The sequence below is a fragment of the Aythya ferina genome (genome assembly GCF_964211825.1).
Source record: "Aythya ferina genome assembly, chromosome: 7".
NCBI lineage: Eukaryota > Metazoa > Chordata > Aves > Anseriformes > Anatidae > Aythya > Aythya ferina.
Window position 1 is genome coordinate 9,081,703 of NC_140302.1, and position 222,273 is coordinate 9,303,975.

General features: G+C 44.3%; 1 protein-coding gene and 5 long non-coding RNA genes across 6 annotated transcripts in view; 5 read left to right on the forward strand and 1 right to left on the reverse strand.

Annotated features, from left to right (window-relative positions):
* The first annotated feature begins 1,489 nt into the window (after positions 1 to 1,489).
* On the forward strand, positions 1,490 to 133,218 carry LOC311439514. The gene is made up of 11 exons (XR_014694773.1): positions 1,490 to 4,756; positions 36,896 to 36,961; positions 37,048 to 37,094; positions 37,185 to 37,321; positions 39,539 to 39,988; positions 89,775 to 95,844; positions 125,053 to 125,118; positions 125,205 to 125,251; positions 125,342 to 125,478; positions 127,697 to 128,496; positions 133,060 to 133,218. It is a non-coding gene; the product is annotated as an uncharacterized lncRNA (long non-coding RNA).
* LOC311439526 lies at positions 16,078 to 18,250 on the forward strand. The gene is made up of 2 exons (XR_014694791.1): positions 16,078 to 16,136; positions 17,926 to 18,250. It is a non-coding gene; the product is annotated as an uncharacterized lncRNA (long non-coding RNA).
* Positions 70,646 to 86,909, forward strand: LOC311439524. Its single transcript, XR_014694789.1, has 4 exons — positions 70,646 to 70,772; positions 70,859 to 70,905; positions 70,996 to 71,132; positions 85,542 to 86,909. It is a non-coding gene; the product is annotated as an uncharacterized lncRNA (long non-coding RNA).
* Positions 111,101 to 113,271, forward strand: LOC311439527. Its single transcript, XR_014694792.1, has 2 exons — positions 111,101 to 111,159; positions 112,947 to 113,271. It is a non-coding gene; the product is annotated as an uncharacterized lncRNA (long non-coding RNA).
* Positions 133,219 to 159,031: 25,813 nt separating the features above from the next.
* LOC311439518 lies at positions 159,032 to 161,210 on the forward strand. The gene is made up of 2 exons (XR_014694782.1): positions 159,032 to 159,096; positions 160,886 to 161,210. It is a non-coding gene; the product is annotated as an uncharacterized lncRNA (long non-coding RNA).
* A 17,413-nt stretch (positions 161,211 to 178,623) lies between these two features.
* Positions 178,624 to 222,273, reverse strand: part of WAPL (WAPL cohesin release factor) — a 72,952-nt gene continuing 29,302 nt past the window's right edge. Inside the window, 15 exon segments of the mRNA XM_084525320.1 lie at positions 178,624 to 181,093; positions 181,482 to 181,577; positions 182,621 to 182,709; positions 183,810 to 184,017; positions 185,237 to 185,398; positions 186,017 to 186,132; positions 186,459 to 186,634; positions 187,812 to 187,888; positions 189,387 to 189,484; positions 190,014 to 190,125; positions 196,436 to 196,663; positions 201,892 to 202,003; positions 203,969 to 204,105; positions 204,356 to 204,508; positions 207,309 to 207,404. Of these exon segments, the coding sequence (XP_084381446.1) occupies positions 181,028 to 181,093; positions 181,482 to 181,577; positions 182,621 to 182,709; positions 183,810 to 184,017; positions 185,237 to 185,398; positions 186,017 to 186,132; positions 186,459 to 186,634; positions 187,812 to 187,888; positions 189,387 to 189,484; positions 190,014 to 190,125; positions 196,436 to 196,663; positions 201,892 to 202,003; positions 203,969 to 204,105; positions 204,356 to 204,508; positions 207,309 to 207,404 (1,926 nt within the window). The 3' untranslated portion in view covers positions 178,624 to 181,027.

Sequence of the window (222,273 nt, forward strand, 5' to 3'; positions counted from 1 at the left end):
ATCAATGGTTTCACACCCCCAGTATGCACAATAATATGCGTTTGGATAATTACAGTACACCTTTCCTGGGTTAGAACTTGGGCAGAAATAAAATCCTGATCGGTTAAAGCATGGCTGCACTGACGCCAGGTCACATAATGTGATGCGGAAACTGGGAGCACCCGCTGTCGTTGTTTGCTGGATGATGAATTGATCCTCCCATCTGATTAAGCTCCATTTAAAAGGCTGGTGGGGATGCGCAGACCCATAGCTGACCAAAACGATGATACTGACTCCCATGTATCGTAGGAGGTGGTCGGAGCCCATCTAAATTGTCGGCCCCTCCGTCCCCCACCGTTTTCACTTCTCTGCCTCGCTTGTCAGTTTGGTTGCAGCGAACTACAAGGTATCGGTTCTTCTTGGCAGCAGCAGTGTTCTTCAGGGGAACCTACTAGGGAGCCTTCGAAACAGGGCCTCCTCCCCTTCCCACGATACACAGATAATACACAATACTTATCGAGTCCGTCTTAGCGTCAGCTTCAAGTCGTCAGGGCCTGGAGCTGCCTCCCATTTACGTTCCCGGATTGGTCCTTTCACTCGGCCGGCATGCGTCCATCCTTTCTCCGCAGTTCGAATAGCCGTTTCTGTGGTAAGCAAAACAACATAGGGGCCTTCCCCATAGTGGTGTTAAAAAAGTCTCTTTCCAAGTCTTAATTAGAATTGAGGGTGATCAAGTGGCAATTCCGAGTCATAGGGCATACCATATAGCATTTCAAAAGGAGAAATTCCTATATCAGTTCTGGGCTGCGTCCATATGTTTAACAGTGCAAGGGGTAAGCATTTTACCCAAGAAGCCTTAGTTTCCAGCACAAGTTTTCTTAGCTGTTTCTTAATTTCACCATTCATTTGCTCTACCTTTCCAGAAGAGGAGGGGTGCCAAGGGCTGTGAAAATCCCACTCAATCTCTAAGGCCTGCTTTAATCCTTGCAGTAAAGCTTTACACCCATTCAGTCAGGTGGTCAATTAGGCCAAACAAGTAACTCAGTAAAGTCTACCTGTATACTTTGGAAAGGTCAAAGCCCTGGCTCCCGTCCCGCTCTAGATAGGTTACAGAAGACCTTTTTATTTACCTTTTGACATATAGTACATCCTCTGCATGTGTGCTTCCCTAAAGTATATATTGCTACACAGACATGCTTTCTTAGAACAACATCACACATTGCTTGCACCTCCCAATGATTCTTCTGATGTAAAACAGTTAATATTTGCCTCATTATCACTTTATTCAGCATTTCTCTCCCATCAGGGAGTATCGATTTTCCTTAAAATGATCCACATATTTGTAACATTAATACCTCCTTGGGAGGTTGTAATTGCCCCAAAATCTTTTTTAGAATTTACCCAAATAGATAGGTGGCCCTGTAAACCCCTGAGGTAAAATTGTCCACCTATATTGTTGCTTCCGCCCCCATTTCAGGGTCTTTCCAGTCAGAGGTGAATATACATGTACATTTGCTCTCAGGGCCAGAGAGCACTCCATTAATAACACTGTTATTCCAGTCTAACAATTTACTAGTTGAATGCCCAATTTAGTCATCAAATCTCTTCCCAACAAGTTAGTTTCTGCCTTGGATACATACAATAATTGCCCCGTGATCATTTTATCCCCTAGTCTCAGCTTGGTATCCCCCAAAAGTGGCACTGTTATCCCAGTCCCTTCTATCCCCATCACATTTAGGGTTTCATTAGTTAATTTAATCCCTGATACTTTACAAGTCAATAATGACTTAGCTGCCCCAGTGTATTGGGTTTGATGGCAAGGTTCGGGGGGTGTGAGGGGTGTGGGGGTGCGAAACTGCAGTGGCAGCCCCCGTGAAAAAAAAAAAACACAAAACAAAGCAAAACAAAACAAAAACAGAAACCTCCCCGTGGTAGATAAGGGACAATTTCATCTGGCCCTAAAGGGGCCCACTGCTGCCCAGAGCCAAGCCATAGCAACACAGTCCATGCCTCTGTGAGAGCACATCCACGAAAACAAACAAACAAAGAAACAAACAAAAACCTGCTGCTCAACAGCGGCTGGGAGAGCGAGAAACCCCCCCGCAGACACCAAAGTCAGTGCAGAAGGAGGGGGAGGAGGCGCTCCAGGCGCTGGAGCCGAAGCCCCCCTGCGGCCGCTGGAGAGGCCCCTGGTGGAGCAGGCTGTTCCCCCTCCCCGATGCTTGGGAAACTGAACAAACACCACAGCAAATATGCAAATATACCAAAACTTCTAGACTGTTACTTAGATAATGCCTACATCACCTTTCCCTGCTCATTCAACTTTGAATACCTTTAACACTTTCAACAAACCTTTTAACACTTCCTTTATCTTTCCCTAGCCTTTACTTTTCTAATGCCGACATCAAAGGCTCAGTCAGGGGCCAACTTAATTCCGTACGTTTTCCCTCCAAGATGCAGAAACAACATCAATATACAACATTTCATCCTGTTTTCCTTCTTTCCACAAAAACAACATTGACTGTAATATGGTGTTATAATTAGTAGTTCCATTTAGGGGCCACTCCGCTCCATCCTCTAGTTTATAAAGTGGCCACCACTGATTACAATATTTGATAAGGGTTCTTTTACTTTCTGTACCCTCTCACCCCACTATATCCCTCCAATGTGTTAGTATACATCCTAGGAGGCTTTTCCTCGGGATTTCTTTGCTTTGAACTTTTCCTATTGTAATCTACAGTGGTTAATATTCCACCGTTTTCCTAGAAGCTCTTTACTAGTCAATCCCAATCCCTCCAAAATCCACAATATACAGATACACAAGTAAAAACAGACCACTGTAAATTAACTGCCTGTAGACAATTACACTGGGGACATTTAAACCTGATGAGCCGATAATATGCCTGGGCAAATTTTGTTCCCTTAGACATACACCTCAATGGCAGTTCTTATATTTACATATTTACATATTAACATATGTATAAAAGAACACTTTAACAAAAATGCCCGGGCTTTTATATATACAATATACAATGTACAGTTATTATTCCAGTTAGAATTATTCCTCAGCAGCTGCAAACATTATGTCAGTTGGCATTAAAGATCGCTTACCCTCCTCCTGTCTCTTTCTTAAAATCTCAGACGTCCCCGGAGTTAATGGGGACTGCCACATATTCCTAGTCACTGGGCCCTGAGTGCTAGAATCAGAGTTGTTATTGGCATCTCCTTGGGGTTGCAGATAAAGAAGCCCGGGAGTCAGAGGGGCTGCAGGTGGGGGTGGTGGAATATAGGGAGGCAGTGGGGCTGGGATCTCTAATTCTCAGTTTTTCTTGTGCCTCCCATCCCCTCCTTTTTCTTTTAGAGGATATAAATTGGCTCGAGTTTCTGAGCTGATCCACAAATGTGCATATTCACTTTCTTCCAAACTAAAAGGTTCTTTTGAGTTTACATAAATATTTAGGGCCTGGCAAACCCAATCTTCAAAGGACACAAATACGGGCCAGTAAAGGTGGTCTCCTCGAATCTGTTTACCACCCCAAACTTCAACACAATAATGTATCATTTTTACTTTATTCCTTCCCCGCCTAAAAGGGGAATCCTGCCAATTTTTAATCATTAATCCTGGGGTAACCTAACATCAGACGTTACCCCACCCATGGGACCAGAAGGCTTACTCTTCTTCTGTCCCATCTTCTGGAGCGCCTTCACACACACACAAATCGCTTCCCCCTTTTCGTGGCCCAGTCCCTTGCGGGATGTGGGAACCGCACTACCGAGGGGTCCGCACTCGCTTCGTCCGCAATTGGACGTCTCACAACGACACGCTCCAGGATACCCAACCCCAACCGAACGGATCACCGGCCTATACTTACTCACTCCTGAGTCTTCGTTCAGTCTTCGTGCACAAAGATTACTAGGGGTTGCCGGCTTTATTTGCTTGCTGCCGAATTTAGAGTTCGTCGGTGAAGGATTTGAATGAAAGCAGTCCTAGCGAAGGCCGCTGAAATCAGCGGGGCGCCCCCTCCGAAGGTCTTTCAATCAGATTGCCTTCATCCGAGTCACGGCACCAAATTTGTTATAAGTTGCCCCCTTAATTAATTTTCAGAGAGCATTGCATTAATAATAGAAAGGAATTTATTGAGTAAGCAACAGCAAGCAAAACAGCGCTGGGCGGCCGGGGAGTCTCGGCTCCGCCAACGGCGCACACCTCACCCTCCCCACGGTCCCTTTTTATATCTTGGTGATTTCAGGATTACGCAGCACATCCTGGTGTATTCTGCGACTGCGCGCACTGTTGCTAGGGGGTCGTCTCTGTCCCTCTGGTGGTCGTGAAGATGAAGGCCGTAGTCTTCCTCCGCGTTGTGGTTCAACTTCTTTTTTTATTTGGTCATGTTGGCCCAGCGTGAGACAGGAATGCAGGATGTTGATACACTAGTTTAGCAACTTATCAGGAGATGGTTACATGAACTTTGCAGCAGTGTCTTTGAACAAAAGAGGCAACTGAGATGCAGAAGGAGAGAAGGGGAGGGGGTTCTCTTTTTTGTTACATTAAGCAAAAGAATTTTCATAGTGTCTAGCCAAGTATTATACATCTTACTTCAGCAGGGAGCTTTTGCAACTCCTGCTCCTCAAACGGAACTCCTTGTTTTATAATACAAAAGACAATGAACAAACATTTATTGTGTATTACAAGAAGGGTTACGGTAAGGGTTACGGTAAGGGTTAGGTAATGCAGTGTACAACCTGGGACGTCACACGCAGAGCTGCCTCTGGCAAGGTGAGTGAGGAACAGATGTAGCAGTTGTTGTGTTGTAGGTCTCACTGTTCCTCTAAGCATCCCCTCTTTGTCTTTTAGAGGTGTTGTAGCTGTTTGAAGAGGGTAGATTGAAGCATCTGCCTCGGGGGCTGGTAAGCGGCAGAGGTAAGGGAGCAGACAAGAGTAACTTACCTACTTGTGCTGTGTCTTTCGATGCTGCATCGGCCTATGCATTTCTTTTTCTTTCACAGGTGTCTCACACAGGCTCCAAGGAGCAAACTGCACTGGTCATGAGCTGGGTTGGAGCAGAACAACCAAGTAGCACAAGGTGACTATGAAAGGTGTCCGTCTTGCTTTGCAGGTGCCGTGGCAGGCTCTCCACAGAAGTGACTAAGGATATGAGATAAGGCCAGAGAGCGACAAGGAGCGGCACGTGCAGGGATGGTTTTGAAGCGCTGCGGTGGCTTACTCTTCTGTTCATCAGGTGCCACAGGCAAGGTGGGTTGTAACATCAGTCATTATATTTGCATGAAAGCAGTTCACTTGAATGCCACAGTGCATCTGAGTAGGGTGTTCTAGCAGAAAAAGCTTGTCTGGCACAGCGGTGCCTGATGGCAGTGTGTTTCCTCAGGTGAAGTGGTGCCTGAAGCCCCATCCTATCTAGCCTGCACACAATTATCTGAGAATGAAAGCTGCTTTCCAGTAATTCAGAAAGCCAAGTTACATCTCAGCCTTGTGCATCTCGGGCTTTTGGGCCTGTCTGTAACATTTGGCACCAGCACTAATACTTTTCTTGGCATATGTTTAGCGTTTGAGGCCTGTGTCTGGGATTTGGGCCCTGTCTGGAACCACTGGGGCTTTGTCCTGGGTTTTGGAGCCTGCCTCCAGAGTTCAGGGCCTGTGATTAGGCTTTTGGGGTCTGTGTCTGGGGGCCGGTATCTGGGGACAAGAGGGGAGCTGCTTGTAGACCCTTGGGGCCAGCATTGAGGGGGTTGGGAGCTGACTGTACACCTTTGGGGCCTGCTTCTGGGTGCAGGGGGGGTTGAGACCTGCGTCTGGGGAAGGGGTGGGAGCTCTTTGTATTCCTTTGGAGCCTGTGTCGGGGGGGGAGGGGGGGGGGGGGGGGGTAGAGGGGGAGCGGTTGGGGGTGGGTGGGAGGGGGAAGGGGAGGGTTGGTTGGGAGCTGCTTGTACACTGTTGGAGCCTGGGTTGAGGGAGGAGGTTTGGAGCTGCTTCTACACCTTTGGGGCTGGCATCGGGGGTAGGGGGTTGGGTGCTGGTTGTAGGGGCCTGTGTTTGGGGGCGGGGCTTGGGGCCTGCGTCTGGGGGGGGGGGTGGGAGCTGTTTGTACAACTTTGGGGCCAGCATCTGGGGGTGGCTGGGAGCTGCCTGTACACTGTAGGGGCCTGTGTTTTGGGGGGCTTTGATTCAAAGATCGAAGCCGAAATTCCTTTAAGTGGTATATTCTTTATTGCAGCGCTGGATGCACGGGGGATCTCTCCACCTATCGTGCATACTCAAAGCAGAAAGCAGTCTTGAATTTATACAATCAATCTATCAATATTCTACAAGCACCTATACATATGCATTACCTATCCCCGCCTTCCCTCGCTTCTCATGCTAATTAGTCTTTTGGCACCTTGCGCCTGCGTAGAGCCTTCCAAGAATTGTGGGCAGGGGTCTTTGGGATGTGGGCAGGGGTCTTTGGGAGGAAGACCCCGAGTCTTCCTCACAGTGTACCCTTATTCCCATGCTGTGGCAGATGGGTGCATACCCAACAGTTCGTCTTATTAGTTACTTGAGAAATTGTTTGTATTAAGGTCAGGTGTAAGTTCTCATCCCAAGTTGCCCACCCCGAATCCGAGAACCGCACCCCTGCAATCATTAGGATCTGGAAAACCGTAATTTTGTTGGTCCAATTGGAGTGGTTGTCTATATCCTCGCCGGGACCTTCTTCACCCTTGAATTGTGGATCCAAGCTGCTTGCTTCTTAATCTTAATGGCGGTGTGTGTTGTCAGTAATACTTGGTATGGTCCCATCCACTTTCCTTCCATTTTTCCTGTAGGGGTTGTCCTGAAAAAGTCTTTATATATATATATAATTCCCGAGCTTAAAGGGGTGGATTGGTTGATCCAACCCTCTAGCCCTGGTCCCTAAAACAAATGTATGTACTTTATTTAATTGTTTCTGAAGTTCAGTTATATAAGCATATAAATATTCTGATCCTAACTGCGTTAGGTCCTCTCCACTAAATAGAAATTGCTATGGCCTTCCATATAAGATTTTGAAGGGACTCAAATTCCCTTTTATTCTAGGTTTAACTCTAATTCCAAGTAATGCTAAAGGGAGGGATTGAGGCCATGACAAATTAGCTTCTTATCCAATTTTAGCTATTTATTATTTAATTAAATGGTTCATTTTTTCTACCTGTCCACTTGCCTGTGGTCTATAAGGAGTATGCAGTTGCCAATCTATCTTTAGAATCTTACTTATCTGTTCTACCACTTGTGCACAAAAATGTGAAACTCTATCAGAAGACATTGCTACTGGAATCCCAAAGCATGGTATTATTTCATTTAACAAGACTTTAACCACTTCTCTTGCTTTGTTTGTTCGACAGGGAAAGGCTTCAGGCCTTCCTGAAAACGTGTCAGTCAGAACCAGTAATAATGATATCCCCCTTTTCTAGGGAGTTCTGAAAAATCAATTTGCCACTGTTGCCCCGAATAATTTCCTTTACCGATTATTCCAAATTTTATTCTATTCTTGGTATTGGGGTTATTGTGTAAGCAAATGCTACATTGTTGAGTTACTTGTTTTATCATATCGTCCCACTAATGTCTGACTCAGGCTCTTATGCAGTGTGCCAGCTCCCCAATGCGTTTTATTGTGTTCTGTAAGAACTATGGGCCATGTCAAACTAGAGGGTATTACTATGTGGTTATCTTTTAAATATACTCATCCATCTGGTTTCATTTTACCTTTCAAATCTTCAATTAATTTTAAGTCTTCTTTTGTATAATTTGGATATAGTTTGGATTTTACCGTCTGGTATCAAAGACAATGCCTTCACCTCAGTTATTTCAGCTGCCTGCTTAGCCTCTGCCAATCGATTTCCAATTTCAAAATCGGTGTTCCCCTTTTGGTGTCCCTGACAATGCATGATAGCTACCTTTTCTGGTTGTTTTACAGCCTCTAACAATTTTAAAATTTCTTCAGCATACTTTGTGTTTTCACTGAGCGGTCAGCAATCCATGTTCTTTCCAAATTGCTCCATGAGCATGTACCACGCCGAATGTATATTTAGAATCTGTCCAAATATTTACCCTTTTTCCCGCTGCCAGTTCCAAGCCCCCCTGCGGCCGCTGGAGAGGCCCCTGGTGGAGCAGGCTGTTCCCCCTCCCCGATGCTTGGGAAACTGAACAAACACCACAGCAAATATGCAAATATACCAAAACTTCTAGACTGTTACTTAGATAATGCCTACATCCTCTTTCCCTGCTCATTCAACTTCAAACACCTTTAACACTTTCAACAACCCTTTTAACACTTCCTTTATCTTTCTCCAGCCTGTACTTCTCTAATGCCAACATCAAAGGCTCAGTCAGGGGCCAACTTAATTCCGTACCTTTTCCCACCAAGATGCTGAAACATCAGTATACAACATTTCATCCTGTTCTGCTTCTCAAGAAACAACATTAACTGTAGCAAAATATTATAGTTTAAAGTTCCATTTAGGGGCCACTTTTCTCCACATTCCAGCTTATAAAGCAGCCACCACTGATTACGATATTTTATCAATGTTTTCCTGTTCACACTTCCACCGGCAGATCCTCCAATATCCTTCCAGTGACTTAAAACACATCCTAACACACTTTTCTTTAAAATTTCACTGCTTGTTTGCCCCCCCATTTTCCAGTTTACACTTTCAGAATACACGTTACTTGCAAAAGCGTATCACAAAACGTATCACTCACAGAAACATGGGCACGCATTATCTTTCAGTAGCGATGTCACAAAACTACTATTACCAGCAATATTGCCAAAATCACAATAACAATAGTCAGAGTCAAATTCCACATGCGATAAGTCAGAAAACCGAACTGTGTAACACCGTAATGATATCTTTCTTATAACAATGCCACGAACCTACTATTACCACCAGGAAAATAGCCAAAATCGCAGTAACAATAACCAGAGTTAAATACCATACTCCATGAGTCAGAAAACCGAAATAGACAACACAATTCCAGATGGACCTTAAAGCGAGCTCCTTCCTTAAGGTCCCCAAACATATACTTATGGTGCTAACCACAAAGTATATACCAAACACTGCCTCGCAGAAGATCACCTTCTGACTTACAGACAGTTCCAGATACAGATGGACCCCAAGGTCCCCAGATATACTTGTGGTACTAACCACAAAGTAAATACCAAATACTGTCCTGCAGAAGTCACCTTCCGACTTACTGGACAGTCCCAGATGACCGGTCTACCAGAAAACCAAACCAGAATAAAGAATATACTCACTTACAATGATGGGGTCCTTGTCTGCCTCCGCAGTGATCCAGTGAGTCGAGGAGTCCCTCCGGGAAATCCCGGGGGTACCCTAGGGAGTCCTGTCCCCAGCGGGTCCTGCGGTCCGGCAGAGAGGTCGTCCCGTCTGGGGTGCCAGATTAATTCAAAGATCGAAGCCGAAATTCCTTTAAGTGGTATATTCTTTATTGCAGCGCTGGATGCACGGGGGATCTCTCCACCTATCGTGCATACCTAAAGCGGAAAGCAGTCTTGAATTTATACAATCAATCTATCAATGTTCTACAAGCACCTATACATATGCATTACCTATCCCCGCCTTCCCTCGCTTCTCATGCTAATTAGCCTTTTGGCACCTTGCGCCTGCGTAGAGCCTTCCAAGAATTGTGGGCAGGGGTCTTTGGGACGTGGGCAGGGGTCTTTGGGAGGAAGACCCCGAGTCTTCCTCACAGTGTACTTTTCACCTTTGGTCAGGAATCTGCTGAATTGGCATGTTTCTTAATTGCGAGAGCTGGTTGTTGCCAATTCTTCCGTTTGTTGTATCTTTATAATGAATTCCAATGTCCAGTTTTGAGATTTACAGTCCTTACGTTTGTTTCTCTGTCCGTCTGCCGCTTCCTTATCATGAGTTTCAGTGTCTTGTTTCGAGATATACAGTCCATGTCTGGGGATTGTCCTTGCCTCCCCAATGCCTCCCCAATACCTCCTTAATCACCCTTACCCTTATTGTAACCCTTACCATTACTCTTACCCTTACCCTTACACTTACCCTTATACTTACACTTACCCCAAACCTTACACTTACCCCAAACCTTACACTTACCATATAACATACCCTAACACATACTTGTACCCTTAACCTTACCGTTACCCTTACACTTACCCTTACTCTATCCATTGCCCTTAGCCTAAATCTAAACCTTACCTTTACCCTTATTCTAAAACTTACCCTTACCATTACCCGTATACTTACTCTTAGACTTACCCTAAACCTTACCCCAGCCATTACCCTGACCCTTACATTAACCCTAAACCGTATCCTAAACCTTACACTTACTCTTAACCTTACCCTAATACTTTCCCTTTCTTATCCGTCACCCTAACCCTAAAATTAACCCTAACCATTACCCTAACACTTACCCTTACCCTAACCCTAACTCTAGCCCTTAGCGTGACCCGTACCCTTAAACTTACACTTACCCTTATACTAACCCTATCCCTTACCCTTACCATAAGGAATACCCTAACACATATTTGTACCCTTAACGTTACCTTTACCGTTACCCTTAGCTTTATCCGTTACGCTTACCATTAACATAAACCTTACCCTTACCATAAGCCATACAACAACACATACATGTACACTTACGCTTACACTTCCCCTAAGGGGCAGGGTAAGGGCTGGAGTAAGGTTTAGGGTTAGGGTAAGGTTAAGGGTAAGGGTTAGGGTAAGGGTAATGTTAAATGTAACAGTAAGTGTAAGGATAAGTGTTAGGGGAAGGGTAAGAGTAAGGGTATGAGTAATGGTAAGTTTGAGGGTAAAGGAAGAGGTTAATTGTGAGGTTTAGATTTAGCCTAAAGGTAAGTGTAGCAGATAGGGTAAGGGTTACGGTAAGGGTAAGCGTTAGGATAAGGTTAAGGTTTAGGCTTACGGTAAGGGTAAGGGTAATTGTACGAGTAATTGTTAGGGTAAGTGTAAGCGTAAGTGAACATGTAAGTGTTTTTCTATGGCTTATGGTAAGGGTAAGGTTAAGAGTAAGGTTTATGTTAATGGTAAGCATAAGGGTAACGGATAGAGTAAGGGTAAGGGTAACAGTATGGTTAAGGGTACAAGTATGTGTTAGGGTATGGGCTATGGTCAGGGTAAGGGTTAGGGTAAGTGTCAGGGTACGGGTAAGTGTAGGGCTACGGGTCAGTGTAAGGGTTAGAGTAAGGGTTAGGGTTAGGGTAACTGTTAGGGTAATGGTTAGGGTTAATTTTAGGGTTAGGGTGAGGGAAAGGTAAGGGTAAGTAGTAGGTTAAGGTTAAGGGTAAGGTTAAGGTTAAGAGTAAGTGTAAGGTTTAGGGTACGGTTTAGGGTTAATGTAAGGGTCAGGGTAAGGATAGGGTTAAGATATAGGGTAAGGGTAAGAGTAAGTGTACGGGTAATGGTAAGGGTAAGTGTTAGGGTTAGGGTAACGGTAAGGGTAAGGTTTAGATTTAGGCTAAGGGTAAGTGTAGCAGAAAGGGTAAGGGTTACGGTAAGGGTAAGTGTTAGGAGAAGTGTATGGTTTAGGGTTACGTTAAGGGTAAGGGTAATGGTATGGGTAAGGGCAAGGGTAAGGGTAAGGGTAAGGTTAAGGGTAAGGGTAATTGTACGAGTAATTGCTAGGGTAAGTGTATGTTAGGTGTGTTAGGGTATGGTAGGGTAAGTGTATGGTAGTGTGTTAGGGTATGTTATATGATAAGTGTAAGGTTTAGGGTAAGTGTAAGGGTAAGGGTAAGGGTAAGGTACGGGTCAGGGTAAGGGATAGAGTAAGGTTTAGGGTTAGGTTTAGTGTAAGGGTACGTGTTAGAGTAATGGTTAGGGTTAATTTTAGGGTTAGGGTGACGGATAAGAAAGGGAAAGTATTAGGTTAAGCTTAAGGGTAAGCTTAAGGTTAAGAGTAAGTGTAAGGTTTAGGGCAAGGGTTGGGGTTAATGTAAGGGTCAGCGTAAGGGTTGGGGTAAGATTTAGGGTTAGGTTAAGGTTAAGTGTTAGTTTAAGGATAAGTTGTATGGATAAGGATAAGTGTAAGGGATAGGGTAAGGGTAAGTGTTAGGGTAAGGGTAAGCTTAATGGTAACGGGAAGTGTAAGGGTAAGGGTTAGGGTAAGGGTAAGAGTAAGGGTATGTGTAAGGGTATGGGTCGTTGCAAGGGTTTGAGTAAGGGTTAGGGTTAGGGTAACTGTTAGGGTAATGGTTAGGGTTAATTTTAGGCTTAGGGTGAGGGAAACGTAAGGGTAAGTATTAGGTTACAGCTAAGGTTAAGGTTAAGAGCAAGTCTAAGGTTTAGGGTAAGGGTAAGGGTTAATGTAAGGGTCAGGGTAAGGGCTGGAGTAAGGTTTAGGGTTAGGTTAAGGTTAAGTGTTAGTTTAAGGATAAGTTGTATGGATAAGGATAAGTGTAAGGGATAGGGTAAGGGTAAGTGTTAGGGTAAGGGTAAGGTTAATGGTAACGGTAAGTGTAAGGGTAAGGGTTAGGGTAAGGGTAAGAGTAAGGGTATGGGTAATGGTAAGGGTGAGGTTTAGGCTAAGGGTAAGTGTAAGGTTTAGATTTAGGCTAAGGGTAGGTGTAGCAGAAAGGGTAAGGGTTACAATAAGTGTAAGTGTTAGGATAAGGGTAAGGTTGAGGGTTAGGTTAAGGGTAAGAGTAATGGTTTGGTAAGGATAAGGATAAGGTTAGGGATATGGTTTAGTGGAGGGCTGTCAGCGTTAGGTTGGAGGTTGGACTCGATGACCTTGAGGTCTCTTCCAACCTAGAAAATTCTGTGATTCTGTGTGATTCTGTGGTAAGGGTACGGGTCAGGGTAAGGGTTAGGGTTAGGTTTAGGGTAATTGTTAGGGTAATGATTAGGGTTAATTTTAGGGTTAGGGTGAGGGAAATGTAAGGGTTAGTATTAGGTTAAGGGTAAGGTTAAGGATAGGAGTAAGTTTAAGTTTTAGGGTAAGTGTTCGGGTTAATGTAAGCGTCAGGATAAGGGTTCAGGTAAGGTTTAGGATTAGGGTTAGGTTAAGGGTAAGGTTTAGGGTAAGGGTAAAGGTATGGATAAGGATAAGTGGAAGTGATAGGGTAAGGGTAAGTGTTAGGGTAAGTGTTAGGGTAAGGGTAATGTTAAAGGTAACAGTAAGTGTAAGGATAAGGGTTAGGATAAGGGTAAGAGAAAGGGCATGGGTAATGGTAAGATTGAGGGTAAGGGTAAGTGTAAGTGTAAGGTTTAGATTTAGGCTAAGTGCAAGTGTAGCAAAAAGGGTAAGGGTTAGGATAAGGGTAAGGTTTAAGGTTAGATTAAGGGTAACCGTAATGTTATGGGTAAGGCTAAGGGTAATGGTAAGGGTAAGGCTAAGGGTAAGGGTAAGGGTAAGTGTAATTTTAGGAGTAATTGCAAGGGTAAATGTAAGCTTAAGTGTACTTGTAAGTGTTGCTGTATGGCTTATGGTAAGGGTAAGGTTAAGGGTAAGGTTTATGTTAAGGGTAAGCATAAGGGTAACGGGTAGAGTAAGGGTAAGTGTAACGGTAAGTTTAAGGGTAGAAGTATGAGTTAGGTTATGGGCTATGGTAAGGGTAAGTGTTAGGGTAAGTGTAATGATAAGGTAAGTGTACAAGTCAGGTTAATGTTTAGAGTTAGGATTAGGGTTAGGGTAAGGGTAAGTGTTAGGGTAATGGTTAGGGTTAATTTCAGGGTTAGGGTGACGGATAAGAAAGCGTAAGTATTAGGTTAAGGGTAAGGGTAAGGTTAAGGTTAAGAGTAAGTGTAAGGTTTAGGGAAGGGTTAGGGTTAATGTAAGGATCAGGGTAAGGGTTTAGGTAAGGGTAAGGGTTAGGTTCAGGATAAGTGTTAGGGTAAGGGTAAGGTTAATGGTAACCTTAAGTGTAAAGCTAAGGGTTAGGGTAAGGTTAAGAATAAGGGTATGGATAATGGTAAGGGTGAGGGTTACGGTAAGGGTACGTGTAAGGTTTAGATTTAGGCTAAGGGAAAGTGTAGCAGAAAGGGTAAGGGTTACGGTAAGGGTAAGTGTTAGGATAAGAGTAAGGTTAAGGGTTAGGTTAAGGGTAAGGGTAATGGTTTGGTAAGGGGAAGTGTAAGGGTAAGGGTAATTGTACGAATAATTGCTAGGGTAAGTGTAAGCGTAAGTGAACATGTAAGTGTTTTTCTATGGCTTATGTTAAGGGTAAGGTTAAGAGTAAGGTTTATGTTAATGGTAAGCGTAAGGGTAACTGATAGAGTAAAGGTAAGAGTAACAGTAAGGTTAAGGGTAGAAGTATGTGTTAGGGTATGAGCTATGGGAAGGGTAAGGGTAAGGGTATGTGTAAGGGTAATGGTTAGGGTTAATTTTAGTGTTAGGTTTAGGGAAAGGTAAGGGTAAGCATTAGGTTATAGCTAAGGTTAAGGTTAAGAATAAGTGTAAGGTTTAGGGTAAGGGTTAGGGTTAATGTAAGGGTGTAAGGGCTGGGTAAGGTTTAGGTTAAAGGTAAAAGTAAGTATAATGGTAAGGGTAAGGGTGAGGGTTAGGGTTATGGTTAGATTTAGGTAAGGTGAGGGTTAGGGTAAGGTTTAGAATTAGGCAAAGGATAAGTGTAGCAGAAAGGGTAAGGTTTAGTATAAGGGTAAATGTTAGGATAAGGGTAAGGTTTAGGGGTAGGTTAATGGTAAGGTTAAGGGTAATTGTACGAGTAATTGCTAGGGTAAGTGTAAGCGTAAGTGAACATGTAAGTGTTTTTCTATGGCTTATGGTAAGGGTAAGGTTAAGAGTAAGGTTTATGTTAATGGTAAGCATAAGGGTAACGGATAGAGTAAGGGTAAGGGTAACAGTATGGTTAAGGGTACAAGTATGTGTTAGGGTATGGGCTATGGTCAGGGTAAGGGTTAGGGTAAGTGTCAGGGTACGGGTAAGTGTAGGGCTACGGGTCAGTGTAAGGGTTAGAGTAAGGGTTAGGGTTAGGGTAACTGTTAGGGTAATGGTTAGGGTTAATTTTAGGGTTAGGGTTAGGGAAAGGTAAGGGTAAGTAGTAGGTTAAGGTTAAGGGTAAGGTTAAGGTTAAGAGTAAGTGTAAGGTTTAGGGTACGGTTTAGGGTTAATGTAAGGGTCAGGGTAAGGATAGGGTTAAGATATAGGGTAAGGGTAAGAGTAAGTGTACGGGTAATGGTAAGGGTAAGTGTTAGGGTTAGGGTAACGGTAAGGGTAAGGTTTAGATTTAGGCTAAGGGTAAGTATAGCAGAAAGGGTAAGGGTTACGGTAAGGGTAAGTGTTAGGAGAAGTGTATGGTTTAGGGTTACGTTACGTGTAAGGGTAATGGTATGGGCAAGGGCAAGGGCAAGGGTAAGGGTAAGGTTAAGGGTAAGGGTAATTGTACGAGTAATTGCTAGGGTAAGTGTAAGCTTAAGCGTACTTGTAAGTGTTGTATGGTTTTGGTAAAGGTAAGGTTTATGTTAAGGGTAAGCATAAGTGTAACGGATAAAGTAAGGGTAAGTGTAAGGGTAACGGTAAGGTTAAGGGTACAAGTATGTGTTAGGGTATGTTATATGGTAAGTGTAAGGTTTAGGGTAAGGGTAAGGGTAAGGGTAAGGGTAAGGGTAAGGGTAAGGGTAAGGGTAAGGGTAAGGGTAAGGGTAAGGGTAAGGGTAAGGGTAAGGGTAAGGGTAAGGGTAAGGGTAAGGGTAAGGGTAAGGGTAAGGGTAAGGGTAAGGGTAAGGGTAAGGTACGGGTCAGGTAAGGGATAGAGTAAGGTTTAGGGTTAGGTTTAGTGTAAGGGTACGTGTTAGGGTAATGGTTAGGGTTAATTTTAGGGTTAGGGTGACGGATAAGAAAGGGTAAGTATTAGGTTAAGGTTAAGGGTAGGCTTAAGGTTAAGAGTAAGTGTAAGGTTTAGGGTAAGGGTTAGGGTTAATGTAAGGGTCAGCGTTGGGGTAAGATTTAGGGTTAGGGTTAGGTTAAGGATAAGTGTTAGTTTAAGGATAAGTTGTATGAATAAGGATAAGTGTAAGGGATAGGGTAAGGGTAAGGGTTAGGGTAAGGGTAAAGGGGGAAGGGGAGGGTTGGTTGGGAGCTGCTTGTACACTGTTGGAGCCTGGGTTGAGGGAGGAGGTTTGGAGCTGCTTCTACACCTTTGGGGCTGGCATCGGGGGTAGGGGGTTGGGTGCTGGTTGTAGGGGCCTGTGTTTGGGGGCGGGGCTTGGGGCCTGCGTCTGGGGGGGGGTGGGAGCTGCTTGTACACCTTTGGGGCCTGCATCTGTGGGGGGTCAGGGCCTGTGTCTAGGGGGCTGGGAACTGCTTGTACAATGTAGGAATCTGTTTCTGCAGGGTGGCTGGGAGCTGTTTGTACAACTTTGGGGCCAGCATCTGGGGGTGGCTGGGAGCTGTCTGTACACTGTAGGGGCCTGTGTTTGGGGGGGCTTGGGGGCCTCCCTCGGGGCGGGGGGGGAGGGTTGGGAGCTGCTTGTATAGGGTCGGGGGCCTGCCTTGCAGGGGTTGGGAGCTGCTTGTAGAATTTGGGGCCCTGTGTCTGGGGGGGGGGGGTTGGGGGCTGTGTCTCAGGGGTGTTGGGAACTGGTTGTACACCTTTGGGTCCTGTCTCTGGGGGTGAGCTACTTGTACACTTTTGGGGTCTGTATTTGAGGGGGGTTGGGAGCTGCTTGTGCACTTTTGGACCTATGTTTAGGGGGGTTGGGAGCTGCTCATGCATTCTAGGTGCCTCCCTTTTGAGAGGGGTTGGGGCCTGCATCTGTGGGTGGTTGGGAGCTGCTTGTACACTATAGGGGCCTGGGTCTTGAAGGGGGGTCTGGGCTGTTTATACACCTTTGTGGCCTGTGTTTGGGGGGGGGGGGGGTGCCTGTGCCTGGGGGAGTTGGGAGGTGCTTGTTCACTCTAGGAGCCTCCATTTGGGGGTCTTTGGGGCCTCCCTTTGAGGGGGAGGGAGTTGGGAGTTGGTTGTACACCTCCGCATCCCATGTCTTGAGGGGGGGGGGGCTGGGACCGTTCTCTGAAGAGGCGGGTTGTGAGCTGCTTGTACACCTGTGTCGGGGGGGAGGGTGGGGGGGTGAGGGGGGGGCGGGGGGCGGGCCCGGGTCTTGGGCCAGTGTCTGTGTGGAGTCCAGTTCTTGGGAGGGGGTGGTGGGGTAGGAGCTGCTTGTGGGCAGTTGGGGTCTGCATCTGGGTGTGGTTGGTGCCTGCTTCTGTTGGCAGTTTGGGGCCTGCTTGTAGACTTCTGCAGCCTGGGTTTGGAGGCTTTTCTGTAACGTTTGGGGTCTGCATTTTTGCTTTGGGATGCATCTTGAGCTTTTGAGGCCTAGCTGTAGCATTTGGGGCCTGCATCTGGGGCTTTTCTGTAGCGTTTTGGTTGCGTATTTGTGATTTGGGGCCTGTATCCAGGGTTTTGCCTTTTTTGTAGTTTCCATCTTTGTGTGTGTGTGTTTCGTTATTGGTTGTCTGGGGTTAGGGGCAGTTTGGGGTCTGGATTAAGGTCAGTGTCATTAGCTTTAGGGGGTTGATAATAAGGGTTAGGGTTGTGGTTAGAGTTGTTAGGTTTAAGGGGAATAAGGCTTTCAGGGTAAGGGGATCAAGGTTGTGGGAATAAAAATGTTGTTTTTGCGCAGTTACATCCTGTAGAGGGAAGGAAGGTGGTATTGAGATACGCTTGCAGCGATAAGACAGCTTAACAGTGTGAAATGAGTTCATCTGATTCATGTCAATATGGAACAATGCTAGGGCCGCATGATATGATGAAATGTGACCTTCTGTCTTACGTACCCTTGTATAACCACACGTCTGAGAAAACCACAGTGGTTAATATATATATAGTTCTTGTATCTTGCAAAGGAATGGTCCAGCAATTCGGGTCAATAGGGGATAAGAGAACAAAGGGGTTTCAGAATAACTGCTAACTATTACAACTGTTGCATGGGACACTATGCAAGTGTCTGCCATCCAGCCAAGATGGACAAAGGAGAAGGACAAGAGAAAAGCCTGGGAGGAAGACTACGAGCCTTCAGTACGAGCGGCCCCCAGAGGGACCACCGGAGACTGATAACGCATGCAGCAGTGGGAGGGTTTGGATTCTGGGAACTAATTAGAATAACCCTGCCTTTTGTAGAAGTAGTAATGAATATGTATTAGCCTAGCAGCATAAAAACCAGCCGCCGATGTAACTTGTGTGCGTCTTGGTGGAGCAGAGACTCCTGGTGCACCCAGCGCTGCTTGCTTACCTCTATTCATTTAATAAATTGTAAATTTCAATTGCAATCCGATTTGGGACCCAGTCATTTATTACAACTGGGGGCTCGTCCGGGAGGGCTTTGGTTCCTGATTTCTGGTTTGATCGCGGAGAGGCACCCCCACCATTTGGTGGCTGCTGTTTGAGTCAGGTCGGAACTAATGGCATCTTGAACCTGAATAAAGGTAAGCAAAGTTTCTGATTTTTTTTTTCAGCTCCCTTACCAGCCGCAGCACTATATTTTGCCCATAATTCTGTGTGTGAAGATCCGAATGAAGATGATGGAGTCGTAAGCATTTAAAGCGTATATCGTTCGGTTGGGTGGGGTTCGGTTGCCTGTGTGTGTAAGAGTGTGACTGAGATGGAACTTAGTTCCGAAGCGATTGTGGAGGTCTTCTAACCGCGGTTCCAATCTCCCGCGAGGGACTTGGCCGGTGAAGGACCGAAGCTGTGTATGGAATTGGTAGGCACCCTCCTGCTTGTGGGACACCCGCCATTGTAATCTCGAATAATAATGCTACCGTACTGAGATCCTCGACTCAGCCTATGCTATTTGCTACAGATTGATTCAGGGTTTTAAGGTTTCAGGGATTGGGCACTAGGGTTTGGGTTTCAGGGTAAGGGGTTTCAGGGTTTATGTTTAGGATTTTAAGGTTTTTAGGGTTGGAGTTTTAACGGTTAGGATTTTAAGGATTTGGGGGTTAGGGTTTTCAGGGTTTCAGGGTTAGCGTGTTAGGGTATTAGAGTTTTTTGGGTTGTAGTGTTGATACGTTTTTTAGGGTTAGAGTCTTAGGGTTTTATTTTTGGTCAGTTATTTACGGTTAGGGTTTTAAGATCTTTTTTTTTTTTTTTTTTTTTTTTCAGGTTAGGTTCTCCAGGGCCAGGGTATCCTAATTTTGGGGGTTTGGATTTTGAGCATCTTAATTGTTGGGGTTAGGCTTTTGTGTGCCCTAATTTTTTGGGATAGGCTTTTAAGCATCCTAAGTTTTTGGGAAAGGGTTTTGAGCATCTTAATGTTTTTGGGTTTGGGTTTTGAGCATCCTAATGTTTTTGGGTTAGGGCTTTGAGCGTCCTGATATTTTTGGGTCAGGGGTTGGAGCGTCCTAAGCTTTCAGGATAGGGTTTGGAGCGTCCAAAGTTTTCCGGATAGGGTTTGGAGCATCTTAATATTTCCAGGATAGGGTTTGGAGCGTCCTAAATTTTCAGGATAGGGTTTGGAGCATCTTAATGTTTTGGGTTTGCGTTTTGAGTATCCAAAGTTATTGGGTTTGTGTTTTGAGCGTCCTAAGTTTTTGGGCTAGGGCTTTGAGCATCCTAACTGATATAGTATAAACTCATTTTAGGATAGAATAAAGCTTGTGGTTTGATATTGTATAAACTTACTTTAGGATAGAATAAAACCTGTGATTAAAAGTTAGCAAGGACAAAGTAAACAACATTTTGTTATCCGTAGACCTTCTGTTACGTTTAAGCATTTTTGTTATTTGAAAACACCCCATTATCCGTTAACACTCAGTCAGGCTGAGACTTGAGATAACTTGAGTCAACTGTCTGTTCTGTCCTGTTAACTGAGACATCCTGTTATCCGCCGACCCCCAGTTAAACCGAAAGACAACTCAGCATTTTTACAGCCTGGAAAACAACCGATTAAGAAAGTGCGTTACGAGGAAGACCTACGGCCTTCCTCCCAAAGACCACTACCCACATCCTGGAGACCCTGGCCCACAATTCTTGGAAGGCTTTGCGCAAGCGCAAGGACTGATAAGCTAATTAGCATACGAAGCGAGGGTAGGCGGGGTTAGGTAATGAATATGTATAGGTGCTAATCGAATATTCATTGTTTCCCTGTATAAATACGAGATAGTTTGTCACTTCGAACATGCACGATAGGCGGAAGGATCCCCCGTGCATCCAGCGCTGCAATAAAGAATATACCACTTAAGGAAATTCGGCTTTGATCTTTAAATCATAACGTTTTGGGTTGGGTTTGGGTTTTGAGCATCCTAAGATTTAGGGTTAGGGGTTTTACACCTAACAATTAGGGGTTACCTAATGTTTAGGGTAAGGGGAATGGTATGGTTAAGGGTAAGGGTAAGGGTAAGGGTAGGAGTAATTGAACGAGTAATTCCTACGGTAAGTGTAAGCGTAAGTGTACATTTACGTGTTGTTGTATGGCTTATGGTAAGGGTAAGGCTAAGTGTTAGTGTTATTGTTAGGGTTAATTTTAGGGTTAGGGTGAGAAAAACGTAAGGTTAAGTACTAGCTAAAGGTTAAGGATAAGGTTAAGGTTAAGAGTAAGTGTAAGGTTTAGGGTAAGTGTTAGGGTTAATGTAAGGTTCAGGGCAAGGGTTGGGGTAAGGTTTAGGGTTAGGGTTAGGTTAAGGGTAAGGGTTGGGGTAAGGGTAAGGGTATGGATAAGGATAAGTGTAAGGGATAGGTTAAGGGTAGGTGTTAGCATAAGGGTAAGGTTAATGGTAATGTTTATGTTAAGGGTAAGCATAAGCGTAACGGATAGAGTAAGGGTAAGGGTAAGGGTAACGGTACGGTTAAGGGTACAAATATGTGTTAGGGTATGGGTTATCGTATGCGTTAGATTTAGGGTAAGTATAAGGGTAAGGGTAAGGGTAAGTGTAAGTGTACGGGTCAGGATAAGGGTTAGAGTAAGAATTAGGGTTAGGTTAAGGGTAAGGGTAAGGTTAAGAGTAAGTGTAAGGTTTAGGGAAGGGTTAGGGTTAATGTAAGGATCAGGGTAAGGGTTTAGGTAAGGTTTAGGGTAAGGGTAGGTTCAGGATAAGTGTTAGGGTAAGGGTAAGGTTAATGGTAACCTTAAGTGTAAAGCTAAGGGTTAGGCTAAGGGTAAGTGTAAGTTTTAGACTTAGGCTAAGGGTAAGTGTAGCAGAAAGGGTAAGGTTTAGGGTTAGGTTAAGGGTAAGGGTAAGGGTAAGGGTAATGGTAAGGGTAAGGGTAAGGGTAAGAGTAACGGTAAAGGTTAAAATAAGGGTAAGGGTATGGTTAGAAGTATGTGTTAGAGTATGGATTATGGTAAGGATAAGCGTTAGAGTAAGGGTTAGGGTAAGGGTAAGTGTTGGGGTAATGGTTAGGGTTAATTTTAGGGTTAGGGTGAGGGAAAAGTAAGGGTAAGTATTAGGCTAATGTTATGGGTAAGGTTAAGGGTAAGGGTAAGGTTAAGGGCAAGGGTAATTGTACGAGTAATTGCTAGGGTATGTGTAAGCCTAAGTGTACATGTAAGTGTTGTTGTATGCCTTATGGTAAGGGTAAGGTTATGGGTAAGGTTTATGTTAAGTGTAAGTGTAAGGGTAACGGATACAGTAAGGTTAAGTGTAACGGAAAAGGTTATGGGTAGAAGTATGTTGTAGGGTATGGGTTATGGTAAGGGTAAGGTTTAGGGTAAGTGTAAGGATAAGGGTAAGTGTACAAGTCAGGGTAAGGTTTAGAGTTAGTATTAGGGTTAGGGTTAGGGTAAGGGTAAGTGTTAGGGTAATGGTTAGGGTTAATTTTAGGGTTAGGGTGACGGATAAGAAAGGGTAAGTATTAGGTTAAGGTTCAGAGTAAGTGTAAGGTTTAGGGTAAGGGTTAGGGTTAATGTAAGGGTCAGGGTAAGGGTTGGTGTAAGGTTTAGGTTAAGGGTAAAAGTAAGTATAATGGTAAGGGTAAGGGTGAGGGTTAAGGTAAGGTTTAGATTTAGGCAAAGGGTAAGTGTAGCAGAAAGTGTAAGGGTTACGGTAAGGGTAAGTGTTAGGAGAAGTGTATGGTTTAGGGTTACGTTAAGGGTAAGGGTAATGGTATGGGTAAGGGCAAGGGCAAGGGCAAGGGTAAGGGTAAGGGTAAGGGTAAGGGTAAGGGTAAGGGTAAGGGTAATTGTACGAGTAATTGCTGGGTAAGTGTTAGGTGTGTTAGGGTATACTAGGGTAAGTGTATGGTAGTGTGTTAGGGTATGTTATATGGTAAGTGTAAGGTTTAGGGTAAGTGTAAGGTACGGGTCAGGGTAAAGGATAGAGTAAGGTTTAGGGTTAGGTTTAGTGTAAGGGTACGTGTTAGGGTAATGGTTAGGGTTAATTTTAGGGTTAGGGTGACGGATAAGAAAGGGAAAGTATTAGGTTAAGCTTAAGGGTAAGCTTAAGGTTAACAGTAAGTGTATGGTTTAGGGTAAGGGTGAGGGTTAATGTAAGGGTCAGCGTAAGGGCTGGGGTAAGATATAGGGTTAGGTTAAGGTTAAGTGTTAGTTTAAGGGTAAGTTGTATGGATAAGGATAAGTGTAAGGGATAGGGTAAGAATAAGTGTTAGGGTTAGGGTAAGGTTAATGATAACGGTAAGTGTTAGGGTAAGGGTTAGGGTAAGGGTAAGAGTAAGGGTATGTGTAAGGGTACGGGTTGTTGCAAGGGTTTGAGTAAGGGTTAGGGTTAGGATAACTGTTAGGGTAATGGTTAGGGTTAATTTTAGGCTTAGGGTGAGGGACACGTAAGGGTAAGTATTAGGTTACAGCTAAGGTTAAGGTTAAGAGCAAGTCTAAGGTTTAGGGTAAGGGTAAGGGTTAATGTAAGGGTTAAGGTAAGGGGCAGGGCAAGGGCTGGAGTAAGGTTTAGGGTTAGGGTAAGGTTAAGGGTAAGGGTTAGGGTAAGGGTAATGTTAAATGTAACAGTAAGTGTAAGGATAAGTGTTAGGGAAAGGGTAAGAGTAAGGGTATGAGTAATGGTAAGGTTGAGGGTAAAGGTAAGGGTAAGTGTGAGGTTTAGATTTAGCCTAAAGGTAAGTGTAGCAGATAGGGTAAGGGTTACGGTAAGGGCAAGCATTAACATAAGGTTAAGGTTTAGGCTTAGGGTAAGGGTAAGGGTAAGGGTAATTGTACGAGTAATTGCTAGGGTAAGTGTAAGCGAAAGTGTATATTTAAGTGTTGTTGTAAGGCTTATGGTAAGGGTAAAGTTAAGTGTTAGGGTTTTTAGGGTTAATTTTAGGGTTAGGGTGAGAAAAACGTAAAGGTTAAGTACTAGCTAAAGGTTAAGGATAAGGTTAAGGTTAAGAGTAAGTGTAAGGTTTAGAGTAAGGGTTAGGGTTAATGTAAGGGTCAGTGTAAGGGTTGGGGTAAGATTTAGGGTTAGGTTAAGGTTAAGTGTTAGTTTAAGGATAAGTTGTATGGATAAGGATAAGTGTAAGGGATAGAGTAAGGGTACGTGTTAGGGTAAGGGTAAGGTTAATGGTAACGGTAAGTGTAAGGGTAATGGGTAGGGTAAGGGTAAGAGTAAGGGTATGGGTAATGGTAAGGGTGAGGTTTAGGATAAGGGTAAGTGTAAGGTTTAGATTTAGGCTAAGGGTAGGTGTAGCAGAAAGGGTAAGGGTTACAATAAGTGTAAGTGTTAGGATAAGGGTAAGGTTGAGGGTTAGGTTAAGGGTAAGGTTAATGGTAACGGTAAGTGTAAGGGTAAGGGTAAGGGTAAGGGTAAGGGTAAGGGTTAGGGTTAGGGTAATTGTTAGGGTAATGGTTAAGGTTAATTTTAGGCTTAGGGTGAGGGAAACGTAAGGGTTAGTATTAGGTTATGGTTAAGGGTAAGGTTAAGGATAGGAGTAAGTTTAAGTTTTAGGGTAAGTGTTCGGGTTAATGTAAGCGTCAGGGTAAGGGTTCAGGTAAGGTTTAGGGTTAGGGTTAGGTTAAGGGTAAGGTTTAGGGTAAGGGTAAGAGTATGGATAAGGATAAGTGGAAGTGATAGGGTAAGGGTAAGTGTTAGGGTAAGGGTAATGTTAAAGGTAACAGTAAGTGTAAGGATAAGGGTTAGGATAAGGGTAAGAGAAAGGGCATGGGTAATGGTAAGATTGAGGGTAAGGGTAAGTGTAAGTGTAAGGTTTAGATTTAGGCTAAGTGCAAGTGTAGCAAAAAGGGTAAGGGTTAGGATAAGGGTAAGGTTTAGGGTTAGAATAAGGGTAACCGTAATGTTTTTGGTAAGGCTAAGGGTAAGGGTAAGGGTAAGGGTAAGGTTAAGGGTAAGTGTAATTTTAGGAGTAATTGCAAGGGTAAATGTAAGCTTAAGTGTACTTGTAAGTGTTGCTGTATGGCTTATGGTAAGAGTAAGGTTAAGGGTAAGGTTTATGTTAAGGGCAAGTCTAAGGTAACGGGTAGAGTAAGGGTAAGGGTAACAGTATGTTTAAGGGTAGAAGTATGTGTTAGGTTATGGGCTATGGTAAGGGTAAGTGTTAGGGTAAGTGTAATGATAAGGTAAGTGTACAAGTCAGGTTAATGTTTAGAGTTAGGATTAGGGTTAGGTTAAGGGTAAGGGTAAGGGTAAGGTTAAGAGTAAGTGTAAGGTTTAGGGAAGGGTTAGGGTTAATGTAAGGATCAGGGTAAGGGTTTAGGTAAGGTTTAGGGTAAGGGTAGGTTCAGGATAAGTGTTAGGGTAAGGGTAAGGTTAATGGTAACCTTAAGTGTAAAGCTAAGGGTTAGGCTAAGGGTAAGTGTAAGTTTTAGATTTAGGCTAAGGGTAAGTGTAGCAGAAAGGGTAAGGTTTAGGGTTAGGTTAAGGGTAATGGTAAGGGTAAGGGTAAGGGTAAGGGTAAGGGTAAGGGTAAGAGTAACGGTAAAGGTTAAAATAAGGGTAAGGGTATGGTTAGAAGTATGTGTTAGAGTATGGATTATGGTAAGGATAAGCGTTAGAGTAAGGGTTAGGGTAAGGGTAAGTGTTGGGGTAATGGTTAGGGTTAATTTTAGGGTTAGGGTGAGGGAAAAGTAAGGGTAAGTATTAGGCTAATGTTATGGGTAAGGTTAAGGGTAAGGGTAAGGTTAAGTGCAAGGGTAATTGTACGAGTAATTGCTAGGGTATGTGTAAGCCTAAGTGTACATGTAAGTGTTGTATGCCTTATGGTAAGGGTAAGGTTATGGGTAAGGTTTATGTTAAGTGTAAGTGTAAGGGTAACGGATACAGTAAGGTTAAGTGTAACGGAAAAGGTTATGGGTAGAAGTATGTTGTAGGGTATGGGTTATGGTAAGGGTAAGGTTTAGGGTAAGTGTAAGGATAAGGGTAAGTGTACAAGTCAGGGTAAGGTTTAGAGTTAGTATTAGGGTTAGGGTTAGGGTAAGGGTAAGTGTTAGGGTAATGGTTAGGGTTAATTTTAGGGTTAGGGTGACGGATGAGAAAGGGTAAGTATTAGGTTAAGGTTCAGAGTAAGTGTAAGGTTTAGGGTAAGGGTTAGGGTTAATGTAAGGGTCAGGGTAAGGGTTGGGGTAAGGTTTAGGTTAAGGGTAAAAGTAAGTATAATGGTAAGGGTAAGGGTGAGGGTTAAGGTAAGGTTTAGATTTAGGCTAAGGGTAAGTGTAGCAGAAAGTGTAAGGGTTACGGTAAGGGTAAGTGTTAGGAGAAGTGTATGGTTTAGGGTTACGTTAAGGGTAAGGGTAATGGTATGGGTAAGGGCAAGGGCAAGGGCAAGGGTAAGGGTAAGGGTAAGGGTAATTGTACGAGTAATTGCTGGGTAAGTGTTAGGTGTGTTAGGGTATACTAGGGTAAGTGTATGGTAGTGTGTTAGGGTATGTTATATGGTAAGTGTAAGGTTTAGGGTAAGTGTAAGGTACGGGTCAGGGTACAGGATAGAGTAAGGTTTAGGGTTAGGTTTAGTGTAAGGGTACGTGTTAGGGTAATGGTTAGGGTTAATTTTAGGGTTAGGGTGACGGATAAGAAAGGGAAAGTATTAGGTTAAGCTTAAGGGTAAGCTTAAGGTTAACAGTAAGTGTATGGTTTAGGGTAAGGGTTAGGGTTAATGTAAGGGTCAGCGTAAGGGCTGGGGTAAGATATAGGGTTAGGTTAAGGTTAAGTGTTAGTTTAAGGGTAAGTTGTATGGATAAGGATAAGTGTAAGGGATAGGGTAAGAATAAGTGTTAGGGTTAGGGTAAGGTTAATGATAACGGTAAGTGTAAGGGTAAGGGTTAGGGTAAGGGTAAGAGTAAGGGTATGAGTAATGGTAAGGTTGAGGGTAAAGGTAAGGGTAAGTGTGAGGTTTAGATTTAGCCTAAAGGTAAGTGTAGCAGATAGGGTAAGGGTTATGGTAAGGGCAAGCATTAACATAAGGTTAAGGTTTAGGCTTAGGGTAAGGGTAAGGGTAAGGGTAATTGTACGAGTAATTGCTAGGGTAAGTGTAAGCGAAAGTGTATATTTAAGTGTTGTTGTAAGGCTTATGGTAAGGGTAAAGTTAAGTGTTAGGGTTTTTAGGGTTAATTTTAGGGTTAGGGTGAGAAAAACGTAAAGGTTAAGTACTAGCTAAAGGTTAAGGATAAGGTTAAGGTTAAGAGTAAGTGTAAGGTTTAGGGTAAGGGTTAGGGTTAATGTAAGGGTCAGTGTAAGGGTTGGGGTAAGATTTAGGGTTAGGTTAAGGTTAAGTGTTAGTTTAAGGATAAGTTGTATGGATAAGGATAAGTGTAAGGGATAGAGTAAGGGTACGTGTTAGGGTAAGGGTAAGGTTAATGGTAACGGTAAGTGTAAGGGTAATGGGTAGGGTAAGGGTAAGAGTAAGGGTATGGGTAATGGTAAGGGTGAGGTTTAGGATAAGGGTAAGTGTAAGGTTTAGATTTAGGCTAAGGGTAGGTGTAGCAGAAAGGGTAAGGGTTACAATAAGTGTAAGTGTTAGGATAAGGGTAAGGTTGAGGGTTAGGTTAAGGGTAAGGTTAATGGTAACGGTAAGTGTAAGGGTAAGGGTAAGGGTAAGGGTAAGGGTAAGGGTAAGGGTTAGGGTTAGGGTAATTGTTAGGGTAATGGTTAAGGTTAATTTTAGGCTTAGGGTGAGGGAAACGTAAGGGTTAGTATTAGGTTATGGTTAAGGGTAAGGTTAAGGATAGGAGTAAGTTTAAGTTTTAGGGTAAGTGTTCAGGTTAATGTAAGCGTCAGGGTAAGGGTTCAGGTAAGGTTTAGGGTTAGGGTTAGGTTAAGGGTAAGGTTTAGGGTAAGGGTAAGGGTATGGATAAGGATAAGTGGAAGTGATAGGGTAAGGGTAAGTGTTAGGGTAAGGGTAATGTTAAAGGTAACAGTAAGTGTAAGGATAAGGGTTAGGATAAGGGTAAGAGAAAGGGCATGGGTAATGGTAAGATTGAGGGTAAGGGTAAGTGTAAGTGTAAGGTTTAGATTTAGGCTAAGTGCAAGTGTAGCAAAAAGGGTAAGGGTTAGGATAAGGGTAAGGTTTAGGGTTAGAATAAGGGTAACCGTAATGTTTTTGGTAAGGCTAAGGGTAAGGGTAAGGGTAAGGGTAAGGTTAAGGGTAAGTGTAATTTTAGGAGTAATTGCAAGGGTAAATGTAAGCTTAAGTGTACTTGTAAGTGTTGCTGTATGGCTTATGGTAAGAGTAAGGTTAAGGGTAAGGTTTATGTTAAGGGCAAGTCTAAGGTAACGGGTAGAGTAAGGGTAAGGGTAACAGTATGTTTAAGGGTAGAAGTATGTGTTAGGTTATGGGCTATGGTAAGGGTAAGTGTTAGGGTAAGTGTAATGATAAGGTAAGTGTACAAGTCAGGTTAAGGTTTAGAGTTAGGATTAGGGTTAGGTTAAGGGTAAGGGTAAGGGTAAGGTTAAGAGTAAGTGTAAGGTTTAGGGAAGGGTTAGGGTTAATGTAAGGATCAGGGTAAGGGTTTAGGTAAGGTTTAGGGTAAGGGTAGGTTCAGGATAAGTGTTAGGGTAAGGGTAAGGTTAATGGTAACCTTAAGTGTAAAGCTAAGGGTTAGGCTAAGGGTAAGTGTAAGTTTTAGATTTAGGCTAAGGGTAAGTGTAGCAGAAAGGGTAAGGTTTAGGGTTAGGTTAAGGGTAATGGTAAGGGTAAGGGTAAGGGTAAGGGTAAGGGTAAGGGTAAGAGTAACGGTAAAGGTTAAAATAAGGGTAAGGGTATGGTTAGAAGTATGTGTTAGAGTATGGATTATGGTAAGGATAAGCGTTAGAGTAAGGGTTAGGGTAAGGGTAAGTGTTGGGGTAATGGTTAGGGTTAATTTTAGGGTTAGGGTGAGGGAAAAGTAAGGGTAAGTATTAGGCTAATGTTATGGGTAAGGTTAAGGGTAAGGGTAAGGTTAAGTGCAAGGGTAATTGTACGAGTAATTGCTAGGGTATGTGTAAGCCTAAGTGTACATGTAAGTGTTGTATGCCTTATGGTAAGGGTAAGGTTATGGGTAAGGTTTATGTTAAGTGTAAGTGTAAGGGTAACGGATACAGTAAGGTTAAGTGTAACGGAAAAGGTTATGGGTAGAAGTATGTTGTAGGGTATGGGTTATGGTAAGGGTAAGGTTTAGGGTAAGTGTAAGGATAAGGGTAAGTGTACAAGTCAGGGTAAGGTTTAGAGTTAGTATTAGGGTTAGGGTTAGGGTAAGGGTAAGTGTTAGGGTAATGGTTAGGGTTAATTTTAGGGTTAGGGTGACGGATGAGAAAGGGTAAGTATTAGGTTAAGGTTCAGAGTAAGTGTAAGGTTTAGGGTAAGGGTTAGGGTTAATGTAAGGGTCAGGGTAAGGGTTGGGGTAAGGTTTAGGTTAAGGGTAAAAGTAAGTATAATGGTAAGGGTAAGGGTGAGGGTTAAGGTAAGGTTTAGATTTAGGCTAAGGGTAAGTGTAGCAGAAAGTGTAAGGGTTACGGTAAGGGTAAGTGTTAGGAGAAGTGTATGGTTTAGGGTTACGTTAAGGGTAAGGGTAATGGTATGGGTAAGGGCAAGGGCAAGGGCAAGGGTAAGGGTAAGGGTAAGGGTAATTGTACGAGTAATTGCTGGGTAAGTGTTAGGTGTGTTAGGGTATACTAGGGTAAGTGTATGGTAGTGTGTTAGGGTATGTTATATGGTAAGTGTAAGGTTTAGGGTAAGTGTAAGGTACGGGTCAGGGTACAGGATAGAGTAAGGTTTAGGGTTAGGTTTAGTGTAAGGGTACGTGTTAGGGTAATGGTTAGGGTTAATTTTAGGGTTAGGGTGACGGATAAGAAAGGGAAAGTATTAGGTTAAGCTTAAGGGTAAGCTTAAGGTTAACAGTAAGTGTATGGTTTAGGGTAAGGGTTAGGGTTAATGTAAGGGTCAGCGTAAGGGCTGGGGTAAGATATAGGGTTAGGTTAAGGTTAAGTGTTAGTTTAAGGGTAAGTTGTATGGATAAGGATAAGTGTAAGGGATAGGGTAAGAATAAGTGTTAGGGTTAGGGTAAGGTTAATGATAACGGTAAGTGTAAGGGTAAGGGTTAGGGTAAGGGTAAGAGTAAGGGTATGAGTAATGGTAAGGTTGAGGGTAAAGGTAAGGGTAAGTGTGAGGTTTAGATTTAGCCTAAAGGTAAGTGTAGCAGATAGGGTAAGGGTTACGGTAAGGGCAAGCATTAACATAAGGTTAAGGTTTAGGCTTAGGGTAAGGGTAAGGGTAAGGGTAAGGGTAATTGTACGAGTAATTGCTAGGGTAAGTGTAAGCGAAAGTGTATATTTAAGTGTTGTTGTAAGGCTTATGGTAAGGGTAAAGTTAAGTGTTAGGGTTTTTAGGGTTAATTTTAGGGTTAGGGTGAGAAAAACGTAAAGGTTAAGTACTAGCTAAAGGTTAAGGATAAGGTTAAGGTTAAGAGTAAGTGTAAGGTTTAGGGTAAGGGTTAGGGTTAATGTAAGGGTCAGTGTAAGGGTTGGGGTAAGATTTAGGGTTAGGTTAAGGTTAAGTGTTAGTTTAAGGATAAGTTGTATGGATAAGGATAAGTGTAAGGGATAGAGTAAGGGTACGTGTTAGGGTAAGGGTAAGGTTAATGGTAACGGTAAGTGTAAGGGTAATGGGTAGGGTAAGGGTAAGAGTAAGGGTATGGGTAATGGTAAGGGTGAGGTTTAGGATAAGGGTAAGTGTAAGGTTTAGATTTAGGCTAAGGGTAGGTGTAGCAGAAAGGGTAAGGGTTACAATAAGTGTAAGTGTTAGGATAAGGGTAAGGTTGAGGGTTAGGTTAAGGGTAAGGTTAATGGTAACGGTAAGTGTAAGGGTAAGGGTAAGGGTAAGGGTAAGGGTAAGGGTAAGGGTAAGGGTTAGGGTTAGGGTAATTGTTAGGGTAATGGTTAAGGTTAATTTTAGGCTTAGGGTGAGGGAAACGTAAGGGTTAGTATTAGGTTATGGTTAAGGGTAAGGTTAAGGATAGGAGTAAGTTTAAGTTTTAGGGTAAGTGTTCGGGTTAATGTAAGCGTCAGGGTAAGGGTTCAGGTAAGGTTTAGGGTTAGGGTTAGGTTAAGGGTAAGGTTTAGGGTAAGGGTAAGGGTATGGATAAGGATAAGTGGAAGTGATAGGGTAAGGGTAAGTGTTAGGGTAAGGGTAATGTTAAAGGTAACAGTAAGTGTAAGGATAAGGGTTAGGATAAGGGTAAGAGAAAGGGCATGGGTAATGGTAAGATTGAGGGTAAGGGTAAGCGTAAGTGTAAGGTTTAGATTTAGGCTAAGTGCAAGTGTAGCAAAAAGGGTAAGGGTTAGGATAAGGGTAAGGTTTAGGGTTAGAATAAGGGTAACCGTAATGTTTTTGGTAAGGCTAAGGTTAAGGGTAAGGGTAAGGGTAAGGTTAAGGGTAAGTGTAATTTTAGGAGTAATTGCAAGGGTAAATGTAAGCTTAAGTGTACTTGTAAGTGTTGCTGTATGGCTTATGGTAAGAGTAAGGTTAAGGGTAAGGTTTATGTTAAGGGCAAGTCTAAGGTAACGGGTAGAGTAAGGGTAAGGGTAACAGTATGTTTAAGGGTAGAAGTATGTGTTAGGTTATGGGCTATGGTAAGGGTAAGTGTTAGGGTAAGTGTAATGATAAGGTAAGTGTACAAGTCAGGTTAAGGTTTAGAGTTAGGATTAGGGTTAGGGTAAGGGTAAGTGTTAGGGTAATGGATTGGCTTAATTTTAGGGTTAGGGTGACGGATAAGAAAGGGTAAGTATTAGGTTAAGGGTAAGGGTAAGGTTAAGGTTAAGAGTAAGTGTAAGGTTTAGGGTAAGGGTTAGGGTTCATGTAAGGGTCAGGGTAAGGGCTGGGGTAAGGTTTAGGGTAAGGATAAGAGTAGGGGTATGGTTAATGGTAAGGTTGAGGGTTAGGGTAAAGATAAGGGTAAGTGTAATGTTTAGGGTAAGGGGAATGGTATGGTTAAGGGTAAGGGTAAGGGTAAGGGTAGGAGTAATTGAACGAGTAATTCCTACGGTAAGTGTAAGCGTAAGTGTACATTCAAGTGTTGTTGTATGGCTTATGGTAAGGGTAAGGCTAAGTGTTAGTGTTATTGTTAGGGTTAATTTTAGGGTTAGGGTGAGAAAAACGTAAGGTTAAGTACTAGCTAAAGGTTAAGGATAAGGTTAAGGTTAAGAGTAAGTGTAAGGTTTAGGGTAAGTGTTAGGGTTAATGTAAGGTTCAGGGCAAGGGTTGGGGTAAGGTTTAGGGTTAGGGTTAGGTTAAGGGTAAGGGTTGGGGTAAGGGTAAGGGTATGGATAAGGATAAGTGTAAGGGATAGGTTAAGGGTAGGTGTTAGCATAAGGGTAAGGTTAATGGTAATGTTTATGTTAAGGGTAAGCATAAGCGTAACGGATAGAGTAAGGGTAAGGGTAAGGGTAACGGTACGGTTAAGGGTACAAATATGTGTTAGGGTATGGGTTATCGTATGCGTTAGATTTAGGGTAAGTATAAGGGTAAGGGTAAGTGTAAGTGTACGGGTCAGGATAAGGGTTAGAGTAAGAATTAGGGTTAGGTTTAGGGTAAGGGTAAGTGTTAGGGTAATGGTTAGGGTTGATTTTAGGCTTAAGGTGAGGGAAAAATGAGCATAAGTATTAGGTTAAGGTTAAGGTTAAGGTTAAGGGTAAGGGTAAGGTTAAGAGTAATTGTAAGGTTTAGGGAAGGGTTAAGGTTAACGTAAGGATCAGGGTAAGGGTTTAGGTAAGGTTTAGGGTAAGGGTTAGGTTCAGGATAAGTGTTAGGGTAAGGGTAAGGTTAATGGTAACCTTAAGTGTAAAGCTAAGGGTTAGGCTAAGGGTAAGAATAAGGGTATGGGTAATGGTAAGGGTGAGGGTTACGGTAAGGGTATGTGTAAGGTATAGATTTAGGCTAAGGGTAAGTGTAGCAGAAAGGGTAAGGTTTAGGGTTAGGTTAAGGGTAAGGGTAAGGGTACGGGTAGAAGTATGTGTTAGAGTATGGATTATGGTAAGGGTAAGGGTTAGAGTAAGGGTTAGGGTAAGGGTAAGTGTTGGGGTAATGGTTAGGGTTAATTTTAGGGTTAGGGTGAGGAAAAGTAAGGGTAAGTATTAGGCTAATGTTATGGGTAAGGTTAAGGGTAAGGGTAAGGTTAAGGGCAAGGGTAATTGTACGAGTAATTGCTAGGGTATGTGTAAGCCTAAGTGTACATGTAAGTGTTGTTGTATGCCTTATGGTAAGGGTAAGGTTATGGGTAAGGTTTATGTTAAGTGTAAGTGTAAGGGTAACGGATACAGTAAGGTTAAGTGTAACGGTAAGGTTATGGGTAGAAGTATGTTGTAGGGTATGGGTGAGGGTTACGGTAAGGGTACGTGTAAGGTTTAGATTTAGGCTAAAGGAAAGTGTAGCAGAAAGGGTAAGGGTTACCGTAATTGTAAGTGTTAGGATAAGAGTAAGGTTGAGGGTTAAGTTAAGGGTAAGGGTAATGGTTTGGTAAGGGTAAGTGTAAGGGTAAGGGTAATGGTACGAGTAATTGCTAGGGTACGTGTAAGCATAAGTGAACATGTTAGTGTTGTTGTATGCCTTATGGTAAGGGTAAGGTTAAGAGTAAGGTTTATGTTAATGGTAAGCGTAAGGGTAACTGATAGAGTAAAGGTAAGGGTAACAGTAAGGTTAAGGGTAGAAGTATGTGTTAGGGTATGAGCTATGGGAAGGGTAAGGGTTAGGGTAAGAGTAAGGGTAAGGGTATATGTAAGTGTACGGGTCATTGTTAGGGTTAGGGTAAGGGTAAGTGTTAGGGTAATGGTTAGGGTTAATTTTAGGGTTAGGGTGAGGGAAACGTACGGGTAAGAGGTTATAGCTAAGGTTAAGGTTAAGAAAAAGTGTAAGGTTTAGGGAAGGGTTATGGTTAATGTAAGGGTCAGGGTAACGGTTGGGGTAAGGTTTAGGTTAAGGGTAAAAGTAAGTATAATGGTAAGGGTAAGGGTGAGGGTTAAAGTAAGGTTTAGATTTAGGCTAAGGGTAAGTGTAGCAGAAAGGGTAAGGGTTACGGTAAGGGTAAGTGTTAGGAGAAGTGTATGGTTTAGGGTTACGTTAAGGGTAAGGGTAATGGTATGGGTAAGGGCAAGGGTAAGGGTAAGGGTAATTGTACGAGTAATTGCTAGCGTAAGTGTAAGCATAAGTGAACATGTAAGTGTTGTTCTATGACTTATGGTAAGGGTAAGGTTAAGAGGTTAAGGTTTATGTTAATGGTAAGCATAAGGGTAACGGATAGAGTAAGGGTAAGGGTAACAGTATGGTTAAGGGTAGAAGTATGTGTTAGGGTATGGGCTATGGTCAGGGTAAGGGTTAGGGTAAGTGTCAGGGTACGGGTAAGTTTTAGGGTAATGGTTAGGGTTAATTTTAGGGTTAGGGTGAGGGAAACGTAAGGGTTAGTATTAGGTTATGGTTAAGGGTAAGGTTAAGGATAGGAGTAAGTTTAAGTTTTAGGGTAAGTGTTCGGGTTAATGTAAGCGTCAGGGTAAGGGTTCAGGTAAGGTTTAGGGTTAGGGTTAGGTTAAGGGTAAGGTTTAGGGTAAGGGTAAGGGTATGGATAAGGATAAGTGGAAGTGATAGGGTAAGGGTAAGTGTTAGGGTAAGGGTAATGTTAAAGGTAACAGTAAGTGTAAGGATAAGGGTTAGGATAAGGGTAAGAGAAAGGGCATGGGTAATGGTAAGATTGAGGGTAAGGGTAAGCGTAAGTGTAAGGTTTAGATTTAGGCTAAGTGCAAGTGTAGCAAAAAGGGTAAGGGTTAGGATAAGGGTAAGGTTTAGGGTTAGAATAAGGGTAACCGTAATGTTTTTGGTAAGGCTAAGGTTAAGGGTAAGGGTAAGGGTAAGGTTAAGGGTAAGTGTAATTTTAGGAGTAATTGCAAGGGTAAATGTAAGCTTAAGTGTACTTGTAAGTGTTGCTGTATGGCTTATGGTAAGAGTAAGGTTAAGGGTAAGGTTTATGTTAAGGGCAAGTCTAAGGTAACGGGTAGAGTAAGGGTAAGGGTAACAGTATGTTTAAGGGTAGAAGTATGTGTTAGGTTATGGGCTATGGTAAGGGTAAGTGTTAGGGTAAGTGTAATGATAAGGTAAGTGTACAAGTCAGGTTAAGGTTTAGAGTTAGGATTAGGGTTAGGTTAAGGGTAAGGGTAAGGTTAAGAGTAAGTGTAAGGTTTAGGGAAGGGTTAGGGTTAATGTAAGGATCAGGGTAAGGGTTTAGGTAAGGTTTAGGGTAAGGGTAGGTTCAGGATAAGTGTTAGGGTAAGGGTAAGGTTAATGGTAACCTTAAGTGTAAAGCTAAGGGTTAGGCTAAGGGTAAGTGTAAGTTTTAGATTTAGGCTAAGGGTAAGTGTAGCAGAAAGGGTAAGGTTTAGGGTTAGGTTAAGGGTAATGGTAAGGGTAAGGGTAAGGGTAAGGGTAAGGGTAAGGGTAAGGGTAAGGGTAAGAGTAACGGTAAAGGTTAAAATAAGGGTAAGGGTATGGTTAGAAGTATGTGTTAGAGTATGGATTATGGTAAGGATAAGCGTTAGGGTGAGGGTTAAGGTAAGGTTTAGATTTAGGCTAAGGGTAAGTGTAGCAGAAAGGGTAAGGGTTACGGTAAGGGTAAGTGTAAGGAGAAGTGTATGGTTTAGGGTTACGTTAAGGGTAAGGGTAATGGTATGGGTAAGGGCAAGGGCAAGGGCAAGGGTAAGGGTAAGGGTAAGGGTAAGTATACGGGTAATGGTAAGGGTAAGTGTTAGGGTTAGGGTAAGGGTAAGGTTTAGATTTAGGCTAAGGGTCAGTGTAGCAGAAAGTGTAAGGGTTACGGTAAGGGTAAGTGTTAGGAGAAGTGTATGGTTTAGGGTTAGGTTAGGGGTAAGGGTAATGGTATGGGTAAGGGCAAGGGCAAGGGCAAGGGTAAGGGTAAGGGTAATTGTACGAGTAATTGCTAGGGTAAGTGTAAGCTTAAGTGTACTTGTAAGTGTTGTTTTATGGCTTTTGGTAAAGGTAAGGTTAAGGGTAAGGTTTATGTTAAGGGTAAGCATAAGTGTAACGGATAGAGTAAGGGTAAGTGTAAGGGTAACGGTAAGGTTAAGGGTACAAGCATGTGTTAGGGTATGTTATATGGTAAGTGTAAGGTTTAGGGAAAGGGTAAGGGTAAGGGTAAGGGTAAGGGTAAGGGTAAGGGTAAGGGTAAGGGTAAGGGTAAGGGTAAGGGTAAGGGTAAGGGTAAGGGTAAGGGTAAGGGTAAGGGTAAGGGTAAGGGTAAGGGTAAGGGTAAGGGTCAGGTAAGGGATAGAATAAGGTTTAGGGTTAGGTTTCGTGTAAGGGTACGTGTTAGGGTAATGGTTAGGGTAAGGGTAAGTATTAGGTTATAGCTAAGGTTAAGGTTAAGAGTAAGTGTAAGGTTTAGCGTAAGGGTTAGGGTTAGGGTTAATGTAAGGGTCAGCGTAAGGGTTGGGGTAAGATTTAGGTTTAGGTTAAGGTTAAGTGTTAGTTTAAGGATAAGTTGTATGGATAAGGATAAGTGTAAGAGATATGGTAAGGGTAAGTGTTAGGGTAAGGGTAAGGTTATTGGTAATGGTAAGGGTGAGGGTAAGGGTAATTACCACTCACGAAAGGGAAAGTATTAGGTTAAGCTTAAGGGTAAGCTTAAGGTTAAGAGTAAGTGTAAGGTTTAGGGTAAGGGTTAGGGTTAATGTAAGGGTCAGCGTAAGGGTTGGGGTAAGATTTAGGGTTAGGGTTAGGTTAAGGTTAAGTGTTAGTTTAAGGATAAGTTGTATGGATAAGGATAAGTGTAAGGGATAGGGTAAGGGTAAGTGTTAGGGTTAGGGTAAGGTTAATGGTAACGGGAAGTGTAAGGTTAAGGGTTAGGGTAAGGGTAAGGTTATGGGTAATGCTAAGGGTGAGGGTAAGGGTAAGATTTAGATTTAGGAAAAGGGTAAGTGTACCAGAAAGGTTAAGGGTAAGGGTAAAGGTGTGTATAAGGGTAAGGGTAAGGGTACGGGTCAGGGTAAGGGTCTGAGTAAGGGTAAGGGTTAGGGTAAGTTTAAGGGTACGGGTCAGGTGTAATAGTAAGTGTAAGGGTATGGGTCATGGTAAGGGTTAGAGTAAGGGTTTGAGTAAGGGTAAGGGTTAGGATAAGTGTAAGGGTGAAAGCAAGGATTAGGGCAAGACTAAGTGTAAGGGTAATAGTAAGGGTTAGGGTAAGTGTAAGGGTAAGGGAAAGTGTTAGGATATGTTTTAGGGGAAGCGGAAGGGTAAGGGTTAGGGTTAGGTTAAGTGTAAGGGGAAGGGGAAGGTAAGGGGAAGGGTTGGAGTAAGGTATAGGGTAAGGGTAAGGTTAAAGGAAAGAGTAAGGGTAAGGAAAAAGTAAAGGTAAGGATTTGGGTAATGGTAAGGGTGAGAAGGGTTAGGGTAAGGGTTACGGTAAGGGTTAGGTAACGCAGTGTACAACCTGGGACGTCACACGCAGAGCTGCCTCTGGCAAGGTGAGTGAGGAACAGATGTAGCAGTTGTTGTGTTGTAGGTCTCACTGTTACTCTAAGCATCCCCTCTTTGTCTTTTAGAGGTGTTGTAGCTGTTTGAAGAGGGTAGATTGAAGCATCTGCCTCGGGGGCTGGTAAGCGGCAGAGGTAAGGGAGCAGATGAGAGTAACTTACCTACTTGTGCTGTGTCTTTGGATGCTGCATCGGCCTATGCATTTCTTTTTCTTTCACAGGTGTCTCGCACAGGCTCCAAGGAGCAAACTGCACTCTGAAGAGCTGTGTAAGAAGAGGGGCTGGTCATGAGCTGGGTTGGAGCAGAACGACCAAGTAGCACAAGGTGACTATGAAAGGTGTCCGTCTTGCTTTGCAGGTGCCGTGGCAGGCTCTCCACAGAAGTGACTAAGGATATGAGATAAGGCCAGAGAGCGACAAGGAGCGGCACGTGCAGGGATGGTTTTGAAGCGCTGCGGTGGCTTACTCTTCTGTTCATCAGGTGCCACAGGCAAGGTGGGTTGTAACATCAGTCGTTATATTTGCATGAAAGCAGTTCACTTGAATGCCACAGTGCATCTGAGTAGGGTGTTCTAGCAGAAAAAGCTTGTCTGGCACAGCGGTGCCTGATGCCAGTGTGTTTCCTCAGGTGAAGTGGTGCCTGAAGCCCCATCCTATCTAGCCTGCACACAATTATCTGAGAATGAAAGCTGCTTTCCAGTAATTCAGAAAGCCAAGTTACGTCTCAGCCTTGAGCATCTCGGGCTTTTGGGCCTGTCTGTAACATTTGGCACCAGCACTAATACTTTTCTTGGCATATGTTTAGCGTTTGAGGCTTGTGTCTGGGATTTGGGCCCTGTCTCGAACCACTGGGGCTTTGTCCTGGGTTTTGGAGCCTGCCTCTAGAGTTCAGGGCCTGTGATTAGGCTTTTGGGGTCTGTGTCTGGGGGCCGGTATCTGGGGACAAGAGGGGAGCTGCTTGTAGACCCTTGGGGCCAGCATTGAGGGGGTTGGGAGCTGACTGTACACCTTTGGGGCCTGCTTCTGGGTGCAGGGGGGGTTGAGACCTGCATCTGGGGAAGGGGTGGGAGCTCTTTGTATTCCTTTGGAGCCTGTGTCGGGGGGGGGGAGGGGGGATTGGATGGGGGGGGTTGGGGGTGGCTGGGAGGGGATGGTTGGTTGGGAGCTGCTTGTACACTGTTGGAGCCTGGGTTGAGGGAGGAGGTTTGGAGCTGCTTCTACACCTTTGGGGCTGGCATCGGGGGTAGGGGGTTGGGTGCTGGTTGTAGGGGCCTGTGTTTGGGGGCGGGGCTTGGGGCCTGCGTCTGGGGGGGGGTGGGAGCTGCTTGTACACCTTTGGGGCCTGCATCTGTGGGGGGTCAGGGCCCGTGTCTAGGGGTCTGGGAACTGCTTGTACAATGTAGGAATCTGTTTCTGCAGGGTGGCTGGGAGCTGTTTGTACAACTTTGGGGCCAGCATCTGGGGGTGGCTGGGAGCTGCCTGTACACTGTAGGGGCCTGTGTTTGGGGGGGCTTGGGGGCCTCCCTCGGGGCGGGGGGGGAGGGTTGGGAGCTGCTTGTATAGGGTAGGGGGCCTGCCTTGCAGGGGTTGGGAGCTGCTTGTAGAATTTGGGGCCCTGTGTCTGGGGGGGGGGGTTGGGGGCTGTGTCTCAGGGGTGTTGGGAACTGGTTGTACACCTTTGGGTCCTGTCTCTGGGGGGGAGCTACTTGTACACTTTTGGGGTCTGTATTTGAGGGAGGTTGGGAGCTGCTTGTGCACTTTTGGACCTATGTTTAGGGGGGTTGGGAGCTGCTCATGCATTCTAGGTGCCTCCCTTTTGAGAGGGGTTGGGGCCTGCATCTGTGGGTGGTTGAGAGCTGCTTGTACACTATAGGGGCCTGGGTCTTGAAGGGGGGTCTGGGCTGTTTATACACCTTTGTGGCCTGTGTTTGGGGGGGGGGGGTGCCTGTGCCTGGGGGACTTGGGAGGTGCTTGTTCACTCTAGGAGCCTCCATTTGGGGGTCTTTGGGGCCTCCCTTTGAGGGGGAGGGAGTTGGGAGTTGGTTGTACACCTCCGCATCCCATGTCTTGGGGGAGGTGGGGGGGGCTGGGACCGTTCTCTGAAGAGGCGGGTTGTGAGCTGCTTGTACACCTGTGTCGGGGGGGAGGGTGGGGGGGCGAGGGGGGGCGGGGGGGCGGGCCCGGGTCTTGGGCCAGTGTCTGTGTGGAGTCCAGTTCTTGGGAGGGGGTGGTGGGGTAGGAGCTGCTTGTGGGCAGTTGGGGTCTGCATCTGGGTGTGGTTGGTGCCTGCTTCTGTTGGCAGTTTGGGGCCTGCTTGTAGACTTCTGCAGCCTGGGTTTGGAGGCTTTTCTGTAACGTTTGGGGTCTGCATTTTTGCTTTGGGATGCATCTTGAGCTTTTGAGGCCTAGCTGTAGCATTTGGGGCCTGCATCTGGGGCTTTTCTGTAGCGTTTTGGTTGCGTATTTGTGATTTGGGGCCTGTATCCAGGGTTTTGCCTTTTTTGTAGTTTCCATCTTTGTGTGTGTGTGTTTCGTTGTTGGTTGTCTGGGGTTAGGGGCAGTTTGGGGTCTGGATTAAGGTCAGTGTCATTAGCGTTAGGGGGTTGATAATAAGGGTTAGGGTTGTGGTTAGAGTTGTTAGGTTTAAGGGGAATAAGGCTTTCAGGGTAAGGGGATCAAGGTTGTGGGAATAAAAATGTTGTTTTTGCGCAGTTACATCCTGTAGAGGGAAGGAAGGTGGTATTGCGATACGCTTGCAGCGATAAGACAGCTTAACAGTGTGAAATGAGTTCATCTGATTCGTGTCAATATGGAACAATGCTGGGGCCGCATGATATGATGAAATGTGACCTTCTGTCTTACGTACCCTTGTATAACCACACGTCTGAGAAAACCACAGTGGTTAATATATATAGTTCTTGTATCTTGCAAAGGAATGGTCCAGCAATTCGGGTCAATAGGGGATAAGAGAACAAAGGGGTTTCAGAATAACTGCTAACTATTACAACTGTTGCATGGGACACTATGCAAGTGTCTGCCATCCAGCCAAGATGGACAAAGGAGAAGGACAAGAGAAAAGCCTGGGAGGAAGACTACGAGCCTTCAGTACGAGCGGCCCCCAGAGGGACCACCGGAGACTGATAACGCATGCACCAGTGGAGGGTTTGGATTCTGGGAACTAATTAGAATAACCCTGCCTTTTGTAGAAGTAGTAATGAATATGTATTAGCCTAGCAGCATAAAAACCAGCCGCCGATGTAACTTGTGTGCGTCTTGGTGGAGCAGAGACTCCTGGTGCACCCAGCGCTGCTTGCTTACCTCTATTCATTTAATAAATTGTAAATTTCAATTGCAATCCGATTTGGGACCCAGTCATTTATTACAACTGGGGGCTCGTCCGGGAGGGCTTTGGTTCCTGATTTCTGGTTTGATCGCGGAGAGGCACCCCCACCATTTGGTGGCTGCTGTTTGAGTCAGGTCGGAACTAATGGCATCTTGAACCTGAATAAAGGTAAGCAAAGTTTCTGATTCTTTTTTCATCTCCATTACCAGCCGCAGAACTATATTTTGCCCATAATTCTGTGTGTGAAGATCCGAACGAAGATGATGGAGTCGTAAGCATTTAAAGCGTATATCGTTCGGTTGGGTGGGGTTCGGTTGCCTGTGTGTGTAAGAGTGTGACTGAGATGGAACTTAGTTCCGAAGCGATTGTGGAGGTCTTCTAACCACGGTTCCAAACCCCCGCGAGGGACTTGGCCGGTGAAGGACCGAAGCGATTCCTATAGGATTTGTGGGTGTGTGATAGGTCCTCGACCCCCTGCAAGACACTCTTACTAAGGTAACCAAGGGCTGTGGGAATTGCCATAGTAAAATTCCTAGTGGGTCAGACAAAATCGAAGACCAGCGACCAGAAGAAAGGGAGCAAATTACCAGACATACCACCCGAAAGTCCATTAGGAATAACGATTAGAAATTGGAATGATAGGGACTCCAGAAAAGGAAAAAGTAAATTAAAAATGGTCCAGTATTGTGTGACAGAATGGCCAAAGGAGCCTTTAAGACTACATGTCTTTTAGGCTGTTTTTGGATCCTTCAAAGACTGGATTTGCCAGGCCTTAAATATCCATGTTAATTCAAAGGAACCTTTTCGCCAGGAAGAAAGTGATTATGCAGGATTATGGATCAGGAGGACTTCACGTCCTTTTCCAGCCTCAATATTTACACTAAAAGCAGGTAAGAAATTTGAAGAACAAGAAGAACATGAAAAAGAAAAAGAAGATAAACGTGAGCCGTTGGATAAGCTACCACCTCCATATCCTAACAATCCACCCCCGGCGGCTCCCCCTCCGGTGGCTGTGGTATCTCCACCAGTACCACCGTTGCCCCAGCTTCCACCACCAACAGCACCAGAATTAGACCGCCCTCCGGCTGCATGCACGAGAAGTAGGACTGCCATATCTGAGAGAGCTTCTGTATATCCCTTAAGGGAGGTAACTGGTGTATAACTGGTGCGCGTCTTGGTGGAGCAGAGACTCCCAGCGTACCCAGCACTGTTTGCTTACCTCTATTCATTCAGTGAATTGTAAACTTTGATTGTAATCCTATTTGGGACTTTTATTATTTATTATAACAGACAACCTTGTAAAACGCAGACAACCAGAATCCTTACAGCAATTAGGTGGAAATCACGGCGTAAGAAACATTACCACCTCAAAGAGTAAAAACCTCAAAAGAAATGTGACTTGTAACAGGCCAGCAGCTGTGTATTTTCTGTGAAGCACCAGCTAGATTATGAACCTTGAATAGCACAGTTAATGGGGAAACAGGGGAGGGTCCCAGTCCTCGGCAGAAAAAAAAAAGTGTATAAACTGTGTATGGAATTAGTAGGCACCCTCCTGCTTGTGGGACACCCGCCACTGTAATCTCGAATAATAATGCTACTGTACTGAGATCCTCGACTCAGCCTATGCTATTTGCTACAGATTGATTCAGGGTTTTAAGGTTTCAGGGATTGGGCACTAGGGTTTGGGTTTCAGGGTAAGGGGTTTCAGGGTTTATGTTTAGGATTTTAAGGTTTTTAGGGTAGGAGTTTTAACGGTTAGGATTTTAAGGATTTGGGGGTTAGGGTTTTCAGGGTTTCAGGGTTAGCGTGTTAGGGTATTAGAGTTTTTTGGGTTGTAGTGTTGATATGTTTTTTAGGGTTAGAGTCTTAGGGTTTTATTTTTGGTCAGTTATTTACGGTTAGGTTTTTAAGATCTTTTTTTTTTTTTTTTTTTTTTTCAGGTTAGGTTCTCCAGGGCCAGGGTTTTGAGTATCCTAATTTTGGGGGTTTGGATTTTGAGCATCTTAATTTTTGGGGTTAGGCTTTTGTGTGCCCTAATTTTTTGGGATAGGCTTTTAAGCATCCTAAGTAGTTGGGTTAGGGTTTTGAGCATCTTAATGTTTTTGGGTTTGGGTATTGAGCATCCTAAGTTTTTGGGAAAGGGTTATGAGCATCTTAATGTTTTTGGGTTAGGGCTTTGAGCGTCCTGATGTTTTTGGGTCAGGGGTTGGAGCGTCCTAAGCTTTCGGGATAGGGTTTGGAGCGTCCTAAATTTTCCGGATAGGGTTTGGAGCATCTTAATATTTCCAGGATAGGGTTTGGAGCGTCCTAAATTTTCAGGATAGGGTTTGGAGCATCTTAATGTTTTGGGTTTGCGTTTTGAGTATCCAAAGTTATTGGGTTTGGGTTTTGAGCGTCCTAATTTTTTCGGGATAGGGTTTTGAGCATCTTTATGTTTCCAGGATAGGGTTTTGAGCGTCCTAAGTTTTTGGGCTAGGGCTTTGAGCATCCTAACTGATATAGTATAAACTCATTTTAGGATAGAATAAAGCTTGTGGTTTGATATTGTATAAACTTACTTTAGGATAGAATAAAACCTGTGATTAAAAGTTAGCAAGGACAAAGTAAACAACATTTTGTTATCCGTAGACCTTCTGTTACGTTTAAGCATTTTTGTTATTTGAAAACACCCCATTATCCGTTAACACTCAGTCAGGCTGAGACTTGAGATAACTTGAGTCAACTGTCTGTTCTGTCCTGTTAACTGAGACATCCTGTTATCCGCCGACCCCCAGTTAAACCGAAAGACAACTCAGCATTTTTACAGCCTGGAAAACAACCGATTAAGAAAGTGCGTTACGAGGAAGACCTACGGCCTTCCTCCCAAAGACCACTACCCACATCCTGGAGACCCTGGCCCACAATTCTTGGAAGGCTTTGCGCAAGCGCAAGGACTGATAAGCTAATTAGCATACGAAGCGAGGGTAGGCGGGGTTAGGTAATGAATATGTATAGGTGCTAATCGAATATTCATTGTTTCCCTGTATAAATACGAGATAGTTTGTCACTTCGAACATGCACGATAGGCGGAAGGATCCCCCGTGCATCCAGCGCTGCAATAAAGAATATACCACTTAAGGAAATTCGGCTTTGATCTTTAAATCATAACGTTTTGGGTTGGGTTTGGGTTTTGAGCATCCTAAGATTTAGGGTTAGGGGTTTTAGGCATAGGTCTTCAGGGGTTTAGTGTGGTAAATAGTTTGGGTTAGGCCTGTAGGGGTTTCGAGGTTTTTTTGATGTTAGGGCTTGAGGCTTTTTTTGTAAGGGCAGTGAGGGTTGCAGTGCGTGCTTGTAAATGTAGTTCTCGAGCACTCGGCCTGTGATTGGCCATGCCGGCTGTTCGGGGAATGCTGGTAGGTGTAGTTTTCCGGCACTGGGAGGCCATGTTGGGTGCCCAGAGCATGCCGGGAGATGTAGTTCTCGGGACTCCAGACTTCCGGGAGGCCATGTTGAATGCCCAGAGCATACCGGGAGATGTAGTTCTCGGGAACTAGGGTTAGGGGCTAGGGCTGGGGCTAGAGTTAGGGTTTCGGGTGAGGGTTGGGGTTGGGGGTTATTGTTAGGGTTAGAGGGTTAGGGTTAGGCTTAGAGGGTTAGGGTTAGGGATAGGTTTAGAGGGTTAGGGGTTAGGGATTAGGGGTTAGGGGTTGTGGTTAGGGTTAGGGTAAGGGTTAGGGTGAGAGTATTAGGGTTAGGGTTTGGGTTCAGATTAGAGTAAGGGTAAGGGTTAGGGCAAGGGTAAGGCTAAGGGTAATGGTTAGGGTAAGGCTTAGGGTGAGGATAAGGTTTAGGTTTAGGGAAAGGGTTAGGTTTAGGGTAAGGGTTGGGGTAAGGAGTAGGGTAAGGGTAAGGGTAAGGGTAAGGGTAAGGGTAAGGGTTAGGTTTAGGGTAAGAATAAGGGTAAGCTAATGGTTAGGATAAGGGTGAGGGTTAGGGTAAAGGTTTTCATTTGTTAAAGCTGAAACACAGTATGCAATCTGGGACGTCACAGCCAGAGCTGCCTATGGCAAGGTGAGAGAGGAAAAGATGGAGCAGATGTTCTACTCCTAGTTTTTTCTTTATACGTAAATAAAAGTTTGAGCTAATTCCAGTTGGAAGAGTTCCAATTACTTGCTTGGTCATAATGTCTTTTAATATTCAAGGCTGCAGCAAGAGCATGGGGATTTTTGCTTCTAGAAACACCCTACTTCTCTTGTCTGCACTATGCACGCTGTTGAGGTAAAACGGATTAAAAAATAAAAAGAAAAATCACACACGAGCAAAAAGAAAAAAACCACCACAGCTGCTGCTGCTCTCTTCCTACTTCCTTGTGCTTTGCCCCTACCCTTTCCCAGGTGATTGGGTTTGGGTGCTAGGCGGGGCCAAATGGTATGTGAGTCCCAGGCATCCCCTCAGAGAGCTCATTCTGCTTGGGCTGCTCTTTGGGGTGTTTGTTTTTCCTTCGGTCAGTTGCAGGCTTCTACAGGTGGATCAGAGTTTATGGACTGATGCGTTTCCAAGTAGTGAGGGGTATGCTACGCATATCTTTTTGAGGTACCAGCTAGTAGGATCTGTTAGAATAAACTAATGTAGTACTTGTTGCCTTTATTGCATGCAGTTCTGTATCAGGTGAGTAACTGTTGTGAGTAACTGAAGTCAATGTTACTTTGAGTGTTTGCTGTGCAGTGCCTGTGCGGACTATTGCACGAGACACAGCTTTCTGACATCTGGCCCAGCAACTACTAAATAAGGGGAGGGGAGAAGCTGAAGAACAACCAAAGGACAAAGCCTGGGAGGAAGACTACGAGCCTTCAGTACGAGCGGCCCCCGGAGGGACCACCAGAGACTGATAACGCATGCACCAGTGGGAGCGTTCGGATTCTGGGAAGTAATTAGAATAACCCTGCCTTTTGTAGAAGTAGTAATGAATATGTATTAGCCTAGCAGCATAAAAACTAGCCTCCTGATGTAACTGGTGTGCGTCTTGGTGGAGCAGAGACTCCTGGCGCACCCAGCGCTGTTTGCTTACCTGTATTCCTTTAATAAATCGTAAACATTAATTGTAAGCCTATTTGGGACTCGGTCATTTATTACAACTGGGACCTCCCGATGGGTGGAAGCTGTCGGGATAGCTCGGGATGCTGAGGCGTGGTGCTGCAAGGAGTTTGGTGGTCAGTGGCGCCCTGAGGCAGGCCGAATTGGGAGGGGGCGAGGCGGCGGGTGGTCGGTGGCTTCTGTGGAAAAGGCCCTTGTATGGGGGGTTGCGCATTCAGAGGAACCTTGACAGGCTGCAAATAGGGGCAGGCAGGAATCTTTTGAAGTTCAGGAGAGGGAAATGCCAAGCCCTACCCCTAGGGAGAAACACCTCTGTTCACAAGCACTGGATATCTCCATACTAAATAAGCATTTCTTCATGGAAGGGGTGGTTTGATATTAGAACAGGCTGCCCGGGGAAGGGGTGAGAGACCCGATCCTTAAAAGTATTGAAGAGACATGTGGACATAGCCCGGGAGTCCGGCCTCCGGCAGGGCGGGAGCTGGCTCTTCCGAGCCCCTGTGCTCCGGTCTTGTGCGACGCGTTTGCAAGCAGCACCGGGTTCCGGGTCCGACATTGGACGGTTCGGGGACGGCGATTCCAGGGCCGTCGGATAGCGGGGGCCGGCTATCTCATGTCCCGGGGATCCGAATTCAGGGGGCGTGGGGGCCGGCCGTGCAGTGAAGCGGGGGGCTGGCGTCCGCCGGCTTCCCAGAGAGCGGGCTTTCGGTCCCGTGCGGTTCGGTGGCCGGCCGTCCCGAAACCCTGGGCACCGGTCTTGTGCTAGACTCAGCGGGCTCCGGGGCCGAACTCGGCTTCTCGGGGACGGCGGTCCTGCTGTCCAGGTGTCCCGCCTCGGGCGGCGCGGGGCCGGCTGTCCCTAGCAGCTGGGCTCCCAAGAGCTTCTGGGCTCCCAAGCATCGCCCAAGACCGGATCCCAGAGAATCGGGACGGCCGGCCACACCGCTGCGACTAGCACAAGCGTCTCCCGACAACGGAGCGCAGGGGCTTGCGAGGGTCAGATCCCGCGCCCCGGGATAGAGAAACGGGGAGCGCGGGTCGGCCGGCCGCAGCTTCGCACGGGACCGAACGCCCTGTCTCCGGGACGGCCAGACCCCGAGCCGGCAGACAGCAGCCTCCCGCTTCACGGCACAGTCGGCCCGCAACCCGCCCGAGTTCTGATCCCCGGGACACGGGACAGCGGGCCGCGCCGCCCGAGGCCGGACACCTGGACCCCGGGACCGCCGTCCCTGAGAAACCCAAAGTCGGACCCGGACCCCGTGTGTTGGGTCTGTCTAAGCTGGAGTCACCTTTTCCCTGCAGCAGCCTGCACAGTGCTGTACTCTGCACTCGTAGCTGGAACAGCACTGATCTCACTCCAGTGTTGTGTCTATTGCTGCATAGTGCTGGCACAGCATCAGGACTCCTTCCGAGCCCCCAAGAGCCTGCAGGCTGGGAGTGGGCAAGTGATGGGGAGGGGACGTTGCCGGGGCAGCTGACCTAAACCAACCAAAGGGATATTCCATAACACCTGACGTCACACTCAGCAATAAAAGGGGGACTCTCGTGGGGGAGAGGGCTGTTCCTCCTGAACAACCACTACGCGTTTGAAGCGTGGCCGAACACCGCTCGCTGATGGGAAGTAGAGAATAATTTTTTCTCTCTCTGTGCTTCCGCGCGGACTGATTGCTTCTTTTGTCTCTGTTTTTTCCTCCCCATTCCCTTTCCCTTTAATTAAACCTTTCTTATCTCAAACCTCGAGTTCTCTGTGTTGTATTTTCTCCCCCTTCCTCTTTGAGGAGAGGGGGAGTGAGAGAGCGCTTGTGGTGGAGCTCGGCTGCCCACCTGAGTAAAACCACCACAGTCCTTTTTGGCGCCCAACGTGGGGCTCGAGGGTTGGTTGAGATAACAATAGTAGTGATTGAAGTATTTACAACCAACATATTGGTAGTCATAATGCTGTGTTTTCTGGTAATACTTTTCCGTGTGGATACGTTGTATGTAGCCCACTCTCTGTTTTCTTTTTTCCTTTACATCCGATCGGAGAAAGTGTTGAAGTCTGTGCTTGTTTTTTTTTATCATGTTGTGCTGTAACATACTGGCCTTCAGTTTTGTTTGGTATTCAAGCCCGGCATTGTTATCCTCCTGGTCTCCTGGAGATTATCTTATTGAAAATATTAAGAATTACAATGCTTTCTTTTTTGCCTCAAGCAGTCAATCCGTGAATAATATCGGGTGTGGTGCCTTCTATTTTTCTCCCTGTGGGCTAATTACAGCAGCCTTTCAGTATCTTGGATACCCCTGGTGAGATATTATCCTCCTATTACTAGGTCTCGTGTTTGTCTTCTTCCCCAAGGTAAAGCAATTTATTAAGAATATTATCCAAGGACCTGTCCCCAGACAGAGTTGTGGGTGGCAAGGTGTGTGGGGGGATTTGGGCAGGTACCTATCACGGTTTTCTCCTCCAATGGTTCTAAATTTCACCCCTGAACAAGTACAAAATCCAAGAAAACTGGTAGAATGTTTGAAAGATGTATGCCCTGACCCTGGCAATACTAGAGAACTCCACCAGCTGGCTGCACGCTGCTGGGGTCTGGCTTACGCCTATCAGATGTCAATTAAGATTGCCCAGCACCCTCAAGGGAGGTTCTTGAATTTGATGATGAGACAGCACACACTGTGACCACCCCAGAGGACCGACCATCTATGGTATCAGTCGCCCCTGTAGTAAAGACGAAACAGTGGAAACGGAGATCAGGTCGTTTAGTAAGGGAAGAAGCTCCTCCTACAGATGAGGGAGAAGAGGAAAAGGCAAGCGGCTCTAAAGCAGCGTTATCACGGCAACATCACGAAGAAGAGACTGAAATCGTAGATGAATCAGAAACTACTAGGTCTCTATCCTTGAGTGAGCTGCGAGAAATACGAGAAGACTTCAGTCGCCATCCAGGTGAGCACATCCTCACTTGGCTGCTTCGATGCTGCGATAGCGGGGCCAATACCCAACAGCTAGAAGGCAACGAAGCCAAGCAGCTGGGATCCCTTTCTGGAGAAAGGCTCATTGACAGAGTAATTGGAAGAGAGGCACAAGTTATCAGCCTCTGGAGGCGAATCCTAACAGCTGTGAAAGAAAGGTATCCCCACAAAGAGGACATTGTCTACCAAGTAAACAAATGGACCACTATGGATAAGGGCCTCCAGCAGCTGCGGGAATTAGCTGTGCTGGAGATGCTTTATAGTGATTTAAACAATGCCCAGGCACCTAAAGACCCCGATGAAGTCCAATGCACAGCGTCCATGTGGCGGAAGTTTGTACGGGCTGCACCTCCAACACATGCCAGCACACTGGCAGTCATGGGTTGGGACGAGGGGATGGGGCCAACTGTGGACAACGTGTCCAATCAACTTCATCAATATGAAGAAAATCTCTCTACCCCAGTACGGGGCTGCATTTCAGCTGTGGAGAGACTGTCCCAACGGTTAGATGAACACATAGCTTCGTCCTCACCTAGACGGAAAAATCTTTTGGCCATCAAGCGCCAGCAGTCCCCGGCTCAAACAAGGGAGAATCCGGGACTCACACCGCGAGGTACCTTGCGGTTTTATTTACGTGACCACGGGGAAGATATGAGGAAGTGGGACGGTGAACCGACGTCGGCCCTAGCTGCTCGGGTACGTGAGCTACGGAAAGATACAGCAGCAACAAAGAGGGCCCCTAGGAGGATTGCTGCCCCAGTTTCTGTTGAACAGACCCCCAGAGGCAGTAGAAGGAATAGTATTACTCCTGACCCTGATGAAGAGACTTCTGCTTCACGTTTGGAAGAAATAATTGATAGATACTCCGACCAGGACTAGTGGGGCCCTGCCTCTGGCCACGTAGAGGAGAGGGACAACCGGATTTACTGGACTGTCTGGATTCGATGGCCTGGCACACCGGAACCGCAAACATAGACAGCTTTACTGGACACAGGCGCACAGTGTACCCTAATGCCATCAGGCCACCAAGAACCCATCTCTATCTCCGGAGTGATGGGGGGATCCCAAGAGCTTACCATATTGGAAGCTGAAGTGAGTCTAACTGGGAATGAGTGGCAAAAGCACCCCATCGTGACTGGCCCAGAGGCTCCGTGCATCCTCGGCATAGACTACCTCAGGAAAGGGTACTTCAAGGATCCAAAAGGGTACCGGTGGGCTTTTGGCATAGCTGCCTGGAGCACAGAGAAGATTAAGCAGCTGTCTACTCTGCCTGGTCTCTCACAAGACCCTTCTGCTGTAGGATTGCTGAGGATTGAAGAACAGCAAGTGCCAACTGTGCACCGGCGGCAATATCGCACCAAGCGAGACTCCCTGATTCCTATCCATGAGTTCGTTCACCATCTGGAGAGTCAAGGAGTGATCAGCAAGACTCATTCACCTTTTAAGAGTCCTATATGGCCAGTGCGAAAGTCCAATGGCGAGTGGAGGCTAACAGTGGACTATCGGGGCCTGAATGAAGTCACACCACCACTAAGTGCAGCAGTGCCAGACATGCTAGAACTCCAGTACGAACTAGAGTCAAAGTGGTACGCCACAATTGATATTGCTAATGCATTTTTCTCTATCCCTCTAGCAGCAGCATGCAGGCCACAATTTGCTTTCACTTGGAGGGGCATTCAGTATACTTGGAATCGACTGCCCCAGGGGTGGAAACACAGCCCTACCATCTGCCATGGACTGATCCAGACGACACTGGAACAGGGGAAAGCTCCTGAACACCTGCAGTATATCGATGATATCATCGTACGGGGTAACACAGCAGAAGAAGTTTTTGGGAAAGGGAAGAAAATAATTCAAATTGTCCTGAAAGCTGGATTTGCCATTAAACAGAATAAGGTCAAGGGACCTGCACAGGAAATCCAGTTCTTGGGGGTAAAATGGCAGGATGGACGTCGCAACATTCCGACGGATGTGATCAACAAAATAACAGTTATGTCTCCGCCAACCAGCAAAAAAGAAACACAAGCTTTCCTAGGTCTTGTGGGATTTTGGAGAATGCATGTGCCAGTCTATAGTCAGCTTGTGACTCCTCTATATTGAGTGACTCGAAAGAGGAACTCTTTCGAGTGGAGCCCCGAGCAACAACAGGCTTTTGAACAACTCAAACAAGAAATAGCTCGTGCAGTAGCCCTTGGGCCTGTCCGTACTGGACCAGCTGTGCAAAACATACTGTACACTGCAGCTGGGGAGCATGGGCTCACCTGGAGCCTCTGGCAGAAGACCCCAGGAGAAACTCGAGGCCTACCTTTGGGGTTCTGGAGGATCAGAAGCCAATTACACCCCAACTGAAAAGGAAATATTAACAGCATATGAGGGGATTGGAGCCGCTTCAGAAGTTGTTGGTACAGAAGCACAACTTCTCTTGGCCCCACGGCTACCTGTGTTACATTGGATGTTCAAAGAGAAAATCCCCACTACACATCATGCAACCGATGCTACGTGGAGTAAATGGGTAGCGTTAATTACACAGCGGGCTCGAATGGGGAAACCCAACCGCCCGGGAATCCTGGAAAGGATTATGGCCAGAGGGCAGGGATTTCGGAGCACCGACAGAAGAAGTAACTCGTGCTGAAGAGGCACCACCATACAATGAGTTGCCAGAAGACAGAAAGCAGTATGTGCTGTTTACTGACGGATCCTGCCGTGTGGTAGGGAGCCATCGGAAGTGGAAAGCTGCTGTGTGGAGTCCCACACGACAAGTTGTGGAGGCCATGGAAGGGGAAGGTGAGTCACGACAGTATGCAGAAGTGAAAGCTATACAACTGGCCCTAGAAATTGCTGAAAGAGAAAAGTGGCCGGTACTGTATCTCTACACTGACTCATGGATGGTGGCAAATGCGCTATGGGGGTGGCTGCGACAATGGAAACAGAACAACTGGCAGCGCAGAGGTAAACCTATCTGGGCTGCTACCCTGTGGCAAGATAGTGCTGCCCGGGTAGAAAACCTGGCTGTAAAGGTACGTCATGTAGATGCCTATATGCTTAAGAATCGTGCTACCGAAGAATATCAGAACAACGAAGACGTAGATTGAGCTTCAAAAATTGAAATAGCTCAGGTGGACCTGGACTGGGGACGTAAGGGTGAGCTGTCTGTAGCTCGATGGGCTCATGAAACATCAGGACATCTGGGGAGGGATGCCACATACAGATGGGCTCGTGATCGAGGGGTGGACCTGACCATTGAGGCCGTCACACAGGTTACCCATCAGTGTGAGATCTGTGCTGCAATCAAACGAGCCATGAGGGTAAAGTGTCCCTGGAATAGGGGGAGATGGCTTGGATTTCGATATGGTGAGGCCTGGCAGATTGACTACATCGGACCACTTCCACAAACCCGCCAAGGCAAACGGTACATACTCACCATGGTAGAAGCAACTACTGGGTGGCTGGAAACATACCCTGTAAACCATGCCACGGCCCGAAACACTATCTTGGGCCTGGAAAGACAAGTGCTGTGGCGACATGGTACACCAGAAAGAATTGAGTCCGACAATGGGAGTCACTTCCGAAACAATTTGATCACTTCCTGGGCCAAGAGACATGGCATTGAATGGGTGTATCACATCCCTTATCACCCACAAGCCTCTGGGAAGGTTGCGAAGTACAATGGACTGTTAAAAACGATGCTGCGAGCATTGGGTGCTGGGACATATTGGGCTATAAATCTACCAGAGGCCACTTGGCTAGTTAACGACAGGGGGTCTGAAAGCCGTGCTGGTCCTGCTGAAACAAAACCCCTACACACTGTGGGAGAAGCTAAAGTCCCTGTAGTGCATGTGGGGAAGTGGATGGGGAAGGCGGTGTGGGTTGCCCCTGCCATGGGAAAAGGCAAACCCACTCGTGGGATTGTCTTTGCCCAAGGACCAGGTATACCTGGTGGGTGATGCAGAAAGATGGGGATATCAAGTGTGTGCCTCAAGGAGATTTAACACTGGGAGAAAATTAATCTGTCATCCAAGTTACGTGTTGTAGGAGGACACTGCAGAACCAATGACAGGTCAACTTTGCAAGGAACCGGGCAAGTGCAACAGTGATGTGAGCTGAGCTGGTGCTGGTGTCAAGAAAACCAACTATGCCTGCCCTGAGTGACCACTTTGACAGATGAAGGTAGAACCATCAACAGTTTTTATGAGCATTTTGGGAAAAGACCTATAGAATAAAGAGAAGTACAGGCATAAAAATGCTTCAATGGACAGAAAAATATGGTGATGAGACCATCTATATACTAAACTGTACCTGATTGTGACACAAATGTTATGGAATAAGGGGTGGAAGTTGTGTTGGGTCTGTCAGAGCTGGAGTCACCTTTTCCCTGCAGCAGCCCGCACAGTGCTGTACTCTGCACTCGTAGCTGGAACAGCACTGATCTCACTCCAGTGTTGTGTCTATTGCTGCATAGTGCTGGCACAGCATCAGGACTCCTTCCGAGCCCCCAAGAGCCTGCAGGCACGGGTGCCGGCTGTCCCGTGTCCCGGGGGTCCGAACTCGGGCTGCGTGGGGTCCGGCCATCACGCTTCCCAGGGCTCCGGTCTTTGGCGATGCATGTACAAACCGCACCGCAGTCCCAGTACGACCTCAGGCGGCTCTGGAGCAGTCTGTCCCTAGAACCTCTTGGGCGAGGCGTGTGCAAGTCGCAGCGAGGTCAGGAGCCGACTTCGGGCGCTTTGAGGACGGTGATCCCGGGGCACGGGATTCTGTCCTCCGGTGGCGCGGGTGCCAGTTGTCCCGTGTCCCGTGGGTCCGAAGTAGGGCGACGTGTGTGCCTGCCGAGCCGTGAAGCGGGAGGCTGCTGTCCACCGGCTCGGGGTCTGGCCGTCCCGGAATCCAGCAGGTTCGGTCTCTTGCGGAGCTGCAGCAGGCCGTCCTGCCCTCCCGGGTAGCTCCTGCCGGAGGCGCGGGATGCGACCGTCCCGAGGTCCTGGGCTGCGGTCCTGGGCGACGCGTGTGCTAGCCGCACCGGGGTCCGGGTCCGACTTTGGGTTTCTCAGGGACGGCGGTCCCGGGGACCAGGTGTCCGGCCTCGGGCGGCGCGGCCCGCTGTCCCGTGTCCCGGGGATCAGAACTCGGGCGGGTTGCGGGCCGACTGTGCCGTGAAGCGGGAGGCTGCTGTCCACCGGCTCGGGGTCTGGCCGTCCCGGAATCCAGCAGGTTCGGTCTCTTGCGGAGCTGCAGCAGGCCGTCCTGCCCTCCCGGGTAGCTCCTGCCGGAGGCGCGGGATGCGACCGTCCCGAGGTCCTGGGCTGCGGTCCTGGGCGACGCGTGTGCTAGCCGCACCGGGGTCCGGGTCCGACTTTGGGTTTCTCAGGGACGGCGGTCCCGGGGTCCAGGTGTCCGGCCTCGGGCGGCGCGGCCCGCTGTCCCGTGTCCCGGGGATCAGAACTCGGGCGGGTTGCGGGCCGACTGTGCCGTGAAGCGGGAGGCTGCTGTCTGCCGGCTCGGGGTCTGGCCGTCCCGGAGACAGGGCGTTCGGTCCCGTGCGAAGCTGCGGCCGGCCGACCCGCGCTCCCCGTTTCTCTATCCCGGGGCGCGGGATCTGACCCTCGCAAGCCCCTGCGCTCCGTTGTCGGGAGACGCTTGTGCTAGTCGCAGCGGTGTGGCCGGCCGTCCCGATTCTCTGGGATCCGGTCTTGGGCGATGCTTGGGAGCCCAGAAGCTCTTGGGAGCCCAGCTGCTAGGGACAGCCGGCCCCGCGCCGCCCGAGGCGGGACACCTGGACAGCGGGACCGCCGTCCCCGAGAAGCCGAGTTCGGCCCCGGAGCCCGCTGAGTCTAGCACAAGACCGGTGCCCAGGGTTTCGGGACGGCCGGCCACCGAACCGCACGGGACCGAAAGCCCGCTCTCTGGGAAGCCGGCGGACGCCAGCCCCCCGCTTCACTGCACGGCCGGCCCCCACGCCCCCTGAATTCGGATCCCCGGGACATGAGATAGCCGGCCCCCGCTATCCGACGGCCCTGGAATCGCCGTCCCCGAACCGTCCAATGTCGGACCCGGAACCCGGTGCTGCTTGCAAACGCGTCGCACAAGACCGGAGCACAGGGGCTCGGAAGAGCCAGCTCCCGCCCTGCCGGAGGCCGGACTCCCGGGCTATGTCCACATGTCTCTTCAATACTTTTAAGGATCGGGTCTCTCACCCCTTCCCCGGGCAGCCTGTTCTAATATCAAACCACCCCTTCCATGAAGAAATGCTTATTTAGTATGGAGATATCCAGTGCTTGTGAACAGAGGTGTTTCTCCCTAGGGGTAGGGCTTGGCATTTCCCTCTCCTGAACTTCAAAAGATTCCTGCCTGCCCCTATCTGCAGCCTGTCAAGGTTCCTCTGAATGCGCAGCCCCCCATACAAGGGCCTTTTCCACAGAAGCCACCGACCACCCGCCGCCTCGCCCCCTCCCAATTCGGCCTGCCTCAGGGCGCCACCGACCACCAAACTCCTTGCAGCACCACGCCTCAGCATCCCGAGCTATCCCGACAGCTTCCACCCATCGGGAGGTCCCAGTTGTAATAAATGACCGAGTCCCAAATAGGCTTACAATTAATGTTTACGATTTATTAAAGGAATACAGGTAAGCAAACAGCGCTGGGTGCGCCAGGAGTCTCTGCTCCACCAAGACGCACACCAGTTACATCAGGAGGCTAGTTTTTATGCTGCTAGGCTAATACATATTCATTACTACTTCTACAAAAGGCAGGGTTATTCTAATTACTTCCCAGAATCTGAACGCTCCCACTTGTGTATGCATTATCAGTCTCCGGTGGTCCCTCTGGGGGCCGCTCGTACTGAAGGCTCGTAGTCTTCCTCCCAGGCTTTGTCCTTTGGTCGTTCTTCAGCTTCTCCCCTCCCCTTATTTAGTAGTTGCTGGGCCAGATGTCAGAAAGCTGTGTCTCGTGCAATAGTCCGCACAGGCACTGCACAGCAAACACACAAAGTAACATTGACTTCAGTTACTCACAACAGTTACTCACCTGATACAGAACTGCATGCAATAAAGGCAACAAGTACTACATTAGTTTATTCTAACAGATCCTGCTAGCTGTTACCTCAAAAAGATGTGCGTAGCATACCCCTCACTACTTGGAAACGCATCAGTCCATAAACTCTGATCCACCTGTAGAAGCCTGCAACTGACCGAAGGAAAAACAAACACCCCAAAGAGCAGCCCAAGCAGAATGAGCTCTCTGAGGGGATGCCTGGGACTCACATACCATTTGGCCCAGCCTAGCACCCAAACCCAATCACCTGGGAAAGGGTAGGGGCAAAGCACAAGGAAGTAGGAAGAGAGCAGCAGCAGCTGTGGTGTTTTTTTCTTTTTGCTTGTGTGTGATTTTTCTTTTTATTTTTTAATCCGTTTTACCTCAACAGCGTGCATAGTGCAGACAAGAGAACTAGGGTGTTTCTAGAAGCAAAAATCCCCATGCTCTTGCTGCAGCTTTGAATATTAAAAGACATTATGACCAAGCAAGTAATTGGAACTCTTCCAACTGGAATTAGCTCAAACTTTTATTTACGTATAAAGAAAAAACTAGGAGTAGAACATCTGCTCCATCTTTTCCTCTCTCACCTTGCCATAGGCAGCTCTGGCTGTGACGTCCCAGATTGCATACTGTGTTTCAGCTTTAACAAATGAAAACCTTTACCCTAACCCTCACCCTTATCCTAACCATTAGCTTACCCTTATTCTTACCCTAAACCTAACCCTTACCCTTACCCTTACCCTTACCCTTATCCTTACCCTTACCCTTACCCTTACCCTTACCCTACTCCTTACCCCAACCCTTACCCTAAACCTAACCCTTTCCCTAAACCTAAACCTTATCCTCACCCTAAGCCTTACCCTAACCATTACCCTTAGCCTTACCCTTGCCCTAACCCTTACCCTTACTCTAATCTGAACCCAAACCCTAACCCTAATACTCTCACCCTAACCCTTACCCTAACCCTAACCACAACCCCTAACCCCTAATCCCTAACCCCTAACCCTCTAAACCTATCCCTAACCCTAACCCTCTAAGCCTAACCCTAACCCTCTAACCCTAACAATAACCCCCAACCCCAACCCTCACCCGAAACCCTAACTCTAGCCCCAGCCCTAGCCCCTAACCCTAGTTCCCGAGAACTACATCTCCCGGTATGCTCTGGGCACCCAACATGGCCTCCCAGTGCCGGAAAACTACACCTACCAGCATTCCCCGAACAGCCGGCATGGCCAATCACAGGCCGAGTGCTCGAGAACTACATTTACAAGCACGCACTGCAACCCTCACCGCCCTTACAAAAAAAGCCTCAAGCCCTAACATCAAAAAAACCTCGAAACCCCTACAGGCCTAACCCAAACTATTTACCACACTAAACCCCTGAAGACCTATGCCTAAAACCCCTAACCCTAAATCTTAGGATGCTCAAAACCCAAACCCAACCCAAAATGTTATGATTTAAAGATCAAAGCCGAATTTCCTTAAGTGGTATATTCTTTATTGCAGCGCTGGATGCACGGGGGATCCTTCCGCCTATCGTGCATGTTCGAAGTGACAAACTATCTCGTATTTATACAGGGAAACAATGAATATTCGATTAGCACCTATACATATTCATTACCTAACCCCGCCTACCCTCGCTTCGTATGCTAATTAGCTTATCAGTCCTTGCGCTTGCGCAAAGCCTTCCAAGAATTGTGGGCCAGGGTCTCCAGGATGTGGGTAGTGGTCTTTGGGAGGAAGGCCGTAGGTCTTCCTCGTAACGCACTTTCTTAATCGGTTGTTTTCCAGGCTGTAAAAATGCTGAGTTGTCTTTCGGTTTAACTGGGGGTCGGCGGATAACAGGATGTCTCAGTTAACAGGACAGAACAGACAGTTGACTCAAGTTATCTCAAGTCTCAGCCTGACTGAGTGTTAACGGATAATGGGGTGTTTTCAAATAACAAAAATGCTTAAATGTAACAGAAGGTCTACGGATAACAAAATGTTGTTTACTTTGTCCTTGCTAACTTTTAATCACAGGTTTTATTCTATCCTAAAGTAAGTTTATACAATATCAAACCACAAGCTTTATTCTATCCTAAAATGAGTTTATACTATATCAGTTAGGATGCTCAAAGCCCTAGCCCAAAAACTTAGGACGCTCAAAACCCTATCCTGGAAACATAAAGATGCTCAAAACCCTATCCCGAAAAAATTAGGACGCTCAAAACCCAAACCCAATAACTTTGGATACTCAAAACGCAAACCCAAAACATTAAGATGCTCCAAACCCTATCCTGGAAATATTAAGATGCTCCAAACCCTATCCGGAAAACTTTGGACGCTCCAAACCCTATCCCGAAAGCTTAGGACGCTCCAACCCCTGACCCAAAAACATCAGGACGCTCAAAGCCCTAACCCAAAAACATTAAGATGCTCATAACCCTTTCCCAAAAACTTAGGATGCTCAATACCCAAACCCAAAAACATTAAGATGCTCAAAACCCTAACCCAACTACTTAGGATGCTTAAAAGCCTATCCCAAAAAATTAGGGCACACAAAAGCCTAACCCCAACAATTAAGATGCTCAAAATCCAAACCCCCAAAATTAGGATACTCAAAACCCTGGCCCTGGAGAACCTAACCTGAAAAAAAAAAAAAAAAAAAAAAAGATCTTAAAAACCTAACCGTAAATAACTGACCAAAAATAAAACCCTAAGACTCTAACCCTAAAAAACGTATCAACACTACAACCCAAAAAACTCTAATACCCTAACACGCTAACCCTGAAACCCTTAAAACCCTAACCCCCAAATCCTTAAAATCCTAACCGTTAAAACTCCAACCCTAAAAACCTTAAAATCCTAAACATAAACCCTGAAACCCCTTACCCTGAAACCCAACCCTAGTGCCCAATCCCTGAAACCTTAAAACCCTGAATCAATCTGTAGCAAATAGCATAGGCTGAGTCGAGGATCTCAGTACAGTAGCATTATTATTCGAGATTACAATGGCAGGTGTCCCACAAGCAGGAGGGTGCCTACCAATTCCATACACAGTTTATACACTTTTTTTTTTTCTGCCGAGGACCGGGACCCTCCCCTGTTTCCCCATTAACTGTGCTATTCAAGGTTCATAATCTAGCTGGTGCTTCACAGAAAATACACAGCTGCTGGCCTGTTACAAGTCACATTTCTTTTGAGGTTTTTACTCTTTGAGGTGGTAATGTTTCTTACGCCGTGATTTCCACCTAATTGCTGTAAGGATTCTGGTTGTCTGCGTTTTACAAGGTTGTCTGTTATAATAAATAAAAGTCCCAAATAGGATTACAATCAAAGTTCACAATTCACTGAATGAATAGAGGTAAGCAAACAGTGCTGGGTACGCTGGGAGTCTCTGCTCCACCAAGACGCGCACCAGTTATACAGCAGTTACCTCCCTTAAGTGATATACAGAAGCTCTCTCAGATACGGCAGTCCTACTTCTCGTGCATGCAGCCGGAGGTCGGTCTAATTCTGGTGCTGTTGGTGGTGGAAGCTGGGGCAACGGTGGTTCTGGTGGAGATACCACAGCCACCGGAGGGGGAGCCGCCGGGGGTGGATTGTTAGGATATGGAGGTGGTAGCTTATCCAACGGCTCACGTTTATCTTCTTTTTCATGTTCTTCTTGTTCTTCAAATTTCTTACCTGCTTTTAGTGTAAATATTGAGGCTGGAAAAGGACGTGAAGTCCTCCTGATCCATAATCCTGCATAATCACTTTCTTCCTGGCTAAAAGGTTCCTTTGAATTAACATGGATATTTAAGGCTTGGCAAATCCAGTCTTTGAAGGATCCAAAAACAGGCTAAAAGACATGTAGTCTTAAAGGCTCCTTTGGCCATTCTGTCACACAATACTGGACCATTTTTAATTTACTTTTTCCTTTTCTGGGGTCCCTATCATTCCAATTTCTAATCGTTATTCCTAATGGACTTTCGGGTGGTATGTCTGGTAATTTGCTCCCTTTCTTCTGGTCGCTGGTCTTCGATTTTGTCTGACCCACTAGGAATTTTACTATGGCAATTCCCACAGCCCTTGGTTACCTTAGTAAGAGTGTCTTGCAGGGGGTCGAGGACATATCACACACCCACAAATCCTATAGGAATCGCTTCGGTCCTTCACCGGCCAAGTCCCTCGCGGGGGTTTGGAACCGTGGTTAGAAGACCTCCACAATCGCTTTGGAACTAAGTTCCATCTCAGTCACACTCACACACACAGGCAACCGAACCCCACCCAACCGAACGATATACGCTTTAAATGCTTACGACTCCGTCATCTTCGTTCGGATCTTCACACACAGAATTATGGGCAAAATATAGTTCTGCGGCTGGTAAGGGAGCTGAAAAAAAAAAAATCAGAAACTTTGCTTACCTTTATTCAGGTTCAAGATGCCATTTGTTCCGACCTGACTCAAACAGCAGCCACCAAATGGTGGGGGTGCCTCTCCGCGATCAAACCAGAAATCAGGAACCAAAGCCCTCCCGGACGAGCCCCCAGTTGTAATAAATGACTGGGTCCCAAATCGGATTGCAATTGAAATTTACAATTTATTAAATGAATAGAGGTAAGCAAGCAGCGCTGGGTGCACCAGGAGTCTCTGCTCCACCAAGACGCACACAAGTTACATCGGCGGCTGGTTTTTATGCTGCTAGGCTAATACATATTCATTACTACTTCTACAAAAGGCAGGGTTATTCTAATTAGTTCCCAGAATCCAAACCCTCCCACTGCTGCATGCGTTATCAGTCTCCGGTGGTCCCTCTGGGGGCCGCTCGTACTGAAGGCTCGTAGTCTTCCTCCCAGGCTTTTCTCTTGTCCTTCTCCTTTGTCCATCTTGGCTGGATGGCAGACACTAGCATAGTGTCCCATGCAACAGTTGTAATAGTTAGCAGTTATTCTGAAACCCCTTTGTTCTCTTATCCCTTATTGACCCGAATTGCTGGACCATTCCTTTGCAAGATACAAGAACTATATATATTAACCACTGTGGTTTTCTCAGACGTGTGGTTATACAAGGGTACGTAAGACAGAAGGTCACATTTCATCATATCATGCGGCCCCAGCATTGTTCCATATTGACACGAATCAGATGAACTCATTTCACACTGTTAAGCTTTCTTATCGCTGCAAGCGTATCGCAATACCACCTTCCTTCCCTCTACAGGATGTAACTGCGCAAAAACAACATTTTTATTCCCACAACCTTGATCCCCTTACCCTGAAAGCCTTATTCCCCTTAAACCTAACAACTCTAACCACAACCCTAACCCTTATTATCAACCCCCTAACGCTAATGACACTGACCTTAATCCAGACCCCAAACTGCCCCTAACCCCAGACAACCAACAACGAAACACACACACACAAAGATGGAAACTACAAAAAAGGCAAAACCCTGGATACAGGCCCCAAATCACAAATACGCAACCAAAACGCTACAGAAAAGCCCCAGATGCAGGCCCCAAATGCTACAGCTAGGCCTCAAAAGCTCAAGATGCATCCCAAATCAAAAATGCAGACCCCAAACGTTACAGAAAAGCCTCCAAACCCAGGCTGCAGAAGTCTACAAGCAGGCCCCAAACTGCCAACAGAAGCAGGCACCAACCACACCCAGATGCAGACCCCAACTGCCCACAAGCAGCTCCTACCCCACCACCCCCTCCCAAGAACTGGACTCCACACAGACACTGGCCCAAGACCCGGGCCCGCCCCCCGCCCCCCCCTCACCCCCCCACCCTCCCCCCCAACACAGGTGTACAAGCAGCTCACAACCCGCCTCTTCAGAGAACGGTCCCAGCCCCCCCCAACCCCCCCAAGACATGGGATGCAGAGGTGTACAACCAACTCCCAACTCCCTCCCCCTCAAAGGGAGGCCCCAAAGACCCCCAAATGGAGGCTCCTAGAGTGAACAAGCACCTCCCAACTCCCCCAGGCACAGGCACCCCCCCCCAAACACAGGCCACAAAGGTGTATAAACAGCCCAGATCCCCCTTCAAGACCCAGGCCCCTATAGTGTACAAGCAGCTCCCAACCACCCACAGATGCAGGCCCCAACCCCTCTCAAAAGGGAGGCACCTAGAATGCATGAGCAGCTCCCAACCCCCCTAAACATAGGTCCAAAAGTGCACAAGCAGCTCCCAACCCCCCTCAAATACAGACCCCAAAAGTGTACAAGTAGCTCCCCCCCAGAGACAGGACCCAAAGGTGTACAACCAGTTCCCAACACCCCTGAGACACAGCCCCCAACCCCCCCCCCAGACACAGGGCCCCAAATTCTACAAGCAGCTCCCAACCCCTGCAAGGCAGGCCCCCTACCCTATACAAGCAGCTCCCAACCCTCCCCCCCGCCCCGAGGGAGGCCCCCAAGCCCCCCCAAACACAGGCCCCTACAGTGTACACGCAGCTCCCAGCCACCCCCAGATGCTGGCCCCAAAGTTGTACAAACAGCTCCCAGCCACCCTGCAGAAACAGATTCCTACATTGTACAAGCAGTTCCCAGCCCCCTAGACACAGGCCCTGACCCCCCAGAGATGCAGGCCCCAAAGGTGTACAAGCAGCTCCCACCCCCCCCCAGACGCAGGCCCCAAGCCCCGCCCCCAAACACAGGCCCCTACAACCAGCACCCAACCCCCTACCCCCAATGCCAGCCCCAAAGGTGTAGAAGCAGCTCCAAACCTCCTCCCTCAACCCAGGCTCCAACAGTGTACAAGCAGCTCCCAACCAACCCTCCCCTTCCCCCTCCCACCCCCCCCCACCCCCACCCCCTCTCTCCCCCCCTCTACCCCCCCCGACACAGGCTCCAAAGGAATACAAAGAGCTCCCACCCCTTCCCCAGATGCAGGTCTCAACCCCCCCTGCACCCAGAAGCAGGCCCCAAAGGTGTACAGTCAGCTCCCAACCCCCTCAATGCTGGCCCCAAGGGTCTACAAGCAGCTCCCCTCTTGTCCCCAGATACCGGCCCCCAGACACAGACCCCAAAAGCCTAATCACAGGCCCTGAACTCTAGAGGCAGGCTCCAAAACCCAGGACAAAGCCCCAGTGGTTCCAGACAGGGCCCAAATCCCAGACACAGGCCTCAAACGCTAAACATATGCCAAGAAAAGTATTAGTGCTGGTGCCAAATGTTACAGACAGGCCCAAAAGCCCGAGATGCTCAAGGCTGAGACGTAACTTGGCTTTCTGAATTACTGGAAAGCAGCTTTCATTCTCAGATAATTGTGTGCAGGCTAGATAGGATGGGGCTTCAGGCACCACTTCACCTGAGGAAACACACTGGCATCAGGCACCGCTGTGCCAGACAAGCTTGTTCTGCAATTTTCTCTGACCCAGCCACAGGAGCTGGAGCGGCTGCAGGAGCTGGAGCAGCTGCAGGAACCAGAGCTGGAGCGGCTGCAGGAACTGGAGTTGGAGCAGTTGCAGGAGCTGGGACTGGAGTAGCAGCAGGAGCTGGAACTGGAGCAGCTGCAGGAACTGGAACTGGAGCAGCTGCAGGAGCTGGAGTTGGAGCAGTTGCAGGAGCTGGGACTGGAGTAGCAGCAGGAGCTGGAACTGGAGCAGCTGCAGGAACCGGAACTGGAGCGGCTGCAGGAGCTGGAACTGGAGCGGCTGCAGGAGCTGGGACTGGAGCGGCTGCAGGAGCTGGGACTGGAGCGGCTGCAGGAGCTGGAACTGGAGCGGCTGCAGAGTCCACTGTAGTGGTCACAGTGGCCGTTGGATCTGTCACAGGGCTTGGAGTGGCCGCAGGCTCTGTCACTAAGTTGATAGCAGTATCAATGGCAGCTCGATAGGCATGAGCCAGGCCCCAGCATGTTACAATGATTTGTGTTACTTTGGAACTGCCAGAATCGTGACACCTTTTTCCCAAGCATTCTGCCAGTTTTTGAGGATTTTGCAGTTGTTCAGGGGTGAATTTCCAAAACACTGGGGGTGCCAACTGCTCTAGATGCCTGCCCATATCCTCCCATATTCCCTGCCACCCACAACTATACTGCCTCCGGGCAGATCTCCGGATGAGCTTCCTAAGTAGTTGTTTAACTTTAAGCAGAACCTGAAGCGCATTCAGGAGGCAGAATAACAAGACTATGCTGGTCTGAGTATCCCAAGGATATTCAATATCTTGGAGAGCTATTGTAGCAAGCTCGGAGGGTAAGAGGGTGGTGAAGGAGGAAGGCAGAGTGATCCAGGAGGATACAGGGGTGGTGAAGGAGAAAGGGAGAGTAATCAAGTAAGAAAAAATATCTTCCCCTTTCCCCTCCACAGATTGACTCCCTAATGGAAAAAAACAATAGGTATAATTGCTAATAGTTTCCAAGATACAGTTTCCAAAATACAGAGTCGACGATGTTACTGAGTACAAATACCAAGTTAGAGTCATGACCAGATATCTCATCGTCTCATAAGCCATTGCTACAACACTCAGTACCATAATGATCTGAAACCAGGGCCCGGAGAGGATAAACAACATGACAGAGAGCAAATACGGAAAATAATGTACTATAATACTCAATTTGGAAAACAGGCGCAGCAGAGTTGAGATTAAAGCAATCAGCATTATGACAAGTGACTATTAAGCAGGTCTAATACTTACACCAATTTTAGTTTAACACACTCTGGTCAGATCTGCCGTTATCTCAACCTTTCGAGCCCCACGTTGGGAGCCAAAAAGACTGTCATGGTTTAACCCGGCCGGCAGCTAAACACCACGCAGCCGTTCGCTCACCCTTCCCCCTCCCTCTCTGGGATGGGGGAGAGAAATGGAAAGTGAAGCCCGTGAGTTGAGATAAAGACAGTTTAATAAGACAGGAAAATAATAATAACAAAATAATAATAACAATAATAATAATAATGATACAATGGTGATAATAGGAAAATAATAATAATATGTACAAACAAGTGATGCACAATGCAATTGCTCACCACCCGCTGACCGATGCCCAGCCTAACCCCGAGCAGTCCTGCCCCCTCCCCCCGGCTAGCCACCCCTATATATTGTTTAGCATGACGTCAGATGGTATGGAATACCCCTTTGGCTAGTTTGGGTCACCTGCCCTGGGTCTGTCCCCTCCCAGCTCTTACTGCACCCCCAGCCTGCCTGTTGGCAGAACAGAGCGAAAGGCCGAGATGTCCTTGGCTTGGTATAAGCACTGCTCTGCAACAATTAAAACATCGGGGTGTTATCAGCACTCTTCTCATCCTAAGCCAAAACACAGCATTCCACCAGCTACTAGGAAGAAAATTAATTCTGTTCTAACTGAAACCAGGACAGTATTAGGTTACAGCTAAGGTTAAGGTTAAGAGCAAGTCTAAGGTTTAGGGTAAGGGTAAGGGATAATGTAAGGGTCAGGGTAAGGGCTGGAGTAAGGTTTAGGGTTAGGGAAAGGTTAAGTGTAAGGGTTAGGGTAATGTTAAATGTAACAGTAAGTGTAAGGATAAGCGTTAGGGGAAGGGTAAGAGTAAGGGTATGAGTAATGGTAAGGTTGAGGGTAAAGGAAGAGGTTAATTGTGAGGTTTAGATTTAGCCTAAAGGTAAGTGTAGCAGATAGGGTAAGGGTTACGGTAAGGGCAAGCATTAGCATAAGGTTAAGGTTTAGGCTTAGGGTAAGGGTAAGGGTAATTGTACGAGTAATTGCTAGGGTAAGTGTAAGCGTAAGTGTACATTTAAGTGTTGTTGTATAGCTTACGGTAAGGGTAAAGTTAAGTGTTAGGGTTTTTAGGGTTAATTTTAGGGTTAGGGTGAGAAAAACGTAAGGTTAAATACTAGCTAAAGGTTAAGGATAAGGTTAAGGTTAAGAGTAAGTGTAAGGTTTAGGGTAAGGGTTAGGGTTAATGTAAGGGTCAGCGTAAGGGTTGGGGTAAGATTTAGGGTTAGGTTAAGGTTAAGTGATAGTTTAAGGATAAGTTGTATGGATAAGTGTAAGGGATAGGGTAAGGGTAAGTGTTAGGGTAAGGGTAAGGTTAATGGTAACGGTAAGTGTAAGGGTAAGGGTCAGGGTAAGGGTAAGAGTAAGGGTATGGGTAATGGTAAGGGTGAGGTTTAGGATAAGGGTAGGTGTAGCAGAAAGGGTAAGTGTTAGGATAAGGGTAAGGTTGAGGGTTAGGTTAAGGGTAAGGGTAAGGGTAAGGGTAAGGGTAAGGGTAAGGGTAAGGGTAAGGGTAAGGGTAAGGGTAAGGGTAAGGGTAAGGGTAAGGGTTAGGGTTAGGGTTAGGGTAATTGTTAGGGTAATGGTTAGGGTTAATTTTAGGCTTAGGGTGAGGGAAACGTAAGGGTTAGTATTAGGTTATGGTTAAGGGTAAGGTTAAGGGTAGGAGTAAGTTTAAGTTTTAGGGTAAGTGTTCGGGTTAATGTAAGCGTCAGGGTAAGGGTTCAGGTAAGGTTTAGGGTTAGGGTTAGGTTAAGGGTAAGGTTTAGGGTAAGGGTAAGGGTATGGATAAGGATAAGTGGAAGTGATAGGGTAAGGGTGTCAGGGTAAGGGTAATGTTAAAGGTAACAGTAAGTGTAAGGATAAGGGTTAGGATAAGGGTAAGAGAAAGGGCATGGGTAATGGTAAGATTGAGGGTAAGGGTAAGTGTAAGTGTAAGGTTTAGATTTAGGCTAAGTGCAAGTGTAGCAAAAAGGGTAAGGGTTAGGATAAGGGTAAGGTTTAGGGTTAGATTAAGGGTAACTGTAATGTTATGGGTAAGGCTAAGGGTAAGGGTAAGGGTAAGGGTAAGGGTAAGGGTAAGGTTAAGGGTAAGGGTAATTTTAGGAGTAATTGCAAGGGTAAATGTAAGCTTAAGTGTACTTGTAAGTGTTGCTGTATGGCTTATGGTAAGGGTAAGGTTAAGGGTAAGGTTTATGTTAAGGGTAAACATAAGGGTAACGGGTAGAGTAAGGGTAACAGTATGTTTAAGGGTAGAAGTATGTGTTAGGTTATGGGCTATGGTAAGGGTAAGTGTTAGGGTAAGTGTAATGATAAGGTAAGTGTACAAGTCAGGTTAAGGTTTAGAGTTAGGATTAGGGTTAGGGTAAGGGTAAGTGTTAGGGTAATGGATTGGCTTAATTTTAGGGTTAGGGTGACGGATAAGAAAGGGTAAGTATTAGGTTAAGGTTAAGAGTAAGTGTAAGGTTTAGAGTAAGGGTTAGGGTTCATGTAAGGGTCAGGGTAAGGGCTGGGGTAAGGTTTAGGGTAAGGATAAGAGTAAGGGTATGGTTAATGGTAAGGGTGAGGGTTAGGGTAAGGATAAGGGTAAGTGTAAGGTTTAGGGTCAGGGGAATGGTATGGTTAAGGGTAAGGGTAAGGGTAGGGGTAAGGGTAAGGGTAGGAGTAATTGAACGAGTAATTCCTACGGTAAGTGTAAGCGTAAGTGTACATTTAAGTGTTGTTGTATGGCTTATGGTAAGGGTAAGGCTAAGTGTTAGTGTTATTGTTAGGGTTAATTTTAGGGTTAGGGTGAGAAAAACGTAAGGTTAAGTACTAGCTAAAGGTTAAGGATAAGGTTAAGGTTAAGAGTAAGTGTAAGGTTTAGGGTAAGGGTTAGGGTTAATGTAAGGTTCAGGGCAAGGGTTGGGGTAAGGTTTAGGGTTAGGGTTAGGTTAAGGGTAAGGGTTGGGGTAAGGGTAAGGGTATGGATAAGGATAAGTGTAAGGGATAGGTTAAGAGTAGGTGTTAGCATAAGGGTAAGGTTAATGGTAAGGTTTATGTTAAGGGTAAGCATAAGCGTAACGGATAGAGTAAGGGTAAGGGTAAGGGTAACGGTACGGTTAAGGGTACAAATATGTGTTAGGGTATGGGTTATCGTATGCGTTAGATTTAGGGTAAATATAAGGGTAAGTGTAAGGGTAAGTGTAAGTGTATGGGTCAGGATAAGGGTTAGAGTAAGAATTAGGGTTAGGTTTAGGGTAAGGGTAAGTGTTAGGGTAATGGTTAGGGTTAATTTTAGGGTTAGGGTGAGGGAAACGTAAGGGTAAGTATTAGGTTAAGGTTAAGGGTAAGGGTAAGGTTAAGAGTAAGTGTAAGGTTTAAGGAAGGGTTAGGGTTAATGTAAGGATCAGGGTAAGGGTTTAGGTAAGGTTTAGGGTAAGGGTAGGTTCAGGATAAGTGTTAGGGTAAGGGTAAGGTTAATGGTAACCTTAAGTGTAAAGCTAAGGGTTAGGGTAAGGTTAAGAATAAGGGTATGGGTAATGGTAAGGGTGAGGGTTACGGTAAGGGTACGTGTAAGGTTTAGATTTAGGCTAAGGGTAAGAGTAGCAGAAAGGGTAAGGTTTAGGGTTAGGTTAAGGGTAAGGGTAAGGGTACGGGTAGAAGTATGTGTTAGAGTATGGATTATGGTAAGGGTTAGAGTAAGGGTTAGGGTAAGGGTAAGTGTTGGGGTAATGGTTAGGGTTAATTTTAGGGTTAGGGTGAGGGAAAAGTAAGGGTAAGTATTAGGCTAATGTTATGGGTAAGGTTAAGGGTAAGGGTAAGGTTAAGGGCAAGGGTAATTGTACGAGTAATTGCTAGGGTATGTGTAAGCCTAAGTGTACATGTAAGTGTTGTTGTATGCCTTATGGTAAGGGTAAGGTTATGGGTAAGGTTTATGTTAAGTGTAAGTGTAAGGGTAACGGATACAGTAAGGTTAAGTGTAACGGTACGGTTATGGGTAGAAGTATGTTGTAGGGTAGGGGTGAGGGTTACGGTAAGGGTACGCGTAAGGTTTAGATTTAGGCTAAGGGAAAGTGTAGCAGAAAGGGTAAGGGTTACGGTAAGGGTAAGTGTTAGGATAAGAGTAAGGTTGAGGGTTAAGTTAAGGGTAAGGGTAATGGTTTGGTAAGGGTAAGTGTAAGGGTAAGGGTAATGGTACGAGTAATTGCTAGGGTAAGTGTAAGCATAAGTGAACATGTAAGTGTTTTTCTATGGCTTATGTTAAGGGTAAGGTTAAGAGTAAGGTTTATGTTAATGGTAAGCGTAAGGGTAACTGATAGAGTAAAGGTAAGGGTAACAGTAAGGTTAAGGGTAGAAGTATGTGTTAGGGTATGAGCTATGGGAAGGGTAAGGGTTAGGGTAAGAGTAAGGGTAAGGGTATGTGTAAGGGTACGGGTCATTGTAAGGGTTAGGGTAAGGGTAAGTGTTAGGGTAATGGTTAGGGTTAATTTTAGGGTTAGGGTGAGGGAAACGTAAGGGTAAGTATTAGGTTATAGCTAAGGTTAAGATTAAGAAAAAGTGTAAGGTTTAGGGTAAGGGTTATGGTTAATGTAAGGGTCAGGGTAACGGTTGGGGTAAGGTTTAGGTTAAGGGTAAAAGTAAGTATAATGGTAAGGGTAAGGGTGAGGGTTAGGGTAAGGTTTAGATTTAGGCTAAGGGTAAGTGTAGCAGAAAGGGTAAGGGTTACGGTAAGGGTAAGTGTTAGGAGAAGTGTATGGTTTAGGGTTACATTAAGGGTAAGGGTAATGGTATGGGTAAGGGCAAGGGTAAGAGTAAGGGTAAGGGTAAGGGTTATTGTACGAGTAATTGCTAGGGTAAGAGTAAGCTTAAGTGTACTTGTAAATGTTGTTGTATGGCTTATGGTAAGGGTAAGGTTAAAAGTAAGGTTTATGTTAATGGTAAGCATAAGGGTAACGGATAGAGTAAGGGTAAGGGTAACAGTATGGTTAAGGGTACAAGTATGTGTTAGGGTATGGGCTATGGTCAGGGTAAGGGTTAGGGTAAGTGTCAGGGTACGGGTAAGTGTAAGGCTACGGGTCAGTGTAAGGGTTAGAGTAAGGGTTAGGGTTCAGGTAAGTTTTAGGGTAATGGTTAGGGTTAATTTTAGTGTTAGGGTGAGGGAAACGTAAGGGTAAGTAGTAGGTTAAGGTTAAGGGTAACGTTAAGTTTAAGAGTAAGTGTAAGGTTTAGGGTACGGTTTAGGGTTAATGTAAGGGTCAGGGTAAGGGTTGGGGTAAGATATAGGGTAAGGGTAAGAGTAAGTATACGGGTAATGGTAAGGGTAAGTGTTAGGGTTAGGGTAAGGGTAAGGGTAAGGTTTAGATTTAGGCTAAGGGTCAGTGTAGCAGAAAGTGTAAGGGTTACGGTAAGGGTAAGTGTTAGTAGAAGTGTATGGTTTAGGGTTAGGTTAGGGGTAAGGGTAATGGTATGGGTAAGGGCAAGGGCAAGGGCAAGGGCAAGGGTAAGGGTAAGGGTAAGGGTAAGGGTAATTGTACGAGTAATTGCTAGGGTAAGTGTAAGCTTAAGTGTACTTGTAAGTGTTGTTGTATGGCTTTTGGTAAAGGTAAGGTTAAGGGTAAGGTTTATGTTAAGGGTAAGCATAAGTGTAACGGATAGAGTAAGGGTAAGTGTAAGGGTAACGGTAAGGTTAAGGGTACAAGTATGTATTAGGGTATGTTATATGGTAAGTGTAAGGTTTAGGGTAAGGGTAAGGGTAAGGGTAAGGGTAAGGGTAAGGGTAAGGGTAAGGGTAAGGGTAAGGGTAAGGGTAAGGGTAAGGGTAAGGGTAAGGGTAAGGGTAAGGGTAAGGGTAAGGGTAAGGGTAAGGGTAAGGGTAAGGTACGGGTCAGGTAAGGGATAGAGTAAGGTTTAGGGTTAGGTTTAGTGTAAGGGTACGTGTTCGGGTAATGGTTAGGGTGAGGGTAAGTATTAGTTTATAGCTAAGGTTAAGGTTAAGAGTAAGTGTAAGGTTTAGGGTAAGGGTTAGGGTTAGGGTTAATGTAAGGGTCAGCGTAAGGGTTGGGGTAAGATTTAGGGTTAGGGTTAGGTTAAGGTTAAGTGTTAGTTTAAGGATAAGTTGTATGGATAAGGATAAGTGTAAGGGATAGAGTAAGGGTAAGTGTTAGGGTAAGGGTAAGGTTAATGGTAACGGTAAGTGTAAGGTTAAGGGTTACGGTAAGGGTAAGGTTATGGGTAATGGTAAGGGTGAGGGTAAGGGTAAGGGTAAGATTTAGATTTAGGAAAAGGGTAAGTGTAGCAGAAAGGTTAAGGGTAAGGGTAATGGTGTGTATAAGGGTAAGGGTAAGGGTACGGGTCAGGGTAAGGGTTTGAGTAAGGGTAAGGGTTAGGATAAGTTTAAAGGTACGGGTCAGGTGTAATAGTAAGTGTAAGGGTATGGGTCATGGTAAGGGTTAGAGTAAGGGTTTGAGTAAGGGTAAGGGTTAGGATAAGTGTAAGGGTGAAAGCAAGGATTAGGGCAAGACTAAGTGTAAGGGTAATAGTAAGGGTTAGGGTAAGTGTAAGGGTAAGGGGAAGGTAAGGGGAAGGGTTGGAGTAAGGTATAGGGTAAGGGTAAGGTTAAAGGAAAGAGTAAGGGTAAGGAAAAAGTAAAGGTAAGGATTTGGGTAATGGTAAGGGTGAGAAGGGTTAGGGTAAGGGTTACGGTAAGGGTTGGGTAATGCAGTGTACAACCTGGGACATCACACGCAGAGCTGCCTCTGGCAAGGTGAGTGAGGAACAGATGTAGCAGTTGTTGTGTTGTAGGTCTCACTGTTCCTCTAAGCATCCCCTCTTTGTCTTTTAGAGGTGTTGTAGCTGTTTGAAGAGGGTAGATTGAAGCATCTGCCTCGGGGGCTGGTAAGCGGCAGAGGTAAGGGAGCAGACAAGAGTAACTTACCTACTTGTGCTGTGTCTTTGGATGCTGCATCGGCCTATGCATTTCTTTTTCTTTCACAGGTGTCTCGCACAGGCTCCAAGGAGCAAACTGCACTCTGAAGAGCTGTGTAAGAAGAGGGGCTGGTCATGAGCTGGGTTGGAGCAGAACGACCAAGTAGCACAAGGTGACTATGAAAGGTGTCCGTCTTGCTTTGCAGGTGCCGTGGCAGGCTCTCCACAGAAGTGACTAAGGATATGAGATAAGGCCAGAGAGCGACAAGGAGCGGCACGTGCAGGGATGGTTTTGAAGCGCTGTGGTGGCTTACTCTTCTGTTCATCAGGTGCCACAGGCAAGGTGGGTTGTAACATCAGTCGTTATATTTGCATGAAAGCAGTTCACTTGAATGCCACAGTGCATCTGAGTAGGGTGTTCTAGCAGAAAAAGCTTGTCTGGCACAGCGGTGCCTGATGCCAGTGTGTTTCCTCAGGTGAAGTGGTGCCTGAAGCCCCATCCTATCTAGCCTGCACACAATTATCTGAGAATGAAAGCTGCTTTCCAGTAATTCAGAAAGCCAAGTTACGTCTCAGCCTTGAGCATCTCGGGCTTTTGGGCCTGTCTGTAACATTTGGCACCAGCACTAATACTTTTCTTGGCATATGTTTAGCGTTTGAGGCCTGTGTCTGGGATTTGGGCCCTGTCTGGAACCACTGGGGCTTTGTCCTGGGTTTTGGAGCCTGCCTCTAGAGTTCAGGGCCTGTGATTAGGCTTTTGGGGTCTGTGTCTGGGGGCCGGTATCTGGGGACAAGAGGGGAGCTGCTTGTAGACCCTTGGGGCCAGCATTGAGGGGGTTGGGAGCTGACTGTACACCTTTGGGGCCTGCTTCTGGGTGCAGGGGGGGTTGAGACCTGCATCTGGGGAAGGGGTGGGAGCTCTTTGTATTCCTTTGGAGCCTTGCTCCCTAATCCTCACACTTACGCTTACCATTATACTTACTTTTACCCTTAACCTAAACCTTACCCCAACCCTTACCCTAACCCTTACCCTAAACCTTACACTTACTCTGAACCTTAACCTAATACTTACCCTTTCTTATCCGTCACCCTAACCCTAAAATTAACCCTAACCATTACCCTAACACTTACCCTTACCCTAACGCTAACCCTCATCCTAACTCTAAACCTTACCCTGACTTGTACACTTACCCTTATCCTTACACTTACCCTAACCCTTACCCTTACCATAACCCATACCCTACAACATACTTCTACCCATAACCTTTTCCGTTACACTTAACCTTACTGTATCCGTTACCCTTACACTTACACTTAACATAAACCTTACCCATAACCTTACCCTTACCATAAGGCATACAACAACACTTACATGTACACTTAGGCTTACACATACCCTAGCAATTACTCGTACAATTACCCTTGCCCTTACCCTTACCCTTACCCTTAACCTTACCCATAACATTAGCCTGATACTTACCCTTACTTTTCCCTCACCCTAACCCTAAAATTAACCCTAACCATTACCCCAACACTTACCCTTACCCTAACCCTTACTCTAACGCTTACCCTTACCATAATCCATACTCTAACACATACTTCCACCCATACCCTTACCCTTATTGTAACCCTTACCCTTATTGTAACCCTTACCGTTACTCTTACCCTTACCCTTACCCTTACCCTTACCCTTACCCTTACCCTTACCCTTACCCTTACCCTTACCCTTACCCTTACCCTTACCCTTACCCTTAACCTAACCCTAAACCTTACCCTTTCTGCTACACTTACCCTTAGCCTAAATCTAAACCTTACACTTACCCTTAGCCTAACCCTTAGCTTTACACTTAAGGTTACCATTAACCTTACCCTTACCCTAACACTTATCCTGAACCTAACCCTTACCCTTACCTAAACCCTTACCCTGATCCTTACATTAACCCTAACCCTTCCCTAAACCTTACACTTACTCTTAACCTTAACCTTACCCTTAACCTTAACCTAATACTTACGCTTTCTTATCCGTCACCCTAACCCTAAAATTAACCCTAACCATTACCCTAACACTTACCCTTACCCTAACCCTAATCCTAACTCTAAACATTAACCTGACTTGTACACTTACCTTATCATTACACTTACCCTAACACTTACCCTTACCATAGCCCATAACCTAACTCATACTTCTACCCTTAAACTTACCATTACACTTACCCTTACTCTACCCGTTACCCTTATGCTTACCCTTAACACAAACCTTACCCTTAACCTTACCCTTACCATAAGCCATACAGCAACACTTACAAGTACACTTAAGCTTACATTTACCCTTGCAATTACTCCTAAAATTACCCTTACCCTTACCCTTACCCTTACCCTTACCCTTACCCTTACCCTTAGCCTTACCCATAACATTACAGTTACCCTTAATCTAACCCTAACCCTTACCCTTACCCTTACCCTTACCAAACCATTACTCTTACCCTTAACCTAACCCTCAACCTTACCCTTATCCTAACACTTACACTTATTGTAACCCTTACCCTTTCTGCTACACCTACCCTTAGCCTAAATCTAAACCTTACACTTACCCTTAGCCTAAACCTCACCCTTACCATTACCCATACCCTTACTCTTACCCTTACCCTAACCCTTACCCTTACACTTACCGTTACCATTAACCTTACCCTTACCCTAACACTTACCCTTACCCTATCCCTTACACTTATCCTTATCCATACAACTTATCCTTAAACTAACACTTAACCTTAACCTAACTCTAAACCTTACTCCAGCCCTTACCCTGACCCTTTCATTAACCCTTACCCTTACCCTAAACCTTAGACTTGCTCTTAACCTTAACCTTAGCTGTAACCTAATACTTACCCTTACGTTTCCCTCACCCTAAGCCTAAAATTAACCCTAACCATTACCCTAACAGTTACCCTAACCCTAACCCTTACTCAAACCCTTACAACGACCCATACCCTTACACATACCCTTACTCTTACCCTTACCCTAACCCTTACCCTTACACTTCCCGTTACCATTAAGCTTACCCTTACCCTAACACTTACCCTTACCCTATCCCTTACACTTATCCTTATCTATACAACTTATCCTTAAACTAACACTTAACCTTAACCTAACCCTAAATCTTACCCCAACCCTTACACTGACCCTTACATTAACCCTAACCCTTACCCTAAAGCTTACACTTACAGAATCACAGAATTTTCTAGGTTGGAAGAGACCTCAAGGTCATCGAGTCCAACCTCTGACCTAACGCTAACAGTCCCCCACTAAACCATTTCCCTAAGCTCTACATCTAAACGTCTTTTAAAGACCTCCAGGGATGGTGACTCCACCACTTCCCTGGGCAGCCTGTTCCAGTGCCTCACAACCCTTTCAGTGAAGAAGTTCTTCCTAACATCTAACCTAAAACTCCCCTGGCTCAACTTAAGCCCATTCCCCCTCGTCCTGTCACCAGGCACGTGGGAGAACAGGCCAACCCCCACCTCGCTACAGCCTCCCTTGAGGTACCTATAAAGAGCGATAAGGTCGCCCCTGAGCCTCCTCTTCTCCAGGCTGAACAAGCCCAGCTCCCTCAGCCGCTCCTCGTAGGACTTGTTCTCCAGGCCCCTCACCAGCTTTGTCGCCCTTCTCTGCACCCGCTCAAGCACCTCCATGTCCTTCTTGTAGCGAGGGGCCCAAAACTGAACACAGTACTCGAGGTGCAGCCTCACCAGAGCTGAGTACAGGGGGATGATCACCTCCCTAGCCCTGCTGGTCACACCGTTCCTGATACAAGCCAGGATGCCGTTGGCCTTCTTGGCCACCTGAGCACACTGCTGGCTCATATTCAGCCGACTATCAACCATCACTCCCAGGTCCTTCTCTGCCTGGCAGCTCTCCAACCATTCCTCTCCCAGCCTGTAGCTCTGCTTGGGGTTATTGCGCCCCAGGTGCAGGACCCGGCACTTGGCCTTGTTGAACTTCATGCAGTTGACCTCAGCCCATCGGTGCAGCCTATCCAGATCCTCCTGCAGAGCTTTCCTACCCTCAAGCAGATCGACACACGCACCTAACTTGGTGTCATCTGCGAACTTACTGAGGGTGCACTCGATGCCCTCGTCCAGATCATCGATGAAGATATTAAAGAGGACCGGCCCCAGCACCGAGCCCTGGGGGACGCCACTAGTGACTGGCCTCCAACTGGACTTGGCTCCATTCACCACGACTCTTTGGGCCCGGCTATCCAGCCAGTTTCTAACCCAACGAAGCGTGCGCCAGTCCAAGCCAAGAGCAGCCAGTTTCTTGAGGAGAATGCTGTGGGAGACGGTGTCAAAAGCCTTGCTGAAGTCAAGGTAGACCACATCCACAGCCTTTCCCTCATCCACCCAGCGCGTCACTCTGTCATAGAAGGAGATCAGGTTCGTCAGGCATGACCTGCCTTTCATAAAGCCATGCTGACTGGGCCTGATCGCCTGCTTCCCCTGCAAGTGCTGCATGATGACTCTCAGGAGGATCTGCTCCATGAGCTTCCCTGGTACTGAGGTCAAACTGACAGGCCTGTAGTTTCCCGGGTCTGCCCTCCGGCCCTTCTTGTAGATGGGCGTCACGTTTGCTAGCCGCCAGTCGATTGGGACCTCCCCCGATAGCCAGGACTGCTGATAAATGATGGCTGGTGGCTTGGCCAGCTCCTCTGCCAGTTCCCTCAGTACCCTTGGGTGGATCCCATCCGGCCCCATCGACTTGTGCACATCTAAGTGCCGTAGCAGGTCACCAACCAGTTCTTCATGGATAATGAGGGCCACATCCTGCTCCCCATCCCCTTCCACCAGCTCAGGGTACTGAGTATCCAGAGAACATCCGGTATTGCCGCTAAAGACTGAGGCAAAGAAGGCATTGAGCACCTCCGCCTTTTCCTCATCTCTTGTAACTAAGTTTCCCCCCGCATCCAGTAAAGGATGGAGATTCTCCTTAGTCCTCCTTTTTCTGTTGATGTATTTATAGAAACGTTTTTTGTTATCTTTAACAGCGGTAGCCAGATTGAGCTCCAGATGAGCTTTGGCCTTCCTAATTTTGTCCCTGCACAGCCTCGCTACATCCTTAAAGTCCTCCCTAGTGGCCTGCCCACTTTTCCAAAGCTTATAAACCCTCTTTTTTCTCCTAAGATCAAGCCACAATTCTCTGTTGAGCCAGGCCGGTCTTCTTCCCCGCCAGCTCGTCTTTGGGCACGTGGGGACAGACCGTTCCTGCGCCATGAAGACTTCCCTCTTGAAGAGCGCCCAGCCTTCCTGGACCCCTCTGCCCTTCAGAACCGCCTCCCAAGGGACTCCACCAACCAGTGTCCTGAGCAGCTCAAAGTCAGCCTTCCGAAAGTCCAATACAGCGGTTTTACTGGTCCCCTTCCTGGCCTCGCCAAGAATAGTGAACTCCACCATTGCGCGGTCACTCTGCCCGAGACAGCTCCCGACGATCACGTCCTCCACCAGTCCTTCTCTGTTTGTGAAGAGAAGGTCTAGCGGGGCACCTCCCCTGCTAGGCTCACTAACCAGCTGCGTCAGGAAGCTATCTTCCACGCTCTCCAGAAACCTCCTAGACTGCTTTCTCAGGGCTGTGTTGTGCTTCCAGGATATGTCAGGGAAGTTGAAGTCCCCCACGAGTACAAGAGCTGATGATTTTGCAACCTCTGTCAGCTGCCTGTAGAATTCCTCATCCGTCTCCTCATCCTGGTTCGGCGGTCTATAGCAGACCCCGACCAGGACACTAGCCTTGTTGTCCCTGCCGATCCTAACCCAAAGGGACTCGACCTTGTCATTCCCAACCTCGATTCACCACCTGCACTCCCGCTCCATGCACTAACCGACCCATTCCCCTAAAGTCCCTTTTGATAGCCTTGAGGCTTCTCTCTTCAATGTTATCACTGCCCGCCTGGACTATCAAAAGGGGGTAATAGTCAGAGGGGCGTACCAGGTTAGGAAGCTTCCTGGCAACGTCCCTGACCCTGGCCCCAGGGAGACAGCAGACTTCCCTACGGGTAGGGTCAGGCCGACAAATAGGGCCCTCTGTTCCCCTAAGAATCGAGTCACCAACAACAATAACCCTCCTGTCTTTCTTGGTGGAGGCAGTCCTGAGGCGCGGAGTTGACCTCCTCGCCCCAGGCATCCTCCTGGGAACATTTGCTACCTCTTCCTCACACACCGGCCTCTCAATCTCTAGGGCCTCAAACCTGTTGCGTAAGGGCACCTGGGAAGGTGGGGCCGGAAGGGAAGAGCATCGCCTGCGGTGTCGAGCAGGGACCTGTTTCCATTCCTCCTCAGCTCCCAGATCCCCTCCCTCTGCCCGACGGGGACAGGGCAGGGGGTCCGCCCCCATTTGAGGAGTCTCACCTCGGCACCTCCCCTTGAGGCCCTGCAGGGAGTTACTCCAGAAGTCTATCTCCCGCTCACACTCCCTGATGGCCCTCAACCTCTCCACCTCCTCCTTGAGCTCCGCCACCATGCGGACCAGATCATCCACCTACTCTTAACCTTAAGCTTACCCTTAAGCTTAACCTAATACTTTCCCTTTCTTATCCGTCACCCTAACCCTAAAATTAACCCTAACCATTACCCTAACACGTACCCTTACACTAAGCCTAACCCTAAACCTTACTCTATCCCTTACCCTGACCCGTACCTTACCCTTACCCTTACCCTTACACTTACCCTAAACCTTACACTTACCATATAACATACCCTAACACACTACCATACACTTACCCTACCATACCCTAACACACCTAACATACACTTACCCTAGCAATTACTCATACAATTACCCTTACCCTTAACCTTACCCTTACCCTTACCCTTGCCCTTACCCATACCATTACCCTTACCCTTAACGTAACCCTAAACCATACACTTCTCCTAACACTTACCCTTACCGTAACCCTTACCCTTTCTGCTACACTTACCCTTAGCCTAAATCTAAACCTTACCCTTACCGTTACCCTAACCCTAACACTTACCATTACCCGTACACTTACTCTTACCCTTACCCTATATCTTAACCCTATCCTTACCCTGACCCTTACATTAACCCTAAACCGTACCCTAAACCTTACACTTACTCTTAACCTTAACCTTACCCTTAACCTTAACCTACTACTTACCCTTACCTTTCCCTAACCCTAACCCTAAAATTAACCCTAACCATTACCCTAACAGTTACCCTAACCCTAACCCTTACTCTAACCCTTACACTGACCCGTAGCCCTACACTTACCCGTACCCTGACACTTACCCTAACCCTTACCCTGACCATAGCCCATACCCTAACACATACTTGTACCCTTAACCATACTGTTACCCTTACCCTTACTCTATCCGTTACCCTTATGCTTACCATTAACATAAACCTTACTCTTAACCTTACCCTTACCATAAGCCATAGAAAAACACTTACATGTTCACTTACGCTTACACTTACCCTAGCAATTACTCGTACAATTACCCTTAACCTTAACCTTACCTTTACCCTTACCCTTGCCCTTACCCATACCATTACCCTTACCCTTAACGTAACCCTAAACCATACACTTCTCCTAACACTTACCCTTACCGTAACCCTTACTCTTTCTGCTACACTTACCCTTTGCCTAATTCTAAACCTTACCCTAACCCTCACCCTTACCTAAATCTAACCATTACCCTAATCCTCACCCTTACGCTTACCATTATACTTACTTTTACCCTTAACCTAAACCTTACCCCAACCCTTACCCTGACCCTTACATTAACCCTTACCCTTACCCTAAACCTTACACGTACTCTTAACCTTAACCTTATCCTTAACCTTTAGCTAGTACTTAACCTTACGTTTTTCTCACCCTAACCCTAAAATTAACCCTAAGAATAACCCTAACACTTAACTTTACCCTTACCATAAGCCATACAACAACACTTAAATGTACACTTACCCTAACAATTACTCGTACAATTACCCTTACCCTTACCGTAAGCCTAAACCTTAACCTTATCCTAACGCTTACCCTTACCGTAACCCTTACCCTATCTGCTACACTTACCTTTAGGCTAAATCTAAACCTCACAATTAACCTCTTCCTTTACCCTCAAACTTACCATTACTCATACCCTTACTCTTACCCTTCCCCTAACACTTATCCTTACACTTACTGTTACATTTAACATTACCCTTACCCTAACCCTTACCCTTAACCTTACCCTAACCCTAAACCTTACTCCAGCCCTTACCCTGCCCCTTAGGGGAAGTGTAAGCGTAAGTGTACATGTATGTGTTGTTGTATGGCTTATGGTAAGGGTAAGGTTTATGTTAATGGTAAGCGTAACGGATAAAGCTAAGGGTAACGGTAAAGGTAACGTTAAGGATACAAATATGTGTTAGGGTATTCCTTATGGTAAGGGTAAGGGATAGGGTTAGTATAAGGGTAAGTGTAAGTTTAAGGGTACGGGTCACGCTAAGGGCTAGAGTTAGGGTTAGGGTAAGGGTAAGTGTTAGGGTAATGGTTAGGGTTAATTTTAGGGTTAGGGTGACGGATAAGAAAGGGAAAGTATTAGGGTAAGGTTAAGAGTAAGTGTAAGGTTTAGGATACGGTTTAGGGTTAATGTAAGGATCAGGGTAATGGCTGGGGTAAGGTTTAGGGTAAGTCTAAGAGTAAGTATACGGGTAATGGTAAGGGTAAGTTTTAGAATAAGGGTAAAGGTAAGGTTTAGATTTAGGCTAAGGGCAACGGATAGAGTAAGGGTAAGTGTAAGGGTAACGGTAAGGTTAAGGGTACAAGTATGTGTTAGGGTATGTTATATGGTAAGTGTAAGGTTTGGGGTAAGTGTAAGGTTTGGGGTAAGTGTAAGTATAAGGGTAAGTGTAAGGGTAAGGGTAAGAGTAATGGTAAGGGTTACAATAAGGGTAAGGGTGATTAAGGAGGTATTGGGGAGGCATTGGGGCGGCAAGGACAATCCCCAGACATGGACTGTATATCTCGAAACAAGACACTGAAACTCATGATAAGGAAGCGGCAGACGGACAGAGAAACAAACGTAAGGACTGTAAATCTCAAAACTGGACATTGGAATTCATTATAAAGATACAACAAACGGAAGAATTGGCAACAACCAGCTCTCGCAATTAAGAAACATGCCAATTCAGCAGATTCCTGACCAAAGGTGAAAAGTACACTGTGAGGAAGACTCGGGGTCTTCCTGCCAAAGACCCCTGCCCACGTCCCAAAGACCCCTGCCCACAATTCTTGGAAGGCTCTACGCAGGCGCAAGGTGCCAAAAGGCTAATTAGCATGAGAAGCGAGGGAAGGCGGGGATAGGTAATGCATATGTATAGGTGCTTGTAGAATATTGATAGATTGATTGTATAAATTCAAGACTGCTTTCCGCTTTAGGTATGCACGATAGGTGGAGAGATCCCCCGTGCATCCAGCGCTGCAATAAAGAATATACCACTTAAAGGAATTTCAGCTTCGATCTTTGAATCAATCTGGCACCCCAGACGGGACGACCTCTCTGCCGGACTGCAGGACCCGCTGGGAACAGGACTCCCTAGGGTACCCCCGGGATTTCCCGGAGGGACTCCTCGACTCACTGGATCACTGCGGAGGCAGACAAGGACCCCATCATTGTAAGTGAGTATATTCTTTATTCTGGTTTGGTTTTCTGGTAGACCGGTCATCTGGGACTGTCCAGTAAGTCGGAAGGTGACTTCTGCAGGACAGTATTTGGTATTTACTTTGTGGTTAGTACCACAAGTATATCTGGGGACCTTGGGGTCCATCTGTATCTGGAACTGTCTGTAAGTCAGAAGGTGATCTTCTGCGAGGCAGTGTTTGGTATATACTTTGTGGTTAGCACCATAAGTATATGTTTGGGGACCTTAAGGAAGGAGCTCGCTTTAAGGTCCATCTGGAATTGTGTTGTCTATTTCGGTTTTCTGACTCATGGAGTATGGTATTTAACTCTGGTTATTGTTACTGCGATTTTGGCTATTTTCCTGGTGGTAATAGTAGGTTCGTGGCATTGTTATAAGAAAGATATCGTTACGGTGTTACACAGTTCGGTTTTCTGACTTATCGCATGTGGAATTTGACTCTGACTATTGTTATTGTGATTTTGGCAATATTGCTGGTAATAGTAGTTTTGTGACATCGCTACTGAAAGATAATGCGTGCCCATGTTTTTGTGAGTGATACGTTTTGTGATACGCTTTTGCAAGTAACATGTGTATTCTGAAAGTGTAAACTGGAAAATGGGGGGGCAAACAAGCAGTGAAATTTTAAAGAAAAGTGTGTTAGGATGTGTTTTAAGTCACTGGAAGGATATTGGAGGATCTGCCGGTGGAAGTGTGAACAGGAAAACATTGATAAAATATCGTAATCAGTGGTGGCCGCTTTATAAGCTGGAATGTGGAGAAAAGTGGCCCCTAAATGGAACTTTAAACTATAATATTTTGCTACAGTTAATGTTGTTTTTTGAGAAGCAGAACAGGATGAAATGTTGTATACTGATGTTTCAGCATCTTGGTGGGAAAAGGTACGGAATTAAGTTGGCCCCTGACTGAGCCTTTGATGTTGGCATTAGAGAAGTACAGGCTGGAGAAAGATAAAGGAAGTGTTAAAAGGGTTGTTGAAAGTGTTAAAGGTGTTTGAAGTTGAATGAGCAGGGAAAGAGGATGTAGGAATGTTAATAGTTCTGCCTCTGCCCGAGGCAGAGATCTTAAAATCACGGGTGTTAGCCCTGTAGGGCAAAGGGGGACCATGATGGGTCCGAGAGAGTTGTCACAGAAACAGAAAAGCAGTTAACTCTTAAAACAACCTGAGTTCATGTGCGAGCTCAGATTGCCGATGGGACCGCTCAGGGAACTGTGGACAATTGCATTCCCCTGACCGACCCCCGCTAAGACCCGAATCATCCTGAAAATTATGAACGGTTATACTAAAAGTAAAATACTAAAAAGTAAATACTAAAACCTGGATGAATTGGGAATTGAGAATATGCTTCCATCAAGGTCTAAAAGAAACCCCTATGGAATTTTTAGACCAACTCTGAAATGTAATGAAAATAAATAAATAAATAAATAAAACAAAACGGTTTGGACCTGGCTTCGGAGGACAAATTGACTAGCCTTTTCCTAGGGTAATCAACCCCTGATTTCAACAGGAATAATGGGGACCTGGGGAACCTACCCTAGCAGATCCTCCACTGGTTATAATGAAGCTAGGGGAGGAATGGAAGTGAAATTTCTTATTGATATGGGGCAACGTATTCAGTTCTAAATCAAGCATTAATGCCTTCACAGAATTATTATGTTAGGGTAAAAGGTGTGTCGTGGTTTAACCCGGCTGGCAGCTAAACACCACGCAGCTGTTCGCTCACCCTCCCCCTCCCTCTCTGGGACGGGGGAGAGAAATGGAAAGTGAAGCCCGTGAGCTGAGATAAAGACAGTTTAATAAGACAAAATAATAATAATAATAATAATAATAATAATAATAATAATAATAATAATAATAATAATAATAATACAATGATGATAATAGTACCACTACTAATAATATGTACAAACAAGTGATGCACAATGCAATTGCTCACCACCCGCTGACCGATGCCCAGCTGAACCCCGAGCAGTCCGGCCCCCTCCCCCGGCTAGCCACCCCTATATATTGTTTAGCATGATGTCAGATGGTATGGAATACCCCTTTGGCTGGTTTGGGTCACCTGTCCTGGGTCTGTCCCCTCCCAGCTCTTACTGCACCCCCAGCCTGCCTGTTGGCAGGACAGGGCAAAAGGCTGAGATGTCCTTGGCTTGGTATAAGCACTGCTCTGCAACAATTAAAACATCGGGGTGTTATCAGCACTCTTCTCATCCTAAGCCAAAACACAGCATTCCACCAGCTACTAGGAAGAAAATTAACTCTGTTCTAACTGGAACCAGGACAAGGTGTAACCGAAAAGGCTTATTTTTGTGAACCTTTGAAGTACAAGTTAGGGAAACAATGGGGCATACACAGATTTTTATATATGCCTAGCTCCTCATGGGCACTCTTAGGTAGAGATTTATTAGAGCAAGTAGGAGCAGAAATTGTCTTTGAAAAAGGGAAAATGGAATTAAGTATAGGAGAAGAACAACTAACAAATGTGTTAAGCTTGGCACTAATACAAACTGACCCTAAAAGTGAAATACCTTTAGAGATCACAGATCAAGTATGTCCAGGAGTTTGGGCTACTGAAACCCCTGAAAGAGCTAAAAATGTGACCTTAATAATTATTAAATTAAAGCCAGGACAGAAACCCGTTAAGGTTAAGTAATATCCTTTGAGGATAGAAGATAGGAAAGGAATTAAAGAGATAATTAATAAATTTTTACAGTATGGGTTATTGATTGAATGCGAATCAGAATACAATACACCCATATTGCCAATTAAAAAGGCAGATGAAAAAGCTATAGGCTAGTTCAGGATTTGAGGGCCATAAATAAAATCACTGAGGATATACATCCAGTAGTGGCAAACCCTTATACTTTGCTGACTAAATTAAAGAATAGTCAAGTCTGGTTTACCGTACTGGATTTAAAAGACGCCTTCTTCTGCCTAGGCTTAGCCACAGAAAGCCAAAACCTATTTGCCTTTGAATGGGAAAATCCCGATTCAGGCAGAAAGACGCAGCTTACGTGGACATTACTACCTCAAGGATTCAAGAATAGCCCCACTATTTTTGGAAACCAATTAGCAAGGGAACTCGAAACATGGATGCCTCCGGACACTGAAGGTGCTTTGTTACAATATGTAGATGATCTCTTAATAGCTACTGAGACTAAAGGGAGTTGTATTCAATGGACTATAAGTCATCTTAATTTTCTGGGTTTAAATGGATATCAAGTCTCTTGACAGAAAGTCCAGCTGGCTCAACAAAGTGTGACCTATCTGGGATTTGAAATTTCGGAAGGACAACGAGAACTAGGAACTGAACATAAGGAAGTCATTTGCCGGACTCCAGAACCTCAAATGGTAAAGGAGCTACAAACCTTTTTAGGAATGACAGGTTGGTGTCGCCTTTGGATTTATAATTATGGACTATTGGTAAAGCCTCTATGTGAATTGATAAAGATTAACCAGTCAAAGTTAGTCTGGACTGGAGAAGCACAAAAAGTCTTTAAACAACTTAAACAAGAATTGATGATTTTGAAATATCAAGCAATATTGGTAGAACAGGACAACGTGGAAATTGTGATAACTAATATTGTGAATCTAGCCTCTTTTCTTAGTGATGCTCCGGCACAGCCTGTGATTCACGATTGTTTAGAAACTATAGAGACTGTGTATTCCAGCCGACCAGACCTTAAGGAGGAGCCCATGGAAGATGCGGAAGAAACTTGGTTCACGGATGGGAGCAGTTTTGTTATGCAAAGACAACGTAAAGCTGGATATGCTATAACAACTACTCAGCAGGTAATCGAGTCTAAGCCTTTACCCCCTGGAACATCAGCTCAAAAGGCAGAGATAGTTGCTCTCACGAGAGCATTGGAACTGGCAGCGGGAAAAAGGGTAAATATTTGGACAGATTCTAAATATACATTCGGCGTGGTACATGCTCATGGAGCAATTTGGAAAGAACATGGATTGCTGACCGCTCAGTGAAAACACAAAGTATGCTGAAGAAATTTTAAAATTGTTAGAGGCTGTAAAACAACCAGAAAAGGTAGCTATCATGCATTGTCAGGGACACCAAAAGGGGAACACCGATTTTGAAATTGGAAATCGATTGGCAGAGGCTAAGCAGGCAGCTGAAATAACTGAGGTGAAGGCATTGTCTTTGATACCAGACGGTAAAATCCAAACTATATCCAAATTATACAAAAGAAGACTTAAAATTAATTGAAGATTTGAAAGGTAAAATGAAACCAGATGGATGAGTATATTTAAAAGATAACCACATAGTAATACCCTCTAGTTTGACATGGCCCATAGTTCTTACAGAACACAATAAAACGCATTGGGGAGCTGGCACACTGCATAAGAGCCTGAGTCAGACATTAGTGGGACGATATGATAAAACAAGTAACTCAACAATGTAGCATTTGCTTACACAATAACCCCAATACCAAGAATAGAATAAAATTTGGAATAATCGGTAAAGGAAATTATTCGGGGCAACAGTGGCAAATTGATTTTTCAGAACTCCCTAGAAAAGGGGGGTATCATTATTTACTGGTTCTGACTGACACGTTTTCAGATGCTTTGGATTCTAGTAGCAATGTCTTCTGATAGAGTTTTCACATTTTGTGCACAAGTGGTAGAACAGATAAGTAAGATTCTAAAGATAGATTGGCAACTGCATACTCCTTATAGACCACAGGCAAGTGGACAGGTAGAAAAATGAACCATTTAATTGAACAATAAATAGCTAAAATTGGATAAGAAGCTAATTTGTCATGGCCTCAATCCCTCCCTTTAGCATTACTTGGAATTAGAGTTAAACCTAGAATAAAAGGGAATTTGAGTCCCTTCAAAATCTTATATGGAAGGCCATAGCAATTTCTATTTAGTGGAGAGGACCTAACGCAGTTAGGATCAGAATATTTATATGCTTATATAACTGAACTTCAGAAACAATTAAATAAAGTACATACATTTGTTTTAGGGACCAGGGCTAGAGGGTTGGATCAACCAATCCACCCCTTTAAGCTCGGGAATTATATATATATATAAAGACTTTTTCAGGACAACCCCTACAGGAAAAATGGAAGGAAAGTGGATGGGACCATACCAAGTATTACTGACAACACACACCGCCATTAAGATTAAGAAGCAAGCAGCTTGGATCCACAATTCAAGGGTGAAGAAGGTCCCGGCGAGGATATAGACCACCACTCCAATTGGACCAACAAAATTACGGTTTTCCAGATCCTAATGATTGCAGGGGTGCGGTTCTCGGATTCGGGGTGGGCAACTTGGGATGAGAACTTACACCTGACCTTAATACAAACAATTTCTCAAGTAACTAATAAGACGAACTGTTGGGTATGCACCCATCTGCCACAGCATGGGAATAAGGGTGTATCGTTAATCGGGATTCCCTTGCCTGCAAACTTATCTTGGACTAATTTGTGGGAAAACACATCTTGGGGTCGAAAATATGAAGAAGTTTTGGAACTAGAAGTTAGTAGCTTCGTGCCGTTGGAATCTTACTATGTATGTGTACAAAGGTGTAACCCGCCTAAGGGTATAGGAAAACAGGATTGTATAAATACAGGTACTACTTATGTGGGGAATCAGACATCTTGTAATCGAAAAATTGATATTAGTACAACTAACAGTTGGGCAAATTCAACCAGCTGGCCAGTACCAGAAGGAAAAGGGTGGTATTGGCTATGCAATGATACAGCCTGTAAGGTCTTGCCCGAGAATTGGAAGGGAACTTGCACTCTTGGAGCGGTAGTCCCCAGTATGACAGTACACGATGTAGTGCCTCGAGCCTACTTGAGAAATCATATCCGGAGAATCAGACGAAAAATTAACAATCCATTGATAGAGAGACACACCGCTTTTCATAGTTTTGTTTGATGGTTTATCCCATGGTTAGGAGTGAGTGAATTGGAAAAGGCAATAGTTAATATTTCTGCAATTATAGAGAAGTTAGAAAACAAAATTCTGTATGCTATAAAGGCTCAACAAGAAGAGATATCTAGTTTATCACAGATAGTATTACAAAATCGGATGACCCCAGACTTGTTACTGGCCGCTCAAGGGGGAGTCTGTACAGTAATAAACACAAGTTGTTGTGTGTATGTAGATCAGAGTGGAAGGATCTCTACCGACCTGGAAGAAATATGGAAGCAGACAAGGGTCCTACATGATATCAGTAAAGATGATCTTTCATGGAGTTTTAGTGAAATATGGAATAAGTTAACCTCCTGGTTGCCCAATTTTCAATGGTTGAAACAAGTGTTCATTGCTCTAATCGCATTAGTAGTGTTAGGAATATTTGTGTGCATGTTGTTTAGATGCCTGCTTTGTTGTGTTACTGTAAATAATGAAAGTATCTGATGCAAAAGAATTTGCATGGGAAAAGGAAAGGGGGGATTGATTAAGGAGGTATTGGGGAGGCATTGGGGAGGCAAGGACAATCCCCAGACATGGACTGTATATCTCGAAACAAGACACTGAAACTCATGATAAGGAAGCGGCAGACGGACAGAGAAACAAACGTAAGGACTATAAATCTCAAAACTGGACATTGGAATTCATTATAAAGATACAACAAACGGAAGAATTGGCAACAACCAGCTCTCGCAATTAAGAAACATGCCAATTCAGCAGATTCCTGACCAAAGGTGAAAAGTACACTGTGAGGAAGACTCGGGGTCTTCCTCCCAAAGACCCCTGCCCATGTCCCAAAGACCCCTGCCCACAATTCTTGGAAGGCTCTACGCAGGCGCAAGGTGCCAAAAGGCTAATTAGCATGAGAAGCGAGGGAAGGCGGGGATAGGTAATGCATATGTATAGGTGCTTGTAGAATATTGATAGATTGATTGTATAAATTCAAGACTGCTTTCCGCTTTAGGTATGCACGATAGGTGGAGAGATCCCCCGTGCATCCAGCGCTGCAATAAAGAATATACCACTTAAAGGAATTTCGGCTTCGATCTTTGAATCAAGGGTATGGGTAGAAGTATGTGTTAGAGTATGGATTATGGTAAGGGTAAGCGTTAGAGTAAGGGTTAGGGTAAGGGTAAGTGTTGGGGTAATGGTTAGGGTTAATTTTAGGGTTAGGGTGAGGGAAAAGTAAGGGTAAGTATCAGGCTAATGTTATGGGTAAGGTTAAGGGTAAGGGTAAGGGTAAGGGCAAGGGTAATTGTACGAGTAATTGCTAGGGTATGTGTAAGCCTAAGTGTACATGTAAGTGTTGTTGTATGCCTTATGGTAAGGGTAAGGTTATGGGTAAGGTTTATGTTAAGTGTAAGTGTAAGGGTAACGGATAGAGTAAGGTTAAGTGTAACGGAAAAGGTTATGGGTAGAAGTATGTTGTAGGGTATGGGTTATGGTAAGGGTAAGGTTTAGGGTAAGTGTAAGGATAAGGGTAAGTGTACAAGTCAGGGTAAGGTTTAGAGTTAGGATGAGGGTTAGGGTTAGGGTAAGGGTAAGTGTTAGGGTAAGGGTAAGCTTAATGGTTTACGGTAAGGGTACGTGTAAGGTTTAGATTTAGGCTAAGGGAAAGTGTAGCAGAAAGGGTAAGGGTTACGGTAAGGGTAAGTGTTAGGATAAGAGTAAGGTTGAGGGTTAGGTTAAGGGTAAGGGTAATGGTTAGGTAAGGGTAAGTGTAAGGGTAAGGGTAATGGTACGAGTAATTGCTAGGGTAAGTGTAAGCATAAGTAAACATGTAAGTGTTTTTCTATGGCTTATGTTTTGGGGTCTGTGTCTGGGGGCCGGTATCTGGGGACAAGAGGGGAGCTGCTTGTAGACCCTTGGGGCCAGCATTGAGGGGGTTGGGAGCTGACTGTACACCTTTGGGGCCTGCTTCTGGGTGCAGGGGGGGTTGAGACCTGCATCTGGGGAAGGGGTGGGAGCTCTTTGTATTCCTTTGGAGCCTGTGTCGGGAGGGGGGAGGGGGGGGGGGGTGGGTAGAGGGGGGGCGGTTGGGGGTGGGTGGGAGGGGGAAGGGGAGGGTTGGTTGGGAGCTGCTTGTACACTGTTGGAGCCTGGGTTGAGGGAGGAGGTTTGGAGCTGCTTCTACACCTTTGGGGCTGGCATCGGGGGTAGGGGGTTGGGTGCTGGTTGTAGGGGCCTGTGTTTGGGGGCGGGGCTTGGGGCCTGCGTCTGGGGGGGGGGGTGGGAGCTGCTTGTACACCTTTGGGGCCTGCATCTCTGGGGGGTCAGGGCCTGTGTCTAGGGGGCTGGGAACTGCTTGTACAATGTAGGAATCTGTTTCTGCAGGGTGGCTGGGAGCTGTTTGTACAACTTTGGGGCCAGCATCTGGGGGTGGCTGGGAGCTGCCTGTACACTGTAGGGGCCTGTGTTTGGGGGGGCTTGGGGGCCTCCCTCAGGGCGGGGGGGAGGGTTGGGAGCTGCTTGTATAGGGTCGGGGGCCTGCCTTGCAGGGGTTGGGAGCTGCTTGTAGAATTTGGGGTCCTGTGTCTGGGGGGGGGGGTTGGGGGCTGTGTCTCAGGGGTGTTGGGAACTGGTTGTACACCTTTGGGTCCTGTCTCTGGGGGGGAGCTACTTGTACACTTTTGGGGTCTGTATTTGAGGGAGGTTGGGAGCTGCTTGTGCACTTTTGGACCTATGTTTAGGGGGGTTGGGAGCTGCTCATGCATTCTAGGTGCCTCCCTTTTGAGAGGGGTTGGGGCCTGCATCTGTGGGTGGTTGGGAGCTGCTTGTACACTATAGGGGCCTGGGTCTTGAAGGGGGGTCTGGGCTGTTTATACACCTTTGTGGCCTGTGTTTGGGGGGAGGGTGCCTGTGCCTGGGGGAGTTGGGAGGTGCTTGTTCACTCTAGGAGCCTCCATTTGGGGGTCTTTGGGGCCTCCCTTTTGTTATAAGTTGCCCCCTTAATTAATTTTCAGAGAGCATTGCATTAATAATAGAAAGGAATTTATTGAGTAAGCAACAGCAAGCAAAACAGCGCTGGGCGGCCGGGGAGTCTCGGCTCCGCCAACGGCGCGCACCTCACCCCCCCCACGGTCCCTTTTTATATCTTGGTGATTTCAGGATTACGCAGCACATCCTGGTGTATTCTGCGACTGCGCGCACTGTTGCTAGGGGGTCGTCTCTGTCCCTCTGGTGGTCGTGAAGATGAAGGCCGTAGTCTTCCTCCGCGTTGTGGTTCAACTTCTTTTTTTATTTGGTCATGTTGGCCCAGCGTGAGACAGGAATGCAGGATGTTGATACTCTAGTTTAGCAACTTATCAGGAGATGGTTACATGAACTTTGCAGCAGTGTCTTTGAACAAAAGAGGCAACTGAGATGCAGAAGGAGAGAAGGGGAGGGGGTTCTCTTTTTTGTTACATTAAGCAAAAGAATTTTCATAGTGTCTAGCCAAGTATTATACATCTTACTTCAGCAGGGAGCTTTTGCAACTCCTGCTCCTCAAACGGAACTCCTTGTTTTATAATACAAAAGACAATGAACAAACATTTATTGTGTATTACAATCCCTCCTTTTTCTTTTAGTTACTCATTTTGTTCATTGAATCTCTGCAATGCCTGGCTACTAAGAACTAATGTTTCCTTGATTCCTTTGTTGGTACTTATTGGCTCGTATTTGGCATGTATGAGCATTAGATGTGCCGCTTCTAAATGTCCCTTTACAATCGCAATCAATTTATTAAAAATACATGGTCCAAAAGTTAGTGCTATTATTAATAACAAGAAAGGTCCTGTTATTGTTGATAATAAAGTAGTAAGCCAAGGTGAATAATTAAACCAAGATTCGTACCAGCTCTGTCAGGCTTCATTCTCCCGTTTCCTTTTTTTTTTTTTCAACCCTTCCCTGGGTCTTGCCATTGTATCTCTTACCACTCCAGTGTGATCAGCATACACACAGCACTCCTCTTTCAGGGCTGCACACAGCCCACCCTGTTGTAAAAAAAAAATAAAACCAAATCTAATCCCCTACGATTTTGTAATACTACCTCTGAAAGTGACCTGATAGATTTTCCAGGGCCGAGATGGATTGTTCAGTTTGTGTCAGGTCCTCGTCCACAGCAATGTGTAAGGAAGTAAATTCTTGATTTTGTTTAACCAACGAGGCTACCCCGGTCCCCACTCCAGCTCCTCCCAGGATTATTAGGGTGGCCGAAGTTAGAGCTGTGAATGGTTCCCGTCTTTCCAGATGGTAACTTGCCACTGTGTGCTGGGTATACATACAATCCTCAGGGTGGTATAGAATCCTTGGTATAATTATCACCTGAGCTCATAGGGCTGCTGAGGGTTGGCACTGTAGTATTTTCCGCAGGCTGGATTCCCTGGACACTTTCTGACAATACCTCATTTGGTCCTACTGCCTATCAGCATCCTCCTTTTTATTAGTATGAGTCCTCCCCTATCTGTTCCGTGTTCGTAAAATCTGACATTTTTCCTAGTACCCAGCTAGTATCGTCCAAGTTTGTTATATTTATATATAGAACCTTGCAAATTTCTTCATTTCCATGGAAGGTTCCTGTATACCCTATACCATGCCCTTGCCACCTGTAACGAGGATCCACTTGTCAATTACAATCTTGCGGCCCATATCCCACTTGTAAGAATTTATTCCGACCAGCCCCGAGTGTCCAGTCCGTATCAATGGTTTCACACCCCCAGTATGCACAATAATATGCGTTTGGATAATTACAGTACACCTTTCCTGGGTTAGAACTTGGGCAGAAATAAAATCCTGATCGGTTAAAGCATGGCTGCACTGACGCCAGGTCACATAATGTGATGCGGAAACTGGGAGCACCCGCTGTCGTTGTTTGCTGGATGATGAATTGATCCTCCCATCTGATTAAGCTCCATTTAAAAGGCTGGTGGGGATGCGCAGACCCATAGCTGACCAAAACGATGATACTGACTCCCATGTATCGTAGGAGGTGGTCGGAGCCCATCTAAATTGTCGGCCCCTCCGTCCCCCACCGTTTTCACTTCTCTGCCTCGCTTGTCAGTTTGGTTGCAGCGAACTACAAGGTATCGGTTCTTCTTGGCAGCAGCAGTGTTCTTCAGGGGAACCTACTAGGGAGCCTTCGAAACAGGGCCTCCTCCCCTTCCCACGATACACAGATAATACACAATACTTATCGAGTCCGTCTTAGCGTCAGCTTCAAGTCGTCAGGGCCTGGAGCTGCCTCCCATTTACGTTCCCGGATTGGTCCTTTCACTCGGCCGGCATGCGTCCATCCTTTCTCCGCAGTTCGAATAGCCGTTTCTGTGGTAAGCAAAACAACATAGGGGCCTTCCCCATAGTGGTGTTAAAAAAGTCTCTTTCCAAGTCTTAATTAGAATTGAGGGTGATCAAGTGGCAATTCCGAGTCATAGGGCATACCATATAGCATTTCAAAAGGAGAAATTCCTATATCAGTTCTGGGCTGCGTCCATATGTTTAACAGTGCAAGGGGTAAGCATTTTACCCAAGAAGCCTTAGTTTCCAGCACAAGTTTTCTTAGCTGTTTCTTAATTTCACCATTCATTTGCTCTACCTTTCCAGAAGAGGAGGGGTGCCAAGGGCTGTGAAAATCCCACTCAATCTCTAAGGCCTGCTTTAATCCTTGCAGTAAAGCTTTACACCCATTCAGTCAGGTGGTCAATTAGGCCAAACAAGTAACTCAGTAAAGTCTACCTGTATACTTTGGAAAGGTCAAAGCCCTGGCTCCCGTCCCGCTCTAGATAGGTTACAGAAGACCTTTTTATTTACCTTTTGACATATAGTACATCCTCTGCATGTGTGCTTCCCTAAAGTATATATTGCTACACAGACATGCTTTCTTAGAACAACATCACACATTGCTTGCACCTCCCAATGATTCTTCTGATGTAAAACAGTTAATATTTGCCTCATTATCACTTTATTCAGCATTTCTCTCCCATCAGGGAGTATCGATTTTCCTTAAAATGATCCACATATTTGTAACATTAATACCTCCTTGGGAGGTTGTAATTGCCCCAAAATCTTTTTTAGAATTTACCCAAATAGATAGGTGGCCCTGTAAACCCCTGAGGTAAAATTGTCCACCTATATTGTTGCTTCCGCCCCCATTTCAGGGTCTTTCCAGTCAGAGGTGAATATACATGTACATTTGCTCTCAGGGCCAGAGAGCACTCCATTAATAACACTGTTATTCCAGTCTAACAATTTACTAGTTGAATGCCCAATTTAGTCATCAAATCTCTTCCCAACAAGTTAGTTTCTGCCTTGGATACATACAATAATTGCCCCGTGATCATTTTATCCCCTAGTCTCAGCTTGGTATCCCCCAAAAGTGGCACTGTTATCCCAGTCCCTTCTATCCCCATCACATTTAGGGTTTCATTAGTTAATTTAATCCCTGATACTTTACAAGTCAATAATGACTTAGCTGCCCCAGTGTATTGGGTTTGATGGCAAGGTTCGGGGGGTGTGAGGGGTGTGGGGGTGCGAAACTGCAGTGGCAGCCCCCGTGAAAAAAAAAAAAACACAAAACAAAGCAAAACAAAACAAAAACAGAAACCTCCCCGTGGTAGATAAGGGACAATTTCATCTGGCCCTAAAGGGGCCCACTGCTGCCCAGAGCCAAGCCATAGCAACACAGTCCATGCCTCTGTGAGAGCACATCCACAAAAACAAACAAACAAAGAAACAAACAAAAACCTGCTGCTCAACAGCGGCTGGGAGAGCGAGAAACCCCCCCGCAGACACCAAAGTCAGTGCAGAAGGAGGGGGAGGAGGCGCTCCAGGCGCTGGAGCCGAAGCCCCCCTGCGGCCGCTGGAGAGGCCCCTGGTGGAGCAGGCTGTTCCCCCTCCCCGATGCTTGGGAAACTGAACAAACACCACAGCAAATATGCAAATATACCAAAACTTCTAGACTGTTACTTAGATAATGCCTACATCACCTTTCCCTGCTCATTCAACTTTGAATACCTTTAACACTTTCAACAAACCTTTTAACACTTCCTTTATCTTTCCCTAGCCTTTACTTTTCTAATGCCGACATCAAAGGCTCAGTCAGGGCCAACTTAATTCCGTACGTTTTCCCTCCAAGATGCAGAAACAACATCAATATACAACATTTCATCCTGTTTTCCTTCTTTCCACAAAAACAACATTGACTGTAATATGGTGTTATAATTAGTAGTTCCATTTAGGGGCCACTCCGCTCCATCCTCTAGTTTATAAAGTGGCCACCACTGATTACAATATTTGATAAGGGTTCTTTTACTTTCTGTACCCTCTCACCCCACTATATCCCTCCAATACATCCTAGGAGGCTTTTCCTCGGGATTTCTTTGCTTTGAACTTTTCCTATTGTAATCTACAGTGGTTAATATTCCACCGTTTTCCTAGAAGCTCTTTACTAGTCAATCCCAATCCCTCCAAAATCCACAATATACAGATACACAAGTAAAAACAGACCACTGTAAATTAACTGCCTGTAGACAATTACACTGGGGACATTTAAACCTGATGAGCCGATAATATGCCTGGGCAAATTTTGTTCCCTTAGACATACACCTCAATGGCAGTTCTTATATTTACATATTTACATATTAACATATGTATAAAAGAACACTTTAACAAAAATGCCCGGGCTTTTATATATACAATATACAATGTACAGTTATTATTCCAGTTAGAATTATTCCTCAGCAGCTGCAAACATTATGTCAGTTGGCATTAAAGATCGCTTACCCTCCTCCTGTCTCTTTCTTAAAATCTCAGACGTCCCCGGAGTTAATGGGGACTGCCACATATTCCTAGTCACTGGGCCCTGAGTGCTAGAATCAGAGTTGTTATTGGCATCTCCTTGGGGTTGCAGATAAAGAAGCCCGGGAGTCAGAGGGGCTGCAGGTGGGGGTGGTGGAATATAGGGAGGCAGTGGGGCTGGGATCTCTAATTCTCAGTTTTTCTTGTGCCTCCCATCCCCTCCTTTTTCTTTTAGAGGATATAAATTGGCTCGAGTTTCTGAGCTGATCCACAAATGTGCATATTCACTTTCTTCCAAACTAAAAGGTTCTTTTGAGTTTACATAAATATTTAGGGCCTGGCAAACCCAATCTTCAAAGGACACAAATACGGGCCAGTAAAGGTGGTCTCCTCGAATCTGTTTACCACCCCAAACTTCAACACAATAATGTATCATTTTTACTTTATTCCTTCCCCGCCTAAAAGGGGAATCCTGCCAATTTTTAATCATTAATCCTGGGGTAACCTAACATCAGACGTTACCCCACCCATGGGACCAGAAGGCTTACTCTTCTTCTGTCCCATCTTCTGGAGCGCCTTCACACACACACAAATCGCTTCCCCCTTTTCGTGGCCCAGTCCCTTGCGGGATGTGGGAACCGCACTACCGAGGGGTCCGCACTCGCTTCGTCCGCAATTGGACGTCTCACAACGACACGCTCCAGGATACCCAACCCCAACCGAACGGATCACCGGCCTATACTTACTCACTCCTGAGTCTTCGTTCAGTCTTCGTGCACAAAGATTACTAGGGGTTGCCGGCTTTATTTGCTTGCTGCCGAATTTAGAGTTCGTCGGTGAAGGATTTGAATGAAAGCAGTCCTAGCGAAGGCCGCTGAAATCAGCGGGGCGCCCCCTCCGAAGGTCTTTCAATCAGATTGCCTTCATCCGAGTCACGGCACCAAATTTGTTATAAGTTGCCCCCTTAATTAATTTTCAGAGAGCATTGCATTAATAATAGAAAGGAATTTATTGAGTAAGCAACAGCAAGCAAAACAGCGCTGGGCGGCCGGGGAGTCTCGGCTCCGCCAACGGCGCACACCTCACCCTCCCCACGGTCCCTTTTTATATCTTGGTGATTTCAGGATTACGCAGCACATCCTGGTGTATTCTGCGACTGCGCGCACTGTTGCTAGGGGGTCGTCTCTGTCCCTCTGGTGGTCGTGAAGATGAAGGCCGTAGTCTTCCTCCGCGTTGTGGTTCAACTTCTTTTTTTATTTGGTCATGTTGGCCCAGCGTGAGACAGGAATGCAGGATGTTGATACACTAGTTTAGCAACTTATCAGGAGATGGTTACATGAACTTTGCAGCAGTGTCTTTGAACAAAAGAGGCAACTGAGATGCAGAAGGAGAGAAGGGGAGGGGGTTCTCTTTTTTGTTACATTAAGCAAAAGAATTTTCATAGTGTCTAGCCAAGTATTATACATCTTACTTCAGCAGGGAGCTTTTGCAACTCCTGCTCCTCAAACAGAACTCCTTGTTTTATAATACAAAAGACAATGAACAAACATTTATTGTGTATTACAAGAAGGGTTATGGTAAGGGTTACGGTAAGGGTTAGGTAATGCAGTGTACAACCTGGGACGTCACACGCAGAGCTGCCTCTGGCAAGGTGAGTGAGGAACAGATGTAGCAGTTGTTGTGTTGTAGGTCTCACTGTTCCTCTAAGCATCCCCTCTTTGTCTTTTAGAGGTGTTGTAGCTGTTTGAAGAGGGTAGATTGAAGCATCTGCCTCGGGGGCTGGTAAGCGGCAGAGGTAAGGGAGCAGATGAGAGTAACTTACCTACTTGTGCTGTGTCTTTGGATGCTGCATAGGCCTATGCATTTCTTTTTCTTTCACAGGTGTCTCGCACAGGCTCCAAGGAGCAAACTGCACTGGTCATGAGCTGGGTTGGAGCAGAACGACCAAGTAGCACAAGGTGACTATGAAAGGTGTCCGTCTTGCTTTGCAGGTGCCGTGGCAGGCTCTCCACAGAAGTGACTAAGGATATGAGATAAGGCCAGAGAGCGACAAGGAGCGGCACGTGCAGGGATGGTTTTGAAGCACTGCGGTGGCTTACTCTTCTGTTCATCAGGTGCCACAGGCAAGGTGGGTTGTAACATCAGTCGTTATATTTGCATGAAAGCAGTTCACTTGAATGCCACAGTGCATCTGAGTAGGGTGTTCTAGCAGAAAAAGCTTGTCTGGCACAGCGGTGCCTGATGGCAGTGTGTTTCCTCAGGTGAAGTGGTGCCTGAAGCCCCATCCTATCTAGCCTGCACACAATTATCTGAGAATGAAAGCTGCTTTCCAGTAATTCAGAAAGCCAAGTTACATCTCAGCCTTGTGCATCTCGGGCTTTTGGGCCTGTCTGTAACATTTGGCACCAGCACTAATACTTTTCTTGGCATATGTTTAGCGTTTGAGGCCTGTGTCTGGGATTTGGGCCCTGTCTCGAACCACTGGGGCTTTGTCCTGGGTTTTGGAGCCTGCCTCCAGAGTTCAGGGCCTGTGATTAGGCTTTTGGGGTCTGTGTCTGGGGGCCGGTATCTGGGGACAAGAGGGGAGCTGCTTGTAGACCCTTGGGGCCAGCATTGAGGGGGTTGGGAGCTGACTGTACACCTTTGGGGCCTGCTTCTGGGTGCAGGGGGGGTTGAGACCTGCGTCTGGGGAAGGGGTGGGAGCTCTTTGTATTCCTTTGGAGCCTGTGTCGGGGGGGGAGGGGGGGGGGGGGGGGTAGAGGGGGGGCGGTTGGGGGTGGGTGGGAGGGGGAAGGGGAGGGTTGGTTGGGAGCTGCTTGTACACTGTTGGAGCCTGGGTTGAGGGAGGAGGTTTGGAGCTGCTTCTACACCTTTGGGGCTGGCATCGGGGGTAGGGGGTTGGGTGCTGGTTGTAGGGGCCTGTGTTTGGGGGCGGGGCTTGGGGCCTGCGTCTGGGGGGGGGGTGGGAGCTGTTTGTACAACTTTGGGGCCAGCATCTGGGGGTGGCTGGGAGCTGCCTGTACACTGTAGGGGCCTGTGTTTTGGGGGGCTTTGATTCAAAGATCGAAGCCGAAATTCCTTTAAGTGGTATATTCTTTATTGCAGCGCTGGATGCACGGGGGATCTCTCCACCTATCGTGCATACTCAAAGCAGAAAGCAGTCTTGAATTTATACAATCAATCTATCAATATTCTACAAGCACCTATACATATGCATTACCTATCCCCGCCTTCCCTCGCTTCTCATGCTAATTAGTCTTTTGGCACCTTGCGCCTGCGTAGAGCCTTCCAAGAATTGTGGGCAGGGGTCTTTGGGACGTGGGCAGGGGTCTTTGGGAGGAAGACCCCGAGTCTTCCTCACAGTGTACTTTTCACCTTTGGTCAGGAATCTGCTGAATTGGCATGTTTCTTAATTGCAAGAGCTGGTTGTTGCTAATTCTCCCGTTTGTTGTATCTTTATAATGAATTCCAATGTCCAGTTTCGAGATTTATAGTCCTTACATTCGTTTCTCTGTCCGTCTGCCGCTTCCTTATCATGAGTTCCAGTGTCTTGTTTCGAGATATACAGTCCATGTCTGGGGATTGTCCTTGCCTCCCCAATACCTCCCCAATACCTCCTTAATCAATCCCCCCTTTTCTTTTCCCATGCAAATTCTTTTGCATCAGATACTTTCATTATTTACAGTAACACAACAAAGCAGGCATCTAAACAACATGCACACAAATATTCCTAACACTACTAATACGATTAGAGCAATGAATCAATGAATACTTGTTTCAACCATTGGAAATTGGGCAACCAGGAGGTTAACTTATTCCATATTTCACTAAAACTCCATGAAAGATCATCTTTACTGATCTCATGTAGGATCCTTGTCTGCTTCCATATTTCTTCCAGGTCGGTAGAGATCCTTCCACTCTGATCTACATATATACAACAACTTGTGTTTATTACTGTACAGACTCCCCCTTGAGTGGCCAGTAACAAGTCTGGGGTCATCCGATTTTGTAATACTACCTGTGATAAACTAGATATCTCTTCTTGTTGAGCCTTTATAGCATACAGAATTTTGTTTTCTAACTTCTCTATAATTGCAGAAATATTAACTATTGCCTTTTCCAATTCACTCACTCCTAACCATGTGATAAACCATCACACAAAACTATGAAAAGCGGTGTGTCTCTCTACCAATGTATTGTTAATTTTTCATCTGATTCTCCGGATATGATTTCTCAAGTAACCTCGAGGCACTACATCATGTACTGTCATATTGGGGACTACTGCTCCAAGAGTGCAAGTTCCCTTCCAATTCTCAGGCAAGACCTTACGGGCTGTATCATTGCATAGCCAATACCACCCTTTTCCTTCTGGAACCGTCCAGCTGGTTGAATTTGCCCAGCCGCTAGTCGTACTAATATCCATTGTTCAATTACAAGATGTCTGATTTCCCACATAAGTAGTATCCGTATTTATACAATGCTGTTTTCCTATACCCTTAGGCGGGTTACACCTTTGTACACATACATAATAGGATTCTAACGGCATGAAGCTACTCACTTCTAGTTCCAAAACTTCTTAATATTTTCAACCCCAAGATGTGTTTTCCCACAAATTAGTCCAAGATAAGTTTGCAGGCAAGGGAATCCCGATTAACGATACACCCTTATTCCCATGCTGTGGCAGATGGGTGCATACCCAACAGTTCGTCTTATTAGTTACTTGAGAAATTGTTTGTATTAAGGTCAGGTGTAAGTTCTCATCCCAAGTTGCCCACCCCGAATCCGAGAACCGCACCCCTGCAATCATTAGGATCTGGAAAACCGTAATTTTGTTGGTCCAATTGGAGTGGTGGTCTATATCCTCGCCGGGACCTTCTTCACCCTTGAATTGTGGATCCAAGCTGCTTGCTTCTTAATCTTAATGGCGGTGTGTGTTGTCAGTAATACTTGGTATGGTCCCATCCACTTTCCTTCCATTTTTCCTGTAGGGGTTGTCCTGAAAAAGTCTTTATATATATATATAATTCCCGAGCTTAAAGGGGTGGATTGGTTGATCCAACCCTCTAGCCCTGGTCCCTAAAACAAATGTATGTACTTTATTTAATTGTTTCTGAAGTTCAGTTATATAAGCATATAAATATTCTGATCCTAACTGCGTTAGGTCCTCTCCACTAAATAGAAATTGCTATGGCCTTCCATATAAGATTTTGAAGGGACTCAAATTCCCTTTTATTCTAGGTTTAACTCTAATTCCAAGTAATGCTAAAGGGAGGGATTGAGGCCATGACAAATTAGCTTCTTATCCAATTTTAGCTATTTATTATTTAATTAAATGGTTCATTTTTTCTACCTGTCCACTTGCCTGTGGTCTATAAGGAGTATGCAGTTGCCAATCTATCTTTAGAATCTTACTTATCTGTTCTACCACTTGTGCACAAAAATGTGAAACTCTATCAGAAGACATTGCTACTGGAATCCCAAAGCATGGTATTATTTCATTTAACAAGACTTTAACCACTTCTCTTGCTTTGTTTGTTCGACAGGGAAAGGCTTCAGGCCTTCCTGAAAACGTGTCAGTCAGAACCAGTAATAATGATATCCCCCTTTTCTAGGGAGTTCTGAAAAATCAATTTGCCACTGTTGCCCCGAATAATTTCCTTTACCGATTATTCCAAATTTTATTCTATTCTTGGTATTGGGGTTATTGTGTAAGCAAATGCTACATTGTTGAGTTACTTGTTTTATCATATCGTCCCACTAATGTCTGACTCAGGCTCTTATGCAGTGTGCCAGCTCCCCAATGCGTTTTATTGTGTTCTGTAAGAACTATGGGCCATGTCAAACTAGAGGGTATTACTATGTGGTTATCTTTTAAATATACTCATCCATCTGGTTTCATTTTACCTTTCAAATCTTCAATTAATTTTAAGTCTTCTTTTGTATAATTTGGATATAGTTTGGATTTTACCGTCTGGTATCAAAGACAATGCCTTCACCTCAGTTATTTCAGCTGCCTGCTTAGCCTCTGCCAATCGATTTCCAATTTCAAAATCGGTGTTCCCCTTTTGGTGTCCCTGACAATGCATGATAGCTACCTTTTCTGGTTGTTTTACAGCCTCTAACAATTTTAAAATTTCTTCAGCATACTTTGTGTTTTCACTGAGCGGTCAGCAATCCATGTTCTTTCCAAATTGCTCCATGAGCATGTACCACGCCGAATGTATATTTAGAATCTGTCCAAATATTTACCCTTTTTCCCGCTGCCAGTTCCAATGCTCTCGTGAGAGCAACTATCTCTGCCTTTTGAGCTGATGTTCCAGGGGGTAAAGGCTTAGACTCGATTACCTGCTGAGTAGTTGTTATAGCATATCCAGCTTTACGTTGTCTTTGCATAACAAAACTGCTCCCATCCGTGAACCAAGTTTCTTCCGCATCTTCCATGGGCTCCTCCTTAAGGTCTGGTCGGCTGGAATACACAGTCTCTATAGTTTCTAAACAATCGTGAATCACAGGCTGTGCCGGAGCATCACTAAGAAAAGAGGCTAGATTCACAATATTAGTTATCACAATTTCCACGTTGTCCTGTTCTACCAATATTGCTTGATATTTCAAAATCATCAATTCTTGTTTAAGTTGTTTAAAGACTTTTTGTGCTTCTCCAGTCCAGACTAACTTTGACTGGTTAATCTTTATCAATTCACATAGAGGCTTTACCAATAGTCCATAATTATAAATCCAAAGGCGACACCAACCTGTCATTCCTAAAAAGGTTTGTAGCTCCTTTACCATTTGAGGTTCTGGAGTCCGGCAAATGACTTCCTTATGTTCAGTTCCTAGTTCTCGTTGTCCTTCCGAAATTTCAAATCCCAGATAGGTCACACTTTGTTGAGCCAGCTGGACTTTCTGTCAAGAGACTTGATATCCATTTAAACCCAGAAAATTAAGACGACTTATAGTCCATTGAATACAACTCCCTTTAGTCTCAGTAGCTATTAAGAGATCATCTACATATTGTAACAAAGCACCTTCAGTGTCCGGAGGCATCCATGTTTCGAGTTCCCTTGCTAATTGGTTTCCAAAAATAGTGGGGCTATTCTTGAATCCTTGAGGTAGTAATGTCTACGTAAGCTGCGTCTTTCTGCCTGAATCGGGATTTTCCCATTCAAAGGCAAATAGGTTTTGGCTTTCTGTGGCTAAGCCTAGGCAGAAGAAGGCGTCTTTTAAATCCAGTACGGTAAACCAGACTTGACTATTCTTTAATTTAGTCAGCAAAGTATAAGGGTTTGCCACTACTGGATGTATATCCTCAGTGATTTTATTTATGGCCCTCAAATCCTGAACTAGCCTATAGCTTTTTCATCTGCCTTTTTAATTGGCAATATGGGTGTATTGTATTCTGATTCGCATTCAATCAATAATCCATACTGTAAAAATTTATTAATTATCTCTTTAATTCCTTTCCTATCTTCTATCCTCAAAGGATATTACTTAACCTTAACGGGTTTCTGTCCTGGCTTTAATTTAATAATTATTAAGGTCACATTTTTAGCTCTTTCAGGGGTTTCAGTAGCCCAAACTCCTGGACATACTTGATCTGTGATCTCTAAAGGTATTTCACTTTTAGGGTCAGTTTGTATTAGTGCCAAGCTTAACACATTTGTTAGTTGTTCTTCTCCTATACTTAATTCCATTTTCCCTTTTTCAAAGACAATTTCTGCTCCTACTTGCTCTAATAAATCTCTACCTAAGAGTGCCCATGAGGAGCTAGGCATATATAAAAATCTGTGTATGCCCCATTGTTTCCCTAACTTGTACTTCAAAGGTTCACAAAAATAAGCCTTTTCGGTTACACCTTGTCCTGGTTCCAGTTAGAACAGAGTTAATTTTCTTCCTAGTAGCTGGTGGAATGCTGTGTTTTGGCTTAGGATGAGAAGAGTGCTGATAACACCCCGATGTTTTAATTGTTGCAGAGCAGTGCTTATACCAAGCCAAGGACATCTCAGCCTTTTGCCCTGTCCTGCCAACAGGCAGGCTGGGGGTGCAGTAAGAGCTGGGAGGGGACAGACCCAGGACAGGTGACCCAAACTAGCCAAAGGGGTATTCCATACCATCTGACGTCATGCTAAACAATATATAGGGGTGGCTAGCCGGGGGAGGGGGCCGGACTGCTCGGGGTTCAGCTGGGCATCGGTCAGCAGGTGGTGAGCAATTGCATTGTGCATCACTTGTTTGTACATATTATTAGTAGTGGTACTATTATCATCATTGTATTATTATTATTATTATTATTATTATTATTATTTTGTCTTATTAAACTGTCTTTATCTCAGCTCACGGGCTTCACTTTCCATTTCTCTCCCCCGTCCCAGAGAGGGAGGGGGAGGGTGAGCGAACAGCTGCGTGGTGTTTAGCTGCCGGCCGGGTTAAACCACGACACACCTTTTACCCTAACATAATAATTCTGTGAAGGCATTAATGCTTGATTTAGAACTGAATACGTTGCCCCATATCAATAAGAAATTTCACTTCCATTCCTCCCCTAGCTTCATTATAACCAGTGGAGGATCCGCTAGGGTAGGTTCCCCAGGTCCCCATTATTCCTGTTGAAATCAGGGGTTGATTACCCTAGGAAAAGGCTAGTCAATTTGTCCTCCGAAGCCAGGTCCAAACCGTTTTGTTTTATTTATTTATTTATTTATTTTCATTACATTTCAGAGTTGGTCTAAAAATTCCATAGGGGTTTCTTTTAGACCTTGATGGAAGCATATTCTCAATTCCCAATTCATCCAGGTTTTAGTATTTACTTTTTAGTATTTTACTTTTAGTATAACCGTTCATAATTTTCAGGATGATTCGGGTCTTAGCGGGGGTCGGTCAGGGGAATGCAATTGTCCACAGTTCCCTGAGCGGTCCCATCGGCAATCTGAGCTCGCACATGAACTCAGGTTGTTTTAAGAGTTAACTGCTTTTCTGTTTCTGTGACAACTCTCTCGGACCCATCATGGTCCCTTTGCCCTACAGGGCTAACACCCGTGATTTTAAGATCTCTGCCTCGGGCAGAGGCAGAACTATTAACATTCCTACATCCTCTTTCCCTGCTCATTCAACTTCAAACACCTTTAACACTTTCAACAACCCTTTTAACACTTCCTTTATCTTTCTCCAGCCTGTACTTCTCTAATGCCATCATCAAAGGCTCAGTCAGGGGCCAACTTAATTCCGTACCTTTTCCCACCAAGATGCTGAAACATCAGTATACAACATTTCATCCTGTTCTGCTTCTCAAGAAACAACATTAACTGTAGCAAAATATTATAGTTTAAAGTTCCATTTAGGGGCCACTTTTCTCCACATTCCAGCTTATAAAGCGGCCACCACTGATTACGATATTTTATCAATGTTTTCCTGTTCACACTTCCACCGGCAGATCCTCCAATATCCTTCCAGTGACTTAAAACACATCCTAACACACTTTTCTTTAAAATTTCACTGCTTGTTTGCCCCCCCATTTTCCAGTTTACACTTTCAGAATACACATGTTACTTGCAAAAGCGTATCACAAAACGTATCACTCACAAAAACATGGGCACGCATTATCTTTCAGTAGAGATGTCACAAAACTACTATTACCAGCAATATTGCCAAAATCACAATAACAATAGTCAGAGTCAAATTCCACATGCGATAAGTCAGAAAACCGAACTGTGTAACACCGTAACGATATCTTTCTTACAACAATGCCAGGAACCTACTATTACCACCAGGAAAATAGCCAAAATCGCAGTAACAATAACCAAAGTTAAATACCATACTCCATGAGTCAGAAAACCGAAATAGACAACACAATTCCAGATGGACCTTAAAGCGAGCTCTTTCCTTAAGGTCCCCAAATATACTTATGGTGCTTACCACAAAGTATATACCAAACACTGCCTCGCAGAAGATCACCTTCTGACTTACAGACAGTTCCAGATACAGATGGACCCCAAGGTCCCCAGATATACTTGTGGTACTAACCACAAAGTAAATACCAAATACTGTCCTGCAGAAGTCACCTTCCGACTTACTGGACAGTCCCAGATGACCGGTCTACCAGAAAACCAAACCAGAATAAAGAATATACTCACTTACAATGATGGGGTCCTTGTCTGCCTCCGCAGTGATCCAGTGAGTCGAGGAGTCCCTCCGGGAAATCCCGGGGGTACCCTAGGGAGTCCTGTCCCCAGCGGGTCCTGCGGTCCGGCAGAGAGGTCGTCCCGTCTGGGGTGCCAGATTAATTCAAAGATCGAAGCCGAAATTCCTTTAAGTGGTATATTCTTTATTGCAGCGCTGGATGCACGGGGGATCTCTCCACCTATCGTGCATACCTAAAGCGGAAAGCAGTCTTGAATTTATACAATCAATCTATCAATGTTCTACAAGCACCTATACATATGCATTACCTATCCCCGCCTTCCCTCGCTTCTCATGCTAATTAGCCTTTTGGCACCTTGCGCCTGCGTAGAGCCTTCCAAGAATTGTGGGCAGGGGTCTTTGGGACGTGGGCAGGGGTCTTTGGGAGGAAGACCCCGAGTCTTCCTCACAGTGTACTTTTCACCTTTGGTCAGGAATCTGCTGAATTGGCATGTTTCTTAATTGCGAGAGCTGGTTGTTGCCAATTCTTCCGTTTGTTGTATCTTTATAATGAATTCCAATGTCCAGTTTTGAGATTTACAGTCCTTACGTTTGTTTCTCTGTCCGTCTGCCACTTCCTTATCATGAGTTTCAGTGTCTTGTTTCGAGATATACAGTCCATGTCTGGGGATTGTCCTTGCCGCCCCAATGCCTCCCCAATACCTCCTTAATCACCCTTACCCTTATTGTAACCCTTACCATTACTCTTACCCTTACACTTACCCTTATACTTACACTTACCCCAAACCTTACACTTACCCCAAACCTTACACTTACCATATAACATACCCTAACACATACTTGTACCCTTAACCTTACCGTTACCCTTACACTTACCCTTACTCTATCCGTTGCCCTTAGCCTAAATCTAAACCTTACCTTTACCCTTATTCTAAAACTTACCCTTACCATTACCCGTATACTTACTCTTAGACTTACCCTAAACCTTACCCCAGCCATTACCCTGACCCTTACATTAACCCTAAACCGTATCCTAAACCTTACACTTACTCTTAACCTTACCCTAATACTTTCCCTTTCTTATCCGTCACCCTAACCCTAAAATTAACCCTAACCATTACCCTAACACTTACCCTTACCCTAACCCTAACTCTAGCCCTTAGCGTGACCCGTACCCTTAAACTTACACTTACCCTTATACTAACCCTATCCCTTACCCTTACCATAAGGAATACCCTAACACATATTTGTACCCTTAACGTTACCTTTACCGTTACCCTTAGCTTTATCCGTTACGCTTACCATTAACATAAACCTTACCCTTACCATAAGCCATACAACAACACATACATGTACACTTACGCTTACACTTCCCCTAAGGGGCAGGGTAAGGGCTGGAGTAAGGTTTAGGGTTAGGGTAAGGTTAAGGGTAAGGGTTAGGGTAAGGGTAATGTTAAATGTAACAGTAAGTGTAAGGATAAGTGTTAGGGGAAGGGTAAGAGTAAGGGTATGAGTAATGGTAAGTTTGAGGGTAAAGGAAGAGGTTAATTGTGAGGTTTAGATTTAGCCTAAAGGTAAGTGTAGCAGATAGGGTAAGGGTTACGGTAAGGGTAAGCGTTAGGATAAGGTTAAGGTTTAGGCTTACGGTAAGGGTAAGGGTAATTGTACGAGTAATTGTTAGGGTAAGTGTAAGCGTAAGTGAACATGTAAGTGTTTTTCTATGGCTTATGGTAAGGGTAAGGTTAAGAGTAAGGTTTATGTTAATGGTAAGCATAAGGGTAACGGATAGAGTAAGGGTAAGGGTAACAGTATGGTTAAGGGTACAAGTATGTGTTAGGGTATGGGCTATGGTCAGGGTAAGGGTTAGGGTAAGTGTCAGGGTACGGGTAAGTGTAGGGCTACGGGTCAGTGTAAGGGTTAGAGTAAGGGTTAGGGTTAGGGTAACTGTTAGGGTAATGGTTAGGGTTAATTTTAGGGTTAGGGTGAGGGAAAGGTAAGGGTAAGTAGTAGGTTAAGGTTAAGGGTAAGGTTAAGGTTAAGAGTAAGTGTAAGGTTTAGGGTACGGTTTAGGGTTAATGTAAGGGTCAGGGTAAGGATAGGGTTAAGATATAGGGTAAGGGTAAGAGTAAGTGTACGGGTAATGGTAAGGGTAAGTGTTAGGGTTAGGGTAACGGTAAGGGTAAGGTTTAGATTTAGGCTAAGGGTAAGTGTAGCAGAAAGGGTAAGGGTTACGGTAAGGGTAAGTGTTAGGAGAAGTGTATGGTTTAGGGTTACGTTAAGGGTAAGGGTAATGGTATGGGTAAGGGCAAGGGTAAGGGTAAGGGTAAGGTTAAGGGTAAGGGTAATTGTACGAGTAATTGCTAGGGTAAGTGTATGTTAGGTGTGTTAGGGTATGGTAGGGTAAGTGTATGGTAGTGTGTTAGGGTATGTTATATGATAAGTGTAAGGTTTAGGGTAAGTGTAAGGGTAAGGGTAAGGGTAAGGTACGGGTCAGGGTAAGGGATAGAGTAAGGTTTAGGGTTAGGTTTAGTGTAAGGGTACGTGTTAGAGTAATGGTTAGGGTTAATTTTAGGGTTAGGGTGACGGATAAGAAAGGGAAAGTATTAGGTTAAGCTTAAGGGTAAGCTTAAGGTTAAGAGTAAGTGTAAGGTTTAGGGCAAGGGTTGGGGTTAATGTAAGGGTCAGCGTAAGGGTTGGGGTAAGATTTAGGGTTAGGTTAAGGTTAAGTGTTAGTTTAAGGATAAGTTGTATGGATAAGGATAAGTGTAAGGGATAGGGTAAGGGTAAGTGTTAGGGTAAGGGTAAGCTTAATGGTAACGGGAAGTGTAAGGGTAAGGGTTAGGGTAAGGGTAAGAGTAAGGGTATGTGTAAGGGTATGGGTCGTTGCAAGGGTTTGAGTAAGGGTTAGGGTTAGGGTAACTGTTAGGGTAATGGTTAGGGTTAATTTTAGGCTTAGGGTGAGGGAAACGTAAGGGTAAGTATTAGGTTACAGCTAAGGTTAAGGTTAAGAGCAAGTCTAAGGTTTAGGGTAAGGGTAAGGGTTAATGTAAGGGTCAGGGTAAGGGCTGGAGTAAGGTTTAGGGTTAGGTTAAGGTTAAGTGTTAGTTTAAGGATAAGTTGTATGGATAAGGATAAGTGTAAGGGATAGGGTAAGGGTAAGTGTTAGGGTAAGGGTAAGGTTAATGGTAACGGTAAGTGTAAGGGTAAGGGTTAGGGTAAGGGTAAGAGTAAGGGTATGGGTAATGGTAAGGGTGAGGTTTAGGCTAAGGGTAAGTGTAAGGTTTAGATTTAGGCTAAGGGTAGGTGTAGCAGAAAGGGTAAGGGTTACAATAAGTGTAAGTGTTAGGATAAGGGTAAGGTTGAGGGTTAGGTTAAGGGTAAGAGTAATGGTTTGGTAAGGATAAGGATAAGGTTAGGGATATGGTTTAGTGGAGGGCTGTCAGCGTTAGGTTGGAGGTTGGACTCGATGACCTTGAGGTCTCTTCCAACCTAGAAAATTCTGTGATTCTGTGTGATTCTGTGGTAAGGGTACGGGTCAGGGTAAGGGTTAGGGTTAGGTTTAGGGTAATTGTTAGGGTAATGATTAGGGTTAATTTTAGGGTTAGGGTGAGGGAAATGTAAGGGTTAGTATTAGGTTAAGGGTAAGGTTAAGGATAGGAGTAAGTTTAAGTTTTAGGGTAAGTGTTCGGGTTAATGTAAGCGTCAGGATAAGGGTTCAGGTAAGGTTTAGGATTAGGGTTAGGTTAAGGGTAAGGTTTAGGGTAAGGATAAAGGTATGGATAAGGATAAGTGGAAGTGATAGGGTAAGGGTAAGTGTTAGGGTAAGTGTTAGGGTAAGGGTAATGTTAAAGGTAACAGTAAGTGTAAGGATAAGGGTTAGGATAAGGGTAAGAGAAAGGGCATGGGTAATGGTAAGATTGAGGGTAAGGGTAAGTGTAAGTGTAAGGTTTAGATTTAGGCTAAGTGCAAGTGTAGCAAAAAGGGTAAGGGTTAGGATAAGGGTAAGGTTTAGGGTTAGATTAAGGGTAACCGTAATGTTATGGGTAAGGCTAAGGGTAAGGGTAAGGGTAAGGCTAAGGGTAAGGGTAAGGGTAAGTGTAATTTTAGGAGTAATTGCAAGGGTAAATGTAAGCTTAAGTGTACTTGTAAGTGTTGCTGTATGGCTTATGGTAAGGGTAAGGTTAAGGGTAAGGTTTATGTTAAGGGTAAGCATAAGGGTAACGGGTAGAGTAAGGGTAAGTGTAACGGTAAGTTTAAGGGTAGAAGTATGAGTTAGGTTATGGGCTATGGTAAGGGTAAGTGTTAGGGTAAGTGTAATGATAAGGTAAGTGTACAAGTCAGGTTAATGTTTAGAGTTAGGATTAGGGTTAGGGTAAGGGTAAGTGTTAGGGTAATGGTTAGGGTTAATTTCAGGGTTAGGGTGACGGATAAGAAAGCGTAAGTATTAGGTTAAGGGTAAGGGTAAGGTTAAGGTTAAGAGTAAGTGTAAGGTTTAGGGAAGGGTTAGGGTTAATGTAAGGATCAGGGTAAGGGTTTAGGTAAGGGTAAGGGTTAGGTTCAGGATAAGTGTTAGGGTAAGGGTAAGTTAATGGTAACCTTAAGTGTAAAGCTAAGGGTTAGGGTAAGGTTAAGAATAAGGGTATGGATAATGGTAAGGGTGAGGGTTACGGTAAGGGTACGTGTAAGGTTTAGATTTAGGCTAAGGGAAAGTGTAGCAGAAAGGGTAAGGGTTACGGTAAGGGTAAGTGTTAGGATAAGAGTAAGGTTAAGGGTTAGGTTAAGGGTAAGGGTAATGGTTTGGTAAGGGGAAGTGTAAGGGTAAGGGTAATTGTACGAATAATTGCTAGGGTAAGTGTAAGCGTAAGTGAACATGTAAGTGTTTTTCTATGGCTTATGTTAAGGGTAAGGTTAAGAGTAAGGTTTATGTTAATGGTAAGCGTAAGGGTAACTGATAGAGTAAAGGTAAGAGTAACAGTAAGGTTAAGGGTAGAAGTATGTGTTAGGGTATGAGCTATGGGAAGGGTAAGGGTAAGGGTATGTGTAAGGGTAATGGTTAGGGTTAATTTTAGTGTTAGGTTTAGGGAAAGGTAAGGGTAAGCATTAGGTTATAGCTAAGGTTAAGGTTAAGAATAAGTGTAAGGTTTAGGGTAAGGGTTAGGGTTAATGTAAGGGTGTAAGGGCTGGGTAAGGTTTAGGTTAAAGGTAAAAGTAAGTATAATGGTAAGGGTAAGGGTGAGGGTTAGGGTTATGGTTAGATTTAGGTAAGGTGAGGGTTAGGGTAAGGTTTAGAATTAGGCAAAGGATAAGTGTAGCAGAAAGGGTAAGGTTTAGTATAAGGGTAAATGTTAGGATAAGGGTAAGGTTTAGGGGTAGGTTAATGGTAAGGTTAAGGGTAATTGTACGAGTAATTGCTAGGGTAAGTGTAAGCGTAAGTGAACATGTAAGTGTTTTTCTATGGCTTATGGTAAGGGTAAGGTTAAGAGTAAGGTTTATGTTAATGGTAAGCATAAGGGTAACGGATAGAGTAAGGGTAAGGGTAACAGTATGGTTAAGGGTACAAGTATGTGTTAGGGTATGGGCTATGGTCAGGGTAAGGGTTAGGGTAAGTGTCAGGGTACGGGTAAGTGTAGGGCTACGGGTCAGTGTAAGGGTTAGAGTAAGGGTTAGGGTTAGGGTAACTGTTAGGGTAATGGTTAGGGTTAATTTTAGGGTTAGGGTTAGGGAAAGGTAAGGGTAAGTAGTAGGTTAAGGTTAAGGGTAAGGTTAAGGTTAAGAGTAAGTGTAAGGTTTAGGGTACGGTTTAGGGTTAATGTAAGGGTCAGGGTAAGGATAGGGTTAAGATATAGGGTAAGGGTAAGAGTAAGTGTACGGGTAATGGTAAGGGTAAGTGTTAGGGTTAGGGTAACGGTAAGGGTAAGGTTTAGATTTAGGCTAAGGGTAAGTATAGCAGAAAGGGTAAGGGTTACGGTAAGGGTAAGTGTTAGGAGAAGTGTATGGTTTAGGGTTACGTTACGTGTAAGGGTAATGGTATGGGCAAGGGCAAGGGCAAGGGTAAGGGTAAGGTTAAGGGTAAGGGTAATTGTACGAGTAATTGCTAGGGTAAGTGTAAGCTTAAGCGTACTTGTAAGTGTTGTATGGTTTTGGTAAAGGTAAGGTTTATGTTAAGGGTAAGCATAAGTGTAACGGATAAAGTAAGGGTAAGTGTAAGGGTAACGGTAAGGTTAAGGGTACAAGTATGTGTTAGGGTATGTTATATGGTAAGTGTAAGGTTTAGGGTAAGGGTAAGGGTAAGGGTAAGGGTAAGGGTAAGGGTAAGGGTAAGGGTAAGGGTAAGGGTAAGGGTAAGGGTAAGGGTAAGGGTAAGGGTAAGGGTAAGGGTAAGGGTAAGGGTAAGGGTAAGGGTAAGGTACGGGTCAGGTAAGGGATAGAGTAAGGTTTAGGGTTAGGTTTAGTGTAAGGGTACGTGTTAGGGTAATGGTTAGGGTTAATTTTAGGGTTAGGGTGACGGATAAGAAAGGGTAAGTATTAGGTTAAGGTTAAGGGTAGGCTTAAGGTTAAGAGTAAGTGTAAGGTTTAGGGTAAGGGTTAGGGTTAATGTAAGGGTCAGCGTTGGGGTAAGATTTAGGGTTAGGGTTAGGTTAAGGATAAGTGTTAGTTTAAGGATAAGTTGTATGAATAAGGATAAGTGTAAGGGATAGGGTAAGGGTAAGGGTTAGGGTAAGGGTAAAGGGGGAAGGGGAGGGTTGGTTGGGAGCTGCTTGTACACTGTTGGAGCCTGGGTTGAGGGAGGAGGTTTGGAGCTGCTTCTACACCTTTGGGGCTGGCATCGGGGGTAGGGGGTTGGGTGCTGGTTGTAGGGGCCTGTGTTTGGGGGCGGGGCTTGGGGCCTGCGTCTGGGGGGGGGTGGGAGCTGCTTGTACACCTTTGGGGCCTGCATCTCTGGGGGGTCAGGGCCTGTGTCTAGGGGGCTGGGAACTGCTTGTACAATGTAGGAATCTGTTTCTGCAGGGTGGCTGGGAGCTGTTTGTACAACTTTGGGGCCAGCATCTGGGGGTGGCTGGGAGCTGCCTGTACACTGTAGGGGCCTGTGTTTGGGGGGGCTTGGGGGCCTCCCTCGGGGCGGGGGGGGAGGGTTGGGAGCTGCTTGTATAGGGTCGGGGGCCTGCCTTGCAGGGGTTGGGAGCTGCTTGTAGAATTTGGGGCCCTGTGTCTGGGGGGGGGGGTTGGGGGCTGTGTCTCAGGGGTGTTGGGAACTGGTTGTACACCTTTGGGTCCTGTCTCTGGGGGTGAGCTACTTGTACACTTTTGGGGTCTGTATTTGAGGGGGGTTGGGAGCTGCTTGTGCACTTTTGGACCTATGTTTAGGGGGGTTGGGAGCTGCTCATGCATTCTAGGTGCCTCCCTTTTGAGAGGGGTTGGGGCCTGCATCTGTGGGTGGTTGGGAGCTGCTTGTACACTATAGGGGCCTGGGTCTTGAAGGGGGGTCTGGGCTGTTTATACACCTTTGTGGCCTGTGTTTGGGGGGGGGGGGGTGCCTGTGCCTGGGGGAGTTGGGAGGTGCTTGTTCACTCTAGGAGCCTCCATTTGGGGGTCTTTGGGGCCTCCCTTTGAGGGGGAGGGAGTTGGGAGTTGGTTGTACACCTCCGCATCCCATGTCTTGAGGGGGGGGGGGCTGGGACCGTTCTCTGAAGAGGCGGGTTGTGAGCTGCTTGTACACCTGTGTCGGGGGGGAGGGTGGGGGGGTGAGGGGGGGGCGGGGGGCGGGCCCGGGTCTTGGGCCAGTGTCTGTGTGGAGTCCAGTTCTTGGGAGGGGGTGGTGGGGTAGGAGCTGCTTGTGGGCAGTTGGGGTCTGCATCTGGGTGTGGTTGGTGCCTGCTTCTGTTGGCAGTTTGGGGCCTGCTTGTAGACTTCTGCAGCCTGGGTTTGGAGGCTTTTCTGTAACGTTTGGGGTCTGCATTTTTGCTTTGGGATGCATCTTGAGCTTTTGAGGCCTAGCTGTAGCATTTGGGGCCTGCATCTGGGGCTTTTCTGTAGCGTTTTGGTTGCGTATTTGTGATTTGGGGCCTGTATCCAGGGTTTTGCCTTTTTTGTAGTTTCCATCTTTGTGTGTGTGTGTTTCGTTATTGGTTGTCTGGGGTTAGGGGCAGTTTGGGGTTTGGATTAAGGTCAGTGTCATTAGCGTTAGGGGGTTGATAATAAGGGTTAGGGTTGTGGTTAGAGTTGTTAGGTTTAAGGGGAATAAGGCTTTCAGGGTAAGGGGATCAAGGTTGTGGGAATAAAAATGTTGTTTTTGCGCAGTTACATCCTGTAGAGGGAAGGAAGGTGGTATTGAGATACGCTTGCAGCGATAAGACAGCTTAACAGTGTGAAATGAGTTCATCTGATTCGTGTCAATATGGAACAATGCTAGGGCCGCATGATATGATGAAATGTGACCTTCTGTCTTACGTACCCTTGTATAACCACACGTCTGAGAAAACCACAGTGGTTAATATATATATAGTTCTTGTATCTTGCAAAGGAATGGTCCAGCAATTCGGGTCAATAGGGGATAAGAGAACAAAGGGGTTTCAGAATAACTGCTAACTATTACAACTGTTGCATGGGACACTATGCAAGTGTCTGCCATCCAGCCAAGATGGACAAAGGAGAAGGACAAGAGAAAAGCCTGGGAGGAAGACTACGAGCCTTCAGTACGAGCGGCCCCCAGAGGGACCACCGGAGACTGATAACGCATGCAGCAGTGGGAGGGTTTGGATTCTGGGAACTAATTAGAATAACCCTGCCTTTTGTAGAAGTAGTAATGAATATGTATTAGCCTAGCAGCATAAAAACCAGCCGCCGATGTAACTTGTGTGCGTCTTGGTGGAGCAGAGACTCCTGGTGCACCCAGCGCTGCTTGCTTACCTCTATTCATTTAATAAATTGTAAATTTCAATTGCAATCCGATTTGGGACCCAGTCATTTATTACAACTGGGGGCTCGTCCGGGAGGGCTTTGGTTCCTGATTTCTGGTTTGATCGCGGAGAGGCACCCCCACCATTTGGTGGCTGCTGTTTGAGTCAGGTCGGAACTAATGGCATCTTGAACCTGAATAAAGGTAAGCAAAGTTTCTGATTTTTTTTTTCAGCTCCCTTACCAGCCGCAGCACTATATTTTGCCCATAATTCTGACTGTGAAGATCCGAATGAAGATGATGGAGTCGTAAGCATTTAAAGCGTATATCGTTCGGTTGGGTGGGGTTCGGTTGCCTGTGTGTGTAAGAGTGTGACTGAGATGGAACTTAGTTCCGAAGCGATTGTGGAGGTCTTCTAACCGCGGTTCCAATCTCCCGCGAGGGACTTGGCCGGTGAAGGACCGAAGCTGTGTATGGAATTGGTAGGCACCCTCCTGCTTGTGGGACACCCGCCATTGTAATCTCGAATAATAATGCTACCGTACTGAGATCCTCGACTCAGCCTATGCTATTTGCTACAGATTGATTCAGGGTTTTAAGGTTTCAGGGATTGGGCACTAGGGTTTGGGTTTCAGGGTAAGGGGTTTCAGGGTTTATGTTTAGGATTTTAAGGTTTTTAGGGTTGGAGTTTTAACGGTTAGGATTTTAAGGATTTGGGGGTTAGGGTTTTCAGGGTTTCAGGGTTAGCGTGTTAGGGTATTAGAGTTTTTTGGGTTGTAGTGTTGATACGTTTTTTAGGGTTAGAGTCTTAGGGTTTTATTTTTGGTCAGTTATTTACGGTTAGGGTTTTAAGATCTTTTTTTTTTTTTTTTTTTTTTTTTTCAGGTTAGGTTCTCCAGGGCCAGGGTATCCTAATTTTGGGGGTTTGGATTTTGAGCATCTTAATTGTTGGGGTTAGGCTTTTGTGTGCCCTAATCTTTTGGGATAGGCTTTTAAGCATCCTAAGTTTTTGGGAAAGGGTTTTGAGCATCTTAATGTTTTTGGGTTTGGGTTTTGAGCGTCCTAATGTTTTTGGGTTAGGGCTTTGAGCGTCCTGATATTTTTGGGTCAGGGGTTGGAGGGTCCTAAGCTTTCGGGATAGGGTTTGGAGCGTCCAAAGTTTTCCGGATAGGGTTTGGAGCATCTTAATATTTCCAGGATAGGGTTTGGAGCGTCCTAAATTTTCAGGATAGGGTTTGGAGCATCTTAATGTTTTGGGTTTGCGTTTTGAGTATCCAAAGTTATTGGGTTTGTGTTTTGAGCGTCCTAAGTTTTTGGGCTAGGGCTTTGAGCATCCTAACTGATATAGTATAAACTCATTTTAGGATAGAATAAAGCTTGTGGTTTGATATTGTATAAACTTACTTTAGGATAGAATAAAACCTGTGATTAAAAGTTAGCAAGGACAAAGTAAACAACATTTTGTTATCCGTAGACCTTCTGTTACGTTTAAGCATTTTTGTTATTTGAAAACACCCCATTATCCGTTAACACTCAGTCAGGCTGAGACTTGAGATAACTTGAGTCAACTGTCTGTTCTGTCCTGTTAACTGAGACATCCTGTTATCCGCCGACCCCCAGTTAAACCGAAAGACAACTCAGCATTTTTACAGCCTGGAAAACAACCGATTAAGAAAGTGCATTACGAGGAAGACCTATGGCCTTCCTCCCAAAGACCACTACCCACATCCTGGAGACCCTGGCCCACAATTCTTGGAAGGCTTTGCGCAAGCGCAAGGACTGATAAGCTAATTAGCATACGAAGCGAGGGTAGGCGGGGTTAGGTAATGAATATGTATAGGTGCTAATCGAATATTCATTGTTTCCCTGTATAAATACGAGATAGTTTGTCACTTCGAACATGCACGATAGGCGGAAGGATCCCCCGTGCATCCAGCGCTGCAATAAAGAATATACCACTTAAGGAAATTCGGCTTTGATCTTTAAATCATAACGTTTTGGGTTGGGTTTGGGTTTTGAGCATCCTAAGATTTAGGGTTAGGGGTTTTACACCTAACAATTAGGGGTTACCTAATGTTTAGGGTAAGGGGAATGGTATGGTTAAGGGTAAGGGTAAGGGTAAGGGTAGGAGTAATTGAACGAGTAATTCCTACGGTAAGTGTAAGCGTAAGTGTACATTTACGTGTTGTTGTATGGCTTATGGTAAGGGTAAGGCTAAGTGTTAGTGTTATTGTTAGGGTTAATTTTAGGGTTAGGGTGAGAAAAACGTAAGGTTAAGTACTAGCTAAAGGTTAAGGATAAGGTTAAGGTTAAGAGTAAGTGTAAGGTTTAGGGTAAGTGTTAGGGTTAATGTAAGGTTCAGGGCAAGGGTTGGGGTAAGGTTTAGGGTTAGGGTTAGGTTAAGGGTAAGGGTTGGGGTAAGGGTAAGGGTATGGATAAGGATAAGTGTAAGGGATAGGTTAAGGGTAGGTGTTAGCATAAGGGTAAGGTTAATGGTAATGTTTATGTTAAGGGTAAGCATAAGCGTAACGGATAGAGTAAGGGTAAGGGTAAGGGTAACGGTACGGTTAAGGGTACAAATATGTGTTAGGGTATGGGTTATCGTATGCGTTAGATTTAGGGTAAGTATAAGGGTAAGGGTAAGGGTAAGTGTAAGTGTACGGGTCAGGATAAGGGTTAGAGTAAGAATTAGGGTTAGGTTAAGGGTAAGGGTAAGGTTAAGAGTAAGTGTAAGGTTTAGGGAAGGGTTAGGGTTAATGTAAGGATCAGGGTAAGGGTTTAGGTAAGGTTTAGGGTAAGGGTAGGTTCAGGATAAGTGTTAGGGTAAGGGTAAGGTTAATGGTAACCTTAAGTGTAAAGCTAAGGGTTAGGCTAAGGGTAAGTGTAAGTTTTAGACTTAGGCTAAGGGTAAGTGTAGCAGAAAGGGTAAGGTTTAGGGTTAGGTTAAGGGTAATGGTAAGGGTAAGGGTAAGGGTAAGGGTAAGGGTAAGGGTAAGAGTAACGGTAAAGGTTAAAATAAGGGTAAGGGTATGGTTAGAAGTATGTGTTAGAGTATGGATTATGGTAAGGATAAGCGTTAGAGTAAGGGTTAGGGTAAGGGTAAGTGTTGGGGTAATGGTTAGGGTTAATTTTAGGGTTAGGGTGAGGGAAAAGTAAGGGTAAGTATTAGGCTAATGTTATGGGTAAGGTTAAGGGTAAGGGTAAGGTTAAGTGCAAGGGTAATTGTACGAGTAATTGCTAGGGTATGTGTAAGCCTAAGTGTACATGTAAGTGTTGTATGCCTTATGGTAAGGGTAAGGTTATGGGTAAGGTTTATGTTAAGTGTAAGTGTAAGGGTAACGGATACAGTAAGGTTAAGTGTAACGGAAAAGGTTATGGGTAGAAGTATGTTGTAGGGTATGGGTTATGGTAAGGGTAAGGTTTAGGGTAAGTGTAAGGATAAGGGTAAGTGTACAACTCAGGGTAAGGTTTAGAGTTAGTATTAGGGTTAGGGTTAGGGTAAGGGTAAGTGTTAGGGTAATGGTTAGGGTTAATTTTAGGGTTAGGGTGACGGATAAGAAAGGGTAAGTATTAGGTTAAGGTTCAGAGTAAGTGTAAGGTTTAGGGTAAGGGTTAGGGTTAATGTAAGGGTCAGGGTAAGGGTTGGGGTAAGGTTTAGGTTAAGGGTAAAAGTAAGTATAATGGTAAGGGTAAGGGTGAGGGTTAAGGTAAGGTTTAGATTTAGGCTAAGGGTAAGTGTAGCAGAAAGTGTAAGGGTTACGGTAAGGGTAAGTGTTAGGAGAAGTGTATGGTTTAGGGTTACGTTAAGGGTAAGGGTAATGGTATGGGTAAGGGCAAGGGCAAGGGCAAGGGTAAGGGTAAGGGTAAGGGTAATTGTACGAGTAATTGCTGGGTAAGTGTTAGGTGTGTTAGGGTATACTAGGGTAAGTGTATGGTAGTGTGTTAGGGTATGTTATATGGTAAGTGTAAGGTTTAGGGTAAGTGTAAGGTACGGGTCAGGGTACAGGATAGAGTAAGGTTTAGGGTTAGGTTTAGTGTAAGGGTACGTGTTAGGGTAATGGTTAGGGTTAATTTTAGGGTTAGGGTGACGGATAAGAAAGGGAAAGTATTAGGTTAAGCTTAAGGGTAAGCTTAAGGTTAACAGTAAGTGTATGGTTTAGGGTAAGGGTTAGGGTTAATGTAAGGGTCAGCGTAAGGGCTGGGGTAAGATATAGGGTTAGGTTAAGGTTAAGTGTTAGTTTAAGGGTAAGTTGTATGGATAAGGATAAGTGTAAGGGATAGGGTAAGAATAAGTGTTAGGGTTAGGGTAAGGTTAATGATAACGGTAAGTGTAAGGGTAAGGGTTAGGGTAAGGGTAAGAGTAAGGGTATGAGTAATGGTAAGGTTGAGGGTAAAGGTAAGGGTAAGTGTGAGGTTTAGATTTAGCCTAAAGGTAAGTGTAGCAGATAGGGTAAGGGTTACGGTAAGGGCAAGCATTAACATAAGGTTAAGGTTTAGGCTTAGGGTAAGGGTAAGGGTAAGGGTAATTGTACGAGTAATTGCTAGGGTAAGTGTAAGCGAAAGTGTATATTTAAGTGTTGTTGTAAGGCTTATGGTAAGGGTAAAGTTAAGTGTTAGGGTTTTTAGGGTTAATTTTAGGGTTAGGGTGAGAAAAACGTAAAGGTTAAGTACTAGCTAAAGGTTAAGGATAAGGTTAAGGTTAAGAGTAAGTGTAAGGTTTAGGGTAAGGGTTAGGGTTAATGTAAGGGTCAGTGTAAGGGTTGGGGTAAGATTTAGGGTTAGGTTAAGGTTAAGTGTTAGTTTAAGGATAAGTTGTATGGATAAGGATAAGTGTAAGGGATAGAGTAAGGGTACGTGTTAGGGTAAGGGTAAGGTTAATGGTAACGGTAAGTGTAAGGGTAATGGGTAGGGTAAGGGTAAGAGTAAGGGTATGGGTAATGGTAAGGGTGAGGTTTAGGATAAGGGTAAGTGTAAGGTTTAGATTTAGGCTAAGGGTAGGTGTAGCAGAAAGGGTAAGGGTTACAATAAGTGTAAGTGTTAGGATAAGGGTAAGGTTGAGGGTTAGGTTAAGGGTAAGGTTAATGGTAACGGTAAGTGTAAGGGTAAGGGTAAGGGTAAGGGTAAGGGTAAGGGTTAGGGTTAGGGTAATTGTTAGGGTAATGGTTAAGGTTAATTTTAGGCTTAGGGTGAGGGAAACGTAAGGGTTAGTATTAGGTTATGGTTAAGGGTAAGGTTAAGGATAGGAGTAAGTTTAAGTTTTAGGGTAAGTGTTCGGGTTAATGTAAGCGTCAGGGTAAGGGTTCAGGTAAGGTTTAGGGTTAGGGTTAGGTTAAGGGTAAGGTTTAGGGTAAGGGTAAGGGTATGGATAAGGATAAGTGGAAGTGATAGGGTAAGGGTAAGTGTTAGGGTAAGGGTAATGTTAAAGGTAACAGTAAGTGTAAGGATAAGGGTTAGGATAAGGGTAAGAGAAAGGGCATGGGTAATGGTAAGATTGAGGGTAAGGGTAAGTGTAAGTGTAAGGTTTAGATTTAGGCTAAGTGCAAGTGTAGCAAAAAGGGTAAGGGTTAGGATAAGGGTAAGGTTTAGGGTTAGAATAAGGGTAACCGTAATGTTTTTGGTAAGGCTAAGGGTAAGGGTAAGGGTAAGGGTAAGGTTAAGGGTAAGTGTAATTTTAGGAGTAATTGCAAGGGTAAATGTAAGCTTAAGTGTACTTGTAAGTGTTGCTGTATGGCTTATGGTAAGAGTAAGGTTAAGGGTAAGGTTTATGTTAAGGGCAAGTCTAAGGTAACGGGTAGAGTAAGGGTAAGGGTAACAGTATGTTTAAGGGTAGAAGTATGTGTTAGGTTATGGGCTATGGTAAGGGTAAGTGTTAGGGTAAGTGTAATGATAAGGTAAGTGTACAAGTCAGGTTAAGGTTTAGAGTTAGGATTAGGGTTAGGGTAAGGGTAAGTGTTAGGGTAATGGATTGGCTTAATTTTAGGGTTAGGGTGACGGATAAGAAAGGGTAAGTATTAGGTTAAGGGTAAGGGTAAGGTTAAGGTTAAGAGTAAGTGTAAGGTTTAGGGTAAGGGTTAGGGTTCATGTAAGGGTCAGGGTAAGGGCTGGGGTAAGGTTTAGGGTAAGGATAAGAGTAGGGGTATGGTTAATGGTAAGGTTGAGGGTTAGGGTAAAGATAAGGGTAAGTGTAATGTTTAGGGTAAGGGGAATGGTATGGTTAAGGGTAAGGCTAAGGGTAAGGGTAGGAGTAATTGAACGAGTAATTCCTACGGTAAGTGTAAGCGTAAGTGTACATTTACGTGTTGTTGTATGGCTTATGGTAAGGGTAAGGCTAAGTGTTAGTGTTATTGTTAGGGTTAATTTTAGGGTTAGGGTGAGAAAAACGTAAGGTTAAGTACTAGCTAAAGGTTAAGGATAAGGTTAAGGTTAAGAGTAAGTGTAAGGTTTAGGGTAAGTGTTAGGGTTAATGTAAGGTTCAGGGCAAGGGTTGGGGTAAGGTTTAGGGTTAGGGTTAGGTTAAGGGTAAGGGTTGGGGTAAGGGTAAGGGTATGGATAAGGATAAGTGTAAGGGATAGGTTAAGGGTAGGTGTTAGCATAAGGGTAAGGTTAATGGTAATGTTTATGTTAAGGGTAAGCATAAGCGTAACGGATAGAGTAAGGGTAAGGGTAAGGGTAACGGTACGGTTAAGGGTACAAATATGTGTTAGGGTATGGGTTATCGTATGCGTTAGATTTAGGGTAAGTATAAGGGTAAGGGTAAGTGTAAGTGTACGGGTCAGGATAAGGGTTAGAGTAAGAATTAGGGTTAGGTTTAGGGTAAGGGTAAGTGTTAGGGTAATGGTTAGGGTTGATTTTAGGCTTAAGGTGAGGGAAAAATGAGCATAAGTATTAGGTTAAGGTTAAGGTTAAGGTTAAGGGTAAGGGTAAGGTTAAGAGTAATTGTAAGGTTTAGGGAAGGGTTAAGGTTAACGTAAGGATCAGGGTAAGGGTTTAGGTAAGGTTTAGGGTAAGGGTTAGGTTCAGGATAAGTGTTAGGGTAAGGGTAAGGTTAATGGTAACCTTAAGTGTAAAGCTAAGGGTTAGGCTAAGGGTAAGAATAAGGGTATGGGTAATGGTAAGGGTGAGGGTTACGGTAAGGGTACGTGTAAGGTATAGATTTAGGCTAAGGGTAAGTGTAGCAGAAAGGGTAAGGTTTAGGGTTAGGTTAAGGGTAAGGGTAAGGGTACGGGTAGAAGTATGTGTTAGAGTATGGATTATGGTAAGGGTAAGGGTTAGAGTAAGGGTTAGGGTAAGGGTAAGTGTTGGGGTAATGGTTAGGGTTAATTTTAGGGTTAGGGTGAGGAAAAGTAAGGGTAAGTATTAGGCTAATGTTATGGGTAAGGTTAAGGGTAAGGGTAAGGTTAAGGGCAAGGGTAATTGTACGAGTAATTGCTAGGGTATGTGTAAGCCTAAGTGTACATGTAAGTGTTGTTGTATGCCTTATGGTAAGGGTAAGGTTATGGGTAAGGTTTATGTTAAGTGTAAGTGTAAGGGTAACGGATACAGTAAGGTTAAGTGTAACGGTAAGGTTATGGGTAGAAGTATGTTGTAGGGTATGGGTGAGGGTTACGGTAAGGGTACGCGTAAGGTTTAGATTTAGGCTAAAGGAAAGTGTAGCAGAAAGGGTAAGGGTTACCGTAATTGTAAGTGTTAGGATAAGAGTAAGGTTGAGGGTTAAGTTAAGGGTAAGGGTAATGGTTTGGTAAGGGTAAGTGTAAGGGTAAGGGTAATGGTACGAGTAATTGCTAGGGTAAGTGTAAGCATAAGTGAACATGTTAGTGTTGTTGTATGCCTTATGGTAAGGGTAAGGTTAAGAGTAAGGTTTATGTTAATGGTAAGCGTAAGGGTAACTGATAGAGTAAAGGTAAGGGTAACAGTAAGGTTAAGGGTAGAAGTATGTGTTAGGGTATGAGCTATGGGAAGGGTAAGGGTTAGGGTAAGAGTAAGGGTAAGGGTATATGTAAGTGTACGGGTCATTGTTAGGGTTAGGGTAAGGGTAAGTGTTAGGGTAATGGTTAGGGTTAATTTTAGGGTTAGGGTGAGGGAAACGTACGGGTAAGAGGTTATAGCTAAGGTTAAGGTTAAGAAAAAGTGTAAGGTTTAGGGAAGGGTTATGGTTAATGTAAGGGTCAGGGTAACGGTTGGGGTAAGGTTTAGGTTAAGGGTAAAAGTAAGTATAATGGTAAGGGTAAGGGTGAGGGTTAAAGTAAGGTTTAGATTTAGGCTAAGGGTAAGTGTAGCAGAAAGGGTAAGGGTTACGGTAAGGGTAAGTGTTAGGAGAAGTGTATGGTTTAGGGTTACGTTAAGGGTAAGGGTAATGGTATGGGTAAGGGCAAGGGTAAGGGTAAGGGTAAGGGTAAGGGTAATTGTACGAGTAATTGCTAGCGTAAGTGTAAGCATAAGTGAACATGTAAGTGTTGTTCTATGACTTATGGTAAGGGTAAGGTTAAGAGGTTAAGGTTTATGTTAATGGTAAGCATAAGGGTAACGGATAGAGTAAGGGTAAGGGTAACAGTATGGTTAAGGGTAGAAGTATGTGTTAGGGTATGGGCTATGGTCAGGGTAAGGGTTAGGGTAAGTGTCAGGGTACGGGTAAGTTTTAGGGTAATGGTTAGGGTTAATTTTAGGGTTAGGGTGAGGGAAACGTAAGGGTTAGTATTAGGTTATGGTTAAGGGTAAGGTTAAGGATAGGAGTAAGTTTAAGTTTTAGGGTAAGTGTTCGGGTTAATGTAAGCGTCAGGGTAAGGGTTCAGGTAAGGTTTAGGGTTAGGGTTAGGTTAAGGGTAAGGTTTAGGGTAAGGGTAAGGGTATGGATAAGGATAAGTGGAAGTGATAGGGTAAGGGTAAGTGTTAGGGTAAGGGTAATGTTAAAGGTAACAGTAAGTGTAAGGATAAGGGTTAGGATAAGGGTAAGAGAAAGGGCATGGGTAATGGTAAGATTGAGGGTAAGGGTAAGCGTAAGTGTAAGGTTTAGATTTAGGCTAAGTGCAAGTGTAGCAAAAAGGGTAAGGGTTAGGATAAGGGTAAGGTTTAGGGTTAGAATAAGGGTAACCGTAATGTTTTTGGTAAGGCTAAGGTTAAGGGTAAGGGTAAGGGTAAGGTTAAGGGTAAGTGTAATTTTAGGAGTAATTGCAAGGGTAAATGTAAGCTTAAGTGTACTTGTAAGTGTTGCTGTATGGCTTATGGTAAGAGTAAGGTTAAGGGTAAGGTTTATGTTAAGGGCAAGTCTAAGGTAACGGGTAGAGTAAGGGTAAGGGTAACAGTATGTTTAAGGGTAGAAGTATGTGTTAGGTTATGGGCTATGGTAAGGGTAAGTGTTAGGGTAAGTGTAATGATAAGGTAAGTGTACAAGTCAGGTTAAGGTTTAGAGTTAGGATTAGGGTTAGGTTAAGGGTAAGGGTAAGGGTAAGGTTAAGAGTAAGTGTAAGGTTTAGGGAAGGGTTAGGGTTAATGTAAGGATCAGGGTAAGGGTTTAGGTAAGGTTTAGGGTAAGGGTAGGTTCAGGATAAGTGTTAGGGTAAGGGTAAGGTTAATGGTAACCTTAAGTGTAAAGCTAAGGGTTAGGCTAAGGGTAAGTGTAAGTTTTAGATTTAGGCTAAGGGTAAGTGTAGCAGAAAGGGTAAGGTTTAGGGTTAGGTTAAGGGTAATGGTAAGGGTAAGGGTAAGGGTAAGGGTAAGGGTAAGGGTAAGGGTAAGAGTAACGGTAAAGGTTAAAATAAGGGTAAGGGTATGGTTAGAAGTATGTGTTAGAGTATGGATTATGGTAAGGATAAGCGTTAGGGTGAGGGTTAAGGTAAGGTTTAGATTTAGGCTAAGGGTAAGTGTAGCAGAAAGGGTAAGGGTTACGGTAAGGGTAAGTGTAAGGAGAAGTGTATGGTTTAGGGTTACGTTAAGGGTAAGGGTAATGGTATGGGTAAGGGCAAGGGCAAGGGCAAGGGTAAGGGTAAGGGTAAGGGTAAGTATACGGGTAATGGTAAGGGTAAGTGTTAGGGTTAGGGTAAGGGTAAGGTTTAGATTTAGGCTAAGGGTCAGTGTAGCAGAAAGTGTAAGGGTTACGGTAAGGGTAAGTGTTAGGAGAAGTGTATGGTTTAGGGTTAGGTTAGGGGTAAGGGTAATGGTATGGGTAAGGGCAAGGGCAAGGGCAAGGGTAAGGGTAAGGGTAATTGTACGAGTAATTGCTAGGGTAAGTGTAAGCTTAAGTGTACTTGTAAGTGTTGTTTTATGGCTTTTGGTAAAGGTAAGGTTAAGGGTAAGGTTTATGTTAAGGGTAAGCATAAGTGTAACGGATAGAGTAAGGGTAAGTGTAAGGGTAACGGTAAGGTTAAGGGTACAAGCATGTGTTAGGGTATGTTATATGGTAAGTGTAAGGTTTAGGGAAAGGGTAAGGGTAAGGGTAAGGGTAAGGGTAAGGGTAAGGGTAAGGGTAAGGGTAAGGGTAAGGGTAAGGGTAAGGGTAAGGGTAAGGGTAAGGGTAAGGGTAAGGGTAAGGGTAAGGGTAAGGGTAAGGGTCAGGTAAGGGATAGAATAAGGTTTAGGGTTAGGTTTCGTGTAAGGGTACGTGTTAGGGTAATGGTTAGGGTAAGGGTAAGTATTAGGTTATAGCTAAGGTTAAGGTTAAGAGTAAGTGTAAGGTTTAGCGTAAGGGTTAGGGTTAGGGTTAATGTAAGGGTCAGCGTAAGGGTTGGGGTAAGATTTAGGTTTAGGTTAAGGTTAAGTGTTAGTTTAAGGATAAGTTGTATGGATAAGGATAAGTGTAAGAGATATGGTAAGGGTAAGTGTTAGGGTAAGGGTAAGGTTATTGGTAATGGTAAGGGTGAGGGTAAGGGTAATTACCACTCACGAAAGGGAAAGTATTAGGTTAAGCTTAAGGGTAAGCTTAAGGTTAAGAGTAAGTGTAAGGTTTAGGGTAAGGGTTAGGGTTAATGTAAGGGTCAGCGTAAGGGTTGGGGTAAGATTTAGGGTTAGGGTTAGGTTAAGGTTAAGTGTTAGTTTAAGGATAAGTTGTATGGATAAGGATAAGTGTAAGGGATAGGGTAAGGGTAAGTGTTAGGGTTAGGGTAAGGTTAATGGTAACGGGAAGTGTAAGGTTAAGGGTTAGGGTAAGGGTAAGGTTATGGGTAATGGTAAGGGTGAGGGTAAGGGTAAGATTTAGATTTAGGAAAAGGGTAAGTGTACCAGAAAGGTTAAGGGTAAGGGTAAAGGTGTGTATAAGGGTAAGGGTAAGGGTACGGGTCAGGGTAAGGGTTTGAGTAAGGGTAAGGGTTAGGGTAAGTTTAAGGGTACGGGTCAGGTGTAATAGTAAGTGTAAGGGTATGGGTCATGGTAAGGGTTAGAGTAAGGGTTTGAGTAAGGGTAAGGGTTAGGATAAGTGTAAGGGTGAAAGCAAGGATTAGGGCAAGACTAAGTGTAAGGGTAATAGTAAGGGTTAGGGTAAGTGTAAGGGTAAGGGAAAGTGTTAGGATATGTTTTAGGGGAAGCGGAAGGGTAAGGGTTAGGGTTAGGTTAAGTGTAAGGGGAAGGGGAAGGTAAGGGGAAGGGTTGGAGTAAGGTATAGGGTAAGGGTAAGGTTAAAGGAAAGAGTAAGGGTAAGGAAAAAGTAAAGGTAAGGATTTGGGTAATGGTAAGGGTGAGAAGGGTTAGGGTAAGGGTTACGGTAAGGGTTAGGTAACGCAGTGTACAACCTGGGACGTCACACGCAGAGCTGCCTCTGGCAAGGTGAGTGAGGAACAGATGTAGCAGTTGTTGTGTTGTAGGTCTCACTGTTCCTCTAAGCATCCCCTCTTTGTCTTTTAGAGGTGTTGTAGCTGTTTGAAGAGGGTAGATTGAAGCATCTGCCTCGGGGGCTGGTAAGCGGCAGAGGTAAGGGAGCAGATGAGAGTAACTTACCTACTTGTGCTGTGTCTTTGGATGCTGCATCGGCCTATGCATTTCTTTTTCTTTCACAGGTGTCTCGCACAGGCTCCAAGGAGCAAACTGCACTCTGAAGAGCTGTGTAAGAAGAGGGGCTGGTCATGAGCTGGGTTGGAGCAGAACGACCAAGTAGCACAAGGTGACTATGAAAGGTGTCCGTCTTGCTTTGCAGGTGCCGTGGCAGGCTCTCCACAGAAGTGACTAAGGATATGAGATAAGGCCAGAGAGCGACAAGGAGCGGCACGTGCAGGGATGGTTTTGAAGCGCTGCGGTGGCTTACTCTTCTGTTCATCAGGTGCCACAGGCAAGGTGGGTTGTAACATCAGTCGTTATATTTGCATGAAAGCAGTTCACTTGAATGCCACAGTGCATCTGAGTAGGGTGTTCTAGCAGAAAAAGCTTGTCTGGCACAGCGGTGCCTGATGCCAGTGTGTTTCCTCAGGTGAAGTGGTGCCTGAAGCCCCATCCTATCTAGCCTGCACACAATTATCTGAGAATGAAAGCTGCTTTCCAGTAATTCAGAAAGCCAAGTTACGTCTCAGCCTTGAGCATCTCGGGCTTTTGGGCCTGTCTGTAACATTTGGCACCAGCACTAATACTTTTCTTGGCATATGTTTAGCGTTTGAGGCTTGTGTCTGGGATTTGGGCCCTGTCTCGAACCACTGGGGCTTTGTCCTGGGTTTTGGAGCCTGCCTCTAGAGTTCAGGGCCTGTGATTAGGCTTTTGGGGTCTGTGTCTGGGGGCCGGTATCTGGGGACAAGAGGGGAGCTGCTTGTAGACCCTTGGGGCCAGCATTGAGGGGGTTGGGAGCTGACTGTACACCTTTGGGGCCTGCTTCTGGGTGCAGGGGGGGTTGAGACCTGCATCTGGGGAAGGGGTGGGAGCTCTTTGTATTCCTTTGGAGCCTGTGTCGGGGGGGGGGAGGGGGGATTGGATGGGGGGGGTTGGGGGTGGCTGGGAGGGGATGGTTGGTTGGGAGCTGCTTGTACACTGTTGGAGCCTGGGTTGAGGGAGGAGGTTTGGAGCTGCTTCTACACCTTTGGGGCTGGCATCGGGGGTAGGGGGTTGGGTGCTGGTTGTAGGGGCCTGTGTTTGGGGGCGGGGCTTGGGGCCTGCGTCTGGGGGGGGGGTGGGAGCTGCTTGTACACCTTTGGGGCCTGCATCTGTGGGGGGTCAGGGCCCGTGTCTAGGGGTCTGGGAACTGCTTGTACAATGTAGGAATCTGTTTCTGCAGGGTGGCTGGGAGCTGTTTGTACAACTTTGGGGCCAGCATCTGGGGGTGGCTGGGAGCTGCCTGTACACTGTAGGGGCCTGTGTTTGGGGGGGCTTGGGGGCCTCCCTCGGGGCGGGGGGGGAGGGTTGGGAGCTGCTTGTATAGGGTAGGGGGCCTGCCTTGCAGGGGTTGGGAGCTGCTTGTAGAATTTGGGGCCCTGTGTCTGGGGGGGGGGGTTGGGGGCTGTGTCTCAGGGGTGTTGGGAACTGGTTGTACACCTTTGGGTCCTGTCTCTGGGGGGGAGCTACTTGTACACTTTTGGGGTCTGTATTTGAGGGAGGTTGGGAGCTGCTTGTGCACTTTTGGACCTATGTTTAGGGGGGTTGGGAGCTGCTCATGCATTCTAGGTGCCTCCCTTTTGAGAGGGGTTGGGGCCTGCATCTGTGGGTGGTTGAGAGCTGCTTGTACACTATAGGGGCCTGGGTCTTGAAGGGGGGTCTGGGCTGTTTATACACCTTTGTGGCCTGTGTTTGGGGGGGGGGGGTGCCTGTGCCTGGGGGAGTTGGGAGGTGCTTGTTCACTCTAGGAGCCTCCATTTGGGGGTCTTTGGGGCCTCCCTTTGAGGGGGAGGGAGTTGGGAGTTGGTTGTACACCTCCGCATCCCATGTCTTGGGGGAGGTGGGGGGGGCTGGGACCGTTCTCTGAAGAGGCGGGTTGTGAGCTGCTTGTACACCTGTGTCGGGGGGGAGGGTGGGGGGGCGAGGGGGGGCGGGGGGGCGGGCCCGGGTCTTGGGCCAGTGTCTGTGTGGAGTCCAGTTCTTGGGAGGGGGTGGTGGGGTAGGAGCTGCTTGTGGGCAGTTGGGGTCTGCATCTGGGTGTGGTTGGTGCCTGCTTCTGTTGGCAGTTTGGGGCCTGCTTGTAGACTTCTGCAGCCTGGGTTTGGAGGCTTTTCTGTAACGTTTGGGGTCTGCATTTTTGCTTTGGGATGCATCTTGAGCTTTTGAGGCCTAGCTGTAGCATTTGGGGCCTGCATCTGGGGCTTTTCTGTAGCGTTTTGGTTGCGTATTTGTGATTTGGGGCCTGTATCCAGGGTTTTGCCTTTTTTGTAGTTTCCATCTTTGTGTGTGTGTGTTTCGTTGTTGGTTGTCTGGGGTTAGGGGCAGTTTGGGGTTTGGATTAAGGTCAGTGTCATTAGCGTTAGGGGGTTGATAATAAGGGTTAGGGTTGTGGTTAGAGTTGTTAGGTTTAAGGGGAATAAGGCTTTCAGGGTAAGGGGATCAAGGTTGTGGGAATAAAAATGTTGTTTTTGCGCAGTTACATCCTGTAGAGGGAAGGAAGGTGGTATTGAGATACGCTTGCAGCGATAAGACAGCTTAACAGTGTGAAATGAGTTCATCTGATTCGTGTCAATATGGAACAATGCTGGGGCCGCATGATATGATGAAATGTGACCTTCTGTCTTACGTACCCTTGTATAACCACACGTCTGAGAAAACCACAGTGGTTAATATATATAGTTCTTGTATCTTGCAAAGGAATGGTCCAGCAATTCGGGTCAATAGGGGATAAGAGAACAAAGGGGTTTCAGAATAACTGCTAACTATTACAACTGTTGCATGGGACACTATGCAAGTGTCTGCCATCCAGCCAAGATGGACAAAGGAGAAGGACAAGAGAAAAGCCTGGGAGGAAGACTACGAGCCTTCAGTACGAGCGGCCCCCAGAGGGACCACCGGAGACTGATAACGCATGCACCAGTGGGAGGGTTTGGATTCTGGGAACTAATTAGAATAACCCTGCCTTTTGTAGAAGTAGTAATGAATATGTATTAGCCTAGCAGCATAAAAACCAGCCGCCGATGTAACTTGTGTGCGTCTTGGTGGAGCAGAGACTCCTGGTGCACCCAGCGCTGCTTGCTTACCTCTATTCATTTAATAAATTGTAAATTTCAATTGCAATCCGATTTGGGACCCAGTCATTTATTACAACTGGGGGCTCGTCCGGGAGGGCTTTGGTTCCTGATTTCTGGTTTGATCGCGGAGAGGCACCCCCACCATTTGGTGGCTGCTGTTTGAGTCAGGTCGGAACTAATGGCATCTTGAACCTGAATAAAGGTAAGCAAAGTTTCTGATTCTTTTTTCATCTCCATTACCAGCCGCAGAACTATATTTTGCCCATAATTCTGTGTGTGAAGATCCGAACGAAGATGATGGAGTCGTAAGCATTTAAAGCGTATATCGTTCGGTTGGGTGGGGTTCGGTTGCCTGTGTGTGTAAGAGTGTGACTGAGATGGAACTTAGTTCCGAAGCGATTGTGGAGGTCTTCTAACCACGGTTCCAAACCCCCGCGAGGGACTTGGCCGGTGAAGGACCGAAGCGATTCCTATAGGATTTGTGGGTGTGTGATAGGTCCTCGACCCCCTGCAAGACACTCTTACTAAGGTAACCAAGGGCTGTGGGAATTGCCATAGTAAAATTCCTAGTGGGTCAGACAAAATCGAAGACCAGCGACCAGAAGAAAGGGAGCAAATTACCAGACATACCACCCGAAAGTCCATTAGGAATAACGATTAGAAATTGGAATGATAGGGACCCCAGAAAAGGAAAAAGTAAATTAAAAATGGTCCAGTATTGTGTGACAGAATGGCCAAAGGAGCCTTTAAGACTACATGTCTTTTAGGCTGTTTTTGGATCCTTCAAAGACTGGATTTGCCAGGCCTTAAATATCCATGTTAATTCAAAGGAACCTTTTCGCCAGGAAGAAAGTGATTATGCAGGATTATGGATCAGGAGGACTTCACGTCCTTTTCCAGCCTCAATATTTACACTAAAAGCAGGTAAGAAATTTGAAGAACAAGAAGAACATGAAAAAGAAAAAGAAGATAAACGTGAGCCGTTGGATAAGCTACCACCTCCATATCCTAACAATCCACCCCCGGCGGCTCCCCCTCCGGTGGCTGTGGTATCTCCACCAGTACCACCGTTGCCCCAGCTTCCACCACCAACAGCACCAGAATTAGACCGCCCTCCGGCTGCATGCACGAGAAGTAGGACTGCCATATCTGAGAGAGCTTCTGTATATCCCTTAAGGGAGGTAACTGGTGTATAACTGGTGCGCGTCTTGGTGGAGCAGAGACTCCCAGCGTACCCAGCACTGTTTGCTTACCTCTATTCATTCAGTGAATTGTAAACTTTGATTGTAATCCTATTTGGGACTTTTATTATTTATTATAACAGACAACCTTGTAAAACGCAGACAACCAGAATCCTTACAGCAATTAGGTGGAAATCACGGCGTAAGAAACATTACCACCTCAAAGAGTAAAAACCTCAAAAGAAATGTGACTTGTAACAGGCCAGCAGCTGTGTATTTTCTGTGAAGCACCAGCTAGATTATGAACCTTGAATAGCACAGTTAATGGGGAAACAGGGGAGGGTCCCGGTCCTCGGCAGAAAAAAAAAGTGTATAAACTGTGTATGGAATTAGTAGGCACCCTCCTGCTTGTGGGACACCCGCCACTGTAATCTCGAATAATAATGCTACTGTACTGAGATCCTCGACTCAGCCTATGCTATTTGCTACAGATTGATTCAGGGTTTTAAGGTTTCAGGGATTGGGCACTAGGGTTTGGGTTTCAGGGTAAGGGGTTTCAGGGTTTATGTTTAGGATTTTAAGGTTTTTAGGGTAGGAGTTTTAACGGTTAGGATTTTAAGGATTTGGGGGTTAGGGTTTTAAGGGTTTCAGGGTTAGCGTGTTAGGGTATTAGAGTTTTTTGGGTTGTAGTGTTGATATGTTTTTTAGGGTTAGAGTCTTAGGGTTTTATTTTTGGTCAGTTATTTACGGTTAGGTTTTTAAGATCTTTTTTTTTTTTTTTTTTTTTTCAGGTTAGGTTCTCCAGGGCCAGGGTTTTGAGTATCCTAATTTTGGGGGTTTCGATTTTGAGCATCTTAATTTTTGGGGTTAGGCTTTTGTGTGCCCTAATTTTTTGGGATAGGCTTTTAAGCATCCTAAGTAGTTGGGTTAGGGTTTTGAGCATCTTAATGTTTTTGGGTTTGGGTATTGAGCATCCTAAGTTTTTGGGAAAGGGTTATGAGCATCTTAATGTTTTTGGGTTAGGGCTTTGAGCGTCCTGATGTTTTTGGGTCAGGGGTTGGAGCGTCCTAAGCTTTCGGGATAGGGTTTGGAGCGTCCAAAGTTTTCCGGATAGGGTTTGGAGCATCTTAATATTTCCAGGATAGGGTTTGGAGCGTCCTAAATTTTCAGGATAGGGTTTGGAGCATCTTAATGTTTTGGGTTTGCGTTTTGAGTATCCAAAGTTATTGGGTTTGGGTTTTGAGCGTCCTAATTTTTTCGGGATAGGGTTTTGAGCATCTTTATGTTTCCAGGATAGGGTTTTGAGCGTCCTAAGTTTTTGGGCTAGGGCTTTGAGCATCCTAACTGATATAGTATAAACTCATTTTAGGATAGAATAAAGCTTGTGGTTTGATATTGTATAAACTTACTTTAGGATAGAATAAAACCTGTGATTAAAAGTTAGCAAGGACAAAGTAAACAACATTTTGTTATCCGTAGACCTTCTGTTACGTTTAAGCATTTTTGTTATTTGAAAACACCCCATTATCCGTTAACACTCAGTCAGGCTGAGACTTGAGATAACTTGAGTCAACTGTCTGTTCTGTCCTGTTAACTGAGACATCCTGTTATCCGCCGACCCCCAGTTAAACCGAAAGACAACTCAGCATTTTTACAGCCTGGAAAACAACCGATTAAGAAAGTGCGTTACGAGGAAGACCTACGGCCTTCCTCCCAAAGACCACTACCCACATCCTGGAGACCCTGGCCCACAATTCTTGGAAGGCTTTGCGCAAGCGCAAGGACTGATAAGCTAATTAGCATACGAAGCGAGGGTAGGCGGGGTTAGGTAATGAATATGTATAGGTGCTAATCGAATATTCATTGTTTCCCTGTATAAATACGAGATAGTTTGTCACTTCGAACATGCACGATAGGCGGAAGGATCCCCCGTGCATCCAGCGCTGCAATAAAGAATATACCACTTAAGGAAATTCGGCTTTGATCTTTAAATCATAACATTTTGGGTTGGGTTTGGGTTTTGAGCATCCTAAGATTTAGGGTTAGGGGTTTTAGGCATAGGTCTTCAGGGGTTTAGTGTGGTAAATAGTTTGGGTTAGGCCTGTAGGGGTTTCGAGGTTTTTTTGATGTTAGGGCTTGAGGCTTTTTTTGTAAGGGCAGTGAGGGTTGCAGTGCGTGCTTGTAAATGTAGTTCTCGAGCACTCGGCCTGTGATTGGCCATGCCGGCTGTTCGGGGAATGCTGGTAGGTGTAGTTTTCCGGCACTGGGAGGCCATGTTGGGTGCCCAGAGCATGCCGGGAGATGTAGTTCTCGGGACTCCAGACTTCCGGGAGGCCATGTTGAATGCCCAGAGCATACCGGGAGATGTAGTTCTCGGGAACTAGGGTTAGGGGCTAGGGCTGGGGCTAGAGTTAGGGTTTCGGGTGAGGGTTGGGGTTGGGGGTTATTGTTAGGGTTAGAGGGTTAGGGTTAGGCTTAGAGGGTTAGGGTTAGGGATAGGTTTAGAGGGTTAGGGGTTAGGGATTAGGGGTTAGGGGTTGTGGTTAGGGTTAGGGTAAGGGTTAGGGTGAGAGTATTAGGGTTAGGGTTTGGGTTCAGATTAGAGTAAGGGTAAGGGTTAGGGCAAGGGTAAGGCTAAGGGTAATGGTTAGGGTAAGGCTTAGGGTGAGGATAAGGTTTAGGTTTAGGGAAAGGGTTAGGTTTAGGGTAAGGGTTGGGGTAAGGAGTAGGGTAAGGGTAAGGGTAAGGGTAAGGGTAAGGGTAAGGATAAGGGTAAGGGTAAGGGTAAGGGTAAGGGTTAGGTTTAGGGTAAGAATAAGGGTAAGCTAATGGTTAGGATAAGGGTGAGGGTTAGGGTAAAGGTTTTCATTTGTTAAAGCTGAAACACAGTATGCAATCTGGGACGTCACAGCCAGAGCTGCCTATGGCAAGGTGAGAGAGGAAAAGATGGAGCAGATGTTCTACTCCTAGTTTTTTCTTTATACATAAATAAAAGTTTGAGCTAATTCCAGTTGGAAGAGTTCCAATTACTTGCTTGGTCATAATGTCTTTTAATATTCAAAGCTGCAGCAAGAGCATGGGGATTTTTGCTTCTAGAAACACCCTAGTTCTCTTGTCTGCACTATGCACGCTGTTGAGGTAAAACGGATTAAAAAATAAAAAGAAAAATCACACACAAGCAAAAAGAAAAAAACACCACAGCTGCTGCTGCTCTCTTCCTACTTCCTTGTGCTTTGCCCCTACCCTTTCCCAGGTGATTGGGTTTGGGTGCTAGGCGGGGCCAAATGGTATGTGAGTCCCAGGCATCCCCTCAGAGAGCTCATTCTGCTTGGGCTGCTCTTTGGGGTGTTTGTTTTTCCTTCGGTCAGTTGCAGGCTTCTACAGGTGGATCAGAGTTTATGGACTGATGCGTTTCCAAGTAGTGAGGGGTATGCTACGCACATCTTTTTGAGGTAACAGCTAGCAGGATCTGTTAGAATAAACTAATGTAGTACTTGTTGCCTTTATTGCATGCAGTTCTGTATCAGGTGAGTAACTGTTGTGAGTAACTGAAGTCAATGTTACTTTGTGTGTTTGCTGTGCAGTGCCTGTGCGGACTATTGCACGAGACACAGCTTTCTGACATCTGGCCCAGCAACTACTAAATAAGGGGAGGGGAGAAGCTGAAGAACGACCAAAGGACAAAGCCTGGGAGGAAGACTACGAGCCTTCAGTACGAGCGGCCCCCAGAGGGACCACCGGAGACTGATAATGCATACACAAGTGGGAGCGTTCAGATTCTGGGAAGTAATTAGAATAACCCTGCCTTTTGTAGAAGTAGTAATGAATATGTATTAGCCTAGCAGCATAAAAACTAGCCTCCTGATGTAACTGGTGTGCGTCTTGGTGGAGCAGAGACTCCTGGTGCACCCAGCGCTGTTTGCTTACCTCTATTCCTTTAATAAATCGTAAACATTAATTGTAAGCCTATTTGGGACTCGGTCATTTATTACAACTGGGACCTCCCGATGGGTGGAAGCTGTCGGGATAGCTCGGGATGCTGAGGCGTGGTGCTGCAAGGAGTTTGGTGGTCGGTGGCGCCCTGAGGCAGGCCGAATTGGGAGGGGGCGAGGCGGCGGGTGGTCGGTGGCTTCTGTGGAAAAGGCCCTTGTATGGGGGGCTGCGCATTCAGAGGAACCTTGACAGGCTGCAGATAGGGGCAGGCAGGAATCTTTTGAAGTTCAGGAGAGGGAAATGCCAAGCCCTACCCCTAGGGAGAAACACCTCTGTTCACAAGCACTGGATATCTCCATACTAAATAAGCATTTCTTCATGGAAGGGGTGGTTTGATATTAGAACAGGCTGCCCGGGGAAGGGGTGAGAGACCCGATCCATAAAAGTATTGAAGAGACATGTGGACATAGCCCGGGAGTCCGGCCTCCGGCAGGGCGGGAGCTGGCTCTTCCGAGCCCCTGTGCTCCGGTCTTGTGCGACGCGTTTGCAAGCAGCACCGGGTTCCGGGTCCGACATTGGACGGTTCGGGGACGGCGATTCCAGGGCCGTCGGATAGCGGGGGCCGGCTATCTCATGTCCCGGGGATCCGAATTCAGGGGGCGTGGGGGCCGGCCGTGCAGTGAAGCGGGGGGCTGGCGTCCGCCGGCTTCCCAGAGAGCGGGCTTTCGGTCCCGTGCGGTTCGGTGGCCGGCCGTCCCGAAACCCTGGGCACCGGTCTTGTGCTAGACTCAGCGGGCTCCGGGGCCGAACTCGGCTTCTCGGGGACGGCGGTCCCGCTGTCCAGGTGTCCCGCCTCGGGCGGCGCGGGGCCGGCTGTCCCTAGCAGCTGGGCTCCCAAGAGCTTCTGGGCTCCCAAGCATCGCCCAAGACCGGATCCCAGAGAATCGGGACGGCCGGCCACACCGCTGCGACTAGCACAAGCGTCTCCCGACAACGGAGCGCAGGGGCTTGCGAGGGTCAGATCCCGCGCCCCGGGATAGAGAAACGGGGAGCGCGGGTCGGCCGGCCGCAGCTTCGCACGGGACCGAACGCCCTGTCTCCGGGACGGCCAGACCCCGAGCCGGCAGACAGCAGCCTCCCGCTTCACGGCACAGTCGGCCCGCAACCCGCCCGAGTTCTGATCCCCGGGACACGGGACAGCGGGCCGCGCCGCCCGAGGCCGGACACCTGGACCCCGGGACCGCCGTCCCTGAGAAACCCAAAGTCGGACCCGGACCCCGTGTGTTGGGTCTGTCTAAGCTGGAGTCACCTTTTCCCTGCAGCAGCCTGCACAGTGCTGTACTCTGCACTCGTAGCTGGAACAGCACTGATCTCACTCCAGTGTTGTGTCTATTGCTGCATAGTGCTGGCACAGCATCAGGACTCCTTCCTGATGCTGTGCCAGCACTGCCAGTCTATATGCATGTGCCAGTCTATAGTCAGCATGTGCCAGTCTATAGTCAGCTTGTGACTCCTCTATATTGAGTGACTCGAAAGAGGAACTCTTTCGAGTGGAGCCCCGAGCAACAACAGGCTTTTGAACAACTCAAACAAGAAATAGCTCGTGCAGTAGCCCTTGGGCCTGTCCGTACTGGACCAGCTGTGCAAAACATACTGTACACTGCAGCTGGGGAGCATGGGCTCACCTGGAGCCTCTGGCAGAAGACCCCAGGAGAAACTCGAGGCCTACCTTTGGGGTTCTGGAGGATCAGAAGCCAATTACACCCCAACTGAAAAAGAAATATTAACAGCATATGAGGGGATTGGAGCCGCTTCAGAAGTTGTTGGTACAGAAGCACAACTTCTCTTGGCCCCACGGCTACCTGTGTTACATTGGATGTTCAAAGAGAAAATCCCCACTACACATCATGCAACCGATGCTACGTGGAGTAAATGGGTAGCGTTAATTACACAGCGGGCTCGAATGGGGAAACCCAACCGCCCGGGAATCCTGGAAAGGATTATGGCCAGAGGGCAGGGATTTCGGAGCACCGACAGAAGAAGTAACTCGTGCTGAAGAGGCACCACCATACAATGAGTTGCCAGAAGACAGAAAGCAGTATGTGCTGTTTACTGACGGATCCTGCCGTGTGGTAGGGAGCCATCGGAAGTGGAAAGCTGCTGTGTGGAGTCCCACACGACAAGTTGTGGAGGCCATGGAAGGGGAAGGTGAGTCACGACAGTATGCAGAAGTGAAAGCTATACAACTGGCCCTAGAAATTGCTGAAAGAGAAAAGTGGCCGGTACTGTATCTCTACACTGACTCATGGATGGTGGCAAATGCGCTATGGGGGTGGCTGCGACAATGGAAACAGAACAACTGGCAGCGCAGAGGTAAACCTATCTGGGCTGCTACCCTGTGGCAAGATAGTGCTGCCCGGGTAGAAAACCTGGCTGTAAAGGTACGTCATGTAGATGCCTATATGCTTAAGAATCGTGCTACCGAAGAATATCAGAACAACGAAGACGTAGATTGAGCTTCAAAAATTGAAATAGCTCAGGTGGACCTGGACTGGGGACGTAAGGGTGAGCTGTCTGTAGCTCGATGGGCTCATGAAACATCAGGACATCTGGGGAGGGATGCCACATACAGATGGGCTCGTGATCGAGGGGTGGACCTGACCATTGAGGCCGTCACACAGGTTACCCATCAGTGTGAGATCTGTGCTGCAATCAAACGAGCCATGAGGGTAAAGTGTCCCTGGAATAGGGGGAGATGGCTTGGATTTCGATATGGTGAGGCCTGGCAGATTGACTACATCGGACCACTTCCACAAACCCGCCAAGGCAAACGGTACATACTCACCATGGTAGAAGCAACTACTGGGTGGCTGGAAACATACCCTGTAAACCATGCCACGGCCCGAAACACTATCTTGGGCCTGGAAAGACAAGTGCTGTGGCGACATGGTACACCAGAAAGAATTGAGTCCGACAATGGGAGTCACTTCCGAAACAATTTGATCACTTCCTGGGCCAAGAGACATGGCATTGAATGGGTGTATCACATCCCTTATCACCCACAAGCCTCTGGGAAGGTTGCGAAGTACAATGGACTGTTAAAAACGATGCTGCGAGCATTGGGTGCTGGGACATATTGGGCTATAAATCTACCAGAGGCCACTTGGCTAGTTAACGACAGGGGGTCTGAAAGCCGTGCTGGTCCTGCTGAAACAAAACCCCTACACACTGTGGGAGAAGCTAAAGTCCCTGTAGTGCATGTGGGGAAGTGGATGGGGAAGGCGGTGTGGGTTGCCCCTGCCATGGGAAAAGGCAAACCCACTCGTGGGATTGTCTTTGCCCAAGGACCAGGTATACCTGGTGGGTGATGCAGAAAGATGGGGATATCAAGTGTGTGCCTCAAGGAGATTTAACACTGGGAGAAAATTAATCTGTCATCCAAGTTACGTGTTGTAGGAGGACACTGCAGAACCAATGACAGGTCAACTTTGCAAGGAACCGGGCAAGTGCAACAGTGATGTGAGCTGAGCTGGTGCTGGTGTCAAGAAAACCAACTATGCCTGCCCTGAGTGACCACTTTGACAGATGAAGGTAGAACCATCAACAGTTTTTATGAGCATTTTGGGAAAAGACCTATAGAATAAAGAGAAGTACAGGCATAAAAATGCTTCAATGGACAGAAAAATATGGTGATGAGACCATCTATATACTAAACTGTACCTGATTGTGACACAAATGTTATGGAATAAGGGGTGGAAGTTGTGTTGGGTCTGTCAGAGCTGGAGTCACCTTTTCCCTGCAGCAGCCCGCACAGTGCTGTACTCTGCACTCGTAGCTGGAACAGCACTGATCTCACTCCAGTGTTGTGTCTATTGCTGCATAGTGCTGGCACAGCATCAGGACTCCTTCCGAGCCCCCAAGAGCCTGCAGGCACGGGTGCCGGCTGTCCCGTGTCCCGGGGGTCCGAACTCGGGCTGCGTGGGGTCCAGCCATCACGCTTCCCAGGGCTCCGGTCTTTGGCGATGCATGTACAAACCGCACCGCAGTCCCAGTACGACCTCAGGCGGCTCTGGAGCAGTCTGTCCCTAGAACCTCTTGGGCGAGGCGTGTGCAAGTCGCAGCGAGGTCAGGAGCCGACTTCGGGCGCTTTGAGGACGGTGATCCCGGGGCACGGGATTCTGTCCTCCGGTGGCGCGGGTGCCAGTTGTCCCGTGTCCCGTGGGTCCGAAGTAGGGCGACGTGTGTGCCTGCCGAGCCGTGAAGCGGGAGGCTGCTGTCCACTGGCTCGGGGTCTGGCCGTCCCGGAATCCAGCAGGTTCGGTCTCTTGCGGAGCTGCAGCAGGCCGTCCTGCCCTCCCGGGTAGCTCCTGCCGGAGGCGCGGGATGCGACCGTCCCGAGGTCCTGGGCTGCGGTCCTGGGCGACGCGTGTGCTAGCCGCACCGGGGTCCGGGTCCGACTTTGGGTTTCTCAGGGACGGCGGTCCCGGGGTCCAGGTGTCCGGCCTCGGGCGGCGCGGCCCGCTGTCCCGTGTCCCGGGGATCAGAACTCGGGCGGGTTGCGGGCCGACTGTGCCGTGAAGCGGGAGGCTGCTGTCTGCCGGCTCGGGGTCTGGCCGTCCCGGAGACAGGGCGTTCGGTCCCGTGCGAAGCTGCGGCCGGCCGACCCGCGCTCCCCGTTTCTCTATCCCGGGGCGCGGGATCTGACCCTCGCAAGCCCCTGCGCTCCGTTGTCGGGAGACGCTTGTGCTAGTCGCAGCGGTGTGGCCGGCCGTCCCGATTCTCTGGGATCCGGTCTTGGGCGATGCTTGGGAGCCCAGAAGCTCTTGGGAGCCCAGCTGCTAGGGACAGCCGGCCCCGCGCCGCCCGAGGCGGGACACCTGGACAGCAGGACCGCCGTCCCCGAGAAGCCGAGTTCGGCCCCGGAGCCCGCTGAGTCTAGCACAAGACCGGTGCCCAGGGTTTCGGGACGGCCGGCCACCGAACCGCACGGGACCGAAAGCCCGCTCTCTGGGAAGCCGGCGGACGCCAGCCCCCCGCTTCACTGCACGGCCGGCCCCCACGCCCCCTGAATTCGGATCCCCGGGACATGAGATAGCCGGCCCCCGCTATCCGACGGCCCTGGAATCGCCGTCCCCGAACCGTCCAATGTCGGACCCGGAACCCGGTGCTGCTTGCAAACGCGTCGCACAAGACCGGAGCACAGGGGCTCGGAAGAGCCAGCTCCCGCCCTGCCGGAGGCCGGACTCCCGGGCTATGTCCACATGTCTCTTCAATACTTTTAAGGATCGGGTCTCTCACCCCTTCCCCGGGCAGCCTGTTCTAATATCAAACCACCCCTTCCATGAAGAAATGCTTATTTAGTATGGAGATATCCAGTGCTTGTGAACAGAGGTGTTTCTCCCTAGGGGTAGGGCTTGGCATTTCCCTCTCCTGAACTTCAAAAGATTCCTGCCTGCCCCTATCTGCAGCCTGTCAAGGTTCCTCTGAATGCGCAGCCCCCCATACAAGGGCCTTTTCCACAGAAGCCACCGACCACCCGCCGCCTCGCCCCCTCCCAATTCGGCCTGCCTCAGGGCGCCACCGACCACCAAACTCCTTGCAGCACCACGCCTCAGCATCCCGAGCTATCCCGACAGCTTCCACCCATCGGGAGGTCCCAGTTGTAATAAATGACCGAGTCCCAAATAGGCTTACAATTAATGTTTACAATTTATTAAAGGAATAGAGGTAAGCAAGCAGCGCTGGGTGCGCCAGGAGTCTCTGCTCCACCAAGACGCACACAAGTTACATCAGGCGGCTGGTTTTTATGCTGCTAGGCTAATACATATTCATTACTACTTCTACAAAAGGCAGGGTTATTCTAATTACTTCCCAGAATCCGAACCCTCCCACTGGTACGTGAGTTATCAGTCTCCGGTGGTCCCTCTGGGGGCCGCTCGTACTGAAGGCTCGTAGTCTTCCTCCCAGGCTTTGTCCTTTGGTCGTTCTTCAGCTTCGACCCTCCCCTTATTTAGTAGTTGCTGGGCCAGATGTCAGAAAGCTGTGTCTCGTGCAATAGTCCGCACAGGCACTGCATAGCAAACACACAAAGTAACATTGACTTCAGTTACTCACCTGATAAAGAACTGCAAGAAAGGCAAGTACTACATTAGTTTATTCTAACAGATCCTACTAGCTGTTACCTCAAAAAGATGTGCGTAGCGTACCCCTCACTACTTGGAAACGCATCAGTCCATAAACTCTGATCCACCTGTAGAAGCCTGCAACTGACCGAAGGAAAAACAAACACCCCAAAGAGCAGCCCAAGCAGAATGAGCTCTCTGAGGGGATGCCTGGGACTCACATACCATTTGGCCCAGCCTAGCACCCAAACCCAATCACCTGGGAAAGGGTAGGGGCAAAGCACAAGGAAGTAGGAAGAGAGCAGCAGCAGCTGTGGTGTTTTTTTTCTTTTTGCTTGTGTGTGATTTTTCTTTTTATTTTTTAATCCGTTTTACCTCAACAGCGTGCATAGTGCAGACAAGAGAACTAGGGTGTTTCTAGAAGCAAAAATCCCCATGCTCTTGCTGCAGCTTTGAATATTAAAAGACATTATGACCAAGCAAGTAATTGGAACTCTTCCAACTGGAATTAGCTCAAACTTTTATTTACGTATAAAGAAAAAACTAGGAGTAGAACATCTGCTCCATCTTTTCCTCTCTCACCTTGCCATAGGCAGCTCTGGCTGTGACGTCCCAGATTGCATACTGTGTTTCAGCTTTAACAAATGAAAACCTTTACCCTAACCCTCACCCTTATCCTAACCATTAGCTTACCCTTATTCTTACCCTAAACCTAACCCTTACCCTTACCCTTACCCTTACCCTTATCCTTACCCTTACCCTTACCCTTACCCTACTCCTTACCCCAACCCTTACCCTAAACCTAACCCTTTCCCTAAACCTAAACCTTATCCTCACCCTAAGCCTTACCCTAACCATTACCCTTAGCCTTACCCTTGCCCTAACCCTTACCCTTACTCTAATCTGAACCCAAACCCTAACCCTAATACTCTCACCCTAACCCTTACCCTAACCCTAACCACAACCCCTAACCCCTAATCCCTAACCCCTAACCCTCTAAACCTATCCCTAACCCTAACCCTCTAAGCCTAACCCTAACCCTCTAACCCTAACAATAACCCCCAACCCCAACCCTCACCCGAAACCCTAACTCTAGCCCCAGCCCTAGCCCCTAACCCTAGTTCCCGAGAACTACATCTCCCGGTATGCTCTGGGCATTCAACATGGCCTCCCGGAAGTCTGGAGTCCCGAGAACTACATCTCCCGGCATGCTCTGGGCACCCAACATGGCCTCCCAGTGCCGGAAAACTACACCTACCAGCATTCCCCGAACAGCCGGCATGGCCAATCACAGGCCGAGTGCTCGAGAACTACATTTACAAGCACGCACTGCAACCCTCACTGCCCTTACAAAAAAAGCCTCAAGCCCTAACATCAAAAAAACCTCGAAACCCCTACAGGCCTAACCCAAACTATTTACCACACTAAACCCCTGAAGACCTATGCCTAAAACCCCTAACCCTAAATCTTAGGATGCTCAAAACCCAAACCCAACCCAAAATGTTATGATTTAAAGATCAAAGCCGAATTTCCTTAAGTGGTATATTCTTTATTGCAGCGCTGGATGCACGGGGGATCCTTCCGCCTATCGTGCATGTTCGAAGTGACAAACTATCTCGTATTTATACAGGGAAACAATGAATATTCGATTAGCACCTATACATATTCATTACCTAACCCCGCCTACCCTCGCTTCGTATGCTAATTAGCTTATCAGTCCTTGCGCTTGCGCAAAGCCTTCCAAGAATTGTGGGCCAGGGTCTCCAGGATGTGGGTAGTGGTCTTTGGGAGGAAGGCCGTAGGTCTTCCTCGTAACGCACTTTCTTAATCGGTTGTTTTCCAGGCTGTAAAAATGCTGAGTTGTCTTTCGGTTTAACTGGGGGTCGGCGGATAACAGGATGTCTCAGTTAACAGGACAGAACAGACAGTTGACTCAAGTTATCTCAAGTCTCAGCCTGACTGAGTGTTAACGGATAATGGGGTGTTTTCAAATAACAAAAATGCTTAAACGTAACAGAAGGTCTACGGATAACAAAATGTTGTTTACTTTGTCCTTGCTAACTTTTAATCACAGGTTTTATTCTATCCTAAAGTAAGTTTATACAATATCAAACCACAAGCTTTATTCTATCCTAAAATGAGTTTATACTATATCAGTTAGGATGCTCAAAGCCCTAGCCCAAAAACTTAGGACGCTCAAAACCCTATCCTGGAAACATAAAGATGCTCAAAACCCTATCCCGAAAAAATTAGGACGCTCAAAACCCAAACCCAATAACTTTGGATACTCAAAACGCAAACCCAAAACATTAAGATGCTCCAAACCCTATCCTGAAAATTTAGGACGCTCCAAACCCTATCCTGGAAATATTAAGATGCTCCAAACCCTATCCGGAAAACTTTGGACGCTCCAAACCCTATCCCGAAAGCTTAGGACGCTCCAACCCCTGACCCAAAAACATCAGGACGCTCAAAGCCCTAACCCAAAAACATTAAGATGCTCATAACCCTTTCCCAAAAACTTAGGATGCTCAATACCCAAACCCAAAAACATTAAGATGCTCAAAACCCTAACCCAACTACTTAGGATGCTTAAAAGCCTATCCCAAAAAATTAGGGCACACAAAAGCCTAACCCCAAAAATTAAGATGCTCAAAATCCAAACCCCCAAAATTAGGATACTCAAAACCCTGGCCCTGGAGAACCTAACCTGAAAAAAAAAAAAAAAAAAAAAAAAGATCTTAAAAACCTAACCGTAAATAACTGACCAAAAATAAAACCCTAAGACTCTAACCCTAAAAAACATATCAACACTACAACCCAAAAAACTCTAATACCCTAACACGCTAACCCTGAAACCCTTAAAACCCTAACCCCCAAATCCTTAAAATCCTAACCGTTAAAACTCCAACCCTAAAAACCTTAAAATCCTAAACATAAACCCTGAAACCCCTTACCCTGAAACCCAACCCTAGTGCCCAATCCCTGAAACCTTAAAACCCTGAATCAATCTGTAGCAAATAGCATAGGCTGAGTCGAGGATCTCAGTACAGTAGCATTATTATTCGAGATTACAATGGCAGGTGTCCCACAAGCAGGAGGGTGCCTACCAATTCCATACACAGTTTATACACTTTTTTTTTTTCTGCCGAGGACCGGGACCCTCCCCTGTTTCCCCATTAACTGTGCTATTCAAGGTTCATAATCTAGCTGGTGCTTCACAGAAAATACACAGCTGCTGGCCTGTTACAAGTCACATTTCTTTTGAGGTTTTTACTCTTTGAGGTGGTAATGTTTCTTACGCCGTGATTTCCACCTAATTGCTGTAAGGATTCTGGTTGTCTGCGTTTTACAAGGTTGTCTGTTATAATAAATAAAAGTCCCAAATAGGATTACAATCAAAGTTCACAATTCACTGAATGAATAGAGGTAAGCAAACAGTGCTGGGTACGCTGGGAGTCTCTGCTCCACCAAGACGCGCACCAGTTATACACCAGTTACCTCCCTTAAGTGATATACAGAAGCTCTCTCAGATACGGCAGTCCTACTTCTCGTGCATGCAGCCGGAGGTCGGTCTAATTCTGGTGCTGTTGGTGGTGGAAGCTGGGGCAACGGTGGTTCTGGTGGAGATACCACAGCCACCGGAGGGGGAGCCGCCGGGGGTGGATTGTTAGGATATGGAGGTGGTAGCTTATCCAACGGCTCACGTTTATCTTCTTTTTCATGTTCTTCTTGTTCTTCAAATTTCTTACCTGCTTTTAGTGTAAATATTGAGGCTGGAAAAGGACGTGAAGTCCTCCTGATCCATAATCCTGCATAATCACTTTCTTCCTGGCTAAAAGGTTCCTTTGAATTAACATGGATATTTAAGGCTTGGCAAATCCAGTCTTTGAAGGATCCAAAAACAGGCTAAAAGACATGTAGTCTTAAAGGCTCCTTTGGCCATTCTGTCACACAATACTGGACCATTTTTAATTTACTTTTTCCTTTTCTGGGGTCCCTATCATTCCAATTTCTAATCGTTATTCCTAATGGACTTTCGGGTGGTATGTCTGGTAATTTGCTCCCTTTCTTCTGGTCGCTGGTCTTCGATTTTGTCTGACCCACTAGGAATTTTACTATGGCAATTCCCACAGCCCTTGGTTACCTTAGTAAGAGTGTCTTGCAGGGGGTCGAGGACATATCACACACCCACAAATCCTATAGGAATCACTTCGGTCCTTCACCGGCCAAGTCCCTCGCGGGGGTTTGGAACCGTGGTTAGAAGACCTCCACAATCGCTTTGGAACTAAGTTCCATCTCAGTCACACTCTTACACACACAGGCAACCGAACCCCACCCAACCAAACGATATACGCTTTAAATGCTTACGACTCCGTCATCTTCGTTCGGATCTTCACACACAGAATTATGGGCAAAATATAGTTCTGCGGCTGGTAAGGGAGCTGAAAAAAAAAAAATCAGAAACTTTGCTTACCTTTATTCAGGTTCAAGATGCCATTTGTTCCGACCTGACTCAAACAGCAGCCACCAAATGGTGGGGGTGCCTCTCCGCGATCAAACCAGAAATCAGGAACCAAAGCCCTCCCGGACGAGCCCCCAGTTGTAATAAATGACTGGGTCCCAAATCGGATTGCAATTGAAATTTACAATTTATTAAATGAATAGAGGTAAGCAAGCAGCGCTGGGTGCACCAGGAGTCTCTGCTCCACCAAGACGCACACAAGTTACATCGGCGGCTGGTTTTTATGCTGCTAGGCTAATACATATTCATTACTACTTCTACAAAAGGCAGGGTTATTCTAATTAGTTCCCAGAATCCAAACCCTCCCACTGCTGCATGCGTTATCAGTCTCCGGTGGTCCCTCTGGGGGCCGCTCGTACTGAAGGCTCGTAGTCTTCCTCCCAGGCTTTTCTCTTGTCCTTCTCCTTTGTCCATCTTGGCTGGATGGCAGACACTAGCATAGTGTCCCATGCAACAGTTGTAATAGTTAGCAGTTATTCTGAAACCCCTTTGTTCTCTTATCCCTTATTGACCCGAATTGCTGGACCATTCCTTTGCAAGATACAAGAACTATATATATTAACCACTGTGGTTTTCTCAGACGTGTGGTTATACAAGGGTACGTAAGACAGAAGGTCACATTTCATCATATCATGCGGCCCCAGCATTGTTCCATATTGACACGAATCAGATGAACTCATTTCACACTGTTAAGCTGTCTTATCGCTGCAAGCGTATCGCAATACCACCTTCCTTCCCTCTACAGGATGTAACTGCGCAAAAACAACATTTTTATTCCCACAACCTTGATCCCCTTACCCTGAAAGCCTTATTCCCCTTAAACCTAACAACTCTAACCACAACCCTAACCCTTATTATCAACCCCCTAACGCTAATGACACTGACCTTAATCCAGACCCCAAACTGCCCCTAACCCCAGACAACCAACAACGAAACACACACACACAAAGATGGAAACTACAAAAAAGGCAAAACCCTGGATACAGGCCCCAAATCACAAATACGCAACCAAAACGCTACAGAAAAGCCCCAGATGCAGGCCCCAAATGCTACAGCTAGGCCTCAAAAGCTCAAGATGCATCCCAAATCAAAAATGCAGACCCCAAACGTTACAGAAAAGCCTCCAAACCCAGGCTGCAGAAGTCTACAAGCAGGCCCCAAACTGCCAACAGAAGCAGGCACCAACCACACCCAGATGCAGACCCCAACTGCCCACAAGCAGCTCCTACCCCACCACCCCCTCCCAAGAACTGGACTCCACACAGACACTGGCCCAAGACCCGGGCCCGCCCCCCGCCCCCCCCTCACCCCCCCACCCTCCCCCCCAACACAGGTGTACAAGCAGCTCACAACCCGCCTCTTCAGAGAACGGTCCCAGCCCCTCCCAACCCCCCCAAGACATGGGATGCAGAGGTGTACAACCAACTCCCAACTCCCTCCCCCTCAAAGGGAGGCCCCAAAGACCCCCAAATGGAGGCTCCTAGAGTGAACAAGCACCTCCCAACTCCCCCAGGCACAAGCACCCCCCCCCAAACACAGGCCACAAAGGTGTATAAACAGCCCAGATCCCCCTTCAAGACCCAGGCCCCTATATTGTACAAGCAGCTCCCAACCACCCACAGATGCAGGCCCCAACCCCTCTCAAAAGGGAGGCACCTAGAATGCATGAGCAGCTCCCAACCCCCCTAAACATAGGTCCAAAAGTGCACAAGCAGCTCCCAACCCCCCTCAAATACAGACCCCAAAAGTGTACAAGTAGCTCCCCCCCAGAGACAGGACCCAAAGGTGTACAACCAGTTCCCAACACCCCTGAGACACAGCCCCCAACCCCCCCCCCAGACACAGGGCCCCAAATTCTACAAGCAGCTCCCAACCCCTGCAAGGCAGGCCCCCTACCCTATACAAGCAGCTCCCAACCCTCCCCCCCGCCCCGAGGGAGGCCCCCAAGCCCCCCCAAACACAGGCCCCTACAGTGTACACGCAGCTCCCAGCCACCCCCAGATGCTGGCCCCAAAGTTGTACAAACAGCTCCCAGCCACCCTGCAGAAACAGATTCCTACATTGTACAAGCAGTTCCCAGACCCCTAGACACAGGCCCTGACCCCCCAGAGATGCAGGCCCCAAAGGTGTACAAGCAGCTCCCACCCCCCCCCAGACGCAGACCCCAAGCCCCGCCCCCAAACACAGGCCCCTACAACCAGCACCCAACCCCCTACCCCCAATGCCAGCCCCAAAGGTGTAGAAGCAGCTCCAAACCTCCTCCCTCAACCCAGGCTCCAACAGTGTACAAGCAGCTCCCAACCAACCCTCCCCTTCCCCCTCCCACCCCCCCCCACCCCCACCCCCTCTCTCCCCCCCTCTACCCCCCCCGACACAGGCTCCAAAGGAATACAAAGAGCTCCCACCCCTTCCCCAGATGCAGGTCTCAACCCCCCCTGCACCCAGAAGCAGGCCCCAAAGGTGTACAGTCAGCTCCCAACCCCCTCAATGCTGGCCCCAAGGGTCTACAAGCAGCTCCCCTCTTGTCCCCAGATACCGGCCCCCAGACACAGACCCCAAAAGCCTAATCACAGGCCCTGAACTCTAGAGGCAGGCTCCAAAACCCAGGACAAAGCCCCAGTGGTTCGAGACAGGGCCCAAATCCCAGACACAGGCCTCAAACGCTAAACATATGCCAAGAAAAGTATTAGTGCTGGTGCCAAATGTTACAGACAGGCCCAAAAGCCCGAGATGCTCAAGGCTGAGACGTAACTTGGCTTTCTGAATTACTGGAAAGCAGCTTTCATTCTCAGATAATTGTGTGCAGGCTAGATAGGATGGGGCTTCAGGCACCACTTCACCTGAGGAAACACACTGGCATCAGGCACCGCTGTGCCAGACAAGCTTGTTCTGCAATTTTCTCTGACCCAGCCACAGGAGCTGGAGCGGCTGCAGGAGCTGGAGCAGCTGCAGGAACCAGAGCTGGAGCGGCTGCAGGAACTGGAGTTGGAGCAGTTGCAGGAGCTGGGACTGGAGTAGCAGCAGGAGCTGGAACTGGAGCAGCTGCAGGAACTGGAACTGGAGCAGCTGCAGGAGCTGGAGTTGGAGCAGTTGCAGGAGCTGGGACTGGAGTAGCAGCAGGAGCTGGAACTGGAGCAGCTGCAGGAACCGGAACTGGAGCGGCTGCAGGAGCTGGAACTGGAGCGGCTGCAGGAGCTGGGACTGGAGCGGCTGCAGGAGCTGGGACTGGAGCGGCTGCAGGAGCTGGAACTGGAGCGGCTGCAGAGTCCACTGTAGTGGTCACAGTGGCCGTTGGATCTGTCACAGGGCTTGGAGTGGCCGCAGGCTCTGTCACTAAGTTGATAGCAGTATCAATGGCAGCTTGATAGGCATGAGCCAGGCCCCAGCATGTTACAATGATTTGTGTTACTTTGGAACTGCCAGAATCGTGACACCTTTTTCCCAAGCATTCTGCCAGTTTTTGAGGATTTTGCAGTTGTTCAGGGGTGAATTTCCAAAACACTGGGGGTGCCAACTGCTCTAGATGCCTGCCCATATCCTCCCATATTCCCTGCCACCCACAACTATACTGCCTCCGGGCAGATCTCCGGATGAGCTTCCTAAGTAGTTGTTTAACTTTAAGCAGAACCTGAAGCGCATTCAGGAGGCAGAACAACAAGACTATGCTGGTCTGAGTATCCCAAGGATATTCAATATCTTGGAGAGCTATTGTAGCAAGCTCGGAGGGTAAGAGGGTGGTGAAGGAGGAAGGCAGAGTGATCCAGGAGGATACAGGGGTGGTGAAGGAGAAAGGGAGAGTAATCAAGTAAGAAAAAATATCTTCCCCTTTCCCCTCCACAGATTGACTCCCTAATGGAAAAAAACAATAGGTATAATTGCTAATAGTTTCCAAGATACAGTTTCCAAAATACAGAGTCGACGATGTTACTGAGTACAAATACCAAGTTAGAGTCATGACCAGATATCTCATCGTCTCATAAGCCATTGCTACAACACTCAGTACCATAATGATCTGAAACCAGGGCCCGGAGAGGATAAACAACATGACAGAGAGCAAATACGGAAAATAATGTACTATAATACTCAATTTGGAAAACAGGCGCAGCAGAGTTGAGATTAAAGCAATCAGCATTATGACAAGTGACTATTAAGCAGGTCTAATACTTACACCAATTTTAGTTTAACACACTCTGGTCAGATCTGCCGTTATCTCAACCTTTCGAGCCCCACGTTGGGAGCCAAAAAGACTGTCATGGTTTAACCCGGCCGGCAGCTAAACACCACGCAGCCGTTCGCTCACCCTTCCCCCTCCCTCTCTGGGATGGGGGAGAGAAATGGAAAGTGAAGCCCGTGAGTTGAGATAAAGACAGTTTAATAAGACAGGAAAATAATAATAACAAAATAATAATAACAATAATAATAATAATGATACAATGGTGATAATAGGAAAATAATAATAATATGTACAAACAAGTGATGCACAATGCAATTGCTCACCACCCGCTGACCGATGCCCAGCCTAACCCCGAGCAGTCCTGCCCCCTCCCCCCGGCTAGCCACCCCTATATATTGTTTAGCATGACGTCAGATGGTATGGAATACCCCTTTGGCTAGTTTGGGTCACCTGCCCTGGGTCTGTCCCCTCCCAGCTCTTACTGCACCCCCAGCCTGCCTGTTGGCAGAACAGAGCGAAAGGCCGAGATGTCCTTGGCTTGGTATAAGCACTGCTCTGCAACAATTAAAACATCGGGGTGTTATCAGCACTCTTCTCATCCTAAGCCAAAACACAGCATTCCACCAGCTACTAGGAAGAAAATTAATTCTGTTCTAACTGAAACCAGGACAGTATTAGGTTACAGCTAAGGTTAAGGTTAAGAGCAAGTCTAAGGTTTAGGGTAAGGGTAAGGGATAATGTAAGGGTCAGGGTAAGGGCTGGAGTAAGGTTTAGGGTTAGGGAAAGGTTAAGTGTAAGGGTTAGGGTAATGTTAAATGTAACAGTAAGTGTAAGGATAAGCGTTAGGGGAAGGGTAAGAGTAAGGGTATGAGTAATGGTAAGGTTGAGGGTAAAGGAAGAGGTTAATTGTGAGGTTTAGATTTAGCCTAAAGGTAAGTGTAGCAGATAGGGTAAGGGTTACGGTAAGGGCAAGCATTAGCATAAGGTTAAGGTTTAGGCTTAGGGTAAGGGTAAGGGTAATTGTACGAGTAATTGCTAGGGTAAGTGTAAGCGTAAGTGTACATTTAAGTGTTGTTGTATAGCTTATGGTAAGGGTAAAGTTAAGTGTTAGGGTTTTTAGGGTTAATTTTAGGGTTAGGGTGAGAAAAACGTAAGGTTAAATACTAGCTAAAGGTTAAGGATAAGGTTAAGGTTAAGAGTAAGTGTAAGGTTTAGGGTAAGGGTTAGGGTTAATGTAAGGGTCAGCGTAAGGGTTGGGGTAAGATTTAGGGTTAGGTTAAGGTTAAGTGATAGTTTAAGGATAAGTTGTATGGATAAGTGTAAGGGATAGGGTAAGGGTAAGTGTTAGGGTAAGGGTAAGGTTAATGGTAACGGTAAGTGTAAGGGTAAGGGTCAGGGTAAGGGTAAGAGTAAGGGTATGGGTAATGGTAAGGGTGAGGTTTAGGATAAGGGTAGGTGTAGCAGAAAGGGTAAGTGTTAGGATAAGGGTAAGGTTGAGGGTTAGGTTAAGGGTAAGGGTAAGGGTAAGGGTAAGGGTAAGGGTAAGGGTAAGGGTAAGGGTAAGGGTAAGGGTAAGGGTAAGGGTAAGGGTAAGGGTAAGGGTAAGGGTAAGGGTAAGGGTTAGGGTTAGGGTTAGGGTAATTGTTAGGGTAATGGTTAGGGTTAATTTTAGGCTTAGGGTGAGGGAAACGTAAGGGTTAGTATTAGGTTATGGTTAAGGGTAAGGTTAAGGGTAGGAGTAAGTTTAAGTTTTAGGGTAAGTGTTCGGGTTAATGTAAGCGTCAGGGTAAGGGTTCAGGTAAGGTTTAGGGTTAGGGTTAGGTTAAGGGTAAGGTTTAGGGTAAGGGTAAGGGTATGGATAAGGATAAGTGGAAGTGATAGGGTAAGGGTGTCAGGGTAAGGGTAATGTTAAAGGTAACAGTAAGTGTAAGGATAAGGGTTAGGATAAGGGTAAGAGAAAGGGCATGGGTAATGGTAAGATTGAGGGTAAGGGTAAGTGTAAGTGTAAGGTTTAGATTTAGGCTAAGTGCAAGTGTAGCAAAAAGGGTAAGGGTTAGGATAAGGGTAAGGTTTAGGGTTAGATTAAGGGTAACTGTAATGTTATGGGTAAGGCTAAGGGTAAGGGTAAGGGTAAGGGTAAGGGTAAGGGTAAGGTTAAGGGTAAGGGTAATTTTAGGAGTAATTGCAAGGGTAAATGTAAGCTTAAGTGTACTTGTAAGTGTTGCTGTATGGCTTATGGTAAGGGTAAGGTTAAGGGTAAGGTTTATGTTAAGGGTAAACATAAGGGTAACGGGTAGAGTAAGGGTAACAGTATGTTTAAGGGTAGAAGTATGTGTTAGGTTATGGGCTATGGTAAGGGTAAGTGTTAGGGTAAGTGTAATGATAAGGTAAGTGTACAAGTCAGGTTAAGGTTTAGAGTTAGGATTAGGGTTAGGGTAAGGGTAAGTGTTAGGGTAATGGATTGGCTTAATTTTAGGGTTAGGGTGACGGATAAGAAAGGGTAAGTATTAGGTTAAGGTTAAGAGTAAGTGTAAGGTTTAGAGTAAGGGTTAGGGTTCATGTAAGGGTCAGGGTAAGGGCTGGGGTAAGGTTTAGGGTAAGGATAAGAGTAAGGGTATGGTTAATGGTAAGGGTGAGGGTTAGGGTAAGGATAAGGGTAAGTGTAAGGTTTAGGGTCAGGGGAATGGTATGGTTAAGGGTAAGGGTAAGGGTAGGGGTAAGGGTAAGGGTAGGAGTAATTGAACGAGTAATTCCTACGGTAAGTGTAAGCGTAAGTGTACATTTAAGTGTTGTTGTATGGCTTATGGTAAGGGTAAGGCTAAGTGTTAGTGTTATTGTTAGGGTTAATTTTAGGGTTAGGGTGAGAAAAACGTAAGGTTAAGTACTAGCTAAAGGTTAAGGATAAGGTTAAGGTTAAGAGTAAGTGTAAGGTTTAGGGTAAGGGTTAGGGTTAATGTAAGGTTCAGGGCAAGGGTTGGGGTAAGGTTTAGGGTTAGGGTTAGGTTAAGGGTAAGGGTTGGGGTAAGGGTAAGGGTATGGATAAGGATAAGTGTAAGGGATAGGTTAAGAGTAGGTGTTAGCATAAGGGTAAGGTTAATGGTAAGGTTTATGTTAAGGGTAAGCATAAGCGTAACGGATAGAGTAAGGGTAAGGGTAAGGGTAACGGTACGGTTAAGGGTACAAATATGTGTTAGGGTATGGGTTATCGTATGCGTTAGATTTAGGGTAAATATAAGGGTAAGTGTAAGGGTAAGTGTAAGTGTATGGGTCAGGATAAGGGTTAGAGTAAGAATTAGGGTTATGTTTAGGGTAAGGGTAAGTGTTAGGGTAATGGTTAGGGTTAATTTTAGGGTTAGGGTGAGGGAAACGTAAGGGTAAGTATTAGGTTAAGGTTAAGGGTAAGGGTAAGGTTAAGAGTAAGTGTAAGGTTTAAGGAAGGGTTAGGGTTAATGTAAGGATCAGGGTAAGGGTTTAGGTAAGGTTTAGGGTAAGGGTAGGTTCAGGATAAGTGTTAGGGTAAGGGTAAGGTTAATGGTAACCTTAAGTGTAAAGCTAAGGGTTAGGGTAAGGTTAAGAATAAGGGTATGGGTAATGGTAAGGGTGAGGGTTACGGTAAGGGTACGTGTAAGGTTTAGATTTAGGCTAAGGGTAAGAGTAGCAGAAAGGGTAAGGTTTAGGGTTAGGTTAAGGGTAAGGGTAAGGGTAAGGGTAAGGGTACGGGTAGAAGTATGTGTTAGAGTATGGATTATGGTAAGGGTTAGAGTAAGGGTTAGGGTAAGGGTAAGTGTTGGGGTAATGGTTAGGGTTAATTTTAGGGTTAGGGTGAGGGAAAAGTAAGGGTAAGTATTAGGCTAATGTTATGGGTAAGGTTAAGGGTAAGGGTAAGGTTAAGGGCAAGGGTAATTGTACGAGTAATTGCTAGGGTATGTGTAAGCCTAAGTGTACATGTAAGTGTTGTTGTATGCCTTATGGTAAGGGTAAGGTTATGGGTAAGGTTTATGTTAAGTGTAAGTGTAAGGGTAACGGATACAGTAAGGTTAAGTGTAACGGTACGGTTATGGGTAGAAGTATGTTGTAGGGTAGGGGTGAGGGTTACGGTAAGGGTACGCGTAAGGTTTAGATTTAGGCTAAGGGAAAGTGTAGCAGAAAGGGTAAGGGTTACGGTAAGGGTAAGTGTTAGGATAAGAGTAAGGTTGAGGGTTAAGTTAAGGGTAAGGGTAATGGTTTGGTAAGGGTAAGTGTAAGGGTAAGGGTAATGGTACGAGTAATTGCTAGGGTAAGTGTAAGCATAAGTGAACATGTAAGTGTTTTTCTATGGCTTATGTTAAGGGTAAGGTTAAGAGTAAGGTTTATGTTAATGGTAAGCGTAAGGGTAACTGATAGAGTAAAGGTAAGGGTAACAGTAAGGTTAAGGGTAGAAGTATGTGTTAGGGTATGAGCTATGGGAAGGGTAAGGGTTAGGGTAAGAGTAAGGGTAAGGGTATGTGTAAGGGTACGGGTCATTGTAAGGGTTAGGGTAAGGGTAAGTGTTAGGGTAATGGTTAGGGTTAATTTTAGGGTTAGGGTGAGGGAAACGTAAGGGTAAGTATTAGGTTATAGCTAAGGTTAAGATTAAGAAAAAGTGTAAGGTTTAGGGTAAGGGTTATGGTTAATGTAAGGGTCAGGGTAACGGTTGGGGTAAGGTTTAGGTTAAGGGTAAAAGTAAGTATAATGGTAAGGGTAAGGGTGAGGGTTAGGGTAAGGTTTAGATTTAGGCTAAGGGTAAGTGTAGCAGAAAGGGTAAGGGTTACGGTAAGGGTAAGTGTTAGGAGAAGTGTATGGTTTAGGGTTACATTAAGGGTAAGGGTAATGGTATGGGTAAGGGCAAGGGTAAGAGTAAGGGTAAGGGTAAGGGTTATTGTACGAGTAATTGCTAGGGTAAGAGTAAGCTTAAGTGTACTTGTAAATGTTGTTGTATGGCTTATGGTAAGGGTAAGGTTAAAAGTAAGGTTTATGTTAATGGTAAGCATAAGGGTAACGGATAGAGTAAGGGTAAGGGTAACAGTATGGTTAAGGGTACAAGTATGTGTTAGGGTATGGGCTATGGTCAGGGTAAGGGTTAGGGTAAGTGTCAGGGTACGGGTAAGTGTAAGGCTACGGGTCAGTGTAAGGGTTAGAGTAAGGGTTAGGGTTCAGGTAAGTTTTAGGGTAATGGTTAGGGTTAATTTTAGTGTTAGGGTGAGGGAAACGTAAGGGTAAGTAGTAGGTTAAGGTTAAGGGTAACATTAAGTTTAAGAGTAAGTGTAAGGTTTAGGGTACGGTTTAGGGTTAATGTAAGGGTCAGGGTAAGGGTTGGGGTAAGATATAGGGTAAGGGTAAGAGTAAGTATACGGGTAATGGTAAGGGTAAGTGTTAGGGTTAGGGTAAGGGTAAGGTTTAGATTTAGGCTAAGGGTCAGTGTAGCAGAAAGTGTAAGGGTTACGGTAAGGGTAAGTGTTAGTAGAAGTGTATGGTTTAGGGTTAGGTTAGGGGTAAGGGTAAGGGTAGGGGTAAGGGTAAGGGTAGGAGTAATTGAACGAGTAATTCCTACGGTAAGTGTAAGCGTAAGTGTACATTTAAGTGTTGTTGTATGGCTTATGGTAAGGGTAAGGCTAAGTGTTAGTGTTATTGTTAGGGTTAATTTTAGGGTTAGGGTGAGAAAAACGTAAGGTTAAGTACTAGCTAAAGGTTAAGGATAAGGTTAAGGTTAAGAGTAAGTGTAAGGTTTAGGGTAAGGGTTAGGGTTAATGTAAGGTTCAGGGCAAGGGTTGGGGTAAGGTTTAGGGTTAGGGTTAGGTTAAGGGTAAGGGTTGGGGTAAGGGTAAGGGTATGGATAAGGATAAGTGTAAGGGATAGGTTAAGAGTAGGTGTTAGCATAAGGGTAAGGTTAATGGTAAGGTTTATGTTAAGGGTAAGCATAAGCGTAACGGATAGAGTAAGGGTAAGGGTAAGGGTAACGGTACGGTTAAGGGTACAAATATGTGTTAGGGTATGGGTTATCGTATGCGTTAGATTTAGGGTAAATATAAGGGTAAGTGTAAGGGTAAGTGTAAGTGTATGGGTCAGGATAAGGGTTAGAGTAAGAATTAGGGTTATGTTTAGGGTAAGGGTAAGTGTTAGGGTAATGGTTAGGGTTAATTTTAGGGTTAGGGTGAGGGAAACGTAAGGGTAAGTATTAGGTTAAGGTTAAGGGTAAGGGTAAGGTTAAGAGTAAGTGTAAGGTTTAAGGAAGGGTTAGGGTTAATGTAAGGATCAGGGTAAGGGTTTAGGTAAGGTTTAGGGTAAGGGTAGGTTCAGGATAAGTGTTAGGGTAAGGGTAAGGTTAATGGTAACCTTAAGTGTAAAGCTAAGGGTTAGGGTAAGGTTAAGAATAAGGGTATGGGTAATGGTAAGGGTGAGGGTTACGGTAAGGGTACGTGTAAGGTTTAGATTTAGGCTAAGGGTAAGAGTAGCAGAAAGGGTAAGGTTTAGGGTTAGGTTAAGGGTAAGGGTAAGGGTAAGGGTAAGGGTACGGGTAGAAGTATGTGTTAGAGTATGGATTATGGTAAGGGTTAGAGTAAGGGTTAGGGTAAGGGTAAGTGTTGGGGTAATGGTTAGGGTTAATTTTAGGGTTAGGGTGAGGGAAAAGTAAGGGTAAGTATTAGGCTAATGTTATGGGTAAGGTTAAGGGTAAGGGTAAGGTTAAGGGCAAGGGTAATTGTACGAGTAATTGCTAGGGTATGTGTAAGCCTAAGTGTACATGTAAGTGTTGTTGTATGCCTTATGGTAAGGGTAAGGTTATGGGTAAGGTTTATGTTAAGTGTAAGTGTAAGGGTAACGGATACAGTAAGGTTAAGTGTAACGGTACGGTTATGGGTAGAAGTATGTTGTAGGGTAGGGGTGAGGGTTACGGTAAGGGTACGCGTAAGGTTTAGATTTAGGCTAAGGGAAAGTGTAGCAGAAAGGGTAAGGGTTACGGTAAGGGTAAGTGTTAGGATAAGAGTAAGGTTGAGGGTTAAGTTAAGGGTAAGGGTAATGGTTTGGTAAGGGTAAGTGTAAGGGTAAGGGTAATGGTACGAGTAATTGCTAGGGTAAGTGTAAGCATAAGTGAACATGTAAGTGTTTTTCTATGGCTTATGTTAAGGGTAAGGTTAAGAGTAAGGTTTATGTTAATGGTAAGCGTAAGGGTAACTGATAGAGTAAAGGTAAGGGTAACAGTAAGGTTAAGGGTAGAAGTATGTGTTAGGGTATGAGCTATGGGAAGGGTAAGGGTTAGGGTAAGAGTAAGGGTAAGGGTATGTGTAAGGGTACGGGTCATTGTAAGGGTTAGGGTAAGGGTAAGTGTTAGGGTAATGGTTAGGGTTAATTTTAGGGTTAGGGTGAGGGAAACGTAAGGGTAAGTATTAGGTTATAGCTAAGGTTAAGATTAAGAAAAAGTGTAAGGTTTAGGGTAAGGGTTATGGTTAATGTAAGGGTCAGGGTAACGGTTGGGGTAAGGTTTAGGTTAAGGGTAAAAGTAAGTATAATGGTAAGGGTAAGGGTGAGGGTTAGGGTAAGGTTTAGATTTAGGCTAAGGGTAAGTGTAGCAGAAAGGGTAAGGGTTACGGTAAGGGTAAGTGTTAGGAGAAGTGTATGGTTTAGGGTTACATTAAGGGTAAGGGTAATGGTATGGGTAAGGGCAAGGGTAAGAGTAAGGGTAAGGGTAAGGGTTATTGTACGAGTAATTGCTAGGGTAAGAGTAAGCTTAAGTGTACTTGTAAATGTTGTTGTATGGCTTATGGTAAGGGTAAGGTTAAAAGTAAGGTTTATGTTAATGGTAAGCATAAGGGTAACGGATAGAGTAAGGGTAAGGGTAACAGTATGGTTAAGGGTACAAGTATGTGTTAGGGTATGGGCTATGGTCAGGGTAAGGGTTAGGGTAAGTGTCAGGGTACGGGTAAGTGTAAGGCTACGGGTCAGTGTAAGGGTTAGAGTAAGGGTTAGGGTTCAGGTAAGTTTTAGGGTAATGGTTAGGGTTAATTTTAGTGTTAGGGTGAGGGAAACGTAAGGGTAAGTAGTAGGTTAAGGTTAAGGGTAACGTTAAGTTTAAGAGTAAGTGTAAGGTTTAGGGTACGGTTTAGGGCTAATGTAAGGGTCAGGGTAAGGGTTGGGGTAAGATATAGGGTAAGGGTAAGAGTAAGTATACGGGTAATGGTAAGGGTAAGTGTTAGGGTTAGGGTAAGGGTAAGGTTTAGATTTAGGCTAAGGGTCAGTGTAGCAGAAAGTGTAAGGGTTACGGTAAGGGTAAGTGTTAGTAGAAGTGTATGGTTTAGGGTTAGGTTAGGGGTAAGGGTAATGGTATGGGTAAGGGCAAGGGCAAGGGCAAGGGCAAGGGTAAGGGTAAGGGTAAGGGTAAGGGTAATTGTACGAGTAATTGCTAGGGTAAGTGTAAGCTTAAGTGTACTTGTAAGTGTTGTTGTATGGCTTTTGGTAAAGGTAAGGTTAAGGGTAAGGTTTATGTTAAGGGTAAGCATAAGTGTAACGGATAGAGTAAGGGTAAGTGTAAGGGTAACGGTAAGGTTAAGGGTACAAGTATGTATTAGGGTATGTTATATGGTAAGTGTAAGGTTTAGGGTAAGGGTAAGGGTAAGGGTAAGGGTAAGGGTAAGGGTAAGGGTAAGGGTAAGGGTAAGGGTAAGGGTAAGGGTAAGGGTAAGGGTAAGGGTAAGGGTAAGGGTAAGGGTAAGGGTAAGGGTAAGGTACGGGTCAGGTAAGGGATAGAGTAAGGTTTAGGGTTAGGTTTAGTGTAAGGGTACGTGTTCGGGTAATGGTTAGGGTGAGGGTAAGTATTAGTTTATAGCTAAGGTTAAGGTTAAGAGTAAGTGTAAGGTTTAGGGTAAGGGTTAGGGTTAGGGTTAATGTAAGGGTCAGCGTAAGGGTTGGGGTAAGATTTAGGGTTAGGGTTAGGTTAAGGTTAAGTGTTAGTTTAAGGATAAGTTGTATGGATAAGGATAAGTGTAAGGGATAGAGTAAGGGTAAGTGTTAGGGTAAGGGTAAGGTTAATGGTAACGGTAAGTGTAAGGTTAAGGGTTACGGTAAGGGTAAGGTTATGGGTAATGGTAAGGGTGAGGGTAAGGGTAAGGGTAAGATTTAGATTTAGGAAAAGGGTAAGTGTAGCAGAAAGGTTAAGGGTAAGGGTAATGGTGTGTATAAGGGTAAGGGTAAGGGTACGGGTCAGGGTAAGGGTTTGAGTAAGGGTAAGGGTTAGGATAAGTTTAAAGGTACGGGTCAGGTGTAATAGTAAGTGTAAGGGTATGGGTCATGGTAAGGGTTAGAGTAAGGGTAAGGGTAAGGGTTAGGATAAGTGTAAGGGTGAAAGCAAGGATTAGGGCAAGACTAAGTGTAAGGGTAATAGTAAGGGTTAGGGTAAGTGTAAGGGTAAGGGGAAGGTAAGGGGAAGGGTTGGAGTAAGGTATAGGGTAAGGGTAAGGTTAAAGGAAAGAGTAAGGGTAAGGAAAAAGTAAAGGTAAGGATTTGGGTAATGGTAAGGGTGAGAAGGGTTAGGGTAAGGGTTACGGTAAGGGTTGGGTAATGCAGTGTACAACCTGGGACATCACACGCAGAGCTGCCTCTGGCAAGGTGAGTGAGGAACAGATGTAGCAGTTGTTGTGTTGTAGGTCTCACTGTTCCTCTAAGCATCCCCTCTTTGTCTTTTAGAGGTGTTGTAGCTGTTTGAAGAGGGTAGATTGAAGCATCTGCCTCGGGGGCTGGTAAGCGGCAGAGGTAAGGGAGCAGACAAGAGTAACTTACCTACTTGTGCTGTGTCTTTGGATGCTGCATCGGCCTATGCATTTCTTTTTCTTTCACAGGTGTCTCGCACAGGCTCCAAGGAGCAAACTGCACTCTGAAGAGCTGTGTAAGAAGAGGGGCTGGTCATGAGCTGGGTTGGAGCAGAACGACCAAGTAGCACAAGGTGACTATGAAAGGTGTCCGTCTTGCTTTGCAGGTGCCGTGGCAGGCTCTCCACAGAAGTGACTAAGGATATGAGATAAGGCCAGAGAGCGACAAGGAGCGGCACGTGCAGGGATGGTTTTGAAGCGCTGTGGTGGCTTACTCTTCTGTTCATCAGGTGCCACAGGCAAGGTGGGTTGTAACATCAGTCGTTATATTTGCATGAAAGCAGTTCACTTGAATGCCACAGTGCATCTGAGTAGGGTGTTCTAGCAGAAAAAGCTTGTCTGGCACAGCGGTGCCTGATGCCAGTGTGTTTCCTCAGGTGAAGTGGTGCCTGAAGCCCCATCCTATCTAGCCTGCACACAATTATCTGAGAATGAAAGCTGCTTTCCAGTAATTCAGAAAGCCAAGTTACGTCTCAGCCTTGAGCATCTCGGGCTTTTGGGCCTGTCTGTAACATTTGGCACCAGCACTAATACTTTTCTTGGCATATGTTTAGCGTTTGAGGCCTGTGTCTGGGATTTGGGCCCTGTCTCAAACCACTGGGGCTTTGTCCTGGGTTTTGGAGCCTGCCTCTAGAGTTCAGGGCCTGTGATTAGGCTTTTGGGGTCTGTGTCTGGGGGCCGGTATCTGGGGACAAGAGGGGAGCTGCTTGTAGACCCTTGGGGCCAGCATTGAGGGGGTTGGGAGCTGACTGTACACCTTTGGGGCCTGCTTCTGGGTGCAGGGGGGGTTGAGACCTGCATCTGGGGAAGGGGTGGGAGCTCTTTGTATTCCTTTGGAGCCTGTGTCGGGGGGGGGGAGGGGGGATTGGATGGGGGGGGTTGGGGGTGGCTGGGAGGGGATGGTTGGTTGGGAGCTGCTTGTACACTGTTGGAGCCTGGGTTGAGGGAGGAGGTTTGGAGCTGCTTCTACACCTTTGGGGCTGGCATCGGGGGTAGGGGGTTGGGTGCTGGTTGTAGGGGCCTGTGTTTGGGGGCGGGGCTTGGGGCCTGCGTCTGGGGGGGGGGTGGGAGCTGCTTGTACACCTTTGGGGCCTGCATCTGTGGGGGGTCAGGGGCTGTGTCTAGGGGTCTGGGAACTGCTTGTACAATGTAGGAATCTGTTTCTGCAGGGTGGCTGGGAGCTGTTTGTACAACTTTGGGGCCAGCATCTGGGGGTGGCTGGGAGCTGCCTGTACACTGTAGGGGCCTGTGTTTGGGGGGGCTTGGGGGCCTCCCTCGGGGCGGGGGGGGAGGGTTGGGAGCTGCTTGTATAGGGTAGGGGGCCTGCCTTGCAGGGGTTGGGAGCTGCTTGTAGAATTTGGGGCCCTGTGTCTGGGGGGGGGGGTTGGGGGCTGTGTCTCAGGGGTGTTGGGAACTGGTTGTACACCTTTGGGTCCTGTCTCTGGGGGGGAGCTACTTGTACACTTTTGGGGTCTGTATTTGAGGGAGGTTGGGAGCTGCTTGTGCACTTTTGGACCTATGTTTAGGGGGGTTGGGAGCTGCTCATGCATTCTAGGTGCCTCCCTTTTGAGAGGGGTTGGGGCCTGCATCTGTGGGTGGTTGAGAGCTGCTTGTACACTATAGGGGCCTGGGTCTTGAAGGGGGGTCTGGGCTGTTTATACACCTTTGTGGCCTGTGTTTGGGGGGGGGGGGTGCCTGTGCCTGGGGGAGTTGGGAGGTGCTTGTTCACTCTAGGAGCCTCCATTTGGGGGTCTTTGGGGCCTCCCTTTGAGGGGGAGGGAGTTGGGAGTTGGTTGTACACCTCCGCATCCCATGTCTTGGGGGAGGTGGGGGGGGCTGGGACCGTTCTCTGAAGAGGCGGGTTGTGAGCTGCTTGTACACCTGTGTCGGGGGGGAGGGTGGGGGGGGGAGGGGGGGCGGGGGGGCGGGCCCGGGTCTTGGGCCAGTGTCTGTGTGGAGTCCAGTTCTTGGGAGGGGGTGGTGGGGTAGGAGCTGCTTGTGGGCAGTTGGGGTCTGCATCTGGGTGTGGTTGGTGCCTGCTTCTGTTGGCAGTTTGGGGCCTGCTTGTAGACTTCTGCAGCCTGGGTTTGGAGGCTTTTCTGTAACGTTTGGGGTCTGCATTTTTGCTTTGGGATGCATCTTGAGCTTTTGAGGCCTAGCTGTAGCATTTGGGGCCTGCATCTGGGGCTTTTCTGTAGCGTTTTGGTTGCGTATTTGTGATTTGGGGCCTGTATCCAGGGTTTTGCCTTTTTTGTAGTTTCCATCTTTGTGTGTGTGTGTTTCGTTGTTGGTTGTCTGGGGTTAGGGGCAGTTTGGGGTTTGGATTAAGGTCAGTGTCATTAGCGTTAGGGGGTTGATAATAAGGGTTAGGGTTGTGGTTAGAGTTGTTAGGTTTAAGGGGAATAAGGCTTTCAGGGTAAGGGGATCAAGGTTGTGGGAATAAAAATGTTGTTTTTGCGCAGTTACATCCTGTAGAGGGAAGGAAGGTGGTATTGAGATACGCTTGCAGCGATAAGACAGCTTAACAGTGTGAAATGAGTTCATCTGATTCGTGTCAATATGGAACAATGCTGGGGCCGCATGATATGATGAAATGTGACCTTCTGTCTTACGTACCCTTGTATAACCACACGTCTGAGAAAACCACAGTGGTTAATATATATAGTTCTTGTATCTTGCAAAGGAATGGTCCAGCAATTCGGGTCAATAGGGGATAAGAGAACAAAGGGGTTTCAGAATAACTGCTAACTATTACAACTGTTGCATGGGACACTATGCTAGTGTCTGCCATCCAGCCAAGATGGACAAAGGAGAAGGACAAGAGAAAAGCCTGGGAGGAAGACTACGAGCCTTCAGTACGAGCGGCCCCCAGAGGGACCACCGGAGACTGATAACGCATGCACCAGTGGGAGGGTTTGGATTCTGGGAACTAATTAGAATAACCCTGCCTTTTGTAGAAGTAGTAATGAATATGTATTAGCCTAGCAGCATAAAAACCAGCCGCCGATGTAACTTGTGTGCGTCTTGGTGGAGCAGAGACTCCTGGTGCACCCAGCGCTGCTTGCTTACCTCTATTCATTTAATAAATTGTAAATTTCAATTGCAATCCGATTTGGGACCCAGTCATTTATTACAACTGGAGGCTCGTCCGGGAGGGCTTTGGTTCCTGATTTCTGGTTTGATCGCGGAGAGGCACCCCCACCATTTGGTGGCTGCTGTTTGAGTCAGGTCGGAACAAATGGCATCTTGAACCTGAATAAAGGTAAGCAAAGCTTCTGATTATTTTTTTCATCTCCCTTACCAGCCGCAGAACTATATTTTGCCCATAATTCTGTGTGTGAAGATCCGAACGAAGATGATGGAGTCGTAAGCATTTAAAGCGTATATCGTTCGGTTGGGTGGGGTTCGGTTGCCTGTGTGTGTAAGAGTGTGACTGAGATGGAACTTAGTTCCGAAGCGATTGTGGAGGTCTTCTAACCGCGGTTCCAATCTCCCGCGAGGGACTTGGCCGGTGAAGGACCGAAGCGATTCCTATAGGATTTGTGGGTGTGTGATAGGTCCTCGACCCCCTGCAAGACACTCTTACTAAGGTAACCAAGGGCTGTGGGAATTGCCATAGTAAAATTCCTAGATGGGTCAGACAAAATCGAAGACCAGGGACCAGAAGAAAGGGAGCAAATTACCAGACATACCACCCGAAAGTCCATTAGGAATAACGATTAGAAATTGGAATGATAGGGACCCCAGAAAAGGAAAAAGTAAATTAAAAATGGTCCAGTATTGTGTGACAGAATGGCCAAAGGAGCCTTTAAGACTACATGTCTTTTAGGCTGTTTTTGGATCCTTCAAAGACTGGATTTGCCAGGCCTTAAATATCCATGTTAATTCAAAGGAACCTTTTAGCCAGGAAGAAAGTGATTATGCAGGATTATGGATCAGGAGGACTTCACGTCCTTTTCCAGCCTCAATATTTACACTAAAAGCAGGTAAGAAATTTGAAGAACAAGAAGAACATGAAAAAGAAAAAGAAGATAAATGTGAGCCGTTGGATAAGCTACCACCTCCATATCCTAACAATCCACCCCCGGCGGCTCCCCCTCCGGTGGCTGTGGTATCTCCACCAGTACCACCGTTGCCCCAGCTACCAACAGCACCAGAATTAGAACGACTTCCGGCTGCATGCACGAGAAGTAGGACTGCCGTATCTGAGAGAGCTTCTGTATATCCCTTAAGGGAGGTAACTGGTGTATAACTGGTGCGCGTCTTGGTGGAGCAGAGACTCCCAGCGTACCCAGCACTGTTTGCTTACCTCTATTCATTCAGTGAATTGTGAACTTTGATTGTAATCCTATTTGGGACTTTTATTTATTATAACAGACAACCTTGTAAAACGCAGACAACCAGAATCCTTACAGCAATTAGGTGGAAATCACGGCGTAAGAAACATTACCACCTCAAAGAGTAAAAACCTCAAAAGAAATGTGACTTGTAACAGGCCAGCAGCTGTGTATTTTCTGTGAAGCACCAGCTAGATTATGAACCTTGAATAGCACAATTAATGGGGAAACAGGGGAGGGTCCCGGTCCTCGGCAGAAAAAAAAAGTGTATAAACTGTGTATGGAATTAGTAGGCACCCTCCTGCTTGTGGGACACCCGCCACTGTAATCTCGAATAATAATGCTACTGTACTGAGATCCTCGACTCAGCCTATGCTATTTGCTACAGATTGATTTAGGGTTTTAAGGTTTCAGGGATTGGGCACTAGGGTTGGGTTTCAGGGTAAGGGGTTTCAGGGTTTATGTTTAGGATTTTAAGGTTTTTAGGGTTGGAGTTTTAACGGTTAGGATTTTAAGGATTTGGGGGTTAGGGTTTTAAGGGTTTCAGGGTTAGCGTGTTAGGGTATTAGAGTTTTTTGGGTTGTAGTGTTGATACGTTTTTTAGGGTTAGAGTCTTAGGGTTTTATTTTTGGTCAGTTATTTACGGTTAGGTTTTTAAGATCTTTTTTTTTTTTTTTTTTTTTTTTTTTTTTTCAGGTTAGGTTCTCCAGGGCCAGGGTTTTGAGTATCCTAATTTTGGGGGTTTGGATTTTGAGCATCTTAATTTTTGGGGTTAGGCTTTTGTGTGCCCTAATTTTTTGGGATAGGCTTTTAAGCATCCTACGTAGTTGGGTTAGGGTTTTGAGCATCTTAATGTTTTTGGGTTTGGGTGTTGAGCATCCTAAGTTTTTGGGAAAGGGTTTTGAGCATCTTAATGTTTCCAGGATAGGGTTTTGAGCGTCCTAATGTTTTTGGGTTAGGGCTTTGAGCGTCCTGATGTTTTTGGGTTAGGGTTTGGAGTGTCCTAAGCTTTCGGGATAGGGTTTGGAGCGTCATAAATATTCAGGATAGGGTTTGGAGCATCTTAATGTTTTGGGTTTGCGTTTTGAGTATCCAAAGTTATTGGGTTTGGGTTTTGAGCGTCTTAATTTTTTCAGGATAGGGTTTTGAGCATCTTAATGTTTTGGGTTTGCGTTTTGAGTATCCAAAGTTATTGGGTTTGTGTTTTGAGCATCCTAATTTTTTCGGGATAGGGTTTTGAGCATCTTTATGTTTCCAGGATAGGGTTTTGAGCGTCCTAAGTTTTTGGGCTAGGGCTTTGAGCATCCTAACGTTTTGGGTTGGGTTTCGGTTTTGAGCATCCTTAGATTTTGGATTAGGGGTTTTAGGCATAGGTCTTCAGGGGTTTAGTGTGGTTAGGTCTGTAGGGGTTTCGAGGTTTTTTTGATGTTAGGGCTTGAGGCTTTTTTTTGTAAGGGCGGTGAGGGTTGCAGTGAGCGCTGGTAAATGTAGTTCTCGAGCACTCGGCCTGTGATTGGCCATGCCGGCTGTTCGGGGAATGCTGGTAGGTGTAGTTTTCCGGCACTGGGAGGCCATGTTGGGTGCCCAGAGCATGCCGGGAGATGTAGTTCTCGGGACTCCAGACGTCCGGGAGGCCATGTTGAATGCCCAGAGCATACCGGGAGATGTAGTTCTCGGGAACTAGGGTTAGGGGTTAGGGGCTAGGGCTGGGGCTAGAGTTAGGGTTTCGGGTGAGGGTTGGGGTTGGGGGTTATTGTTAGGGTTAGAGGGTTAGGGTTAGGCTTAGAGGGTTAGGGTTAGGGATAGGTTTAGAGGGTTAGGGTAAGGGTTAGGGGTTAGGGGTTAGGGATTAGGGGTTGGGGTTGTGGTTAGGGTTAGGGTAAGGGTTAGGGTGAGAGTATTAGGGTTAGGGTTCGGGTTCAGATTAGAGTAAGGGTAAGGGTTAGGGCAAGGGTAAGGCTAAGGGTAAAGGTTAGGGTAAGGCTTAGGGTGAGGATAAGGTTTAGGTTTAGGGAAAGGGTTAGGTTTAGGGTAAGGGCTAGGGTAAGGATTAGGGTAAGGGTAAGGGTAAGGGTTAGGGTTAGGTTTGGGTAAGAATAAGGGTAAGCTAACGGTTAGGATAAGGGTAAGGGTTAGTGTAGAGGTTTTCATTTATTAAAGCTGAAACACAGTATGCAATCTGGGACGTCACAGCCAGAGCTGCCTATGGCAAGGTGAGAGAGGAAAAGATGGAGCAGATGTTCTACTCCTAGTTTTTTCTTTATACGTAAATAAAAGTTTGAGCTAATTCCAGTTGGAAGAGTTCCAATTACTTGCTTGGTCATAATGTCTTTTAATATTCAAAGCTGCAGCAAGAGCATGGGGATTTTTGCTTCTAGAAACTCCCTATTTCTCTTGTCTGCACTATGCATGCTGTTGAGGTAAAACTGATTAAAAAATAAAAAGAAAAATCACACACAAACAAAAAGAAAAACAAACACACCACAGCTGCTGCTGCTCTCTTCCTACTTCCTTGTGCTTTGCCCCTACCCTTTCCCAGGTGATTGGGTTTGGGTGCTAGGTGGGGCCAAATGGTATGTGAGTCTCAGGCATCCCCTCAGAGAGTTCATTCTGCTTGGGCTGCTCTTTGGGGTGTTTGTTTTTCCTTCGGTCAGTTGCAGGCTTCTACAGGTGGATCAGAGTTTATGGACTGATGCGTTTCCAAGTAGTGAGGGGTACGCTACGCACATCTTTTTGAGGTAACAGCTAGTAGGATCTGTTAGAATAAACTAATGTAGTACTTGCCTTTCTTGCAGTTCTTTATCAGGTGAGTAACTGAAGTCAATGTTACTTTGTGTGTTTGCTATGCAGTGCCTGTGCGGACTATTGCACGAGACACAGCTTTCTGACATCTGGCCCAGCAACTACTAAATAAGGGGAGGGTCGAAGCTGAAGAACGACCAAAGGACAAAGCCTGGGAGGAAGACTACGAGCCTTCAGTACGAGCGGCCCCCAGAGGGACCACCGGAGACTGATAACTCACGTACCAGTGGGAGGGTTCGGATTCTGGGAAGTAATTAGAATAACCCTGCCTTTTGTAGAAGTAGTAATGAATATGTATTAGCCTAGCAGCATAAAAACCAGCCGCCTGATGTAACTTGTGTGCGTCTTGGTGGAGCAGAGACTCCTGGCGCACCCAGCGCTGCTTGCTTACCTCTATTCCTTTAATAAATTGTAAACATTAATTGTAAGCCTATTTGGGACTCGGTCATTTATTACAACTGGGACCTCCCGATGGGTGGAAGCTGTCGGGATAGCTCGGGATGCTGAGGCGTGGTGCTGCAAGGAGTTTGGTGGTCGGTGGCGCCCTGAGGCAGGCCGAATTGGGAGGGGGCGAGGCGGCGGGTGGTCGGTGGCTTCTGTGGAAAAGGCCCTTGTATGGGGGGCTGCGCATTCAGAGGAACCTTGACAGGCTGCAGATAGGGGCAGGCAGGAATCTTTTGAAGTTCAGGAGAGGGAAATGCCAAGCCCTACCCCTAGGGAGAAACACCTCTGTTCACAAGCACTGGATATCTCCATACTAAATAAGCATTTCTTCATGGAAGGGGTGGTTTGATATTAGAACAGGCTGCCCGGGGAAGGGGTGAGAGACCCGATCCTTAAAAGTATTGAAGAGACATGTGGACATAGCCCGGGAGTCCGGCCTCCGGCAGGGCGGGAGCTGGCTCTTCCGAGCCCCTGTGCTCCGGTCTTGTGCGACGCGTTTGCAAGCAGCACCGGGTTCCGGGTCCGACATTGGACGGTTCGGGGACGGCGATTCCAGGGCCGTCGGATAGCGGGGGCCGGCTATCTCATGTCCCGGGGATCCGAATTCAGGGGGCGTGGGGGCCGGCCGTGCAGTGAAGCGGGGGGCTGGCGTCCGCCGGCTTCCCAGAGAGCGGGCTTTCGGTCCCGTGCGGTTCGGTGGCCGGCCGTCCCGAAACCCTGGGCACCGGTCTTGTGCTAGACTCAGCGGGCTCCGGGGCCGAACTCGGCTTCTCGGGGACGGCGGTCCTGCTGTCCAGGTGTCCCGCCTCGGGCGGCGCGGGGCCGGCTGTCCCTAGCAGCTGGGCTCCCAAGAGCTTCTGGGCTCCCAAGCATCGCCCAAGACCGGATCCCAGAGAATCGGGACGGCCGGCCACACCGCTGCGACTAGCACAAGCGTCTCCCGACAACGGAGCGCAGGGGCTTGCGAGGGTCAGATCCCGCGCCCCGGGATAGAGAAACGGGGAGCGCGGGTCGGCCGGCCGCAGCTTCGCACGGGACCGAACGCCCTGTCTCCGGGACGGCCAGACCCCGAGCCGGCAGACAGCAGCCTCCCGCTTCACGGCACAGTCGGCCCGCAACCCGCCCGAGTTCTGATCCCCGGGACACGGGACAGCGGGCCGCGCCGCCCGAGGCCGGACACCTGGACCCCGGGACCGCCGTCCCTGAGAAACCCAAAGTCGGACCCGGACCCCGGTGCGGCTAGCACACGCGTCGCCCAGGACCGCAGCCCAGGACCTCGGGACGGTCGCATCCCGCGCCTCCGGCAGGAGCTACCCGGGAGGGCAGGACGGCCTGCTGCAGCTCCGCAAGAGACCGAACCTGCTGGATTCCGGGACGGCCAGACCCCGAGCCAGTGGACAGCAGCCTCCCGCTTCACGGCTCGGCAGGCACCCACATCGCTCGACTTCGGACCCACGGGACAGGCGGTTCCGCGCCACCGGAGGCCGGACACACGGGCCTCAGTATCGCCGTCCCCGAACCGCCCGAAGTCACACACGGTCTCCGGTGCGTCCAGCACACGCATCGCAAAGACCGGAGCCCAGATGATAGGATCAGCCAGCCCCGCACCGCCCGAGGTCGGACCGGGAACCCGGTGCGCTTGGCACATGCGTCGCCCAAGAACGGCGCCCAGGGGCGCGGGATGGCCGTGCCTCACGCAGCCCAAGTTCGAACCCCCGGAACACGAGACAACTGGCACCCGCGCCACCGGAGGACAGAATCCCATGCCCCGGGATCACCATCCTCAAAGCACGCGAAGTCAGCTCCGGACCTCGCTGCGACTTGCACACGCCTCGCTCAAGACTGGAACACAGGTTCTAGGGACAGACAGCTCCAGAGCCGCCCGAGGTCGGACTGGGACCGCGGTGCGGTTTGTACATGCGTTGCCCAAGAACGGAGCCCTGGGAAGCGTGATGGCCGGACCCCACGCAGCCCGAGTTCGGACCCATGGGACACGGGACAACCGGCACCCGCGCCGACGGAGGCCGGTCACGTGGGCCATGGGACCACCGTCCCCGAGGTCAGACCCGGACCCCGGTGTAACTACCATATGCGTGGCCCAAGACCGGAGCCCAGGGACTCAAGGCGGCCGGCCACCGCGCCGCCCGAGGAAGGAACACCGCTTGTCGGGGCAGACAGTATCCAAGTCTACGGAGTTCGGACCTCCGGGACACGGGACTATCAGCACCCTCGCTGCTGGAGGACAGAATTCTGTGCCCCGAGATCACTTTCCCCGAACCGCCCGAAGTCGGCTCCGGACCTCACTGCAACTTGCACATGTCACGCCCAAGACCGGAGCCCTGTCACAGACGGCCCCATGGGTCCGAACTCAGGCTACGTGGGGTCCGGCCATCTCGCGCCCCTGGGCTCCGGTCTTGGGCGATGCATGTGCAAACTGCACCAGGGTCCGGGTTCGACCTCGGTCGGTTCAGGAACGGTGGTCTTGTGTCCCGGGGGGTCCTGACTCCAGCAGCTCGGGTACTTTCTGTCCCGAGTCGCAGGGATCCGGCCTCGGGCGGCGCAGGGGTGGCTCGCCCTAGAACCTGTGCTCCGGTCTTGGGCGAGGCGTGTGCAAGTCGCACCGGGGTCCGGAGCCGACTTCAGTTGTTTCGGGAACAGTGGTCCCGTGGCCCGGGTGTCCTGCTTCGGGCAGCCTCGGAGTCAGCGGTCCCTATCCCCTGAGCTCCGTGTTCGGGTGGCGCGGATGCTGGCCCTCCCTTGGACCAGAGCGAACAGCCTCAGGCTCGTGGCACGTCGGCTGTCTCGATCCCCAAGGGTCTGGCCTTTTGCAGCGCGTGTGCCAGACCTCCCAGGTCTAATGTTGCTGGACGCCCTGGGATTCCAGCCTCTGGTGGTGTGGGATCGGGCCTTCCCCATCTCCAGGGTGCCAGCCTCACGGGACTGGAGTTTCGGTCCCATGCAGAGCGGCGGGCGGCCATCCCGGCCTCCCGCGTGCCTCCAACCGGAGGCGCGGTAGCCGACCAACCTGAGCCCCTGGGCTCCGGTCTTAAGCGATGCAAGTGTTAGAAGCACTGGGGTCCGGAGCAAACCTCGGGCAGCTCAGGGATGGTGGTCCCGGGGCCTTGGGTGATGTGGGAGCTGGCGTTGCCTTGAACCGGGAGGCTGCTGTCGGGCGGCTCGGGGACTAGTGGTCCTGCAATTTGGGGGCTGGCCTCGGGTGGAATAGGGGCCGGCTTGTACAACGTAGCAATCTACCATCATCATGATAGGTGGCTCTACCACCATCAAGGAGGTGGCTTGGAGGTGCTTGTAGGGTCCTGCCTCGGGGTGATTTGTAGGTGGTCATACACCTTTGGAGTCTACAGTTTCGGGGGGTGAGAGGTGCTCGTCTTAATTTCTGGGTTTGGGTTTTGAGCATCCTAAGATTTTGGGTTAGGGGTTTTAGGCATAGGTCTTCAGGGGTTTAGTGTGGTAAATAGTTTGGGTTAGGTCTGTAGGGGTTTCGAGGTTTTTTTGATGTTAGGGCTTGAGGCTTTTTTTGTAAGGGCGGTGAGGGTTCCAGTGAGCGCTGGTAAATGTAGTTCTCGAGCACTCGGCCTGTGATTGGCCATGCCGGCTGTTCGGGGAATGCTGGTAGGTGTAGTTTTCCGGCACTGGGAGGCCATGTTGGGTGCCCAGAGCATGCTGGGAGATGTAGTCCTCGGATTCTGGACTTCCGGGAGGCCATGTTGAGTGCCCAGAGCATGCCGGGAGATGTAGTTCTCAAGAACTAGGGTTAGGGTTAGGGTTAGGGGCTAGGGCTGGGCTAGAGTTAGGGTTTAGGGTTTAGGTTGAGGGTTAGGGGTTAGCGTAAGGGTTAGGGTTAGGATAAGAGTAAGGTTTAGGGTTAGGTGCCAAGTATTTAAGGGTTATCTTTTTTTGTATGAAAGGTTTTTTTAAGGTGTTGCAATTAAAAGCTTATTTACTTATTTAAAAAAGTATACATCCTTGATTGACCAAATAGCAGATTATTTGTTGTAATTAAGATATTTATACAGTTCTTTCGAAGAAGCTCCATATTCTTGTAAATCAACCTCTACTCCCGCTCCCCTTCTATGAATTTATGTTTATATCCTGGTCAAACTTGGCTCTCTATAATGTTAGAAAGCATAGCTAAAACTCATACAATTGTCTAGCCTTCCCAGCAGGGAAGGAGCAGCAGAGAAATCAAACATTCCTCAAACAGAACATCTCTACTGTTTGCAATAGCACCTTAAAAATAAAGGTTATCATTAATTAAATACTTGCCATTGCGAAGAGTTGCAGAAGTGGAATCTATTGCAAGTGCAAACTAAAAATACCACTCCTTAATAACACAGAGAAGGACTGACACCAGTGCAGTATACATTCCTGCTAGATGCTCCCTGAATTAGTGTCACTTCCATATGCAATTAAGTCTGAGGAGTCCTGTTTTAAGGCTTATTTTCCTAGCTGTGCTAAAACCCTCACACTTCCTCAGGTGGACCCAGAATGAGTGGTGTGTGACAGAGGTTGGCCTCAGCATTGCCACTTTATGGGTGCCTAAGAGCTCTCAGGTGCTCTCAGCACGCAGGCTGCCCTCAGACAAGCATTTTGTAAGGCACAGAGCAGCGTGCCTGCAGCTTCAGCTGCCCCTGCAGGGATTGCTGTAGCTGGGCACCCATCTCACAGCCTCTTCCCTGTCACGCTCAGGAAGCCACAGCAAGAACAGTGTTAAAGAAAGAGCTGAGCTCCCCTGAAAGGCATGTGTGATGTACAAGGCAATGACCAGCAGAAAGGCTGGGTAAGGAGGTTTCTCGCCAGCCTGGTTTCATGTGACCTGAACAGCTCAAGGGGATATGTCTGACAAATGAGCTGAATCCATCTCCAGCCCTCAGAAGCTGAAAACCAATCTAGGGTTGAAATGTGAGTGAGATCTGCTGGCATAGCTGTCTGGCCATGTTATTTTAGTATTTTTGGAAATGAAATTTGAGTGCAACAGATTATTCAGATGGGACTCACTTTTTGAAAAGAATACAGATTATTTATAAGAGGCTTGATAACGTGGGCTGGAAGATAGCAGGGAGGTGAAGGGAAATTAGTGGTAGAAGATATGCAAGAAGGGGATAAATGTGAGCTCTGTAACAGTGAGCCCTGGAAAACAAATACCAAGCGCATGGGAAACAGAAATGGGAACAGACCTCTGCCACCTTCCAAGCATGTGCGAGGAAATCCTTCCATGGCAGTAGGGGTGGAAACCCTCTCCCTGCCCTCTGGGGAAGCTGGTTCCAGGGTCGGGCTGGTTTGTCGCTCTAGGATTGTCATCCAGGGACATGACTCTTTAAGCCCAGCTAATCCTGAAACATGGCAGCATCTGGGGCACTGCTGGGTAACCATGGAATTAGGCTCCAAATAAATCTGCTCCTGCTGCAAGCGCACACTGGAGAGCATATGTGCTACCACAGACTAGAGGCACAGTAAGGGAGGGGACTGCTACAGATTTGAAAGGAGTCCAACTACTGTAGATATCGGGGAGACCTTCTGCTACTCCCTCCCACAATTCAGTGACTTTTAGCTGCCTTACAGACGAAAGCTAATGCCAAGTAGCAAAAAGTTCAGCGTGAACATTTCCCAGTGTTGTGGGGTAGGTAGCAAGTTCCACAGTTTAATTCTGTCCTTAATTCTGCATTATAATATACCTCCTTATGCTTATTTTAGGTTCTACTGCTTAGTGATTGCACTGGACTTGCTCTTGGGAGGAAGAGCAAAGGAGAGCTCTTGGGAGAAACAGTCATTTCTAAGTTACATTTTCCACAGTGTATTTGCATTTGTTGTTCCCTGACAGATACCTCCCCTCATTGTTTCTGCTTTGAGCTGAAAAATTCTGGACCGAACCTCTTCTGCCTGTTGCAAAAGGCTAACAGTTCAGGTTATAAAGCAAAAGAGCAGAAAATGAAGAGGCTGCTTTTTGTTTCTGCCTCTCTTGCTCTCTCCCCAAATTTATGCTGTATTCAAAGCAAGGCAACATCACAGATACATTCTGTGAGATGAAGATGTCTCCTTCTTTTTTTTTCTTCAATTTGTTTCCTAATAATGCCTAACGTTTTACTTGTCTTTTTGCCATATGCTGTAATTAGTCTGAGACTTTGTCCTGCTGGCCACAGCTAATTTACCATCTAACTTCTTGTAAATGTGGAGCTATTTTTCCTTATGTGTATTGCTTTGCATTTATCACTAGTGAGTTCATTCCTGAGTAAACAGCAGACTGGTCTCTGCTGGTCCTTACTGTGCTGTGCAAATTCAGGATTGAATTTCAGTATGCTCAGTATTTCTGTGAAACTGGCACTGGAAATCCGGGCCATAAACCAAGAATCAATTGGGACTTTAGACTGATGGAAGTCAGCATGCATGTCCTGAAACAGAAGCCATTTTAGAAGAATCTTGAGGATTGGATCAAGAGATTTTTTTTTCTTTCCCTGAAACAAGAAGAGAAGAGAATAAAAGTTCATTCCTCACACCGAAGGGCAAGTCTTAGGCATGTCTACAAGCAAGGACTTCTTTCTTGTAAAATCTTTAAGTGTTGATGTCAAAAAGAGATGGTGGAAGAGGTATAGAAGGTGATGTAAAGAGATCTCAGCTGTGTATCGTGATTTCCAACTGCAGTCAATGGAAGAAAGCAAAGCTGTTTCCCAACAAAGCACTTGGCAACCTATTCCCAGTCTGGTTCTGGAACCTGCCATCATGTTTGAAGATGTACACATACCACCAAAGTAAAGCAGACCTTTGCTGTATCTTGTTAAATTCTCAGCATTGCAGCAAAGTTGTTAGTGGTGCAGTAGTGCATGCAGTCTTCGATGCAAGTGTTTGTAGGTGATATGTTTCGCAACATGCTGGGAGATAACTAATTCTAGACAGCATGAGCTACTACTGGAAACTCATTCAGGAAGCGAAGGGTACTCACCAGCTGATTGCTAGCCCATGTGGAGCCTGAGAGCTCTTCAGTGCCATCTTGTTCTTACAAGAAATACTTGACACTTCGGAAGTGCTGTGCAACCATATGCCAGGCCCAGATGTTGATCGAACTTCTGATAGAGTTTACATAGCCAGCCTTCTACTCAATTCTCTAGCTCTAATTTCATCTCTATGGAAAGCTTGTTAGTTAAAAGTCTTCTGTCCCCACTATGTCTCTGTTAAGGATGGGCAACAAGCTTTAGCAGTAGCATGCTAACATTATTTCCTTTCATAAATCTGAGTCTCTAGAATTCTCACTTTATCTTCAGGACACTGGAAATTTAATGTACTCCTGAAATAAGTGCGTGGTGTTGAGGAAACATCATCAACCAAGCCAGTGACTAAGGCTGTGCAGAACAGTCCTGCTCTTCCTGATAGCCTAATTATACGTATCTTCCTAAAATCCCCTTTGAAAGGAAGATGATCTCCACCTCTCTAAATGCACAAGTGGAATCTCATGCATGAAAGTAGTTAAGTAAAATCTGGGTTTGGAACTTATTTGGCTCTCCCGGCTGCAACATTTCCAACATGCAATTTATTATTTTGCTAGACCTGGGACAAAGTATAGTCCAGTGGTGTTGAGTGCTCCACTTCCTGGAAAGATGCTAGCCATGACTCCACTAACACTGAGGGGGTTGCATTCAGGCCTGGGAAACACAGGGGGGTTCCAGTACCAGCAGAAGATGGTGTTCAGTAGAAGCAGCCCGATCGAGAACCTTCTTCCCCTCCATCTTTTCCTTTGTGAACAGCTTGAGCTCCTAGGCCAGAGTCCAAGCTGGCCACTTCTACTGACCTCAGCAAAGCTGTGTAAACATGCTGATTTCTTCCAATGTATTTGGCATCACACCCCTGCTGCTCTTCAAGTGGTTCTTCAAATGCATAGGCTTGGCCACATGGACCTCTCCCAGCCACCCTCCCCTGGGTCTGACCTCATGCTCACACTATACTGATTCAGGAGGTTTTTCAGTCTTGCTGAGAACTACACATATACAGAGCATTTGACAAGCGTTTCTCACAGGAAAAGGTGTAGACTGAACTTAGCTTAAGAGAATATTCAGACATTTAATTCTGCATTTTGAAAATCATATCTATTGAAAATCCTCACAGAGAAGGGTAGAATTACATAGGTAGCTGTACTTCAGGAACGACTTTGGTCCCAGCTAGTGCAAAATTTAAAAACTGTGGCACATTAAGTGATTTTCATAAGATTTTAAAAAGCTGAAATTACATTTTTGCAGCATGATCCAATTCTCCTTGCTGAGAATCTGAAGGCTAACCATGGTGTTAAGCAAAACTACAGTTGCAGTATGTTTAATCTTCGTATAAGCATCTTAACATGGGATGACAACAATAGGATAGCTGTATATTTATATCCTCTTCTGAGGAACATAAATGGATTTAGTCCTCTCTAAAGAGAAGTTATTGACAGTCTTAAATTGGATATATAATAGACTAGCAAATCAGTCTAGAGTACCTTTTTGTCCCAACAGTTTTAAGTGATGTTCTACAGGAATACATGACATGTGAAGCCTTGTGTAATACTGTTTTGTCTCATTTGAAATCATTTTTCAAGAACCAGTATAACCTACACCTAAAGAAGAAAGAAGAAATTTTTATGATTGCTTGGTATAAAATAGCTATTCCTCCCCCATCCCCCAAGATCCTCAATAAGAATCTCATTGTAATCTAAAGAATTGAAGGAAAAAATGAAGGAAAAAAAATGTTGTGAGATAAGCTTTCAGTTTAAAATCAGATGTATATGACATGACTATATGCAGCACACAAATTCCAATCTGATTTTTCTATTGGGAACATTAGATTTTTAATAGTAAAACTAAATATACTGCCAGGTTATAAAAATAGCTAGGACAAAGGAGACTACAAACAACATTTGCATCACTTCTATTTAGCGTACAATTCTATTTAGTTATGAAGCTCCATTTCTGCTGCTAATCTTTCATTTTAGCACTTGAAACTGGAAAAGCAAGATGACCGTTTTAATTGGATAAGCAAGCTTTGCCCTAAAACTCCTTAAGACAAAACTTTGATATAAGCCAGCAAAACAACACCAATGCTACACAATTTTATGTAATACATTAATCAACTACTTGTTAAGTTTGAGGCTCAGTAACCTGAAGATCAACATCTTGAACCTAAATTCATGCCTAAGAGTAAAGCTGTGATGCAAAGTAATCTCATTGCAAGTTTTTCCTTACGGTTTGTACTTAAATTCCATTCAGATCCTAACTATAAATTAAACAGCTGACAGGAAAACAATGCAGGCTGGATATTTTAAAAACTTTGCCCCAGAAATGTTACCAAGAGCCAAATTTGTGGAACAACAGGCCAACACCACATCTGTAAAACAGAAGTTGTAGAACTTTGGGATCATTCCCAGAAAATGTGTGTGTGTATTTTGAATGGACTCATTTGATACCAAAGCAACTTCTTTCTTCTTCTCACTCATATTTCTGCAGAAACACCCTTCACTTTGATTTTTATGCATTAGTTCTGCAGTAACAGAAAAATACATAGGGGTAGAGAGAAATGGGTGGATGCATTTATCTACATACATACTCTCCCATATATTTTTCAGCAGGGCTTGCTTGACTTCTGAATCTAGACTACTTTAACTATGTTGTAGGCTTCCTACCAGATACAATACTGTAATGGAGAAGGAACCCAAACAGCAGGAACTGTTGCTAGGGCATTTATCATAGCAAAATTAACACTTTCATGTCTATCACTGGCTGGAAAGAGCTGAACTATTTCTAGTTTATGCATTTGTGGTTTGTTTCATTTTTTCCTTCAAATCATAACCCTTGTAACTTTTCTCATTTTAGTTTCTATTGGATTCATTAAACTTCAGTGAAACTAAAGGAAAAGAAAATGCAAGATAAGAACCTGCTGAAGTGTGCTTCAGATCTTTAAAAAATACTTCTTCAGGTGACAACTAACCATCTCCACACTTAAACATGAAGTCTTCAGTGCACCTTTGACTCCAGCCTTTTTCCCAGTAGAGCATTCTCTTTTCAGTGTCTTTATTCTTTATTTTCAATGGAAAGAACACACTTAATCCCCTTAAGGAGGTCAAGTGACAGAGCTAGAAAGTTTTGCCAAAAGAGTAAAAAAAACCATCACACCAACTCACTCACCTGACCAACACTGAACTGTCATACTAGGATGCAATCACAAGGTCATCTTTACAGGTGGAATGAGAACCATTTAATCTGTTCCGTGTTCTAGGTTAACACTCTTTCTCCCCCACTTTTGAAAAAAGAAATGCACACAACTAAATCTTACGTTATAAAACAGGAAACTGATTAAGAATTCCTATACTGAACAGCAAATCTAAATAAAATCCCTGCTGCTCTTCCATTTACTCCAAAATGCATCAGTCATCTACTCTGTATCATCAAGTTTTACACTGCAGGAGTTTACCCTACTATTAATGTTTATTCAGCAACGAATCTTCTAGATAACTTTGGACTACCTAAGCAAGGTTAGAATTTTAAGGTCTGTACTGGATATAAAAGGAATTAGGTATTAACATTTTCACAACTCTTTTTATTACTTAGTAATGTAGCTTTCAAGAACACATTTCAAGAAATTCTTTGGCCTTTACTTGCAAGCTGATGAAACAGAAGTTCACTGCATAGTACCAGAAGATGGGGTTTAGGAGACTTGGAGGTACAGTTCGGATAAAAAGAGGTAAAAGATACAAATGCGTCCTTCATATTTAAGGCACTCTCTCTAGTGTAGTTCTTTCCTCCCAGTGAGTCTGCCTTCTCCAGGATACTTTACAACATCTCCGGGCAGAGCCTGTTGTCACCAACAGCTATCATACCAAGCATGGCAACCTGAGACTTCGCTATAGTTGCAGATCGAGGTCAGTTTTCAAAAACTGCAATGAAGATCCTTGTGGCATTAGTAAATCAATCTACTTTTTGGAAAACAACTTCAGGCAGTTCCATTATTTATAATGGTTTCACTTTTATTTACAGTAACACTATCTGCACCTACTGGTGCTGCTAATGTCTTAATAAACTGGAGTCCCTTAGACAGGGGATCTGTAGCGCAGGTAAAAAAGAGCATATACGAATGGCTTCTGTTCCACATATCTAAAAGAATCTAGCAGTGTCCTTTATCCAGAGGCAAATTAAAGTATTACATGTAGGATGAGAAACAGTAGCAGCAAGAATTACATTGACCTGATTTTGAAAATGTTTGGCAAGGAGATTCAGGACAAATTCCAATCTCAAAACAAAAAATAATAATTAAAAAAAAAAAAATATATATATATATATATATATAAAGAAGCACTTAATACAGAAGAATGACAAGAACTTAAGTTCCTTTATCTTTTGAACTCAAGTACACTTTTTTTTTTTTTTTTTTTTCCTGCTTGAACAAGGAGGCACATTAAGGAAGAAAAAGAACTCTACTGAAAAGGCAACATAGGCTGGGTCTGGTAACAGCCCCAGCTACCTAAATACGCTGTGACTTCCACATACCCAAAGAAGAAATTACTGATGTCCAGAAAGGGAAAATGAGGGAAAACAGAATACTTGCTAGTGCATCTGACAGCAAAAACATCTCCATTAGTTCAGTGAGTCACTTGAGCCTACAAACATGGTCAACACCAAGAATGCCCGTTAGAATGCCCTGTTAAAGAAAAGTTAGAACTAAACCCGGTAATTCCCACCAGCATCTTTGTCCACCCAGAAGTGGCCATACAGCAGTGACAGTTCCCTAGAACTGCACTACTCCAGCTGCACACTTGGCACAGATGCTCCACTCCAGGGCAAGAAGAAAGCTCTTATACCTTTGTGATCACCGTCCTGTCTTCCCACTCAGAGACTCCATCTGCTGACAGCAGAAAACAAAGTCCATTAGGCCAGCTTGAGAAATCATCTCCAACGCTATCACCTGCTTTTACATTAAGCTTCTAATAAATCAGTGCTATACAGATCATGCCAGACTACTTTGTCATTATCCAGAAACCCTGCTTTTCAGAACAGTCTGAAAATGAAATAATCTATGTGAAAGGCTGACTCCCAAATCTATAGAAGCTTCACAATTGTCCTGTTTATCTGAAGATGCTGATGTCATCTCAAAGCACCCACAAATAATGCTTCCATTACATAGCTACTGATAAAATTGCCTAGAGGAAATACTTTTTACTGGATGTTATGAATTTCATGGGAAACACCTGCCTACATAAAGCTGTATCTGTCTTTAACAGTGCCACATACTAATAACATACTGTTCCATGTTTCCAACTGCAGAAGGACCCCTTCACAGCACAGAAATAAAATTCCATTATGCTGATGCTTGTTAGAGTGGCAATTAGATGACACAGCACAGTTTCAATTGTCCTTATTATAGCTGATGACTTTCTGCATATTGTACCTGTATCGTAATTGGATCAATTAAGAAAATTACATGGAAAAAATTCATCCTGAATCAATTAAAGCATCATTCCTATTAACAAAAAGAACAACACAATTTTCTATTTTTTCTGCTGAAGAAAGCAGCTATTAACGTTCTTCATAATGTAAAAAGGATCACCATAAAACAAACTGCCCCATTACCCTTATGCTCTTACACGTTTTGTTACTTCAACTACAGCTCTTCAGATTTGTCACATGCCCCTTCAGCTTTCAGATCAATAGCAACTTGTGTGGAGAACTCCAAAAATGTATCAAGAGATTCACCAACTCTCCAGAAAATGTCAAGCCCTAGTTGGTTCAATTACCTTGGAGTCCAGGCACTTAATTCTGTTGTCCCAAAACACCAATGCAAAATACAGCACTACCTTTAGGCCTCTTTTTATATTATGTTTTTCTTTTGAAAATTTACCTGACACTGCCTTTTTTTCTGCAGTCACTCAGAGGAGTGCTTTATTACATGTTAAAAGACAAGATATGTATTGAAAGTAGCAATTTTATTTGAGTTAAAATTATTTACAAAAACCCAAAGACATACTTCATGAAACTGGTACAAACTATTTTTCCTGCCGTTGGCTTTTGCTCCAAAGATCACAGCTGAGAAATACTGTATAAAATAAAAATAGGATTGGATTCAGAAAAGTACTCTACTTGTTCTAATTTCCAATTGAGAGTATTTACACAAATATTTACAATGGAAAAAAAAGTTACTTTAAAACTTTAATTTGCAAGTTGGCCTCAAGTACCCTTTAATGCAGAGTTATTTGAGGGTCTAACACACAAAAATGCACTGCAGTTCACAGGGTGATTTCTCCCCCCACCCTCAAAAAAAAAAATCTGCGTTTGTCAGTGCTTGACAATTAGTTACATTAAAAAAAACTGTTAAACACTGAGGTAAATCAATTCCCAAACAATTACCAGTGTAACAAAGAAAGGTAGTTGTCCCTGCTTTCCCCCCCAACATCATATCTGTATTGTCTCTTGCCATAACTCCACAGAAACTATATAATCATTCTGAAATCCAACTGCAATTGAAAATCTCTGAAATCAGAAGACTAGATGGACAAAATACTCGTTAATTTCCTCCTGGTAGAGATGATTGACATACAGCTTTTGTTTCTCAATACTGAGCTGTTTCTGTTTAGTTTTTAAACAAAGGGGAACACAACCTCAAAAACTTTTCTAAGTTACACTGATACACTAAGTTTTAGAAGGTGATGAGAGAAAACGCAAAAAAGTATGACCAACATTGGATTTTTGCCACTAATCAGTTACTTCCTTACAGAATTCCCAACAATCTGCATTATCAAAAATAGGAAGACATAGAAGGCAGCCACTGTATGTAAAAAATTTACAGCTGGCACTGATACAAAAGCACGAGTTTGTAACTTTATACATGGAAATAACACAAGATCTAAAAGCAGGTTAGATTTCCTGTTATTTCCCCCTCATTATACATAGAACTAATATTTTTATGGCTTCAAGTTTTACAAATTCAATGGAATAACATGATGTAACTACCCATACAGGTATTTAAAAATGTCGATGAAGCAGATCTCAGAACAGTCTGCAAATATTCAAGACCAGCTTAATAAAAATAATTACCAATTCTTTTGGTCTGAATAATGAGTGCAAGAAGGTTTTTTTTTGTTTATTTTCTTTTTAAAAACAAAGTCATGTAATTTCTGGGATTTTTTGTTCCATTTAAGTCTTCAAACACAATGCTTTGCTATGAACTAGACCTCAGACTGAACAAAATCTTAGCTATATCAGCAATTTAAGGCTTTGTGTTGTATGCATTTTAACTTTGTCATACTACAGAAGAATGAAATAGAAAGATTATGTCAGCTGGAACCATTAATCCCCATTGGTGTTTTAGCTTCTCTAAAATTCTTCCCCCTATAACATCCAAATTCTTTGTATTGAACATTATAAAATACATCTTGAGCGGTTCCTTGAAACAATTAAAACAGTATTTCAAAGGTTTTGCTCATTAGAAGTGTAAAACTAACCTGGGATTTATTTATTTATTTATTTTTAACAGGGTACAATTTTTTTTTTTTTTTTTTTTTTTTTTTACAATTGCTGTTTATTTTACGGATAACACACCCTCTCTCAAATGGCTTTATGTGTCTATGGGTTTGCATGCTTCTTGGATCTACGAAGTGTTATGGTCTATCAGTTTACAGTACATGGGCCATGACAGTTTTAGAACTGAGAAATAGTTCAACAACCTAATTTCAATCAAAACAGTATAAAAAATAAACTATCCAATCCTCGCCTCTTTGGATTCCAACAAATTTTAAATATAGACAGTAGTTAAAATCACAAAAGTATTTAAAAATTTATATTTTATGATTTTGGAATAATCTAGTAATAAAAAAGCAAGAGCAAATTAAACTCAAATAGGAGCGGTGCTGCTGTCCAGAACTTCTTTATTAGGACATTTGATACCTCAGTAGCTAAGCTGCCTTTGCACCTGGCTGGCATGAAACAGTGGCTCAACAGTAAACAGCAGTTGCACTATCAGCAGCAAGTTTTCCCCTTGAAACTTGTCACGAACAAAGCAAGAAAAAAAGATAGGGAGGGTAAACCCTGCCAAAAATATTTAAATACTGCACTGCATCATAAACAGCATGGTTTCTTTATTTACTTTCCTCAGAACCTTTTTCCCCTCATTTTTGATAGTTGCAGATTGATGTAGTAACTGTCTTTTAGAAAATGCTGAATGCATGGTTAAGAGACCAGGTAGCCTTAAAAATCCGAACACGAATGACACAGATGAATGCTCTTGGTATATCCTTCAAGGACTTCTTTCATGACTTCTTCTTTTGTCTAAGGGTAGCTCCAGCATTAGAGTGCCTGCAGCAGAAGTTAAGTATCTAGCAGTGTTCCAAGTATTCAATCACCCTAGAGATAGATTTCTGGCCTGTTGTTCCAACAGCACACTGAAAGAAGAGAAAGAAGTAACAAATAAGCATGTGCAATATTACCTCTAAAATATTGAGAGCTATGCTCATATCAGAATTTTAGGGTTTAGAATTACTTATCAGTAAAAAATAATTAGGATCAGGAAGAAGATTCACAATATTTTCCTGAACGATAGCATTGAAATGGAATCAGAGTAGCTTCCTTTTATTTACTACAATAGTATCATATAAACAGGCCTTCAGTACCTAAAAACAGAGATAATCCCCCTAAAGCTCTTCTGAAGACATATGAAAATGGTAAAAACTTCTAAAAATGTATGGGTTATTAGCAGATAACACAATTACACAAATATCTATACCCATCAAATTAAATATATATATGTATATGTATGTATGCATTACTTACAGTAAGATTCATAAAACTGAGAAATTTTTTAAGCATTTCAGTCATTATTGAGAAGTCCCCTTCAGGTAAGTATTCCCTCACAGTAGTCACGTTGATCTAAGAAATTAAAAAAAAAAGTTTTAATTTGTGACATATTTTTCCAACACCGAGAACTATGTTACTCTTCACATGAGATGCAAGACAAATATATTCATAGCATGATTAAGATAGCTTTTTGCTGTCATCTCTATGATTCAAGTCCCTCAAAACTCATATATTTAAAGGTGTTTATTTCTAGGAAACAGCAACTCCTGCAACTTGTTTTCCCTGTTAAAGATCATTACCAACATCAGACCTCCCCAGGACCTCCAAGGCTATCAAGAACTCAAAGAAATGACGAGGTTATTCTCCTGATGTGGAAACAATCTCCCTTCATAACTGTCAGGGGTTGAAAGTATTTGAATTTACTATCAGTACCTGTCCAAACACTAAAATTATACACAGGTAATCGAAAGTTAAGGTGTAAAGTACAGAACAGAACGCTCAAGAACATTTTTGCCATCATGGTAAATTTAAACTAGCCTGAAGGCATGCTGAACCTCATCTTCATTTGAGCATGCATTTGACAGGAAAGTTTATGAAGTTTTGAAATGCCAGAGTTCCACATTTTTAACTTCAACTTTCCATTATGTATTTCCAACCCAAGGCAATCATCTTCAACTAATGTGGACATACACAATTTCATACAAACTTCACTGGAAATAAAATAGCAGACTAAGATGAAAAACAGATTGGCTGTTAACTTGCTTATTGAAACTGCTGAAAAATGAAGCAAGCTGTTATCATTATAGAACAGGTTAGCCAACCTTCCTTCACCTTTCCAGTGTTAGTTCATTTGTGAGCTAAGACTAACAACAAACACTAGAAAGGTAGAAGAGGTTAAATGTTCAATTCCTGTTTTTCTTTGATAAACATATTGATGTTCAAAAGATTTGTTTTGGATGGAATGCTTCTGGCAATTTTCCATAGAACTATATACATTAAGTTAGCTTCATCAGTGTACCAGCTCACATTGAACCCTGATTTAATAAAACCATTTCAACACTGCAAATTATTACTTCACTAAATATTTTACTGGAGTTATTGACTTATTCCCTTACTGGACTCTCTTGGCAGAGACAGCCTAGAAGCAATGCTGTGTATGAGGCCACAATGCAGTCTTCCATGTGCTTCCCAGCATGCTGAAGAGCTGTGAAAAGAGACAACAGTGTATTGTATCCTCTAAGCAGCTGGTATCCTTTACTGCTTCAAATACAATCTTTCATTATCACTTTCCAGAATTCTGTTTTCTCAAACAAAATGTCTTTTTGCACTGAGATTTTAGAGGCAAGAATCAAACTCCTTACTTAACTCGCTAGCAGACATTCTTGAACAGAAAAATGGTGTTCATTCCCTTTCAATTCATTGTATTTTATAGCACTTTTATCGTCATACCATTTCAATGGGCAAATTGTATGTTTAACAACAAAATACAAATATGTTTCCTGTGATGCTATAAGCCAATGAGATTTGCACAAAAGAGAAGATTTTCATATTACAAATAATGGATACAGGACTTTTTGCTATTGGCTCAGCATTTTGGGGGACAAGCCACAAATAGCTACAGACAATGGCTGATGGAATTAAAAAAAAAAAAAAAGGAAGAAGAATATAGAGCAAGGCTCAAAAAAGCAAGATAGTGCATTTGCTATCAGAAGATTAACATGAGCCACTCAACTGAGAACGACTAATGTTTTTGACCAGCTGTATTTTCCAGAAACAAACCATGTAATTCAGCTTAAAGATGTTCAAATTCCTGAAATAAATTCCTAAAGATGAGGCACATCAAGGCATCACACAGGTACCTAAGATACCACTGATGGAGCAAGAAGAACTCAGAAAAAGAAAATGGGGACAGAAGGCAGAAGCAGCATACATGGAAGTAAATCAGGGAAAAGAGAAAAGAACTGAATTGAGTATGAAACAAGAAGGGTCAAAACACAGTGGAATACGAAATTAAGGCAGATATTGTTCTTCTGCAAAAGGCCTTGAAAACTATAAAGGCTATAAACTATAAAGTTCCATTTCAGAATTTCTTACACAGAACATACCTAATTTTTTATTTTTTATTTTTAAAGGGACTGACAGAGAGAAGGCACTATTAAGTAAGTAGTAGTACTGTGGGGAATACACTGAGGAAATCTCAGCCTAGTGGACTGCAGATAGACAGGAAGTAGGAGACAAGTTAAGAGTTTACACCATCACAGAGTTCTTGCCTTTTTCTGAGCTCATCAAAACCCTCCAACATACCTTTATTAAGATCAAGTTCTTCATCATCTTCTTCCTTCTTATCTTTCTCTTCAGTACTATCTGACTTTTCTGTGGAGACCCATTGTATCTCCCCACTTGTTTCTTGCCATTCCCCACTCTTATCATGCTGAGCAGTGGGAGCTTCTTTAATCAATTCATCTGTCTGGCTCTCGGCCAGCTGCGCTGCTCGCTCACGCTCAAGAAATAGCTGATAAGGAAAATTTCAGAAAGATTTCAATTATAAATTAAACCCTACACACACGGAATTAATACTTGAAAGTATATTTCTCCTTCACAATTCACCCATTAATAAGGTAGCTTTCAATACTATTCTTTACAATACCCTTTTCTTCTTCAAAGGGTAACATGATTTATCACAACACTAATACTGTGCTCTACAGAAAAGGCTTGACTCCTTCCCTCCCCAATGTTCAAGCAACTGGCAGATTCCTCTTAGGTATCAAAAATGCTTAGTTGCTTTTTTGAGACAGCGTCAAGAGTAAAAGTTGCCAAATTTTCTTGTCAATTTCTGTTCTTTACCAATCCTCTTTTTTCTTTTCATGTGAACTATCCTCTAATTGCTCTGTTAACTTTTCCCTTGATATGTAAAAAGTAAAAATTTGAAAATTTAAAGAGTAATTTAAGATGACTTAGCAAGTCATTTTAAGGTGAGTGTGACTTAACCAATCTTGTACTACACACTTACATCTTGTGAATTACTTCCCAAATCATATAACCACCAGTTTTAAATATTGCTTTGCACAGCTGTGTACATTGAAATACTTAATATTATTAATATCCTGATTGTTGACATTTTTGTCTGCTGCTGGACAGTCATTTCACATAACGAAATACAACAACTGCTAAAAATCCGTAAGCTTATCTCCATTAAAATTAAAAGGTTGTAAATGATCCTGTTACTTACTTTTATTTTCGTTTGCATGTTGGAGCTTACTCACCAAAATTATTAGTGGATTTCTTTTAAGAAGTTAGTCAATTCAACATTTAAGAATGGTGTTTCAAACCCACATGCATTATATTCACATTAAAAACCTGATATAGCATGGTTTAAAAAAAAAGGTCTTAAACTCCCATAAAAACAGTACTTAAAAATCTATGAAAGCAAAGTAGATGAGACAAGTAGCTTTTAATTTTTACAGCTGCTTAAAAATGGCACAAGGAATAAACTATACAGGAACAAGAAAGCTCTACAGAGCACAAGAGCAGCTTTCAGATGTCTGTAATAATGCTGCCAAGTTGTGAGTAGCACCCCTCTTCCCTCACTGTGCTGTATTACATTCTCAAAATGCGTAACAAAAAACTTTGACAAGCATCTTTGCTGCTGAGTTCTTTCTTCTTCCTTGAAAGTCTGATAATAAAAAATGGTGACTATTACAGGAAAAACACATTTTTGGCTCCTTTCTTACCTGCACTAAAGCCTGAACAGCATCAATCTGTCCAGTTATCTTTAGGCTATCATCTCCTTCTCCCGCACAGAATGAGTCAAAAGAACATGATGTTTCCATATTGACAAGACAGTGTCTGTTCCGAGCACTATATTCTACTAGATTGATCAACAGACCCAATCCCTGCAAGAATTGGAAAATCAAAGAATATTACACACATTAAAAAAAATTATCAAAACGTCTTTAGGCTGTATATTTCTCAGGAAACATACATACTAACACCTTTATAAAACAGTTTGATAAACAAGATTTTTCAATTCTGAATAAAACCATTTCAAATGTTTTTAAAGGTGAGATCTGATTTATTGATTAGGGATTCAGGGGTCCAACCTTCAGCTTCTGTTCTTAAAAGACCATTCACACATACAGTTTTAGTGTTTCTTAGGCCACAGATGCATTTTATGTACGCTGAAGTAAATTTGACGCTGCCTTTATCTCAATAACATCCACTATATTTCTAAAATTGAAAAGACATTTGCAAATGAGGTAATTCAGACTTATTTACCTAAGTCTCTCACAATTCATCTACTTATTCCCATCATGCACAAAGAAAAGGAGAGCTCAAAGTCGTCAAATCTTTGAGTTTTCCCTGGACCTTACGGAAACCTCCTTTAAGTACTTCACTAAGGACACGGCCAATGAAGTTTGTAGAGGCTGCTCCTTAATTTGGAGCTGGAGTGGTTAAACACACAAGCAGGCAGCAAATCATTTAATATTCATGCAACAAACACAAGAGCTTACCAGCACCCGAATATCAAATCTCTGTTCTTGAGGTAGGAACTTTGGAACCTGAAGCACACAATTCATAGCTGTGCCTATCAGACCATCTTGTTCACCTGTTTTCGTACTACCCCATTCTGTAAACAAAAAGTTTAAAAGGCTCAATTTTTAGAAGATGGATTTTTCATTATTTTGAACAGATGGATAAAACCTTTTGGCCCTCAGGATAAACTGGGCTTTCTTGGCCCAAGCATGCATCTTGTTTACACTTCATACTTGCAGCTACCCACCCAATTCCCAGAAAACAATTACTGATTGCTACAAAGCAAGCATCTACCATACTTTACCATACTGTTTTACTGCACTGTACATGGAAAAAAAAGCATCAGTATAAGGGTTTACATTAACATACTATCTCTGATGCTGTAACACTGAATAGGTGTATTTTTTTGTTTGTTTTTACCATTATCATTCGTTAGGTTGAGCAAGACACCAATGATGGCCCTCATGCAGTCTTCCACTGCTTTACCCACATGGTTGGTTACATTCTGGTGAGGCAGAGGCTTATTGTCTGGTAAACAGATACTATCTTCAGCACGATTATATCGCTGGATTAACTCCTCACAATGCTGCAATGCTCTGCAAAGAGAAGACGCAGAACAAAATTACCTGGATAACATACAGGATATTTCACTTTATACTTATTTAATCGGGAAAACAGCAAATATGGAATTTATGCAGCATTTTCCTGATAAAAGTGTAAGGTGCCTAATCTGTATGGCTAGATGATAAGCCTGTCACCTATAAAATCTTTTATGAGTTCAACTGAATTTGTGAAAATAAAACAAAAACAGGAAAGCTTTGTTGCCTAGAGCTTTAACAGCTTGAGATTTCAAGTGCAAAAGTTCATATTTTTCTTTCCAACTTCATCACAATGTCTTAAGGCATCTCCTCTCCCTAAAAACAGCCTCTCGTATCCTCTGACCATCAAGGCACAACATTATTCTGATAGTATTTTCTAACTGTTCACTTGTCTTGTCACCAGAGCTATGCCTATTCTGTGACAAATAAGTGACACGTGATTTTCCAGCAGAAGTAGCCTTCATCTCATAACACTACTGGATCAGACATAATTCTACTGCATTACATTAGTTTGACAAAGTGAGAGTGCTGATTTCAATTCTAAACACAACTAAGATGTCAAAAGGACAGATTGGACTAACTAGCACAGTAAGTAGATTTTTTTTTCTTTAATTTAAAGAACCACTCAAAATATTTAGCCTACAACCATGCCATTCTTTTTCCAGTGAGGTCTGCACAGTCAAATTTTCAGCCTAATTTGCTTTCGTATGAACCACTTGGGCAGTGCAAGAGAGATTCAGTCTCTGCCAGTCAACTGAGACCTCATCCTGATTGGTAAGTGGGGCTGGGAGAACAGTTCAGAACAAAATTTTCTTTATTCTTAGTTACATTAACTGTCAACTCACTATTATGCTTCATTCCAAAGAACACTTAAGATAATAAAACACTATCAACAAAAGTAGCTTACCAAAAGTAGCTTCTCTTCTGTGCTCACCTTATTTTGGTACTAAAATCTTAATCCACAGTTTGCAACTTCAACAGAACCAACAATAACTACATGTTCTTAGTACTCAGGCAGTTACCAATACCCTCATCTAAAATAACTTGAATATTACTGAAAAGCAACACAGAAATGAAGTTTTTTCCCCTGGAATTTTCTTGTATAGCAAATTCCAAATTCCTTGCCATTATCACATGCAGAGCTGTGCAAAAATGTCTTTTTGTTACAACTTACTTAGCTGAGGAGACTATGAGTTGCGAGTCTTTGTATGCTATCAGATAGCTCTGATTTTCTGGATTATGCACAGTAACCTAAAAAGGGGAGGAGAAAGTAATATTAAAAAAAAGAAACAACCTTTTCCTTGAAAGAACTATTCCCTTCCACTACCACTCCACTTTATTTAGATCCATTTTTCTTGATTATTATCCAGAATAAGTTTTCACTTATTGTACCAGTATTTCCTTGGAGTTTCCTACTTTTAAGTAATCCCACAAGATTGTGGCACTGCATATAAAGCCATCTTCCCTGATATGCTGCACACAGGAACTCTGTAAGAGGATATTCTGCCACAGCAGAACCTGAACCTGTATCCTGGGACACTGTAGTCCCAATGCATGTGTATGCGCTTGCATATACAAGTAAATATTTTGCTATTTAAGACTTGATGTCAACTCCACTTCTAAGAGCTGTAACTAAGAGCATTTAACTATAAACTTTTTCCTCAATTCTCTTGATTGGAATACAGAATCAATTTACAGAAACAGTAAAAGCTCTTCTTAAATTTTTGTTATATGGTACGCTGATTTGTCCTCTCTCCCAAATTCCTAAGGATTTTACTATATCACAAGCCATCCTCAAATTCAATTTTGAATATTCTGCCACTAAACAAGTCTCTTGTGCTGTTGCTTGGCAATTCCATCCATAGAATATAATAGCAGAAAACAGATCTGAAAATTTTTCTCTCACTATTCTGAAGTAAAGGGATAGGTACTGTAACTTTGAAGTAGCCACATCTGCATTTGTTCATTGTACTCATTTTTTAGCTTACTTTTACAGTATCCTTGAGTTTATCTTGCTATTTTAGTCAGGAAGTATCACTGCAGCTACTTGACCTCTGACTCAGGCTTAATATCTTAAGACTCATTGACCTGTACTTTGAACCTGAACACCCCTTTCTGACATGCAGAGCAATATTTCAAAAACATCACATTTTTCTATTTGCTTACAATATCACAAGCAAAAAGAGTAACAACAAATATGAAACTTAACAAAATGAGGCTCTGTAGGGAAGCACATGCACAAGGTTTCTCTCAATTAAGCTCTTCAAAAATTACCACACATTTTAATTCTGCTCAAACTTCTCATTGAAAAACATTTACCATCTCAATATACATGATCAACTGACTACAGATCTACTGTGACCTTCAAAGCAGTTTGCTCTTTCAGCACTTAGCTAGCTGACGTCTGAATGCAGTAATTCATATAATATACACATCAATTTATAGTTTTAAGAAAACACATTATGCTGTGTTATACTAGACTCACGCTAAAGTCCATCTCATGACAAAAGAAAACAAACAGCAGTTTTTCAGAGGAACGTAAAAAAAGCATCAGGTTATACACAGTTATTCTCAACAACAGTGAGTGATATTCTAAATTAATGAACAAAACTTCCAACGTTCCAGGAACACTGATAAACCTCACAATGTTAATAGCTTCAATTAAAACGTTTATTGTTACTTATATAACTATATATTTACGGAACACGTTAGAGAAAGCATTTTTCAGAAATGTAATGTTCATACTTACACTTTCTAAGACCCGTAAACACCTTTCTGCACCCCATAACGAGGCAACCAATTTCTCTTCATTTTCATCACTGCTTAGGTGATCCACACACTCTTTAACTAAACAACAAAAAAATTTTACACTGTCAATAAGATGCCTTCAAAAGCCAAGCATTCCGATTTAACCAGCTATTCAGAGAGTTGCTATCAACCTTGTTTTACACCTTAATAACCCTGTAATACTAGGAAACAATCTCAAAGACATGATCAGCATTCCAAAATTGTTACATTTCTAGGTAAATTAAAAGAAGGCTGTGATTGTTGCCACACTAATTAACTATCTGTATATTTTATTTTCTACTAAGAGATTGTACAGTACATAATTATGTTTCTTAACTGCAAGTAAGTCCACATATCTTACAGATACATTGTTGTGTGGTACTTTGAAGTACTTTAATGTACTTTCAATCCCACACGAAGAGATTTGTCACTAATATTTCCCAATAACTTGACATAAAATTGTGCATTTTAAAAAATTGAGAATATATAATTTTTTCTATTCTTGAGCAAAGAAAATTAATATTAAGAAAATCAAACATCTTGGATTTACTAATTTTTGCATACTGTAAAAACAGGATCTCCGATATACCTTTATCTACAATATGATCAAGACCACCTAGGAGTCGCAGTTCTTCTTTAAACCAGTCCCCAGCTCGTTTTGAGGTGAGAGACAGTAATGTCTCCATTGCCAAATGCCCGGTCTGAAAGAGTTTGATTCCAGAATTAGTGAAGTCAGCATATGCAGCTGCAGCCAGCACATCGGATCATACAAATACACCTCATACAAAACAAGGTTACAGTTTGAGTAGAAAAACCACCAGAGGGAGCAAGAATAGAGAAACATGTGCATCTAAAAAAATACAAAACCTTGGTACTCATTAAAAAGATATGTTAGCACTCTCAACTTTTTTTTGACATTTTTAATATTTTAGAAAGTCTAAACAGCCTGTTTTCATCTGCTTCTCCTGTTAACAAGAGACTAGTGGTAGAAGGAACGGAACAAAACAGCCAGGTAGGAAAAAACCTGCAGTGAACACTGCTCTTTCCTCAGATACATTAACTTTGCTGCTTTGTAAAATACATGTTTCTAACCAAGTTTTTTGTGACTTTACTTTAAATGCAATAAAGAAAAAAAATCAACTATGATGCTGATAAAAAATCTTACTATATTTAGTGGATTCTTTTTTCTTAAGAGGAATACATACTGAAATTCTACAGCACTGAAGATAAGCTTACTCTCTGTAAATTGAACAGATTTTAGGTGATTATCTTAATCTCCTGCAGTATTTTTAAGCAGAACAAACCCCATCTATAAAAGACTGTTTATCTTGTTTTTATAAGAGCTTCTAAAAAAGCCAAATGTTAATAATAAAACATTATATATATATATACACATGTCTAATATGCATAAGATTTATATCTACACAGAACATTGAATTCTGTAATCTCTGAAAAACACACAAGTAAATGCGGACTACTATAAGCCTAATAATTTAACATGCCACAAATACAACAACGAGCAACCAGAAAAAAGCCATAAGATCACAATAAAGTCAACCAAATTCAACCACTTTATAGTTATCTTCCCTACGTGACACATTTGATTTCTAACACTTCAAGGAGTGCTGTGCTTATTCTGAGATGCGCAGCATATTCCAGGATACAAGCGCAAACCTCAGCACCTCCTGGGAATAACAGTAAAGCCCTATCTATCAGCCCTGCCAACTCCTGACCAAAGATCCTTACCCCTCTCTGAGAGAGGCACATCCCATCCGGTGCCATCAGGCCCGGTGTAGCATAGACCTTCCCGTGATCAAAGAACCGTGACCAAAGTTCTGCTGGTCACACCAGTCTCGAAGCCACAAGTTTATGTGAACAGCACGCCTTTCAGCTTTGATGCCCCCTATCGGAAGGACAGAGGCAAACACAACCTGTGCCCCTGATCCTCTAAGTAGTCGCCCCAAATCCCTAAAGTTTCTTTTGATCGCCTTCGGACTTCTCGTTGCTACTTCATCGCTACCAGCCTGAAAGACCAGTAGCAGGTAGTAGTTAGTGGGCCGTACCAGGCGCTTGACTTTCTTGGCGAAGTCTCTCACCCGAGCCCCATGGAGGCAACAGACTTCTCTGCGGGTTGGGTCCGGTCGGCATATCGGTCCCTCTGTCCCTTTCAGAAGGGAGCCCCCCATAACAATAGCCCTTCTTTCTTTTTTGAAGGATGATGTGGCAATGCGATGTGTAGGTCGCCTTGTCTTAGGCGCCCCCTCCAACTGGGATGGGTTTTTATCTACTTTGTCATTCAGATTGTCTTGTTCTAGTCCTTCATATTGATTATTTAAGGGTAGATGAGAAGGTGAGGTGGGCAGAGAGAGGGCTCGCCTACCACCCCGAATAGGCACCTGCCTCCATTCCCCCCCTTGATCTAGGTCTCCTCCCGCTGCCTGGCAGGAGGAGGGAACCTCCGTCTTCTGCATAACAGGAGACGCCTGTGCTGTGGCAGGCTCGTGAGCCTGCCTCAGAGAGGGTAGAGTGCACCTCCACCAGTCAATTTCCATCTCTGATTCCCTGATGCTCCTGAGCTTGTTCACCTCCTCCCGGAGCTCCGCTACCTGGCTGAGCAGTTCTTCAACCTGGGCACACCTCCCACAGGCATACCCACCACTGCTGTCGGAGACCGACAGAAGGCTGGGGGCACACTCTGCAGCCCAGGACCTGGACGGCTGCGTGTTTCCCCGAGCCCTCCGTCTGAGTAGCCACACTGGTGACCGTGGCTGGAGATGCCGCACGAGATGCGGAGGCCACGGTTTTCTGCCCGGTTGATACCATGGTCAGGTTCTACGCAAGCAGGTTACAAGCACCAAAGGGAGAGGCAGCTGCAACAGTCCCCCTGCTTGCCCTGCCCGCGCAAACTGCCGTGCCACGCCCTTCGACGCACCATGCCCTGTTCGCCGTGCTCCTGGTCGCTCGCGCTCCCTAGGGGCAACTTTTAAACAGCCTGGGAGGGGGCGCTGCTGGCTCCGCCCGCACCTCGTCAGCCTCCCTCGCGAGGACTGCCGGGTCCCGGCGGCTCCCCCGAGTGGCCTCGATGCCGGACAAAAAGCCCTGCCCGCCTCGGTCCCCTGCTCCGCTGCAGAACACGTCTGCCGCGGAGCCGATCGCCTGAACAAAGTACTAACCAGGCTTGAATAAACACCCTGTTGTCTTTGAAAACCAAGTTGTTATTTGTATGATTCCTCCCCACCAACCTTGACAGCTTCAGCTGCTTTCCTTTTTTTTTCCAGATTATTGATCTCCAAGGAGAAGAAAGTTCAAGATCAATGCTGATAAAGAAGAATTACTACCCAAAAGTAACTCTTTATTTATTTTTTTCAGAAGCAACCTCTGCAGCAGTCACTGATGAGCATACAGGTTAATAACTGCATTTCTCCAATGTAAGTGGAAGTGTCCTTGCGTCATGAAAGCATCGTGGGGGTAAAATAACATGAGCAGCAGCAAATCTACTACAGGTCATTGCTCACTGAGTCATCAGCATCTCAATTTCCCATACAGAGGAAACAAACACAGAGCTGCAATTACTCCTGCCACTGTTTCACCACCCTGGCAACAGGTAACCATCTTTAATTGCCAGCAGCTACTCACTCAGTCCTCCCACAGGAAGGAAGTTAGGCCCACTTGGTTTCAAACTTTTCTTATCACTGGGAGATAAAAGGTCCAAAACCTTGCTTTTACAAATTAAGTTAAAAACATAATAGCAGACAACATTTTAAGCAATGGATGTAGAACTGCCCTTCTGAGGCCAACCAAATGAGCAAGTGTTTTGAGGGAGGAAGGGAAAGAACCTGCAGACTGCAGTTTGACAGATCCCTAGTTCTCCACAGCTTTCCCATCTTCAGAAAATTTTTCACGCTTTCAGACTGAGCTTGAAAATTCTGTAACATAGGTATCTGAAGCCAGGCATAACCTAAATCAGATTGGTAGAAGCTGAACAGAGACTCTCCTTAGAGATTTTAAGGGCTACAACAGATTTAACTAATCTTCTGTATGTGTTTCCACGAAATCTCAAAGTCCACATAGTACTTCAAATACAGTACTTGGTCTTCCTACAAGGGGTGGTGAGACTTCAAAAACTCCAGGATAATATTATTTGATATTCATACAACTGGTCAAGAGAACATTTAAAAACATGTATATACTAAAAATTGTCATTCAAGATTTAATTCTTGCTTTTGAGTAAAGTCTTGAAGGTATTTTCCAACCTTGATAATTCTATGATTCTGATGAATATTATGTCAATTACTATAAAATTTTAAGACCAAAGTTTCAAAACGTGTTTTCTTTAAGTTTTCAGCCTTATGCTGAGACTGAAAAACAAAATAACCCTTCACCAACTGAAAAGAGAAGTCACTTCTGAACATTTTCATCATGATGCAATGGATAAGAGCTAGCTTGCAAGCATCAGCTACACTGGGCTATGCTGACTGGCAGCCGAGTGCAATTTGCTATCAGGAAGATTAAGTGTTTCAGGTTTGATCTTCTCCTAAACCAGAAAATACTTGGAAGAAATTGAACACACAGAGAAGTCCTTTTCAATTTCTGGCTTTACATTTTCAATGTTGTTCACAGCAGTCTAGAAAACAGAATCCTTTGAACAGCTTTATGAATACTCAAGAATTAGCCCAAACTAGTTTCCAGATATAGTAACACAAACAACATTGTCTGTTAAAGATATGGGCAGCTTTGGTCACCTTCATTGAAGCTCAGATTCAAAAACCTAACGTGTAACTGGTTAAGCACAAACCGGAGCTATCAAAATAGCTGTTGCAATCTGGATGTTTCTCAGTGTTTATGTCTGAGTTTGAAAAAGTACAAATCTTTTCTATAACCCTCCCCCTTTCCCCCGATTTGCATTTTTTGTTAAAATTTTCTGCCTGTTTGTCATCTGGTACAAAACAGATTACGTATTATACCTCATGACAGAGACCAATGTGAACACAACTTTATGCTCCACACATGAAGTTCATTATTGTCTCAACTTACCATTGCAACTATCATAAATTGACAGAGAAACTATTTGTATCATTTGGTTTGCAAATATTCTTGGAACACTGGAATAGTCTACTTCTAGATGGCACAGCTGGGAGGGAACCAGTTTCCATCTGTGAGGGACTACAGTATTTAACACATTTGAAACAACAGCTCAATATAATTTTAAGAAATCAAGATGCCTCAGGAAAAAAAAACAACACGTGTGATGATAAAATTCTTTTCTCATGGACGTATCTCTTGCAGGACTGAGTCCCTTTAATATATCCTCTCCCTTTTAAAACTCATGCTTAAGAAAACAAAAACGGAATTACAGTTCATGAAAAACATTAGGCCAGCTGAGATCATGAATATAAGAAAAGCTGTAATAGGAGACAGTGGTCAGCGTGGCTGGATGCTTTAGCAATCAGGAACCTATGCTAGCTGTTCCACACTTAATAAACAGAGCTGTCTTACATTTTGTAGTGCAAAAAATACCTTGGCACTGAGATAGCGAGCTATGTGAGTCTTCAGAATTAAGACAGTAATTACACCAATTCCTTGCTACTTGTCACCTAAAAAAACAAAATTTGTTCTGTGTTGATATCTTAAGATTTTATCACACGACTTAACAGTGAAGGCAGAGAACATCAACTCAAATTTATTCTGCTTTTGCAGATTCTAAAGGCCAGAAAAGTAACTGAGTTCTTTACCTACAGATTCCACACACTTATGGGAAACATGCCTAAAACTGAAACACTGAAATAATTCTCCTTTGTCACCCTAAATTGCTTATCAAGGTTAAGAATTATGCCATCAAGACTACCGTCCTCCCCTAATATTCAACTCTTCCCAATGCTATGTAATACTGACTTTTCATGCCAATTCAGCTGTCTGTTCCACATCTGAAATTTGGGCTGGGGCTGAGGTGTCAAAAGGACAAAAAGAAGTCACTGGAACTACAGAAGAAGTTGCCGGTTCATCAAGGCATATCATCTTTTAGACTACTCGAACACTGAACACAATCTTATCTTCAGGTTACTGATGAGTTGAAACATCTCTTGCAGAGATAAAACTCTAAAAAGCTCACTTCATAAGCAATAGATCAGATCTCCTGTCACTGTGAAGAACTAGATTAAAAATAGCAAAAACCTTATAACAATCTTGAAACTTTAAAGAAAGTATTAAAAGATGTTAAAAAAAATTAACATCTTAACATGTTATACTGAAATATGATGAAAGCAAAAGCACTAAGTTGTGCCATCTATGACCAGTCATCTAGTCAATCTGTCATCAAGTCTTTAAAAATACTCTTCTCAGAAGACTTGCAACTTACCCTTTGATTTTTCAAGCTAGCTCAGTAACTAGCATCAAACCATGGCCAAATTTATTTTTAAACAACATGTGTTCACTCTGTTGCATCTGAAGATACATTCATAAAAAACAAGTACGCTCGAGAAACAAAGTATAAAAGCCAACCCTTATCCACACGTAAGATTATTGATAGATCTGCTACTACACTCCCTGCAGAGAAAAATTGATTTCTGGAAGACAGACAATATTGTTATTATTAAATAGAAGTTCCTGTACCACAACTCCACTTTAACACACAACACTCGTATTCCCACATAACCACCACTACTCTTTGTGAAGGAATATACATAGATGAAAATGTAGGCAGATAAACAAAAGTCAAACTGAATGCGATCCTTTAACACACGGCTGTTACTTGTTTTAATAGCTACCTTTAACGAACTTATCAGTCAGTGAACCAGAGAGCTGAAGAACATAACTTCATCTGGCTTTTATGAAGGAAATTTTAAGTTCAAAAAAAGAAAACACTTGCAATCAACACTTGCAACACTTTCACCATCGCAGACAGCATCATGAATTCTGAGTTGTGATATAGGAAATTAAAGCTGATACTATCAATTCCATTTTATTAAACATTCCACTACTGTCAAGTCTTTCAAACAAAAGCACAATACCCACCGTGATGTTTTCGAGATCAAGATGTTTGTTGTGAACAGTTTCACATAGTCTCCGAATTTTTTCCTTAATTTTATTCATGTCTTTTTCATTCAGGAGCTTGGCAGAAGAAGCATCTTGTTCCAATTCCAAAAGCCGTATCATCAGATCTAAACTAGCTCTGTCTAAATCCATGTTCAAACGATCCCTACTCAAGATGTACATTAGAGCTGCTGTACAAAGGGACAAGTTCTTCGGTTGGGAGAGGAAAGAAAAAAATATATTTTTAGTTTTATGTTTGGTAGAAGTTTTAAAAAATTTTAATAAACAAAATAAAAATTTACAGAAGAAAAAGCCTGACAAGTCCCAGGCTCCACTAGCACTTGCATGAGTACTTACTTCAGTACATAAGTGGACTCATTCTAGAAATTTACTAACATATTTTCCTCCCCCATACAAATAAGACATAAATCATTTAATACATTTACAAAAACCTGGAAGATAAGCAGGTTTTTCTACTTTTAAGGGACTCTGTTGCAGACAGAATAAGAAGCAGTAACTCCAATAATATGCAATTACAGAAGAGACAGGTGGCAGGGGAACAAAGTAAAAGGTACAGGACATGTGGCAAGGTAGGTGAAAATGCTAGTTATATGAGTTAAGCTGGTGACAGAGAACACCAAAAAGATAGAGATCATAAAGACAGCATTCACACGTGAAAGGAAAAAATGCCCAGTGACATACATTCCGATTCTGCCAAGCAGGTCTGTCTGTCAGTAGTTGATCCAAACCTTCCCCTGCCCACACACGTTCAATTTCCAGTAGAATTCTGCTCTTTCAAAGTAGCCAAAGCACTAATCAAACCAGCCCTCCTCCCCATCAGTTCTTAACAAGCTAATCCTATTAGTTTGACCACCTCTACCTTATGGAGAGTTGACAGAAATGGTATATAGGAACCTCTTACTGGCTAAAGAATACTTAAACTTTCTTCAAGTTCAAGAAATAATTAAAAATCATCTTCTTGAATACCCAGAAAAGCAAAGGCAGAAGACGGCTGTCAGAAAGAGATAAACCACAGTAGCAGTGAAGAGGTCAGACCTTGGCTACCTGTCCCTAGTGCCAGCAAGTACACATCTCTTAGTGCAAGCGATATCTATGCAAGTGATAGAGGTCCAAGTGATAATAAAGAATAAAAAAATCAAGTTATGCTAGGCACAACACTGTCAGAACCCTTTCTAGACATCCAGAGGAAATAAATAAAAAAAAAAAGCTGTGCATGTGTGTTTTACTACAAATAATTGTTAATTATTGAGTTCAACCCTGAAAGAACAGTCAACGTGTTTTTTTTTTTTTTTTTTTTTTTTTTTTTTTTTTTGGCATATAGGGTAATTTCAAAGCTTTTCCAGAAAAGTTTTATTCTGTGATGTTAATTTAATTTAAGTCTGGGATGTGAATGTTGCACAGCTCAACAGGAAGGAGCAGAATTTCTGGGTCACAACAGATTAACATTTTGTTAAGGGTTCAGCTAACCATCAAAGCAATCATTTGCTGCTTCTGTTTATTTTAGAAGTGATAATCATACCTGGTCATACCAAGCAGTACCAGCATTTCCAAAGCAGGATTAGGCAGCTGACAGTCTATCAAAAGGTATGTTAAAATTCCCTTCTGAGTCAAGGAAACCCTTAAGGGCAGAGGTGAATAAAACGCATTTGGAATACTGAAGGAAGCAATTTTCCAAATCTACATCTCCTTTCATGAGTACAACCTCAAGACAGAGTTGTTCAGAAAAAAAAAATGAAAAAAAAAAAATCCACCTTAGCTATGAATGTCACTATTCCAGATTTGTCAGCTGGATCATTTAAGGCAGGAAGCAGTCTTTGCAGCTTGCCTAGACAGTGAAAAGAAATTACAGGAAAACGCATGTCCTGTCTTTCTCAAATAAACCTTGCAATTTTATCATTTACATTCAATAAAGTGTTTCTAGTTTAAAGTGTAAAAAATTGCAGATTACTGGGAAGTGACTGTACTCCGTTCCTTCAGACTAGCAGTTCTTAGAACAGGATCTAGGAAAAACACATTCCATATAAAACAAAGGTAACATAGCACTCCTCACTGTTATTCATCAAATGGGGGAACTGCTCTAGTAACATCGATGAAAAGCTATCTTCCAGTGACCAGCATTATCCAGGTGACCTTCCTGGTGGAAAAATGCTCAAGCCTTCAAAACACTTTCTGAAATACAAACTACACAGCAGTCAAGAGGGAAACCGTAGAATTTATAATCTGGACTACCAATTGTTATGCATTTCAAGAAGCCAGAGACTGCTCTTCGGTCGCTACACAGAATACTAACTCACAGACACTGAAGTCTGGTAATAGCAATCAGACTCATTTCATAAGCCCCTGCACCAAGCCCTTGACTTCACCCAGGCTTGCTTCCTTTCCAACTGACTTCCTATTATGCAGCGAGTAATGGCTTTCCCTCACATAAGCACCTGTCATCACTTCCCTTCAGACCTTCCAACCCAGATTTTAAAATGCTTAGGTCAGAAAGGAACCAAGGTGGGGACTAAGACATTATACCAAAATTTTCAGGCTGCAGGAGCACTGCCAGCCAGCAAAAGGGAGCGGAGTTAAGTACTTTTAAGAAGAACGAGATTCCTGCAACAAGGAAAACCTGTAAGCAACCAGGCCAGTAAGCTTCCAAATGCTCAAGAGCAACTGGAAAATAATGTTGCAAAATAAGCAAGGACTTCAAATATTAACAGTGCTTATACCACAGGATGAGCCTGCTTCAACTACATGCCACCAATAAGGTTTGCTAAAGCTCATTTTTCTTACTCCTTATAAACAAGTTAGTTTCATCTTAAAAAAGAGCAACTCTTAAATAGAATACATTTTGCTCTGGTCTTTTGTAAATGTTAAAAACAATTAACCACATAGCTTTCAGACAAACTCATACTCTATCATACATCGAATTTGATGTTGAAAAGGCAGAAATCTGTACAACTAATTTTTGACCCTCAAAAATCAAAACCACAAAAAAACACCCATACAGACTGGAGTAGTGAACTTGCTCCATCTCATCTCTCCCATTTTATTCCTGAAGACACTTAAAATACATCCTGCTTCCTAACAAGTGTTGTGGTGGGGAGAAAAGAGTAAAATAAATAGTATTTGCTCTGGACAGAAACTTTATGGCATACTTAACTATGGAGTTGCAAACCATACTTGTACAGTATTCGGGAAGACATCCTAGCTGAACATTTACTCCAGAAACTGCAGGCCAGTCATACCCACGCTCATCCTTGCCTTCCCCTGCTCACTCTATTTATACTCCAACTTGCAGGAACAGATGGTTATTTTCTAGGGTTCAGCACTACATTTAACGTGCTCTGTTTTATTTATTTATTTATTTTTACTTCCTCACATGCTGAAGACATTACAAAACCACATTTCTGTGCTTAACTAATGACAACTGTAATGAAAATATAGATTTTAGTTTAAAAATTAATAACAATACTCCAAAGCCTTTAGCGTACAGCTGAAGAGACAAAGTCAGCTTAAAAGACCAATCTACAAGAAATTTACATGCTGCAAGCACTTTTCATGGAAATATTCTGGGGGCACATCTCTATAATGTAACTGGTTATCTTGTTGTTTGTTTGTTTGTTTGTTTTTCTGCTGAGTGAACTACAGCTCTACAACCACTATTTTATATGTTTATGGAAATAAGCAAATCTTCTGTTTTCTCAGTCTATTCACTGTACAGCATTACTGAATGCAGGATACACTTGTATTTGTTTCCATTAGCACTATCATTGTGACAGTTATCTCCCATCTCCAAAACACGTGACAGAAAATAGCAACAAAACAGCTGTACATTTCTTTTTTTCCCCCCAGTCTATTCATCTTAAATGGATTTGAGACATTCAAGTTGAGCCTAGTGTGAATTATTGTTCTAGAGTTGCCTTGCACTAATACTCAGAAATTTCTATCCATCTTAAAAAGTTTAGTGAAACAACCTCAAAACAACAAGACAGTGAGGTTATACAGATAAGATCACTGTTGAAACATATGACGTCAGTAGTTAAAGCACGTATTTTAGTATTTATTAGTAGTTTGATAAATCAGCGATTTTATAACACCGTAACATACACCAAGAAATATATATTAAAACATTAACTTCCATTTTTTCTTGACAGAAGGAAGCATTTCAACAGATACAATGAAAATAGTGAATATAATCAATGCTTTTTGCTACTGCAGACTAATAATAGCATGCAATTTGCTTTTGAACTGTATGAGCAAGTTCTTTTGAAAAATGAAGGAATAATGGTAACTGTTAAACGACAGCCTAAAATACACTGAGAAAGCTTGTATGTTTTCCAAGTGACTATAGCTGTCCTCTGCAGATCTCTTACAACTCAGTGGTGGTATCTGTCCTGAATAGCATGACTATACTTTATTTATGCTAGTATCACTCAGCACTGTTTTGATAGCTCACAAAATAATGAACACATTGAACTTGGTTCGTGTTTCACAGTTAGCCATTGCTAATTTGTGAGGAATAGGGGAAGAAAGCTTTTATTCTAAAATTAGTGAGTTAGAACTTGATAGCTTTTTCCCCCCAATCACTGTAAGATGCCAAATGCAATCTTTTGAATGTTTATTTCTGTGGGTACAAATTTTTCTTGAGCTATTTAAAAATAATAATAAACCTGACTGGATACACATAACTATCACCTCATTCGAGTAACATTTCCTATGTTCAGCTTTTGTAACAATACTTCAAGGGGTACCCCATAGATGCACAGTTTTCAACCGGTGGGAAAAAAAAAAAAAAAAAAAAAAAGAAAGACATGTCACCCACAAGAACCATTTTCTATTACAGCTGAATTAAGCTTGTAAAACTGTTAAGAAGAAAAGGACAAAATGCTTTGGGTTTTCAAGTCTCAGGTCCTATCAGCATAAAAACTGAAAATTTACCTTTCTGAAATTTATCACAGAACACTGCACACATTCAAGACATCCCACAAATGCAATTACTGCACTGCTCAAGGAAACAAGCCCCAAACATGCAAGAAACCCCACAAAAGCCAGAGAAAAAGAAACAATTCACATTCAAGCAAGTCTGAAGATAAGCACTTAGAGCCATATTTAAATATAAAGAAGATTCCTTTTAAATTTCAAGTATTTTTATTTGAAAGAAAAACGTAGTTTTCCTTCAAATCTATTTTGAAGAAAAAATAAAATGATAAAGCTATTTCTAAAAAGCTTTCTTAAAAAACTGTCCAAGCCTAGAAACATGTAAACAGTGGAAGGGGAATTTGTCATTGGGATACAAATAACTTATTTCTTGTTTCTCTTCAGGTTTCTCAAATGACACTATTGATTCCAGATACACACTGCACTAGATGTTTGACCTTGGAGTAGACAGGTACGGCAAAACTATAATAAAATACACAATCTATCCATACCTGGTGATGTTGGGAATCATCCAGTGTTTTGAAAACCATGGCTACCATCCCATGTGCTCTCAGATGCATTCGGAAGCTGGGCATGGCGCACTTTGTCGCCAAGCTGATTACACTAGAAAAAAAATAATTCTGAATTAGAACAACTAATATCACCATATTTACAAAAACTGTAGCTAAACAAGTCTAAAAAATTACACAACTGACTGTATACCAAGCTTTGTCAGGACGTTTCTTCTAAAACTTGTATAAGCCACCTTTGTAATTGGTAAAGAGACCAGCATTTTATTCAGAAGTTGCTTACCAAACTTTGGCCAAGAACAGGATTTGAAAGCATTCCCTGAACTTGCTTCTTTCAAACAAAACTTGAAATAATTTGGAATAGTTATATTAAAAATGCAATATTAATGGATCAAACATGAAACCAATTTAGAGGCACAGGAGACCTCTGTACAGATTGAGACATGATTAGAAATTATGAACATGAGCTTCCATCACAATCTATTAGTGATCTATTTAATTGACTGATTAGTCGTGCTCATGTCTGACACTACCTTTGCAAGTAAAATACTTAATATTTCTGCATTTATAGTTGATGAAAACAACACCGATGAGGAAAAATCAGAAGTTAATGCAGTGGTCTTATCAATTACAACAGTTCTATTTTTCAAAAAAGACGTTTCTCCCCTATCTTTGTTAGAATTTTGTCTTCTTGTTCCCAGCACAGCCCAACACATGGACAATTAGCAATACATTGCTTTTAAAATGTAAAGTAACATGGGAGTTATACTGGAATCAAGTCGTCCATGACTACCAAGGAAACAATATGAGATTCATACAGTATAGTGTTTTAAAAACAACTAGGCCTTTTTGTCGCCCATCACAGCAGCACCAGTTAGATCTCATCTACCAGCTTCTGATTCTTTTACATCAATTGCTATTGTTACACATGGATTTCATTTACAAATATGACTTCCTTTCCATTTGTTAACTGAAATAAAAAATATTGTAGCGTTTATGTAAATTACACCAATAATAAAATTTTGGCAAGTCAGAAGTTGGTTTAAGGTCTTAGGAAGCTTGCCATATGAGGAAGTATAATGTGAAAAATATTCGTGACTTGTCATGACATTATTAATTTATTTTCAGAACGTAAATGCAAATAGGGTAACAGATTTCTTGAGTTTATACTAAAGCAACATAACTATTTTTTTGAGGAATGCAAAGAATAAGTTGTTTTTATAATAACTCTCCTGAAATCATTAAGCTTTTTCTTATCCACAGCCAAATCACTAAGCATCCTTAACACCCGTGTCTTAGGTTTCAAGTTTTTCCTTTCTCTAGCATTTTATCTGTGGTAAACAGAGAGGCAATTCACAAGTGTCAGAACAGAAGATAATAAATTATGTGGGTACAGAACATCACTAATTAATTTTATGTCCGGAGAATGGAACCCAATATTAAAAATGAATAAACTTTTTCTAAGCCCAACTGTAACATTTTTTACACCAATTTCATGGTAATGTGCAACTGGAACATTAAAAGTGCAGTGAGTACTCCAGACAACTTAGGAAAGCTACCAACTAATACTGAGGTATTACTCAGTGGTTCCAGTGGATGATAGCTATGTTACTTCTCAACAAAGAATGAAGACAACACAGTTGGAGACTTTAGCATATCACCACAGATTAGTTCTAGATTACAGTCAGCACACTTTATAATCTTACAGATTTTATTTTAGAACTGAGGTTTTCTTTAAACACAGTATGCAACTCAAAAATCACACTGAACAAAGTTTTTTTTTGTTTGCTTGTTTTTTTTTTTTTTAATTTAGAGTAAGGCAAACAGGTTTTGCATCTTACTGTGCAGTTTTCTATTTCATCTTTTCATCTCCTTCGTACTAATGATTAACCACAGCCTGTCATCTTCAAGATTATTTTCAAATGTTACACTTCACAGTGGAAGTGCTGGGAAACTAACTACCAAATGACATTTATAAGTTTGTCCAGTTCTTTAATGGATATTTAATTCATTTTTTTATTTAAAAATACGTTCAGTGTTTTATAATAAGATATCTTACCTAAGGCAACGTGTGTTTAGGGGCTGATTGCTCTTCAATCCACTTAGCAAGTACTCAATATCATCTGTGAACTCTTGATTTTCACCAAATTCCACTACATCATTGAAGTGCTTTACATGCTGAACAACAGTGTATAACTGGAAGAGACAAATATTTTGACCTAGGTAAGTTGCTCTTGGGATTGATTATAACCTTAACAAGTACAGTTTTAAATCTATTCAGTTTCAAGGGCAAGGAAACATTAAGAAGTCAAGGAAGGCCATTCAACTGTTTAGATAAAAAAATATTATCTTTAATAGAAAAGCCAAATTTCATTTTGACACTGTTCCTTCAGTACTTAGAATTACCAAAAATTCTTTATCTTAAAAATTTGTTAAGAATACTTACTTCTTTGTCTTCTTTCCTACATTTCAATGCAGTTACTATCTCTTGATAGGGCTGAGTAGGTATTGTCACAGTTTTAATCACTTTGGGAGGTGGTGCAGGAGCCTTAAAAACTCCATCATCTTTATGAATTGCCTCCTTTGAAGATAGCCTTACCTATTAATAAGAAAGTGCTAAAATGGGCAGATGTTTTGAGCATGTAAACATACACTAAATACATCAGGAAACAGTACAGGTGTGCAATTGTCAAACTCACATTTTGGGACTATTTAGTCCTTGCCTTACGCTGCCAAGAGTTGCGTAAGCTGTGTGATAATGTACCTACTCTTAAAAAAATTAACAGTGTCAGAAAGTACATGCATTTTTAAGTACAAAAACCAGTTCTAAGTAGTCAGAAATACTCCAGTGAATTCTGAAACTGAAAAAAAAGGATCCTTTACAGTGGTTCTTTAAGGGTAAGCGAAGCAACAAATCTGACTGTTGCAAAACAATTATTTGTTGATAGTTACAGGTATCTTACCCCCTCAAACTGGAGCTTCCAGGATTGAATTGGTGGCTATACTGAACCGCCATTAAGCCCAATGGTCTGCATACGATCACAGCACTGAGGAATCATTGTCTCAACAAATCTTGAGCTGAAAAACTATGACTACTGCTCTCATTTTTAACTACTGGAGGCTACCACACAGTTGTACTCTGGGTATAGCTATCAGAAACTAACGTCACCAACCTGACACTCCAAAGTGTATTTTGTCTGCAGGTAGAAGACTCCCAACATCATTTTTGTAGTATCATAATTCTCATACAAGTAAGGAAAGCATGGTGAAAGCCTCAAATAGGTGTTTTCCATACACTGGCCTTGTACATACATGCATTACTAGTATTTTTTTTTTTTTTTTTTTTTTTTTTTTTTTTTTTTTTTTTTTTTTAGAAAAAACATACTACAGCAAAACCTGTTTAGAACATGCAACAGGTAGGAAAGAACTGAACACAGGCACAGAATACACAGCAACTGTTACACACTCCAGGGGATATAAGAGATGAAAACCTTATTGCTGTACACTGTACATTAGCAGTCAAAATTAAGATAGAAGCCAAAACAACCTGGTATATTAACAAAGTATTCATTCAACACTGCCTCTATCAGCGTGCAGCACTTCAGTATTTGCTCTGGCGGCAAAAAGATAATAAACCACCCTGAAAAGCTGGCTTAGAGCACTGAATGAAGGACTCTGGTCTTAGTTTATGAAAGCAGTAGATCCACTGAAGGGTAATGATCTCACCCAAGTCTTGGTTAAAGGCTTCCCCTTCAAAACAAATTCTAAGGGAGTTTGGAGAGGCCATAAGGAAGAATATTTGGCACATACAGTTTGCATGTTATAGTTTCTCACCCTAAATTGAAAACAAATTTATCCGTATCTTTATAGCTAACAAGTATGCACAGAAATTGAAGAGGCAGGATGATCGGTGCAGTAATTCCTGCTGAACATTTGGAACAAGGCTCATTCCTCATTACTCTCAAGTCTTGATCAGGCACACAGAAATCGATGTTAAAAGAATGTGACTGAAGTAACTTCAGGTATACTTCATCCCATCGGGAGCACCCACAAACAGGTTCCCTAAGTAGTTTGTTCAGTCAAACCTCTGCCATATTACTTAATTAATATACTGATGGTTCCAAATTGGAAGTTTGACAAAAGATAAAATGTCTTGTTTGAATATGGATGATCCAGACATTCTACTAATCTGAAGAGGATATATTCAAAGACTGTCTGAGAAGACTTGGACAAAATCTGCCTTAAAGTTGTCTATCAGAGTAGTTCATAAAAGTCAGTATCAATACAAAGGTTCAGCGAGCAATTAAAGCTTCAGTTCAAATGCACACACTTCAAATTGAGCAGGGAGTTTAGTTTGTTTGTTTGTTTTTAAAAGGAAAAAGCCAGGGCTGAAAATTCTGCTCTTCTCAAAAACTACTGCTAATAGTTACTTCAATATGAATCATCTGTGTTTTCCAGGCAGTGCAGTTAACATTGAAGAAAGGCTGTTCTGAATAAAGTGAGGACAGCAAAAACAAACAAACAAACAACAACAAAAAACACACACACACAAAACAAAGAGCTATCAGAACAAAGCACACACAGGTAGAAATAAAAAAAAACAAAACCCAAACTGGTGACAACAAAAGCTGAAGACACATCAGTGCTAGAATAACTGCATTCTGATTTCTGTTCTCATGCAAGAAACACCACAAATTAAGTGACGTTTGCTGACAATATACAATGTCCTCCTAGCCTAACCTGTAACAGCTTTTACATGTACTTAAGTCCAAGACCCTGGATTCTCAGAGTCTAAAAGCAATCCAAAAATCATTACCTTAAAGCTCTAAACAAACACTGTTTTTTGAAGATTTTTTTTTAAGAATTGTTTTCATCTCTTCTTAACACCTTGTATGCATGTTTATATCTGATATGTTAATATCAGTCTTTCTATGTATATAAAGAACATTTCACCTCTCCTATACTGCTAAAGGCTCTAGTCAGATATTGACTAAACTTTACTCCACCATAAAGGTAAAATAAATAAAATCTCTCTACAGATTTTTTTCTTTTTGACCTACAAATTGCTGATTTTTTATGGGTATTAGCAAGTTAATTCTCACAGGAGACGAAATGGAGTCCATTGTTAGAAAGCTTAACTTCAGCAGGCTAGGGAACACAATTCTGAGTATTTTTTAGGTATCTACAACTTAAAATGATACAGAAAATACCATTGTAGCTTATTTCCACTACAATTTCCTTTTCTTTCAAATACCCAGTGGCTCACATCACAAAGTGGACTTCATTCTGAATCACTGTGACATTACCAACTATCAGTAACTTCCATTGGTTCCAAAGAATACCAGGGAATCTTAAATGGAGACTTGCTAAACTTGAGAAAAAATAAACAGTCTACTTACTGGGACACTGGGAGTTTTCAAAACTGGTGGTACTGGCAGAGCCTCTGATTCCGGCTGGTTCCAGTGTCTAGCATTATATACAGCTTTTGTGGGAGACTACAAGATAAAAAATCAAAATGTTTTTATGCAGATTTCTTTGTAAGCACTATATACTTCAAAAATGGCTACACCAAGAAAAGAGACAAAGTAAAAAGTAAAATGAGCTTCATTCTTTCCTTTCTCTCATCTTAGCAACACAAGTTTTCATTCAAATTCTCAATATAGTACATATCAGACAATCTGAAAGGCTTTGAAGCATCTTATGGGTTTACAGACATGTGGACCTTTACAAATGGCAAAAAACAAATGGCTAAAATATTTCAGAGTTTTTTTCCCTTTTAAAATTTGTTCAAATACAAAAGGTCTGCAACATTCCTAAAGACAAAAACAGCTACTGAGAAAAAAAATTGACAGTAAACACCACATCAGTAGGAATTATGAATAGTTTGGAATCAACATGCAAAATCAACCTAGATCTTGATGCTTGGAAGAACTAAAAATACTGAAATAAAATGCCTTTATCCATATTGATAAATTAAGCTTATTTTTCCTGCCCGAAGATGTGTCAAGACAAATCAAAGATGTAGCAAAATTTACCGTCTTTCAATTTGGGGGAAATACAATTTAAGTCTTTGAGGAAGCTACGGCAGCATTGTAGTTCTAGCACATGAGTTTACCAATCTAATTACATAACGTATTTCAGACTGATGCCATTATAATTTTCCACTATTTTCCAATACTGCGTAAATTATTTAATTACATAAACTTCTCACATGCTCCTATATAGTATTTTACATGTGGAAAAATATTTTTAGAAGTTGGGCACTAAAAATAATTTTCTGTCAAAATGTGAGCCATGTGTAGCAAACCCAGCAGAATCATCTACTGATTCCACACTACTCTGTGAAGTGTAACAAAGCTTTAGCATTTCAAGAGCTGGTAAGCAGATTTTGTAACTCGGGAGTTTCTACATTACTGTTAAAACCCTGTTGTGCTACATCCTTCCATTCTTTACAAGAGAAAGGCCTGACTATCAAAACCTGGAAGAACACTAACAGAACGAAAATCTCAGCTGAGTTTCTCAGAGCCCAAAAGATCTGTCAAGCCCTAAATCATTTTAGTCTCCAAGCAAGCAAAATGCCTCTTTTCCTCCTACGCTGTGCTTTGTCCTGGTCCTAAGAAACTTACCTTAGTTGATTTTTGATTTTTATTTTTTAAAAGCAGAGCTCACGTACCAAACAGCAGCAATCATCCAATTGTTTTAGCAGTTTTATCTATTTTCCAAAGTAGCTCTTTTAAACCAGACACTTTCAGGTGACAGATATAAAAAGTCTTTCAGCAGCCACACATAGCCACAACAGTCACAGACAGCCATAACAAAATAAAGTTTTTGTAACAGTTTCAAAGTTTGAACTTTCCCATGTAGCAGAAGCACTAATTGACACCATTTCCTGACAATTGCACCAGGCTCAAAGAGTTAAAATGAGAAACTTAAAACAGTTCATGCTGCTACAGTTATGAACAAAACTGTACAAAAATCAGGAAAATGGTGCTGTATAGAAAATACGGGACTGTTGACACAGTGGTTAAGATGTGTTATCCCCCATGCATTTCTGATTAACAAGTTCTTGCCATGAACTTGAATAAGGGTTTGTGGTGAACAAATGAGAGAACTTCGTAATAAAAGATGCCTTCCTAAATCAAGAAAAATACAATGCTTCAGAAATGTCTGTAATGACAATGAACCACTGGATGATTTCTACACATTCACTTTATTATTTAATCTGTGGAAGAGCTGTGAAGAGTATCGCAGTGCATGCTTTATATTGTGGCAGAGAGGGTGCAAATTTCTGGGCACCTTATCCTGATCAAGCTGCCACAGGGCTGGTTCAGGCTGGATATCAGGAAGATGTTTTTCACCCAAAGGGCAGTCCCGCACTGGAATGGGCTCCCCAGGGACACAATCACAGCACCAAGCCTGTCAGAATTTAAGAAGCGTTTGGACTGTGCTCTCAGTCCCATGGTCTGAATTCTGATTTTTGGGTAGACCTGCATGGAGCCAGGAGTTGGACTCGAAGATCCTTGTGGGTCCCTTCCAACTCGGGATATTCTCTGATTCCATGATGTAAGGGGTAATTCAAAGAAATAACACACTGTGAAATAACCAGCAAGGAAGTACAAAGTATATTTAGTGCCAGGTTCAGCTTAGTGTGACTGCTGGTGAAAAGATCATGCAGAATTCTTATTAACTTTGCAGGGAAGCTTAACTACTGCAATTCTGACAACAGCGTACTGCGTTACAGCTGCCAAGGTCCTGTTAGCACAGGATGCTCCTTATTACTCGTCTCAAATCTCAGATACAACCTCAAATGGTATTCTAGCCCTGCTTAAAGGATACAAACACAGCAGTATTACTCAGTTTGCTGTCTGGTATGGATGTGGCAGGGAGATGCCGCACACGCGTGAGGCTGGGCAGAAGTGCCTCCTGGACTCGTGCCCACGACGGACTGAGGCAGGCTCCATTGCTGCTGCACGACTCTTGATTTTATGAAGCTCGGGGAAGAGCTCGGGGTATGTGCTCACCTGGTGCAACAGGTTTTTGCTAGCACCACACCTGCCTGCGCTTCTGGTTTCCTCAGGCCCTGAGCACTGTGACAAACCCAGCACGGCCCTCGGCAGGCGCAGGAGCAGCACAGCCACACGAGGCCCAGCACAAGAGGATCTCCATCGCCTCACCTCAGGAGGCTCACCTCACCACAGGCACTTGGGCAGCAGGTGGGCCGGCCCTCGCCCACTGCCAGTCCGAAGTGTTAGCAGCCTTGGGGTTGAAATGAGCTTTACTCACATGATTTTCTTTAACCCCTTTCTCAGATGAAAAGCTGGGATATCCCAGAGTGTTTTGTGACATGTAATTTTGCAGCTTGCTTTGGTACTAGCAACACGATATACAGGAAATACGAATTTTATGTGAGAAATCAAGTAATGCCAGCAATAAACATCTGCTTCAAGAAAAGATGGTCTACATTTAAAAGTTACCTTTTAACAGAGCCCAAACTGTAACTGAAAATGGTAATTACTTAAAAATCAAAACTCAATGGAAGATGAGTTTTTGGCTCCTCTCCCTAGTCCTACCTTGCCCTTCTAAATCCAAGTGATTTCACCTGTGATCCCAGGACTCCCCAGTCAGCTACATCCTGGCTCACACTAACAGCTCAGCCACCACAAACACTTGCAAAAAACAAAACAAAACAAAAAAACAAACATATTGTTTCCAAAGAAATATTTTCTACAACAGAATTTTCTAGAAATATTTTCTAATCAATTATGCAGATGTCTTGGAGCCTCTCACACTCACACAGATGTAGGCATAAACATATCCCTCCTTTGCAACCACTTCTTAGAGCAACCTTCACATTTTCCCTTTTGACACACACAGATAAATTTTCAAAACAATTGCAAAGAAACAGCATCGATACCGACCAATCTGTAAGCACTGCGTCGGCTTGCTTTAGATTACTGTAGCCAGGGAAAGTAACACAGAAAAGATCAAATGAAGGCTGGTGAACAGTTTTCAGATGCTTGATCACACACACAATAAAATAGCTGCTCAAATGCTTGTGATAACAAGCTTCTCTGAAGATGCAACATCGGTATGTAAGGAGAAGTAACTTTATAAACTGTCTCTCTTAAAGACAAGACAACCTTGCAATTATTCAAATAATGCAGACTTGTCTTCCAGAATTCCTCCTCTCAAGATTAACTTCGAAGAGATGCAAGTGGATGTACATCACTCCTTTGAATTCTGTGTTTGTAAGGCAAATAAGCTCTGCGATATTAATCAGCTGTAAGAGCTTCTGCTGATTAGCTGAGTTTCCCTTTTCATATGTAGAGCACTGACAGCTGTTTACACACAAATAGATATCTGAAAGAGCGCAAATATTCCTGTGATGGTGTAAAGAGTATTATACCATGGGACTCTGCATGTGGCTCTGAGGGGTGAGCTGGGATGAAAAATTGTAACTAATGCCGGGGATTTTTACAAAATGAATGGGGTTGTCAATTTTATAAATATCATCTCCAAAGAGCATAAACTGTGGTTCATGCTTAACCTCTCATCCCTGAAAGCTTCAAAGCCGAAATTTTAAGAGTTGGCATTCTTCACATATTGATGAGGCACTGCCTGCCATTCACGAATGTAAGAATAGCAGAAAATAGGAGGCAGGGACATGAGTCATTCTGAAAATACTAGCAAAACAAGAAAGACAGCAGCTATTTGCAGGCAAGAATGTTTCCAAGGTAGAAGACAGTGGGAAAAAACACGCATTTTTAATAGATATCCTGATAAATGCATTATTTATATTTGAAGGGCATTTAAGACAACCACATACCAGATGCTTGTCAAAACTACAAGAAAAAACTCCAAATAAATACAAGTATTTTATTATTTATCACTAAGGATTCATAGTCATTAAGAGCAATGCTCTCTCCTGAATGTCTTGCTTTGAGGAAGAAAAAAATATAACAAATATGTTATGCAAGAAAACTATTCATAAGGGACTGTTTCTTTTGAAAAAGGGAAGGAATGAACATCCATTCAGAGCAAAGAAAAACAAATTACACTTCAAAATAGGAAGATGGGATATCAGTTCAGCACAGCCTCAACCATGTGTCTGTAAGACAGAAAAGTTAATCTAGACTTCAGGTAAGACAGCAGGTTCAAACAGTAGTTAAAAACAAGAAGTAAAACAGAACCCAGCCATTTGTTCAGTCCTTAATGTGAATCGCATCTCCATTATTTGGATCAGAGCAGCAGATTAGTGCCAATAAATCACCTCTGGGTCCCACAGACCGCTTAATCATGAGCTGCTATACCATTCAGAACAACAAACAAAATTAGGTTTGCTTTAACACTATCTACAGAAACATCTATACAGCTAGAATCGGTATCTAAGCTCTTTTGTTCGCGGGGACAGAACAGCTGTTGTTTTTCAACACATGAATGCAAAATTCCCAAGTTACTGGGAATAGCTCTGTGGACACCTCTTATTAAAGACCAGTGTCACGAGAGTCCCTTCATTTTCAATCACTCTTGCAAAACATACATTTATCTTCAGATTGTCTCATATAAAATCTGTTTTGAGCCGGGCTGTAAAAATATTTTCAACATCTAGACACAGTGTTCCCTTACAGGATTCCAAAGCACTGATATGACAGACTACAATACTGCCATATCCAATTCTTCTACTTGTGCTACATTATTGAAAATCACTTTTAATGTTTACATAAAAAAACTGCACTACAATGGGAAAAAGCTCCTTTATTGTTATTAAATATTGATCTCCTTTAATATTTTAAATACTGATGTTTTAATAATAACAATGTCCTTTAATGTTTTCCTCAACATATCTCTATAAAAAACAAACATGTCCATTAGTTACTTCGGTATTATGTGCTAATTATATTTGGAAAGGTGATCTGATGATTCTGAAGTGAAGCAAATTCTGAACGTTTTTACTTACTTTGAGTGGAGTAACACTTAAAACAGATCCCACTAATTTGAACGGCTCTGGAGACTTGCTTGACACACAGATTGCTTCACAATCACTGATAACAGTTTTCTAGAGAAACAGTCTATGTGATCCATACGTATGCCTTTGAACTGAACACAGAACAGTGACCACTGGGACTGTGGGCACTTTGTGGTTCTGTAGAGGCTGAAAGAAATGGAAGAAAAAAGATCCCAAGGAACAAGTGCAAGAGCCAGACAGTCTACTACAGGCTATCCAAAGTGTTTCTTCCCTTTTCTCCATCTTCTCTGTATCCCTCCTCTTTGTTAATCACTACTCTCCCTACATACATGCTGTACACAAACGTGTGGGCACATGGCTGAACAGCTACAAGCTGGTCATCAGACAAGGTTTCAGAGTACCAGCAGCAGAAATAAATGGCACTGAAGCTTTCTTTGCATCAGCTTTCTGAAGAACTGCAAGATGTTTTCTCTTCCTCATAGCTGAAAAGGAAGCCTACGGGACACAACGAGATGGGTCAAACATCAAAGCAGAACACGATAATTAACTATTAAAAACAGGGTAACTTGATCAACATGAGACACATCCTTTAACAGAATGAAATAAGGGTCTGTATGCTGCTTACACCCAGTGTCATCAATGCTGGTCAGCTCGGAAGAAGAAGCCATATGGTTATTGTTACCAACGTGTCCTGAAACCTACGTTAATTCTAATTAAAAGGGACAGGGTACAACAGGTTAGACATCACCTCAAATCAAGAGAAGAGAAAAGCTACCAGCCAGCAAGTATCCGTACTGCCATATTTACTGACAAACACATCCTTGCATACACTGTTAGTTCTGCCCACTTTATTGCTACATACAGACAGACAGACATGATGTTGGGCCCTCAGCACAAAGTGTTTCACACTCAAGATTTGCTCGTGTCGTGTTGCACTGTTACCTAATGTAAATAAAGGCCCAAGAGAGCTGAGGGAACCAGCCATGCTCATACAGCGTATAGGAGCTGCGAGAACAATTTTGCATATTCATCCACATACCAGTTAAGCTCCCATTGGCAAACGGAACTGCTATGATGTTTTGCTCTCTTAGTGTTTTTGGCATTTTAGAACTCTATAGGACTGAGGCCTTGTGTAGCAAAGTATTTAATTTATCCTACAGTTATCCTGTAATGCCTGATTTACTAAAACACAGTTAATTACAGCTGGGGGAAAGGGGGGAGGGTGGGACACACACAATGTAAAGATGCAAGAGACAATCTGGTTTCAAAATAAATGATCTGTGGTTCTTGACTAAGAAGAGTTAGTAACAGTAGGAGCTGGAAGGATAAAATACAGCTTCCACTCAAGCTGATATTCCTGAAAAGTGGAAAGTACACACAAGGGGAAAAGGATTCCCATACCTACTACTCCCACATTTCCTCCTCATCCCTGTATGAGGACTTGGCCTATTACCTTCACGCTGCACTTGGCACCCCCAAGAGCCAAAGCCATGCCTCAGCTGGTAACCCCTTCCTTGATGCCACACGGGAGAAATGGGACTGCTGAGCAGAAGTCTTGCTCTACTTACAGTAATAATATAAGAAAAAATGTTAATAATAAGCAGTAGGAAGTCAGTATGAAACACATACGCTTAGCACAGAACCTGTTTTTTCAAAGGTTTACTGAAATAACCATATCAATATAAAACTGGTTTTAATTAATTGTTTTAGAAGCACTTTTTTTGTCTTTTACTTTACTAAATTCGTTTTTGTTTCAGCAATATAGAAGTTGCTTGAAGTACACAAACTGTTTATCATTGGTTAGCACTTAGAACAGCTCATCAGTCATTCATTATTGCAACTAATAGTTTTTGGACAAAACACAAACCCCACAAAAACAGTTGAGGCTCAGGACTGGGCAGACCATCTTCCAGAAGCATCAGCCAGTAAATGAAAGGAATTTACTGCAGAAGCAGCAACATGCTGTCACAGGTTGTCAGATCCGACCACTGCTGTTTGTCAAACTGCTGATGAAACAGACTGCTGGCTTAACACGGCTCTGATCAAAGCCAGGCGTTCTACAGAATATTTTGATTGTCAAAATTCAGCTCAACTCCTCAACATAGTCAAAGTAGCAAATATCAACTAATAATCTTTCCTGTTACAAAAATGTTATTTTGACATTCTAAATTAGGATGCAGAAAAACAGTTCAATGTGTTTAGCATCAGCTATTTAAAAATCACCCAAAAGTGCTCTGCTATATCTCTTCATCCTTCTGGTGGGATACTTTTTCCTAATGGTTACGCAAATTAAGCATAAGCAGTTGTTTTTAGTATTAGTTCTGAGCAGTCTACTCTGACCGTATGGTTAAATTTATGGAAAGGGTTACGACTGATGTAGCACAACTGTAGAATTACATTTCCACTGCTGTTTTTCCAAAGACTATTCACTTACATTAAGCTATGGAAAAATAATTAACCAAAACCAGCTGAGGTTGTAGCATTTAATCTTCACATATATTAAATATCAAATCTAAAAGAGATCTTTAAAACATTCGGTTTGAATTGGGGAAATGCAGATTCACTTGCAAGCAAGCAAAAATAAATGTTTCTTGCAGGATATCTTCAATAAACATCTACCGTAAAGTATCACACGAGCTCAGTGGAAAACTACAGCTCACCACAGAGTTTCTTTGCCCTCCCACACACAAGTCATTGCCTTGTGAGCCATAAGATTAATTAGTCAAACCCAGAGACATGCATGGTTTCTTACTTATTCAATTTCAAAATTCTTACAAAGATCAGGCAGAAGCATTTCATGTTGGACTGCAAGTAAACCTAGACACAGCATTTCTTTCAAGCTAATATTTATGGCTTCTAGTCAGCATGAAGCACCAGGGGAAAAAGCTCACATCCGCCTGTAAAATATCTCATGGTTATACGCTGAAACTTGCATTACCACAACTCCTATCAGGAACAACAGGATCACATATAAGTTTTATTTTCAAGGACTGACAATTTCTCACAGTGCCTAAAATTTGTAACAGAAATACGGAAGAACTCGATAAAAACCTAATCAGAAAAAAATTGCTCATAGCACAAGAATGATGCGATCAAATAACAAGCTACCTGCTATTTGCAAATCACACTGAAGTCATGCAAGGAAAAAAATATTTTTTCGCTGGCTCAGCACTAAGATAGCCAATTTACCTGGAAATTTGTGCTCTTCAAACAGCAGAGATTTGACACACCCTTCCAATTGATTGATCCAAAAAACATGCTTTGATAATTCATACAAGTTTCTGTATCCTGCTGCAGCAAAACACAGCACTTACTCCTAAAATTCAAATAAAACATGAAGCATGTCTAGAGGGTTATGACTAAACCAGGTCTATCTTGGCCACAGAGTTCAGAAGCAGTCTTTGGGCTAAGCCACGTCTGAATTCAGCAGTGATTTCATTCATGTATTCAACATTACTGTCAAGCCTGAATCTATTAATGCCACTTGATCAAAGTAATGCATGTAATCCTCCTAACGCCGGCTGTGTTTAGTGAGCATTTCTCAGTTGCAATGTTGACTTAACCAGGTTAAGACGACTTAATTCTTCTTCCTTGGTTCCCTTAACTGAGCAGATACAATTGTCCACAGTCTCCTTGTGAACCAGACTATGATTTGTGTTAAATGCTTCCTTTTACTGGGTTATTTTCTAAACACACATCAGTTCCTCACGTAAGTTCAATGTGTACCTTACGGTCAGTTCAGTACCTTATGAAACTGCAGGAAGAAGGGGAAAAGAGTGAGCAGGTATGGCAAAAGCACAGCCAAGTCAGCTTCATCAAATACTCCCGTCAAGTTTCTTTTTTTTTTTTCTTCCCTCCTTTTTCAGCCAAAACATTCCTAGAATTTTCTTTTAGTTTTTAATGCACCACAAGATCAACTTTTCCTAGCTAACGCATTCTATGCTAGGAATAATTTAAGCAATATGCTATATATTAAAATCAATGGAACAGCTTTGCAAGGGGAACTTCATGGTCCAGCACTTGAGTGAGTGGCACAAATGAAACACTGTGAGAGTGTCAGTGGTGAAGAGGTTTTTCCATACCTTTTCCCACACAATCCAACGACTGTGTAACAAGAAACACATAGCTGTTTTTTCTTCATCCCACTCACTGTGTACATCAGGCAGATGTATTTTACAGTCACAAAACAGATTTTCTAGGGGCAAAATCTCAGCACAAGTTTAGAAAACTTCCTTCTTAAAGTAAGTTTATCAGAAAAAGAGAAGGAGATACTTAAGGCAGTTTAAATTTGTTTTTAAACATCCAGTTGCCATTTCAAGAGTAGTTAAGAGAAATGTACAAATTTTAACTGACATCACAAGTCCTTAATAAGTCACATTAATTTTTAATCTGAACACTTGCCCATGAATCCCTGATGCAGACCATGCACGTTGCAAGTACTCACTTCCTCATGTTTCCAATTGTAACAAGTAGAAATTTTGTTCTCTCAGGAAAGTGACAGTTCAGTACTTTTGTACTGAAGTGAATTCTGTCAATACTAGCACAGAAGCTTTATGAAATATACTCCAAAGTTTTACAGTATATTTTAAAATAGCGCAAAAAAAAAAATCCACATCTAAGAAGTTAATTCCAAAAGGCTAATTTCCAAAGTTACCTTATTCTAGAGCACAGAACCACTGAAATCCTGACACAGCACTGACCTAGTACCTTGAAATTTCACACTACTTGTCCCCCAACAGAAGCTGTTCAGGTGCGTGTCTACTTGAAGGAGAGCTCTTGTTTTCTGTTATACTTGCTTTGTCCTACTTCATGTGACACAGTAAGTTCCCTTATGTCTTAGCAGCAATGGAGAGCACCAACAGGATTAGAGTCTTTCCCCTGGCCCCTTAAGCTGAAAGACTTCCATATTTTTTAATTAAGGTAAGTAATTCTATTTACAATCTTATGCTAGAATATGGCAAAGGTAATCCATATTCACCTTGCCTAGACTGGCCTCCCATAGACCAGCACAATGTTACAGGGCATTCTGATCACACATTTAAGGTTTAACAGCAGAGGACAATCCCAAAACCCATTCAGAGGACCTAGTGGTCCTAAATGGCATGCTGGACAAGAGAAACACTGAGCTGATAATGTAGCCCTGGCACAGAATACCAGACATAGTCATCAACTTGTTAAGGATAATCAAAAGATTAAGTGTGAGGATAGACTACTTCTCTCTTCTCCATTTCTAAGGCTTTATTCCAGCTTCCTATTTAGTGGCATGGCATAAGACCCCTGAGAACTGTACTAAGTACTCCCACAGAACTGACTTTTTGTTATTTGCTGACTCCAGCCCAAATTTGTGGTGAGACAGGCAGAAAAAAAAAAAAAAAAAAAAAAAAAGGTCCCTATTTTCAAGTCTTTAGTCTTGACTAGATTTGGAGCACCACAACCAAAAAGCTCTTGCACGCTTGAGAATTAGTTTCATCTGTGGAAGGCAAACCAAGCCCTGCAGGACCAGTAGGTAAGCATACCACAGGCACACAGAGCTCCCTGACTTACTACCTGGACAGTGAGTTACTGAACAAGTTGAACTAAATTCGTAGACAGCTGCAAACAAACTTCTGTAGATGTTACTCATGCAGGCTTCACACCCATAATTTGCAAGTCATGTAATGCTAATATTTATATGCTGTAAGTACATAATTAAGTTGCTACAGTACATAATATCCCCCTTGTAACTCAGGCTCAGGATAAAGAGTATTAAGTCACTTAAAAGCAGAATTCAGGTTAAGGTTCTACATACGTAAAGTACACACTATTGCAACTTTTAAGCTCATTATGTGTATGAATAGTCAATGATTTTAGTGAGGTTGCTTATATTAAAAGCAGTTTTTGAAACACGTATTTGCTATTGACATTAGAAGCAATCATTAATGTCTGTAATCGTTCATTACAACATGCCCCAAATTTCAAGAACTGGACTTGAACATTGGAGTGTGACAGCTGGATTTCAAAAAGCACGGATGTTAGCAAGAGCCCTACTGATTACAGACTAGAAAAAAAATCTTCAGCTTTCTGGATCTACTGAAGTTTAACAATACCACCTGTTGCTTCCTGAGTAATAGCGCTGTTTACTTTTCAGCTCAGCATGACACAAAGTGCCATACCTCTAACATCACCACCTAGCAGAAAATAATTAATACTTTAACTGCTAGTTCCTGCAAGAAAGAAAAAAAAGAGGAGAAGGTGCAAGAATTTTATTTTACTGTATTTTTAATAAGATCAGGTAGTTAAGGTCAGACTAGTACTTTTAGTTCATTTCTTTCCCTTCCCAGAAAGAAAATTCCATTAAAATAGAATTGAGATTAAGAGTTTATATCTATAATTTAGGACGATAATTATAGCACCTCTAATTACCACCAGAAGCTTTACAAGCTTTTTTTTTTTTATTATTATTATTAACTCCATGTAACAGCTGTATGATTAGAGAACATTAAAGTTTAAAATCTGAATTGCAGTTACAGCTATTTCTACTTCTATGTCCATTATACCACTGCAGGGTCAAAAAGGTTGCTTAATTCTCACGTCACACTTGAATTAAGTGTATTCCCAACTGAGAATCTTCCAGAGTTGAATCAATTTTTCCCCATATAATACAATACTGCTGTAAGGTTTTCCCCACATATACATTCAAAATTAAAACAGTTCTCATACAATCCCTCAAGTATTTCAAGTACAGATATTCAAAAACAAAATAAAAAGTTATCATAGACTAGAATGTGAGGTATATTAGTACTTAAGCACACACAAAATCCATATTCAGCAGAACACCCAGAGCTGTTACACACTGCTGAAAATACAGCAGAACAGGTTCAGTCAAATTTACATTCTCAGTACTTCAGTTTCTCAGTCTGCTCTAACATGTTCCCTGAGAAGAAGCTGATCTTTTGTAAAAAAGATTATCAGCAGAAGCAGAGGAACTCCCATTTTAAAGAAATATTTCTGTTCTTTAAAAGAAACCTTCCTCACTTATCGACAGCCTGACTTGAGACTCCAGAAGCAAGAGTTGGCAGCTGAGGGCTCCTCGTTCTGCCCAAAGTCACCAGGCACCAAGAAGCAGTACTTCTCTTCAAAAGGGCATTACAACTGAAAATACTTAGTGGTCACGCAGCCCCTGAAATCAAATTATTCCCGTGTGTGTTTTGAAAAATATTACAGATTTGTCCTTCTTCTTCTACCCACGAATCCACATTTGATGCGAAAAATAATTATATATCAACACAGCTGGGGGGATAAAAGAGATGACTTAGTTCTCAAAACGAACCAAAAAAATGTAAAATACTTGAAGTGAAGATACTTTGCAAGAAATTAACTAGTTTTATGAGATCTTTTAGCATTACACATCAAAGGAAAAAATAAATATATTTTTAAAAATCTCTTAGAATTGCTAGACTACTGAACAAACTCCTCTGCATACAGAAGTTTATATTCAAGCATACAACTGCTGGGTCTTGTAAAACTTAAGGAAATCAAAGTCAAAGACAAAATATACAGGCTTTTCCCTCTCCAGTTCCCTCTCTCTCTTATTACCCCAGTTCTGGATTGCAACAACTGTGAGACAACTACACTCTAGTCCAGACAATGGGAATGTACAATGCAAAAAGCATGTTAAAAGGCCTCAGGTGCTAAAAATAGGTGTCTTAGACAATTGTCATAAAAACTTCATTTAATGGAAATCACATGGATCCCGGTACTGTAAACTTTCAGCTGAACAGCTGAACATAATTTTCGCTGTATGCACTTCAAAAGCCTCAAAATACTGAGTGACCTATAATAACAGGTAAGATAAAATACACCTAGCATTAGCAAAATAAGCAAGCTCTGTTCACAATGTGAAATGGCAAATTCATACTGAATGCTACACAGTTGGGGTATACGGTAGCATGGAATCTGGGGATGCTTTTCTTTTTTAAGAAAAAAAATCTTACTTTCCATGTGTCAAAAGCACTTGTCCTTATAAAGACACCAATGCCAAATTGAAAGGTTTGAGGTTCAATCCTCCAATGTGATACATATGGCTTAATAGAGAGAAGAAATAAGTCTACACAGCATCTAACAGTGCTTTTTCTTAAGCATCATCTAGAATGGAATGTATCAAGGTTGTGAGTTACCATTGCACAACCCATGAGTTCAGACTTGAATCTGATACTCCCAGTAACTGACGCAAGAACTTTCTCACTGGAAGAAAGGTTTCCTTTTCCACGTTTAAGGTGTAATCTTACAAAACAACGATTATCCAAGCACAGATATAAAGTGGGACAAAAGGCCTGTTTAACTATAGAAGAACATTAACACTGAAGAGCTGATTAAAATAAGAACTTGGTCTAAGTATTATTACTCACCCGCTTTGGCCCACTAAAAATCTTCCTGGTGTTTTCCTTAGATTTATCACCTTGTTTATTTGTGGATTTTTTATTGCCTTCAGGCACACCGGATGCATCCTCTGAGAATTCCAGAAGCTCTGCAAAAGGAAATAAGTATAAAACCTTACTGAAAGTTGTTGAACTGTTAAAGCATTTATTGCATCTAACATTTCAACGTGTAACTTCTGAAGTCATGTAACAATCAAACACTCTTCACCATAAACTCAGTTTTCAGCTCAATCATAGCTCTTGGCGGAGCTCATGTTTACTGACTGGAGAAGTCATAGCACGCAGGTGATGCATTACAAGGTACACTGCCTAAATCACTATAGCACCACTAGCCCAATGTATAATCTTCAAGTTATTATTTCCCCATACATACGTGCACTCCTCTGAGTTCCAGGTCACAGCTTACATGTGCTTGTTCACAGCTTACAGCCACAGCCAAGCAGCAGATAAATTAAACTGCAGCTGAGGTTCTTGTACTGAGAAGTACAAGACTGAGAGAATTACATTTCTTACTGCAAGTACAGGAATGAAGAATTGACCTTACTTTGCGTCTCATGAAGGCAACCTGCTTATATTTGCTTATGCTGTTGCAACAGTAATAAAGAAATGCAGCCATCAGTTTGGCAAGGAGTCAGCCTGAAGGCCCCCAAAATGGCCTTCCGCTGTAATACTTACTTCCTTTATCTGTATTTCTATTCACCAGTTTTGCACTATAAACCTGCAATTCACTGATCTAATTAAACCCTTGTCCTATTTCTTTTTCTCTAAACTTGTGTTGTTTCAAAGCATTATCCCTTGGAGAGCAGCTTATGTTCTTTGACTTGGCACAAACCAGAAGTTACCATAAAATTTCAAACCAGAAATGAAGACAGGCACAGAGAAGCACTGTTTCATCTGATAAACCATGTAGAAAACCTATCTATTCCAAAGCAGCTGCTATTTGAAAGCTGCACTGCAAAAATACAAGCAGGTTGGATCAGT